This window comes from Scyliorhinus canicula, chromosome 13 (genome assembly GCF_902713615.1).
Source record: "Scyliorhinus canicula chromosome 13, sScyCan1.1, whole genome shotgun sequence".
Lineage (NCBI taxonomy): Eukaryota > Metazoa > Chordata > Chondrichthyes > Carcharhiniformes > Scyliorhinidae > Scyliorhinus > Scyliorhinus canicula.
Genome location: NC_052158.1, coordinates 116497833 through 116786190, shown reverse-complemented (window position 1 = coordinate 116786190; position 288358 = coordinate 116497833). Strand labels below are relative to the sequence as shown.

Sequence of the window (288358 nt, the reverse complement as noted above, 5' to 3'; positions counted from 1 at the left end):
GCTAATTTGCAGTTCTTTAGAAAACTTTAATTCTAAAAGTTTGGGGGAAAAGAAGTTAAGTAAGTCTGTTTTGGTTTGCTGAAAAAATAGCATCCAGTTTTCTGCAAGTAAAGTTCCTATAACATTTGATTTTGAAACGAAATAATTTGAAATTTGGAAATGTTCGCATTTTCGTTTTGACAGCCAGTTTGAGATGCAGAGCTGCAATCCTGGGATTCCATGTGTTTAGTTTGTGCTGAATTACCTGGATAGTTGTCCGTATTTAATTGAAAGTTTAAGTTACTTTTTTATCAGAGGCATTGATATGTTTACTATTTTTGAATAGTTAACTGCTTGTTTTTATATGATGCATTTAATGTGAAAAATGTGCTGCGCAGGTTATGTAAGGAAAGCCTGTACCAAGCTAGGAGCTTAAGAAAGGACACTGAAGTCTCCAGGGATTAAATTTGAGGAGGAGAAGATGGGAATATTTCTGCTGCAAAAGGTTACCTCTAATGGCCTGAACCATGGAACAACCAATCTTCTCCAATGGTGACACAGTGGTTATCACAGCACCAGAGACCCGGTTCGATGCCAACCTTGGACAACTGTTTGTGTGGTCTCTCTGTGTCTGCAGTCCAAAAATGTGCAGGTTAGGTGCATTGGCCTTACTAAATTGCCCCTCAAGGGCCCAAAAGGTTAGATAGGGTTGTGGAGATAGTGTGGGGGAGTGAGCCCAGGTAGTGTGTTGTTTCAGAGGGTCGGTGCAGACTCATGGGCTGAATGGCTGGCCTCCTGCACTATATAGATTCTCCAACAGTTTTAGTCAAAAACAAAATGGCGAACAATTTATGTCAACGATGATATTTTGCAGAATAGTTTCTGAATAAAAACAATAGCTACGTTTTGCCACCTACATTGAGCAACAAAACTCAACATTCAAGTTTTATTTAGTTAAGAGTTAACTTCAGGAACATTCGAAAACCTAGTTTAAACCATCATTAATACCCGTTTAAGTGTATTTCTATTCAACAAGCAAATGCTTGTTGACTGCAATCAATTTGAATACAGCCTGTCTATCCTTCATTGAATTACAAATTAGCCTCAGGTTTTCACGATTATTTAACTCTTCAGCCTCAACTGGATGTGGGTAGGTTATTAGATGGATGTTATTTGTTCAGATTATAGCTTTGTAAATATATCAATATTTTGTGAAAACTAATAGCAAAAATAACTGTCAGCATAACTTCATTATAATAAAGTTAGTCATTGTTAATATGGCAGAATCATGAAAAATTATAAATCCGTTTCCTTTTCTGTAGCTATCGAGAAATTTGGGAATGTTAACATTTCCTGAAACGTTTGAAAATATTAAAATGTCTGTATTTTTCTGCAGTATCCAGTCATTCTCATGGATTTTCACTGACTTATTTTTACAATGAGTACTGTAATTCCCTTGTAATAGTGAGTAAAGGAAACAGAAATCTTTTTACATTGAATGGTGTCATGTGACTGTTTCATTCAGCATTGATGTCTGTGCTTGTAAATAAATACTGGATTGTAGTCGATTAACTTCAGTGGTGTTTATGCATTTTGCAGTGTGACTCATAGATGCTCTTGCTGCATGTCAGACTGGGACTAAAAAGTTGAAGAACAAGTATGTTCTGTCAACTGTGAATAGTATTTGAAGCTATAAATAATCAATTTGGCTGTAAGTGCTATAAGGGCCTTCTTATTCGGCATAACTTTTACGTTGGGAATGCATAGTGGATTATGTCCAAATAGTATAAGTGGGGCGGTAGAGAGGGCTATAAAATAAATATTGGGGGCAAGGGAAGATGAATTAAATTGCTACCACATCATGGTGTAGGGTAGTGTTTTTCAAACTTTTTTTTCCCGGGACCCACTTTTGGCAACCGGCCAACCTTTGCGATACCCGCCAGCCGACCTTTGCGACACAGGTCAACCGACATTCGTGACACGCCGTGCTCACTTACCCTTTAATGCAAAAGGGGGGCCTTCTTTGTCCTCTCGATCTCACTTGAATCCAATAGAAAGGAGCAGAGGGCAATACGCATACCAGATGTAGACTTCAACCAGTTCCTTTGTGCCGACTTCATCTTTATGAAAACTCAAAACCCAACCTCGCACATGTAGGTCGTCGTGAGGGGCAATAGCAGCAAAATGTGTTTTTTACTCAGCACTGGATTCTGTTGTGAGATCATGTCCAGTAGGGAAGCTGCCTATATGAGTCTCTGGCTGTTGCTTACTTTTAAGAAAACCATTGATCTTAGCTGTTCACTTGCTTTGCTTACCTGCAACTGAAAATTCAAAGCAACTTTGTTCCCTGCTTTGGCACCAAAAGTTTGTTCCTGGACGGCGTTTCACGTCAATTCTACATGCCGGATGTGTGACCTGCTCTCTGCTGCAGCTTTTGGCCAGAAGATTCCACACAGCCTAATGTATCTTCCATTTAAAATGCGGCAGTGGCCATAATTCTCTATGTAAAAGCTGGTAGGGGCTGTGGGCGCTTCTCCCGCAATCGGGATGACCACGGGAACAGCAGGATCAATAGCTCTGCGACTCCCCCGACACCTGCAGCTCGCGATCCTGTCTTTGAGAAAATCTGGTGAAAGGGGTAGCATATTAGCATGGATGGAGGATTGGCTAGTTAATAGGAAGCAGAGAGTAGGCATAAATAGGTCTTTCTTGGGTTGCCAAGATTTGACAAATGGAGTTACCACAGGGATCAGTATTTACAAATGTACGGTTGCTCAATTTACAGATGACACAAAGATGGGAAGTTGTGAAGAGGACATAAGAGTACAAAGAGACATCGATACGTTAAATGAGTTAAATTTGGCAGATGGAGTATACTGTGGGGGAAATCTGAACTTGTCCACTTTGCCAGGTAGAATAGAAAACTATTATTTAAGTGGAGCGAGGTTGCAGAACTGAGGTACAGAGGATCTGCGTGCCCTGGTACATGAATCAGGAAAAGTTAGTATGCAGGTGCTGCAAGTTATTAGGAAGGCAAATGGAATGTTTTATGCAGGCAAAATGGGATATGAAAAGAAGGAATGTTTTGCTACAGTTGTATAGGGTGTTGATGGAACCACATCTAGAGTACAATGTTGTCTCCTTATTTAAGAAAAATATAAATGTGTTATATGCATTTCAGGGAAGGTTCACTTGACTGTTTCCTGGGATTGGGGAGGGGGTTTATCTTTAGAGTTTAGGCGATTAAGAGGTGTTGCTATTGAGACACCCAAGATCTTGAGGGGACTTGACAGGGTGGATGCTGAAAGATGCTTCCCCCTGCGAGAGAGACTAGAACTATGGGACATAGTTTTAAAAATAAGTGATCTCCCATTTAAGTTGGAGATGAGAAGATGTTTTTCCTCTGAGGGCTATGACTCTTTGGAAAACCCAGAGAACAGTTGAGGCAGGGTCAGAGGTAAATAGATTTTTGAGTAACAAGGGACTCGAAGATTTTTGGGGGTAGGCAGAATATGAAGTTGAGGCCATGATCAAATGAGCCATAATCTTACTAAATGGTGGAACAGCCTCAAGGGGCCAACCAGCCTACTCCTAATTCCTTTGTTTGAGATCTGAGAAACTAGGGAGAATAAACAAGCGAAGGAAATTTGTATTGGTAAGAAGGTTGTTTATTGGGACTGAAGGTCAATGAGTCCCCGGGACCTGATATTCTACATGCCAGTGTTGAAAAAGGTAGTTGTAGAGATAGTGGATGCATAGTGGGCGTAATGGTATTTTCACAGGACTAGTAATCCAGAAATTTGGGAGAATGCTCTGGATATCTGGCTTTTAATCCCACCAAGCTGACGGTCAAAATTTGATTCAATAAAAATTGGTCATTAAAGATTTAATGATTACCATGTTGGGACAAAATCCCCATCTGGTTTGCTAATGTGCTTTAGGGAAGAAAATTTGCCATCCTTGCCTGGTCTGGCCTGCATGTGACTCTTAAATGATTTAGCAAGTCACTCAGTTCAAGGGCAGGCTGGCCCAGCCAGTGACGCCCACATCCAATGAATAAAAATAAAATTGATGATCATTCAAAATTCTGTAGATTTTGGAATGGCTCCTGCAGATTGGAAGGTGGCAAAAACCACCCCATATTAAGGAAGGAGACGGAAAACGGGGAACTACAGATCTGTTAGCCCTACATAAGGAAATGCTGGAATCTGTTGTAAATTATGTAACATATGGGCACTTCGTTAATATTGGTCTGATTAGGCATAGTCAGCATGGATTTATGAATGAAAAAATCATGTTTGATTAACCTGTTGGAGTTTTTTGAGGCGGTTACTAACGGAATTTATAAGGGGGAGTCAGTGAATGTAGTGGACTTTGATTTTCAGAAGGCTTTTGATAAAATCTCATACATGAGATTACAATGGGATGAGAGAAGAGCTAGCTAAGGTAGACTAGGAGCAAAGACTTTATGGTGGAACAGTGGAGAACCTCCCAAGCGATTTTTCACTGCTCAGCAAAGGTTTATACCAACAAAAAGGAAGGACGATAGAAAGAGGGAAAACCGACCGTGGATATCGAAGGAAATAAGGGAGAGTATCAAATTGAAGGAACAAGCATACAAAGTGGCAAAGATTAGTGGGAGACTAGAGGACTGGGAAATCTTTAGGTGGCAACAGAAAGCTACTAAAAAAGCTATAAAGAAGAGTAAAATAGATTGAGTAAACTTGCTCAGATTATAAAAACAGATAGTAAAGGTTTCTACAAATAGATAAAACAAATAAGAGTGGCTAAGGTAAATATTGGTCCTTTAGAGGATGCGAAGGGAGTTTTAATAATAGGAGATGAAGAAATGGCTGAGAAACTGAACAGTTTTTTTGGGTCACAGTGGAAGACCTAAATAACATGCCAGTGACTGATAGAAATGAGGCTATGACAGGTGATGCTATGACAGGCACAAATCATCGTAAATGACTATGATTTAGTGGCCATTACTGAAACATGGTTAAAGGATGGTCACGACTGGGAGTTAAATATCCGAGGGTATCAAACTATTCGGAAGGACAGAGTGGATGGTAAGGGAGGTGGTGTTGCTCTGTTATTTAAGGATGACATCCGGGCAATAGTAAGGGATGACATCGGTGCTATGGAGGATAAGGTTGAATCCATTTGGGTGGAAATCAGGAATAGGAAGGCGAAAAAGTCACTGATAGGAGTAGTCTATCGGCCAGCAAATAGTAACGATATGGTGGGGCAGGCAATAAACAAAGAAATAACTGATGCATGTAGAAATAGTACAGCAGTTATCATGGGGGATTTTAATCTACATGTCGATTGGTTTAACCAGGTCGGTCAAGGCAACCTTGAGGAGGAGTTTATAGAATGTATCCGTGATAGTTTCCTAGAACAGTATGTAATGGAACCTACGAGGGAACAAGCGGTCCTAGATCTTGTCCTGTGTAATGAGACAGGAATTGATTCATGATCTCATAGTTAGGGATCCTCTCGGAAGGAGCGATCACAATATGGTGGAATTTAAAATACAGATGGAGGGTGAGAAAGTAAAATCAAATACTAGTGTTTTGTGTTTAAACAAAGGAGATTACAAGGGGATGAGAGAAGAACTAGCTAAGGTAGACTGGGAGCTAAGACTTTATGGTGGAACAGTGGAGAACCTTCCAAGCGATTTTTCACAGTGCTCAGCAAAGGTTTATACCAACAAAAAGGAAGGACAGAAGAAAGAGGGAAAATCGACCGTGGATATCTAAGGAAATAAGGGAGAGTATCAAATTGAAGGAAAAAGCATATAAAGTGGCAAAGATTGCTGGGAGATTAGAGGACTGGGAAATCTTTAGGGGGCAACAGAAAGCTACTAAAAAAGCTATAAAGAAGAGTAAGATAGAGTATGAGAGTAAACTTGCTCAGAATATAAAAACAGACAGTAAAAGATTTTACAAATATATAAGACAAAAAAGAGTGGCTAAGGTAAATATTGGTCCTTTAGAGGATGAGAAGATAGTTTTAATAATGGGAAATGAGGAAATGGCTGAGGAACTGAACAGGTTTTTTGGGTCGGTCTTCACAGTGGAAGACACAAATAACATGCCAGCGACTGATAGAAATGAGGCTATGACAGGTGAGGACCTTGAGAGGATTGTTATCACTAAGGAGGGAGTGATGGGCAAGCTAATGGGGCTAAAGGTAGACCAGTCTCCTGGCCCTGATGGAATGCATCCCAGAGTGCGAAAAGAGATGGCTAGGGAAATTGCAGATGCACTAGTGATAATTTACCAAAATTCACTAGACTCTGGGGTGGTCCCGGTGGATTGGAAATTAGCAAACGTAGCATGGATAGAGGATTGGTTAATTAATAGAAAGCAAAGAGTTGGGATAAATGGGTGTTTCTCTGGTTGGCAATCAGTAGCTAGTGGTGTCCCTCAGGGATCCGTGTTGGGCCCACAATTGTTCACAATTTACATAGATGATTTGGAGTTGGGGACCAAGGGCAATGTGTCCAAGTTTGCAGATGACACTAAGATGAGTGGTAAAGCGAAAAGTGCAGAGGATACTGGAAGTCTGCAGAGGGATTTGGATAGGTTAAGTGAATGGGCTAGGGTCTGGCAGATGGAATACAATGTTGACAAATGTGAGGTTATCCATTTTGGTAGGAATAACAGCAAACGGGATTATTATTTAAACGATAAAATATTAAAGCATGCCGCTGTTCAGAGAGACTTGGGTGTGCTAGTGCATGAGTCACGGAAGGTTGGTTTACAAGTGCAACAGGTGATTAAGAAGGCAAATGGAATTTTGTCCTTCATTGCTAGAGGGATGGAGTTTAAGACTAGGGAGGTTATGTTGCAATTATATAAGGTGTTGGTGAGGCCACACCTGGAGTATTGTGTACGGTTTTGGTCTCCTTACCTGAGAAAGGACGCACTGGTGCTGGAGGGTGTGCAGAGGAGATTCACTCGTTAATCCCAGAGCTGAAGGGGTTGGATTATGAGGAGAGTTTGAGTAGACTGGGATTGTACTCGTTGGAATTTAGAAGGATGAGGGGGGATCTTATAGAAACATTTAAAATTATGAAGGGAATAGATAGGATAGATGCGGGCAGGTTGTTTCCACTGGCGGGTGACAGCAGAACTAGGGGACATAGCCTCAAAATAAGGGGAAGTAGATTTAGGACTGAGTTTAGGAGGAACTTCTTCACCCAAAGTGTTGTGAATCTATGGAATTCCTTGCCCAGTGAAGCAGTTGAGGCTCCTTCATTACATGTTTTTAAGGTAAAGATATATAGTTTTTTGAAGAATAAAGGGATTAAGGGTTATGGTGTTCGGGCCGGAAAGTGGAGCTGAGTCCACAAAAGATCAGCCATGATCTAATTGAATGGTGGAGCAGGCTCGAGGGGCCAGATGGCCTACTCCTGCTCCTAGTTCTTATGTTCTTATGTGAGGACCTTGAGAGGATTGTTATCACTAAGGAGGTAGTGATGGGCAAGCTAATGGGGCTAAAGGTAGACAAGTCTCCTGGCCCTGATGGAATGCATCCCAGAGTGCTAAAAGAGATGGCTAGGGAAATTGCAAATGCACTAGTAATAATTTACCAAAATTCACTCGACTCTGGGGTGGTCCAGGCTGATTTGAAATTAGCAAACGTGACACCACTGTTTAAAAAAAGGAGGTAGGCAGAGAACGGGTAATTATAGGCCAGTGAGCTTAACTTCGGTAGTAGGGAAGATGCTGAAATCTATTATCAAGGAAGAAATAGCGAGGCATCTGGATAGAAATTGTCCCATTGGGCAGACACAGCATGGGTTCATAAAGGGCAGGTCGTGCCAAACTAATTTAGTGGAATTTTTTTGAGGACATTACCAGTGCGTTAGATAACGGGAGCCAATGGATGTGGTATATCTGGATTTCCAGAAAGCCTTTGACAAGGTGCCACACAAAAGGTTGCTGCATAAGATAAAGATGCATGTCATTCAGGGTAAAGTAGTAGCATGGATCGAGGATTGGTTAATTAATAGAAAGCAAAGAGTGGGGATTAATGGGTGTTTCTCTGGTTGGCAATCAGTAGCTAGTGGTGTCCCTCAAGGATCAGTGTTGTGCCCACAATTGTTCACAATTTACATAGATGATTTGGAGTTGGGGGACCAATGGCAATGTGTCTCAGTTTGCAGATGACACTAAGATGAGTGGTAAAGCGAAAAGTGCAGAGGATACTGGAAGTCTGCAGAGGGATTTGCAGAGGGATTTGGATGGGTTAAGTGAATGGGCTAGGGTCTGGCAGATGGAATACAATGTTGACAAATGTGAGGTTATCCATTTTGGTAGGAATAACAGCAAACGGGATTATTATTTAAATGATAAAATATTAAAACATGCTGCTGTGCAGTGAGACCTGGGTGTGCTAGTGCATGAGTCGCAAATCGTTGGTTTACAGGTGCAACAGGTGATTAAGAAGGCAAATGGAATTTTGTCCTTCGTTGCTAGAGGGATGGAGTTTAAGACTAGGGAGGTTATGCTACAATTGTATAAGATGTTAGTGAGGCCACACCTGGAGTATTGTGTTCAGTTTTGGTCTCCTTACTTGAGAAAGGACATATTGGCGCTGGAGGGTGTGCAGAGGAGATTCACTAGATTAATCGCAGATTAATGAGTAGACTGGGACTGTACTCGTTGGAATTTATAAGGATGAGGGGGGACCTTATAGAAACATATAAAATTATGAAGGGAATAGATAGGATAGATGTGGGCAGGTTGTTTCCACTGGTGGGTGAAAGCAGAACTAGGGGCATAGCCTCAAAATACGGGGAAGTAGATTTAGGACTGAGTTTAGGAGGAACTTCTTCACCCAAAGTGTTGTGAATCTATGGAATTCCTTGCCCAGTGAAGCAGTTGAGGCTCCTTCATTAAATGTTTTTAAGATAAAGATAGATAGTTTTTTGAAGAATAAAGGGATTAAGGGTTATGGTGTTCGGGCCGGAAAGTGGAGCTGAGTCCACAAAAGATCAGCCATGATCTCATTGAATGGCGGAGCAGGCTCGAGGGGCCAGATGGCCTACTCCTGCTCCTAGTTCTTACGTTCTTTTGAGATTAATTAGCAAAATTAAAGCACATGAGATAAGAGGTAATATACTGGCATGGATTGGTTAACGGGCAGAAAATATAGAGTAGGATTAAACAGATCAGCTGTGACGAGTGGGGTACCACAAAGATTGTTTCTTGGGGCTCAGCTGCTCACAATATATATCAATGATTTGGGTGTGGGGACCAAATGTTATTTCCAAGGTCATGATGGATGACCCAAAGCTCGGTGGAAATGTGGGTTGTGAGAAAGATGCAAAATGGCTTCAAGCAAATGTGTACAGACTTACTGAGTGGGCATGAAGATGGCAGATGGAACATAATGTGGAAAAATGCAAGGTTATCCACTTTAGTGGGAGGAACAGAAGTGCACTATATTTCTTAAATGGTGAGATACTAGAAAGTGTAGATGTACGAAGGGATTTGGGTGTCCTTGGCAATAGGTCACTGAAAGCTAATGTGCAGCAAGCAATTAGGAAGCCTAATGGAACGGTAGCCTTTATCGCAAGAGGATTTGAGTATAGGAATAGCATAGGAATAGCAAAGTCCTGCTTCAATTTATAGAACCTTTGTTAGACTATACCTGAAGTACCATGTGTAGTTTTGGTCCCCTTATCAGTTATCTTCAGATTTGACTTGCCAGGCCCTGAATTTCAAATGTCCCACCCACTCTGCCGGCTATGCTAAGCATTCATTTGAGAAGTAAAAAATGTGCATTTGTGTCGTGCCTTTCATGTGCTCAGGTCGTTCCAAAATAAATCATACTGAATATATTACTTTTGAAAGGAAGATTTAAAATATTTTTATTCAAGTTTATCCATTTTAAACATAACACAAAATAGTATAAAACACCAATACACAAATACAATCCCCAAAACATAACTTAATCCTCCTCCCCTCTCTCACCCCCCCCCCCCAATAGCAACTAAAGGTGCCCCCCCCAATAGCAACTAAAGGTGCCCCCCCAATAGCAACTAAAGGTGCCCCCCCCCCAAATAGCAACTAAAGGTGACCAGCTCCTTGAAATATATAATAAACGGCTGCCATCTCCAGTAAAATCCATTAATTGCTCCCTTCGCAGTGTACTTGACTTTCTTGAGGGATAGGAACTCCCATTAGATCTCCAAGCCACACGGAAGCATCCCAGCAGTACTCCCTTGAGGCAGTCAGCATGGTGAAGGTCAGGACATCGTCCCTCGTGCCCGCCTGCAGCACCGGTGAATTCGACACCCCAAATATAGCCACTAAAGGACAGGACTCCAGTTTCATTTTCAGAATTGCAGACATGGTGCTAAAGAAGGAGACTCCAAACCCTCAAGCTTGGGGCAAGACCAGAACATGTGCACATGGTTGGCCGGACCCCCTGAACAGCGCTCGGACTTCTATTCCACCCCTGCAAGGAAACTACTAATACTGTACCTAGTCAGGTGTGCCCTACAAACTACTTTTGAGTTGGATTAAACCAAGCCTTGCGCATGAGAATATGGAGTTCATCCCCCCGCAGGATCTCCCTTCACACCTCGACATCTAAAATAGGCCTTAATTCTGCCTCCCACCTGTCCTTAACCCCTTTCATTGGCACTGAATCCTCCGATATAATTTGTCCATAAATACTGGAGGTGCTCCCTATCTCTGATCCTCTGAGTGCATTTAATGCGATTATTACCTCTGGATCTGACCCCTCAGGACGGGAAAGCACCACATTTAGCAATTGCCGCATGTTAGATGCAAATTGTCGGTCTTTATTTAACAAAACCCATCTGATCTTCAACAATTTGAGGAAGTCATGGTTCCAGTCTCAGTGCTAAGACCTTGGCCCATATTTTGGTGTTGACATTAAGTAAAGAAATAGGGTGGTACGAACCATATTCCATGGGGTCCTTGTTTAAAAGAAGTGAAATTGATGCTTGCATCTCAGGCAGGGTACCGCATGTTACCGAGTCCTCGAATATCCCCACTAATAATAGAACCAGCTGTCCCGCAAAACCTCTTGTAAAATTCCACCAATGTTTCAAACGCTCCATTAACTTTGTCCGGTGTGGACACCAGCCTGTCACCCGTGTTTCTGACCTGGGTAATCTCTTGAGAGGCCACCTGCTGCCTCAACTGGGCAAGAGACGTCTGGCCTTCTCCCCACATTCCTACATAACCCCCTTCGAGCTCCGCAACTGGCACACCGCCATGTCAGTAGACATCAGGTCAAGCTGCATCTGCCGCTTCCTCCTGCTAGCTTGGAGCTCTGGGGTTGGGTCATTCGAGTACTTAAGGTACGTCCAAGATATTATCTTCTAACTTTTGCCGTTCCTCCCTTGCCTCCTTATCCATTTAAACCTTGTGCGAAATTATCTCCCCTCTAATCACTGCTTTCAAGGTCTCCCACAGAACCGAGGGCGAGACCGACCCTTTCCCATTAAGCGCCACATGCTCCTCTTAGTGGTTTGGCCATGCTAAATTGCCTTAGTGTCCAACACATTGACCCTTAAATTCATCAGATGAGAAAACGCTTGATCATTTCACTGGACTCCTAATGCTCAACATGACCAGTCTGACAGGGTCTCTCGCCCCCTCCCCCTCAAATCGGCAAGTTCCCACTGCGAGTGTGATCTTTGAGGTTGAAGACTGGAATCCCTTCTGAAAGAGGCAGGGTTTCAATGACATTGGTTGACTCGTCGTGTTCACTGACATCTGGGTGGGTTGTTAAGCAACCCATGGAATCCGTCTTAGTTGCACCTGCCATTTTACTGTGCAGTGTGGCATGTTCAACCCTAATTTGCCTTCTAATTCACATGTACCTCATTAACCTGAATGTTAAGGGAATAATGCAGCTGTTGCAAACTGTTTAACCTTGTATAGTAACATTTATTTTTGTTTCAAACCCGTTGAACCTTGTGGTTTTATTCTCTGAGCAATTCTGTTAAATCTCAAACTTTGTCTACTTTAAAGACAATGTTATTGATCCCTAACCGGACCGTACCAAAACCTTGGTTGATCTGTTCTGGGATACACATACACACTTTCGGAAAATGTATTTGTTTTCCTGATGCTCATTTGTTGAAAAATAATCCACACGCAAAATGTTTGACTGGTCAGCAAAGCTCTTTAATTTGTTGCAGCCTTAAGAAATAAGGTTGCAAAATCATGTTTTATTTGAACATACTTCGACTGCTTCTGGCTAATTGATGCAGTGCCAGTAGGAATCAGCATCTCTGCCACTGGTTTGCCCTATCAGGCATTCATAGCTGCTAACACAGGCAACAATGATTGAGCATTGCAACCTTCGTCAGTGTGTAGATTATATGTACAATGGTTCCTACTGGTCTAATGCTGCATTCGGTTACTCATTTCGAACTACATAATCATTCTGAATGTATGGATCAGTACAAGCTGTCTGCTCTCGTAACTACCAACAGGACCTCAGCACAAGCTGTCAGAAAGAATCGCTGAAAATTTCCAGCCTAGGTGTGATGCTTCTTTAACGTTAGAGGGCAAATCTGAAAAGAGGGATATTTAATTGCATATTGGTTGTACGATGCTCAGTCTATTTTTAAAAGTATATGTAGAATTGAACTGCTAAGGTTTTGTTAGTTTCATCATCATAAAAATAGTCTGAGGCATCATGACATGTTTTATATTTCTCCAGAGATCTGCCATTCATTGAATGTTGCTTCATTATTTGTTTCTAAAATGGTTAGGGATATTTCTTTAGGTTTAAAAGAAAACACAATATTCACAACTTAGAAATTTAAACAAAAATGAGCAGACCTACTGTTCTCTTTCAACAGCTGGATCAATTAGTTGTGGATGCAGCTAAAGAGAAGAGGGATATGGAACAAAAGCACTCCACTATTCAGCAAAAGGTATGTGGACAGTTGTGAAATCCAGCACAGTACAACATCCCATGACATCTGGGAATGTATATGCAATTCAAATGGTGTGCATTATTCAGACATTTGCTTCAATTTATGTATTTTAACTTTAGGCATAAATACAAATCCTTAATCAGTATTTTTGATCATATTTGTGGCCTACTGCATGAAAATCACTGTTACAAGATCAGTTCACAGTTATATTCAGTGTGGGCACTAACAATAATGGCAGCTGCTATCCTAAAAAGAAACCCTAAACTAATGAAAGCCATTAGCAGGACTGTTACTTGTGAATTACTGGATTTTCTTTCTACTTGTCTGGCGCTTAAAAAATGTAATCTGTTGAAATGGAGAGTGTCGCTAAAAATGGATTGCAATTTACTTAGTTGAAGTGTTTTTTTAATGTTAAATCCTTTTGGTTCGATGCATATTTCTCACTTTTTGAAAACAGCTGTAAAAATGTTGAGAATTTTATAATAAAAATGTGTTGGAAAGGTGAAATAGACCAAGTGCCAGAATTTAAAACTAAAATGACAGATACAAAATACTGACTATAAATAGGACAATATTCAAGATTTAGTGTGAATAGTCAATTGTGCCGTATTAGGGTTGAGGTTTCTCATCGTCATGGTATTTCAGGGGCTGAAAATTCCTCTAGATTGGTTTGAAATCAAGAATTATTTACATGATTTGATGGCCATCTTTATTTGGCTGCTTTTCACCCTGATGTTGTGCTGCCATCCACTTTAACTGAAATCAATTATTTCTGTTAGCCCTTTAGTTCTGTGCTTGCTTGTCGAACCAGACAAATTCTGAAGTCAAACTAAAAACAGAAAATGCTGAAAATAATCAGCAGGTCTCATGGCACCTGTGAAGAGAAAAACAGTTAACCTTTCAGGTTGATGGCCTTTTATCAGAACTGAAGTTAATTTGAAAAGATTTAGGGCTGACTAGTGTGGGGCGCAAGCATGTTCAGACCTGAGTTGGAAGGGAATATTTGGCTGGTAGGGACTAAACTTAGAAGCAGGTTGATTTTCTACCAATAATGTGAATTTAAGCCAAAACAAACCCTGGAGTCTAGCTTTCTTGAAATTGGTGTCTTTGTATTTTGTCTGAAAATCAGTTGATCAGAAGCCAAAATTTTCTTCTGAAACTCAACTGAACTAGCTTGATATCAGAAAACAGACATTGTGCCAATATTAGAGGTGAAGTTGAAAAGAAAACCCAAAATATTAATCTCATAATAAAAAAATATTGGTCCCAATCACACAATATAAAGGTGTCTGTCATACAGTGGTTAGAATTGTTGTTTCACAGTGCCAGGGTGTTGGGTTCGATTCTCGGCTTGGGTCACTGTCTCTGCGGATCCGGTCTGCACGTTCTCCCTTTGTCTGTGTGGGTTTCCTCCGGGTGCTCCAGTTTCCTCCCACAAGTCCCGAAAGATGTGTTTGTTAGGTAAATTGGACATTCTGAATTCTCCCTCAGTGTTCCCGAACAGGCACCGGAATGTGACGACCATGGACTTTCACTGTAATTTCATAGCAGTGTTAATGTAAGCCTACTTGTGACACTAATAAATATTATTATTATTTCAGTGTGTTTTGCAACTAACTGATTGCTAGAAAATAATTGGAACACAACAAATCTCTTCTTTCCTGTCGGTAACTAGCTTTGTGAGTTCAGCAGTTTGAGCGATATGCTTAGACAAATACCACCGTATCAGTTTATCTTTAGGATTGAGGTTCAAATCTAGCGCTAATTAAATATTTCTTTGTCAGACCCGATCTGAAAAGAAGTTTCTAGTTGACATGCCCGCAGCACAAAGTTTTCTCTCAATTTGGCACATTAATACAAAGTTAGCTGTTTCAGTGGCAGAGATTATAAAAGTGATTCATATATGAAATGGAAACACGTTAATATTGAGCATGAAATGTATTAACCTTCAGCTGAAAGGTGCTAATTTTTAACTTCCTCATATAGATAGAAAATGTTTTTTGACTTATTTTTCAACCATTACTTTTAGATTGTTTGTGATGAATGACAAGTATTGTGTTTGTGCCTCTGTAAAGCAGAAGTTGATGAGCTTGTTATCTTGTTCAAAAAGGTTGTGAAAGTTCTAAATATACATTCTGTTGCATCTTGAGTTTTAGATTTTGCAAAAATACTGAGTTTACAAAAGCACAGTATAGTAGTTGAAAACGGAACTAAATCCTGTCAGAGGTTTTGACTTGTGATGATGTAAGCATAATGTGACTTGTGGCAGAGCAAAAGCAGATCTAAAGATTGGCTGTGTTATTTCATGTTAAGATGATGATGATGTCCAGTTTCTGAAAGAGGGTCTTAAAGGGGTTATTTAGTTTCTAGAACTTCCAATCCCTGCAGTTGTCCAGGCAAAATATCCATATTATAATGGATTTACTGAATGAGAGACTAGTGAAAATCTGTTGTTCAGATGACCTGTAGAAAATGTATTAGCCCTGAGTTGCATATGCCTCAATCGCAGCTTTAAGTTATTTTTTTGTTTACTGAAGTTTTCTTATTACACCCACCCCTTTGAGTTCTGACTTGTGTGGGATACGGAAATCAGCAGTCCTGTGGTTAGCGCCTTTTTATTCATTCAGGGGATATGGATGTCACTGGCAAGGTGTGCATTTAGTGCCCATCCCTAACTGTCCTAATCTTGTCCTAGTGAAGACATTATCACTAGAATTACTTCTAGTTAATGTATTTCTGAAGTTCAAGCTTTCGTTTCAGTGATACTTCCTTCCGTGGCCGGTTTAGCTCAATTGGCTAGACAGTGAGGCCAGAAGTACAGATTCAATTCCCATACCCACCCTGAGGTTATTCATGAAGGCCTACCTTCTCAACCTTGCCCCTCGCCTGAGGTGATCCTCGGGTTAAATCACCACTCGCCAGCTCCCCTCTGAAAGGGGAAAGCAGCCTATGGTCATTCGGGACTATGACAAATTTACCGTACCTTTACCTTCCTTCTAGGCTTGAGATGGTTTTCTCTGGCAAGGTTGATTACTTTTGCTGTAGATTCCGGATCATTTCAAGTTTATAGCAAAGATATGCGAGACTCTCTCTGAGTTTAGAGTAATAAAGCAGTTCTTTACGTCAGCAGTGAGAGAGAGATTGTTCCTTCTCATTCCAAGGTCTAAACACTTCTGCCAAGTGCTCCCATAAAGCATCACACAGGACCCAATCACTGACTCTTGTCAGGCAGAACACTGTCCCTGGCCAACCCACCGGTTGCCGGTTAGCCAATTGAACCAACTTCTTCCAAAACTTGTTCCTAAGATCCACTCAGTACCGAAGAGACTGACTTCGCCTTTCCAAAACAAGACCTGGGAACACAAATGTCTTGGCAAGCACTCTTCTGCTAATCCCGATTATGGGTCCACGGATCAGCAATAATAAAATAAATTGGATCGAAGGAAATAAACAGGAAGGATACTTACACTTACTACTATGAACATTTATTCCAATTTTGTTTCTTGCCTGTTAACCAATTCTTAATCCATGCCAATATTTTACCCTTAATTCTATGTGCTTTAAATTTGCACGCTCACTTCTTATGTGAGCCTTTATCAAAAGCTTTACGAAAATGTAAATGTACCACATCTATTGGTTCTCCTCAATTACATCCTCAAAAGAACTCCAGTAGGTCTGTCAATCGTGATTTCTCTTTCATAAATCCATGTTGACTTTGTCTAATTCCATTGATATTTTGTGTCTTGTTATCACATTCTTTATAATAGACTCTAGTGTATCCCCCACTAATGTTTGGCTAGCTATGTTTTCTCCTTCGTTTTTTAAAAAATAGTGGGGCTACATTTGCAACCCTTCAATCTTTCGGGACTTTTCCAGAATCTGCAGAATTTTAGAAAACTACAATTAATGCATCCACTATTTCCATGGCCACCTCCTTTAGTACACTGGGATGTAGATTATAAGGCCTTGGGACTTATCGTTTTTCAGTCCCTTTCATTTGCCCAGCGCTGTTTTTTGTGATACTATTTGCTTCAATTTTTCCTTCTCACTGGTCCCTTGGCTCCATAGCATTTCTGAAAAGTTATTTGTCTTCCATTGTGAAGACAGAACTGAAGTAGTTGCTAGATTGCTTTTCCATTTCCTTAACCTCATTAATCATCTGTTTTGAGCTATAAGGGACCTATATTTGTCTTCATTATCACAAGAGTGCTGTTATTTTAGTTTGCTAACTCCAAGTGGTTATGGGCTCTTTGAAGTGGGACGAGGAGCTCCCTTGTTTTGATCAGGGATTATGCATTTGAATACAATGTTTTTTGTCATATGGGATAATGTAGTTAAAGAAATATTAATGTACACCAAATCCTCTCATTAAGTTGGCTGGCTTAATGTTGTTTCATTTCAAAATTGTTTCTTGGGGCTTGTTTCTCTAAATTGTGTTGCAATTTCTGTTTTTACATTTGTGTGCCATCCCAATCAGCATCGACGTTGCATGTCAGCATCCTCATCGCATGCGTTGCATGTTATAGTGCATTGGCCTCTTCATTGCATGTGTTGCACGTTAATGCATGTTGGCATCCTCGTTCTGTGTTGTGCGTTATCACTCATCGGCTCGTTGATCTGATGTCTGTTGGCACCATTGTGAAAAAAGGTGTTTGTACTTGAGATAACTTTGTTTTTAAAAAAACCCTGGAGGCAAAGTTTTGCAGAAAGAGTATCCAAATCATGAATTAAAAAGAAAATTTAAAAAATAAATAAATTTAGAGTACCCAATTCTTTTCCAATTGAGGGGCAATTTAGCGTGGCCAATCCACCTACCTTGCACATCTTTAGGTTGTGGGGGCAAAACCCACGCAAACACGGGGAGAATGTGTAAACTCCACACGGACAGTGACCCAGAGTCGGGATCGAACCTGGGACCTCGGCGCCGTGAGACTACAGTGCTACCACTGCGCCACCGTGCTGCCCCAATTATGAATTTTTTAATGCAAGCAAGCAGCTGAATCCTGAACTGCTCATCCCTCTGAATAAAAGTCAATTTCTTGACTGAGTGGATTCAATTTTGAAGCTTCGTGAGTGCCTGCTGTAAGTGAGGCACTACAACTATTGAAGCCTGAGAGAGGTACGCGTTACTAAATGCAGGTACAGCAAAAATTGCTTTCCTTGTCTCGAGCAATTGGGTGAAAAATACAAGGTGCACCTGTCTGAAGGCTGACTCTGATGATTTTGAAGCTCCCCCCCAAGTGTGGCCCTTGTTCAAGTGTGCAGCAGATGTGGTAAAACCATTTTAAAACCAGTGAGAGCACCATTTGCAGCAGACAAGGATGAGCATCGAGGCTGTAAATCACGCTAAGCCACTGCACTGAAGTCCTTTAGGGATGTCCTAAAAGCATTACTGAAGAGGTCAAACATCGCGACCAATCCATAGTGACTGACCAAAATGGGAAAAGGTTCATTTCAGAAAGCACCAAACACCGTCATCTGGAACATATAGAAGCTTAGTCAAGGCGACGAAGAGAGTGCAGAAACCTGCAAGCAAGTCACCTAACTGACCTTCAAGCAACGCCAGCCCCATGTGGTAGAGTCTGGATTAAAAGCCATCTCATAATACATAGAACTCCAGAATGAAGCAAGTCATTCCTAAACCCAAGGATTACCTAAGAGAGACTGGCGAGTGTTATCTAATTTAAATGTATTCGGTATTTATTTTATATTTAGTGATTTTTATTTTGCAAGATATTTCAGCAAGCAAAGCAGAGTGCTGCACAGGCACGATATAGCATTTCAACTTGCACGTTCGTTTTTCCGAGTGAGGAATGGAACCTAACTTCAGCTTTAACATTGATTCCTACAAGACATGGTTAAGCTATTTCACTTCAAGTGGCAATTTCCAGGAATGCAACCAGAACTTGATGTGAGAACTTGCTGTAGTAAATTAATTTTATGAATGAGGGTGTTGAAAGTGTGTAATAGACATTTGGAACTTCAATGTCGGCATCAGTCCTGAGGCATGGGTGGTGCTTGGGGAGCGGGTGCGGGGGGGGGAGAAATGTGAGGGGTGAGGGCAGGAGGACTGTTTCTATTTTTTCTGTCTGTTTGAAATTTTCGGAGCAGTGACAGTATACCGAAGCAGACCTTCCACCCAGCCTTTCTCCGTATTCGACATTGCCCGCATTCAGCATCGTCCGCGCTCAGCCTGACTCCGAGGAACCCTGCCACCCCGGAACAAAAATCCAAACTTCCGGGTACTTTCTCCTGGGTTTTAGGAGCTGGGAAATGTTTCAGTAGGAGTGAAAATCCAGGCCGTAGACATGTGCTATGAAATAATATTTCCTTTTATGAAGAGCATTGAGGTTTCTCCCTCTGTGATAAATAATATATTTTTTCATTTCACACGTCCTCTGCATTATTACCTTTCATCCTACCAGTACCTTGCCTCCATGTTCCTTCCAATGGCCATAATACATCTGTGTAAAATTATATGCAATTTATGCAGTCCTCAACTAATATTCCATTCAATCCAATATGCCCATATTCTGTCGAGCTTTGCTTGCAAAATAGTCAATTATATTTTTTCTTTTTTCCCCCCTCCTTTTTCTTAAATGCTGGTCATAGGCTGCCCTTCAGGTAGGTTTCTCTACAATATGTATGGTGACAATGATCGATTACTTTGGGATGACAAGAGAAATAATAGTAATGCTATTTGCCCTACAAAGATGATTCAGCACCTCGGGGGCAGCACGGTGGTTAGCATAAATGCTTCACAGCTCCAGGGTCCCAGGTTCGGTTCCCGGCTGGGTCACTGTCTGTGCGGAGTCTGCACGTCCTCCCCGTGTGTGCGTGGGTTTCCTCCGGGTGCTCCGGTTTCCTCCCACAGTCCAAAGATGTGCGGGTTAGGTGGATTGGCCATGCTAAATTGCCCGTAGTGTCCTAAAAAGTAAGGTTAAGGCGGGGGGGGGGGGGGGGGGGGGGGGGGGGGGGGGGGGGGGGGGGGGGCGGTTGTTGGGTTATGGGTATGGGGTGGATACGTGGGTTTGAGTAGGGTGATCATTGCTCGGCACAACATCGAGGGCCGAAGGGCCTGTTCTGTGCTGTACTGTTCTATGTTCTATGTATCTTCGCTAAACTCTTCCTATTCTCTCGCCTGATCTAATCCATATGGCTATTTGTATTCACTACTTTGTCTTCTATTCAAACCTCAGACCTGCCATCCGACAATAAATGTTATTGATTCTGAACCTTGATTTCTCAGTAACCATGTATAAAAATATTTTTCTTTGATAGCAGGTATTTGTGTACACCACAAGCCATCTGCAGAAGTTAGATAGTTTTGGAAGCATCAGTCTTGTATTAAACTGGATGAAATACTGTTCTCTAACCTCATGCAAAATCATGACATGCAGCAGGATTTTATTGCAGTTTTTCAAATCTCTTTGAAGAATGTACATATTTGTGTTCAAAGATAATCCTGCCCCTATTAAATCTTTTGATGCAAGGATGCGGAATCACCTGTTAGTTCACTTTCTTTTAATAGCGAATTACATAAATGCAGTTAATTCAAAGGCTTGGATGAACAGTACATAATAAACTTGAATGCAATTTGGGTAAATGTTGTAGATCTTTGAGAAGCTTGAATTATGGACTTGAGATTTGGGAAATCATATTTCAATGTCGAAGATATAAATTTACCCCTAATTGTTGGTTTATTCCTGAATGCCATTTTGAGGACCAACACTAGTCTCCTCCATCCTCACCTCAAGCAAAGAATGTGGATCGTGTCATTCACCTCTCTCTCTCTCTTTTCCCCCCCCCCCTAGTTTTTTTCCTAATTTGTTTGCATCTCCGTCTTGAAATTTATATTGTTCTCTACTTTCTTCTTTAGGGGCTGGTTTAGCACAGTAGGCTAAACAGCTGGCTTGTAATGCAGAACAATGCCAGCAGCAAGGGTTCAATTCCTGTACCTGCCTCCCCAAACAGGTGCAGGAATGTGGCGACTGGGTGCTTTTCATAGTAATTTCACTTGTGACAATAAGCGCTTATTATTTATTGATTTTATTTCTCTTAATTTTATCTCCTGCTTGCTCAGATCAGCTTGCCTATAAGGTCCACCTCCTGCTTCCTCAATCCTATTCCCACCTAATGGTTGGACACCCAATTTCCCTTCCTGATCCTTGTGTCTGATATTTTAACAGTTCTTTCTCCATGTACTCCATTAAATCATCACCGCTCTCCTAAAAAACAAACCATGACCTGACCATTCCTACATACTAGCTCCCTTTAGTTTCCAAATTCTTTGAACATGTGTCCCGAACCAACTTTCTTGAAATGCCATGGGCTGAATTTTAACGGCTGTTGAAGTCCCTACCTCCACCTCACAGGCTGTAAATCCCGACAATTAGTTCACAGCAATTTAACAATTGAGAGCAGGTTTACAAGACTTCTGCCCCTTTTTCGGGAGGAGGTCCTGCCTGAGTGATCTGAATCGATGGCTTAGGAACCTGTAGTCCCAGTAGCACTAGCTGGGGTTGGTGACCGCTGCTCGGACTACAGGCAGTTCCAGGGGTTGGAGTAAGGAAACTGGGTTCTTTTTAGAGTACCCAATTATTTTTTTTTCTAAATAACGGACAATTTAGCATAGCCTATCCACCTACCCTGCACATCTTTGGTTTTGGGGGTGAGACCTATGGAGACACGTGGAGGATGTGCAAACTCCACACAGACAGTGACCCGGGGCTGGGATCGAACCCGGGTCCTTGACGCTGTGAGGCAGCAGTGCCAACCACTGCGCCGCCATGCCATCCTAATATTCTATTTATAATAAAGGTTTACTTTTAGAAATACCAAAGCCCTATGTTATCATGCAACCATTCCTTGAGCAAATCATTCTTTCCGCTCAGCCTCAGAATAAACTAAAATATTGGGGTTTTGGTCCAGCATCCTAGCCACTATTGGGTTCTAGTCTGGGATCGTAATGCTGACAATTATTTGTGGTTGGACTGGATTATTTGCAACCTTTGTGACATATGTGACCCCGAGGGGAGCTTCCAATTGAACATCTGTGTTATTGCTAAGGTTGTTCATTTCCACCTCCATAACATTGTCCAATGTGACCCTTCTCTTGGCTTACTGCTGCTAAACCCACACCCATGTCCGTGTTGTGATCCCAGTTGATGTTATTACTGGTTGGGAAAGTCCCAGATTGGAACCTTGGCTCAAAAGACTATCTTTTACCTTTTTTTTTAAAGAAAGCGTTAATGAACAGAGTCACAGGACTGTCAATTCAATTTTGACAAGAGAAAAATATTTATTAAATGTGAAATGTTTGACTATAATGAAATACTCCTTCACTCCCACTTGACAACTGTGTGCAGCTTTGGAGGATAACACAGGTTAGAAAATATATCCTGTGCTACAATGTTTCCAGTAAATACATGGTCCCTATTAGTCAACAAGTTAACTGAGGTCAGACACACTCCACTCTGAAACCAAGTTGCAGATGTCACTCAATTGAACTTCTCTGGATTTCTCCTCAAATGCATCCCAGATGCTATCACAAGACTGTTTCCAAACTCCACTCTCTCAAAGACACACCTGAGAATCCTGTTCCAAACAATGCTTTCTCACAATTGTTTTCAGCAAAGATCCACTTTTAGGATTTCCAACTCTTCGCATTCCTCTGATATGAATTACCACGTGTATTCAAGCTTTCACACACTGTCTCCGGTAACTAGCCACCAATGGAACTCTACTGCTTTACAGACAGTGCTATGGTCACCAATCTTAGGGTTTCTTCAGATATTTGGCTTCTCTCCAGCCAACTTCAGTACCAGGTTTGAACTTTCACCTTTGTCTTTAACTTCAATGAACAGTACTGGTCAAATTCCAGTTCCCTTCTGTTCCTTTGATTTAAATCTTCCTGGAACTTCTCTTTTCATTCCCTGGTTTCTAGAATTAGCTGTTCTTTAGTTTCTGGGACTTGTTTTCTTGCCCACTATTCCATTGTTCTGCTTCTGCTCTGGCAGAGCTGTGAAAGCTGCCTTCTCTCTCACTGCCTTTGGTCCAGTTAAAACTCAACTCAAAAATCCTTCCGAACCTAAAGGTGACTGCTGGTGGCTTAGCAACAGCTCAGTCTTTCTTTAAAGAGTTGTTTACTTCTCACGTTGTGAACTCTCTACATAATGCAGACACAGTTTGAAATAAAACAAAAACGCCTTTGTTTAACATAAATCTAACTAGAGCTTTTCCCTTTCTTACACAGACGTACTAAATTAAACTCCGTTAAATCTATCTCTTATTTCTAATATTCAACAATATAAACATGCGTTATTTAACTCTGCCTCTGCTTCCTAATACTTTGACTACTAGACGTGACTATTCCAGTGCACTCATGGCTAGCTTTCAACATTCCACCCTCACTAACCATGAGGTCATCAAAGGTTTTGCTGTGTGTGCGAATACTTGCACTAAGTTCCATTGACCCATCACCCCTGTACTCATTCACATCTTTTGGCTCCTGGCTAAGCAGCACTGCGATTTTAAGAAAAAAACTAATGTTTGTTTTCAATTCCCTCATCCCTTCCTATCTATTTCCTGCAACCCCATATCACTCCAAGATATCTGCACTCGACTATTCCTGGCCTCGAGCATCCCTGATTTTACTTGCTTTATAACTGGCAGCTATGTCTTTAGGCCTTAAGTTCTGGAATTTCACCCTTAAACCACCTGCTTTTTTACTTCTCTCTCAAACTTTACCTTTTTGACCAAGCTTCTGCCTATCTGCCTTAAATATCACCTTGTGTGGCAAAATGAAATGAAAATCGCTTATTGTCACGAGTCGGCTTCAATGAAGTTACTGTGAAACGCCCCTAGTCGCCACATTCCAGCGCCTGTTTGGGGAGGCTGGTACGGGAATCGAACCGTGCTGCTGGCCTGCCTTGGTCTGCTTTCAAAGCCAGCGATTTAGCCCAGTGTGCTAAACAGCCCCGAAAATGCCAACTATTGCTTTATATCTCTCCTGTAAAGCACCTTGGGCATTTCCTTACTTTAAATGCACAATATAAATACAAGCAGGTGTTTACTGCTATCTATTATTAAGGTTTCCTCGCAACACCAATGTATCGCGAGAGATTGATTACACCATTTTTATTCAATTTACCTGAATGCTTTAAATATTTCATGTGACTGCTCTCTAGCATTCAGCATATTTGTAATTTAGTTAACTTGAGCATTCTAACTTGTGCATTTCTTTTTGAGACATTTTCATAGTAAATGCAGTTCTCTAATATTTTAATGAATGAAAAAGGCTTTATAATGCATTGCATTACTTACAACTTGCTGTCGGTACATGATCACGTCAGCTGACTGAAGTCAGCTGACTGCTTTTATTCTGAAGTCCGAGGTGAAGAGCGAGATCCTCTACTAAACACAAGGAGTCAAAACATCACGGGCAGGAGAAGCTTGCTCCATGATAAATAAGTAGATCATTGTGCTATGAGTCAAAGAAAAAAATATTGCCTAAGTTTTAAGGGAAGTGACTAGTGGTAGTTAATATGAAGTACTTATTCTGAGCTGTAGATGGAGGGTTTCTGTTGCCTATTGAATTATTAACTCTGGTACAAGAAAATTAGCTGTTTCACCGTACTATCGTTCTTTGACATTTATAAGGGATCGTTGCAATGAGATTCTTCAGATTTCGTTATGTATTATATATGGTAAGTTTTTTTTAAAATGCAATATGTTCTAACATGAATAAATATTTTAAGTAAGTTAAATGTTTCAAGACGACAGCATTTCGGCTACTGCATAAGGAGCTACTTTTGTGAATGGTATTAAGTTTGATTACTTATTGATCCACTGTAACTTTTTTTAAGCTTCTGAATTGTATTTCCCAAAGACAATTGCAAACTACTTTTTTGGTATCTTAAATGAAATATTTATCGAAGGTCTTGGGCACTACTGCCTAACCAACTGCTGTGCACCAAGGGTGTCACCAGGTGCTTAACTTTCTCAGTCAAATGGAGAGATGACATGGTTATACCAAAACTGCTATAATCTAGTTTACTTCAGCTTACATTAATAGAGTGTGCAATAAGTAATATTACAATAATGTGTGAAAATAAGTCGAGTTTAACAAAACAGTTTAAAAAAAAATTAAAAAAATTATTAAGCTATTACTTATATTGATATAACTGGTTTATTGGTTTTGGAAGGTTACCCTCAACAGAAATTATTTAATGTATGAGCGCATAAATCTCCAGTTCATCAGCGCCTTCTTTTCAGTCAACTTTTATCACTGAAAAGATAGTTGAGACGTTTAAAGGATCATAAGTGCATTTCAATCCTGTATTACAGCAAGCCATTTTGCATGGCCAATCTCAAATTTTTGGAAGTAAAATAGAAAATGCTGTAAACACTCAGCAGGTGAAGAGAGAAACAAAATTAATGCTTGATAACGTTTCATTAAACCAATTTTTTCCTATTTGAGACTACAAAAATGTAATTATCTGTATGCTTTGACACCGAATACAGTCTGATCTGTAAATTCACAAGGGACTGTAGTCTGCCTTCATCCCTAATGTATGGGTCTAGCAGTGTTGCAAATTATACATAACAAATGCACTCTTTTTTTTTTCCCCTTAATTTTTTATTTCTAGGAAATTAAAATAAATTAGTTCAAGGGGTATAAAATCATTACCAACCTTTCTTGCTTGACCTTGTCTGCCAACTGCAGGAAATACTATATTACATAGAACAGCACTTTAAACATTGGTCATTAGGCCAATGGTATTGCTAACATGCCTAAAAGTTCTTAATGATTGATGAAAGGCATTATGTTTCAGGATCATCAAAGAATCTTGTGAAATAGTAATGAAGTCATGTTTAGGATTAAATGGGACAATAATATGGGTTTGACTCAACGATCCTGGTGGAAATGACGAACTGGAAACAATTTAATTTTGCCTATTTTGTGCAGCCAATATGCGTAAATTGATCTTCCATGTGAGGTTCCAGGTTTATTATGCATTAGTAACTAAATACTATATTCGTGGCAGAAATAATGTCCCCTGTAACATTAAATTCCTTTTCAGCATTATCTAAAGATAATGTGTGGGGTCTGTGTGGAGTCTGCACGTCCTCCCCCTGTGTGCGTGGGTTTCCTCCGGGTGCTCCGGTTTCCTCCCACAGTCCAAAGATGTGCGGGTTAGGTGGATTGGCCATGCTAAATTGCCCGTAGTGTCCTAATAAAAGTAAGGTTAAGGGGGGGGGGTTGTTGGGTTACAGGTATAGGGTGGATACGTGGGTTTGAGTAGGGTGATCATGGCTCGGCACAACATCGAGGGCCGAAGGGCCTGTTCTGTGCTGTACTGTTCTATGTTCTATGTTCTATATTGTGTGGAAATGAACTGTCAGTCTATATTATACTTAAATCATTCATCCATCCTAGCTTCTAATCCCCAAAACATCCATTCCTCAGCCTTGTGCTTGCTGGCATCCGCAATCTCTTTCCTTTCTCAATGTGTTCACTGTCAACCTCCGTCATCCCCTCCACAGGAAACACCATCATTGATTTTTTTTTGTTGTTGTTGGAAAAATATACTTTATTTGTAAAATACCTGAAAGAACATTACAAACTTTTCAAAATTGCCATCTCACACAGTGCAATAATAATCAGGTGTTCTACCTAGATCAGGCTGCACTTCAATACGGTCAAAGAACCATTACATACATTTTAAAATGGCCATTACAAATGGTGCAAATGTATTTACGTTATCCACGTAGACCAAGTTACTCTGAGGTGCTTCCATGCAATTGTAATATATGTAATATTCACTGTATACATTTTATGTGAGTCATACACCCAGCCCAAGGGGATTCTAGACAGTTTCCCTCCCTTCTGTGGACTATGACAGAAATCTTCCCCCATTGCCTTCAATTTTAGAGTTGGACTGTATTTCTGCTTAACGACAGTCTCATTGCTTGCTCAGGACCCTACAATTGGCTTTTGTGATATTGTGACTGCAGTGACGTTCCAAAGAACATGACTAGGTTGTTGAACCTCTTCATTTTTCTCAACCTTCCTGCTGCCATTGACTTTTTCATTTTATCCTCTTTCATAAATGTTCTGTATCTATTGTTTCCTGGGCAGTTCACCTGCATGACATATCTCATCTGATTACAAATTTTGCAATGCAGATATCCAGTCTCCTGAAACAATTTCTCCCCTCTCCTTGCACTGGCATGGTTCTTTCCAGGTCTTTAACATGTGCTATTCTTTGTCAATAAGCCAAAGCATGGGTCAGTTTCCAATTGTGTTAGTGACATCTAGCGTTGTTTTGTAGCCATGGGATTTATGGAGAAGGTTGTTGATACTCTGTCCACTACCTGTTTGAATTAAGACCTGAAAAAGCAAAGTTTACTTGCAAGTTATTTGGCAAAACTGAAGTTATCTTTGTTTTCCATTAACATCTATGTCCTTGTGGGCTTGACTCTCATCAAACTCACCAGATACTCCCTTGGACTCAACCTGAAGATGAGCAACAATTGTGTAATGTTAGATGTAATCTCAGCTCTCCTTTTTTGCTGTCCTATTACCAGTGTTGCTTTCATTCATCTTTGCATCTCTGCTGAAATGTTTCAAGACACATTCTTTAATGTTCACCAAGTTCGCCACCCATCCTTCATAAACTGCAACTTGATCCGAATACACCTCCAGCATAAACTCTGCAGTGTCGTCATCCTCATCCTTGCAGTACACCAAATTGATTTCAAGATCCACACTTTGGAATCTGTCCATGTTATCATCCCACCCTAATTCATCATTCTCTTCCACCCATGAACCAAAAAATATAAGTTGTGTTTTTATTGCCTTCCTATGAAATATAAATCTCCAAAAACTAGAATTTCATGATCATGTGATTTCTAAGATTTCAAAAAATATTGTGGGACTCTAAAGTGGCCAATTTTCACAAGCATACGAATGTCTGATGGTATTTATTGCAAAGCCTCAAGGCCAATCCGACAGACCTATCAAACCCAACAAAGGGACTAGAATAACCATTAACAAGCTTGATTGTATCAACAGAACAAAAGCCATTCTTAATGGGTCTAAATTCATATCCATTGGACCTGACGCTCAGCATGACTGGCTAACCTTGCTCAAAAGCAAGCTAGATAAATGCTAAAATAAATAAAGTGCAATGAGCTACTGGGTGATGTATGTGATTGCATTTGTCCTCATGGCACACTGCATCTGCCCAGGATGCACACAAGTGATATCCCTTTACACCCTGTCTTAACTATGACCAGTTCTTAATATGAATTGGCCAAATTGTTGGACGAGTTGCTACAGCCAGTTGTGAGAAAATGGTCCACTTTCACAGTGAAAGATTCCTTCATATTTGTGAAGACCATACAGGCTGTATCAATAGCGATGTTGTGCCAATGTGCTCATTTGACATTTTTAGCCTATTTACCAATATATCACTCAAGAAAGCCTCAGACCGTTACACTTCAGCACTAGATCCTGACGATCTAGACCTGTCGCTGCTGTGTAAATCTGTATTCATTGAGCTTATGAGCTCAGCAATTCGCGCAATTGGGTTCAGCTTTAACGATACCATGTATGCCTAAATAGATGGTGTTGCCATTTGATACGCTCTAGACTTGGCTCTTGCAAATATCTTTATTGGGTTCCATGACAAACGTGTCTTCAATGGAATTACACCTATACCCATGCTATTTGCATATTTCTGATATGTGGATGATACAATTGCTATATTTGAATCTGCAGCTGCATATAAATTCACTGTTGAAATGGAGCATTGAAATGAGCTCTCTTTCTCTGTGCTAGTTGATAAATCTGCCCGAGGGGTCTCGACTACCATCTACCACACTACCAGAAAGATGTGGAGGCTTTGGAGAGGGTGCAGAGGATGTTTACCTGGATGTTGCCTGGTCGGAGGGTGTCAGCTATGCGGAGAGGTTGAATAGACTCTGACTGTTTTTATTAGAAAGACGGAGGTTGAGGGGTGACTTGACACAGGTCTACAAGATTGAGGGACCTGAATAGAGTGGATGGGCAGGCACTCTTTCCCAGGGTGGAGGGGTCAGTCACCAGGGGCATGGGCTTAAGGTCCGTGGAGCAAAGTTTAGAGGAGATGTGCGAGGCAGGGTTTTTTTTACACAGGGTGGTGAGTACCTGGATTGCGTTGCCAGGGAAGGTTGTGAAAGCAGATAAGTGAACGGCATTCAAAAGGCATCTTGAGAAACGGCACAAGGAAGTGCTGAAAGTTTTGGCCAAGATTGGTATTATGACCGGTCCAGGGTTGGAGGGCCGAAGGGCTTCTTCCTGTGCTGTATTGTTCTTTGTGCCACAAGCCTACCTTCATTGGGCAATACACGCATTAGGATTCCTGAGGTTCCATGTGGTATACGATTGGCTTTATTGACAACTTTGGAAATGGTCCCAAGCCATTTGGTCACCTTGCAAGCTTGATGTTAAATTAGAGCACATCAAAGCCACCCTGAGAGATAATGGCTACCCTGATCAGCCGCCAATTTCAGTGCTGAAAAGTGACCAGATAATTGTTATTAAATTACCCCGGATAGGCAAGTTATCTCAAAAATATGAGCAATAGGTGAAGCTAGCCACTTCACGCTGCGACTATGCAGTAGCAACATGAGTGGTGTTCGCCAGTAACAGAATGCTGCCACCGAGACAAAAATACAGTCTGCCTATGACACAAACGAGTACTGTGACAATGAATTTTGCTGCTGGTGTGATGCTAGGAATCTAGGTATGTAGTACTTCCCATTTGATTGGATCAAACAGTATCTCCCTTTGGCTGTTCACAACAGACAGGATATTGACCATATGCAACCAGCCTATGCTTGAAAAGCTCAAAACAGTGTTCAATATTAAGTGACATTCCACTATTGGCCAACATTTGCCAAATAATCCTAAATGTTAAAAGAACTTTAACTATCAGTGTGGCACACCTGGCCGTGCTAGAGGCTACAGTTATTAATATTGGATATAGATTCCCTCCCATTGGGGAGGCGGTGGCCTAGTGGTACTGTCACTAGACTAGTAAACCAAAGACCCAGAGTGATGCTCTTGAGACCCAGGTTCAAATCCCGCGACTGTGGATGGTGAAATTTGAATTCAACAGAACTCCGGAATTAGAAGTCAGATGTTGACCATGAAACCATTGTTGATTTTCGGGGGAAACCCATCTGGTTCACCAATGTCCTCTAGGGAGGGAAATCTGCCGTCCTCACCTGGTCTGGCCTACATGTGACTCCAGACCCACAGCAATGTGGTTGACACTTAACTATCCCCTCAACTATCCCCTCAAGGGCAATTGGGGATGGGCAAATAAAAAATAAATAAATCTCTGTTCTTTGCAGACAGAACATGTACATACATTATGTCTGTTTCAACTGAACAAAATAAGCAAAACTATTCTCTGGTTCATTTCCCAGGGCAATGCCTTGATCAGAGTCAACCCTGCCTGGTTTGAATTTAAACTTGGTAGTTATTTATAGGTAATAAGTTAACTGGTGCATTCTCTGTGATATCGCCCCACCAATCAGAGTCCACTTGATAACCAATCAGCACTCTTCATGAAGTATAAATTATAGTTCTCTTTACATTTGGTATTTTTGCGAATGTATTTGTATTTTTCAGCATGCTGAAGTTGTGTATTCGCAAATGACTACTTCACACAGTGTTAGATTTAAATGTAACTTCACATTCTCCCTATGTCTTCATGGGTCTCAGTCCCCACAACCCAAAGATGTGCAGGCTAGGTGGATTAGTCATGCTAGAAATTGCCCCTTAATTGGGGGGAAAAAAGATTTTAAGAAGATTTAAATGTAATTTGCATCAAATTATTGTGCCTGAAAGAACATGAAGAATTCCTATGCTATGTGGCGACACATCATTGTTCAATTCATGGATCTCTTCATAAATCAAATTAACGAACTAAGAAGATTCACACGGAGAACCAAAGAAGAATGTGGCCAGAAAAGAGAATTGAAATGAGAAGTTTTTTATTATTCCAACGTAGCTGCATGCAACACAGAAATAGAAAAGTGCATAACAAAATTTCTTTTAAGTTTCAAAAAAAGTCAAAGCTTTTGCGTGGGTTAGTAGGGAGTCTTCAAATAGCGGTTTGATATTGCACAAAGTAACAAAGGTTTTGATACTGAAACCAATTTTCTTTCAATTAAAAAATTACATAGTTTTAAAAATTAAATGCTGAACCTAATTACATTACATTATAACCTCAAACTTACAGGAATTTAAAAATGTTTCATTGTGAGTTCTCATCATCATCTCATCCTACATTTTTATATTTATTATTACAGAGGATGTGTTGTTTCACCTTTTGCGCAAGGTAGTAAGAAATGAATTAAATTTGGGAAAATATAATCTGCCAGTTAGTTTATATTCTGCATAGTACAGGCAACGGTGATCATATGGGAGAAAAAGTTTTTAAAAAAAATGAAATAAAGCTAAACAAAGCAAGAACTTTATATACAAGACTGCAGTGCGTCATTATGCTTCTCAGAAAGCAACTATGCTTTAGTAATCATCTGTTTGAAAAAAAATAGAAGTCAATGATTATAACTAAGTTAGCATTGCTTCTCATGAAGATGGTGATCCTTTAAGAACTAGGGTAAAATTACAACAGCTTATTGTGGTAATATTTCACTGAATAGTTTTACAGGTTGACCAGGTTATAAACATTTAAGTTAAAACTACCTTCTGTACACCTTTTCTTCTTGTTGAGTAATTGTAGCTTTTGTATTTGGTTTAAAATAATCTGCTTTAGGACTTCTCCAGTGATGATCCCAAGATAGAATTTAACATCGATGCTGCTAACGGCATAGTCATGGAAGGGTATTTATATAAACGAGCCAGCAATGCCTTTAAAACATGGAACCGGTAAGATTAAACTTTGGCTTCAAAATGAAAAACTTTTCTGTAGTTATTGCCGATCACGGTTGAGGGGAGGTCTTTTCTTAACATAAAACCATCGATGCAGCATGCATGATTTTTTTCATCGTTTGCCAGTAGAAGTAGGAATTTGTTGCATTAACTGATAAAAGCTTAATAATTATGTTTCAGAACCAAGTGAAAGTAACTAGTTACAAGATTTGTTCGTGTTGTGTGTAATGACAGAATACAATGCAAAATTGTCAAGCCTTAGACCTTGGCTGACTAAAATTATGCTTGACCTTTCACTTCCAATTATATCAAATTATACGATTTGAAAATTTAAACAAAGCACTTTATTAGTCGCAGGTTTATAATAGATGGTGACTCATTTAAATCTGGCAATTGCTGCATCACCAGCACTTAGAATCTAAGTGGCACACTCCAGTTGACCTAGCTTGGTTACACCTTAAATTGCTTGTGAAATCTGCTGAATAAAACAAGTAGACTTCTCCTATTTGGCTTGTTCAGAGTTTGGCCCTGTTGTAACTTTGCGTATTTAGACATTGTGTATAAGGAGCTTCCAGAGATCATCATTAAATGGTAGATCTGTGCTTTCTGGAGCCTGGTTGAGTTTTTCAATTACTGTTTATTTTCTGAGAGAGGCATCACGATATGTGCAAGGACTGGGAGAAGGACTGTGTTGGTTTCAGCACTTTGTGATGATTTCACAGCAGCATCATCAAGTTGCACATTGAAAAGATTTATATGTGCACATTCCTGTCTATGCTGGTGCACAACAATTCAGTTATTGTAAAAGCAAGTGCCAAGGTGTCTGTCCAAAGTAGGTAAGTATCTGTCCCTTATCTGGCTCCAGCTAAAATGTAGATAAAGTTGATACTAGCTTTTACCTTATTTTTGTCAATGTTGACATGAAATTGTGATACAGAAATTACCCAAGGTAATTTGGAAAGACCTTATACCTGAGTTCAGTATAACAGATGGGGCCATTCAGGTGCTGCTTTGTATACCAGTTTCTCAAGTGAAATGTAGATGCAAGCTCTTTGAAGGCTCGGCCGAAGTTGCCAGTGTGAAATGGTCACCGAGTATTTTTTCTGTTAATGCGTGTTACGCTTGGCAAGAATTCTTGCGTGGATAGCGAACACAAAATCATCTGTGTATCTGAATTTCCTCAACTGAATTGGAAGGATATCACTGGTGTAAATATTAAAAGGTGATGATGCCAAGACAGCTCAACAGCTAAACTGTTGTTTAGTCATTGAAATCTGATCATTGTGAGGTGTACGCTGAATTTGTGGCTGGTGAGCATATCTTTTTGTGGGGTAATGTTTATTTGCAGAATCATATTCAAGATATTTCCAGCAGTAAACGTCCCTCCAAACCAGATCAGATGCTTTAGTCAAGTCTACAAAAATCGCTGCTGTTTTGTGCACACTTTTCAGGCCTAAATCCACATTGCTCCTTAGGGTCGTAATCCTTCAGGAGCGGCAGGAGTCTTTGAAGTAACATCCTGGGGTTGACACTTGCAGATAAAATAAAGGAAAATCCCAAGTTATTTTACAAGTACATTAAGGGTAAAAGGATCACTAGGGAAAAAGTACAACCCATTAAGGACTGCAGTGGTAATTTGTGTGTGGAGCCGGATGAAGTAGGTAGAGTTCTAAATTAATCGTGAGAAGGACAGTGTGGATATAGAAATCGGGGAGAAGGACTGTAATAAAATTAAACAGGTTAACATAGACAGAGAGGAGGTTCTGAGTGGCCTGGCAGGCTTAAAAGTACACAAATATCCAGGGCCTGATTAAATGTTTCCCAGGCTGTTGAGTGAGGCAAGGGAGGAAATAGGGACACTGGCAATAATTTTCAGTTCCTCTCTGGCCACAGGGTGTGCTGGAGGATAGCCAATTTGGTACCATTATTCAAGAAGGGAGGAAGGGATAACCTAGGAAACTACAGGTCGTCAGTCTAACTTCCATGGTGGCGAAATTATGGAAGCATTTCTGAGACCCCAAATTAATCTGCATTTGGACAGGCAGGGATTAATCCAGAACAGTCAGCATGGTTTTGTTCAGGGGAGGTCATATCTGATAAACTTGATTGAATTTTTCAAATAGGTGACCAGGTGTACAGATGAGGGAAATTCATTTGACGTAGTCTACTTGGACTTCAGCAAGGGTTTTTGATAAGGTCCCACATGGGAGATTGATAGTGCAGGTAAGAGCCCATGGGATCCAAGGAAATTTGGCAAATTGGATCCAAAATTGGATGAGTGGCAGGAAGCAGAGGATGATGGTAGAGGGGTGTTTTTCTGACTGGAAGCTTGTGTCCAGGGTTGTCCCGAAGGAAGCAGTGTTGGGGCCCTTGCTGTTTGTGGTTGAAATACATGATTAAGACGTGAATGTAGGAGGACTGATCAGTAAGTTTGTGGATGTTAGGAAAATTGGTGGGGTGGTAAATAGAGAGGATAGCCAAGATTACAGAAAAATATAGACAAGCTGGTCAGATAGGCTAATCAGTGGCAAATCGAATTCAATCCGGATAAGTGTGAGGTGATAGACTTGGGAAGGACAAACAAGACAAGGGAATACATGATAAACGGCAGGACCCTGGGAACCACTGAGGATCAGAGGGACCTTGGTGTGTATATACACCGGCTCTTAAGATAACAGAGCAGGTGAATATGTGGTTAAGAAGGCATCTTGTGTACATATCTTTATTAGCCGAGGCATAAAGTTTAGCAGCAGGGAGGTTATGCTCGATCTGTATAAAACGTTGGTGAGGCCACAGTTAGAATATTGTGTGTAGTTCAGGAATCCACATTATAGGAGCGATATGATAGAACTTGAAAGGGTGCAGAGGAGATTTATCAGGATGTTGCCTGGGTTGGAGAGTTTTAGCTATGAAGCAAGATTGGATAGTATGGGATGTTTTTCCTGGGGCAGACAAAGCTGAGGGGGGGGGACATGATTGAGATGTATAAAATTATGAGGGGGATAGATAGACAGGAAGAAACTTTTCCCCTTGGTGGAGCGATCATTGACCAGGGGACACAGATTTCAGGTAAGGGGCAGAAGGTATCGAGGAGATGTGAGGGAAACCTTTTTCACCCAGAGGGTGGTAGGAGTCTGGAACTCGCTGCCTGAATGGGTGGTGGAGACAGAGACCCTCATAACATTTAGAAGTATTTAGATGCACACTTGCAATGCCAAGACATACAAGGCTATGGGCCAAGTGCTGAATAATGGGATTCGTACAGTTAGTTGGTTGTTTTTGACAGGCGCAGGAGCGATGGGCCTTTTCTGTAGTCCTTTAAGACGGTATGACTGCACCTCCCCGTTCTTCAGTCGTTCTCCGAAAGGTGGGTGTTGGGGAAGCCCTCCTGCTCGTCAGTTGTCCTCAGTTTGCTTCAGTTGCTGAGTTTCGCGAGACCTGGAAAACTAAGCCACCCCTGTAAACTCTGCACACCAGAGGCCGTCAGCCTCTGCATTATATTTCAATTGTCAATCCAACTCCAGGTGTTGACCGGGCTTACCCATCCTTTGTCCTGCCTCTGAAAAGGCTGAAGGGGTTGGGGGTTGAGGTTCAGAGGTTTTAGTTCATTTTAAAACATGTACTGGAGATGTGCATAAGCATTACCAATTCGGACTTTATGCCGAAATTTGCTGTTTGTAAGCCTTCCTCGGTCCCCTTGTTGTAAATAAAGGAGTCAATTAAAAGGTGATCTGATAGATGCACACAATTTTGCTAAATGTGTGAAAAAAATATCTGGAATATTACTTCATATTAAATTGCAGGGCTAACTAGTCGCCACTAATACAAGATCAAGAAAGGTGCATGTTACGAAATGTATTAAAATGTTTTTATCAACATGTTGGAGAGAGTTATGGAGCAAGATTTGACTCATCAAAGGAACGACTAGTGCTACAATGTTGGCAGATTCTAATCCATGTTTTTCAAATCCTTTAAGGTTTATGTCTGTAACCTACTCCCAGCTCGGCAACTCTTCAAGATCTCTGTGCTCCCCATTAATTGCCGTATACATGAGCTTGATTTTCATTGCTTCAGCTGCCTTGGCCTAAAGCTGTGGAATTCTCTCTGTAAATCTATCCACCTCTTTCTTCTCCTTGAAGACTCTCCTTAAAACCTACCTCTGACCAAGCCAACTCTAATGCCTCCAAGTGGATTAGTGTAAAGTTGTATTTGATAATGGTCCAGTGAAATTCCTTGGAGTATTCTAATGTGTTAATGCACTATATGGATGTAGATTGTTGTACTGTCTTTCTGGATAGATGGATTCTGATGGGCCAGATGGCTTTCCTCAACTGTAATTATCATGTTGCACAATCATTCCTGTATTTGTACACATCACAAACTCCCTTTAACTATACAGAATCATGGAAGCATTGAGGAAAATTTATTTCATCCTTATTTTCCATGCAAGATCCACTAGTATGGGGTACATTTGCAGTGGCTGATATTTAGCTTGGAAATGTATAAAAGATCCAGTCTTTACATGTCATTTATCCAGCGGGCTTCTGATTCCTGTAGAACAGTAAAGTCCCGCAATTTGTGGGGTTAATTTCCCGCAAATTCACGCAAAGAGCGAAGAGCATACTTTATAATGGGAGTGAATTAGGTTGTGGGACCCCAAAATTTGAATATTAATCAAATTATTTTTCTCACTGACTAACTTTCTGTATTGATCTTTCACCGTTATACATGGTTCTCTCCGATCCAGATTCCCCTTCCTCATAATTTATTTTCTTGTGTGTTTCTTCATGCCTCAAAACTTAAAACAAAAAGCTTGGCCTGAGCCACGAGCCAGTTCCTTGCAGGGAGAGACATGAGAAAATGGGGTTTAAAGGAATAGACCTCCCTAAGTCATTGACAACATCACATTATTGTCCAATATAGAGCAAGCCAACTGCCTATAATCCTGGCCTTTAACAGCCTTTCCTCTTCTTCCCCGCCCCCCCAACATTTAATCATCTGTCCCGTTCATCTCTCGTCTCTTTTAAAGCCCCGTGTGCGCTCTCTCTCTCTAAAGCTGTCATTGCAACAGGAAACCTGTTGCCAGGCGCAAAAAAGCGTTGAGAGCAACTGGGAGAGACAAATGCTGCTTAACTAACCTTTGTCCGCTTACAGAAACATATCTGTATAAACCTGCGCGCATGCACAGCTAGACTCCATCTCCTATTCTCCCCCCGTCAGTGTCTCACTCTCACACAAACATGTACACAGAAAGAACTGGCTTGCTGTAAGAACTCGTTTTTAGTTTGCTTAAATCGCAGATGGGTGAAGATTTGGGGGTTCCAAAGGACAATCGTGTGTTCAAGGACTTATGCATGGGTAAACAAAATCACGGAAGAAAAAGTTGCGAAACACAGGACTTTACTGCATATAATTCTGGCCATGGTTATTGATCAGTGTGCAGTACTGAAATCACATGCATGGTTCTATAATTTCACAGCCACATCTTGAAATTGTACAAACTGTACAACTGTTGTGTCAAACGGTACAATAATATTTAATTTTCTGTTTCATTGGGACCTTGTGCAAAAGGGCAGTTTATACCACTTTAGCTTTAGTATGCATTTAATCCTCCTGTGTTTTCAGATCATAGTGTTTCATTTTACTATTTTCATTTTTTCTTTTTCTTTCTATGTCTTGATCCCACCCTATTTTGTCATGTGACAGGAAAAAGACCCCCCACATCAGGTACCAACCAGTCAGCTGGACATCTTATCTCCCCATTCTTATCTCTGCATATTAGCTCTCAGCTGTCTGCAAGTGTCCAAAGAACTTCGGGTAAACCTGGTTTAATCCATGGCTTTAAAACTGGTCACTGTGCTGTACTTTTTACAGCATGGGAACTGTTATTTGCAAACCCGTGGCAGTATTTCTGCTTGTTTTGCCTTTTGCAATATTAACACAACTAATTATCCTTCCTACTAACCCATTGGACTTCAAGTTCTGACTGTGTGGTAAACTGATGGTTTCAATAATGAAGAAAATATTCAAGTTTTATGAGTCTGTTATGAAAAAATGTTCAACTAACGAGCTTAGTTTATTTTTAAAAAATCAATCACTCACATTTGTTTAATTTTAATATCAGTTGTGAAAACTATTTTTGTCAGATCTATCTTTGAAGTGTGGAACATTGTTCTAGTTTAGTCCTTCAAACTAAAAAATATCTGTGGCTTAACGTCATCACATTTCATTATAAAATGGAAGCACGTTTACTAGTGGCTAACCAACTTATAGTGCGATGGAGTGATAGAATGGTGATTTGTTGATTCACGTGGTATTGGATGAGCAACCGAGCTTTTGAGTTGAAATCCCACCGTGATAGTTTGGGAAATTGAATTCAGAACATCTAGTCATGTGGGCTTACATCAGGAAAAAATGGTCTTCTAAGTTGGTTGGTTGTCAAACTGATTTTGAAAGTATTTTTCTGCTCTTGCCTGTAAGGACGATCTGTGACTCCACATCATATTATGTGGTTGACTCTTAATTCCAGCAAAAAATTAGGGATGACCAATAGTTAGGCCGTGCCATGATCACCTGCATCCTTAAAACAAATTTTGTTTAAAAAAAAAAAACACCTTCATGGCATTCTAGTTCCGACATGTCAAGGCACCTCTGTAGAGGAAGGAAAAGTGGAGAGCTAATCCTCCTAAATAATGTCTGTCACTTGACCTTCAGCATGGGTGCAATTATTTGTGTCATGGACACACATCGTCGATCTACTGCACAGTTTGGGACAAAATATGTCGGAAAATAAATAAAACTGGGTGAGGACCAAGGTCCGGTGGGGAGGAAAAGGGTGGTGGGATGGGCAGAAAAGAAAATGGATTTCTCCTTGTAACTCAGTTGTGAATGTCTGTGTATAGCTAAGAAAGTTGGACTGAAATTCCTAGTTTGCTTTGATTGAGACTGCCAATCTCAGTTGGTGTTGTTTAGGTGCTATGCTACAATTGGCCTTGAGAAAGTTGAAAATGAGTACAGTTACTGCACCCCCTGCTCCCTATCCACCGAACCACGTTGGGAGGTTCATGGACTGCAAACAGATTGGTTTGTGTGTGATGCACTCTTTTATGATCAAATAGTACAAGTAGGACTTTGTAGGCTCAACACTTGAATTAAGTGCTGGTGGGGACGAAGTCATAACCTTCAGAAAAGAAAGAGCTTAAAGAAGGGGAAATGGATCTAAAAGAAGCATCAGAGCAGGACTGCTTTTAAAGCTGTCCAAATATTGCAGTCTGTTAATGTATAATTTGCTTTCACGTAATACACCTGTCTACAACCTATACGTTCTCTCTCAACAGGCGTTGGTTTTCAATTCAGAACAACCAGCTTGTTTACCAAAAAAAGTTTAAGGTAAACAAAAATTTTATTGAGCATAAAATGTTGAACTGACCGTTGACAATTAATTAAGAGTAATTTTTAAGTTAATCATATCAAGGCTTAGAAACAATGAAATTTATACTATTCTCTCAAATCCAAATATTATCATATTTGGAAAGACTACTCAGTACCAGGGTATGACTACAAAGTTTAACAAGTTTCAGTGACTTTGCGCTATACAGTTTTTGTTTATGATGGTGCTGGATACCATAATTAGATTTATTTATGTTTATTCTCCACTAGCTATAATTCTATGATAATTAATTTTGTTCAAACATTTAACTGTTTAAATCTAGCTGAACTTTTAAAAATGTTCTCACAGGATAACCTCACAGTAGTAGTTGATGATTTACGACTTTGTACAGTCAAACCATGTGAGGATATTGAAAGACGTTTCTGTTTTGAAGTAGTCTCTCCTACAAAGTAAGTTGCCTCATCTTTGATGGACTAAAGTTATGATTCAGACTGTATTTTATGTCAATGTACCTATGCATGTGGACTTATTTTGCAAGTTGATTTGAATTTAGGATCTGAAAAAAGCCCTCTGGTGGCAACAAATGGAAATAACATACAGCTAGCAGCAGGAGGTGAATTTTGCAGCCCTCTGCTAGCTTATTTGACAGTGGGGTGTCACATAAAATAAAGCTAGTGGCCAACACACCACCATCCACGGGCAGCACGGTAGCATTGTGGATAGCACAATCGCTTCACGGCTCCAGGGTCCCAGGTTCGATTCCGGCTTGGGTCACTGTGTCTGTGCGGAGTCTGCACATCCTCCCCGTGTGTGCGTGGGTTTCCTCCGGGTGCTCCGGTTTCCTCCCACAGTCACCAAGATGTGGAGGTTAGGTGGATTGGCACTGATAAATTGCCCGTAGTATCCAAAATTGCCCTTAGTGTTGGGTGGGGTTACTGAGTTATGGGGATAGGGTGGAGGTGTTGACCTTGGGTAGGGTGCTCTTTGCATGAGCCGGTGCAGACTCGATGGGCCGAATGGCCTCCTTCTGCACTGCAAAGTCTATGATAATCCTGCCCATTCCCCATTTCCCCCCCCTGATCTGTGAAATATAGACACCCCCCCCCAACGCACGCACACACGCGTACGTACACACACTCGCTACTCCAGTCCTCTTGCTGGGGTCGCCAATCCCTGCCCTCCAAAAATGCTTGGATTTATCTTCAACTCTGGGAGACATCACTCTCCATCCTGAGGACTGCTTGTAGTCCTGTAGTGGCCACTACTGTCGTCTGGTGTTGCTGGGAATAGAGAGTCACCAGCCAATCAGATTGGCAGATGTCCCATTCTCAATTAAGGCCGCCTCAAAGTATTATGATTGTGGGGCAGTCAGATTTAAAGGTGGTGAAGTAATCCATCCCCTGATGATTTTGCTACATGGTCAGAAATTTAGTCTTTAATCTGTAGTTACCAGAACTGTGCCAAACTGCCCCTTATCTAAGATGTGTTGACGTGGCAGGATAGTAAATAAATGGTTGTTTTTCCTTTTTATGTATTTACTAATGTTTGACTTTTTAAATGGATAAAATGTATAGTTGTACTTGTGGTTATTATAGTTATCAATTGCTTCCAAGTTCAACATGAAGAATTTTAAGTTTTTATATATGATATATATTTAATAAGGGTAGATGGTGGTATAATGGTATAATCCAGAGGTTTAGGCATCTGGGAACATGGGTTCAAATCCCAAAATGATAGCAGGTGGAATTTAAGTTCACTAAATCTGGAATAGAAAAGTTAATGTCAGTAATGATGACCATGAAACCATCACCGTTTATTGTAAAACAAAACCAAAAAAAAAACCATCAAGTTTACCGATGTCCTTTGGGGAAAGATATCTGCTGGCTTACATGTGACTCCAGACCCACAGTAATGTGGCTCACTGTTAACTGGTCCCTGAACAGGTCAGGCAAACCACTCAGTCCGTGTATAATTAGGGATGGGCAACAAATGCTGGCCCTGCACACATAGCCTGAAATTATTTTTAAAGTAACGGTACTAATAATAGCTAAGACATCTACATGTCGCTGTCTGTTTCCAATGATTCTAGAAATGTTGAATCTCTGCATGTTTTCACACAGGAGTTGTATGCTGCAGGCAGATTCTGAAAAAATCCGACAAGTCTGGATCAAAGCTGTTCAAGCTAGCATTGCTACAGCATACAAAGAGAAAGGGGAGGAGAGCTATGCAGAAGTATGTATGCAGTATACAAACCTTATGGATTATAGCTATTCAAGGAGAAAACCAGCCTCCTTGGTAACGGGGATGGGCACTAAATGCAGCCTTGCCAGCGCCATTCACATCCTAAGAGTGATTTAATTTAGCATTTGATTGGCCCTGTTGGTCTGAGATTTCCATGCTTGCGCCATGCCACGTAATCACATCAACTGCTAACTTTCCAGTACTGTGCAGTGTTTGAATATGTCTGGATTTGTTGAGCAACAAGGAGCCATTCAGCCCATTGTGCTTGTGGTAGTGCAAGCTTTTCTTGACCTTCCTCGATATCATTTGCTCACTGCACCTAGAATAATTCAGCTATGAAGAAACATTGATCCTCATAAATGACAACTATAAATGACAAGAACTAAAAGCATTAAACATCTCGTCTATTGTCCAATCTGTTTTCAATTTGTACCAGTGTTCCGATTTCAAAGAACTGAATAGAATGGAGCCACAATTTCTCCAATATTCTTGTTCTTTGTGTTTGAAAGATATATGATTTTCCTTGCAATCAAAATTCAAAAGCAGTATAGATCTGTGGTCACATTGGCATACTTTTATCGCTACACTGTTGTGTTTTTTGATGCGATTAAACTATATCAATATTGTTATGAGACCACCAAAGCCCATCAAACTTTAGAATGTTCATAAAATTTGCTGATGGAAGAAATTTTTCATTGGTCATTATGAGTTTGATTCAGTGCTTATGATTTAGTAAAAAGCTAGTTGCAGTCAATGTGAAGGAAAAGCTGAATCTCTTGCTATGCTGTCATAAAATGAGCATTAATTGTTGCACTATTAAACTCTTTAGTTTGAGATTTGAGTACTGCTGAAAAGAGAGACACGCTGTCAGTGTTTTTGTCTTCCACTCATTTATACATTGCTGTCTCCTTTAGATTTGGTGTTCTTGTGAGTCTATCCTGGTGAGTGCAACATGTCTCTTTTTTTCAGCAAGTTCTTTACTCAAGTTCTCTACAACCAAGTGAAAGTTTGAAAATTACTCACTTGTGCGTGTCAATATTATCATCTTCACAAACCTCAAGTTTGAATGAAAATTGTTGTGGATTAAACATTTGTTATGATGAAAGTTTGTTTTAAGCATCTTCCTATTTTATAGTCTTTGGATGTCTTTAACAAAAGCGCTCATGCATGTGAAACAACAACAGGACTTTCACCAGCAAAAATATAGATGGGTAGGAAGCCACAGTCTCACCTGGACCTGTTGCATCCAGATAGCAAGTGGGCTGTGGGAAGAAAGCAGGAAATGCCGAAGGAGAGATATGACTGTCATGCAAAGAAGAAGAATTTCAATCAAGATGAATATCAGGGAATTCGGCAATAAGCAGCGATGAATGTCTGAAGTTGTTCTGAACCAAAGTGATCCAGCAACGTTAATGGTGAAGCTGTCGAATGGAAGGATTGTCCGCAGACACCCAAGATCCCATTCGCCTATGCCATGACCCTGAGATAGCTACGTTTCTGCATCACACAGCTGTGGAAATTCAAAAGGAAGTGGGGCGGAGGAGGAAGAGGGGGGGATGGAATGCGCACAGCCAGTGAGAGATGGTGGGTGTGATTGGTAATGTTAGTTTTGTCCTAGCTGTGTTCGCAGAAGAACACACGTCGTCAGATGTCATTCATTTCTTCTGGCTGCCCTTATTCTTGCCCAGGGGGGACACCTATATGACCCTTGGCAATAGGTTTAAAGTTAACGGTGTGCGCAGCTGCATGGCTGACTTGGCTGGTGCTCTGTGTCCATCCACCTCCTGGCCACCTCCTTCTGGCAGAAGCCCCCCGGCCAGCGGAACGACTGTCGGCAAACTATGGCAATGTTGGACACTGTCCGCACACCGTCTCTCTCTCTCTCTCTCTCTCTCTCTCAGCAGTCACCACGGCGAGTTCACTATTTTTGAAAGCACAAGTGAGTCACGCCGACAGGAACTCGGCCCATCAGAGGCGGAGAATTGCGGGTGGTTCCACTAATGAGATGCAAATGATGTTTGAAGTACGTGCGGAGTGAAACGCAATGACGCCGTTTTAGAAGTTAGGAGAATCGTGATTTGGCATCGGAAGCTGTTTTCCGCCCGACCCCACTCCCTGATTTTGGCTTCAGCTAACGGAGAACCCCGCCCCTGATGTTTTAAAAAACATACTGCCGACTGGCCTTCCAAACGTGCGATAATCCAAAACTCTTTCGCCCATGGCCATATTTGCACCGCCCCATTCGCCCACCTCTGTTCATTGGTCTACATTGGCACCTGGTTAAGCAATGCCTTGATTTTAAAATTTACATCCTTGTTTGCAAATATCTCCGCCGTGTCACCCCAACCTAGCTCTGGAGTCTCTTCCAGTTCAAGCTTTGAGGTATTTCTACTCATCCAATTCTGACATATTGAGAATCCCCAATTTTAATTGGTTCACCATCGGTGACTGTGTCTCCAGCTGCCAGTGCTGGCCAGGTTCTGGAATTCCTTCCGTAAACCCCTCTGCTACTCCATGCCCCGTCTAAGGTGTACCTTAAAACCTGAACTTTGCCAAGGCTTTGCGCATTTTCCATATTATCTCCATTTGATTAATTTTATATTGTAACGATCCTGTGAAACACCTTGGGATATTTGAGGACACTACAAGCGCTATCCAAGTACAAGGCGTTATCATGACCTGACCAAAAGCTCTGTCATTGATGGGTTGGATGGATGACATTCTTCAGCAGGCCAGTCATGTGAGAAAGTTGAAAGGGAGCTGGCGCAAGAGCAGCTAAAGCCTGTGTTGAGCAGTGGTGGCAGTTACGGCAAAAGTGACTGAGAATCTGTTATGGTTTAACAATTTAAATGTTTCCATGATGCCACTTCTAACATATTTGTGTCAGATGAATGAGAGTTTGTAGTTTAAAATCCATGCTCTTATACATTTAGATGGAATATCTTTTGAAAGGAAGAAAAAGTAGTGAACTTGTTATTGCCTCCCCAGAAACTAGATAGAAGATCCTCCCCCTCCACCAGCAGTCTGGATTCTGGGAGTGAATTGAAGGAGCGACCAGTAAAAGGAGAGAGTGCACTGCAGCGTGTGGAGTGTATTGCTGGCAATACAAGTTGCTGTGACTGCGGCCAGTCAGACCCACGCTGGGCAAGCATCAATCTAGGAATCACATTATGCATTGAATGTTCAGGAATTCACAGGTATCGTGATACTAAAAGATTAAACTTTGTAATAGATTGGAAATGATTTGTCTGCTTTCACTTATTTGGTACAAACTGTGCCCAGTATTTGGTAGAAAGCTGCTTTTCACTGGGTGAAAAAATAGCAAAAAATTAAAGTTACTTGCAGTGTTGGCAGGATACTGGGTTCTCAATTATAGGGCAGAATAAATTCTAAATCTGAGACTTGCTGCTACTCAATTTTGGAGGTTTGCAAAGGAAAATCTCCAAATAGTAAAAAAATAAAAAGTATTAACTTGATTATTGTCGATTGAACACAAATATAATTTATTGCTGCCTTGTTAAGCTTCAGTGCCTTGAAGGTGCTGATCTACTGATGAATATCTCCAGTATTTGTGTTATATTGGTTTATTTTCTTTTTGTGTTTAGAAGTCTAGGTGTCCATTTTTCTAAGGTGCGTTCCCTTACTCTGGATTCATGGGAACCTGAGCTCTTAAAAGTGAGTTTAGCTTTTTTTTCCCCACTCGCATCACTTTTTGTATGTTCTATTACAATTTCATATGAAGGATTAGTTTGGACAGTTAACATACAAGTTTAAAATCATCACAAAATATCTTTGCCAGAAATAATGTCAGCAAAACACCTTAAAGACAAACTTTCCAAAATTTCTTCCCTTGCAACACACAAAATACTTAGTTGAGACGTCCTCACTTTACACCAATTGAGCTGATCAGGTCAGTTTATAATAGCCTAGTGATATTTTTAATACTGGAACTTGCAGGGTAGAAATGCATTTTAGAGTATTCACAATCCTTTCGATAAAGGAGCAGAATTAGGCCATTCGGCCCATCGAGTCTGCTCCGCGATTCTATCATGATAGATATGTTCCTCATCTGCTACCTGCAATGCTACAGACCAAGAGATGGATTGCGAAATCAGCCAGAACATCTCCTCTCTAGAATAAATGACTTGGGAGTAGGCAACTTAGTCTCCCGGGCCTAAACACCCTCAATATGATAATGGCTGATCCCATCCTGGCATCAACTCCACCGTCCTGCCCGTTCTCCATAACCCTTCAACCCATTACCAATTAAAAATCTGTCTAACGCTTCCTTAAATTTACTCACTGCCCCAGCATCCACCACACTCTGGGGTAGCGAATTCCACAGATTCACAACCCTTTGCGAGAAGTAATTTTTCCTCAAATTTGTTTTAAATTTGCTACCTCTTATTCTAAGATTATGACCTCTTTGTTTAGAATGCCCCACAAGAGGAAGCATCAGCTCCATGTCTACTTTATCCATACCTTTACCTCAATTATCTCTCCCCTCATCTAAACGCTAGAGAGTATCGACCTAAACTGTTCAGTCTCTCCTCATACGACAGCCCCTCATCTCTGGAATCATCTCTGGAATCAATCTAGTGAACCTCCTCTTAACTGCCTCCAATGCCACTGCTTCTTTCCTCAAATAAGGGGACCAAAACTGTGCACAACACCCCAGGTACGATCTTGCCAATGCCCTGTATAGTTGCCATAACACTTCCTTACCTTTATACGCAATTACCGTTGCTAGAAATGCCAACATTCCATTTGCTTTCCTTGTTAACTGCTGCACCTGCATGCTCGTTTTCTGTGACTCATACACGAGGACACCCAGATCCCTCTGCATCGGCGTACCCCGAAGTGTCTCCCTATTTAGATAAGTTGACTTTCCATTTTTTCAGCCAAAATGTATGACCTCACACTTATCCATGTTAAACTCCATCTGCCGCATTTTGGCCCACTCTCCTAATCTATCTATATCCATTTGTAAAGTTCTTATTTCCTCATTGCAACTTACTGCAACTGGGGCTGGTTTAGCACAGGCCTAAATTGCTGGCTTTGAAAGCAGACCAAGGCAGACCAGCAGCATGGTTCAATTCCTGTACCAGCCTCCCCGAACAGGCACTGGAATGTGGCGACTAGGGGCTTTTCACAGTAACTTAATTTGAAGCCTATTTGTGACAATAAGCGATTTTCATTTCTGTCCCACCTATTTTTGTGTTGGCACCAACACCTTTGGCATGTTGAAAGATTTAAATCCGCAAATAAGAATTTAACCGTTAGAACAACTACTTTCTATTGGCAGTTCACCAATTGTAATTCTATTTTGTACTCTTCACTGATGATCCTTAAATTTAAACCTTATATTCTCACAATTTGTTTGACAGCTTATGTGTGCACTGGGAAATAGCGTTATAAATAGAATATATGAGGCACAAGTCGACGAAATGCATTTAAAAAAGCCAAATGCAGGAGATTCAAGGTAAATAACGTAACTTATTTGAAATTCAGGTTCTATTAGACAACATTTTCGAGAGAGGTTTAAAATGTCAGCTTGGCTCAAGAGGTTTTTAAGTTGTGGTTTCCTTAACCTGCCTGTTGTGATCTATGTTGAAGATCTGTAGTGACACCATTCAAAGGTGTGCAACTTATTCCCCAACAAATAGATCCGAAAACAGATTAATTGGTCATTTATTTCACTTCAAGCAATTTGACACACAGCATAGTTAGTCATTACATTCAAGATAATTCATTTGATATGAAGCTGCGTGAGGCATCTCTTGAAGGATGTGATAAGATACTGAATATAAATGCAAGTTTTTCTTCTAATGATCTTGATTAATGTTCAAAAATACTTCGAGTAAAATATCATTTAATAGGATAATGGTAGCTTTGCTTGTAAGTTGAACAAATTGCATGATTTCTATAATTAGAATGTAAAATGTAAATTTTTGAGACATGTATAATATCAAACATAAACTAGCATCTGCAAAGGTATACATAAATGACCAGCAGGAGCCTTGGCTTTCAACACCATATAATCTCACTTTAACTTGTGCTTTTATTAAATATGTAGAATGTGTGAGCTTTGTAACTTTCAAGTGTGATTCATGTATTACTATTGCTAGGCTCGAGAAGGAATCTTGGATCAAAGCTAAGTATGTTGAGAAGAGGTTTATACAGAAACCCTATAGAATTTCTTCATCAGAACAAAGATCACCGGTATTACCATTGTCCAGTCAAACTGAAGGCACACCTGAGAAATCATCCCAATCTCTTACTGTACCAGGGAGCACTTCCAAAATTTCAGGTATTGTAACAGTAGAACTACTCATGAGTAATAAAATATTATTTGAGTTTAAAATTAATATATAAAATGTTTTGCTATCGATTTTTGTTTTGCTTGCCGAAGACAACTCCCTGTTAATGAACCAGCTGATGATCCTCAATTGGTTGTTAGTGTAATTCTTGTGAATTTCAGCGCTGGTGCAATGCCAAGTATGTCAGTTGTAAGACCCAATATCTGGCGGATCGTATCAAACAGCATGTTCCTTCGGCTGTTGATGTAGGCAGAAGTTGATTGTACTCAAGCAGACGATGCTGCAAAAACCCAGAACGTAATATCTAGCGTTAGATAGGATTCTGTAATCGGGCAGCACTTATCGAACAATCCTAAGAGTGCTAAGAATTACACCCACAATCAATAAGATCATCAGCCGGGCTCGCAATGTGGTTCACTTACTCTTGCTGGATGTTACACATATTCGTATGCAGGGTCCAGTTCTCTGCAAGCAAAAAGAACATGTTCCGGCATTGCGCCTTTGTTGAATTGAACAAATATATGGGGGAATAATAATTCCCTGGTACACTTCCCATGGAAACACCGTGGTCAAGCAGTCAATTTTCTCAGGCAGAATAAATTGTTGCTCCCTTTGAAATTTGGTAGTCTTGTATCAGTCCTGATGAATGCACGGCAAAAGCTTTGACAGCGTGCATCTTTTTGCAACAACATCGAGCAAACTCTGTGGCATAGATTTCTTCTTTCCCGATGTCAGTTTAAACCCGGCACCATCTCATGTGTACCTCCAGTTGTCCAGCAGCAGTGATGTCAGCAAGTAGAGTAAGCAGCTAATTCCCGTACCAGCCTCCCCGAACAGGTGCCGGAATGTGGCGACTCGGGGCTTTTCACAGTAACTTCATTGAAGCCTACTCGTGACAATAAGCGATTTTCATTTCATTTTCAGCTAATCACATTGAAGAATTCTTACCAAGTTCAAAATATTTTTTTTAATTCAAGGGCTGTTATTGAAGTTTTCTTGAGAAATACTTTTTAGATTTTTGGGGGCAACTTTATAAGGCACCTTTTCCATTCTCACTAACTCCTTTATTAAGTGTAGTAGTGTAATCATGAGTCTAATTATGTAGTACAATTCCCTTCTGTATTTTTGTTGACACATGGGAAATTAGGATTCGCATAGAAGTAGAATCAGAAGCATTCATCAATAACCTCAATAAGCATCACCCTTCCATTAAACTTAAAGCCACAACACACAAGGAAAGTATTAATTTCCTAGACACTAAAGCATTTGACTTGACCAACAGGCATAAGTTAGCAGCAAAATATATCTTTTCAAATAACTGTCTACGCACAAATAGCTATCATCCTAAACATGGCTTCTGCAAACTGGTGAGGTCACAGCTAATTGGTTTTCATTTCATAAGTACAAAGCTGGACGATTTTAATCAATTTGCATCTCGGATCTTAATTTCAGATTTGAATTGAACAATTGCTGCAGCACTAATACTGATCGCATATCAATTTTAATTTGTGGAGGAGAGTTCCAAACTTCTACCATCCCCTGAAAGAACTGGTTCTAATTTTTAGGTTATGTTTCCCAGTCCTTGATGCTGCTAAGTTAATTGCTTGTTTACCTAATTACATTTCCTTTATTACAACTGTGACTGCACTTTCAAGCAATTAATTGACTTTAAAGCACTTTGGGGTGCCCCAAAGTCAAGTCTTTAATTACTCAGACAAAAAGAAAATAGTACAATATCCATTGAATCACTTGAGAGATTTCTTTGAAACTTGTTTGGCTGCTTTACATAATATAATTGTTTTATATGCAGTTTTAACATTCAGCCGACAGACCTGTGACGGGCGTGTCCCACATTACCTGAATGGTTCACAGCTCCAGTCCATATTGACAGATTGAGGATGCACGCTTTCCTCGCTTTCTTGAACAGAGATGCAAGGAGGTGTCAATTTTCAGTTGTGCTGATTCCTGCTCCAGCCGGCAGCCACTTCCTCTCACCATCTTCCATCCTTGGCAGGCAGCTGCTCCCTCTCCAACCCCAACTGCCAGCCTCCACCTTCCCTGACAGGCTGACCCTGCACCCGGAACCCCCCTCACTTCTGCCGCTCTGGTGCTCAGGCTGATATGCTGCCATTCACCTTCCCACTGCATGCTGCTTCTCCAATCGCAGACTGTTTCTCTCCTGCGTTTCGTGCTGATAGGCTCGCTAGCTGCTCAATCGGCTCACAATTTAATTTTGGTGGCCCAATGACTGAATTCTATTTGGCGTTTTGAGGGCTTTGCAGGTTAAACTTGCTCACTGGCTCTGTGCATTTTTAAATGGATTCTCATAACAACCCATGAAATAAATTGCACTGGTTATCCTTTACATTTAATTAAATTTTACAGATAGCAAAATCAATGATTGGAATGTACACATGGGATTAAGATAGAAGTTGAAACATAAATTTCAAAAGAAGTTCTAAAAAATGTTTTTTTAATTGCAACCAAGAAATTTGACATTTCACAAATTAGCTTTTCAGGGCCAGATTTTTAGCAATAATTCACAAGGAGGCAGTGGTATAGTGGACTAGTAATCCAGAAGCCGAGAGTCATGTTCTGGGGAAGCGGGTTCGAATCCCGCCATGGCAGATGGTGAAATTTGAATTCAGTAAAAAGTATTTTGGAATATAAAGTCTGAAGGTGACCATGAAATCATTGTCGATTGTCATAAAGACCCATCTGGTTCACTAATGACTTTTAGGGAAGGAAATCTGTCGTCCTCAGCTGGGTTGTCCTACGCGTGACTCCAGATCCACATCAATGTGGGACACTCTTAAATGTCCTCGGGGATGGGCAATAAATGCTGGGCCCAGTGAGCGTTGTCCACATTCCGTGAACACATTTTAAAATAATTACGAACTTAGTACACTGTTAAAACCACGTTTACACTTCATTCAATAAGGTGTAACTTTTTCAAAGATTTTTGCAGCAAGGTGAATAACATAAAAAGGCAGTATCTTTGCTTTTATTTGAGTGAAATCCCTGGCGACTTTAAAAGTTCACTCTTTGGAGAAGCATAGAATCACTGAACTGAGTCCTGATTCACTGTGTATGTGCAGGCTTCGCAACTTGCTGTTACGTTTAGTGGAGCAGTGATGACAGGTGCTGACATTATTACTGCATAATCTGGGCCCATGTCTTTTATAGCTAAACATTCTTCCGTTTTGGGGTTAGCGGTGAAGTGACATTGCTGGCTGCTGACTGTGAAAACTTCCCACAAAGATCTAGTAATCTTTGTATTGTGGATTTAACCTTTCCCAGCGTGAATTTGGAATCTCTAGGCGTCCCGCAAAGGTGATATCATCAAAGCAGCTAAACAGCTAGTCATATTGAAGAATCCTCATACGGAAAACCAGGAAATGAAATGCCCTGATTATCCTGGCACTCTAACTCGAATCTGAAATAAAATAAAGAAACTTGTTTTTTTTTAAATTAAAATGCTATGGAGTTTTATCATGATTGAAACATTTGACATTGTGCAAATATAAGATTACTTGTCCAGGGTCAGAGGTTCCTCATTAGTATTCTGAACTAATATGTTGTTTAAAAAGCTAGTTACACAATTCCCAGGGAATGTTAACAGGGCGCATGGTGGCACAGTGGTTAGTACTGCTGCCTCACAGCTCCAGGGACCCCGGTTCGATTCCGACCTTGGGCGACTGTGTGGAATTTGCCCGTTCTCCCTGTGTCTGCGTGGGTTTCCTCCGGGTGCACCGGTTTCCTCCCACAGTCCAAAGATGTGCAGGTTAGATGGATTGGATATGCTAAATTGCCTCTACAAGAGTTGTAAGATGGGGGATTTAGGCTAGGGTGTCTTTCAGATGGTCGGTGCAGACACTGATGGGTCAAGTGGCCTACTTCTGCACTGTAGGAATTCTATGATATTACAATATTAAAGGAGAAGTTCTCATAAGTTCAGTGATTTCTAATAGATTTCCATCTTGGACGATTTCAACACTGCATCCTACGGAGAAGTGGGAATCACTGACAGCGACTTATGGATTTCTGTGCTGCATGCCAAATGTGTGGACTCCAGAGGTTGCTGTCATTTTAAGAGAAATAATGACGGCAATTGATGATGGTTTTGTCATTGTCACTATCACAGAGTCCTGCCCGACAAGTCTTCCAGACTCAGTCAATTCACTTTAAACTATTGCTAACTAATTATTGCTGACTAACAACCTAACGTTGGTGTTGTTCCTTGTATTTTTCTTTGAATATCTGAAAAACTATTTCCTCTGTTTTCCTCTATTTCAATGGCTGCTTTTTGCTTTGCTAACATGCATGTAACCAGCTGCTGTTAGTAACACTGAGCCACGTCGGGAGTCTCTCTTCTGTCCAGATGAACTGGACTCGCTATTCTCCTACTTTGACACCTCTTCAAAATCTAGTAGTAGTAAGTACTGCACATATGGAGCTTCTCAGTGCCTGTGCTACTAAATTCATCCACTGCTTGATTCCACTTTATGGGTGCATATGTGAGTTTTTATTTGTGATTTTGACTTCCCTCCGTGTTTTAAAAATATTATTTGTTCAAGTAGCTTTTTCCATCCTGCATTTGATTGTTTCCTGTTGTATTTGTAGTTGGCATTTTTCATTGTTAACTATATTGGAAAATTGCTAAAAGAGCAACATGAGCTGATTTATTTTGAATTTTAGTAAAATGTTGGAATGATTGGTTTTAAATCATGGTGTTTTCTCATTTGTAATTTATTTTTCATCAGTGTAAACTTTATCTTCATACGAATGAACATGTTTGTGCATTCAAATTTTACATTGATAAAATATTGTAGAATCAAAAAAGATAGTCTGTTTCTTTCGGGTTTATAGATCCACTTGCAGCTCAGAAATGCAAGATCAGATAAAGCTAAACTTATTTTAGGTAACAGTTTACTTAACACCATTCAAAATGCAGGATATGTGTCATTGTGTTCTGATTTTAAGTAACACTGAGTAAGATCTAAAGCGTCTTTTCTGTAGGCTGAATAAAACGATTCATTTGTTATAATAAACAAACATTTTTGTCACAGATATTACTTACAGCTTGATACTAAATATTCCCCCGACTTTTTATTTAGTTAGTGTTTTAGTCATAGAAATCTTGCTATATCAAATAAAACTGGAAGAGTTATAACAGGTTTGACGTAGTCCATCTTTTTTTAACTTGTCTGTTTCTTTAAGGAGTAAAAAATTCAGACAGTGGTGTGCCAAATAGCTCTGAAGGCAGCAAGGATGTGGTCATGTCTGTCATTTCCAATAACAACTTACCTGAACCAGGTTGGTAAGATTGGCCAAGGTGAATGCTAGTTGCATAAATTAAAATTTTAGATGCATATCCATTTTGTGTTCTCCTACACTTTACGTATATATTCAGCTAACTTTTATGTGGTTCAAGCTCGATTCATTCTAACCTGAACATTGGTTGTTAAATGTAAAGTTTTGTCTCTGAACTGAGTATTTTGAGTATAATCCGAAATATGTGTTCAATATTAAGCATATTTAGAACACAATGTCAGTCGCGAAAAACTTAGCATCTGTAACTGTATAACCTCTGATCAGTCAGTGAAAGATACGCTGAAGATTTTTCTCTTTTGCTTCTTTAGAAATTTTGGAAGCATCTATTAGAGGGGGAGGAGGAAGTGACTCATCCGTCTTTGATGAAGAGAAATTTATTTCCCCTGGATTACAATTATATAAAGCTGCACATGTTCGAAGTCTTCCAGATATGGCAGAAGCATTAGCCCATGGAGCTGATGTGAACTGGGTTCATGCTGAAGATAATAAAGCTACCCCTCTTATTCAGGCTGTGTTGGGGGTAGGTTGGCTCTTAGCGTCCTCCACCATTATAAGAGAACAGAAAATACTGTGGTTTAATTAGAATCAAATTAAATCTGAGAATCAAATGCAAATTGAAATAAACTTAGATTCCAACCAGAATGCCACAATCCATCCAACTTTACATCTTGAGTTTTTCTGGTGAAATAACTCACTTCTCAGTGGTTCACAACAGGCAGGGAATGTGGATATTTTCCTTATTCCAATTATCTGAAGCTCTTAACCAGTTAACACACCCATCATTGGTAACATCTTCCCTGCATCTATCCTGTCTAGACCTGTTAGAATTTTATAGTCTCTATGAAATCCCCCCTCATTCTTCTGAACTCCAGCGAGAACAATCCTAACCTAGTCAATCTCTCCTCGTATGACAGTCCCGCCATCCCTGGAATCAGTATGGTACTCTTCACTCTTCTGGTACTAATCACTCTTCTCTGCACTGTTTATCAATTAATGTTAGGGGCAGCACGGTAGCATAGTGGTTAGCATAAATGCTTCACAGCTCCAGGGTCCCAGGTTCGATTCCCGGCTGGGTCACTGTCTGTGCGGAGTCTGCACGTCCTCCCCGTGTGTGCGTGGGTTTTCTCCGGGTGCTCCGGTTTCCTCCCACAGTCCAAAGATGTGCGGGTTAGGTGGATTGGCCATGCTAAATTGCCCGTAGTGTCCTAAAAAGTAAGGTTAAGGGGGGGGGGGTTGTTGGGTTACGGGTATAGGGTGGATACGTGGGTTTGAGTAGGATGATCATTGCTCGGCACAACATCGAGGGCCGAAGGGCCTGTTCTGTGCTGTACTGTTCTATGTTCTATGTTTTAATTCACTTTTATCTGTGCCAAGTTTGGATCTTGAAATTATACCTCTTATCGCAGGGCTCTTTGGTTGCCTGTGAATTTCTGTTACAGAATGGAGCAAATGTAAACCACAGAGACCATCATGGCAGAGGACCACTACATCATGCCACCATCTTGGGGCACACTGGGTAAAAAACCTGTTTACCTTCACTGCTGTGCAATATGTTTGCTGCTTTCCCTGTGCCTCATATACAATTAGCTGGTTGATGCTATAAGGGCCGATGATATTTTGTTTCCTTGCTAAAGCATGCCTCAAACTTTTGTGTACATTAGAGCCTTCAAAAAGTATATAATTCATAGACAATTATAGGTAAATCTTACTGGGTAAATCTATAAACATATATTTATAAGGGTCTCATCAACGCTGTATATAACTGAGGCATAACTCCTCTCTTTTGTACCCAATTCTCTCTCATTAAGCAATAACATTCTATTAGCTTTCCTAATTACTTGCTGTACCTGCATTCTAACAGTTTGTGATTCATGCACTAAGACACCCAGATCCGTCTGCATCTCAGTTCTGCAATCACTCACCCTTTAGATAATATGCTTTTTTTATTTCACATTTTCCCACATTACTCTCCATTTGCCAGATCTTTGCCCACTAATTTAACCTATCTATTTCACTTTGTAGCCTCCTTATGTCCTTCACAACTTACATTCCTTCCTATTTTTGTATCATTAGCAAATTTAGCAACCATCGGTCCCTTCATCCAAGTCATTTATATAAATTGTAAAAAGTTGAGGCCCTGTGACATACCACTTGTTACATCTTAAATAGGTGGCAGATGAAGTTCAATGCAGAGAAGTGTGAAGTGGTAAATTTGGTAAGGTGAACATGGAAAGACAAGATAAAATAAAAGGTACAAAGTGGGTGCAGGAGCAGAGGAACCTGGGTGCATATGTACATAAATCATTGAAGGTGGCAGGGTGTGTTGATAGAGCGATTAATAAAGCATCCAGGGTTTTATTAGTAGGGGAACACAGTACAAGAGCAAGAGATTGTGTTGAATTTGAATAAGTAATGAGTTCGTGCAGGGGGTCGGGGCTGAAGGCACTAGCAACCCGATAGCTCTGGGGAAATACTCAGTGAGTCCGGTAGTAATAGCCTCGTTGAAAATCTGGAGGCAGTTTCGTCAACACTTCAGGTTCGGGGCAGGGTCGAGGGAAATGCCGATCCGGGAGAACCACAGATTTGAGCCAGGGAGGTGGGACAGAAGCTTTCAGAAATGGGAAGAGAAGGGGATTAAGACTCTAAAAGATTTGTTTCCTCGGGGTCGATTTGCAGGATTGAGGGAGCTGGAAGCGAAGTATGGGCTGGAGCAGGGAGAAGTGTTTAGGTATATGCAGGTTCGGGACTTTGCCAGGAAGGAGATATAGAGTTTCCCGGAGGAACCGGCCTCCACGTTGTTGGAGGAGGTGCTGGCGGCAAGTGGATTGGAGAAGGGGACAGTGTCCGTGATATACGGAGCTATGTTGGAAAAGGATAAGGCACCACTGGAGGGAATCAAAGCGAAGTGGGAGGAAGAACTGGGAGAGGTTACAGAGGAGGGGGTCTGGTGTGAGGTGCTCCGGAGAGTGAATGCCTCCACCTTGTGTGCGAGGTTGGGGCTGATGCAGCTGAAGGTGGTGTACAGGGCACACCTCATGAGGGCAAGGATGAGCCGATTCTTTGAAGGGGTAGAAGATGTGTGTGAACGTTGTTGGGGAGGGGGGGGGGGGGGGGCGCGGGGCACTATTCACGTTCAGATGTTTTGGTCCTGTCCAAAGCTTGGGGAGTACTGGAAGGTGGTGCATGTGAAGCTGGACCCGGGTCCCCTGGAGGCCATATTCGGGGTGTCGGATCAGCCAGGGTTGGAAACTGTTTATTATGCACTTTCAAGAACGGGATAACATCAAACATTAGTTGGGTGGGTGGGGTGCGGGGGGCTATGTATGTTGAAGATGGCTATGGGTAATCCCTGATTCCTTTTTTTTTCTTTGTCATTTGTTTATGTTAACATGCGGGCTGATGTCTGGGCATGGTGGGAGGATGGGATCGTTGTTACTGTTATGGGGTTTGAGATATTTGTTGGTTATTGATTGTTGTTGGGTGTAAATTCTGGAGAAAAATTGTGAAAAAGGAGAATAAAAATATTCAAAAAAAAATAAAAAAGAATTTGAATAAGTAACTAGTTCATCCTCAACTGGAGTATTGCATCAAGTTCTTGGCGCCACACTTTAGGAAGGATGTGAAGGCATTAGAGTGCAGAAAAGATTCACGAGAATGGTTCCAAGGACAATGAGCTTCAGTTCTGAAGATAGACTGGAGCATTTAGGATTGTTTTCCTTACAGATAATAATAATATAATATAAAAGAAGGCTGAGAGGAGAGTTGATAGAGATATTCAAAATCATGAGGGGTCAGCAGAGTAGGTTGGGAGAAGCTGGTTCCCACTCATGAAGGGATTGAGAACAAGTGGGCATATGTTAAAAGAAAAGGTAAAGGTAGCAAAAATGATATTGGAAGAAACTTTCTCACAGCGAGTGATTAGGTTTTGGAATGCGCTGCCTGACGGTGTGATGGAGGCAGAGTCAGTTGAAGCACTCAAAAGCTAATTAGACTGTTAACTGAAAAGGAAGAATGCTCAAGGTTCAGGGGAAAAAGCAAGGAAATGGTACGAGTTGGGTTGCTCAAAAGGGACTTTTTTTAAATAGCCCTATCAAGTGTCTCATCACATGTTAGGTTTGCTAATTCAGAAAGATTAACCAAGCGGAATTGGTCTCTAACCAGTAACGGAAGCTATAAAGTCAAATAAAATTATACAAAGGGCACAATGTATTGAATTTCACAGAGGGGTATATTATAAGTCAGATGCCAGGTGACCGACTTAAAATAAAGCTTGCCTTGCAGTGATAACTAGCTTTAATTTGATTTAAATTACTATTTTAAAATTGATTTGAATTACTATTTTTTAATTTTCTAATCTCACTTGAATAACTATTTTGGGTTGATTTAAATTACCATTTTAAGTTTATTTAAATAACTTTATGTAATTTTAATTAACTTTTTAAATTTCAATTAAATAACTATTTAATTTGTTGTCAGATAAATACTCTGATAAAGCTAATTAAATAGTATACAGAAGATTGGATATAATCTGACACAAAAACATCTTTCGAAAGTTTAATTTAAAGGAATAAATCATGGCAGGACAGCTTCAAGGCATGGTCTGCTCCTCTTGCTCCATGTGGCAGGCTGGGGACAGTTCCAGTCCCCAGGTCAGCATGTGTGATGGAAGTGCCTCCAGTTACAGCTCCTGGAAGCTCGAGTTTCAGAGCTGGAGCGGCGGCTGGAGACACTGGAGCATCTGCGAGTCAGAGAGCATCGTGGATAGCACCTATAGAGAGGTGGTCACACCACAGGCTCAGACTCCGCAGGCAGGAAGGGAATGGGTGACCACCAGATAGAGCAAGTGAGCGAGGCAGGTATTGCAGGAATCTCCTGTGGCCATCCCCTGCAGAACAGATATACCGTTTTGGGTACTGTTGAGGGGAATGGCCTCTCAGGGGAAAACAACAACAGCCAAACGCATGGCACCATGGTTGGTTCTGCTGCAGAGGGGAGGGGTGATAAGTGTGACAGTGCAATAGTTATAGGGGATTCAATTGTAAGGGGAATAAACAGGTGTTTCTGTGGCTGCAAATGAGACTCCAGGATGGTATGTTGCCTCCCTGGTGCTGGGGTCAAGGATGTCTCGGAGTGGGTACAGGACATTCTGGAGGGGGAGGGTGAACAGCCAGTACTTGTGGTACACATCGGTACAAACAACATGGGTAAAAAACGGAATGAGGTCCTAAAAGCAGAATAAAGGGAGCTAGGAATGAAGTTAAGAAATCGGACCTCAAAGGTAGTGATCTCAGGATTACTACTGGTGCCACGTGCTTGTCAGAGTAGAAATGACCGGATATATAGGATGAATACATGGCTGGAGGGAGGGTTTCAGATTCCTGGGGCATTGGGGCCGGTTCTGGGGGAGGTGGGACCTGTACAAACTGGACGGGTTACACCTGGGCAGGACTGGAACTGATGTCCTAGGGGGGCTATTTACTAGAGCGGTTGGGGAGTGTTTAAACTAATGTGGCAGGGGGATGAAGTTGAAAGGTAGTAAAACAGGGACAGAAACAAAAGGCAGTAAGGGGGAAAGTGTAAGGCAGAGAAGCCATAGTCAAAAATCAAAAAGGGCGACAGTACAAGGTACAGTGACTGAGGAGAGCTCAGTGAATAGGCCCAGTAATACTAAAAGGAATAAAACAGGAAGTAAAAACATAAATGGAAAGCGACGCGACAGGTTGTTACACGAAGATATGGGTTCAACGACGAGGAAAATTAGGAGAAAAATTAAGAGGAAAAATAACTTAGGAGAGGTTACTGATCAAGGTGTTAAGATTCAAAACAGAGGTATAAAAGCCAATGTAAGTGTACTTTACCTGAATGCTCATAGTATTGGGAATAAGGTAAATGAGTTGATGGCGCAACTTATCGTGAACGACTATGATTTAGTGGCCATTACTGAAATATGGTTAAAGGATGGTCAAGACTGGGAGTTAAATATCCAAGGGTATCAAACTATTTGGAAGGACAGAGTGGATGGTAAGGAAGGTGGTGTAGCTCTGTTATTTAAGGATGACATCCAGGCAATAGGAAGGGATGACATCGGTGCTATGGAGGATAAGGTTGAATCCATTTGGGTGGAAATCAGGAATAGTAAGGCGAAACAGTCACTGATAGGAGTAGTCTATAGGCCACCAAATAGTAACATTATGGTGGGGTAGGCAATAAACAAAGAAATAACTGATGCATGTAGAAATGGTACAGCAGTTATCATGGGGAATTTTAATCTCCATGTCGATTGGTATAACCAGGTCGGTCAAGGCAACCTTGAGTTTATAGAATATATCCGCGATAGTTTCCGAGAACAGTATGTAATGGAACCTACGAGGGAACGAGCGGTCCTAGATCTTGTCCTGTGTAATGAGACAGGATTGATTAATGATCTCATAGTTAGGGATCCTCTCGAAAGGAGCGATCACAATATGGTGAAATTTAAAATACAGATGGAGGGTGAAAAGGTAAAATCAAACCCTAGCGTTTTGTGCTTAAACAAAGGAGATTACAATGGGATGAGAGAAGAACTAGCTAAGGTAGACTGGGAGCAAAGGCTTTATGGTGAAACAGTTGAACAGTGGAGAACCTTCCAAGCGATTTTTCCCAGTGCTAATCAAAGGTTTTTACCAACAAAAAGGAAGGAAAATCGACCATGGATATCTAAGGAAATAAGGGAGAGTATTAAATTGAAGGAAAAAGCATACAAAGTGGCAAAGATTAGTGGGAGACTAGAGGACTGGGAAATCTTTAGGGGGCAACTGAAAGCTACTAAAAAAGCTATAAAGAAGAGTAAGATTATGAGAGTAAATTTGCTCAGAATATAAAAACAGACAGTAAAAGTTTCTACAAATATATAAAACAAAAAAGAGTGGCTACGGTAAATATTGGTCCTTTAGAGGATGAGAAGGGAGATTTAATAATGGGAGATGAGGAAATGGCTGAGGAACTGAACAGGTTTTTTGGGTCGATCTTCACAGTGGAAGACACAAATAACATGCCAGTAACTGATGGAAATGAGGCTATGACAGGTGAGGACCTTGAGATGATTGTTATCACTAAGGCGGTAGTGATGGGAAAGCTAATAGGGCTAAAGGTAGACAGGTCTCCTGGCCCTGATGGAATGCATCCCAGAGTGCTAAAAGAGATGGCTAGGGAAATTGCAAATGCACTAGTGATAATTTACCAAAATCCACTAGACTCTGGGGTGGTCCCGGCGGATTGGAAATTAGCAAACGTGACACCACTGTTTAAAAAAGGAGGTAGGCAGAGAGTGGGTACTTATAGGCCAGTGAGCTTAACTTCGGTAATAGGGAAGATGCTGGAATCTATCATCAAGGAAGAAATAGCGAGGCATCTGGATGGAAATTGTCCCATTGGGCAGACGCAGCATGGGTTCATAAAGGGCAGGTCGTGCCTAACTCATTTAGTGGAATTTTTTGAGGACATTACCAGTGCTGTAGATAACGGGAGCCAATAGATGTGGTATATCTGGATTTCCAGAAAGCCTTTGACAAGGTGACACACAAAAGGTTGCTGCATAAGATAAAGATGCATGGCATTAAGGGTAAAGTAGTAGCATGGATAGAGGATTGGTTAATTAATAGAAAGCAAAGAGTGGGGATTAATGGTGTTTCTCTGGTTGGCAATCAGTAGCTAGTGGTGTCTCTCAGGGATCAGTGTTGGGCCCACAATTGTTCACAATTTACGAGATGATTTGGAGTTGGGGACCAAGTGCAGTGTGTCCAAGTTTGCAGACAACACTAAGATGAGTGGTAAAGCAAAAAGTGCAGAGGATACCGGAAGTCTGCAAAGGGATTTGGATAGGTTAAGTGAATGGGCTAGTGTCTGGCAGATGGAATAAAATGTTGACAAATGTGAGGTTAGCCATTTTGGTAGGAATAACAGCAAATGGGATTATTATTTAAATTATATATTAAAACATGCTGCTGTGCAGAGAGACCTGGGTGTGTTAGAGCATGAGTCGCAAAAAGTTGGTTTACAGGTGCAACAGGTGATTAAAAAGTTTAGTCCTTCATTGCTAGAGGGATGAAGTTTAAGACTAGGGAGGTTATGCTGCAATTGTATAAGGTGTTGGTGAGGCCACACCTGGAGTATTGTGTTTGGTTTTGGTCTCCTTACCTGAGAAAGGACGTACTGGTGCTGGAGGGTGTGCAGAGGAGATTCACTAGTTAATCCCAGAGCTGAAGGGGTTGGATTACGAGGAGAGGTTGAGTAGACTGGGACTGTACTCATTGGAATTTAGAAGAAGGGGGGATCTTATAGAAACATATAAAATTATGAAGGGAATAGATAAGATAGATGTGGGCAGGTTGTTTCCACTTGTGGGTGAAAACAGAACTAGGGGCATAGCCTCAAAATAAGGGGAAGTAGATTTAGGACTGAGTTTAGGAGGAACTTCTTCACCCAAAGGGTTGTGAATCTATGGAATTCCTTGCCCAGCGAAGCAGTTGAGGCTCCTTCATTAAATGTTTTTAAGATAAAGATATAGTTTTTTTTCGAAGATTAAGGGTTATGGTGTTCGGGCCGGAACGTGGAGCTGAGTCCACAAGATCAGTCATGATGTCATTGAATGGCGGAGCAGGCTCGAGGTGCCAGATGGCCTACCCCTGCTCCTAGTTCTTCTGTTCTTATAACACACTGCCAGTGGATTAAACAAGCTCAGTGGGACTTCTGCCCCTCTGTGGGAGGAAACCATGCCCGCGGAGGCTGCAAGTAAATCTGATTAGCCGGCAACTCTAGAAGTCCCAGTAGCACCAGAACTGAGTGCTGGGCATTGCTCAGACTTTCTGGGCCCATGGATGAAGATAGCTGGATCCAGATGCCATGGCCACGTCCTGGAGTTTGGATGAGGAGGCATTGAGGAATCGAGCGAGGGAGCTGGGCGCGCGGAGGGAGGGGGGGGGGGGGGGGGGGGGAGACTTTGGAGTCCATGTGTGGAGGAACAGAATGGTTGGAATTTTGGGAAGAGGGGTGCCCCCAGTATGTACAGGGGTCCCCTCAATGAAGAACCCCACTTCTCGCTTTTTCTACAAAGTTGAAAAAAAGTCTTCTCACTCCTTCTGCATGCCCATGCCAAATGTATTATGGCATTGGCAGCACAATATTGGAGTCACTTGACTTGGTAGTAATAATTAAATTGCCATTCATTATTCATTTTTAAAAATGGCAGATGGGGTGCTGATTTAAAAAAATATATAAATTTAGAATACCCAATTCTTATTTTTTCTAATTAAGGGGCAGTTTTGTGTGGCCAATTCATCTACCCTTTTTGGGTTGAGGGTGAGACCCACGCAGACACGGAGAATTTGCAAACTCCACACTGACAGTGACCCAGGGCCGAGATCGAACCTGGGTCCTCGGCGCCATGAGGCAGTAGTGGCAACATCTGTGCCACCATGCACGCCCGGTGGGGGGGTGCAGATTTTGATGCCCACCTACTTATGAGTTTGTGGAGACTGGGTGAGGGCTGGGTGGGAAAGCAGTGGACTCGCCACCTGTCATATTTTACATGCCTCAACCCTCCTGTCAAAAACATGTCTGGGGGTAGAGGAGGGGATAGCTCTATGTTTAATGGGCCATCAATCTGCAACGTTAGTGTAGTATTCTAGGCTAAAAGCATGTGGAGATTACCTTTTCCACAGAGTTAAGTTTTGAGGTGTTGTTGGATAAGAAATTTTTGTTACTACAATAATCATCTGAAGTAAATACAAAGTAATTCTGATTTTTGAGATCTGTTATGGCAAATGGGGTGGCAGTTTATGAAGTGCGATGTATGAACCATTTTAGGTTTTCAGTCATAGCATGTTTTCACTCAAAAAAAAAAAAAGAGGCTGCAATAATTGCCTTCAAGTCAACCTTCTTTTCTAATCAGTATGGCACCGACCAATGGAAGATTTTTCAGTCAAAAATTGTGAGGGCGTCTTGTGGTTGTAGAGAATGAGGTTCTCGGTGTTCCCTTGCTCATTTAACCCTACTTCGCTTTTTAATACTTCAACCACATGCTATCAATCTGAGCAATTTGCTTTCAAATGTAATGACCTGGGCTGTGCTGGTTTGCCCATGTTAAAGTGCTTAATGATATCCCTTATGGTTGCAGGTAATTTGTAGGTTACCTGGCTTATCCCTTTCTCCATTTTCTGAACAGGAAATCACCATTCATCCCTTCCTGTACTTAAATTATTTTCAAAGTGTTTTAGAAAATTATAGCAACAAATAAATGTTTTGTGTAATGTGATCGTAGCTGAGATGGTAGCACCATGAAAACCAACCAGTGAAGGGTGAACTAAGTAAAATGTAAGGTTTTATAAATGCCTTGCAGCTGTGTGGGGTGTGTAGAAAGAAACGCTGCAGGCATTTTCTCTTATTGTTAAAAGGGTTGGGTGGTGTTGATAATTCAGAGCCATTCAATATTCTCTACCCCATGAAAAGGCACATGAAAATAAAACTGCTTAAATAAGGGGTATGGAGATCACATCTGTACGTCACCATTGTGTTTGTGTGCTGTGTTCTTGTGCTACTTTGAATTTTTAAAAAATGAATAATAAACAAAAATATATATCCAGTATGAAATATTCTTCAATTATGTTTGGAAAATTGAATGCATTTGATTTTTAACAAATCCATTATACTTTGCTTCTTTATCTTAGGCAAGTTTGTTTATTTCTGAAGCGGGGAGCTGATCAAGGTGCATTAGATGAAGAAAAGAAGGACCCACTAGCCATTGCTATAGAGGCTGCAAATGCAGATATAGTTACGTTGTGCGTATCATTCTTTTTCTGGTGTTTATTCTTTATACTTGGTTTTGATTCTGCTTATTTTGGAATTAGGAACATAAGAACGAAGGTAGACTATTGAAACTCTTGAGCCTGTGATCCATCATTTATTAAGATCATAGCTAATCTGTGTCCTAGTTCTATTTACCTGCCTTGGCTAGCAAAAATAAATCTTCCAATTTAAATTTATTAATCGTGGCACCCTCTACTGCTTTGTGGGAGAGTGTTCCACACTTCGAACAGCCTTTTAAGTGTTTCCTAATTACTCCTCTAAATGGTCGCTCTGACGTTATAGTCACGTCCTCTTGCCCTGGACTCCGCTGCCAGCGCAAAATGTTTCTCTATATCTAACCCTGTATATTCCTTTCAAAATCTTAACCAAATTGTCCCTTAACTTTCGAAGATCCAGGTCCAGTTTGTGTAACCTCTCCTTATTAGCTAAGGCAAAGGATGTACTTTTTATTCAAACCATTCCTGTTTCATATGTCGAGTAAAATAATAAATTCATCAGAATCCTATTTTATGTTTTACTAAAACATACAAGAGTTCAAGTCGGTCTGTTCTCCAGGCTGTAACATATATTGAACTGTCTGTGAAGAAAGTGCTAATTAGTTAACCAGTGAAACCCTGCCATGGAAAATGCACAGGTTGATTGACAGTTAACTACCAACAATGGTTTGAAATTTAAACCAGGCCATTTGCCTGATTGGACAAGGCATTGCCCTGAGGAGTGAGTCATTGAATGGCTGTGACTTATTTTGTTTAGCTGAAACAGGCACAGTGATTTATTTCTGTCTACAAAGAACAGGGCCCTGTGTATTAATATATGTAGCTTCTAATGTACGTAAATGTGCCACACTATGAGCCTGCCTGATTGTATTAAATTAGTTGTCAGTCTCATTTTTTTGTGCACTTATTAAGCAAATGTTGTCCAATCATGGAATCACATCTAATGTGTTTTAAGTTTTGGAAGCACGGGCTGGTTGAGTAAAGTCTATACCTTGTCCTTGGGGAACAGGAGCTGGAGCATGCTGTTTCGAACATCAGCCGTTGGAATGTATAACCTACATAACGAGCAGCATACTGACAGTGAAATTCATGTATCACATTCTTTTATCGGATAAGCAGCATGTCTTTTTGGTTTGATGGCAGCATACTGTTAGTGGCGAATACCGTTTGTGTTGCTACTTCATAGTAGCAGTGTAAATCAGCTAGCTTCACCTGTTACTCACATTTTTGAGATACCTTGCCCTTCCAAGGTAGTCTGTGATAGACTGGGAACATTAAGATCTGAAAGTGATGGCCTTTGGCCCATCTATGAATTTGCATGATAGATAGCACAAACTGATCTGATTAGGGTAGCCATTATCCTGCAATATGCCTTTGATATGCCCTATTTCAACATCAAACTTGCATGGTGAGCAAATGGCCCATGCCCTATTTACAAGGCTGTCGATGAGACCAATCTTGCAGCATGTGGCACTGTAGGAATCTCAATATGTACATTGAGCAGTGATGGTGGACTTGCGATGCACCGTGGTAGTGAACCCCCTGGCAGATTTCTCTGCTAGAACTAATACACAGGGCTCAGTTATTTGCAGACAGAAAGAACATGTGCACACATCGCATCTGTTTCAGCTAACCAAAATAAATGACAGCTATTTGCTGACTCATTCCTTAGGGCAATGTCTTGACCAATCAGTGTTAAACTACCTGGTTAAACTTAAAGCCGTGCTTGAAAGTTAACTGTCCGTCGCCTGGTGCATTCTCCATGGCAACACCTCTACCAATCCACCTGCTTGCCAACCAATCAGCATCCCATACAGTATAAATACCTGTTTTCCCCTTATACTGTATCCTTGTGAAGTGTCCTGACGAGTACAAGATGAAAATCTGTAACGTCTGTTTTTCAGCAATACACAAGTTCTGTTACCAGACGACTATGTGTGTATAATATATATACTCAAACTCCTGCAACTGATCAGCTTGGGTACAAACACCAAGATCTTAGTTGAAGCCCTTGGCCCACAGTCTAATTTAACTATTTTTTGCTTTGAGATTGCATTTTTAAAGCTGCTTGTCATACCTGGTTCTCCATAAAGAACTTTTGAAAGTCTGGATACATTCTTCGTATAGTGAGGCTACTCCCTCACCACCCCCCCCCCCCCCCCCCCCCTCCCAAAATGTTTCCTACAAATTTGGGATGCCATTTTGAAAAGGCCCAAGATGGGTCAGCAAATCTTCATCATTTCAAGCACATTCAACTATTACTGTTTTAATGTGATTCTCGTACAGTTCCATTTTATTTCTGATTACTTCTGTCATTGCCAATAAAGATTTAGTTGCCCTTCAAGTTGGGAATTACGTTTGTCTTGTTCTCTTGTGTAAACTGCGTTAGGCTTTATTAATTTCTTCAATATGACTGTCGGTGCCTTAATTATTGGCTTCCATGCTATTAGTTGCCCTAGAGTGTAATTCACCCATCCCAGAGATTTATTTGTAAGTCGGGTATCAAAAGTGCCAGACTTTCCAAGTGGAATTTCCTGCTCCCTTCTTTTTGAAACACCCTGGCTTCTCAGAGATCTGAAAGTTTAAAAGTACAGGTTTGGAGAAAGAACAAATGTACACAGAACATACAGTGCAGGAGGAGGCCATTTGGCCCATTGAGACTGCACCGACCCACTTAAGCCCTCGCTTCCACCCTATCCCCGTAACCCAATAACCCCTCCTAACCTTTTTGGTCATTAAGGGCAATTTATCATGGCCAATCCACCGAACATGCACGTCTTTGGACTGTGGGAGGAAACCGGAGCACCCGGAGGAAACCCACGCAGTCACAGGGAGAACGTGCAGACTCCGCACAGACAGTGACCCAAGCCGGAATCGAACCTGGGACCCTGGCGCTGTGAAGCCACAGTGCTATCCACTTGTACTATCGTGCTGCCCGACAAGATAAAGGTTCATAGAATAGGGGCAAATCACGTTAATGAAACACTTCAGCATTTGTATCAGAAAACGTTTCTGGGTACATCTTTGAAATAAGTTCGACCTTCACGTTCAAAGGCTCCCCTACTCGAGTTGCCCCTCTTTTTAATTTCCTATTGTTAGGTTTGTTGGATGTGTTTTTATAGATTAATTTGCTTGTCAGTTGCAGTGTCATTAACTTTCCCTGGTCAAAGTGAAGATAAAATCCAGAATGAAGCCTTCTATACAAAAGTAGGGGGAAAAAAAATCAACTGGCCAAAATGGCCGGTCATAAAATTGAAATTACCATATCAACAGTGGATTGTTGTTTATTACATATTTCTTCTAAAAATGGCTTAATCTCATTCATTGTGTGAGATATTTTATGTATATAATATATATTCTATGTACCTACATAAAACAGTTGTAAAAGGTACATTCATTGCCACCAAACAAAATATTATATATTTTCTAAATGCCATTAATATTTGGTTCCATTGCACTTTATTGTGCCTTTGCAAATTGCTGTACTTTTTTTTCACAGGTTGCGTCTAGCAAAGATGAATGATGAGATGCGAGAATCTGAAGGCCTTGGACAGTCAGGTCAATATTCCAATAACAGTCATACAGAGATGCAATATAAAAAATGCATGCAAGAATTTATTAGTTTGCAACTACAAGATTCTTGAGCCTTGTTTAATAAAGGGTTATCTAATCATCTTCTGTCAGGGGCTGGGGAGGGAATGGGAGCCTCATTACCTTGTTATTTGGCAGGTGATGCAGTATTTAAAGGATGTATCTCACCCAATTGGAGGACCATTATGGTAACGAAGGTAAATTCCAAGAGAGTATCTTACAATCAGAAAAAAGCAGATACCAAAGTTATTTGGCAAATATAAGCAATGCACCTCAATAAACATTCAGTATTTGGTTGCATTTTCTGTATAGTTTGATCTGTGTTGCAGAGCTTGAAGTTTAGTAAAAAGCTAAATGATACTTAATGTATTTAATCATGATTGTGACTTTGTTGGAGTGACTAGTCCTTAGTTTTCTCTTTCCCCACCCCAACTCATAGGCTCCGATACTTGTGTAGTGTGGTAAAATGGGCACTGACAGCCCTCTGATACCTCACCATTCTTTGTGTTAGTCCAGCTGAAAGGTAAGCAACCATGGAGTGCCTCACAGGACAGCCAATTCCAAACGTGTCCTTATCTTATGCCCATAAACTTGCACTTTCCAAGAGGAGAGATTGAATAACATACAGGGGCAGGAACCCTGGCGGACATTTTAAGCCCAGGTACTTGGAAGGCAATATTAGCACTCCCTGATTCAACATGAATTGGGGTTCAGAGCGGAGATCGATCACCTGATTTGAATGTTTTGATACTTTACATTTGATACATTTATTCACTTGGCCATCAGAGGCAACAGCTTCTGGAGGATTTTTCCCTGTTGCATGCATGTTTTTCTTTTCTGGCATTTCACTCCAAGTACGCCCCTCTTGATTGAAAAAGTTTTACTTATTTGTTATTCCCTCAATTCTTGGCTAAGATCTGAATCTTGTCTGGTTATAAATTTATGGTCTACCAATAAGCCACAGTGCACATTATGGAACACATTATGGAACTTGGCTGCCTGGTTTAGACATGATTTAATTATTGGAAACCTGGAAGAGAATCTTGCCTTTGAACTTGTTTTGAAATATTAAATCAGTGTTTACTTTGAATTATATTCCTGTAAGTAAATGCAGTGTAAATGGAAAATATTTCAGCCAGTTTATTTTTTTAGCTTTCCTTTGTCATAAACGGACAGTACAATGTGAACATTTTCAGTATTATATAATGGTGTTTTGATTGCTTTGATTTTTTTAAAATATTGAGTTAATTCAGCTGCTAATCTTAATGTTAGCAAATATTATGAATCCACCTAATTTTTGCTTATGATTTTATTTGGTCTTCCTTTTGGCAATTTGACATTGAAGTTTAAGTTAGTCATAAAAAATTAGGTACAGTGGTAACATTTACAAATTTATTTTGTGACATCAACCATGAAGTTGGAAATTATTGCTTAAATATGAAAGGTATTTTAATAGGTGTGCAATTATGTTAAGAAAGTTATTAGAAAGCGTTATTTTATTACTTGAGATTCTGCAGCTAGCTGTAACAATGTTGTAGTTGTAGACATCTTGTTGATAGTTATAAACTTTACTATGATTACTCAGTGAGCTCTGTAGTTTAATAAGACACTACAAGGTAAATAGTTATGCACTGTTAAAAGAAAGCCATATGCAACATCCTGTTTAGCTTTTAGTTGTCAATCACGAAAAACAAATTGGTGCTACCAAATACATCTGATTGTTTCTGGTTATTGCTTTTATTGTCTACTGTATTTGCCTTTTTGTACATTGTGTGCCTTTCTGAGTTCCTAATCTGGGTGGTAATGGCAGCATTGCTGTATGTATGTACTTTCTGCACTTTAAATGCAGTATTGTAAAATGAAATGCAGCTACTGATGTAGGATTTAATATTTTTCTTGAGGTAGAGACTGCAAGTTTGTTGCCACTAAATGGTAAAATAGGCTTTAAAAAATACAGCTGATAGGATTAATCTGCATTAATATTCCAAAGTTTATCCTACTTTAGACATCTGTATAAATTAATGCATATCTAAAGATCTGAGTAAATTCAGACTCTTGCAGTTGTATTGGTATTTTCAGCAACTAATAGTTCCCTTGGGTCTAATATAACTACATTACCTGCAGAGAAGATTTTCAATTATTGATGTTGATTGTAAACTCACTAAATGCATTTAAACTGCCCTCCAGTATCATGCCATCTTATTTGGTTTACAAACTGATTCTCTTCAAACAAGCTTTAAATTCAGATTAATCTTTGGAGATTAATTAACCTGTTCCTTATACTGAATGGCATAAAGTTTCAATACTTGTTCGAAAATTACTTAAACTTTCCAGATCACAGTTGCACCTTAATATAAAGTTGTTAAACATTTAAAATGGCAGCGGCTGCAAACTTATTTTTTAAAATTTTAAGTTATGGCAAAATCTACATGTGCGGGTGTACATTTTTACTTCTAGGTGCAAATGGGCACACATTAATTGTATTCAAACTTGTAGGTAATTTTGAATGAACTTAAACATTTTATTTATGAACAATTATAACTTGCAATGAATTATGATTTTACTTCTACCGTGTTATATGTGGATCTGATTGTGCATGAAATTATTGCATAACTATATTTCTGCTTAAAAGCACAACTGCCCATTTGTTTTCTGCTTAGTTTGTGCTAATAGCCATTATTCTGGTTATAAGTAGTTTTTGTTTTCACTAAACCTTATATCTAATAATTTAGATCACCGCTTTTAAGGTAAATTGATTTCTGATTCACTGCAAAAGATGCGTGTTTGATTCAGAAAAAATTAAATAAACCCAATAATGCTCCTGTTTTTCTTTATTTCATTTTCAAATGGGAGAATTAATAGAGATACATGGTATAATTGGAAACAAAATGAAACATGAAACCGTTACATTGCTCTGTGCAGAGTGAAGTGCTCTCAAGTCCTTATTTGTGAATATCATTGGGTTTACTCTAAATATCCAACCTATTTCAACAAATGATGTTTAAGATTTTAGTTATTTGAATTCTGAAAAATGAATTTAAAAGCATCAGATAACTATGTTAGATTAGTATAAAAACATGAGATTCTAATTGAATTCCATCAAAGTATGGCAGTGAAGTAAAATTCATTGGTAACTGCATTATAATAATCCAAACCATCAACTTGAATACGCACTTGGTCTGAAGAATGCTCTCAATTTTATTTTGGCTTGCCAGAAATGGCCTTTATCTATTAAAGGCATCTTTTGTCTTCACTTTTGCCAATTGATTCTCCTCTTGCTCTTCCTGACTATTTCCCAATCCAGCACACCATCTGTGATTGAGGAGACCAGCTGCTTCCAACCTCTGTGTCTCTTGGGAGATGGCTGTTGTGTGATGTGTAACAATAGTATCAGGGGAAGTCATGTTTCCTTCCCTGTGGGTTGCAATTTTCTTTATCTGATACTTATCCAAAACAATGCAAATAAGGCTAGAATACAGTAGTTTAACAAACTGGGATTGCACAAAGTACCATAAAGTGACGAGACTAAATGCTAATGCTCTGCTGATCTGTGTGCCAGGGGGTTACTTTTGCCCCACAGAAAGAAATGAAAGGGAGAGCTCTTAGGCTGCCGTTTGAGTAGCTTGATGAATGATTCGGAGCAGACGTGATGGAGGCCTGGCAGCAGGGTAGCCATAGATGAGGAAGAAGGAAATGTTTTTTGGGGTTGAGCTTAAATTGGAGGGAAAGTAATCTCCCCAGAATGCAAGCATGGACACATTTATTAAATGTGGAATTAGTGGCGAAATAAAGAAATTGAAAGTTTTGAAGCAAATGTTTAAAAGTTGAAGCTATCATTGCAATCTTTCATACAAGCTGTCTCTTGATTCTTGCACTCTTAATTTCTATTTTTGCTGCATTGAGGTTCATGCAGGTATGGTAGTTACCTTGTGTGGTGTCTACTTTTATATTTCTTCCAGTATTGTAAGCTATTTTTCTTCCAGTATTGTAAGCTATTTACTGATCATGCTAGAAATGTTTGTGCATATCTTTTTTTTCTATATTGTTATTTTATACTCTTGCTGCTTTAATTCTGCTCACAAGCATTTTTATTCAAATCTGTTGACATGCAACATATTTTTTCAATTCTCCACAATTAATTACTGTAAATTTTTGAGGTAGCAAATTATGCTCTATAAACAAGTTACAGCTAGCTAAGTTGTATTGAAAATCCTATAGCCCTTTAAGATATGTTGACACTTTTCAGCATAGTGCATTTGCTACTGTATTTCCTTTATTGCTGTTCATGTGGTATCATGTGGAGGTTGATGAATTACTGATTAATTCCTATGAAAACCCATGCTGTGGCTGTAATTCATACAAAATTGCGTAGATTTAAAAATCTTTTAGTATAAAATGCATTGCAATCTGCAACGATTTGCAATACATAAATTTGAACTTCAGTTTGGGAGCAAATAATTAAGTTTAATTGTTGTGGTGTGATGCCATCCCAGCTTGTAGATTTGATTTTGTCCTTTAACTCCCTCATAGCTATACATTGTCCTCTGTAGAATGGATCAAAGCATACTGCTATTCTTAAAGAGTTAAGCCTCCCTTAACCTCCGATTTCATTGTAGCTGTTCGACAGACCTGACAATACTTTGCAAAATATTTAACAAGAAAATATTAACAGTAACTCTTACAGCACCTTTAATGTTTAAAAACGTTCAAATACACCAAATGGCATTGATACTGAAAGAGTTGCGAGGTAACAACAGGGTTGGTTGAGAGATGACCTTTAGAAGTACGAAAACAGAAAGTTTGTTTAGAAAATAGGGTGAATGTCATTTTACGTTGGGGAAAGTAGGAGGGAAGCTACATGAGGTCAGTTCCAACAAGATGGAATACATAGGAGAAGTGATGTGGTAAAATGGAGTGTTTGACTGAATATTGTGTTAACCTAACAAATTCACAGTCACAGATAGCCCTGGCGAAAATAAATAATGCCCCCTCAGTCTTTTGGGCAGTGCAGGGGTCAAACTAAAGGACTTAGGACAGAGGCTGTTGTGTGGAAAGACTGGGGAAGCCGAGGTTGTTCTCCTTGAGCCAAAGAAGGTTGAAGAACAATTTAGAAATATCAAAATTATTGGTGGTTTTGATAAGTAAACAAAGAAACTGTTACCAATGGCTGGTGTGTCAGTAACCAGAGAATATAGATTTGAGATAATGGGCAAAAGAATTATAGGGGCAATGAGCCTTTGCTTTAAGTCGGGAGTTGCTATGATCTGGAATGTTACACCTGAATGGATGGTGCAAACAGGTTCAATCATGACTTTCAGAAGGGAATTGGATACATAGTGGAAATGGAAAATTTGCAGGGCTATGGCATAAATTGACAATTATGGAATGAAATGCAAGTTATAGGAGGGGAAAAAGCAGATTTAATAATTTGGTTAATGCTTTAAAGCGCACAAACATTCAGCAGATGTCTGGTATAAATTGGCATTATATAGTGCAAATTATGCTGGCAATAACGTATATTTTATGAAGCACAATTTAGATTGGTTTTAATTTTGTCCATTTTTCAAAGGTGTACATTGTTGGATTACAATAAATTTTTGATGCTAAAAATATTTGATCAAATTACTTCAGTAACTCTAAACTTTATCTTATTGCAGGTGATGCAACCTACCAGGATATTTTCAGAGACTTTTCCCACATGGCCTCTCATAACCCAGAAATTTTAAATCGTTTCCAGCGGAAATCAGAGACTGATTAAATGTTCTCACTTGAGAGCTGCAATCATTCTTTCAGTGCAATCATCTTGAAGCATGTTCATCAGTTCATTTCATTAACCGTACCAAAAATAAATTAAAGATTTGAGTTTTAAAGAAAAACATTTATATTTGATGGAGCTTTTACTTAGACACCCACAAGCAGCTGCAGTGATTTATTCTACGCGGGAGTATAGTGTCTATGCAAATGATCAACCTTTGTACTTTTTTTTTGTCATGCTGGAGTTGAAAGTAAAATCTTCTAAGGTGTTTCACCAGTGGGAGATACGCAAATAGAATGGGTGTTCAAGTTGAACAGTAGTTTTGAAATTTGTGTGTACCCAAATTATAGAAATAATAATTCCACTTTGTTCACCAGCCTGTTTTGAACCCATTTACAATCGCTCTAGAACTGACATAGATACTGCGATGGTTCAACTGCAGTGCAGTTGTGACCATCTCTGAAAAGGAAAATATGGTAACACAAGTGCTTTTGGGAGCAATAAATTCATATTAGGACAGTAGCCCGTTTAAATGTATTTCCTTCTGCAGAATAGTAAATAACAGTTATCTGTTGGTTCAGGAAATATTTCCATACTTTGTATGTATATCTCCAATAAATGTTACTTGTAGATTTTAATGCATATTGTTTTTAAACACTTTGCCTCCTACCCACAGTTGGCTACAATATATAGCTACTGATCTGGTGTACCATGTACATAAATCTAGAATTGTATTTACACCTAAAAGTAAAATCCAGTGCAGTAAGATAAATTGGTAATGGGAATAGGGATTACTGGATGACTAGCTGCATATTGCACCATTAAAATCAATTGATGCAGAAAACAGTATATCATCAGCAACATGCTCACTTTTAGTTTGGCATCTTCAGAATGGAAAACCAATCAGTTGTCTAAGTTGCTGAACAATCTGTACAACTTAATGTTTCCTACTCATTTTTCAGTAATCAAACCATCTTCAGTAAATGAAAATGCAGGTAAATTAATATTCTTTGTTGATTTTATTTACCAGAGTTTAAAGAACCAAGTGACAGCAGTCTTTTAAATAAATTCCTATTTAGTGATGCTGCTACAGAAGTAACACCTGGTTTATTCCGTGTTCTTGTGTTGTAATAAAAGGTCGAACTTCTTGAAATTAAAATGAAACACTCAGAATAAAGCTTCCTGGAAAACTACATTTTTAATCCTCATATAAAATGTTTTTGCCCTCAATGAAGTATAAATAGACGTTCCTATGAAATTTCAGAATGTGTTCAGTGATGATAAATGCAAACTTTTTTTTAGTGATGTAGTTTGCTGTTTTGTTTTGGTGCATTTGTAAAAAAGAATTTATATTATTGTATTATTATAACTTCAATGAAAATGTATTGAAAACATAATGAATTACATTATAGGCTTCAGAGCTACAATGTACATTGTAACATGTACACGACTTATTTCAGTTTACTGTTTGATATGACCGATTGATGGGCCAATAAGCATTAGAAATTGCATTTTGGTCAGTCAGCGTTACTGCATGGAATGATTGTGGATTTGACACATAATCAGATCCATTAAACCCAAAACTGAACAATAGTTACCCATTGTTTGAAACTGAAATAAATATATTCATACTTATCAGTTATTGAATTACATCTCATAGTATATTTATTGTACATATCAACTTTTCTGTATTGAGCATTTTTGTTCACATTGTAGAATAATTATATAAAATGTTCCCAAAAAGCTTGTACTATACATTCCATGAACAGTAAATATGCATTTAATTCTTAAAACTGTATTAAGTCTTTTATATTGCAGTGGCTGCATTACAGTTCTCAGATTTAACTTGTTTCCTGGAGAACATAGGGGTATATATTCATAGAACTATATGATTCCTACAGTGCATAAGGAGGCCATTCGGCCCATTGACACTGCATCGACCCTCTGAAAGAACACCCCACTCGCCCTCCCTAACCCCATAACCCCTCCAAACCTGCACATCTTTTGACAATAAAGGGCAATTTTAGTGGCCAATCCATATAACCTGCACATCTTTGGAGTATAGAACATAGAACAGTACAGCACAGAACAGGCCCTTCGGCCCTCAATGTTGTGCCGAACAATGATCACCCTACTCAAACCCACGTATCCACCCTATACCCATAACCCAAGAACCCCTTCCCCCCACCTTGGGTATGGATGAAACTGGAACATCCGGAGGAAACCCACACTGTCATGGGGAGAAAATGCAAACTCCACGTAGATGGTCACCCCAAGGCTGGGATCCCTGGTGCTGTGAGGCAGCAGTGCTAACTGCTGCCACCGTATCTCTCTCAATTCAATCCACTGCTGCCTGTTTTAATGCCTGAAAATCAGGTGGCCAGTTGCTCGAAAGTGGAGAGTGAGCATGTAAGGTGGTGGACATATAGATACCATACATAGAACATATAGAACAGTACAACACAGTACAGGCCCTTCAGCCCACGATGTTGTGCCGACCATTTATCCTAATCTAAGATCAACCTAACCAACACTCCTTCAATTTACCGCTGTCCATGTGCCTGTCTAAGAGTCGCTTAAATGTCCCTAATGACTCCGATTCCACCACCTCTGCTGGCAGTGCATTCCACACACCCACCACTCTCTGTGTAAAGAACCTACCTCTGACATCTCCCCTATACCTTCCTCCAATCACCTTAAAACTATGTCCCCTCATGACAGCCATTTCCACCCTGGGGAAATGTCTCTGGCTATCCACTCTATCCATGCCTCTCATCACCTTGTACACCTCTATCAAGTCACCTCTCTGCCTTCTTCGCTCCAGTGAGAAAAGCCCTAGCTCCCTCGACCTTTCTTTATAACGATGATGTGGTGATGCCGGCGTTGGACTGGGGTGAGCACAGTAAGAAGTCAGATTTCACCTGTGGAAGGAGCAGTGCTCCGAAAGCTTGTGTTTGAAACAAACCTGTTGGACTTTAACCTGGTGTTGTAAGACTTCTTACTTTCTTCATAACACATGCCCTGCAGTCCAGGCAGCATCTTGGTAAAACTCCTCTGTACCCTCTCCAAAGCATCCACATCCTTTCTAAAATGAGGCGACCAGAAATGGACACAATATTCCAAGAGTGATCTAACTAGAGTTTTATAAAGCTGCAGCAAAACCTCGCGGCTCTTAAACTCAATCCCCCTGTTTATGAAAGCTAACACACTATACGCCTTCTTAACAACTCTATCAACCTGGGTGGCAACTTTGAGGGATCTATGTACGTGGGCCCCAAAATCCCTCTGTTCCTCCACGCTTCCAAGAATCCTGCCTTTAACCCTGTATTCAGCATTCAAATTCGATCTTCCAAAATGAATCACTTCTCATTTATCAAGGTTGAACTCCATCTGCCACTTCTCAACCCAGCTCTGCATCCTGTCAATGTCCTGCTGTAATGTGCAACAACCCTCAACACTATCGACAACTCCCCCAACCTTCGTGTAATCGGCAAACTTACTAACCCACCCTTCCACTTCCTCATCCAAGTCATTTATAAAAACCAAAAAGGGTAGAGGTCCCAGAACAGATCCTTGTGGGACACCACTGGTCACCGACCTCCAGGCGGTATATTTTCCATCCAGTACCACTCGCTGTCTTTTTTCGGCCAGCCAATTCTATATCCAGACAGCCAAATTTCTCTGTATCCCATGCCGCCATACTTAGGCAGGTTAGTAAATGGGTGAAATGTGTAACACCTGCCCATGCAAATTGTTTTCTTTGCCATTTGTAACTAATTGAACAGCTTTCAGAGAGCCAGCACGTGGACAATAAGTCAAGTGCCCCTGTACTACATGATTGTAGGATTCAGAATGGGATGAGTATGCAATGTGTACACTTAGCTAGTTGTATCAGGCTTTGAGTTCCTTAAGTGGGTCTGAAAAGAACCTTGGGAGAAGACTTTTTTTTAAATGCCCAGGTAGAACTGGAATGCTCTCCCTGGACAACAAGTTCAGCCTGTTCATCGCCTTTACAGTGATCGCCTACTAATTTCCTGTTCTGCTGTCTGCTGTATCTGATGCTCACTGATAGCATTGAAATGGGACACAAAGCCAGATTTGATTCGGGCATAAGGCAGGCTGTTGCTACGTTGCACTTGTGTCCATTGTGGGAGCAAGCAAAACTTCTCTCATCAACAAGAGGGAGTGACAGTGCCTTCTCATCTTCATTTAAGCTCTAAAAAAACAGCAGTTGAAATTTTAATACTGCAATTATCACATGCTTTTTGTCGATAGCCAAGTTCATTTTTCTTTCCACTGTGTTAGAGACCCATTGAGCAACCAAACAGAAAATATCAGATTCAATATTCCAATAAATCATGTTGAATGTTACAAATAAATGCTGCCAGACATGCGATCTTGCTTCGCCCAAGAAGAAAGGCCCATATCCTCTCCATTGCTGAAAAATACCTGAAATTATTAGCTAACCAAAACTCTCATTTAAGTCCAAGTTACATCATACATCATCTGGTTCACCTTGCAGAGTTGTGCCAAATCAAATTAGCAGTGCTACCAGATCAAGTGATACTCACTGCCCCCCCCCCCCCTCCCTACCCCACCCCAAGGAGAGGAATGAATGAAGTTATGAAATTTAATTCTCAAAGCATCAATGGAAACAAATCCAAATATTTTGGAAAAAGTTAATCTGACTTTTTCATTCACTGTACGAGTGATCCTGATGTTATTCCTACAAGACATGAAGATTGATACTGCTATAAAGCACCATTCATTATCTGACCATGGGGAGGTTTTCACAGAATTGTTGCGCCGCAGAAAGAAGCCATTCTGCGCAGCTCTCCAAATGAACATTGTGACTGTGCCATTTTCCTGTCTTTTCCCCATATCCTTGCATATTTTTTGGTTTCAAGTAATCATCTAATGCCTTGATTGAACTGGCCTCTACCATACCTCCAAGTAGTGCATTCCAGTCCCGAAACACTTGCTGTGTGAAAATATTTTTCTCTCAGTACATTTGCATATTTTGCAAATTGCTTTAAATCTGTGCCCTCATGAACTCAAATCATTTTACAAGCAGGAATAGTTTCTCCCTATCTAGTTTGTCCACCCCTTTAAGAAATTGAACACCTCTATCAAATCTCTTAGCTGCCTTCTTTCCAGAGAACAGCCCCAGCCTTTCCAATCTATCCTCATACTGATGTTTCTCATGCCTGGAACCATCCGTGTATCAGTAATCCTATAGCGGTGTTTTTCAAACATTTTTGCCCAAGTCCCGTTTTACCAACCGGCCATCCTTGGCGACCCATGGCACCTGAACTTCGCAACCCACTATTTTCACTGGTCTTTAATGTGACAGGTGAGCCTGTTGCTTTGTTATTCAATGTTACATTTCTGATAATGACTTCAGCTGATGATTTAAGATCTCCCTGCATCCGTGGATAAAAATCAAGAGATTTGCCCTCGAACACTCCATGCTTAGTCTTCAAATGCCTTTTAAGTTTTGAGGGTTTAAAACTTTAATTTGTAGGTGCTTCCCTGCATATAACACACATGAACTTTGAATCCTGCTTTGCAGTGGCACAATCAATAAACCCACACCACAAGTAATCATCTTTATGCTGCTTTGTTCCTGTTTTCAGCTTTTTCATAGGTTGTTCACCAGAGGCCCTGGAGTTCACACTGCTGGCGGCTGCAAAATGGAGGAATCCCTCTTGTGCTCAGAACACGCGATGTCAGCGTGCCTGCCCTCTGTTGTCGCTCCAGCGATTTTAAAAAAAATAATGAAATCTACTCCTGGGTCAGCACATTGACATCAGGCAGAGATGATCTGCCCTGCTGGGATCCGGGCCTGAGCATTGTTGAGGGGACACACCTGCGTGGAACGGCTGGCATTGTGAAAGCTGGTCACGGCCGGCATTTTTAAAAGCCAGTCATGCCATTGGGCACTACTTCCCACGATCGCGAACGTTGCGACGCATGTTCCCGTGACCCTCCCGACAGCCCTGGAGTTGAAAATGTCTTAGTTGATCCCATGCTGACTTCAAAATGTTACTTTTTTGTATTTTGTCACATTTTACCTCCTTTAAAAAAAAATCCAGTTAACATAATTACAGGTTCTGATCACTAGATGGTGCTGCATTATTGGTCAGACTGTTTCCTGAAAAATGTTGGATCATTAACTGGAATTCCAACATCCAAAATACATGCATCACTATAATCTAAAATTTTACTTGAGAGCCTCAACCTCTACTCAAAAGTTTGGGTTTGCTGTTAAAATGTTTGCTCCATTTTGGAACACCATTAGCTAAATGTAGGTCTTGCTGCCTGAACATTTGTTGCTGTATGTACTCTCCCTGATATGCCCAAGGTATTTCCCAGTTTTCAACAAAATCCATTTGGTTGAAGGCCTCTCAACCCCAGTGCATTGAAACTCAAAAAAAAAAACTTCCTCAATGCCTCTAAATCAGATAGAGTTCTGCGAAATCACATTTGTGACGGTCCAATTTCAGGTAATTGTGCAGGTTTCTGCGACTTTTCTCTGTCAGTGGTCTATCAATGTCTCAAGCACGGAACATACTTTTTATTGAATAGCTGAGTTTATCTCCCACTCTCTGGATCAAGGTATTAATTTCAATTGTTGGTATCACTCGGAATTCAAATCAATGTTGGAAGTAGAGGCTCCCACTTCTATTTGCAGAGTATCCTTTATTGAAAGAAAAAGGTTTCATTCCGTCAGTGTATAGTTTGTATGTATTATCATGAATGCGAATGCCATTTTCTGTGAAGCTGGCACAATTCCATCATATTAAGATGGGTGGCGTGGTGGCACAGTGGTTAGCACTGCCTCAGCGCCAGGGATCCGGGTTTAATTCCGGCCTTTGACTGCGTGGAGTTTGCACTTTATCCTTCTGTCTGCATGGGTTTCCTCCTGCAGTCCAATGGTGTGCAGGTTAGGTGAGGGTTTACAGTACCCTGCTCCTCTTCAACCCGTGTTTCAGTTTGACATTTTTAACCGTAGGTTTATTCCAGTCTCTGTAGTTTCAGAAAAACACCATCCATATCCTTTCTGGAGAGAAGGGAGACACAGTATTGCCTTTGTCTGCAGCCTGTAATGTTTTTCCTGTAGATTCGCTCATTCAGGTTCTCTGCAGTCCCAAGAATACAGCCTTTCTGGAGAAACATGGAGGGAAGAGAGTAGGATCTTGTCTCTAAGTTGCCATGAATCAAACTGAAACCCTCGGGTCTCTGAGAACCATCTCACTGGGATTGGATCCAATCCTCACCTATTACCAGGCCGAGTCCAGCCTTTTGGGCCAATTTATTGACTCCCCAGCCAATCAATCAAAGCAAATTCCAGTGCATCTCTTTTCTTTGGTGCAGGCAAGTCTGGAGCCTCCTTATCTGAGGAAGGATGATCTTGCTTTGGAGGGAGAACAGCAAAGGATTGCCAGGCTGATTCCTGGGATGCGGGACTGTCATATTAGGAGAGATTAAGACGGTTAGGATTATAGTCATGGGAGTTTAGAAGAGTGAAAGGGGCTGTCATAGAAACTTTCAAAATTCAAACAGGATAAAGACACGGTAGATTCAGAAAGAATGTTCCCAATGGTTGGGGAGTCCAGAACTAGGGGGTCATAGTTTGAGGATAAGGGGTAAACCTTTTAGGAGTGAGGAGAGGAGAAATGTCTTCACCCAGAGAGAGGTGAATCTGTAGAATTCACCACTTACTCCCCCCTGCCTTAACAATTACACACAGATTTCAGGATTAACACTGATTACAAAGTATATCTTCATCTATGATTGACGGTAGCACAGTGGTTAGTACTGCAGCTTCACAGCGCCAGGACCCCAGGTTCTATTCCAGGCTTGGATCACTATCTGTGCTCAGTCTGCACATTCTCCCACTGTCTGCGTGGGTTTCCTCCGGGTGCTCCAGTTTCCTCCCACAAGTCCCAAAAGATGTGCTTGTTAGGTAAATTGGACGTTCTGAATTCTAGTGTACCCGAACAGGCGCCACAGTGTGGCGACTAGGGACTTTTTTCAATAACTTCATTGCAGTGTTAATGTAAGCTACTTGTGATACTAATAAAGATTATTATTCACAGAAAGGCCCTTTAAAGCATACAAGATGACTGTGGGCAAATACACTCTCCACTCAGAATACCAAGTGGATGGCCCCTCAAGAATCCCCCCCAGATGATTGTCACATGACAGTTTCCAAACTCCACTTCCAAAATCTTCTCTCATAATTATGCTTTCCTTTCCCGGTTTATATTCCAAAATTCAGACTAAGGATCTGCATAAATTATAATCGATCCATTGGGTTTAGGCACTGGGGCCATCCCCAGGCAACAGCTTGTGGAATTTACCACAGGTGATATGACCCCTTCAACATAAGAATCAATTTCCTCCTTTGCCTTTGGCAAGAATAGATGAGCAAACTTCCTAGCTGTAAACAGACAGACTGATTTTGTTTTGTGATGTAGAATGTGGTATGCTGTCAATTTTCCTTGTCCTGTGAACAGCTGTGGATATTCAGCTCTGGAGTGTTTCAATTCCTCTTCTCTGCAAATTGGATGAAAGTCAGTACAGGCTTCCCTGCTTAACAGTGAACAGCTTGGGTTCAGGATCACAAACGGTTTCAGTGAAGGGTTGCATTCAGTTATCCTGTGACCTTAAGTTCTATATCTTCTGGCCTGAGTATTTGTTTTGCATGATGACTGAAGATAACTTTTCCCCAACCACTATTCGGCATCAGAAAGAACTGAAGCAGCAGCGCCTCTTTCTAGCTTAAGCATGTTTTGTTTCCCGCTATAAAGATAGCAGCAAACCGTAGCTTCCACTTGGGTCTCCCCAAAAAAAGGCATCTCAACATCATTGATGCCTTTTCTATCATGGATTTTGCCATCTTTCAAAGGCTTTTCGTTTTGCTTATTCTGTACAGGCTCCTTTCTGCAACACAGAGCCTTAAAGTGACACTCCTGCAAGAATGTCATTCGGCCTCTTTGACAACCATTTTGCATCAGTGTTTTTACTCGTCACACTGATTACAGTTAGCTGGGGCAGCTAATGGACACACTTCCTGCCTCCTCTGATTTTGTATAATCAGCTCTCCACTTTTCAATTTAACATACTGCACTGAGTCGGTCATTTTCAGGGTATGGTTCTCCCTATTACCCTGAATCACTGAGTGAATTTGCTTCCTGACCTTAGCTTGTCTACTTAGTTAATTGCCTTTAAGGTTAAATAATCTCTTGACTGCAAGTGGTCAGACGATATTTCATCCAAAACTCCAACAATCCTGTCTCTGACTATATTTTTTGCAGATTGAAGGAGGCATTAAGTGCTTTAATTACTTCATCAGACATAGTTTTGCCTTTGCAGATCACTTGTTTGACCCATTGTGTAATACAGCGTTTTGACCCCTTTGCTGCTTGTCTTCACTGCAAGACAATGCACTGTGATATCTGGTACACCTATGGCCAGTTCAACCACACTTCTGCTTGGTTGGGACCTTCGGCCTGCTTGAAGTGACCACTGTTGTGTATTTTATATATTTAAGATGGTTGTTCTGTGGACCAGGTTGCTTGCTGTCATCACACCGTTTACCCCATATTTTAGATCTTTGATTCTTACGCATGTGCAGTATGCTCCTATAGATTGGACAACAATCACCCCTCCACATCCCCTCCCAATACGGTCTGAATAGTATCATGCCCCCCCCCCCCCCCGAATGAATAGTGCCCCATCTCCACATCCACCCCCTCCCCAATCTGGATAGTATCCCTTCCCCCAGCCAGTTGAGGTAGTACCTCAACCTACTCTGGATAGTATCACACCCCATCCTTCCATTCAATATAGTGCTCCAGCCTCCACATGGTCTGGATAGTCTCTCACACCACCTCATCTCCCTCTTCCCCCCCCCCCCCTGTTAATGGATGGTGCCCTATTTCCACATCCACCCCCCTCCCCAATGTGGATAGTATCCCCGCCCCCAGCCAGTCTACATACTAATCACTCCTCACCCCTCCCATTCTGAATAGTGCCCCAACCTCCACACCCATTCAAGGTAGTATACCATTCTGGACAGTACACACATCATCCCCGTCCACCTCATGGATAATAACTCCCCTCCTCCCCATCCTGGAAAACACCCTCCTCTCAGTCTGGATTGTACCCACTACCCCCCCCCCCCCCCTCCCCCAGTCTGGAGTGTACCCACTACCACCCCCCCCCCCCCCAGTCTGGAGTGTACCCACTTAAACCCCCCCCCCCCCAAGTCTGGATTGTATCCACCCCACATTCAGGATAGTATCTCCCCCCCCCCCCCCCCATCTGGATGGTACCTCACCAATTCCCAGTGCCCTACCACCTGCCCTTACACAGCACACTGTCTTGATAACACCGGACCCAAACCACAGCCTCGACAGCCACCCTCCCCCAAAAAGTCTGGACCGCATTGCTGCTGCCCAATCTGGTTGCCCAAGCCCTCTGATAACCTCCTCTATGCACACATCTAGTAATTCCCCCCCCCCCCCCCCCCAATCCAGAGAAACTTCCCCCAGGTGGATATCACTCCACAGGAATCTGCCCCAATCCTCTGAAAGAACACCCTGCTTCGGTTTGCTCCCCTGCCCTAACCCCACCTGACCTGCACATTCCCTGAACACCAAGGGACAATTTAGCTTTGGATTGTGGCGGTAACGGGAGCACCCGCTGGAAACCCATGCCGACCCGGAGAGAATGTGCAAACTTCACACAGACAGGGAGAGAATTTACAAACTCCGCGCAGACAGGGAGAGAATGTGCAAACTCCGCGCAGACAGGGAGAGAATGTGCAAACTCCGCGCAGACAGGGAGAGAATGTGCAAACTCCACGCAGACAGGGAATGTGCAAATTCCGCACAGACACACACATACAACGTACATGCTCCACACAGTAAGAAGTCTTACAACACCAGGTTAAAGTCCAACAGGTTTGTTTCAAACACTGGCATTCGGAGCACAGCTCCTTCCTCGGGTGATGCAGGAGCAGTGCTCCGAAAGCTCGTGTTTGAAACAAACCTGTTGGAATTTAACCTGGTGTAAGACTTCTTACTGTGCTCACCCCAGTCCAACGCCGGCATCTACACATCATACTCCACACAGTCACCGGGCTCGGTGAGGCAGTAGTGCTAACCACCGTCCCATCCCCTCCGCTGTGCCTCCCGACCCTCGCCGGCTCTTTAAAGCCCGGGGTTATTTCCGGAAACGTGTCTCTCCATTGGCTGCTCCACTTCTCAGTGAAAGCGCATCACAGCCAGTTCAGCATTTGATTGGCGGTGGTGATGGGTAACCCTGCCTGGGATTGGCCTGCCTCCCCCCCGGTGACCCCCCCCCCCCCCCCCATTGGAGGCCAGTCTGTGACTCCGGGCGCACACACCATGGCTTTGTGGCGGAAGATGGTCCAGGGTCCGGCCAAGCTCAGTTGCCGCTCCTACCAGATTGCACTGCTCTTGGCGGCGGCACTCGCAGTGTCCGCCTTCTACTACTTTGGCTCCAACCACGAGAATTTCTCCAGCACCACCCGCAGAATGAAGGAGAGCCAGGCAGGCAAGGGCGATGCTCAGCCCGCCGTCAATCTGAGCGGCAGGAGGGCGGCTGAGGCTGCGGGCAGCGGCCGCTCGGCGGGCAGCGAGCCCGGGCAGAGCGCGGGCAAGGACAGCGGCCGCTTTCACGCACTGATGATGTTCACCAAGGTGGACAGGAACCCCGGGCTCCGAGACAAATTCACGGTTGCCATGAAGTCGATGGTGAAACACGCGATGTTTGCGGACGGTGAGGTGCTGCATCTGCATTTTGTTGCTGACATGCCCAGCAAGGAAATAGGGGAACCGCTCCTGCAGGAGCTGCTGCAAGACGCTACTTTCAGCTACCAGGTATCTGACCACGTTTATAACCTAAACCCTGTCCACTGGCATCGACAATAAGTGTTTTCAACTGTCTTCAAGTGTATTTTGTTTTGAATGGATTTTTTGGTTAGATTGGACAGACCCTGCGAGACAGCCACCTGAGTTTGAACATTCCTCCTTACAAAATAGTTTCATGTGGTTTCTGAGGGGAATGCTAAACTTGAAAGCACCACCGATACAACGTTATCACCTTTTGTAAAGGAATTTTCCAGTTGGTGCATGTCCACATGTACCCAAAGTCATGTTATGCTTGGTTTGAATGGGCACTTGCAGGACCCTGAGGGCTTTCACCCCAGGGCTTTCAAAGGAAGTTGGGGAGAACTTTAAAACTTCAATCATCTTCCAACGTTCTCTAATTTCGGGACCATTACATTTGAGTGGAAAAATGCACATATCAGCCCACTATTTAAGGAGGGAGAGGGAAGTCAGGGAATCATAGACCTGTTAGCCTAATAATAATCTTTACTAATGTCATAAGTTTGCTTACATTAACACTGCGATGACATTACTGTGACAATCCCCTAGTCGCCACACTCCAGCGCCTGTTCAGGTACATGGAGAATTCAGAATGTCCAGTTCACCTAATAAGCACGTCTTTCGGGTCTTGTGGGAGGAAACCCACGCAGACACGGGGAGAACGTGCAGACTCCACACAGACAGTGACCCAAGCTGGGAATCAAACCGGGCTGTGAAACAACCGTGCTAACCACTGTGCTACCATGCCGCCCAGGAAATTATAATTGAGGACAGAGTGCCGGAACACCTTGAAAATTGTCATTAGAGGAAAGAAGCATGGATTTGTAAAAAGTTTGTCAGGTATTATTTACCCATTGAATTTTTCGAAGAGCTACAGTAGCGGACAGGGAATGTCTAAGGCAGTTGTTGAGCTGGGTATCCAGCAGATATTTGAGGATGTTTCTCATAAAGGACTGTTAACTAAGATTGAAGCCCATGCAATTGAAGGGAAATTTAATGAGCTGATTAAGAGCTCCAGGAGAAGAGGCCGGAATCTTCCAGCAATTCATGCCGGCGGGATCGTCCGGTCCTACCGATGGTGAACCCCCGCTGCGTGTTCCAGGTGGCTGGGAGGGTGCAAACAAAGGGAAACTCCATTGAGAACAGCAGGACCAGAAGGTACCAATGCCACCACGAAACACGCTGCGGGTGTCAATGGAAAATCCGGCCCTTAAAGAGTTGGGAGGATGTGACTGAGGGTGAGCCACAATGGTCTGCATTTGACAATAATTTATATGATGGGAGATCCTGCATGTTCAAATCCAGATCGATGACTTTTTAAACAGTGTGGATGAAAGCCTGCAATTACAAATAAGTTTTAATAGATTAATTCAGCAAAACTGTGACAAATAAATGTGATTGTAGACAAATGTGAGGCCATTCGTTTTAGGCATAAAAAGTATAGAAGATAAATGGTGAAAGACTAAAATCAGTAGAGATGTATGCACATCAGTCATTTTCAAAGTCGGGGTTGCAACCCACGGGTGGGTCGTGGGAGGGCCGCGGAGCCATCCAATGCGGTGTTCCCGATCGCGGGTATTATTGCGCAATGGCCGCAGCAGCCGGCTTTTAGAAATGACGGCCGTGACCGGCTTTCAGACTGTGTGTGCCCGCTCATCGGTGCACAAGCTCAGAGTCCAGCAAGAAAAACAGCCACCCCCTGACATCAGCGCTCTGACCTAGGAGAAGATTTAAAAAAAAAAAATTTCAATGCAGTCTTCTTGCCTGAAGCGGCAGAGAGCAGGTCATACACCCAGAACACTGACATGCTCTGGCCGCAATTGGGATTCCTCTTTTATCAGCAGCAAACAAACAACAGGATGGTAAAATTTAAAGTGGATTATTTTATAATAAGGAGAGGGCAAGAGTCACAAACAGGCCAGGATCTCACAACTAAACCTGCTACAGAGAGTGGCTCAGGAGAATCCACAGCAGGATAAAGCCGTGTTGGTGGGATCTCCGGGACCTCTGATGAACAACCCATACCGAAATGTAACATTGAATGACAAAGCAAGTGAGACCATGAGGACCAGGCAGACTCGCCTATCACATTGAAAATGGTGGGTCGCGAAGTTTGGGCGGTGTGGGTTCCGAAGGTTGGCTGGTTGGTAAAAATGGGTCCCTGGGACAAAAGTTTGAAAACACTGATATACATAGTTAATTAAAATGGCATGGTACAAAAAAAAGACCAGTGGAATGTTGGCCTTTCTATCCAGAACGCTAGAATACAAGCAGATAGAAGCAATGTTCCCTTTAAAATTGTAGCACAATAGTTTTATCAACGTGTGCTCTTTAAATTTTATTGGTGTGGCTGTATACCTGTTCAACATAGAATAAGGCCTATGCTGTACTTTCTAGAACACTTCACAGCCACTCACGCATGCAGCTTAGTGGGAGCATCACAGCTTAGTATGGCAACTGTTCGGTCCAAGATCGCAAGAAACTGCAGAGTGTGGTGAATTCAGCCCAACGCATCACACAAGCTTGCCACCCTCCCATTGATTCTATCTACACCTCCCGCTGCCTCGGAGGCAGACAGCATTACCAGAGACCCCTCCCACCCAGACATTGCGTTCTTCCAGATCCTTCCATCAGGCAGAAGGTACAGAAGTCTGAAGACCCGCACATCCAGACATAGGAACAGCTTCTTCCCCACAGCTACAAGACTCCTCAACGACTCTCCCTCGGACTGATCTGATCCCTGTAAGAACACTATTCACGATGCCCTATGCTGCTCTTGCTCATGTATTTGCTTTGTTTGGCCCCTTGTTCTGCACTGTAACCAATCACTGTTTGTCAATGTACCATTTGTCAATGTTCTCTGTCGATTATTCTTTTGTCTACTATGTATGTACTGTGTACGTTGCCTCGGTCGCAGAAAAATACTTTTCACTGTACTTCAGTCCATGTGACAAATCAATCAATCAATGAAACATGTGATGCCACCTCCCAAATTTTTTTGTATTTATTGGGAAGGGATGCAGCAGTGAAAAAGATGTGCCTCTGAATCCACTCAATAAATGGATCAATGTTTGTTCAATTTTAACTTTTTCAGGTAACTCTTAAGCTTTTCAAATCTTCATTTTAAGTGACATCCAAGTTACGTTGCGGCTGCTATGCAGTTTCCATAAGCAGACCAATCCTGCAATGGGTCAAAACCTATGCATGGATGAATGCAACGCTATGCATAGGATCAGCAATTAATTACTGTGTATGGGAAGTCCACCACTTTTCTGTCTATTCTGAGAGTTGGTATACCATTGCAGTCAATTTAAAACTGGTGATTGGATTTATTTATAAATAAGATAATTGCACAAAAGTTTAGATCGTTCATGAACTAACAGTGCATGGTAAGGAATTAACTTGTCCACAAAAGGTTAAACTATTCTGAGAATATACTTTCCCCTTCGCTTTAGTAATCTAAAATACTTAACTGGGAAATAGATTTGACAGCTATCCTTATGTACATGGAGTCCAGCATTCAATTTTGACTCCGTTCAAACTGAACTCTTAACTCGTGTCTAAAGATTCATACATACAACAGGTTGCTATGTTGACATTTGAATTAAGTTTCTCTCTGGGGGTATCTTGTATAAGAGATAATTAATCTACTTTCCCCAATCTGCAAATACAAGCATTTCAAAGAATTGCCCAATCACAAAGCTGACAAAACCTGATTGCTGACATGGCACTGAAAGGAAAGCCATCCCATTCTTATTTAGAATCTATGCGACTAATTTTGTGTATTATAGTCTCATGTTTTGCCCATAATTGATGGAGAAATGGCTCAGCCACCTAATTATGTAGGCCCAGGGAGAGAATTGAGGTGGACTGACTCCTGAGTGGACAAGATAAAAGACCCACCTTGGGCCCACTGGAGTTTTGTGTCTGCCAATTTGATTGCAGTCTGAAGAGCTGGCAAATGCATTTGAGCACGTAAAGAAAAACATTGTACTGCTGCCTCTCTGCTGTATCCCATCTGAAACACCAGAATTATCTGTGAAAAGGTTTGCATGGTCCATTGCTTTGTACATTCACTTTCCTCGCTCAGCGCTTGGCTCCACATAGGTGACCTAGTCTCCTATCTTAGTCTCCTTTTGTGCATGTGTGTGCAGACTGCAATTTGCAGCTAATGCAGGTGCCAGCAAAGTGGTAGAATTGAACAGTCTGCCTGCTGGAAGGGGAGGGGGTGTTCTCACCACATGTGGCCCTGGATTAAACAGTCTCTCCCAACTGTTCTACAAGAAGACCCTAAAGATGTGAGACCATTGAATGAGCAATGCCTTGGGCACCTCTAACTTCACATCATCCAATAGTAGTGAAGAGCTCAATGAGGCCAACCACTTAACTTTACCACACAGCAGGGAACCATTCCATGGTGGCCTGCGTGTATTAATAGGAAGGCAGCCATGCCCAAGATCAAGGCCTGAATTATTTTTATGTAACAGAGAACTCCCCGTTCCTGGAACATTTCCTAGCTAATGTTATTCCTGAGATGAAGCAAACATACATTTGAACTCTCCAACACCTCCATTTCAATACCAGGATGTCACAACAGGTACCCAGGAGAACCAGGGCAAGACTTCTGATGTGTTTGGATGTCGACCTCCAGGCATCCGTCAGTGTGGTGAGGGAGGGGCGGCACATCACCTTGGTGTGGAGGAGTGAAGACTGCACCTTAACCACAACAAAGAGAGTCCAGCTCTGGTAACCAGAGCGTGTTACCAGAGTGTATTGGTCAGGAAAGATGAATGAAACGTCCAGCAATTGGGACAGACCCGTGGACATAGATCATACAACACTCTGTGGCTGAGGAGACAGGACACATGCTGCTCGCTAAACATGGAGGAGTTTGTGCCCCACAGACTCACTCAGCCCTCCAAGAAGCTTCTGGGAGCGCACAGACTCTTAACCATGTGGAGGTGCTGTCCTGCAGGTAGGACTGCAGTTGTTCATCCACCTCTTCTTGTAGGAGAAAATTTACAGAAGACGCGAGTTCAAAGTGGTGACAAAAGAATGCATGTCACACTTGGCATGCTAAAAGTCAAGGATGTTATCAAAAGGGAAAAATGGCCTATCTGTAGCAGGATTAGCTCTGCTCCAGGAGAAGCCCCTGATGAGCAGCTAAGATCATAGCCATGCCCAGCTGGAAGCGGAATTTCTCCCAAAAGCTGGATTATATGCTAGAAACTGCTGTTTGAAAACCTCAAAGTCTACATTGAATCAGCAGTAATCAATGCGTGTGTGGTAATTATTTCTGGATTTGACTCTTAGAATTAAACCATATGTGATATTGTTTTGGGACAAGGGCCATTCAAAGGTGTGGAATAGGTTTGATTCCAGGATTGGGTGTGTTTGTTTTCAAAATAAGCAAGTTACCCTTCTGGCTTTTGGGTTACCCTTGCATCTAACATCAATGGGGACCTTAATAACAATCACAGTGATGCTCAGCTGGGCAGTGGTGGAAGGATGCTAGAAGTCACAGTTTGCTGCCTGGTGCAGAGAGCAGAAGGAACAGATGTGTTCCCACCTGTTGAGTTCCCTGCAGTTGTGCAGGATCGGGATCTGCGAGTGGAAGATTCCATGGAGCGGTTGAGCTCGACCATTTATCAAGATGTAGGTGAAAATATTCACCAGTAGACCTTTGAGTAAAGAAGCAATTTATTAATTTTCAGAGCTCTGGGAGAAAAGGCCTTTGACCCCCACAGTCTGTGCAGCACCTTTTCTCGCCTGTTCCTGGATCGATTTCTTCGTTATGAGTCGGGTGCTGATCACGAGGCACCGGGGCCGGATGGTTTCCCGGCCGAATTTTACAAAAAGTATGTGGATTTGCTGGGCCCGCTGTTGGTTAGGACCTTCAATGATGCAAGGGAGGGTGGGGCTTTGCCCCCGATGATGTCCAGGGCATTTATTTCCCTGATCCTGAAGCGGGACAAGGACCCCCTGCAGTGTGGGTGTTACAGGCCGATTTCACTGTTAAATGTGGATGCTAAGGTGCTGGCGAAGGTCTTAGCCTCGAGAATTGAGGATTGTGTACCGCAGGTCATTCACGAAGACCAGACGGGGTTTGTGAAGGGGAGGCAATTGAATGCGAATGTGGGAGGCTCCTGAACTTCATTATGATGTTGGCAAGTGAGGGGGAGGCGGAGATAGTGGCGGCGATGGACGCCGAGAAGGCCTTTGATCGGGTAGAGTGGGGGTACTTGTGGGAGGTGCTGAAGAGGTTCGGGTTTGGGGAGGAGTTCATCAGGTGGGTCAGGTTGTATGAGGCCCCGGTGGCGAGTGTGGCCATGAACAAGAGGAGGTCTGAGTACTTTGGGCTGTACCGAGGGACGAGGCAGGGGTGTCTCCTGTGTCCCCCTGCTCTTTGCACTGGTGATTGAACCCCTGGCTATGGCACTGAGGGAGTCGCGGCACTGGAGGGGCTGGTGCGGGGTGGGAAGTAGCATAGGGTCTTGCTCTATGCGGATGACCTGCTACTTTATGTCGAGGACCCGGTGGGGGGGGATCCTGGAGGTAATGAGGATCCTCGGGGAGTTCAGGGAATTTTCAGGGTATAAGCTCAACATGGGGAAGAGCAAGCTGTTCGTGGTTCACCCAGGGGACCAGGAGAGGGGGATTGGTGAGCTCCCACTAAAAAGGGCTGAGAGGAGCTTTAGATATTTGGGGGTCGAGGTGGCCAGGAGCTGGGAGGCCCTGCATAGACTTAATTTCATGAGGCTGTTGGAGCAGGTGGAGGAGGAGTTCAAGAGGTGGGAAGCGCTACTGCTGTCTTTGGCGGGTAGGGTGCAGTCAGTGAAGATGACGGTGCTCCCGAGGTTTTTGTAACTGTTCCAATGCCTCCCCATTTTTATCCTGACGGCCTTTTTGGATACTACTGGGCTGCTAATGTGGCGATGATGCGCAAGTGGGTGCTGGAGGGGGAGGGGGTAGCATGGAAGAGGCTGGGAGCAGCATCTTGTGAGGGTACGAGTCTGGAGGCGCTGGCAACTGCGCCACTGCCGCTCCCTCCAACGAGGTATACTACGAGCCCGGTGGTGGCGGCTACGCTCAAAATCTGTGGGCAGTGGAGGCGGCACAGGGAAGAGTTGGGGTCCTCGGTGTGGACCCCAATACGGGGAAACCATCGGTTTGTCCCGGGGAGGATAGATGGAGGGTTTGTGGGATGGCACAGGGCAGGGATAAGGAGGTTGGGGGACCTATTCGTGGATGGGAAGTTTGCGAGCCTGGGTGAGCTGGAGGAGAGGGACGGGCTCCCCCTGAGAAACGCCTTTAGGTACCTACAGGTAAGGGCGTTTGTTAGGCGGCAAGTGGTGGGATTTGCGCTGCTGCCGCCACGCACAGTACAGGATAGGGTGCTCTCGGGGGTGTGGGTTGGAGTGGGGAAGATTTCGGCAATATACCAGGTGATGCAGGAGGAGAAGGAGGCATCGGTGGAGGAGCTGAAAGGTAAGTGGGAGGAGGAACTAGGGGAGGTGATCGAGCAGGGGACTTGGGCAGATGCCATGGGCAGAGTCAACTCTTCCTCTTCGTATGCGAGGCTCAGTCTCATACAGTTCAGTTTTGTTTCTATATATTGGAGGTTTTGTCTGGGTGTATATATTTGCTATGTGTTTGGGCAGGTGTTAATTTATTATTTTTGTTACTGAGTTTCCTTTACATTTTTTGCATTTTGTACTTTATATTTTTGTTGTTGATAATTTGTGAAAACTTTAATAAAAATTATTTTTTTAAAAATAAACCCCCCAAAAAATATTGTTCCTTTTTTTTCCTGTAGAAATAATGAAGCAATAACATAATAACACTGCTCACCATGATTAAAGAATAAATCAGACTGCCATTTCCAGTGAAATATGTAGAAATCAAGAAGTTGCTGCCCTAATTGCCCCGCTCCTCCAGAAGCTTCGCCATAACCGTATTCCACTGCAAGACTTAGAACATAGAACAGTACAGCACAGAACAGGCCCTTCGGCCCTCGATGTTGTGCCGAGCAATGATCACCCTACTCAAACCCACGTATCCACCCTATACCCGTTACCCAACAACCCCCCCTTAACCTTACTTTTTTTTTAGGACACTACGGGCAATTTAGCATGGCCAATCCACCTAACCCGCACATCTTTGGACTGTGGGAGGAAACCGGAGCACCCGGAGGAAACCCACGCACACACGGGGAGGACGTGCAGACTCCACACAGACAGTGACCCAGCCGGGAATCGAACCTGGGACCCTGGAGCTGTGAAGCATTTATGCTAACCACCATGCTACCGTGCTGCCCCTCTTGGCATTGATAAACATGGAATTGTGTAGATCTGTCCTACTTAACATGTTCGCTATCCACCAAATACGCCTGGAAATATTAGTATAAGTAAAATTTTAAAGCAGCAACTTGCATTTGTATAAAACCTCTTGTATGGTAACAGACCCAAAGCTGCTTCGAAGCAATCTAACAAAATTTGACACTGAACCACAATAGGACTCATTAGAGCAGATGGCTAAAAGCTTGGCCAAAGAGATATGTTTCAAGGACCCTTAGAGGAGGAGAGAGAGGTAGAAAAGCCAAGAGATTTTGGGAGGCCATATCTGGGCTTGGAACCAGGGCAGCTGAAAGAATGGATGCTAATGGTGGGGCGATTAAAATTGAGGATGTGCGGTGGGGAGGGAGTGCGGTGTGAGAAGGTTGGGTGGGAATTGGAGGACTGAAGAGGTGGAATGTTGATGAGTCTGAATTACTACCAAATAACCCCTCTGCCATTGAAAGTCAACTTTTAAAAAGTGAGAAGCATCCTTTCTACAGATTTATATTATTATTGGATTTTTTTTTTCTTCCTTTGTTACGATCTCCGCTGATACTGAAGAGGTGGGTTCCCACAGTGAAACTTGGCTTGATAGATCCGAATTTGATATTTTAGAAGTCATGGAGGAAAGTCACTGAACAAATCCACAGGGTCTGCTGATGAACCTTTAACACAAAAATGTTAATATTTATTAAACAAGAAAACTGAACTCTATTGCGCCAGACAAAAAGGTTGGAAAGATCCTAATACCAACATAACAAAATGATTATTTTACCCCAGTAATATCTCTACAGACACACATAAATGCAGGCAAGTGAACAATTTATAATAACTATCTTATACATTCAGGGGAAGTACAAGATACATGTGAATTAATGGGTGATTTGAGGCCAGATACACTACACTTCAAAATAAAAGACCAACATGACAAAAGCAGATTCCATGGTTTTCTCAACAACCCAGCCAGATTTTTGTGTCATTGTGAATCATAAAGTCTCACTAAAACTTTGTTTTTCTCACGAAGGTTTCAATATCCACATTTGAAGAACCCTTTGGAGTTCTTTCCAAAAGGTTGTTCCCACTTCAACAATGGGCCACTTCACAGGGTTTCAATCTCACATTCGGAGATTCCTTTTCCCTGGATCCCCGAGTACACTCAAACTTCACTTTCCGAGCACATTTTCTTGGTCATGATAAGTAGAACACTATTGCTCCAAAGAACCGCAGTAAAGAATCACCAGCTTTCAGGGTGTCTCTTGAGCCCACTTTGCTACAAGTCTGCTCCCTGCAGCTCTTTCTTTAACGTGGAGCATCTCTCTCTCAGTCTAGCCTTAGTCAAAGATTCCAAATGATCCACTGTTACATTTTCTACATCCAGGAAGATCTTAGCAATAGTGAACCCCATTTTTGTTTTACAACTGGTGTAATATGGTGCATAGCAAATCCTGTTCCTATGCTAGGCACCTCCACATACACATTCCTTTCAGGATTCACAGAATACAAGGATTTTTGGATCCTGCATAAGCTCCCTCTTTGTTTTTTTTAATTCGTTCATGGGATGTGGGCAGGCTGGGCCAGCATTTATTGCCCACCCCTAATTGCCCTTGAGAGGGCAGTTATGAGTCAATCACGTTGCTATGGATCTGGAGTCACATGTCGGACAGATCAGGTAAGGATGGGAGATTTCCTTCCCTAAAGGACAGCACTGAACCAGATGAGTTTTTATAACAATTGGCAATGGTTTCATGGTCCTCAATAGATTTTTAATTCCAGATTTTTATTGAATTCAAGTTTTACCATCTGCAGTGGCGGGACTTTAACCTGGGCCCCCAGAGCGTTACCCTGGGCCCCCAGAGCGTTACCCTGGGCCCCCAGAGCGTTACCCTGGGTCTCCAGAGCGTTACCCTGGGCCTCCAGAGCATTCCCCTGGGCCCCCAGAGCATTACCCTGGGCCCCCAGAGCGTTACCCTGGCCCCCAGAGCGTTACCCTGGCCCCCAGAGCGTTACCCTGGCCCCCAGAGCGTTACCCTGGCCCCCAGAGCGTTACCCTGGCCCCCAGAGCGTTACCCTGGCCCCCAGAGCGTTACCCTGGCCCCCAGAGCGTTACCCTGGCCCCCAGAGCGTTACCCTGGCCCCCAGAGCGTTACCCTGGCCCCCAGAGCGTTACCCTGGCCCCCAGAGCGTTACCCTGGCCCCCAGAGCGTTACCCTGGGCCCCCAGAGCGTTACCCTGGGCCCCCAGAGCGTTACCCTGGGGCCCCCAGAGCTTGCCCTGGGCCCCCAGAGCATTACCCTGGGCCCCCAGAGCGTTACCCTGGCCCCCAGAGCGTTACCCTGGCCCCCAGAGCGTTACCCTGGGCCCCCAGAGCGTTACCCTGGCCCCCAGAGCGTTACCCTGGGCCCCCAGAGCGTTACCCTGGGCCCCCAGAGCGTTACCCTGGGCCCCCAGAGCGTTACCCTGGGCCCCCAGAGCGTTACCCTGGGCCCCCAGAGCGTTACCCTGGGCCCCCAGAGCGTTACCCTGGGCCCCCAGAGCGTTACCCTGGGCCCCCAGAGCGTTACCCTGGGCCCCCAGAGCGTTACCCTGGGCCCCCAGAGCGTTACCCTGGGGCCCCCAGAGCTTGCCCTGGGCCCCCAGAGCATTGCCCTGGGCCCCCAGAGCATTGCCCTGGGCCCCCAGAGCATCGCCCTGGGCCCCCAGAGCATCGCCCTGGGCCTCCAGAGCATCGCCCTGGGCCTCCAGAGCATCGCCCTGGGCCTCCAGAGCATCGCCCTGGGCCTCCAGAGCATCGCCCTGGGCCTCCAGAGCATCGCCCTGGGCCCCCAGAGCATCGCCCTGGGCCCCCAGAGCATCGCCCTGGGCCCCCAGAGCATCGCCCTGGGCCTCTGGCTTACCAGTCCAGTGACAATACCACTCTGCCACCGCCTCCCATGTTATGATCCCAGCTGATGGAAAGGTCAGATCCCGGAGTCAAGCCTGGCTTTGTTTTAGAACATGTGGAGGAAAATTACTGAACAAATTCATGGGAGTCAGTTGACTTGCTGAGTCTATTTTAACGCTATGACTAAAATATTTATTAAACAAGAAAAATGACCAGACCAAAAGGCTGGAAAAATCCCAATACAAACACCGGATTGATTCACTTTCTCAAGATTCCTTTAGCCAACAATATTTATTTTACTCATTCATGGGATGTGGACCTCATTTATTTACCATCTCAAATTGTCCTTGGGAAGGTGGTGGTGAACTGCCTCATTGAACTGCTACACGGGGCAACACGGTAGCATGGTGGTTAGCATAAATGCTTCACAGCTCCAGGGTCCCAGGTTCGATTCCCGGCTGGGTCACTGTCTGTGCGGAGTCTGCACGTCCTCCCCGTGTGTGCGTGGGTTTCCTCCGGGTGCTCCGGTTTCCTCCCACAGTCCAAAGATGTGCGGGTTAGGTGGATTGGCCATGCTAAATTGCCCGTAGTGTCCTAAAAAGTAAGGTTAAGGGGGGGGGGGTTGTTGGGTTACGGGTATAGGGTGGATACGTGGGTTTGAGTAGGGTGATCATGGCTCGGCACAACATCGAGGGCCGAAGGGCCTGTTCTGTGCTGTACTGTTCTATGTTCTATGTTCTACAGTTCATGTGGTGTAGGTACACCCACAGCACTGTTAGGGAGAAGTTTCATGATTTTGACCCAGTGACAGTGAAGGAACGGCGATTATAGTTCCAAGTCAGGATGATGCGTGGCTTGGAGGCAAACCTCGGGTGGTGGTGTTCCCGTGCATCTGCTGTTCTAGATGGTAGCGGTCGTGGGTTTGGATGTTGCTGTTTAAGGAGCCTTGGTAAGTTCCTGCAGTGCATCTTATAAATTTTGCACATGACCTCCACTGTATATGGTGGTGGAGGGAGTGAATATTTTTGTTTTGGATGCCAATCAAGCAGACTGCTTTGTCCTGGATGGTGTCAAGCCTCTGGAGTGTTGTTGGAGCTGCACTTATCCAGTCAAGTGGAGATATGCCATCACACTAATGCCTTGTAGATGGTGGACAGGCTTTGGAGTCAGAATATGTGTTGCTTGTCACAGGATTCCTAGCCTCTGGCCTGTTCTTGTAGCCACAGAATGTAGCTAGACCAGTTCAGTTTTGAGTCAATGGTGACCTCCCAAGGTGTTGATAGTGGGGGATTCAGCGATGGTTGTGCCATTGAATATCATGTGGCGATGGTTAGATTCTCTCATATTGGAAATAGTCATTGCCTGGCACTTGTGTGGCATGAATGCTACTTGCCACGAATCAGCACAAGCCTGGATATTGTTCAGTTCTTGCTGCATTTGGATATGGACTGCTTCAGTATCTGAGGAGTCATGAATGGTGCTGAACATTGTGCAATCATTGGAACTGTCCCCACTTCTGACCATCTGATGGCAGGAAGGTCATTGACGATAAGCTGGAGATGGTTGGATCTACAACACTACTCTGTGGAACTGCTGCTGTGATGTCCTGGAGCCGAGATGATTGACCTCCAACCACCACAAACATCTTCCTTTGTGCTAGCTATGACTTGAACCAGCAGAGAGCTTTCCCCCCAATTTCCATTGACTCCAATTTTGCTAGGGCTCCTTGAAAAGTGGCCTTGATATCAATGGCAGTCATTCTCTCGTGGATTTCTAAAAGTCAGGCCATGTTTTCTTTTTTTAAATAAATTTAGAGTATCCAATTCATCTGGTGGAGTTGTGAATGCGTGTCTAATTCACTTGTCTCTCAGTCCGGAAGAAACGATCTCGAACACGTCCGTACTTCAGAATATTCTTTATTGCGATCGGGGCCGCTCTCTAGGTATTCCAAAGAAACACCTCTGAGAGTGCCAAAGTCTTGCTCAAAGCATCCCTTTTTTATATGTTTCTTTAAGGGCTTGTCTCTTGCATTCACTTGAGCTTGCTCACATTTCAAAGCATATTTTGGTTATTACAATAGTTCCAGTACATGATTTTACAGACTTTGAGGTTATCTATTGGCACATGATAATGTAGCAGTTTTAGCTTAATTAACAAGTGTTAGCTATAGTTGCAAGCGGCTCCCACTTTTCATATCCTGTCATCCGGCCATGCGCCTTGTTTCTCAAGGCTGTTTGGCTTATAGTCATGAGTCGGCTCGCAACTTCAAATATCACTCCCTTCTCTGAGTAAATTAATTCTCCTTCAATGGCTTCAATAACACATTCCTCTACTTTGTGATTTTCCACTAATGTATCCCGGTCATTCTGGCTCTTTCTAGCTATTAACCCTTGCTTCACATCCTCAGAGTGAATCAAATTGGCTGAAGACTGGTATCTGTGATAATGGATAACTCTGGAGGAGGCGGAGACGGGTCATCCACTTGGTACTTCTGGCTGAAGATTGTAATAAATACCTCTGCCTTCCCTTTTGCACTGATGTGCTGGGCTCCTCCATCATCGAAGATGTGAATATTTGTGATGCCTCCTCCTCCAGTGAGTTGTTTAATTGTCCACAAGTATTTACGACAGGATGTGGCAAGACTGCAGGGTCTGATCTGTTGGTTGTGGAATGGTTTAGCTCAGTCTCACTTGCTGCTTCTGCATGCAATCCTGTGTTGCAGTTTCTGCCAGGTTGACGACTAATTTTTGGCCTACCTGGTGCGGCTCTTGGCATGCCCTCCTGCACAGTTTAACCAACGTTGATCCCCTGGCTTGGTGGTAATGGTTGAGTACAGTATATGCCGAGCCATGGGGTAACAGATTGGGTTGAATACGGTTCTGCTGCTGATTGCCCACAGTGCATCCTGGATGCTCAATCTTTAGTTGCTAGATCGCTTCAAAATCTATCCCATTGAGCATGGTGGTGATGCCACAGAACACAATGGAGGGTATTCATCTTTACACTTTTGCTGTATTTGTTATGTGTGTAATTGAGGTGTTTTCCTAAGGAAGGTTAAAATGCCTCAGCTGGGCAGCACGGTGGCCTAGTGGTTAGCACAACCGCCTCACGGCGCTGAGGTCCCAGGTTCAATCCCGGCTCTGGGTCACTATCCGTGTGGAGTTTGCACATTCTCCCCGTGTCTGCGTGGGTTTCGCCCCCACAACCCAAAAATGTGCAGAGTAGGTGGATTGGCCATGCTAAATTGCCCCTTAATTGGAAAAAATAATTGGGTAATCTAAATTTAAAAAAAATGCCTCATCTGATTCCAACTCCTATGTAGTTTTTAAGCTTTCGCTCTCCAAAATGTACATAGCATCAGAGGAAATATGTCCTTCACTTTATTGGTTTTTGTTTTAGCGATTTTTGTGCTCTTTGCATTTGGTCTGTGTACAAACATGTACAAATAATGGATGAGGTTCAAAGTCCGAAACAACTCTCAGAGCAACTAAAGACCATGTACTGTACAAGCAATGAAGAGAATGACAAATTATCGTTCTCTTATTCCACATATTAATGAAATTTGTATGTACATGGTTTCTGCAACCTGTTTATTATTGTGTGTGGGTAAGATATTTTTAACCTCTTTATTTGCATGTAAAAACACAATATAACTGACTGGGTATAACATGGAATAAGGCTTCCATGCAGCACTTCTTCATGACTTAGTTCCTGAATATCCACATCTCTAGTTTTGCTGTTAATAAGGTGTTGCTTTCAACAATAATTGTTGATCTGTATTCCTTCTTTAAAACTGAAATTTGAATAAAGCTATTGGTTTGTATAACAGTGAGGGTGCTGAGGAAAGATAATTTTGGCTTGCTTCATTTTTGTATATAAACTGGATTTTTTATTTATTTGCCAAAAGCATAACTATCAGTTTGGCAATGGAATCGATTTGGAAGTGGGTAACCAGCAAATTAGAATGTGTAAAGAAATAGCATTGTGACTTCAGTTCTTTAAGGTTTTTTTGATGATTATTTCAAAGTTCTGCTTGGCTGTTTCAGTTTGTGGGAGCAAGTGAGCTTAAGGGGCAAAGTCTATAACGTTCGGAGGAGGAGAACTGAGAGATTGGTCTGTCTGTTTACAGATCACTTCTGATAATTTTCAGTTTCCAAGATGAGTTTTTCAAACGTAAATAGATGCTGCAGTCCTGTTGTTGACCTGAACACTTGGTGGTGCTGTTGTACAATGGATATCATATCTAGTATATATAATATCAAAGCAGATTCACTTTGACCGCCCGCTACATAATAATGGTGTCAAATACAGATGAGTCACGGTAAAAAAAATGATGGTATGTTGTCATCAGTGATTAATCTTTGTTTGGACAAAATAAAACCTCTTGATTTTGGAAATTATTTGAGTTGTTGATCATATCTTGGTAGTTTGAAACAAGTTTAATCCCTCTCATTATTTTTCTGTCTCCTCTTGCCTTACTTCCCTCCATATTTTCAAGGCGTACAGCACCTCTTGCATTGAACGCAAGCTTAATTTGTATTTGAAAGAGGAAAAAAATATTGTTTTGAAATTATTTTGGGAAATCGTTTGCCGCTGGGGGTGTCAGTAAAGGACAGTGTCTTTAAGCTTAGCTCTTTCTCTGTTTTTCCATTTATGCATCTCGAGTTTCGGGATGTTGACCTTCGTGTTTAAATGTTGGAGACTGGATTGTCTCACAATGCATTGTGCCATTACTACCATCTTTGATATTTCATTGAAAATTGGAGGATCTTTCTGCTGACTTTATAGCTCAAAAGTTCCATTCATAAATACAAAGAACATGGAGTAAGAATTTTAATTTTCGGCAATAAACATTCTTCAGCTTCTCTACTCACTAATTGAAAGGCTCAGTTAAATTGAATTTCATTTGGTGTCGAATTCAAAGTACAATAAATCCACTTTAAATACAACAGTACATGTTAAAATTTGAACATGTCATGCAACAACATTTCAAATAGAAGTATGACAATTAATTATAAGGTTCTGATTTGGGGATAAAAATTTCCCCACTTATTAACTGCACATGTGGTAACGGTAGGCTATTCAAAATGAGAATTTACAGTTCAACGGATTAAACTTCAGGAATGTCTTGCTTTGTGTCAAAATATTTTTGTTTAAACGGAAGCAAAGATTGGTAGATAAAGCTGTAAATCACCGTTGGGAAATGTTTGAACAGTTAATGGAAAAGATGCCGACCATGTATATATTCCAGAAAAGAGAAAAAAATAGATTGTGCTGAACCAGAGGTAGGCGTAAAATTAATATTGAAGAAGTTACTCAAACAAAAAGTAGATGAATGGCCAAAACCTAATGGTTTACACCTGGCGGTCTGAGAGAAGGTGGATAGAACTCGTGTAAGACCTTGCTGTAATTTCCGTCATTATGACAGAAACCTGGAGGATGCTAAGTGTGCCATGCCACTTCAACAAAACAATGACTGGAGTGCACCAGCCCTTGAGCCTTTTTCTAGTTGTTAGCAAGCTGGGAGGAATATGAGTCAATTGGGACTAATAAGCGTGGATTTCTAAAAGTCAGGCCATGTTTTCTTTTTTTAAATAAATTTAGAGTATCCAATTCATTTTTTTTTTACCAATTAAGGGGCAATTTAGCATGGCCACTCCATCTACCCTGCACATCTTGGGTGGTGGGGGCGAAACCCACGCAAACATGGGGAGAATGTGCAAACTCCACACCGACAGTGACCCAGGGCCGGGATCGAACCTGGGACCTCGGCGCCTTAAGGCAGCCGTGCAAACCAGCCCTAAGTGAGGTTATGTTTGACTATTCACAGAATTGTTACAGTGCCGAAGGAGACCATTCAACTCTCTTACAGGAAACTGAGGGGATGAATTATTTTCTTAAAGGAATAAGTTTTTTGATATGGTTTGTATGAATTTCCCAAAACAATACTTCCTGAGGTGCCACACAAGAGATGATGACATCCCAGAATCAAATGGAATACAACCACGTGGATTGAGTGATGGTTGATAGACATAAAACAAAGCAAAAATTACATGTCATTTAAAAGTATTGTGAGTAGTATTTCGTAAAGGTCTAGAATTGATGAAACCATATTGAAATTTATTTTTTGAGATTAATATCAAATTGTGGTAAGGATTGTAAAAGTCAGTGGGGTGGGTACTTACATTACCAATGCAGTTTGTTCACAGTTGCCTTGCAGCATGACAGTCAAATCTGGGGACTAAAGTCCCAGTAAAACACATTTTCTGCCCACTTTGGAGCATTCCATGTTCCTCTCGATCTCCTGAGGTGTTGAGGCCCACTTGATTAGATCGTTCTACCCTGCCAATTCAGGAAGCTGCTGTGATATTGCATTTAGTAGTTGCTGCTCTTAATGACCACGGGTAGACTCAACACTCAACCTGGGACCTCGGTGCCGTGAGGCAGCAGTGCTAACCACTGCACCAGCATGCTGCCCTAAGTCGGGCAATGTTTGACCATTCACAGAATTGTTATACAAGACCCATGATCCCCCGATTGTTGACATGTATGGATGACATTGAGAGTCAGTTCCAGTAAGTTTAACATATTATGTTGATTTATGTAGCCTGGAAATCCATGGGCTCTACTCTGCCAGCATAAGTCGTGGAGTGTTGGTTGGAACTTTCATCTGTCCTTTCCCAAAGCTGAGAGTTCATCCCAATCTCAGAACCAAGGCAGAGACCTCAACCATAATGGATCTCTCTTGGACATGGAGTGGAGTCCTCTTAAGGGCCCAGGTGGATTCATCCATGAACATGTGGTATGTAATGGATTGGGTGTGAGCTGTGTGTAATTTCTTGGCTGTAACTGTAATACTTTTAAAATGGCAGACATTTGTTGCCCGTCTCTAAACTAAATTTCAACCGTTTGTCCCAGACCCCAGAATTTTTTTTTTTTTTACAGTTTGCACCTGATGCACTTTGGAGCCTGCTCGTCAAGCCTGAACTAATTTCTCTTGGCATAGGGACAGATATTTAAATTGAATAAAAATGATGGAAATTCTTACAGGTCAGGCCGTATCTGTTAAGAGTGACGCGAGTTAACAGTTCATGTTCCGATTCTTTTTCTCAGTTCTGGTGAAAGGTCGTCTCCACCTGAAACGTTAACCTTTTCCCTCTGCTGATGCCGCACAATCTGCTGAGAATTTCGAGCATTTGTTTGGTTACAATTTAGGATTTCCAGCATGTGCAGTATTTTGCATTTGTGCTGATATTAAATGGAAGTGGTTTTACAAAATTCAATTTCTTTCCACGGGAAACCAACTCCAAAAATATCAGGATAATTGATGAAGTGGAATCCTTTACAGCACATCCCTATAATATCCTAAGGAGCACTCGCCAGTCAAAACAGGTTCACAAATCTCTCCTGTTCCTCACCTGAAACCCACGGCAGCCAAGAAGCATTTGTGCATTGGATAGTCTGGATTCAGGGGATGGTGATTTTAACTATTTGGAATTTGTTTTATTTTTAAATAGTTTCAGGGGGTTGGGGGTTGGATGTAATTGAACCGTCACATCAAAATGATGAAGAATCACGTCAAAAAGTTTTCCTTTTATTCGCTACTTGTCAACCTGCTTGTGTGTTGCAATTTTTTCTGCTGCAGGCAGTACACTGTAGCTAACATCAATGGAAGAATGCTTAATGTCTTTATGTCACAATCCAATATTGTTAACCGATGAATGTTAACCGATGATGTTAACCGATGAATGGGCTTTATTGTCCCACTCTACAACAAATCTGTTTTGATTTGTATGGTAGTCTCTGTTTGCAGGGGAAAGAACAATTTTTTTCTTGTGAAAACTGATAAGCTAACTCATGTTTATTGTGAGTATTAAATACTCGGGGTCAATATGTATGCGTGGTCTAACCTCTGCCTCATTCACAAATTTTGCTGAGAAAGTGCCAAGCTCGAACAGACTCTTATTTTGGCTGATGCAAAGGCCTTGAACTTCGCTATGGGAGTAAGCAATTAATGGAGTAGGCTTAACTGTCATGATAAGAATTTTTTAAAATCCCCCACTTTTTAAACTCAAAAGAAAACAGGTTGTAGTTGTCACTGAGAGTTTAAAAAGTCTCTCTGACGGTCTGCTTTGATTGACACACCATCTTTTGCAGGTTAGAAAAAAAGTAGCATCTGTTCATGCAGTTTCAGTAGAGTTCTTCGCTGGCATTTCCCCAGGGCCTATCATTATGGCATTATGAATGCTTGGCTGAGTTTCAAAAGCCACAATTATCTGAGCAGTGTTTAGTGTTTGACAATTTAAACAGTCTGCTAAAGGATTAGCTGTCTTGATGTGGGGCAAAATACAAGTTTGTTTTTTATGAGATTAAACATTTGAGATTTAAAAGTTTTGAATGTGTTTTATATGAGTGACATCTTTTTTTTACCAATAGTAAGTATGTACAAAAAACAAAGAACAAAGAAAATTACAGCACAGGAACAGGCCCTTCGGCCCTCCCAGCCTGCGCCGATCCAGAGCCTTTATCTAAACCTGTCTCCTATTTTCCAAGGTCTACTTCCCTCTGTTCCTGCCCATTCATATACCTGTCTAGATGCTTCTTAAATGCTATCGTGCCCGCCTCTACCACCTCCGCTGGTAAAGCGTTCCAGGCACCCACCACCCTCTGCGTAAAAAACTTTCCACGCGCATCTCCCTTAAACTTTCCCCCTCTCACCTTGAAATCATGACCCCTTGTAACTGACACCCCCACTCTTGGGAAAAGCTTGTTGCTATCCACCCTGTCCATACCTCTCATAATTTTGTATACCTCAATCAGGTCCCCCCTCAACCTCCGTCTTTCCAACAAAAACAATCCTAATCTTCGACCTTTCTTCATAGCTAGCACCCTCCATATCAGGCAACATCCTGGTGAACCTCCTCTGCACTCTCTCCAAGGCATCCACATCCTTCTGGTAATGTGGCGACCAGAACTGCACACAGTATTCCAAATGTGGCCGAACCAAAGTCCTATACAACTGTAACATGACCTGCCAACTCTTATACTCAATACCCCGTCTGATGAAGGCAAGCATGCTGTATGCCTTCTTGACCACTCTATCAACTTGCGTTGCCACCTTCAGGGTGCAATGGACCTGAACTCCCAGATCTCTCTGCACATCGATTTTCCCCAAGACCCTTCCATTGACCATATAGTCCGCTCTTGAATTTGATCTTCCAAAATGCATCACCTCTCATTTGCCTGGATTGAACTCCATCTGCCATTTCTCTGCCCAACTCTACAATCTATCTATATTTTGTTGTATTCTCTGACAGTCCGCCTCGCTATCTGCAACTCCACCAATCTTAGTATCATCTGCAAACTTGCTAATCAGACCACCTATACCTTCCTCCAGGTCATTTATGTAGATCACAAACAACAGTGGTCCGAGCACGGATCCCTGTGGAACACAACTAGTCGCCCTTCTCCATTTTGAGACACTCCCTTCCACCACTACTCTCTGTCTCCTGTTGCCCAGCCAGTTCTTTATCCATCTAGCTAGTACACCCTGAACCCCATACGACTTCACTTTTTCCATCAACCTGCCATGGGAAACCTTATCAAAAGCCTTACTAAAGTCCATGTATACGACATCTACAGCCCTTCCCTCATCAATTAACTTTGTCACTTCCTCAAAGAATTCTATTAGGTTTGTAAGACATGACCTTCCCTGCACAAAACCATCACTGATAAGTCTATTTTCTTCCAGATGTGAATAGATCCTATCCCTCAGTATCTTCTCCAACAGTTTGCCTACCACTGACGTCAAGCTCACAGGACTATAATTCCCTGGATTATCCCTGCTACGCTTCTTAAACAAAGTGACAACATTAGCAATTCTCCAGTCCTCCGGGACCTCACCCGTGCTCAAGGATGCTGCAAAGATATCTGTTAAGGCCCCAGCTGTTTTGACCCTCGCTTCCCTCAGTAACCTGGGATAGATCCCATCCGGTCCTGGGGACTTGTCCACCTTAATGTCTTTTAGAATACCCAAAACCTCCCCCTTCCGTATGACAACTTGACCTAGAGTATTTAAACATCCATCCCTAGCCTCAACATCCGTCTTGTCTCCTTTGTGAATACCGAAGCAAAGTACTCATTAAGAATCTCACCCATTTCCTCTGAGTCCACGCATAAATTCCCTCTTTTGTCTTTGAGTGGGCTAATCCTTTCTCTAGTTACCCTGTTGCTCCTTACATACGAATAAAATGCTTTGGGATTTTCCTTAACCCTGTTAGCCAAAGATATTTCATGACCCCTTTTAGCCCTCTTTATAGCGCGTTTGAGATTCGTCCTACTTTCCCGATATTCCACCAAAGCTTCATCAGTTTTGAGTTGCCTTGATCCTATGTATGCTTCCTTTTTCATCTTAGCTAGTCTCAAAATTTCACCCGTCATCCATGGTTCCCTAATCTTGCCATTTCTATCTTTCATTTTCACTGGAACATGTCTGTCCTGCACTCTAATCAACCTTTCCTTAAAAGACTTACACATTTCAAATGTGGATTTACCCTTAAACAGCTGCTCCCAATCCACATTCCCTAGCTCCTGCCGAATTTTGTTATACTCTGCCTTTCCCCAGTTTAGCACTCTTCCTTTCGGACCCCTCTTGTCCTTGCCCATGAGTATTCTAAAACTTACGGAATTGTGATCGCTATTCCCAAAGTAATCACCGACTGAAACATCAACCACCTGGCCGGGATCTCATTCCCAATATCAGGTCCAGTATGGCCCCTTCCCGAGTTGGACTATTTACATACTGCTCTAAAAAACTCTCCTGGATGCTCCTTACAAACTCTGCTCCATCTACGCCTCCAACACTACACGAATCCCATTCAATGTTGGGGAAGTTAAAGTCTCCCATCACAACCACCCTATTGCTCCTACATTTTTCTATAATCTGTCTGCATATTTGTACCTCTACTTCATGCTCGCTTTTGGGAGGCCTGTAGTAAAGTCCCAACAATGTTACTGCACCCTTCCTATTTCTCAGCTCCACCCAGATTGCCTCAGTGCTCAAATCCTCCATAGTGCCCTCCTTAATCACAGCTGTGATATCATCTCTGACGAGTAATGCAACTCCTCCACCCCTTCTACCTCCCTCTCTATCCCTCCTGAAGCATCTATACCCTGGGATATTCAGTTGCCAGTCCTGCCCTTCCCTCAACCAAGTCTCAGTAATACCAATAGCATCATATTCCCAGGTACTGATCCAAGCCCTAAGTTCATCTGCCTTACCTGCTACACTTCTCGCATTAAAACAAATGCACCTCAGACCACCTTTGCGTTCATCATCTCTTCCCTGTCTCCTCTTCCCCTTAGTCACATTGAGTTTATTGTCTCGTACCTTACTGGCTTTAGTTGCTGCTTCTTTACTGACCTCAAACTTCCTAATCTGGTTCCCATCCCCCTGCCACATTAGTTTAAAACCTCCCAAACAGTGTTAGCAAAAACACCCCCTAGGACATTGGTTCCAGTCCTGCCCAGGTGTAGACCATCCGGTTTGTAATGGTCCCACCACCCCCAGAACCGGTTCCAATGTCCCAAAAATCTGAACCCCTCCCTCCTGCATCATCTCTCAAGCCACGTATTCATTCTGACTATTCTTGAATTTCTACTCTGTCTCGTGGCACTGGTAGCAATCCTGAGATTACTACTTTTGAGGTCCTACTTTTTAACTTATCTCCTAACTCCCTAAATTCTGATTGTAGGACCTCATCCCTTTTTTTTAAACCTATATCGTTGGTGCCTTTATGCACCACGACAACTGGCTATTCACCCTCCCCCTTCAGTATGTCCTGCAGCCGATCGGAGACATCCCTGACCCGAGCACCTGGGAGGCAACATACCATTCGGGAGTCTCGTTTTCGACCACAGAAACGCTTGTCTACTCCCCTTACAATTGAATCCCCTATGACTATAGCCCTGCCAGTCTTTTTCCCGCAGGATGAGAAATGTATTAGATTCTAGTTTATTTTATTAATTTCCACATTATTCCTGAGATCTGCCCATGGTGGATTTGGGGGAGTGGCTATGGAGGTGGCATGGAGATTGTGGGGGAATCTTTACATAGTTAGCATGGCATGTGAGGGGCCATGCTGGGTGGGTAAGAGGCATGAGTTGGCAGGGAGGCTATGAGGGTTCATGAGTGGGTTGAGGGCATGAGTTGGCACAGAGGATATGAAGGATCATTGGGTGTGGGAGAGCAAATTTGAGATGTAAGGGTGAGAATGCCTTGCAGCTTCTGAAACACCTTGGACGGAACCGAGGCGGAGCTTCTAACTAACTCACCTCAGCAGTCTCCTGTCCCCAAGTGTGGTCATTTGCACTTGCTTCTAGGGCTAGTGGGATCCAATCCATCCCGCACCCCCAGCGCAGAAAGTGTGTGTATCTGGGTATACTTTTACTGAGGTGGGCCTGTAGGTCAGGAAATTTACCAACTTGAGCTACCTATCTCAGTGGCGATAGTCTGGCCCAATTTATCTATTTCTGAACCCCAGAATTACTGTTGATACTGTCAGTGAATGTTTAATGTGCTGATGTGACATTCATTTCTTTGCTCTTTTAGCAGTAGTGTTTACCTATTGAAAATAAATGCCTGTATTTAAATGAGAGACGAGATGCTGCCGCATGAGTGCATTGTGCATTCATGTGCTAATTATGCCAGTAGAAATTTTTGAGCTCTGGATTCTCCCAAGCCTATTCAGGGCTAGACTCTGTTGCAATTATCAAAATCTATTGAGCGCAAATGTATGAAGCATTTAAACAAATGTGTTTTAAGTGTGCACCTGATATTTTACATTTCTCTTCTTTTAATCTATTCTCTAATATTGAATCAAAATCCTTCAATTGTATAAATTTCCAATGCGCATTATAATAAATATCAGATGGACATCGAAGCATTTTTACAGAATTACACCAGTAGTTTCGGGAAATAAAGTTTTAATATTGGCTCGAAATTTCATACGGATGGGGATAATGAAGGCCCAGCAAAATATAAATGATCAACTTGTTTCTACTACCTTACAATTTGATGCTAACAAGGTTTAAAACAAAATGTTTATTAAATTGTGAAGGGGTTTAGAACAGGTAAATGTTTCTGAGCTATGGAGATCATTCTCATGCTTTTAGACTGTTATCTATAGGAAGGTTCATTTTGGGAACAATCTACTGCCATCTGCATTGCAGGTATAATGAACAATTCTGTGCTGTAAATCACTAGCTGCACTTCAGTTTGCACAGCAGTTTGCACAGCACCATTGCACATATTTAATAACTTAAAAATGCATTTTTGACATCCAGTAATCTACATTTCACACCTCAATCATTAGAAATAATAGCCTTTCAAAAGGGAATGAAGCAGCACCAGTGTATTGCATCAATTTTCTAAAGGTTCTGCTCTGAATATGAAATGCTGCCTTATACTTTGCAATTGTCGTCTTTTTAACTTTTGTACTTATTAATACATAAAGCCACTAAAGTAACCTTTTCATGAATGTTAGGATTTGCAGGTACTTGGCTATTAAGCATTAGCCGTGTACTGTATCATTCCACTCGCTGGCAGTCCAAAGACCATGTGGAAAAGTATGTATTTATTTTCCTGTAATATTTAAAAGATCTGGCACACTTGATGCTAAATTCCAAAATAGGTGTCCTGCAAGCATATTTACAGTATATAATAGTGATCTATATACGTACGGGCAATACAGTCTTCTGGTTTTTACTTTCACTTTCTCCTTCCAATCATTTTCTGTTTATATTTAGTTCTGCAAGCAGTTTAACCAACACTGAATTCAAGGCGTATTCTTAAAATATAGTTTTAATAACCCTTGAATAAGTTATTAAAGCATAGATACATTTAAGGCGCAGGTGAGTAATCAGCGTGAAAGAGAAAGGAATAGGAGGCTATGCTTGTAGGGTTAAATAAGTTACATGGAAGGAAGCTCATATGGAGCATAAACACTGACATAGACTAGCTGGGCTGACTGGTTTGATCCTGCACTGTAAATTCTATGTGATGCTATTATTAAGTGTATTCTTTAGCCAAGAATGCTCTTTTAAACCTGTCAAAAAGATTATACGTTGCAATCATTAAAATAAAACTGAAGGATGCAAAAGGCTGGTTTACAGGATGATTCATAGTGAGCTGAATTTATGCTCCTCAGCTCACTGAACTGTGTTTGAAGTCAAGGGTTTCCAACCTATTATATTTTTTATTGATTATTCATGTTATTCTTCATATTTCCCAATGTACCTAACCACTTAAAATGAGGAATCAAAATGTATTATTAGCTAAAGGTTAATTTATAAAGAATTTGGAATCCTGTCTGTATTAAATAAGGGAAAGTATTTTCGGATGAATTGCCCCCAAATTAATCATTGTTGTAAAAGCTGAGGTCGGTGGTATGAATGCCAGAGTTTGTTTACAGTTGGTTAGGACGCACCATTTCGTCAAAAGGATACTTACCCACTGGAATGGGCGAGCTATCACCTTTTCTGCCATATATCGCAAGTGCAGCAAAATAATGTTTCCATATATTTCTGTCACAGTATGCCGGTGAGATAACATCCCCATGCAGCTTCTGGAGGAGCAGCATGCCATGGACTGCAACTTTCCCTAAATTCTGGATTTAACTACTCCTGTTTGTCTCTGGAGCTTGCTATCCAATTCACACACTGCTAACGTAGAAACATAGAAAATAGGAGCAGGAGAAGGCCATTCGGCCCTTCGAGACTGCTCCACCATTCAAAATGATCATGGCTGACCCTCTGTTGTGATGATTGGAAGATGTTAGGAAAATTGGATTCTAAATGTGCTGGGCAATTTAAGGGTTGTTAAAAGCCTGGCGTTAGAATGTGTTTGTTCAAAAAGAATTCTGTTTGCACAGCCTGGGTAATTTTAGTAGCTAGCATGTGAAATTGACCTAGGAATGTGGTTTTTAGTCTGGGCTGATGCCTATGGTATGCCTGGGGAAGTCTGTGGGGAGTTAAAGTGCTTTGAAGCCTGCAGAGATTATTAGATTTTTTAGCTTGGATGAGGTCATTGCTGGATGTGGAGCCAAGAAATGTAGAGACACATTTTAAGAAGCTGTGGAGTGAGGCAGTTTTGGAGAAAGCTATGGAGAGAGACAGAGTTTTGGTGACGAAAGAGAAAATGCTGGAAAATCTCAGCAAGCCTGGCAGCATCTGTAGGGAGAGAAAAGAGCTAACGTTTTGACTCTTTGTCAAAGCCCTTTGTCTCTTTGTCAGCTTTGACGAAGAGTCATCGGACTCGAAACTTTAGCTCTTTTCTCTCCCTACAGATGCTGCCAGACTTGCTGAGATTTTCCAGCATTTTCTCTTTCGTTTCAGATTCCAGCATCTGCAGTAATTTGCTTTTATCCAGAGTTTTGGAGAAAAGGCTTTTGGAAGTGGTCTGATCTGACAACCTTGTGGTTTTTTTTTTAGACCACACTTAAAGGCAGTTTCCTTTCCCAGTAGGATAGGGAAAAAGGACTACTAATATTTTAAAAGCAGAGCATTCTTGTCTGAAGACAAGGAAGAGGCTGAAACAACCAAATTAAAGCAGCTATTTGAAGGTATTCAGCCAGTCTGAAGGGGTTCTAACAAGATCCAGAATCTGTTCTGTACTGCAAGTATTACTCTGTGCTCTGCTAATTCTAAGGTGGATTAAGGGCTGTATGTTTATTGTCATTGAATGGCAAATTGTAAAGTTGTGTTAAGGGGTAATTGAGAGCTGTTCTTTCGTGGGTGTGAAGTTAAAAGATTTATATTGTATTTATAATAAAAGTTTTATAAGGTGGCACGGCGGCGCACTGGTTAGCACTGCTGTCTCACGGCGCCGAGGACCCGGGTTCGATCTCGGCTCCGGGTCACTGCCTGTGTCTGCCAGGGTCTCAACGCCACCACCCAAAGATGTGCAGAGTAGTTGGATTGGCCACGCTAAATTGGCCCTTAATTGGAAAAAAAAAGTTTTTAAATAAAAAATAATTTTAAAAAATAGTAAGAAAGATTTTGTCTGAGAAATACCAAAGCACTATTTTTTTCATGCAATCACTCCTGGAGCGAATCATACTTTCCGCACAGTCTTAAAATAAACTAAAATATTGGGGTTTTGGTCCAGTATCCTAGCCAATGTTGGAGGCTGGTCTGGGATCATAAGAAAATATTGACTCCATACTGCAGCTTTCTCCCCAGATCTCTTGACCCAGGTGAGTACTGTTGGTCTCAGCATCAGCTTTGATACAAATTCCAGCACAGTTGACTATTTTTCAACTGATACTCGATGTATAGGATTTGCTGATTTCAGAAGGCTTAATTCCAATGATAGTTCCTTGAAGCATTGCTCCACAATTTGTTATTGATGTCTTAGGAGTGGAATGATCCCTTTTCACAAAATGTTAGGCCATGTCTGTCTCACAGCTAATCAAGTAATGAGTACATGAAAAACGCCAGTGAGTATAGGGATATATTCTGTATAACACTAACATATTATAAGATAATTTGGCAGGTTATATTTCTGTTCCTTTCTGCTCAATTTTAAATATATAACTGAGCTCTGTGCCATTGTTTAATTGTTTATGTTGTTAGTGCTGCTATGTGTGAAAATATGAGGCAACAGAGTGCATTCTGCTAATTCTAATTGTACTGGTTGAAGGTTTGCTCCTTAGGGAAGGCTTTATAATCTTCATGTTAAAAATAGAATTGAATTATGTAATGTATATGTTACCTGGCTCATGCTTCTGTAGAGGTTTCTCTACTTGTATTTGGAGGAAATTTCTATAGGAATTGGCATTGCCTTAAGACTGAAACACTCATCTTGGTGGTAAGTGAAGTCATGCAAGGATATGGGTTCCGAGCAGCGCCACCTTCCTCGCATTGATCACTTGTAGCCAACAGCAGGGGGCAAGCCAACAATGTAAACACAACATTAGTAGCAAGGCAAGAGTGTTGCAGGACACTGAAAGTAAGTAAAGTTTGCAAGTTGCTGATCCTCACAATACATTCAATGGGATGCACATTGTTTTTGAATCGTTATGTTTAAAGGTGGTAGTTTACTATTACTCGGGCATTGCTCTTCCATTTCTGTGGAAAAGGGAAGCTGGGCTCTTTGTAACCTGCTGTGTGCTCTCCTTGACAGATTATATTCCATGATGTGGATGTTCTGACTCAGACGCTGTTCCCTGTTGTTGAAGCGATGCAGAAACATTTTAGTGCCGGATCTGGTGCCTACTACAGTGACTCCATTTTCTTCTTGTCAGTTGCCATGCACAGAATCATGCCCACAGGTAAACCTTGTTTGTTACTTGCATGTTCAGTGTGCTGGAAGAATTTGGAATATTGGAATATTGGAATGTTAAGTGTGTTTGCTCTATTTATGAAAAATACCCCAGTCTAGTTTGAATTTGGTCACTAAATATTCTTACAAGCTTCTCTCTGTGCAAGTCATGGAGAAATATATTGAAAATGAGTTAGTTATCATTCATACAGAATAACTGTTTTTGTAAAACTTTAATTCAAACTGTCTGTTATAACCCGCATGAGACTGTGGGGTTGGACCAATCAGTCTCTCCATGATCTTGCCGAATACGAGCTCCCCCACTAAGGGTTGGGAGCACAAGGACAATAATGATTGAGTCCAGTATGGAGTCGGCCAAGCATATGGAACTGATGAAGCAGACCCGGCTGGGATCTGACGTATGTTGTAAATATAATTGCTTTGCAATAAACCAAGTTTTCTTTTGACCATCTCGGTTCGGACTTGTTTGTGGCCTACTAAACTGGTGACGAGGATAACACTGGATTATTGCCGACGCTGCTACGCTGGCACCTCCCTTTCACTGCTGGCCGAAGGTTGGAGAATTTTCTTTTTCAAATATGCCTTTGTTCGGAAGATCGGACGTGTTCCACACAAGCTTGGAAGATTGGACACAGTACGCAGAGCGCATGCGTCACGTTTTCCCGGCGACCACTATCGCAGATCTTGATCGACAGTAATATTGCTGACTGTGGAGTTCACACTCATGGAGTGATAAAAAACCTTAAATATCCTGCAGGTCTGGACACTTTAAGACTTTTGAACAATTGGTGGCCCTAGTAGTGCAACATTTCCACCCTAAACCAGAGTACAGAGGTACCTTTTTAATACGGGAGAGAAATGAAATGAAATGAAAGGACCCGTAACTGAGTTTTGACGAAGCTACGAAAACTAGCCAAATATTGTTAATTCAGAACTTCGCTTTCTGAAATGCTGCGTGACCTTTTGGTCTGCGGTGTAAATAACACGGACACTCAAAGGGCGTTGCCAGCAGAACCGCCCCGAGACCTTCAGCAGGCGGACCAAAATTTGCGGCAAGTTCATCCCCGGCCTCGTGACAATATTAGCCTCTCCTACCTCCTTTTGAACAAGAACCAGGATTGGCTGTGGAAAAAGCAACAGGAAGAAGCATTCAAACAAGGGCTAAAAAAACAGACTTCAGGGTCACTGGACACGAGATTAACCGATTCTTGTTCTGCTATCGGACCACTCTGCGTGCCGTGACTGGGGTGGCACCTGCCGAATTGCTAATGGGCCGAAAGCTTCGAACCTGTCCAAGTCAAGCCTTTCCTGATATTGGCAGGAAAGCACGCCGTACCCCTGAGTAGCGGTCACAAGGTCATGTCATGCAAAAGCATCTCGATCACAAGGTCCAGAAAACCAGTCTTCCGAAAAATTCCTCGGGAGAGGAAAACTAGAGTTGAACCAAATCCAATGCCAGTAGAGGCTAGAGTATTACCACAAGCGGGTCAGGGTGTCATAATGAGAGAGGTCGTAGATACGGATCTGAAATGGAAACTCGAGCGATGGAAGTAACTGGCGGGGAGCAAGCAGTGCTCAGACAGTGCATCCACTATGACGTTCCGAATGGAAGTGACGTTTTCCGTCCAGGTACACACCGCCAGATCTAGCCCCACGGGTGCAGGAAGCACAGCCAGAGGCAAAAGGAATCCGGGGTCCTCCTCCACAGTCATCGGAAGAATTTCAGACTATGGGGGTATGTTATAACCCACACGATGGGGTTGGAGATATCCGTCTCCCCGTGGGTCTTGCTGAATACAAACTCCCCTGCTAAGAGGGTGGGGAGCACGAGGACAATAATAATTGAGCTCCGTATAAAGTCAGCCGGATGATGGACCAATGCGTTGGGCTGAGGTCTGATGTATATTGTAAATAAATTACATTTTATTTTGACCATCTCGGTTCAGACTCATCTGTGCCCTACTAAACTGTGCATCTAAGCAAGCCAATCCTTGATTCTTACTCATATTTGTGATTTTAAAATTCCAAGTTCACCGAGCTGCAGCTTGAAAGTGACAGTGCTTTGGAATTAAACTCCACTCTTGTGATCCCCAGGTTGTAAGTTTGTTGGCTTGAGTGAAGAGAAGACCTTTCCTAAATCTTTAATGTTGGTAGGGCTACTCAGCTTCCAATATTTGTGAACAGATAATAGATTGCAATTAAGGGCTATATTTTCATAGAATCATCGGCCCATACGGCACTAAAAGAAGCCATTTGGCCCATCGAGTCTGTGCTGTCTCTATCCAACTAGACCCACTTCTCCTGCTCTTTGGCTAAAGCCCTGCAGATTTGTCCATTTTAAGCATAACTTGAATGCACATTTAAAAGTTAATTGTTGAATTTGCTTTCCCTGCAATTTCTGGTATTGCACTCCCAAGTTGTAAAAAACATACTGCATTTAAAAAAAAAAATACGGTTCTTCATACGTATGGCTATTGACCCTCCTGCCAGTGGGAACAGCTTATCTCTTTCTACGTTATCAAAATCACTCATCATTTTGAACAACTCTATTTACTATCATTGATTGCTTTCAGGAGAACAATCTGTTTTGCTAATCTTTCCACATGACTGAAATCTGGCATCCTTGTTATAATTTTGTACCATTCCAAAGTCTTAATACGTTTTCTATAGGATGCTACCCAGAACTGGACACAGTATGCTAGCTAAAGCTAAAGATTCAACATAACTTCTTTGTTTTTAAGCTGTGTGGCCCTATTTATAAAGCCAGGACCTGCCTTTATTTTAGCAGACTGCCACAATTTGTAATGTGAATTTATTGCCATGCTTTACTCCCTTTCCAAATAGGTACCCAACAAATGTAATCAGAAAGAAACCACTGAGTATCCATATTTTAATTTTATTCACAATTTCTCTTCACTTAACAGTGGAGATTTGACGTGGTTGCTCTCGAGGGTCAGTAAATTCTCTCTCAAAAGTCTCGATCGAGGACTGAAGGCTATGTGTGCAAATTGCATTGCACAGTGTGGCAAGGTCTTCGTTTCCGGGTCTTGTCTGTGAGGGATTTGCTAATCTCAGCCAGACGGCAGTGAGAGACTCTGCTATCTTAGCCAAGGTTTACGTTGTTGGTGGTTATCCTGTATTCATTTGGTGAATGTGTTTGCCTTTGAATGCAGTGTGAGAAGAGGAGTGGATGCCCTCCTCCCAAACAGCCTGATAACCTATTGCCTTCATTGCCAATGCTCACTCATGCAAATTAACTGCTTTACCAACTGCACCACAACTGAAGAAGATTGAAGTGGAGGAAAATAAATTTACAACGGTGTTGAAGAACTGCACTGGTTAGACTTGGAATTTTGAATATTTGTAGCGACCTGGACAATGAATCCGTGGCTTTTTCATACCTGTATCATTGGGTTCACCCAGGATTGACACTGATATCTTCTCCGCTCTTAGATTCCAGGATCATTCTGATTTCCCCCTATTTGATGTATTGAAGAGGATCTCTTGCGGCAGAGTTTTGAGATAACTTGTTGTAACTGCCTGAGTACATTAAATTGAAATTGTTTCCCACCCATCTGCACAACAAATATATTATTCAGAAATACTGATAGATCACTCCTGTTTTAAAGAACCAATTAATTTTTGTTATCTGAAAAGGTATATCTTTCTCATCTGCTCTCTTCTCCGGGTTGGTTGTAGATAGTATCCCTCTACATATTTATAATTGATTTTGTCTCTGTGTGATTTATGATGCTTGGTTTAAGATATTGTTTGAACTATTTTTAGATTCAACGGCTGCTGATTCACATTTTTAGGTTTCAAAACCTAATATTTTAAAAACTGTTTTAATCTTTGCTTTGTTTAAAAAGTTCTTACGCAATGGCAACACTTGTGTTGTTTTGTTGGTGCAAATGGCACGGTCTCACTGTTTGAAGTAATGATTGACAATGCTCATAGTCCTGGAAATCCATTTTGATGGTGTTTGAAAAGTTCAGACGGCTATGTTCAGGATGTTATTTGGTAGCAGTGCAGCACTTTCTGGCTGGAAGATGTGTTGTGGCATGTCCTGTCACTGTTGAAAGCAAGAATTCATCCCAGAAAGGAAGTGATCTTTCCTTTCCTGCCAAACTGCCTCTTCATTTCCCCCCCCTCCCTCCCCCGCCTCTCCCCACTCCACTGCCCTTTCCAACTGTCGCTACCAGCACTGTAATCCTTGTCAGAAAAAAATGAACACAATTTGTGTCCCTCGATTTAAAAAAAAATTGAACAGATTCAGTAGAAGTCTCATAAGCTTGGCTTTTAATTCAATCGCAAAAGGAGACGTCTTTCCTTCCCCTCCCCCTTCCCCAACCTTTATGCAGCTAGGCCACACTTTTGCTATAGTTTGACACCTGGCTTCTCTGAGGTCACGCTGAGGAATTGATCCAATGCATTATTCTCAATATCAATTTTCTTTCATTTGCCCCACTGCTCCAGTTTAGAAGCTCGCTTAGAACAGCAGCAAAACCCAGACAGATCCTAGGGGTAATTCACCTGACCTGGGTCAGGTTACGCTGCCTGTTCCAGGTGGGAGGCATCAAACTCTTGTTGGCGAGCCCCACCTATTACATTAGCCCTGGGTCAGGAAGCCCACCTCTCCCAGTTTGAGGCCCGTGGTCACTGAGGCAGTTCTAGCTCTGCCTTAAATGGCTCATTGCCGCCATGCTTTGGCCCACCGTTGATCTGGGATATTTCCAGCCACAGGTCCCAGACTCATGATCATTGCCTTCTGAATCATTTGGTTACTTTAATCAGCCCAGCTGTAAAACAGGGTGACAGTCACCATTTTGTGCCACCACTTGGCACTTTGTGTACTTTTAGTGAATCCAGATCCTTACTTCAGCATCAATTCTCTCTGGCATAGTTGCTAGCAATCGGGTAATGGGTGCCAGAAATTCCAGGTGTGCGGAAGGGAGTGACTTGATGGGGCACCTGCCAGAGCAATCCTACAATGGGAATCTGTGTGCCCGTTGTCGACCTGCTTTGTTTCTTCCATCAGAATCCTGAGCTGCCACACTGGTTACGGGGCTTCCCTTGCTAGCTATCTTCTCAAACTGTTCACTCATTCTCTATGCCTTGTATATCTATTTTATTTGTTTTGATTTATTTTGTTATGCCTCCTTATTGTTCCTGCTAATATCACATTTGCCATTTAATCACATCCTATTGTCCACCCAAAAGCCCCTCAGGCTATTTATGTATTTTCCTGTTTTTTTTTCCTCTTCTCCTTTCTGTGTTCAGCTCTCCAAATATTTCTCATCTGAAAAACTAGAACCAGAGGGAACAACCTCAGACTAAAGGAACAATCCTTTAAAACTGAGATGAGGAGAAATTTCTTCAGCCAGTAAGGCTGTGGAGGCCAAATCACCGAGTGTCTTTAAGACCGAGATAGATGATTAATAAGGGGATCGGAGGTTATGGGGAGAAGGAGGAGAATGGGGTTGACAAAAATATCAGCCATGATATCAGCAGACTCGATGTGCCGAGTGGCCTAAACCTGCTGCTATGTCTTATGGTAATATCTGTCTGTTTTGAAGACGTGTTTTAGGCCTGAAATGGCAACAATCTGACATCTATTTTCCACAAATGCTGTATGGCCTGCTGAGTAGTGCCTTTAGCAAAGACAGCTTAATCTTTGTCTTGGTTGAACAATGGTATAATTGAAACATAATGCAAACTGCTGTGTTTACTACTGAATGAAGTATCACATGACCTTGGATCGTTGCATCTGGCATCTGGAAAGAAAGGGATGAAATAAAGACATGATAGAGATGAATAAATAACTGAAGATGCACAGTCCTGCAATATTTATGAAAACATCTGAGTAGATATTTTAAGTAAAATACTAGTAAACAAAAACAATTCTTGTATGTGAACGTAGGAATTAGGAGCAGGGGTAGACCACACGGCTCCTCGAGCCTGCTCTACCATTCATGGTTGATGTGATTATAACCTCACCCCCACATTCCTACCTGCCCCTGATAACCTCTCTCCCCTTTGTTAATCAAGAATCTATCTGCCTCTGCCATAAAAAAAATCAAAGATTCTGCTTCCATTGCCTGTGAGGAAGAGAATTCCAGAGACAGTCGATGCTCTGAGAGAGGGAAATACGTCTCACCTCTCTCTCTTAAACGAGTGACTGCATATTTTGAACAGTGACCTGTAGTTCTGGATTCTGCAACACAAGTAAACAGCTTCTCCACATCCTCCCTGTCAGTATCCCTCAGGATCTTGAGGTTTCGATCAAGTTGCCTCTTACTCGTCTGAACTCATGGATACAAATTTAACCCCTCCAACCTTTCCTCATAAGACAACCTGCCATTCCTGATATTATTAGTCTAATAAAACCTTCTCTAAACAACTTTTAATGCATTTACATATATCTTTAAATAAGGAGGCCAATACTGTACACAATACTTCAGCTATGATCTCACCAATGCCTTGAGCATAATCTCCCTAATTGTGTCATCAATTTCCCTCACAATAGATGATAACATTCTATTAGCTTTCCCAACATGTACTTTTATACTAGTCTTGTGATTCATGATTCATGTACTAGGACACCCAGATCCCTCTGCACCCCAGATCTCTGCAATATCTCACCATTTAGGCAGTAAGCTTTTTTACTTTCGCTGCCAAAATGTGCCACTTTATACTCAATTTTCATGAGTTTTGCTCACTCATTTAACCTATCTATCTATGTTCCTTTGAAGCCGACTTGCACCTTCCTCCCAATTTAGTTTCCTATCTATCTTTGTGTCATCAGCAAATTTAGCAATGATACCTTCAGTCCCTTCATCAAAGTCATTTATATAAATTGTAAAACGTTGAGGCCACAGCACTGACCCCAATGGTACGCCACTCATCACGTCCTGCCAACCAGAAAAAAGACCCGTTTATGCCAACTCTTTTTCCTGTTAGCTCACCAATCTTCAATCCATGCCAATATGTTACCCTACACTACGAGCTTTCATTTTGCCCAATAACCTTTGATGTGGCACCTTATAAAATATCTTCTGGAAATCTAAATACAATACCTTCACCGGTTCCCCTTTATCCACAGCACATATGACTCCTTCAAAGAACTCCAATAAATTGGTTAAGCATGATTTCCCTCTCTCAAAATCATGGAGCCTTGAATTTTTCAAAGTGCCCTGCTATAGCATCTTTAATAATGGCTTCTCACATTTTCCCTATGACAGATGTTAGGCTAACTGGCCTGTAGTTTTCAACTTCCTGTCTCCCTTCCTGTTTGAATAACAGTTACATTTGCTATCTTCCAATCTAATGGAAAGTTCCCTGAATCTCGGATGTTTTGGAAAATAAATCCAATAGATCAGCTATATCATTATACACTTCTTTTAAAGATCTTGGGGTAAAGTCCATCGGACCAAGGGATTTGTCGACCCACAGACCCAACAATTTGCTCAGTGCCACTTCCCTGGGGATTGTAATTTTCCTGAGTTCCTCCCTCCCTTCCATTTCCAGCTTTATAGCTATTTCTGGGATGTTACTGGTGTCCTCTATAGTGAAGAACAATGCAAAATATCTGTTTAATTCATCCGTCATAGCCCTGCTTTCCATTATCAATTCCCCAGACAGGCCTTCCATAGGACCAATGTTCACTTTGTTAACTCTTATTTAAATATCTAAAGAAACCCTTCCTATCCATCTTTATAATACTAACTACTCTACTTTTCCCCTAATTATCAATCCCTTTTGTCATTCTTTGTTCTTCCAATCTTCTGTTCTACCACTCGTCCTTGCGCAAATACATGCTTTTTCTTTCAGTTTAATGCTGTCTTTAACTTTTTTAGTTAACCACGGATGATGGCCCCTTCAGTTGGAATTTTTCTTTCTCATTGGAATATGTCTATTTTGTGTATTCTGAAATATCCTTTTAAATGTCTTCCACTGAACTCGATTGATCTGTCGCTTAAACACATTTGGCAGTTCTCTTTAGCTAGCTCCATTTTCATGCCCTCATAATTGCCCTTATTTAAGTTTAAAATGCTAGTCTTGGACACACTCTTCTCTCCCTCAAACTGAATATTAAATTCAATGATATTCTGATTGTTGCTACATAGGGATGCCTTAACTATGAGGTTATCAATTAACTCTACCTCATTGCACAATACCAGACCTAGTTTGGCTCAAGAATGTGCTGTTCTAAGAAAGGATCCTGAAAACATTGTGAACTCCTTATCAAGGCTGCCTTTGTCCATCTTATTTTTCCAATCCATATGTAGATTAACTCCCCCATGATTACCATTGTCCCTTTCTGACAAGCTCCATAATCTCTTTTATTCTGTCTAATTGCGTAGTTACAATTAGGGTGCCTGTGTACCATTCCCACAAGTGACTTCTTGCCGTTATAATTTCTTATCTCAATCCAAACTACTTCTAAATCCTCATTTCCTGAACTTCAGTCACCCCTCTCCAATGTGTTAATACCATCATTAATTAGCTAAGCCACTTCTTATTTTTTTAAATGTGCACTTTATTGGTAATTTAGCCAAAGTTTTTAAACTAACGTAATTGGAAGGACAACTTATTTCCTTCAGAAATTCTGGCAGGAACCAGCACAATCGGGCAATGTTTCGAAATGCATTTTTTTTTAAAAAGACAAAGTTGTTGCTTTAAAATAATTTCTTGATGTATTTGAGTGGTGGCTTGGGAGCAGTTCGATTAATACAGCTAAAAATTAGTCTATCAACAGAATATGATTTTTAACCAGTGTCCCTTTCACCACCTGTGACTAACCTGATTCTACATAATTCAAAACTACTTTGAAATCTAATGCAGAAACATTTCCAAATTATATTGCTGTACAGAGGTCAGTTTCTTAAATTTATGAAGAAGAAAAAAAACTTTTAGGAGTTTCCTAGAAGATCCGGAAATAAGCAGACTTAGCGGAAACTTGCAATGGTGATTAATGTGACCTGTGTATGTGGCCAGTTTCGTAGATCAGGCCAGCTTATAGTGCAGTGCTTTTTAATTGAATACACAAGAGTTTGTGGAAAGTCAGTTGCGCTGAACAGAATTCACACTTTAAATTCCTCCTATCTTTTTCACTGGTTTGACTAATTTTGGGCGAATTTCGCTGAATTCCAACCAGTTCAACTGAGCAGAAACTCCTTTTTATATTTTTAAAAATACAAACTCATTCTCTTCTGCAACACACCACAGTAATTCCATGCAGCCTCACTGCACTATTTCAAGACATGCTTTCAAAATATTTACAGTGCAACACTGAAGAGCAATTGTAGTACTAACATAGATTAGAACTATTTTAAGTTTATAAAAAAAATGTTTGGACAGTGTCTGGGTATTAAACGATATTTTGCAAATGTTGCATTTGGATTTTATTTTTAAAATTAAAGAGGTTTCTGTGAAATACATCTGTAACAGTGGGTAGAATCTTAAGGATGCTGAGTAATAGTCACTCTATCCCGAGAGTTGGTGCCTAATATGCAGCCGCTGCTGACTCTCTTACTCCCACTGCCATTTAACACTCCCTTGAGCAATGATGGGCAGTAGCCGGGAAGGAAGTCCCATCCGTGAGAGCTGTCAGCTAATCAGATTGACCGAAGGCTCTTCAACGTGGCCAGAAATGGCACTGCAGGATTCTTCCTGGGACTAAGTCCTGGTATAATTGAAAAGATAAGTTCTGGGGGGTGGTGTTTGTGTTGGGGAGGTGGGGGAAGGATGCCCCAACTTTGCGGGGGCCTTCAGAGTGAGATGCCCCTTCCTGCCCAAGATGGGGAGAAGTGTAAATGCCACTCTCCCACTCGACCCATATTCACTCCCGCCAGTCTAAAAGTTAAGGTTGTGCGGTAAAAGGCTGGGTGGGGAGTGGCCACTTTCAGGGCCTTAATAGGTGAATGGGTGGGTTTCTCATCTTGAGGCCCTGTCCACACAAGTGTGGAATTGCTTATGGCTTGGGTGGGCCGATCCCCCGGGGGATTGGAGGGGGGTGGAGGGAGGAGGTTGGTTCCTTGTCCATTCAATTTTATGCCCCTCCCCAGAACCCAACTTGGGAGAATGTAAAATTCTATCCGCCGTCTTTCTTTTGTCCTCTGAACTATTCCCCAAGGATTTGTTCAACTATGCATATATGTCCCGGTTATTTCATTGCCTGTTTGTTTTCAGCTCCTTTTTTAAAAAAAGAGTTTATGCAACCTCTTACACTGCTGTTTCAGATAAAACAAACTGTGTCCTATTGGCTTTTATTCAGTGAGGATAATATCTGAACCAAAATCATCTCAAAACAGTTTGCAAAAAGTGCGCTTTAGTTCATTGTTTGGAATATGGGTAAAGCAAACACTTCATACACAGCAAGATCCTTTAAACAAATAACCATAAGACATAGGAGCAGAATTAGGCCACTCGGCCCATCGAGTCTGCTCCGCCATACAATCATGGCTGATATTTTCTCATTCCCATTCTCCTGCCTTCTCCTCCGAACCCCTGATCCCCTTATTAATCAAGAAATTACAAGTTGAAAGACTCATTGTAATAGATTAAACCATTTCTCTGCTTTCCCTGATGTTAGGTAGATAGTTGGAGTTGAAACTGGTGGTAGAGTGTTAGTTATCATTGTGTGAATGTGGCAGTTGGCCCCATGTTTAAGTGGAGAGTGATGGCGCCACCCATGCTAGTGAAATTAACTTGTGTGGGGAAATGTGAGAAGTGGCATTAATAATCAATAAGAGTATAATGGATTACAAACTCCAGATTGGTTGGACGAGAGAACACACAATGTGCCTGTACCTGGCATCTATACTTTTGCACTCGGAGCTTTATTTTAATGATAATTGCTGTTTGTGATTATTCTATTCCCAGTATGGGAGAATAAATCCCTTCGAGAGGTTCAACAAGTAATATATTGGAGATATTGCTGATGGTGGCAATGACCGATAAGCATGCTGGATGTTTGACAGTCCTGGGTCCACAATTTTAACAGTGGGCATTTAACCATTTAATTTAACTTTGCCTTGTAAAATGGTTTCCAAGTCCTTGCCATTCTTTTTCTTTCCATAGTTAGAACATTTGTAATGTTTCAGAGAAAAATATTTTCTCAGGAAAGGCTCAATTGCTGGAAAATTCATCAAAGGTTAATAAATTGAGATAGGATTAGAGTTTGTCCCCAGATATCTTAACAAATCACATACTTTCTGCACTCAATTTCTAAATGAATGTTTGCATTGTATTTGTTTTTACGTTAAAATGTTGGGCATACTCGCACTTTAAATCATGCCAAATCTGTTTTCTGGCTGTAGTCTTGTGTTTACAAAGCATTTATTCAGGGCTGCTTTTGTATCATCTGTGTTTTGGGTTGTATCAGTGTTTGAAAAAGCTGTGTGTCAGATCTTACTGGATTTCTAGGTTGACATATATGTTATTTAGCTTTCATGTATATTTTACATAAACATGGAAAATTTAGTAGCAGAACACGGATGCAATGATGGAATTCTATATTTATCTGTATAATTTGTCAACAATGGCTTTTCATGTCATAACTTTAGTCGGAGAGTGGCAGAAATGTGGAACTTGCTGCCCCATGGAGGGGTTGAGGCAAAAAACATTGATTAATACATGAGGGAGAAAATAATGTATTGCTGGGATTCGCTGAAGATGAGCCGAGGCTTGTGTGGAGCGTAAACAGGCCTGTTGAGCAAATACAATTCCAATGTAGTGTGCTTTTTTTAAATTCTTTTTTAAAAAATGTATCTTATTCCAAACATTTTCAAAAGTACAAAAATATGAATCAAAAATGTTATCAAAACCCCCGCAGCTCACAGTTGGTGGAAATCCCCCCCCCCCCCCCCCCCCCCCCCCCCCCTCCACACACAAACAGTGCCTCAAACATTGCCGTGAACAGTCCCCACCGTGTCTCAAAGCGTACCGCTGATCCCCTCAACTCAAACTTGATCTTTTCCAGCCGGAGGAAATCGTACAGGATCCCCCAGCCGGGACGCCACCCACAGTGGCGTAGCCAATCACCAATCTAACAATATCCTTCACCGGGCAATAAGGGAAGTGAAGGTCACAACATCGGCCCTCCTCCCCTCCATCAGCTCCGGCATTTCTGATACCCCAAAAATCGCCACCATTGGGTTAGCCTGCCTTCTACTCTCACAATCTTCAATAGCGTCCCAAATACAGCCTCCCAATATCTCCAACTCCCAGCTCAGAACATATGCGTGTGATTTGCTGGTCCTTGGCCACACTTCTCACACTGATCTGCCACCCCCTGGAAGAACCCACTCATCCTATCCCTATATTCATATGCATCCTATGCATCACCTTCAACTGAATCAAACTCATCCTCGCACACGAGTAGGTTGAATATACCCTACGCATCGCCTGACTCCACACTCCCTATTCCAGCACCTCCTCCCATTTATTCTTAATCCTCACCACCTGCTCCCCCAACCACCACATATCACAAATATTGCCCTCCCCTTCCACATCCTAGAGCAGCAACGCTCCAAGAGGGTATACTCTGGCAGCTTGGGAAACCCTCTCTAATCCTTCCGCGCAAAGTCTTGCACATAATAATTTTTATTATTGTCACAAGTAGGCTTGCAGCAACACTGCAATGAAGTTACTGTGAAAATCCCCTAGCCGCCACACTCCGGCGCCTGTTCGGGTGCACGGAGGGAGAATTCAGAATGTCCAATTGACCTAACAGTACATCTTTCAGGACTTGTGGGAGGAAACCGGAACACGCGAAGGAAACCCACGCAAACACAGGGAGAATGTGCAGACTCCACACAGACAGTGACCCAAGCCAGGAATCGAACTTGGGACCCTGGCGCTGTGAAGCAACAGTGCAAACCACTGTTCTATCGTGTCACCCATTGACCTGGACTTGCTTCCCTTCGACAGCTCCACCCTCTGCTACAGTTCTTCCAGACCTGAAAACCTTTCCTCCAGGTAAAAATATCTCTCCCTCACCAGCCCCACCTCCCTCCACTTTTTCTATACATGTCATCTGTCTCCCTTGGTGTAAATCCATGGTTCCCACAACGGTGTCAGCACACAGATTCTCCCCCATCCCCCCCATCCTAAAGTGTCTCCTCAGCTGGTTCCACACCCTAATTGTGAACTGCACCACTGAGCTCACCGTGAACCTCAGGCTGGACTCCTCCTCCATCCTAACCCACTCTAACCCCTCTCCTTCCCACTACTGTCTCACATTCTCCGCATTCGCCGCCCACTAGTAATGCGCAGGTTTGGTAGCAGCTGCCCATCTTTCTGCCTCTGTAACAGGACCCTCTTCACCCAAGGTGCCTGCCTCTCCCATAAAAAACTCTGAAATTGCTGCTTCCAGTTTCCGGAAAAAGGCCTTCAGGATGAAGATAGAGAGAGTCTGAGATACAAATAGGAATTTCGGCAGAATGTTCATTTTAACCACCTGGACCATCCTCGTAAGTGTAACGTACCCCATCTCCTAAAATCCCTCCTAACCTCCTCCACCAACGTTGTCAGGTTCCACTTGTGTATCATCGTACCCCACCCTCCCGTCACTTGAACCCCCAGATACCTGAACCTGTCCCTGGATACCGTAAATGGCACAACCCCCAGATTGGCTACCCGACCCACCGCATTCACCAGAAACACCTCACTCTTTCCAACATTCAGCTTATAACCTGAGAAGGCGCCGAGCCTCTCCAGTATGTCCACGATTCTCCACATACTGTCCAATAGGTCCGACACGAACAGCAGCAGGTCGACTGCAGGTAACAGTACCCGGTGTTCCCTATTCTCCCTGCCACCCACTGACCCCCTAAGGGGCATCGCCAAGGGCTCTATAGCCAGTGCAAACAACAATGGCAACAACGGACACCCCTGCTTCGATCACCTGTGCAACCCGAAACTCTGCGAACTAATCTCATTTGTCCGTACACTTGCCACTGGGGCCAACTACAGCAGACGCACCCACACCACAAACTTGAGGCCAAACTCGAACCGTCCCAGAATCTCAAGTAGTTACCGCCACTCCACCCGGCCGAAAGCCTTATCTGCATCCATGGAGACCACCACTTCAGGTACCCGCCCCTTCGACGGGGTCATGAACACGTTTAATAGCCTCCTGATGTTACTGGAAAGCTGCCTGCCCCTTACGAAACCCGTTTGGTCCTCTGCGACCACCCTGGAATGCATCCTTCCATCCTCCTCGCCACTAACTTGGCCAGCACTTTCACATCTGTGTGTAGTCGTGAAATGGGCCTATGTGACCCACATTCCCAACAGCTCCTTCCCCTTCTTTGGGATTAATGTGATCAACGCCTGGGTCAGTGTCCCCGGCAGCTCCCCCTTCTCCAGTGCTCACTAACATCTCCAGCAAACTCCACCGGGTAGCCATCCAGCCTCGGGGCCTTCCTGACCGTATGCTATCCTTAGCCTTAACGGTTCCTCCAGCGTCTGACTCCTCTGTTCATCCAGCCTTGGGCATTCCAGGTCATCCAAAAACCTCTCACCACCTGGCTCGGCCCTGTACGACTACTCATAATACTCGCTAAATGCCTCATTAATCCCCCCCCGGCTCTGACAGAATTAATAATAATAATCACTTATTGTCACAAGTAGGCTTCAATGAATTTACTGTGAAAATCCCCTAGTCGCCACATTCCGGCGCCTAGTTGCGGAGGCCGGTACGGGAATTGAACCCGTGCTGCTGGCATTGTTCTGCATTACAAGCCAGCTGTTTAGCCCACTGTGCTAAACCAACTCCTACCTCCCCTCTACCATTCGCCATCATCCTCTTCCGGTTCTACCTCCTTTGATTTTGCCCTGAACCGGGCTCATCCAAGATGGCACCCTTCTCCGTCCATGATCAAACTCAGTCTCTAACATAGTCACGTCGCATCCCTCCCCTCCCCACCCCCACTTAGCCATCCCCTGCGTCCTCCCCCACCTCGCATCTGTTCACCAGCATTACCTTACCAGCGTGGCTGCTCCTGCCTGAAGGCTCGTCCTACCTACCTCTCCCCTGGCCCTTCCCTCCTTGGTCTGTGCAAATGGCTCCTCGTGGACCCCACCCTCCCCCACACAAGCAAAGACAGATCCAAAACCACAGATCACCCCCTCCAAAAAGAAAAAAACACAGACCGTATGATTGTGGGGGGGGGGTGGTGGGCAACTGCCTCCTTTACAAACTTATTATCCCCTAACAAACAACAACAATAACAAAATCACCCAACCCAAAAAAAGCCACCCACCCTGCGGCACCCACAATACCCACGTCTTCTGATCTCTGCTGTTCTAGCTCCTCTGTCTCCCATCAACATTCAGTTCTCCCCCAATTTATGGTCTCTGATGATGCCACTGGCATCCTCTGGGGTTTCAAAATAATACTTCCGGCCATCAAAAGTTACCCACAGTTTCTCTGGTGCAGCACCCCAAACTGACTCCGCCTTCGGTACAGCACCACTTTGGCCTTGTTGAACCCGACATGCCTATTTTCCAGCTCCGCTCCAGTATCTTGATCAATCCAGACCCGATTCCACTTCTCCCTGGCCCACCATAGAATCTTTACCTTCTCCAAACATATATTGAGCCTCACAATCACTGGCCATTGTGTCTCCCCTGCTCTCGACTTCTGACTTGGGGACCTATGTGCTCTGCCCACCTCTGGGGCCTTGTCCAGCACCCCCTCCACAACCAATCCTGCCAGCACCTTGACACATATCTCGTGGCACTTGTACCTTCCAAATCCTAAGGCCGGCCAACAATACGCAGGCTCTGCCTTCTGGACCTGTTCTCCTGCTCCTCTACTGTTACCTTTAGGGACTTGCAAAGGTCCCCCAGGAACCCACCTACGCCTCGAACCCCACTACCCGATCATAGTGGTCGGATATCACCTTCTCCATCTCCCGGATCTGTGACCCCTGTGCTTCCAGACGTTTCTCAACTCGCTCCATCGATCATCGGGGGTGCTACCACTCCCTCCATGGCCTTTGATAAATCCTCATGCATCTCCTTTTGCTGTTGGCGGAACTCTTCTCTAATAAACGCCATCAACTGCTCCATCTAGGGCTTTCCAGCTTGCAACAACCCTTGCCCCTCCGCCATCTTCACAATTGCTACTATGCCACAGGTCTCCAATTCTTTGGCCAGATCTCTCGCCTTTTTCTGCCGGGTATGGTAACCAACAGACATGCCTCTCCCGGGGGGGGGGAACTTCTCCTCCACACCTTCAGCTACACTTTCCTGTCAAAATTACCCCACTTTCGGGTAAAAAGAGCTCAGACCAACTCCTTTGAGCCGGAGCTGCCCTGTGTGCGACCACTCACTCCACCACAAGTCCCGTTTTGTTTTTAGTTCCAAGAGTGAAAAATGAAGTAAGTGAATATTTTAGTTACTCACTTGGCAGTTCTCGAGTTGCACGGCTTTGTGTCGTTTGACTTTTATATTGATGTATCGCTCATGGTTCCTTTAAAGAAAGACAAACACTTGTTTGTTGGTAAACAATATATCATTTGAAAGGCAGTAATTGTTACAATTTTGATAGCAGCTTCTTGCACCTTGATAGACAGTAATTTGCAATGTCCCTTCGTTGAACTAGAAGATACACGGTTTTAAACATTTAATGTCGGGTTGCATTTGTACATCATTGAAAAGTATTTTTTGCCTCCTCTCTCAGCTGGTTGCTTTGGGGGATACACAGCTGTTTTCCTGGATGATATTTAAATTTTTTGTTTGAGAAACAAAGAGGAGGTTAGCCAATGCAAAAGGCTCTCTCGAGAGCTTTCAAGTTAATCTGTCAATAGTAACCAAGTGCAGAACATCTCTAAAGCTTAATAATGTGTGGCTGATATCACTGTACAAAAGATAGAATGCTAGGTATGTATGATCACTGTGATCTCCTCGATTTGTTTTGTTTTCTATCGTGGCTTGGGTTTTCTGAATTGGTACAAGGCTTTAAAAACTATTTTTGCCCCTCTCGGGAGAATAAATGGCTACTTGTTGGGGGTCGGGTTGGGATGTACAGTTGCATGACGACTGTTAGGAAGAAGTTTGATAAACAAGACCTTTTCCTGAATGCCACTGTTAAATGTTGGAAGCTGTGAAAAGACAGCCACCTATAAAAATCAAATGACCAGGATAATTTATAGCTTATTACACGGCAGATAGTTACAGCAGTGGTTTGTGAATGGCACGCATGGTTTCTAGAAACAATTTGTCCTAAAGCTTAGAGCTGATGTTGCCTGAGGATTCAATTACACAGCTAATTCTTAACCAAAATTAATCTCTGCCCCGATGATTGTCCACAGAAATTAATGAAAACAAAAGAGAAGCAATGATAAATGGACTACAGAAGGTTGTCTTGATGGATAATAAAAATTGAATTACTCTAGGTTTTTAAAAAAAAATATCAATAACAGAAAATACTAAGAACAGAAAGAACAACCCCCCCCCATGTATACAAAAAAGAAGAAATAAATTAACGCTCGTCAATGGCAAAGAACAAATATACACGTCCCTTCAGCCCAAAACAAAGGGACCCCCCCCCGGGCTGCTGTTGCTGCTGGCCTTTTTCTACCGTTCTGCCAGGAAATCTAGGAATGATTGCCACCTCCAGAAGAACCCCTGCACTGATCCCTATAGGGCAAATTTCACCCTCTCCAATTTAATAAACCCCGTCATATCGTTGACCCAGGCCTCCACGCTTGGGGGCCTCACATCCTTCCACTGAAGGAGAATCCTCCGCCGGGCTACTAGGAACGCAAAAGCCAAAATGCCGGCCTCTTTCGCCTCCTGCACTCCCGGCTCCACTGCAACCCCAAATATTGCGAGCCCCCAGCCCGGTTTGACCCTGGATCCTACCACCCTCGACATCGTCCTTGCTACGCCCTTCCAAAATTCCCCAAGCGCTGGGCATGCCCAGAACATATGGGTATGGTTTGCTGGGCTCCCTGAGCTCCCAAAAAACTGGCTCATCCTTGTCCCGGTCATGTGAGCCGTATGCAGCACCTTAAACTGTATGAGGCTAAGCCTCGCACAAGAAGAGGAGTTCACCCTTCCTAGGGCGTCTGCCCACGTGTCCCCCCCCCTCAATCTCCTCACCCAGCTCCTCCTCCCATTTATCCTTCCGAGGCCTCGTCTACCTCCTGCATCACTTGGTATGTTGCCGAGATCCTTCCCTCTCCAACCCACACCCCCGAGAGCACCCTGTCCTGAACCCCACGTGGCGGCAGCAGAGGGAACTCCGCCACCTGCCGCCTGACAAACGATTGTACCTAAAGGTGTTCCCCGGGGAGAGCCCGAACATCCCTTCCAGCTCACCCAGGCTCGCAAACTTCCCGTCTACAAACAGGTCCCTCAACCTCCTAACACCTGCCCTGTGCCAACTCAGGAATCCGCCATCAATTCTCCCTGGGACAAACCGGTGGTTCCCCCCCCTATCGGGGACCCCATCGAGGCCCCCACCTCCCCCCTGTGCCGTCTCCATTGCCCCCAAATTTTGAGGATAGCCACCACCACCGGGCTCATGGTATACCTCGTTGGAGAGAGCGGCAGCGGCGCCGTTACCAGCGCCTCCAGGCTCGTGCCCACACAGGACGCCATCTCCATCCTCTTCCATGCTGCCCCTTCCCCGTCCATTACCCACTTACGCACCATCGCTGCGTTGGCAGCCCAATAATACCCACAGAGGTTGGGCAGCGCCAGCTCCCCCCTATCCCTGCCCCGCTCCAAGAACACCCTTCTCACCCTTGGGGTCCGGTGCACCCACACAAACCCCGTAATGCTCCTGTTAACCCGCCTGAAAAAGGCCTTCGGGATAAGGATGGGGAGGCACTAGAACAGGAACAGAAATCTCGGGAGCACTGTCATCTTGACTGATTGCACCCTACCCGCCAGAGCCAGCGGCAACATGTCCCATCTCTTGAACTCCTCCTCCATTTGCTCCACCAGCCTTGTGAGGTTAAGCTTATGCAAGGCCCCCCAGCTCCTGGCCACCTGGACCCCCAAGTACCTGAAGCTCCTCTCCGCCCTTTTTAGTGGGAGCCTACCAATCCCCCCTCCTGGTCCCCCAGGTGTACAACGAACAGCTCTGAATTACTCTCGTAACTGAAGATTTAAATTATTCATGGTGATGGCCGCCTTTGAGTGATGTAGCTGTGTATCATTTGGCTCTTTTTCTGATTTTATTTTTACGGTTCTGTATGTTTTTGTGAATTTCATTCTGATGTTTTTGTCAGTCGAGCACAGGATACCACAGTGTGCCATTGTAAAAATACCCCTATGAAGTAAATCTGTGGTTATTTCTCTTTTATTTTGTTTGGGATAATGAAATCACTTTGAAACTCCAGCTTGTGTTTTTTTTTCTATCATCTACACCCTTCCTTTATTCAAAGAATATCTGATGGCCTGTTGCTAAGAGTTGACATAAACCACTGTGATTGTGCATCATCTTTGTCACAGACAAAGTTATGTATGTTATTGTTATCACTGATCAAAGTATTTTAATGTTTGAGGTTAGTGTGTTTTCTTAACCTCAGTGATTTGTCTAAACATAAATGGTTTCCAACAGCAAGCTTTTGTGAATGTTAAAAATTAAGATTATTTACCAGCACTCACTTACCTTGCCGTTTTAACTGCAACGTTTTGCACATACTACCACACACATCAAAGATTAAAGACAGATGAAGATGATGAAATATGGTTACCATTTGGAATTATTTTAATTTCTTTTGTAGCAGGCCTGCAATTTCATGGCTGAATTGATGATTTAGCTGGAGTGAAGGCCTTGTAAAACGAGAGGGTTCTCAGTAACCTATGAGGCTTCTTGTAGTTGAATTGCCAGGAGCTCAGTTCTCAGGTGAACTTGAAGTTGGAACAGGTTAGGGCAGCACGGTGGCGCAGTGGGTTAGCCTTGCTGCCTCACGGCGCCGAGGTCCCAGGTTCGATCCCGGCCCTGGGTCCCTGTCCGTGTGGAGTTTGCACATTCTCCCCGTGTTTGCGTGGGTTTCGCCCCCACAACCCAAAGAGGTGCAGGCTAGGTGGATTGGCCACGCTAAATTGCCCCTTAATTGGAAAAAATGAATTGGGTACTCTAAGTTTATTTTAAAAAGAGTTGGAACAGGTTGGGTGGAGGAGGGTGATGGGGGAAGAGTCCTTCTCCCATTTTCAAGATATAGCTGTAGGGTATCCTGGCTGTGTAGTTGTTTTGCAGCTGGTTTAAATGTTGGTATCAGTTTCAGAATAGCGTCTGCTGTTGTCTTTTAAAAAGCAGGTAACAAACATGGGTGACATAACCCATGTGAGCAGTGACAAGTCCAAAGTTGCCTTCCGAGTCGTAAACATCCTGTGTTGTGGCTTTTCCCATGCTGAGAGCTGAGGCAGGAAATTTCAGGGACTTTGACGCAAGTTTTTAATTCCTCTCAGGGGAAACGCCAGAGGACTGGAGAACAGCTAATGTTGAATGGTGGTAGAGATAAACCAGGGAATTACAGACCGGTGAATATCACATCAGTGGTAGGGAAACTATTGGGGAAAATTATGAAGGAATTGAAAGCTTGGATTGAAGAAAGGTGTGCTAGAATCAAACATTTGAAACAAAGATTAGTATTATTTTTACGCCCCTCTTCTCCCTTCTGTGTTTGCCTGTCTTGTGTGTGTGTGTGTGTGTGTGTGTGTGTGTGAGAGAAGGGGGGGGAGAAGGTTAAGAATTAAACAATAGTTAACTTGTATTTGCTACATATTTTAAGTATAGTTATTACTATTAAGTGTGTTTAAATTTACAAACCTGGTGACTGTAGTTATTGGCTAGCCAAGAACCAAAGACTTCAGGTGTTTTCTAAGAATGATTTATTAATTTCAATTGTGTTGTGACTCTGGGTCAAGTGGGGCTGGAATTGACTAGCCCAGGGGGTCATACAGTTCCAAATATTTTAAAAGTATCGCTTTGAAGTTTGTCATATTTTCATGTCTGTACAGGTCATGACACCTTGCATTGTTCTCCTTCTCCAGACTCCGGTAATCATCCCTTCCATAGAATCCCTGCAGAAAGAGGCTATTTGGCCCATTGAGTCTGCACCGTTCCTCTGAAAGAGCACCCTACATAGGCCCACTACCCGCCCTATCCCCGTGACTCCACCTAACTTGCACATCTCTGGACACCAAGGGCAATTGATCATGGCCAATGAACCTAACCTGCACATCTTTGTACTGTGGGCGGAAACCAGAGCAGCCGGAGGAACCCCACGCAGGCACCGGGAGAAAGTGCAAACTTCACACAGACCGTCACCCAAGGCCAGAATTGAGCCTGGGTCCCTGGCACTGTGAGGCAGCATTGCTAACCACTGTGTCACCATGCTGTCCTTGCTCTTGGCAGGTACTAGAAATGTGTTAAGCGAAGAACTGTGGCATGAAGAAGCATTTAGTGAAACTACAACTATCACTGGAATGCTTTTGAAACGTTTCTCAGCAAAATTCCTTTTGATATTTTATAAAATTCACATTTTAAAAAACAGGTTTTTTTCCCCAAGTACTTTCCCTGTCCCCTTTCTCTCTTGATGGCGATAACTTTGGCTTGAATACCATTCTACTGGACCTGCAATTCTCTCGGACCTCAGCCAAAATGCCTTTTTTCAATTTTAAGCTGAGGGAATAAATACTTTCAGTGACAGATTGAGTCTAGGAATTCATCACCTCCTCACTAGATATTAACAAATAAATGCATGGCATAGATTTTGCAGACAGCAATGAGTGCTTTGCTCCTGATCTCGATAAAAGCTATCCACTAAGACCTAGAGATTTTCTGTGGCATGCATTCCCTTTTCCTTATCAGTTTAAAGCTGGCACCAAGTCTACTGGATCTCCAGGGGCTCTACAGTGAGATGAATAGCATAACATTCGGGGTTTTCATCAATTCATAGACTTCCCATTGATTGCAGTCTTCACGAATCAATACAGAATGGAGATGACAAGGGAAACCTCAATTCATTGAGAGATCTGATGAACAAAAACTGGATGAGGATCAGTGATTAGCCAAACCAACAAGCACCAATTAAAAAGTAAGGTAAATATAAAGATGTAGAAATACATAGAATGTAAACATCAGGGAAATTAGATAGTTACACTTCATGCTGTACTATGGATAGTTGTTTGAGCTGTACAGTGCAAAATGCAGTTAGCAGAATATTTTGTACCATACATGTGGCTCACAAAGCTGCTACTGCAATCAGATGACTGATTCTGAATGTAAGTGCATTTCTCTTGTAGCAATGATTCGAGTCAGAGTTTGACTGTAACAGATAAAAGGATAGTTCTGAGGGCATACCTTCCAGACAGGCTAGGAATGTTTAATTGTGCTGTGTTCTGCAGAACTTTGCCATGACTGAAGATGGGAACTCTTGATACACTCGGAAAGGAGCTAATGCAATCAGATGATCCTCTTCTGCGGGCACCATGTGGCTAATACATGGGAGATATGCAAGATATGTCAGAAATATGCACGATGGGTGGCACAGTAGCATAGTGGTTAGCACTTTTGCTTCACAGTGCCAGGGTCCCAGATTTGATTCCCAGCTTGGGTCACTGTCTGCGCGTTCACCCCGGATCTGCGTGGGTTTCCTCCAGGTGCTCCGGTTTCCTCCCACAAGTCCCAAAAAATGTGCTGTTAGGTGAATTGGACATTCTGAATTCTCCTTCAGTGTACCCGAATAGGCGCAAGAATGTGGCGACTTGGGCTTTTCACAGGAACTTCATTGCAGTGTTAATGTAAGCTGACTTGTGACACTAATAAATATTGTTATTTTGTGTCTGCCAACCGATTTTCTATCCATCTCAGTTCGCTACCCCCAATTCCACACTCTTTAATTTTACATGCTCATCTCTTATTGTCGAAGTCCAAATAAAGTACAACCACTGAGTCCCCCTCAACTCTACTCGTTACATCCTTGGAAGAATGCCAGTAGATTTGTTGAGCCTGATTTCCCTTTATTAAGTCCTTGCTGACAGCACGGTGGCACAATGGTTGACACTGCTGCCTCACACTGCTGAGGATCCGGGTTCCATCCCGCCCATGGGGCACTGACTGTGTGGAGTTTGCACATTCTCCCTGTGTCTGCATGGGCCTCACCCCCACAGACTCAAAAAAAAAGATATGCAGGGTAGGTGGATTGGCCATGCTAAATTGCTAGAATTGGGTACTCTTAATTTATTTTTTTAAATTTATTTTAAAAAAGTAAATCCATGCTGACTCTGTCTGATCCTGGCACTGTTTTCCAAGTGCTCTGCTATTAAATCTTTTGTAATGAACTCTAGCATTTCCCCCACTACCGGGCTGACTGGTCTATAATTCATTGTTTTCTTTCTACCTCCCTTGTTAAATAGTGGAGTTACATTAGCGATCTCCAATCTGCAGGAACTGTTTTAGAGCAAATAGAATGTTGGAAGATGCCCACCAATGCATTCACTATTTCTCAGGCCACTTCCTTAAGTACTCTGGGGTGTAGATTATCAAGGCCTGGGGAATTGTCGACCTTTAATCCCATTAATTTCCCCAACACCATTTCCTTACTAATACCGATCTCCTTCAGTTCCTCCCTCTCTCTAAATCCTGTGTTCCCCAATATTTCTGGTGCATTATTTGTGTCCTCCTTTTGTTAAGACAGAACCAAAGTATGTGTTAGTTGTTCCCCATTATAAATTCCACTCTTTCTGATTGTAAGGAACCTACATGTTTCTTCACCAATCCTTTTCTCTTCGCATACCTGTAGAAACTTTTATTGTCAGCTTTGATTTCCCCCACAAGCTTACTCTTTCCCTTCTTAATCAATCCCTTTGGCCTCCTTTGCTGAATTCTAAACTGCTCCCAATCCTCAGGCCTGCTGTTATTTCTGGTCAATATGTATGCCTCTTCCTTAGATCTAATACTATCCCTAATTTCTCAGGTGAGCCATGGTTTGGCTGCCTTTCCTATTTTATTTTTGTGCCAGACCGGAAAGAATAATTGTTTGCCATTGCCTATCCACGTCGTCCCATTAAGTAACATTTCCCAATCCATTATAGCCAACTCACACCTCGTACCATCGTAGTTTCCTTTTATTTAGATTGAGGACCAGAATGTCACTCTCCATCTTGATGAAGAATTTTATCATATTACGGTTGATCATTTCCAAGGGGCCTCACACAACTAGATTGCCAATTATTACTTTCTATTGCACAATAAATACCCAGTCTAGGATGTCCTGTTCTCTAGCTGGTTCTGCAACATATTTGTCCAGAAAACCATTCCAGGGATTCCTCGTCTATGGTATTTTTACTAATTTGATTTTCCCAATCTATAGGCAGATTAAAGTCACCCATAATTACAGATGTTCTTTTATCGCATGCTTCTCTAATTTCCTGTTTAATGCCATTCCCAACATCACCACTACAGTTTGGGTTCTATATTCAACCCCCATTAATGTTTTTTGCCCCTTGGTAATTCTCAGCTCGACCCATACAAATTCCACATTGTCAGAGCTAATATCCTTCCACTATTGCGTTGATTTCCTCTTTACCCAGCATTGTAACTCTGCTGCCTTTTCAGTTTTATCTGTCCTTACTAAATTCTGAATACCCTTGGAATGTTCTATTCCCATCCTTGGTTACTGTGCAGCCATGTCTCCATAATCCTGACTATATCATATCCGTTTACATCTATTTGCGAGATTAATTCTCCACTTAATTGTGAATGCGCCATGCTTTAAGGCACGAAGCCTTGAGGCTTATCTTTTTTTTTGTTAAATTTAGTGTACCCAATCATTTTTCCAATTAAGGGGCAATTTAGAGTGGCCAATCCACCTAGCTTGCACCTTTTTGGGTTGTGGGGGCGAAACCCACGCAAACACGGGGAGAATGTGCAAACTCCACACGGACAGTGACCCAGAGCCGGGATCGAACCTGGGACCTCGGCGCCGTGAGGCAGCAGTGCTACTCACTGCGCCACCGTGCTGCCCGAGGCTTATCTTTTTAACATTCCGTGTCCTGTTCCCATTATTTTTCACTGTGGTCCCGTTTGATTCTGGCCCTTGATTTCTCGTCTATCACTTTTCATTTTCCCCTTTCTGTCTTTTCTTGTCTCTGTTTTGTTGCACGTTTTACTATGGGCGTAAAACGCGTTTATTGGAGTGTATTAACACGCCTCCGAGTTCGACGTGTGCTTAACACTGCTAGGCTCTGTTCTATGTAATTGTTTAGCTCTGGAGTCGCCAGTTGCCGTATAGGCAACGTCACAAGTATTCCAAGGTCAAGTTCAAAGTAATAAAGACGATACACCGATTAGTCAAGTTCAAACGATCAATATTTATTATACAGTTAATAATAAATACTCATGCGCACACTAAGAGACTAAGCTACAACTAAACATAAGCAAACAGAATACTTATCTAACAGGAACAGGCAAGGTCAGAGAACGAGGCCTTCGTCCTGGTTTTGTCTGCAGCCTTCAGCAAGCGTTCTGGCACTTGGGAGTCTAGTGGGCTTGGATCGCGTAGCGAGCGTTGAACTTACGGTTTCGGCGGCTGGTGCTCAACGGCTGGAGTCAGGATACCAGGTGTCAGTCGGGGCCGGAGCACGGGTTTAACAGACCGGACAACACGAGGTCCCTATCTTTTATAGGGGTTCCGTTGTCCTTCCCTCTTCTCGGGCGGGCTCTACCTATTGGATCAATTTCTTATCGATACTGGATTAATTCCCCAATGCGAGGGGGTCTCCGTGATGGAGGGGGCGTTTCTTATGTCCTTTTGTTTGGAGGTTTCTGGTGCCTCGATGTCTGGGTCTTGATTGGAATGTGTCCATTCAGAACCAAATGTATCTATTGTGTGGGTGTTCAAGTCTGATGGCCTCATTAGCATGCAAAGCGTTTTGCCATTTGCACCTAGCTAAGGTCTTTTCACCTGAGCCCAAACTGGTTTCTGCTGCTGCAGAATGCAAACTGCTCTTTGCAGACTGCTGTTCTGGCTAAACTGTCTGTTTCCCAGCAGTCTTCCATTTTAGTTTGGCTCAGTGTCCATTTTGCGTGGCCAGCATGGCTACATTCCCTCCTTGTGATCCTCACAATCATACTATTGTGAAGGATCACCTATGTACTTTGCCTCCTTGTGTTCTGACCTCTTGCCAGTTCCTGTTCTACTCTGTTCTAAACTATGGGAAGAAGAGAAAAAAAATTTTTAACTAACATTTCTACTTGGCCCTATGTCAAAAGGGACATGCATTACTACAATTGGGAACCTCTACCTATCACTATTAACCTTAACCTTAACTTAAACATTTAATCACTCTAAAATCTTAACCATTCACACCACAACATCACACTTCCCAACTCGGCAGTCGAGTATGGAACAATATAATACATGGCTGAATTTTATTTACAGAGTGTTGTAATCAGTGAGGGGTTGAGGGGTTTGGTGGAATCCGAAGATGGGGGATTGCACTCTATAGATGGGTGAGGTGTTGGAACGAGAGGCTCTCCTCTTCCATTTCCTCAACCTGAGGGTCTGCACTAGGATGATGAGGATCGCGATCACCAACAGTGATTCGATTATGTAGGACATGGAGTACCACGTCATGAATTTAGTACACCAGGTCTGAACCTCGCTGATCAGAGCTGAGCACTGGGGGTTTGTTGTACTAACATTTACGGTGGGGGTTGTGGGGGAAACGTGTCTTGTTTCCACACATATACATATGACATTAAACAGTAATAAGTGGGCTTCCATCATCTTTTGTTGTTCTTCCTCTTTCTCTTCCTTCTTCCTCCGGTATTGACAATCCTGGCTTCGACCTCTGTCTCGTCCTTTGAAACCTTTGGGATCAAGCACAGTATCTGTCAATACGCAGTTTAAGACCTTTACTTGTTAGTGCATCTGTCTTTCAAATCCCAATTGACCCTTTAAAATGACTGGCTAAGTCACACCCTGTGACTCCCCTCATTTTTTTTTTCAAAAAGCGAATTTAAAGACCAGCATACACCTAACAATCCTTCCTTCTGCGAGCCGTCTCGCAGGCTTTGCTGATTTACCATCCGAATGTTTCCGGATGTAAATAGCATGTGGGATGGCGGCCGAAGGGCTACCTAACGTAAAATGAAAACAAATTTGGAAACAAACATCCGAATGAGTTGCGTATGGGCCGCGACGGGTACGAGTTGGATGGGATCCCCGGGTAGGGCGTGCTGTGCCATACCCGAGCTTGGCTGACCAAGGGTTGGTTCTCAGACAGGGCGGGTCCTCAGTGCCGTTTGTCCACTGCCTGAGTAACCTGGAAAGAACGGGTACGAATGTGTTTACCATGACTTGCAGCCTCTATTTCGCCGAATAGAGGGGCACCTAAAAAAAACCAAGGGAGCCAAGATGCTCCAACTGAGGACATCACTGAAGTTCTCAGAGATATCTGCAGATAAACTATTTGGCGTGTGGCCTTACAACTTTGGAAAAGATCTCCAATGAAACCGAAGTTCTCAAAGGTATCTGCGGACAAGCTAACGTGTATGTGAGGTGGTCACAATCTTTTCAGCTGAAAAGAAGATGTCCATCCTCCAGCTGAACAATGTACATTCCTGAGACAAACAAACATAAACGAAGACAAACATACGTGCAGGTTCCATCAGAAAGGACATCGTTTCCCTCAAACGATTCCTATCTTACATCATCTGGACACCTCACTTTGATTCTGCCTCTGTGAACAGGGTCACAAAGGGGTTGCCGTGTCGGGAGTCAGACACCGTGTCGTCCTGCTCTCCCGGATCCCACACCCTTGTGTGGATCAGGCATGCTATTTTGGAATTGTGTGACCGGGGGTCACTCTCGTCATTGCGGACAAGTCTGTAGGAATTGTCCCTGTGCCATTGTGTAGTGTCGAGTGTGTTGTCGGGGTAGTCGGGGTCGGGTGGTGGTTCTGGATATTTGAGGTAGGTGACTTCCATGGGGTCACTGGAGTCGGGGTCGTAGTTGGTGCAGTGTGGGCTGTATGGCTGTGTGGTGTCGCTGTCTTCAGAGTCAGTGTCAGTCCTACTGTCTCTGCTGTGGCAGCTTGTGGGTGTGTCGGGGCGTGGTCTGTAGTGGTCTGTGGGCGGAGTCGTGGGCGAGTCCGTTGATGAACTGGTCTGTGAGGGGGATGGTGGAAAGGTGTCTCTGGTGGGCGGGGTGAAGTGTTCTGCTGCATCCAGCAGGACATGGTGAGCATGGTTGGCCTGTGTTCCATATGCCTTTAACTGGTTTATATGGAACCACGCGGTCTTCCCATTAGGATACTTTATTCTGTAAACGGAGGGGCTAATTTTGTCCGAAATTGAGTAGGGGCCGGAATATTTTGGAGCCAAAAAACTGCTGGGGTTATAAACAGATAACATTACCTGTTGCCCAACCTGGAATTCTGTGGTGTGTACGGTCTTATTGAAACAGGCAGTACGTTGCTGTCGGCGTTTCCCTAGCTGGACTGCGGCTGCGATCTGTGCAGACCTCACAGTCTCAACTAGTTCTTTAACTGCCTTTTCATGTGTGAGGGCCGTCACTTCGGGGCTTGTCATGTCCAGTCCTAAAAGGAATTCTGTACCTTTCATAGGGCGTCCGGTCATGAGTGTATGTGGTGTGTATCCTGTCGATGTGGAGACAGTGTTCCTTATGAACATAAGTGCAAATGGGAGCACTGAATCCCATGTGGAATTGTTCTCTTGAACCATTTTCCTAAGGGTAGTTTTTAGGGTCCGATTCATGCGCTCCACAATCCCGCTGGACTGTGGATGATACGCAATATGGAAGTTCTGTTTGATTCCGAATATTGTCAGGACGTTCCTCATGACCCGTCCTGTAAAGTGAGATCCCTGGTCCGAATCGATACTTCGGGGTAAACCCCATCTCGTGAAGATGTGGTGGGTCAGGATCTTTGCAGCTGTCTTAGCTGTGTTTGTTCGTGAGGGAAATGCCTCTACCCACTTGGTAAAGGTATCTATCACCACCAGAACGTATTTATAGCCATTCCTACAAGGGGGCAATGGACCTATAAAGTCGATCTGGAGGTTTGTCCAAGGGCCGTTAACTGGGCGAGTATGCCGAAGTTGTGCTTTCTTAGAATACCGCTCCGGGTTATTCTGAGCACAAATCAGGCAATTCTCTATGTAGTGCGTTACATCATTCCTGAGATTAGGCCACCAGCAGAGTTGCCTGAGGTGCCTCGTTGTTGCATCAATTCCCTGATGCCCGTGTCCGTCATGGAACAAGGCAATCATCTGATTCCTGTCCTGCTGTGGGACCACATAAAGTTGGTCCTTAATGATCACACCCTCATGTGTGGTCAGTGCGTGTTTAAAGTGCTCGTAAGCAGGCACAAAGTTTCCCTTGAAAACCTCCCTGAGGTCTCCGTCCTGTTTCTGTGCTGCCACGAGATCTTTAATATCAGTCTGTGAGACTTGGACTGCGCTCACAGGGGCGCTAGCTGGTGCGCTAGCTGGGGGGGTCCATAAGTGTCCTCTCCTGGAACCTGCCTTAGCCAACGCGTCGGCCTTTACATTCCCAGGGGGTGATGACCTATGGTGGCTTCTTACTTTTATTATGCCGAAGGTCCTGTCCTTCGCTTTCTCTAGGATATGCTGGAGTAAGGGGGCTGATGGAAGGGGTTTTCCGTCTGCGGAGACAAAACCTCGTGTCCTCCACAGGGGCAGAAAATCGGTTAAACTGTTACAGACATATAAGCTGTCTGAATATATGTCTGCTGGGCTGGGGAAAGAATCGGGGTGGTCCACTATGTACGCTATGGCTGCTAGCTCTGCTGCCTGCGCGCCTAAGTGACCTGGTAACTTAAGAGCTATCTCTTCGAGTGCGCGCCCCTGCGCGTCCTCTACATAGATGCCGCATCCTGTGATACGCTCACCATTTAAAACTGTGGAGGAACCGTCTACATAAATCCTCAAGGGTCCACACGTGTCTGTGGGCTGGGGGCTTTGTTTTGGGTTCCCTATCTTCCTGGGGGGTGTCTTTGCTAAAAAGGGTCCTGTGTTATGCAGGGGAGCTACAATTTCACAGTCATGGGGCTGTCCGGGGTATTGGAGGTTGTCTGCTAAGTATGTGTGTGTGCGTGTCCGTTTTACAGTAATGTCCCGTCCTTGTAAAAGTAGGGTCCACCTAGCTGCCCTAATCTGGCTAACTGAACCGTCCTTCAGTCGACCGTCTAGTAGTAGCTGTGTGGGTGTATGTTCGGTTAGAATGGTGATGGGGTTTAGTCCGGTGATGTATGAGAAATACTGCACTGCCCAGAAGACAGCAAGGAGGTGCCTCTCACAGGCTGAAAATCCTTGTTCTACCGGGTCTAACAGTCGGGAGGCATAAGCCACTGGTCTTAGCTGCTCGTGCCGTTCCTGAAGCAACACGGCCGAGAGGGTCAGATCGGTGCTCGCTACCTCGATTGCGTACGGTGAAAGTTGGTCGGGGACTAGCAGCGCGGGTGCTGCACTAAGGGCTCGTTTCAACTCTTCCACAGCGCCTGTATGCTGCGGAAGCCATTCCCAGGGGGCTCCTTTCTTAAGGAGGTCTGAAAGTGGGGCGGCTTTTGTCGCGAATCCGTCTATGTGGTTCCGACAATAGCCAACCAGTCCTAAAAACGACCGGAGGGCTGATACATTTTGGGGAAGGGGCAATTTGACAATCGAATCAATTCTTTTGAATTCGATCTCGCGTTTGCCGTGCGTGATGACTGATCCCAAATACATCACCTTACTTTCCAATATTTGGGCCTTTTTCGGGTTAACTTTACAGCTAATTTCAGTTAAGAGTTCCAGGAGTTCGGCCAGAAGCGAAATGTGCTCTGCCTTTGTGTCTGTCTGCAGTAGTAGGTCGTCTACATACTGTACCAGACATTCGGGTCGGGAAAATTTTTCTAATCCACTTGCCAGCTGTCGGTGGAAAATGGAGGGTGAATTGTGGAATCCTTGTGGGAGGCATGTCCACGTGTACTGCTGTGTTTTAAAAGTGAATGCGAATTTGTATTGGCACGCTTTTGCCAATGGTATTGACCAGAATCCATTACTGATGTCCAATACCGTGAAGTACTTGGCGTTGAGACCCTGCTTGAGCATGGTCTCGGGACTAGTAGCTACCGTTGGGGCTACTGCGGGGGTTACTTTGTTGAGTTCCCGATAATCGATGGTCAGACGCCATGATCCATCGGGCTTCCTCACTGGCCAAATAGGGGCATTGTTGGTGGAGGCTACCGTTCTCAGTACACCTTGGTCCAACAAGCTACCTATAACTTTTTCTATTTCCACCTCTGCCTCGAGGGGAAATCTATACTGCTTTTGCGGTCGGGGGTCCTGTCCGGTAACATGAACTTGTCCAGTCATTCTGCCACAGTCATGACGGTGACTTGCAAATGCTGTCCTGTGTTTGTTTAGTAGGGCCTTAATTTGTCGGTCGGTGTGGAGTGTAGTCAGGTCGAATGAGTACTCTCCCACTGCGCTAATCCGATTAGCGTAGTCTCCTACTGTGAGGGTGGCTGGGGCTCTGTCTGATCTAGCCATTCGCCAGACACACTGGTTCACTGGGTCGAACGACAAGCTGTGTGTGTTCATAAAGTCTATCCCCAGGATGTGTTCTGCTGTCCGGGGAAGATTTACTAAAACTACGGGGTGCCTTGTGCTAATGTTCCCTAGCTGGATCGCTACGGGTGCTGTGATATGTCCCTGCTGCGAGTGTCCGGTGAACCCGCTAAGTGTGATGGTGGAGGTGGTCGGCCACGTGTCTGCGTGTGCCGTGGTTGTGGAGTTAATGGTGGTGCGGGATCCTCCTGTGTCCCACAGTAACTCTATGGGCTTCCCTTTGACTTTTGCCGTGACTACGGGCCTCCCTGATGAGTCCCATAGTGTGTCACAGACCCAAGTGGGGGAGCCCGAACACCGTCAGTTCGTCTCGTCCACATTGGTGGGTCCTGACTGTACTGCTACATTGTGGATGGGTTTTGCTTTGTTGCGGTTCAGAGTGCCTGTCTGCTGGCCTCTCTGAGATCGCTGGGGTGCATTACACTCTTTTGCCCAATGCCCTAACTGTCCACAGTTATAGCATTCCTGTCCTTTCTGTTGAGGGCTGCTCTTGCCTTCATTTACCCATGCGGGCTTCTGGTGCTCTCTGACTGCTTGGATATCTGCAGCAGCCTGAGCCTCTTCTGGGGATCTAACCTTTCCTTTTGCCTGAAGCGATTGCTCCCAAGCGCGGGACAATCTTTTCAGGACCCATTTTTCGTTATGGGCCTCTTCTGAGGGGTCGTAATTATTGCAAGCGCTCTGTCCTGCTTCTGTTGCGTGTGAGATAATTGTGCGCGTCCACTTAACCATGTTTTCGCGGGTTAAATGCGCTCTATCTAGCTGTCTGAAAACTGCGCTGAAGTGAATCCACAGCCTTCCTGCGAATGCTGTGGGGTGTTCGGATCTCTTCTGCCTGCACTTATTCAAGCCTTCTACGGGGTCACCTCTATTGTACCCGATGGCATCTAAAATGGCAGTGTGCATCTCCTCTAGGCTGCCTCCTGCCACGTTTTGTGGGTCGGGGAGGGCTGCCACTACACTCTGGTCTAAGCTCAGCACGGTGAGCTTAACCTGCTCTCTCTCATCCAGGCCGTACATGGTAGCCTGCTGTTTTACTTTGGCGAAAAACTGGTGGGGGTCTGCAGTGGGGAGGAACGGAGTGATCTTTTCACAAGCGTCCCTTAGCTGGGTTACTGTTAAAGGGGTGGTGTAAGTTATGTCTGGGGCGCCTTCTGATTCGGCTTTCCTCTGTGTGGTTACGGGATTCATGGGTGCGGTCATGGTCTGAGCTGTGGGGGGTTGGGGTGCCTGTCGTTTCTGCTGAGCTGCGGGCGCACATGTTCCCTGAACATAACGCTGCGCTGTCTCGCTTAATTCCTGCCAATCTGGGGCATTTTCCCCATCTAACTGTGCTCCAAAGGTGCTTTGGAAGCCATTCTGCACCGAAAGCAGAGATTGCAGTTCCGCAATCTGTTTCCTGCATTTCGCGTGGTCAACTGTGCTTTGTCTTTGTTCGGTTGTTGCAGCATGGAGTGCTCTCAAAGCTGCTTTGAGATCGGAACATTGCCTCTGCAATGCCTCCACCTGCTTTTCCGATTCCTGTCTTATCAGAACGGCACGTTGCACGTCCTGATAGGCTTTCTCATACTGGGTCTGGGAACTGCTCAGATGAGCTAGACAAGACTGGTGAGCCCTCTTGGCATCATCCACCTCTCTATCCTTCTCTGCCAACTTCCCTTTTAATTCCAGGTTTTCTTTCTCGATGTCCCTGACATCGACCTTACTCATTCGGTTCCTTTCCTCTAAATCTGCCCGGAGCGTCCTGATGACCTCCTCTGCGCCTCGCAACTGTGCCAAGCAGGACACAATCGCCATCGGCTTGCGTGCTTTTCCTAAACTCTTTTTGTGTATTTGAGAGAGGTTCTTCCACCAAGTATGACCTATACTCCCGGGACCTGTCTCCTCATTTGCACAAAACTCTTTCCAAAGGGGCCATCCCTTTCCCTGCAGATATTTGCGGAGTTCCAGCTCCCACGTGGGACACTGGCCTACCCTGCTACTGCTGCTGGTCGCTGCGACCACAAACTTTGCTGGATCCATCAGACGTTCCATTGCCTGCATGGCCATTTCCTCTGACTCTCTTTTTATAATTTGGAACAGGGGGTTGCTGGGGTGGTGTTTCGTAAAAAGGGTACGGCTTACGCTATTTTCCGATCACAAAACTACCGAAAGTTTGTCGCAACAAAAAGCTTTCAGTTTTACCTTACAGCCCTGTTAGTACGCATGCACTAAAACACACTTCCGAATTTCGCTTATTATTTTGAACACCTTGAATACTTGTGATCTCTTTCTTTCTCTGCAATTTGGAGTTCTAATTCAAATTTCAGGGTCCTGGACAATGTGGTGTTTCCACTTACAACAGGGTCCCGGCGGATGTCGCCACTAAATGTTGCACGTTTTACTATGGGCGTAAAACGCGTTTATTGGAGTGTATTAACACGCCTCCGATTTCGACGTGTGCTTAACACTGCTAGGCTCTGTTCTATGTAATTGTTTAGCTCTGGAGTCGCCAGTTGCCGTATAGGCAACGTCACAAGTATTCCAAGGTCAAGTTCAAAGTAATAAAGACGATACACCGATTAGTCAAGTTCAAACGATCAATATTTATTATACAGTTAATAATAAATACTCATGCGCACACTAAGAGACTAAGCTACAACTAAACATAAGCAAACAGAATACTTATCTAACAGGAACAGGCAAGGTCAGAGAACGAGGCCTTCGTCCTGGTTTTGTCTGCAGCCTTCAGCAAGCGTTCTGGCACTTGGGAGTCTAGTGGGCTTGGATCGCGTAGCGAGCGTTGAACTTACGGTTTCGGCGGCTGGTGCTCAACGGCTGGAGTCAGGATACCAGGTGTCAGTCGGGGCCGGAGCACGGGTTTAACAGACCGGACAACACGAGGTCCCTATCTTTTATAGGGGTTCCGTTGTCCTTCCCTCTTCTCGGGCGGGCTCTACCTATTGGATCAATTTCTTATCGATACTGGATTAATTCCCCAATGCGAGGGGGTCTCCGTGATGGAGGGGGCGTTTCTTATGTCCTTTTGTTTGGAGGTTTCTGGTGCCTCGATGTCTGGGTCTTGATTGGAATGTGTCCATTCAGAACCAAATGTATCTATTGTGTGGGTGTTCAAGTCTGATGGCCTCATTAGCATGCAAAGCGTTTTGCCATTTGCACCTAGCTAAGGTCTTTTCACCTGAGCCCAAACTGGTTTCTGCTGCTGCAGAATGCAAACTGCTCTTTGCAGACCGCTGTTCTGGCTAAACTGTCTGTTTCCCAGCAGTCTTCCATTTTAGTTTGGCTCAGTGTCCATTTTGCGTGGCCAGCATGGCTACAGTTTTCCCCCCTTCTTTGACTCTTTGCATAGGTTCCCATCCCCCTGCTATTTCAGTAGGCAGTAACCTGCAGTGGCACCCTGGACTAGCGTGCAGTCAATTCCAACCCCTCTTGACCCGGAGTCGCAACACGTGAAATTAGATTTTTCTAAAATAAATACCCAAAGTCCTTGGTTAATCCCAATCGACTGCAGTCACCAGGTTGGTAACTTTAACGCAAGTAGCCTTTTATTATGTACGGTATTGCAATTAAATAGCCGGAAACAATAAAGCAGTTCTTCCACTTCAGCAAGCAGGTGAGACAGCGTTCCTTTCACTACCAAGTCTAAACACTTCTGCCCAGTTCTTTTAGAAAGCATCATGCAGGAACCAATCACTGACCGTTTTCAGGCAGAAAAGGAGATTTACCAGAATGTTGCCTGGTATGGAGGGAAGGTCTTATGAGGGAAGGCTGAGGGACTTGAGGCTGTTTTCGTTAGAGAGAAGAAGGTTAAGAGGTGACTTGAGGATTAGATAGGGTGGACATCGAGAGCCTTTTTCCTCGGATGGTGATGTCTAGCACGAGGGGACATAGCTTTAAATTGAGGGGAGATAGATATAGGACAGATATCAGAGGTAGGTTCTTTACAGAGAGTAGTAAGGGCTTGGAATGCCCTGCCTGCAACAGTAGTGGACTCGCCAACACTAAGGGCATTCAAATGGTTATTGGATGGACATATGGATGACGAGGGAATAGTGTAGATGGGCTTTAGAGTGGTTTCACAGGTCGGCGCAACATCGAGGGCCGAAGGTCCTGTGCTGCGCTATAATGTTCTATGAACACTGCCCCGGCCAGCCCACCGTTTGCCAGTCACCCAATCTATCTGACTCCATCCAAACCTGGTTCCTAATATCCACTCGGTGCCGAGGAGTCTGAAATCTGGGAGTACAATCTGGGAGTTGTGACAAGCAGGCTGCTCCAACCTTGAGTCTTCTGTAACAAGGCACGTTCCGATTATAGGTCCACGGAGCAAAATAATAAAATAACATAAAATTAATCGGAACAAAGGAAATCAAGAGGAAGGGCTCTTACATACCGAACACATTCCATGACGTGTTTTCATCTGAATTGTGTGACTTTACTCCTCCCTCAAGTCAATAACCATGGAGATAACAAAATAGATTCTCCAAACTTCAGTATGTTTGGAGACATGATTCTGAAGTTGTGTAGTTAATTTTGTTGTAGGGAAAAATCCCTTGTGCCAGTGCATTCAAGAGGTCGAGTCTCAAAGCGTTTTTACTATATTGTACAAGTTCTGAGGTCCTTCAGGGAGACCCACGCAGCCAGCTCCTAGCAATGGCTTGACCACGGTGATCTCCCCGATATGCAGACGAGGTTCAATATTTATAGAGAGTACAAGCATTTGCAAGGTTTTGGCGGGCTTTTGCCGTTTTACATTTGAATAGTACAGGTAAATAGTACAGATACATGATTTCCCGGGCTTCCTGACTCTGACGTCAATGAAAAAAAATGAAAAAATGAAAATCGCTTATTGTCACGAGTAGGCTTCAATAAAGTTACTGTGAAAAGCCCCTAGTCGCCACATTCCGGCGCCTGTCCGGGGAGGCTGGTACGGGAATCGAACCGTGCTGCTGGCCTGCTTTAATAGCCAGCGATTTAGCTGAGTGAGCTAAACCAGCCCCTAATGTCTCGTTATCTGCTTGGTTTTAATAGGTGTTGACTTACAATGGGGTCCCATTATCTCTATGCTGTACCTTGATTAGGTGTTGAGTGTGATTCCTGGGTTAACCTGGGAATCTAGTGTGTCAGCCTCCTGTTTGATAGGATTTGTGTCTGTGTGTAAAACTAATCTAATCAATATGTTTAATCCTTAGGTTTCTTTTGCCTGCCTGGGTCATTTTGGTTTTACAACATTTCATTTTATAACTTCATTTTATAAGTCTTAGTTTTAATCAAAATATATATATATCTGCCCCACTGTCAGGGTCTTGACTCGCAGATATCCCGATCTTCTGGCCATGGTGCCGTTTTAAGATGCAGCTTCGTGCTGTTGCTAGGCAGATTATAGATTCTCCATTTTGTTCGAAAAAGGTTTCTCAGCTGTGCAAGAATGGGATTCAAACGAATGCCCATCCCGTTACATCCTAAATGGTGCCAATCAGTCCAATAAATGAAGAATGCTTTGATGATGTAAATATTAATACGAATCCAATATAGCCTTAAAAAATGTCCTACTTCAATTTTATACCACCTTGTGTTGAAGACATTGTTACCATGAGTTGAATATTTTTATTTTTCCTTGTAAAATTTAGTGTACCCAACTACTTACCCAATTAAGGGTAAGATTAGTGTGGCCAATCCATCTAACCTGCATATCTTTGGGTTGTGGGGGTGAGACCCACGCAAACACTGGGAGAATGTGCAAACTCCACACAGACAGTGACCCGGGGCCGGGATCGAACCAGAGTCCACAGCACCATAGGCAGCAGTGCTAACCACTGTGCCACCGTGCCGCTCACAGAACGGGATGAATATATTGTCAGCGGGTTGACTAATTGAACCTGTTAACTCTTTCCTGCCTGAGAAGAGTTCCTTTACTGCGCCAGGCACTACATCAGGCAAACTGAACGTTTCTCCATTGAAGAGACCTGAACTTAAATAAATTATGGGCAGCACGGTGGCACAGTGGTTAGCACTGCTGCCTAACAGTGCCAGGGACCTTTGGTCACTGTCTGTGTGGAGTTTATAAGTTCTCCCCGTCTGTGTGGATTTCCTCTGAGTGCTCCGGTTTCCTTCCACAGTCCAAAAATGCACAGGTTATATGGATTGGCCAGGCTAAATTACCCCTTTGTGTCAAGAGATGCGTAGGTTAGGTTAAGGGGTTATTGGGATAGGGCAGGGAAATGGGTTGGGTGGAGTGCTCTTTCAGAGGGTTGGTGCAGACTCGATTGACCGAATGGCCTCCTTGTGCACTGTATGATTCTGTGATAAAGGCCAAGGTGATCAAGGCCTCACTCTGAACTATTAAAGCTGTCACATAAAAATCAAATAATGGGTTGGTCATAATCTTGCAGTTATGCGCAATTATCTTGATAATGAAATGAACACATAACTCATGACGGCCTGCAGCTAGCGTCATGTCCCATTATTTCCAATCATTAAGCGTGTGCCGACTGTAGACAGAAAGATGTTATTTGACCCAAATCTGTCAACCCGGTGTAGAGAAGTTTCATTTTCAGACGCAGTCAGTCATTTTGATTATTGTGCAAGGTCTATCTACTGAGCATTTAAAACTATAAGTAATGGAAGCAAAATAGCTGTTACCATTTCATATACGAACGAGTGTAAAAACTCTCACCTAATCTACTGGTATTATCAATTTTTAGAAAAACATCCTTTTATGCAGCTGATATTTGAACACTTTGTACATTTTCAGGTAACCAATCACGGTTGATCTCCAGTTTAAAATGTGAGAATACCAACTAGATATATTATTTTGTGCTTCTCAAGCTGATGTATGACGATAATATTTTATGCTTTGTTAATGATGCTTCACAGCGCCAGGGACTCGGGTTCGATTCTTGACTTGGGTCACTGTCTGTGCGGAGTCTGCACGTTCTCCCCGTGTCCGCATGGGTTTCCTCCGGGTGCTCCGGTTTCCTCCCATAAGTCCCGAAAGACATGCTGTCCGGTTAATTGGACATTCTGAATTCGCCCTCTGTGTACCTGAACAGGCGCCGGAATGTTGCGACTCGGAGATTTTCACAATAACTTAATTGCAGTGTTAATATAAGCCAACTTCTGACACTAATAAAGATTATTATTATTATTAACCCTGCCCACCCAGCAGAACCTTTTTTGAGATGTGAGTGTCGGTACCTAGGCTGATATTTATTGCTTGGATCTAATTATGTCGATGGGCAGTAAAATCACAGAGTGCCATCAGAAGCTGACATTTTGAATTTGAACATACTGTACTGAGCAGGCAGCTAAACCTGCCCAAAATGGTTGGGCCCTTTTGTATATATCATCCGGACCCAACACGCATGTCACCAGGACCAACCGCAGTTTTATCTGGGTATGAGTGATAAAGCTCATGGTGCGATTAGCCGAAAAATGTCTCAGTCTGGTTTCGGATGCGTTTGGCGGAATGTTTCTTGGGGGCTGCCTCCTCAAACCCCACCCTCTCCTCTTCATGGGCTTGGACCCCCCCCCCCCCCCCCCACCACGACTCTGACCACTGCCAGTGCCAACCTGGCTGCCAGCGATCTTGGCACTGAACCCCTGGAAATGCCACCAGGGACTCCTGACAGTGCCAGGTACTGCCTTGCCCTGTCCCTGACAAGTGGAGGGGGGGGGGGGGGGAGGGGGGGGGGGGGCCCTGATTATCTGAGAGACCTCCCCCCCCCCCCAACCCCATCCCCACCCGAGGTGTCATCACGCCTGGTCCATGATTTTGCAAATCAGTACCAAACGATGCCCAATTGAGGCCTTGCACTTGGGACTGTATCACCATTCCTTCACTGTTGCTAGGTCAAAATCCTAAAACTCCCTCAATAATAGTGCAGTGGGTGTACCTCACGACATGGACTGCAGTGGTTGAAGAAGTCAGCTCACCAATTAGGGATGGACAATAAATGCTGGCCTAGCCAGTGAAGCCCACATTCCTTGAGTGATTTTTTAAATAATGAGCATGTAATGGCCAAAGTGTGTATTATTCGTTGGTGCCACACTATGGTAGCCAGAAAGAGGTGCTGGAGAAAATATCTGTCCACTTTCAGATGACACGCTACAGTACCACTCTTAAGGTTTGCAGATTATTTATTTTACAAGTAGCGCTTGTATCTTTTAACGACTGGTAGCTGTCAATGTGATTTAAATGTTAGCCATCTACTCTTGAGGCAAAGATGTGCAGGCTTGGTGGATTGGCCATGCTAAATTTCCCCTTAATGCCCAAAGATTTGGTAGGCTTATGGGGTTGCGGAGGAGTGGACTTAGGTGGGGAGCTCTTTCAGAGGGTCGGTACAGAACTCGTTGAGCCAAATGGCCTCCTTCTGTACTGTAGGGATTCTATGCTGCCTGCAATATATGGGGAGCGGCTGATTTGGGGGGAGAGGGACTGAAAGGAACTCTAGTGTATTGTTTTGTGCCAATAAGTGCTGGAGTTGAAATAAAAACAGAAAATGCTGGAAATACTCAGCAGGTCGGCCGCATCTGTCGAGAGAGGGACAGAGCTAATATTTCAGCAAAAGCCATTGGCCGGAAACAATGAACTGTCTTTCTCCCCACAGATGGCGCCTGACCTGCTGACTATTCCAGCATGTTCTGTTTCTTTAAAACTTCAGATTTCCAACATCCACAGAATTTTGTATTGGTGCTGGCTTCGACTCTGTGTGAAATGTTGACACTGTGACAACAGTTGAACCATGGAAGGTTAAAACAGAGACTTTGGAAACATTCAGCCCATTATGTCTGCGTTAGTGCTGCCCAGACAATCCAAAACCGATCGCACTACTTTGCTGTCAGTTCTCAGCTGCTGTTATCTGTAACAGGAACATTCCAGCCACCAAGAGAAAAGTATGGCTGGGTGGAATTGAAATGTTCATTTTCTGCCAGTAGGATGTCTATTTGTATTTGCCAGCTCGCCTAATTTCCTGATGTGACCAAATGAAAGGATCAGAAGTTACCTGAGCTGATTTGAGCTTTTAGCTTTTGTGCTGGTGACCAAAATGTCATTATTTTTTCTTATTGGCGCCAAGCTAATATTTAGCCTTTTATAACGCCTCCATATTTGCATGTTAATGAAGTCCCTGCAGTACTCTTACTACCCAGTCTGGTACAAAGAGCTCTCCGTGGATTTGGTCTAATTGCAATGTTTGAAATCCAGTTGGATTGCATTCCAACCATGCTAGTTACTTCGAAAAAGGGTGAACTAAAAGGTTAGCTATTTTTAAGCTTAGTGTTATTTTATGTAATATATCTTGTAAAGTAAATTCCAGAGCAGTGCAAATGAAATGTTCTAGTCATTTGTAATCGAGTATAAACGAGATAAGCTGTCCTGAGAAATGCTTGTGTCTGAAACATCAACACCCATGTTCTTGCCACGCTCTCTCTCTCTCTCTCTCTGAACTTGGAATATTTCTTTGGATAACCGGGGAACCATTTTGGATGTATAGGGTACGCCTATTTACTTAAATTTGCTTAAAAACTTTATTCACTGCCTCAGAAGTGGCACAAAACAAATTCCTACTGTCTTCCCTTAACCCAATGGAGTAAGAGGGTGGAACCTCTAAGCAAGCCCCAGGTGGCAGGAAGAACATTGTGCAGGGACGGGCACATGGCCCTCCATGTCAAAGGGAATAGAGGATGCGCGGGGCAACCTCGCAGGCCAGAGAAGCCGGTCATCAGAAGCAGCCGGAAGCAAGTGGGAGGGTAGTGGTTCAGGAGGGAGAGGCTGCTGCATTTGCACACGGAAGGAGGAGAGGCAGGAGAACCAGTTCATACCTTGTTGGTAGGGTGTACAGACCTTGGACATCCTCAATAAAAGGGAGCACCAAAGCGCCCAATGTGACTGAAGCTGAGCCATGCGGTGCTATTGGTCATAAGTCACATGATCCAGGAAAAACACCAGCCACAATACATCGATCTCCACCCCTCTCCCCTCCCCAATCCCCTGCCAGTGGCCATGAGGTTAGATGTTACTTCTAATAATAATCTTTAGTGTCACGAGTAGGCTTACATTAACTCTGCAATCGAACGGGCATCACGGTGGCGCAGTGGATTAGCCCTGCTGCCTCACGGCGCCGAGGTCCCAGGTTCAATCCTGGCTCTGGGTGACTGTCCGTGTGGAGTTTGCACATTCTCCCCGTGTTTGTATGGGTTTCACCCCCACAACCCAAAAGATATGCAGGGTAGGTGGATTGGCCATGCTAAATTGCCCCTTAATTGGAAAAAAATGAATTGGGTACTCTAAATTTATTTTTTAAAAACTCTGCAATGGAGTTACTGTGAAAAGCCCCTGGTCACCACACTCCGGCGTCTTTTCGGGTACACGGAGGGAGAATTCAGAATGTCCAATTCACCTAACAGCACGTCTTTCAAGACTTGTGGGAGGAAACTGGAACACCAGGAAGGAAACCCACGCAGACACGGGGAGAACGTGCCGACTCCGCACAGACAGTGACCCAAGCTGGGAATCGAACCTGGGACCCTGGTGTTGTGAAGCATCAAAGCGAACCGCTGTGCTACCGTGCCACCCCCCAGGATCTTTCCCGGCATCATCAGGAGACTTGTCTGGTATATCCTAGTTTGCAGCACTCTGCTGCATTAAGGCTTTAACTAATCCTGTTTGTTCGTGTTGGGGTTCATGTTATTTCTCCATAGATTTGGCATCCCAGACGCAGGGAGCTACAGCCTTTGCCCAATTAGCAGGCTTCCCTCAGGTGCGGGTTGTTATTAATTACACCCGTGTTGCCATAAATGCTCCAATTGAACAAGTCAACAGGAAGTCTTTCTACTCACCCAAATGTACAGGTGGTTTGCGGCTATAGCAAGGTCATCCTTCTCGTGTATGCAAGGTTCCCTGACAGCTGCCAAATCCTTCATACTGAGGTGTTCTGAACTTCTTCAACTATTTCACCTGCCAGCACAGGCCTGTGGCTTCTAGTGGTCAAGGACTACCTGTTAAGAACTTGAATAGTGACCCTCTTTAGTAGTCCACAAACAGGTGGAGCACAACTACACCAGCAGCCATGTCATCACCAGGTGTACTATCGAGGTGGCATTTGACATTTTAAAGTTTCGGGAGAGCTCTGCAATATGCTGCAACATGGGTGTCAGGCGCAGTGATATTTTGCATGCTATAAATGTTGTGCAGTGAAGGGGCACACAAATCAATGATGATGAGGCCATGGGCAGAGCTCCAACCTCTGAGGAGGAGGAAGCCCCTGACCACCTGGAAAATTCTGAAACTAATGAGCTGGCTGCCAATGGCAGCGTATCTGGGAGGCATGGTCATGTGACCAGGGTTGATTGTGCAGGAGGTACTCATCGCCGGACGGGTCCTTGTGCAAAATAGAACCCCGTTGGGTCGTCCCATTTCACAATTACCATCAGCCATTCCCTGGTGACATATTTCCACCTTAATAACCTTTGTGTATTGACCTCCCAATTACTCAAGGGACTATCCACCCCTATCTTCATAATTGTACCATTGTTTCCTGAGGTGCCTAGTGTGCAAGCGCACACCAAGTCATGTATAAGCAAATATATTCAGGATATGCTCAAATAAGCTGTATGCAATGTGAAAAGTGAACCATGGTGAACCCATTAGTGCTCTAAGCAAGATGGTACCCTTTACTCTCACACACTCATGAAGTTCCCCCATGTTACCTCCAAGGAGTTGGAGGCAGGCTGCTCACTTTATTGTCTAAACAATAAGGAGTGTGATTACCTGACTTGTGCAGATATCACTTGAGGACCTTATTCAGGCTGCAGCCTCTGCATGGGCAGTTATGATCTGGCACATGTGCAGCAGACAAGGGTTATGGCAGGGGGGTGGGGAGGTGGAGCAATGTGAGGGTGCTGAGGAGCTCTCTGTATCTTCCCTTTCCTCTGTGACCTGCACTGCCCAGGGTTGTTGGAGATGGCTGCTGATAAGAGTAGTAGCTCTTTCCAACATTTGCAGTGCCAACAGTGTGACCGACCTTTTCAGAGTATGCAGCTCCTCATGTTTTCTGTGAATGTCAGCACTCCTATTCTGAACAGACTGGTTCAGACTATGGAATGAGCCTTGTGCCATTTCCAGGCTGAGACGCTGCTCTTGCATCCACTCCAGGTGCTGCTGCATGTGTGTCTCCATGAGATTGTCCAATCTCTAGTGTGAGACACAAAGGGAGTGATTTAGGGAGAGCCTCCTCATTGTGAAAGCACGCTCTGGTGCATTCCATTGCCCTAACCATGCTCAGGATGCCAATGTGACACAACCCCATCCCTGCACTTCTTCTCAATGTCCCATTGTACACAGTGAATTGACAGTGTGATCTCCACCATGTACTAAGGTGATTTCAACACCACATTTATCACCTGCTAACAGTGATTCACCATCTCCAACAGGCAGCTATTCGGGCACCTGGCAATCTCCATGGCCATTTGTTCAACCGAATGAGCCATTCCCAGTCTGGGCCATCTCTTTCGTGTTCTTCGCCTTATCAAGTATCATGTTGAAATGAATTTATGTTAGCCTGATGTACGGTGCATGGAGAGACATTGCTGTTCACTGTGACCGTGCACCACAGTGTTCGTTCCTGTGTTTTATGCGGACCTGTCTGAGCTGTGTACACATACAAGCTTCAATACAGCAGCAGACACATATGCAATGTTTCATACCTTAGTTGTAGCGAAAATTCCCCTGGAGCTCTGTGTCGATGAGCCAAGGTACTCATGGGTGGGTTTCCTCCGGGTGCTCCGGTTTCCTCCCACAGTCCAAAGATGTGCGGGTTAGGTGGATTGGCCATGCTAAATTGCCCATAGTGTAAGGTTAATGGGGGGATTGTTGGGTTACGGGTTACGTGGGTTTAAGTCGGGTGATCATTGCTCGGCACAACATCGAGGGCCGAAGGGCCTGTTCTGTGCTGTACTGTTCTATGTACTCACCTTGCCAGAATGCAGCAAGTCATTGAAGCTTTACGTACACTGAACTCATGAGTGCTGACGGCCTCCTGCTGAGCTCACTAAGGCCACAATTTGAACCCAAGACTTGGTTATTGAAAGGGCATTGTGATGGCCAGCAGGGTAGGAGACTGCTCTCCTCTTCCATCAAAATGTTTAAGTTTTGGTCAAAGAAGCGTGGGGCAGCTGAACCCATCCCTTCCCCTGCATCTCCTCCATATTGCATTCGATCAATAAAAATATAAGATATAAAGGGTCATGAGTCGTTCAGATTACAATGCTCTCATTTATTTTCTGCACTTCGATGTACTCGCCATTTTCACCATATCATCATCAGTAATTACTGATAATGGTGCTACGTAAATGCTTGTACAACTGCAAATCCAAGATAGCATGCTGTGCTCTGTGATCACTGACAGACCTATTGGTTCCACTCTGTTAGTCACACTGTTGTGCCATGACGGTGAGCAGCACGGTAGCATTGTGGATAGCACAATTGCTTCACAGCTCCAGGGTCCCAGGTTGGATTCCGACTTGGGTTGCTGTCTGTGCGGAGTCTGCGCATCCTCCCCGTGTGTGCGTGGGTTTCCTCCGGGTGCTCCGGTTTCCTCCCACAGTCCAAAGATGTGCAGGTTAGGTGGATTGGCCATGATAAATTGCCCTTAGTGTCCAAAATTGCCCTTAGTGTTGGGTGGGGTTACTGGGGATAGGGTGGAGGTCTTGACCTTGGGTAGGGTGCTCTTTCCAAGAGCCGGTGGAGACTCAATGGGCCGAATGGCCTCCTTCTGCACTGTAAATTCTATGATTCTATGATAAGCTGTGAGGGACCTAGTCAAGGGTCAACAGTGTTGGTACATCCAGATGGATGGATGACATGAGGGCAAGTGGATGGGATAATGAGCGAGGTACTGTTCATCATTCATCCACCCACTGATTCTTTGCAACTAACTGCATGGCTGCATAATACCACCAGGGAGTGGTGGCAAGATGATGCGATCTGCCTGGCTGTTTCTTGTGAATTCTCTCCAAACTTTCAGTGATTCAGTGGACTACACTTTGATTAGGCAGGAACAATGACAATTCTCATGGGGAAAGCACCGAACAGTTCGATCACATTTATAACTTTGGCACTCACCTGAGGCAGTGTCGTCTCCTGAAGCAAAGGAACGACACCATCAACAATCAATCTCTCAAATGGGCCCTTCGGACTGAAGGCACACTTTTTTACACACGGCCGAGTCACCCAACTCACTCTGACCTTCCTCTGACCCTGCCACTACATCAGTTGACCACTCCTACTCCTATTTTATCCCACCTGTTTGGCCAAGAATTGGAAATTTGGGCAGTGATGTCTGCTTTTGTCTCATATTTGAAGCATCAGCGGTATTTTGCATTACTTAACCAAATACGTTGGTTGTCATTTTGAGAGCATAATTAAGTTCCGAAATCTTCAGAGCAGCATGCTGCACATTCTGCCAGGCAAGTTAGAGAATGTCGCCTTTATATATTTGATGAAAACATTGTGGATCATCAAATTTTATTTCCATTGTTTCGTATCTTTCTCAATGATATGTTCCATTGCCGTATATCCATTACCGCACACATTGGGTGAAACGTTTTTTAAAATAAATTTACAGTACACAATTCATTTTTTCCAATTAAGGGGCAATTTTGAGTGGCCAATCCATCTAGCCTGCACGTCTTTGGGTTGTGGGGGCGAACCCCACGCAAACACGTGGAGAATGTGCAAACTCTACACGGACAGTGACCCAGAGCCGGGATCGAACCTGAGACCTTGGCGCCGTGAGGCAGCAGGGCTAACCCACTGCACGATAGTCTTGCCTGTACATTGGGTGAAACTTGATGGCTCAACCAGATAGCAGTGATAGTCAACGAACTGCAGTGGGCAGCACGGTAGCACAGTGGGTAGTACATTTGCTTCACAGATCCAGGGTCCCAGGTTCGATTCCTGGCTTGGGTCACTGTCTGCATGTACTCCCCATGTCTGCTTGGGTTTCCTCCGGGTGCTCCGGTTTCCTCCCACAGTCCAAAGATGTGCGGGCTAGGTGGATTGACCATGCTACATTGTCCTTGGTGTCCAAAAAGGTTAAGTGGAGTTATTGGGTTATGGGGATAGGGTGGAGGTGTGGTCTTGAGTAGGGTTCTCCTTCCAGGGGCTGGTGCAGACTCGATGGGCCGAATGGCCTCTTTCAGCACTCTAAATCCTATGATTCTATGACTGCCTGATACTCATAACCCCTCAGTGAGTGATCTTTGAGGCCTGAGTTCTCAAGTGAATATAAACAATCCTATGGGCAGAATTTTATAGTCTCTTCTCCCCCCCCCCCCCTCCCAACTGAAAAGTATTTATTCCGCAACCAACATCCCTGATATGAATTATGGTGATTATCTCATTGTCGTTTGTTGGAACTCACTGTGTTGATATTGGCTGACTCATTTCTATCATTTGACCACATTGTTAAAGTATTTAATTGGCCTTAAAATACTTTGGGACACTTTTGGGGAAACCAACAATAGAAATATAACGGCTTTCTTTTCTTCTTCCTAATCATCACATGATATGTCTCCCTGACATTTGACTCAACCATCAAAAATCTAACAGGTCAAACTGTCATTCCTTTCTGAAAGCTGGAAGATTGAGGAGAGCGGCTTTGGCAAATGGCGCTTTGGTTGACTGTGTAGAGAGATGGGGATGAAGAGATGTGCCATGGTCATGGCCATTTCAGGAAACCTGATTAAAGAGAATAGATAAAAATTCTGGAAAAATGTTCACTGATTTGGGAAGTGACAATACATTCTGTGACTTTGGATCAGGAGGGTTGGAAATGGGGCAATGGTTTACAAGGACAGAAAAGTGGGGTTGGTTTTATTTTGCTGAGCAACGATAGCAATTTTAATGATTGTGGGGAAAGAGATGTGGAGAGGTAGTGGTGTAGTGGTTTTAGTAATCCAGAAACCCAAGGTAATGCTCTGGGATTCGAATCCCACCATGGCATGTAGCGGAATTTGAATTCAGTAAAAATCTGGAATTAAGAATCCTTTAAACCATTGTCGCTTGTTGTAAAAACCCATGTAGTTCAGTAATGTCCTTTTAGGGAAGGAAAACTGCTGTCCTTACCTGGTCTGGCTTGGTGTGAGTCCAGACCCACAGAAATATGGTCGACTCATTCCCTCCCTAACAAGCTGCACAGTTGTATCAAACCACCTTCTGCCAGCAAAGCACACAAACCTTGAATGAATAAAAAAAATGAGATCAAAAGAGTTAATGGACCAAATTAGTTAATAGATGGTATGGAAGGGAGGCAAATGTATGCTATGGGGTAGGGCAGTCCCACTTTGGAAAGTTTCGCTTAAGTAAGTGGTGAGGGACATGGAAAAGCTGAATGGATAGTTTAAATATTCGTGTGAAAGAAGCCCATGAGCTTAGTGGTAGATGGAGGGGTGAGGGGGGATGTTTTCTTTCGGGATGGTTCTGAAACATTTGAATCCTTTTGGTACAGGAGACAACAGAATGGTTTGATCCAGTGATATTGTCAAACCACTTGAACAATCACTATCCTGTGGTGCAGTGATTAGCACTGAGACTACGGCCCTGAGGACCCAGGTTCGAATCCCGGCCCTGGGTCACTGTCCGTGTTTGCACATTCTCCCCATGTCTGCGTGGGTTTCACCCCCACAGCCCAAAGATGTGCAGGGTCGGTGGATTGGCCATGCTGAATTGCCCCTTATTTGGAAAATAACTAATTGGGTACTCTAAATGTATGTTTAACAAAAAAAGAAAAGAAAAAACAATCACTATCCTGAAGTGGGTTGATCTTGTCCTGAGGGATTAAAGGTAGGGGACAGACAGGGGAAATTACCAATGTGAGAGGGGGAATGTCTTTTTGGGGACAGAGGCCTCGAAGGTAGAGGTGGCACAAATCTACAATTTCAGAATGATAGTGGAAAATAGATGCTAAGCAATTTAAGACTTGGGAATGTTGTTGTAAGTGACTTGACATTTCAAAAAACAAGGAACATACAATCATAGGAATTAGGAACAGGATACGGCCACTTGGCTCCTCACGCTTTCTCACTATTCAGTAAGATCATGTAACCTCAACTCCACATTCTCGTCTGCCCTCAATAACCTTCACCCCCTTATCTACCACTGTGTTAAAAATATTCAAAGACTTTGCTTCCACCTTCTTATGCAGCCCCTCAGAGTTGAGGATGACTTTCTTCAACACCAAAAATTAGTTCTTGGGAGACTGAGGAGTCAAATACACGACCTATAGTCTCGAGTAAGTCAGACGGTGGTTGGAGGAGTGGGTGGCTGGGGTGCCCAGCTTGCCACGCGCTCCTTTCACTGCCGACGCATGGCTCCAGCTTGCTCTTGGTGATGAAACGCGAGGTGTTCCGATCCTTCCTGGATGCTTTTTCTCCACTTCAGGCAGTCTTGGGCCAAGGATTCCCAAGTGTTCGATGTTGCACTTTTTCAAGGAGGCTTTGAGTGTTTCCTCTGCCCTCTTGGGGCTTGCCTGCCGTGTCAAAGCTCTGATTAGAGTCCTCGTTTCGGGAGCCTTGTGTCAGGCACGTGGACAATGTGGTCCACCCAGCTGATCGAGCATGGTCAATGCTCCGATGCTGGGGATATCAGCCTGAGCATGAACAGTGACATTAGTATGCCCATCCTGCCAATGGATTTGAATGATCTTACGGAGTTTTGAGGTGCCTGCTGTACGTAGTCCAAGTCGCTGAGCCATATAAGAGGAGGGATATCACTACTGCTTTGTGGACCATGAGCTTGGTGCCGGGTCTTAGGACCTTCAAGCACTCTCTCCCTCTGGCGACCGAAGGCTGTGCTGGCTCACTGAAAGCGGTGTTGAACCTCGTCATCGATGGCTGTCTTTGTTTTTTTTTAAATAATTTTTATTGAAAGAATTTTTTACATGAAGATATTTACCCCAACTAACTATAAAATATTACAAAATATTCCCTCTTAACAAATATCCCCCCCCGCCCGAACTCGCGCGCGTTGTCCCTCCCCCCCTCACCCCTCCCCCAAAAACAAACAAAGCAACAATCAACATCAGACATGAACTGCGAGCAAATTTGCCCGCGTTTCAACCGTAAATAACCCACCACAACCGTTGTTGCCACTCCCCCCCCCCCCCCCCTCCCCTCCCCCCCGGGTTGCTGCTGCTACGACCTCTGTACCCTATCTCTGAGCCAAAAAGTCGAGGAAAGGCTGCCACCGCCTGAAGAACCCTTGTACCGAACCTCTCAGAGCTAATTTAACCCTTTCCAACTGGATAAAGCTTGCCATGTCATTAATCCAAGTTTCCACGCTTGGAGGCCTCGCGTCCTTCCACTGTATTAATATCCTTCTTCGAGCAACTAGGGACGCAAAGGCCAGTACTCCGGCCTCTCTCGCCTCCTGTACCCCCGGCTCCACCCCAACCCCAAAGATCGCAAGTCCCCATCCTGGTTTGACCCTGGATCCCACCACCCTCGACACCGTCCTTGCCACCCACTTCCAGAACTCCTCCAGTGCCGGACATGCCCACAACATATGGACATGGTTCGCTGGACTTCCCGAACACCTGACACATCTGTCCTCACCCCCAAAGAACCGACTCATCCTTGTCCCCGTCATATGGGCTCTATGTAGCACCTTAAATTGAATGAGGCTAAGCCTCGCATACGAGGAGGAGGAATTAACCCTCTCCAGGGCATCAGCCCATGTCCCATCCTCTATCTGTTCTCCCAGCTCCCCCTCCCACTTGGCTTTCAGCTCCTCCACTGATGCCTCCTCCGCCTCCTGCATTACTTTGTAGATGTCTGATATCCTCCCCCCTCCGACCCAGACCCCCGAGAGCACCCTATCACTCGCCCCCCTACTGGGGAGCAAGGGAAACCCTTCCACCTGGCGTCTAGCAAATGTCTTCACCTGCAAATGTCTAAACATGTTTCCCGGGGGGAGCCCGAATTTCTCCTCCAGCTCTCTCAGGCTCGCAAACCTCCCATCTACAAACAGATCCTTCAGCTGCCTGATGCCCACCCTGTGCCAGCTCTGAAATCCCCCGTCCATGTTCCCCGGGATGAATCTATGGTTCCCTCTTAACGGTGCCTCCATCAGACCTCCCAGTTCCCCCCTGTGTCGCCTCCACTGCCCCCAGATCTGAGGGTGGCCGCCACCACCGGGCTCGTGGTGTACCTCGTGGGAGGGAGCGGCCATGGCGCCGTTACTAGGGCCCCCAGGCTTATGTTGCCACAGGACGCCCTCTCCATTCGTTTCCAAGCTGCCCCCTCCCCTTCCATCATCCACTTGCGCACCATCGATACATTTGCCGCCCAGTAATACCCCGAAAGATTGGGTAATGCCAGCCCACCACTATCCCTACTCCGCTCCAAGAAGACCCTCCTCACCCTTGGGGTGCCGTGCGTCCACACGTAGCTCATGATGCTACTCGTCACCTTTTTGAAGAAGGCCCTAGGGAGGAAGATGGGCAAGCACTGAAATAAAAACAAAAACCTCGGGAGGACCGTCATTTTAACGGACTGCACTCTGCCCGCCAGCGACAGCGGCACCATGTCCCACCTTTTAAATTCCTCCTCCATCTGTTCCACCAGCCTGGAGAAGTTCAGCTTGTGGAGAGTCCCCCAGTTCCTTGCCACCTGCACCCCTAAATATCTAAAACTCTTTCCTGCTCTCTTAAACGGGAGTCTCCCGATTCCCTCTTCCTGGTCCCCTGGGTGTATCACAAATACCTCACTCTTGCCCAAGTTTAGCTTGTGCCCCGAAAAGTCCCCAAATTCTGCTAGCAGTTCCATCACCTCCGGCATTCCCCCTTCTGGGTCTGCCACGTATAGCAGCAGGTCGTCCGCGTATAGCGATACCCGGTGCTCCTCCCCGCCCCTTGTCAGCCCTCTCCACCCCCCTGAGCCCCTCAGTGCCATCGCCAACGGTTCAATTGCCAGTGCGAAGAGCAGGGGGGACAAGGGGCACCCCTGTCTGGTCCCCCGGTGGAGCCCAAAATATTCCGATCTCCTACCATTCGTCACTACACTTGCCATCGGGGCCGAATAGAGCAGCTTCACCCATTTAATAAATCCCTCCCCAAATCCAAACCGTTCCAGCGTCTCCCACAGGTACTTCCACTCCACCCTATCAAATGCTTTCTCCGCGTCCAATGCCACCACTATCTCCGCCTCACCCTCCACTGCCGGCATCATGATGACGTTTAGCAGTCTCCGCACGTTCGTATTAAGCTGCCGCCCTTTCACAAAACCCGTCTGGTCCTCGTGTATCACCCCTGGCACACAATCCTCTATCCTGGTAGCCAGGATCTTTGCCAGCAACTTGGCGTCCACATTCAGGAGCGAGATAGGCCTATATGACCCACACTGCACAGGGTCCTTGTCCCGCTTCAAGATCAGAGAGATCAGTGCCTGCGACATTGTCGGGGGCAGAGCCCCCCCCCTCCCATGCCTCGTTGAAGGCTCGTACCAGCACAGGGCCCACCAAATCCGCATATTTTTTGTAAAATTCCACCGGGAACCCGTCTGGCCCCGGCGCCTTCCCCGTCTGCATATGCCCAATCCCCTTGACTAGCTCCTCTAACCCTATCGGCGCCCCCAGCCCCTCTACCAGCTCCTCTTGGACCTTGGGGAACCTCAATTTGTTCAAGAAGCCCTCCATCCCCCCTCCCCTCGTCGGCGGCTCTGACCGATACAGCTCCTTATAGAAGTCTCTGAAGACCCCATTTACTTCTGGCCCCTTCTGCACTACGTTCCCACCCCTCTCCCTCACTCCCCCAATTTCTCTAGCCGCATCCCGCTTGCGAAGCTGATGCGCCAACATCCTACTCGCCTTCTCCCCATACTCATAAATCGCGCCCTGCGCCCTTCTCCACTGTGTCTCTGCCTTTCTGGTGGTCAACAGGTCGAACTTAGCCTGCAAACTGCGTCGTTCCCCCAACAGCCCCTCCTCTGGTGCCTCCGCATATCTCCTATCCACGTCCAAAAGCTCCCCCACCAGCCTCTCCCTCTCCTGTCTCTCCCTCCTTTCCCTATGTGCCCGTATGGAGATCAGCTCCCCCCGGATCACCGCCTTCAGGGCCTCCCAGACCATCCCCACCTGCACCTCCCCCGTGTCATTAGTGGCCAGATATCTTTCAATGCTCTTCCGGACCCTCTTACACACCTCCTCATCCGCCAGCAACCCCACATCCAGGCGCCACAGCGGACGCTGGTCTCGCGCCTCCCCCATTTCCAAATCTACCCAGTGTGGCGCATGGTCTGAGACCGCTATGGCCGAGTACTCCACTTCCCGTACTTTCGGGATCAGTCCCCTGCTCAATACAAAAAAGTCAATTCTAGAATAGACTCTGTGGACATGGGAGAAAAAGGAATACTCCCTCGGCCTCCCAAACCTCCAGGGATCTACCCCTCCCATCTGCTCCATAAACCCCTTTAACACTTCTGCCGCTGCCGGCCTCCTACTCGTCCTTGAACTCGATCTGTCCAGCACGGGGTCCAGCACTGTGTTGAAGTCCCCCCCCATGATCAGGCCCCCTGCCTCCAGGTCCGGAATGAGGCCCAGTAGGCGCCTCATGAAGCCAGCGTCGTCCCAATTCGGGGCATACGCATTAACCATCACCACTTTCTCCCCTTTGTAGCCTACCCTTCACCATGACATATCTACCCTCTTTATCCGCCACCACCTCCGCCGCCACGAACGACACCCTCTTCCCTACCAGGATCGCCACCCCCCGATTCTTTGCGTCCAGTCCTGAGTGGAACACCTGTCCCACCCACCCCCTTCTCAGGCGGACCTGGTCCGCCACCTTCAAATGGGTCTCTTGTAGCATTGCTACATCCGCCTTCAGTCCCTTCAAATGCGAGATTACTCTCGTTCTCTTGACCGGCCCATTCAGCCCCCTCACATTCCAAGTGATCAGCCGGGTCGAAGGGCAGCCCGCCCCTCTCCCCTGCCGACTAGCCATATCCTGTCACCTGCTCGCCCCGAGTCAGCCCGCCCTTCTGACCCGCTCCCCATGGCGATGGCGCCCTCCCCCCCCCCCCCCTCCGGTCCTCAACTTCTCCTCCCTGGCCTTTTCAGCAGCAACCCGGTAGCCCCCCCCTTCCCCCCTCCCCCTCCCCCCCCCCACCCCCCTCCCCCCCCCAGGCTAGGACCCTTCCTAGCCGCGATGCACCCTCCATAGCACTTCCGTAAGTCAGCTGGTTTACGCTGACCCGGCTGCCCCTGCCACAATCCGACTCCTCCCTGCATGGGGGACATCCCCCCCCTTACCACCCCTCCTCGACCCCGCTCCAGCGCGGGAAAGGGAGCCATTGCTGACCACGCCCCTTCCTCCCACCCTCCTCCCTCCTCCGGCCACTCCCCACCCCTCCATCTTCAGTTCCACCCCCGTCCCCGATCCCACCCCGATAAAAAGAAAAACCCCACAAGAAACGCATACCCCCGGCACTCCCCCCCCACCCCGCCCCCCCAACATAACATTATAAATAACAGAAAAAGGAAAAAAACTGGTAGAGAGAAAAAAAAGGGTCCAAAAATACAGCCAAGTGAAAATCCAACCAAAAGAAAGCCACGTGTCCAGCTTAAAGTACCAGAGCGGCAGCGACCGCCAAGTATCCCCTGGTTCTAGTTCGAGTCCAGCTTTTCTTCCTGGACAAAGGCCCACGCCTCCTCCGGGGACTCGAAATAGTGGTGCTGGTCCTTATAGGTCACCCACAAACGCGCTGGCTGCAGCATCCCGAATCTAATTCTCTTGGCATGCAGCACCGCCTTCGTCCGGTTGAACCGGGCCCGCCGCTTTGCCACCTCCGCACTCCAGTCCTGGTAGATCCTCACCGTCGAGTTCTCCCATTTGCTGCTCCTCTCTCTCTTGGCCCACCTCAGCACCCTCTCCCGGTCACTGAATCGCTGGAACCGAACCAGCACCGCCCTCGGGGGTTCGTTTGCTCTTGGCTTCCTGGCCATTACTCTGTAGGCCTCCTCCAGTTCCAGGGGCGAAGGGACGGCCCCTGCCCCCATCAGTGAGCCCAGCATTTCTGCCACATACCTCGGGAGGTCCGACCCCTCCAGCCCTTCTGCCAGGCCCAGGATCCTCAGGTTTTTCCGCCTCATGCGGGTATCCATCTCCTCCAGTCGGTTTTGCCATTTGAGGTGGAGTGCCTCGTGCACCTCCACCTTTCCCACGAGGACAGTGGCCTCCTCCTCCCTCACAGCCATCTCCTGCTGCAGCTCCCGAATTGACGCCTCTTGGGTCGCCTGGGCTCCCATCAGCCTGGTGGTCGTCGCGTTCATCGACTCCAGCAGCTCCACTTTCAGCTCCGTGAAGAAGCGCAGGAGAACGGCCTGCTGCTCCTCCGCCCATTTCCTCCAGTCCTCGGGTGCGCCGCCGGCCGCCATTTTGGGTTTCTTCCCCCGCTTTTTTCGGGAAGCTGCTGCCGCTTTTTTTCCTGCCCCACTTCGGGTGACGACCATAAATTTTGCAGGGTTCTCCTCTGGGGACCTTCCCCCACCGGGAATCGTCGTTCCAGCGCCGTTAGGGGCCCTCCAATCGGCCTGAAAACACCTTCCTCGCAGGAGCAGCCAAACGTGCGACTTAGCTGGTCATAGCCGCAACCGGAAGTCATGGCTGTCTTTGTTGACAGTAGGTTTCCAACGTAAGGAAAATGATCCATGGTACTCTGACCAACATCTTGTTCCATCAGAGAGACAAGACCTCATGGCAAATGCAGTGGCTATCTACAAGATACACTGCAGCAACCTCTTCGACAGAACCTCGAAACCTCCAACCTCTACCATCTGGAAAGATGAGAATAGGTTGCACATATATGAAAAAAAAAAAAATGAAAATCGCTTATTGTCACGAGTAGGCTTCAATGAAGTTACTGTGAAAAGCCCCTAGTCGCCACATTCCGGCGCCTGTCCGGGGAGGCTGGTACGGGAATTGAACCGTGCTGCTGGCCTGCTTGGTCTGCTTTAAAAGCCAGCGATTTAGCCTTGTGAGCTAAACCAGCCCCTTCGATATGGTATGTTCTATGAGTAGAGGTTGAATAAACTTGGTTTGTTCTCGTACCATAGAACATACCATATAGAATCATCACATTTACAGTGCAGAAGGAGGCCATTCAGCTCATCGCGTCTGCACCGGCCCTTGGGAAGAGCACCCAACCTAAACCCACAACTCCACCCTATCCCCCCTAACCCCTGTAGCTCCACCTAACCTTTTTGAGCACAGAGGGTAATTTAGCATGGCCAATCCACCTAACCGACACATCTTTGGACTGTGGGAGGAAACCGGAGCACCCGGAGTAAACCCACGCAGACACTGGAAGAATATGGAGACTCCGCACAGTGACCCAAGCCGGGAATTTAGTCTGGGACCCTGGAGCTGTTAAACAACTGTGCTAACCACTATGCTACCATGCCACCCATAAATTGTTACAAGTTTTAAAATCACAAATGGGACCTATGCCCCCTCGTAACTGACCCCTCTACTCTGGGAAAAAGCCTCTGACTATCCACTCTGTCTATGCCCCTCATAATTTTGTAGACCTCTATCAGGTCGCCCCTCAACCTCTGTTCCAGTGAGAACAAACCAAGTTTATTCAACCTCTACTCATAGCTAATGCCCTCCATACCACACAACATCCTGGTAAATATCTTCTGCACCCTCTCTAAAGCTTCCACATCCTTCTGGTAGTGTGGTGACCAGAATTGAACACTACTCCATCTGTGGCCTAACTAAGGTTCTATACACCTGGAACATAACTTGACAATTTTTATACTCAATGCCCTGGCCAATTAAGGCAAGCATGCCATATGCCTTCTTGACTACCTTCTCCACCTGTATTGCCCCTTTCAGTGACCTGTGGACCTGTACACCTAGATCTCTTTGACTGTCAATACTCCTGAGGGTTCTACCATTCATTGTATATTCCCTACCTGTATTAGACCTTCCAAACCCACTGCCGCATGTTTTCTTGGTGGCTGAGACAGCCCACCAGTAGGATTTTCTGTTGACTGTACCCCTCATCGCTGGAAACTCGTGCATCGTCAGTGGATCCGGAACACCACCACCTGCAGGTTCCCCTCCAAATCTTTCAATATCCTGACTAGAACCACATCACCATTCCTTCACTGTTGCTGGGTCAAAACTGTAAAACTCCCTCCCTAACACTGAGAGTGTATCTATGCCACATGGACTGCGAGCAGCTCAAGAAGGAACTCACCACCACCTTCTCCAGAGTAATTAGAGATGGGCAACAGGTACTGTGCCCACATCCATGAATATTTATGCACGCTGGATCATATTTATCCAATTATTCCTGGGATAGACTTTCTCTCGCTCATTCATTAACCAATCTATTTAGATATGTTTGATTGAATTACACCACACAGCTCTCCAAAGACCCATGGTCGGATTGCAGCATGCTATGTCATTTTACAATCCGTTTCTTTGGTTAAAATTGAATAGACATTAAAAATACTTTCCGACTTCTGGTGGGAGCTATGAAGGAGTAAGTCGCACATTTGGTGGCTCCCGCTCTGGTCGGACTTTTGGACCTTTTGCCCCAATTTTCTACCGGACTTTAATTGTAAAATTGATGACAGAGGCAATTGTGTACTGAATTCCCACATCGGTGCATGAGGGGAGGATTGGAAGTGCTCGTAAAGGCAGAAACAGAAAGACAGAGAAGGCTTGGGCTGGAGCTGCAGCGGGAGATAGCATGGCGGAGGACCGGACCTCTGGTTTGTCGACCCAGTGGTCAATGGAGCAGCTGATACAAGTTATTCAGGAAGGCTTTGCTAAGCAGAAACAGGACTGCTTGGACCCGATAAAAGAGTCAATTGAGCAGCTGCCGCTCAGATTGGACGCCCAGGTTTGGGCGATCCAGAGGGTAGAGAAGGTACTGGTTGAGCAGGAGGATCATCAAACTGTGGTGGAGTTGGTGGTGGGGATGCTGAGAGACCAGCAGGAGAAGCACCTGGACAAGGTGGGGGACCTAGAGAATAGATCCCGCCGGCAGAACTTGAGAATCGTTGGGCTCCCGGAGGGGTCCGAAGGAGCCGACACTGGGGCATACATTGCGGGTATGTTTGAGAAGCTGCTGAGGGATGGGGCATTCCCCCAGCTCACAGGGCTCACAGAGCACTCGTGAGGAAGGCGCGAATGGGAGACCCCCCGAGGACAATGGTGGTGAGATTCCACAGGTACTTGGATAAGGAGCGTATTCTACAGTGGGCCAAGTGACATTGAGCTGTAAGTGGGACAACAGTACCCTGCGGGTTTACCAAGACCTGAGTGTGGAGGTGGCCAGGAGAAGAGCAGGCTCCAACCAGATTAGGTTGATCCTCTTTAAGAAAAAGGTGAAGTTCAGACTGTTGTATCTGGCCCGTCTCTGGGTCACGCACGAGGAACAGCAATTTTATTTTGAGTCGCCTGAGGACGTGCTGGACTTCACAAAAAGGAAAGGACTGGTGGTGGACTGAGAACTTTTGAATTTTGCTTCAACATTTATTTATTTATTTATTTCTGTTCTTTTTTTAAAAGTTTCTCGTTTTTCGTTTTGAGGAAGCTGTTTGTAATGCCTTTTGCATTGATTTGGGACCAGCAGTAGAGCTGAGTGAGTTAAGGTTTTCATTTGCACTGTTGGGGGATGGAGATGTGCTTGTTTAGATTTGGTGCTTTTCTGTCGGGCAATTGTGTGGGGATTGTTTAATGTTGGAGTATGTTTGTATGAGCGAGGGGGAGGGAATAATAGGTGGGAGACAATCCGGCGCCAGGGATGGGGGCCACCAAGCTAGCTGGGCGGGCTAGCTCATGGAAGCGCAGTAGGGGGTGTGCATATGTTTGGTTTATTAAAGGGGTTGGGTTACAGAGCGTTGTTACTAAGGGGGGGGGGAGGAGGGTGGTAAATGTTCTGCTGACGAGGGAGGGACTTGGGCCAAGGGACAGAGAGGAGGTTGGGGGCAGAGGCTGCCTGAGGGCAGACCAGTGAAGGTGCAGAGCATGGGCTGGAGGCGGGCCCAAAAAAGGGGATGGCTGATCGGCGATGGGGGGGGGGGGGCAATGAGCCCCCCATCTAGGCTGATCACCTGGAATGTTTGAGGGTTAAATGGGCCGGTCAAGAGGGCACGTGTGTTTGCGCATCTTCGGAACTGAAGGCGGACATGGTAATGTTGCAGGAGACGCACCTTAGAATAACTGACCGGATTAGATTGAGGAAAGGCTGGGTCAGTCAGGTCTTTCACTTGGGACTAGACTCAAAGACTAGAGGAGTCGCGATCCTGATCAATAAGCGGGTGGTGTTTGAGGTGGGTAGAATAGTCTCAGATGTGGGAGGTCAGTACGTTATGGTCAGTGGGAAACTGGAGGGGTGCAGGTATTAGTAAATGTTTCTGTGCCAAATTGGGATGATCTGGAGTTTATAAAGAGGATGCTGGGGAAGATACCGGACCTGGACTCTCACGGGTTGGTCATGGGAGAGGACTGCAACACAGTTATTGACCCTGGCTCGGACCGGTCAAGCTCGAAAACAGGCAGGGTGCCAGCAATGGCAAAGGAACTAAAAGGGTTCCTGGAGCAGACGGTGGTTGGGGGGAGGGGGGATCCATGGAGATTTGGGCAGCTGAGGGTGAAGGAGTTCTCCTTCTACTCACATGTGCATAAAGTGTACACTCGGATTGATTTCTTTATTTTGAGCAGGGCCTTACCAGCAGGGGTGGTGGACACGGGGTACTCGGCGATCACAATCTCAGACCATGCACCGCACTGCGTTGATCTGCAAGTTAGTAAAGACAGTAACCAGCGCCCGCAATGGAGGTTAGATCTGGGACTTTTGGCTGACGAAGGGGTGTGTGAGTGGCTGAGGAAATGTATTCCTGCAGGTCACGGACGCGGGGGAAATTTCAGCAGCGGTGGTCTGTGAAGCACTGAAGGCGGTGGTCAGAGGGGAGCTGATATTGATATGGGAGAAGGTGGACAAGGCAAAGACGGACCGACTGGTGAAGGAGATACTACAGATCGATAGGAGGTTTGCGAAGACCCCAGAGGCAGGGCTTTTAAAGGAACGGCGGAGGCTAGAGGCAGAGTTTGGCTTGTTAACCACAGGGAGGGCGGTGGAGCAGCTGAGAAAGGCAATGGGGCGACCTGTGAGCATGGAGAGAAAGCCAGCAGAATGCTTGCACAGCAGCTTAGAAAGAGGGAGGCAGCCAGGGAGATAGTGAAAGTAAATGACGGAGATGGGAACCTGGTTGGAGATTCAGTCGGGGTAAATAAGGCGTTTAGGGATTTCTACAGTAGGCTGTGCAGGTCGGAACCCCCTACGGGGCCGGAGGGAATGAGGCACTTCTTGTGGGGGCTGAATTTCCCAAAGGTGGACGGGGAGCTGGCAGAAGAGCTGGGGGCCCCGATCGGGTTGGAAGAGATAGTGGAGGGTCTGAAGGCCATGCAGTCGGGTAAAGCCCGGGGGCCGGATGGGTATCCAGTGAAGTTTGATAAAACGCTCTCTGGGATATTGGGCCTGGTGTTGATGAGGATGTTCAATGAGGCAAGGGAAAGAGGGGTGCTGCCCCCGATGATGTCACAGGCCACGATTTCGCTGATTCTGAAGCGGAACAGGAACCCGGAGCTGTGTGGTTCTGACAGGCCGATATCCCTGTTGAATGTGGATGCCAAATTGCTGGCCACAATTTTGTCTTCCAGGATTGAGGATTGTGGTCTGGACGTTATTGGGGAGGACCAGACGGGGTTTGTTAAGGGTAGGCAGTTGGTGGCCAATGTAAGAAGGTTGTTAAACGTGATCATGATGCCCCCAGAAGGTAGGGAGGTGGAGGTAGTGATAGCAATAAATGCAGAAAAGGCTTTTGATTGGGTAGAATGGGACTATCTGTGGGAGGTACTGGGATGGTTCGGATTTGGGCGGGGCTTTATTGACTGGGTCAGGTTGCTGTATCAGGCTCCTGTGGCAAGCGTACAGATGAATAGGACAACATGGGACTATTTTAGACTGCACCGGGGGACGAGACAGGGATGCTACCTCTCCCCACTGTTGTTAGCTTTAGCTATAGAACCATTGGCAATTGCTCTGAGAGCCTTAAGGGGCTGGTCCGGGGTGGGGGTTGTGGAGCACAGAGTCTCGCTCTATGCAGACGACCTGCTTCTGTATGTATCGGACCCAGAAGAGGGAATGGAAGAAATCATGAGGATTCTTGGGGAATTTGGCCGGTTTTCGGGGTATAAGCTAAATATGGGGAAAAGTGAGATGTTTGCGGTCCAGGCGAGGGGACAGGAGAGGCGATTGGGGGAGCTGCCATTTAGATAAGTGGGGGGAAGCTTTAGGTACCTAGGCATTCAAGTGGCGCGGGAATGGGACCGGCTGCATAAATTAAATCTGGCCCGATTAGTAGACCAAATGAAGGCCGATTATCGGAGATGGGACTCACTTCCGTTGTCACTGGCTGGGAGGGTGCAGACGGTGAAGATGACTGTCCTCCCGAGATTCCTGTTTGTATTTCAGTATCTCCCCATCTTTATTCCGCGGTCCTTTTTTAAACAGGTCAACAAAGTGATCACTGGCTTTGTTTGAGCGGGCAAGACCCCGCGGGTCGGGGTGAGGGCGGGCTGGCGCTGCCAAATTTTAGTAACTATTACTGGGCGGCGAATATAGCCATGATCAGGAAGTGGGTGGTGGGAGAGGGGTCAGCATGGGACCGTATAGAGGCGGCTTCATGCAAAGGCACCAGTTGGGGGCGTTAGTAACTGCGCCTCTGCCGTTCCCGCCGGCACGTTACTCCACCAGCCCTGTGGTGGTGGTGGCCCTGAGTCTGGGGGCAATGGAGGAGACATGTGGGAGCAGAGGGAGCATCGGTCTGGTCCCCAATCTGTAATAATCACCGGTTTGCCCCGGGAAGTATGGATGGGGGGTTCCGGATATGGCGGAGAGCAGGGATTGAGAGGATGGGGGATATGTTTATAGAGGGAAGCTTTCCGAGTATGAGGGCGCTGGAGGAGAAGTTTGGGTTGGTGAGGGGAAACAAATTCAGATATCTGCAGGTGTCAACCTTCCCGCTCCTACCGCTAAGGGGGATTCAGGACAGGTTTCCAGAGGGTGGGTAGGACAAGGGAGCGTTTCTGACATTTACAAGGAACTTATGAGGTCAGGAGATGCAGACTGAGGAGCTGAAGTGCAAGTGGGAGGAGGAGCTGGGAGGAGAGATAGAGGATGGTCTATGGACGGTTGCGTTGAGTAGATTCAATGAAATGAAATGAAATAAAAATCGCTTATTGTCACAAGTAGGCTTCAAATGAAGTTACTGTGAAAAGACCCTAGTCGCCACATTCCGGCACCTGTTCGGGGAGGCTGGCATTGGAATGGAACTGTGCTGCTGGCCTGCCTTGGTCTGCTTTCAAAGCCAGTGATTTAGCCCTGTGCTAAACAGCCTCATGCTTCCGCAACATGTGCCAGGCTCAGCCTGATACAATTCAAGGTCGTTCATCGGGCTCACATGACAGTGGCCCGGATGAGCAGATTCTTTGAGGTGGAAGACAGGTGTGCAAAATGTGCGGGAGGACCAGCGAACCATGTCCACGGTGTTAAAAACATGGGTGGCACCGAGTCCAGAGGTGGAAGCCATGTCGGAAGACCCGGGAATCCAGGAGGAGAAAGAGGCAGACGTACCAGCCTTTGCTTCCCTGGTAGACCGGAGACGGATACTATTAGCTTGGAGTGACTCAGAAGTCTGAGACCTGGCTATCGGACATGGCTAGCTTTCTCTGTTTCGAGAAATTCAAGTTTGCCTTGAGAGGGTCACTGTTGGTGTTCACTGTTAGGAGCTGGCAGCCGTTTGTCGATTTAATTGCGGAAAATTAATCGTCAGCAGAAGGGAGGGGGGTTAGTTTAGCTTAGAGTAGGGGGGGTAATAAAGGTGGGACCTGTAAGGAAGGGAGACGGCTTTTGCACTATATTTATAGTTTCATATACATTGTTTATTTTGTTGTTGTTACAATACCAAAAATACCTCAATAAAATGTTTATTTAAAAAAAAAGATATATTTTCCTTTGTGTTTGCAATCCAAGCTGGAGTGATTTATTCAAGTTCAGTTATTTGAATTAACTCCCAACAACATCATGTTTTGGAAGGAATGTCATCAGCTGGTTTGTGTGATGAAATCCGTGGCATTCTATTGCACATCATTTAAGGTCATTCCTTACTAAATAATCAAAATTACCCAGTAACTTGAATTAAGTCATGTAAATGACAGAGGAAAATTTGTTTTGATTGCTAATGATTTAAAGTATCCGATAATTTGAACTAAATGACTTTGAAACACAAGTAGGCTAAAAGTACTTTCTGAATTATTCAACTTGGCCTCTTGCCTGAGCTGCTCTTTCCAGAGCCAGTGCATCCTTGTTGCTCACTGTTTTCCATTTTGTATGTAAAATGACCCTGACTTTAGTACGTTAGGTGATTGTTTCCTTCAGTTGTTTTGCTTGAATTTCAATTGAAGTTGCATGAAAATATTTAGGGATAAACAACTTGTGAGATAAAAACAGAAAGTGCTGCATAAACTCAGTAGGTCTGATGGAGGGAGAAACTGAGTTACCCGTTCGAGTCCATGTGACCCTTCTACGGAACTATAAGGCTTTTACTTGAGAGATAATCTGGGTCATTTACTGCAGTCAATTTTTTTCATCAATGCTTTACACCTGAATGAATGGAGCTTTTTAAAAAAAAATTACATTGGAGAATCATGTGATGTGAGCACTGAAGCGGCTGCGTTTTCGCAAGCTCCAGCTCTGCTCATCTTTCAATCTTTATTGTTATCCTAGTACCCATCTTTGATTGTCTTTTCTTGGTCTTGACAGTGCAATGCAGCAAGCTTTCGTGAGTCAAAATGAAAGGCTTTAATCCTCATTGATTCATGAAGGAGTCACGGTGGGGCCCTGTCTTTGATGGCGCAGCTGCTTTTGTGGGGTTTCCCACCCTGACGGTGGATGATGATTGCCAGCGATTAAGCTAATCCATCTAAATGGCTTGATTCCACAATGCGAGACCTCAAAACCCAGTTGAAGGAGCTGCAAGGTGTCTTCACGGAGGCAGTGGTTGGGCAGGAGGAGATTCGTGCGGCAGAGAGAGCATTGTCCTTGATGGAAACCTGCCTCCGCACAGTTGAGGTCAGAGTCCTGTTGCATGGTCTGACATTCTTCCTGAGGGGTATGGCCAAGAATGAGGGGTGTGGCCAAGAATGAGTGGGAACTTGTGAGGAGCCCTGCTGAGCCTGGTGTCTCCGGTAAGATGACTGAGAGGTTCCCGACCTCCCGACCTTGAGAACTGGCTGCCATTTTACCGGAATCTTGATCTGGAGGGAGGAGATGGAAGACATTTACTCCTGTCCTCGAGGCCTTTGGGGTGGCCTTCCAGCCTTTGGTTCTGTGTGGTCCTGTTCCAGTGTCGGCTGAGAGGGGTTGGGGCCTGCCTGAGCTGGCCGGGCTGCGGGAGCTTCCGTAGTTGACATGGGCCCGGTCAAGTTGGCAGGCTGGAAGTAATGAAGCTCGTGTTTCGATTGTTGAAATCCGTAGAAGATCCTGAAAGATGATTTCCTTGATGTCTTTATGTGCCAGTGGAGTGATTGCTTATCCTTTTTTAAAAATTTAAAGTACCCAATTATTCTTTTTTCCAATTAAGGGACAATTCAGCATGGCCAATCCACCGACCCTGCACATCTTTGGGTTGTGGGAGCGAAACCCATGCAATCCCGGGGAGAATGTGCAAACTCCACACGGACAGTGACTCGGGGCCCGGATCGAACCTGGGACCTTAGCGTCTTGAGGCAGCAGTGTTAACCACTGCGCCACCGTGCTGCCCAGTGATCGCTTACCCTAATGACAACCTCGCTTCTCAGTTTTGATCTTGGACTTTACTCCATGATAATCATGATGTTGTCTGTTAATGTGATTATTTCATATGCTTGCAGGGAATTGAATTGCTTGGGATGATGTGTTTCACCATCAATTATCCTAAATTAATGCGGTTATATCATGTTAAGCTGGATTCTGCATTGGTCTGTTGTGCACAGTTTCTTTATCCTTGGGGGTGGGAGGAGGGAGGATGAGCTGAGTGGGATGAGGGGTGGTGGATGTAGACTCAATGGGAGAATTAGCCTCCTTCTGCACTTGTTCTGTGTTTGATACAAGTTGAATCTCCCTTGCTGTCACGTTTGTCTGTGCTGTGCCTTCTTTATAGCAGGTGGATTGGAATCTCAATACTATTCCTCCTTAGTGTTAAATATATTTTTTATTTTCCTATTTGTCAGGATGGGCAATAAAGAATTTGGCCTAGCCAGCAACACCCACATCCCATAAAAAAAAACTAAGGGCAGCAGGGTGGCACAGTGGTTAGCACTGCTGCCGGGGTCCCAGGTTCGATCCCGGCTCTGGGTCACTGTCCGTGTGGATTTGCACATTCTCCCCGTGTTTGCCTGGGTTTTGCCCCCACAAACCGAAGATGTGCAGGGTAGGTGGATTGGCCACGCTAATTGCCCCTTAATTGGAAAAGACAAATCTGGTACTCTAAATTTGCAATAAAAAAAAACTTTTAAAAATTGCATGTATTGGTGATTTTAAAAACTGCTAGTAGATAGGTAGGGTTCTAAGTGAATACTTTGTGTCGGAGTTCACAAATGGGCGGGATTATGTGGATATAGGTGAGGTAAAGTTGCCAAAGTCCAAAATGGCCATAGGCTGCTTTCCCCTTTGAGGGGCAGAGCTTTTTTTTTTTTTTTTTATAAATTTAGATTACCCAATTATTTTTTCTATTAAGGGGCAATTTAGCGTGGCCAATCCACCTACTCTGCACATTTTTGGGTTGTGGGGGCGAAACCCACGCAGACACGGGGAGAATGTGCAAACTCCACACGGACAGTGACCCAGAGCCGGGATCGAACCTGGGACCTCAGCGCCGTGAGGCGGTTGTGCTAACCACTAGGCCACTTGAGGGGCAGAGCTGACAGGTGGTAATTTAACCTGAGGATCACCACACCTCAACTGGTATTGAACCCACGCTGCTGGCCTTGCTGTGCATCACAAACCAGCTGCCTAGCCAAGTTAGCTAAACCGACCCCCAGAAATCAGGGAGAAGGACTGTGATAAATTTGAAGAAAATGACATAGACAGAGAGGAGGTTTTGAGTGGTCTGGCAGGCTTAAAGGTAGAAAAATCTCCAGGGCCAGATGAAATGTATCCCAGGCTGCTGAATGAAGCAAGGGAGAAAATAGCAGGGGCACTGGCAAGAATTTTCAATTCCTCTCTGGCCACAGGAGAGGTGCCGGAGGACTGGAGGATAGTGAATGTGGTACCATTATTTAAAAAGGGAGGAAGGGATAAGTCAGGAAACTTGCAGGCCAGTCAGTCCAGCTTCAGTGGTGGGGAGACTATTGGAAGTAATTCTGAGAGACATGTGATGGTTGAGGGGCGTTTTTCTGACTAGAAGCCTGTATCTAGTGAGGTCCCGTAAGGATCAGTATTAGGGCCCTTGCTGTTTGTGGCTTATATGAACAATTAATGTTGGAGGGTTGAATAGTAAGTTCATGGATGATACAAAAATTGGTGGTGTGGTGAAAAATGAGGATAGCCTTCGATTACAGGCCTGGTCAGATAGGCTAACCAGTGGCAATAGGAATTCAATCCGGATAAGCGTGAGGTGATGCACTTGGACAGGACAAAGGCAGGGAAAACATGATAAATATCAGGACCTTGGGAAGCAAGGTGTGAATGTACACTGGTCCCTTCAGGTATGAGGGCAGATGGATAAAATGGTTAATAAGGCGCATGACATACCTGCATTTATTAGCCAAGACACCGGTGTTTGAGAGCAGGAAGGTTATGCTGGAACTGTATAAAATGTTGGTTAGGCCACAGCTAGAATATTGTATGCAGTTCGGGTATCGACATTGTAGAAGGGATGTGATAGCATTGGAACGGGTGCAGAGGAGATTTGCCATGATGTTGCCTGAGCTGGAGAGGTTTAGTTATGAAGAGAGATTGTACAGACTGGAGATGTTTTCCTTGGAGCAGAGGAGACTGAGGGGGGGGGGGGGGGGGGGGGGGGGGGGGGAGACATGATTGAGATGGCTAAAAGTATGAGGGGCACAGATAGAGGAGACAGGAAGGAACATTTCCCCTTGGTGGAGGAATCACTGACCAGAGGGCATAGATTTACGGTAAAGGGCAGGAGATTAGAGCGACTTAAGGAAACCCTTTTTCACCCAGAGGGTGGTGGGCGTCTGGAACTCTCTGCCTGAAAAAGTGGTAGAGGCAGAGTCCCTAATATAATTTAAGAAGTATTTAGATATGCATTTGCAATGCCAAGGCATACAAGGTTATGGACCAAGTGCTGGGAAATGGGACTAGAATAGTTAGGTGGTGGTTTTTGACCAGTGCCGACCTGATGGGCCTCAGGGTCTGTTCTGCACTGTACACCTCTAGGACTTTGAATGTGAAATTCTGTAGCATGTAACAGATACTTTTTATTATTTTAAAAAATATTTTTATTCTCCTTTTTCTCATTTTCTGCCAAATTTACACCCACCAACAATAAACGGTAATCGGTAACGAATGCAATGTCAATGCACATATCAGTAACAACATCCCATCCCCCCACCAAACCCCAAACAGCAGCCCAACTGTAAACATAAAAACAAACACAAAGGAATCAGGAATCACCCATAGTCACCATTAACACACACAGTCAATCCCCCTCCCCCCAACCCCCCACCCTCATGTTTGATGTTATCCAATTCTCGAAAGTGCATAATGAATAATGTCCATGAATTGTAGAACCCCTCCATCCTTCCCCTCGGTTCAAATTTGACCTTCTCAAGTGTCACGAATTCCAGCAGGTCCCCCCGCCATGCCAGGGCACAGGGTGGAGAGATTGATCTCCATCCCAACAGGAACCACCTTCAGGGGATCAACAAGGCGAAGGCTACAACATCTGCCTCTGCACCCGTTTCCAACCCCGGCTGGTCCGACACCCCGAATATGGCCTCCCGAGGGCCTGGGTCCAGTTTCACGTGCACCACTTTGGAGATTACCCTAAACACCTCCTTCTAGTAATCCTCCAACTTTGGACAGGACCAAAACGTATGAAAGTAGTTTGCCCCCCCCCCCCCCCCCCCCCCCCCCACCCGCCCAATGCTCTCACACATCTACCCCCCAGATACATGTTCTTCTATCTCCTTATTTTATAGCAAGTTATGACTTAATTGGATTTGACGTGATAACTGCAGCATTTAGGATCCTGCCTGAAAGTTCTCTTCATTAAAGCCAGGTTGAGGCTTTCCCATTGGCCAGATCAAACAATCCCAATGCAAAGGCTGGCTTTGAAGGCATGAAGGCCACTGAATATTTGAAGTTTGCCGATTTGTTTCGATTTTAATTTGAGTACATTTTGTTGTTGATATAAATTACCGAATCAGTTAGAATCAATTGCCACCAAAATGGCAGCTATGTTGAGTTTGAAATAACACACTAATTATACAGCCAAATCAAACAACCATGACGCGTAATTAGTATCAGTCTAGGTCAGACAAGGTGGCTGACCTACGCATAGAATTATAGCTGTAAGAAGCTAAAATCGTCAGTTAAAGTTGACCACCCAGGGCCTCCAATGGCTTGTGAGACCCCCCCCCCCCAAGAGCCATCCTGCCTGGTTCACGCTTGTATGGACCATTGCTAATCGGCGCCGAGCTGGGGTCTCCCAGGGGTTGCCGATAGATGTCGGGAGATGGTTAGAGCAGGCGTCAGCACGGTTAAGTGAATTTAAGCAGCACGGTAGCATTGTGGATAGCACAATCGCTTCACAGCTCCAGGGTCCCAGGTTCGATTCCAGCTTGGGTCACTGTCTGTGCGGAGTCTGCAAATCCTCCCCGTGTGTGCGTGGGTTTCCTCCGGGTGCTCCGGTTTCCTCCCACAGTCCAAAGATGTGCAGGTTAGGTGGAATGGCCGTGATAAATTGCCCTTAGTGTCCAAAATTGCCCTTAGTGTTGGGTGGGGTTGCTGGGTAATGGGGATAGGGTGGAGGTGTTAACCTTGGGTAGGGTGCTCTTTCCGGGAGTCGGTGCCGACACGATGGGCCGAATGGCCTCCTGCACTGTAAATTCTATGTAAACTCTCTTACCTGTGCGAGACTGGGTCCCACCTGGAACCCAGATCACGACGTCTTGTGAGATCTGGTTATATGCCGTAAAGCATCATGGCCGTCAGGAAGTCTGGGGGGGGGGGGACCTCTCCTGGCATTTGCCGGTTGCGTCCCGCTTTGATTCCATCGGGATACGGCCGGTGGATCGTGCTCATCTAGTGCAGCCCACCCACAGTAATATGAAGCACGCTTCCTGCTGGAATGTTTCCAGCAGGACAGGGACAGGATGGATGGGCAAGTGAGGACACTCTGTGGGAAAAAAAAATAGCTGCAAATACCTAAAACTAATTAAAGTGAATGCAGATGGCAATGATTAACAGATGACTTCATTTTTTAAAAAATGACCTTGAATTTATACCCAAATAGAGCCCAGAATTTCTATTTGTTATTTGTGATTCCAGATGAGTGCTTAATGAAATGATTGAATTGTTTCCAATAAACATCACAGTGAGAGTCCCCCGAGGGGAAACACAATGCAGGCAGGCACTTCACACACTAATTCAGCATTCACTTTCCACACTCAATATTTTCTACAAGGTGTCTTGGGCATTACATCCTTAATTGATTTGTAATGTATTCTAGTAATCTATCCCCTATAGATTTCGTGTTTTGAATTCATAGCATTCTGCCTAACAAAAATTGCTAACTTTTCATTTTTGTGTAGCTTGACATTTACAAGACGCTTTAATGGTTCCAATAATTTGTTTTATTCGTTCATGAGATGTGGGCGTCGCAGGCTGTGCCAGCATTTATTACCCATCCCTAATTGCCCTTGAGAGGGCAGTTAATAGTCAACCACATTGCTGTGAGTCTTGGGTCACATGTGGGCCAGACCAGGTAAGGACAGCAGACCTCCTTTCCTAAAGGACATTAGTGAACCAGATGGGTTTTTCCAGCAATCGACAATGGTTTCATGGTCATCATTTGACTATTTAATTCCAAATTTCTATTGAATTCAAATGTCATCATCTGCAGTGGCAGGATTTGAACCTGGGTCCCCAAAGCATTTCTCTGGGTCTCTGGTTTACTAGCCCAGTGACAGTACCCCACACCACTGCATTACAAACCAGAATATTTTCCAAAAAACGGAAATGAAAGGAAATGTTGGCCGGGTGTGAATATGTATGTCTCATGCTTAACATGCATCAGGATTTACAAGTACGTTCCCATTTAACATGGCATTATGTAAAATGAATCGAATACTGATGTCCCAGTGCTGTGACATGTGGAAGCAAATTCAAATCAACTCTAAAGATAACGATATGGTTAAAATCATTATGATACCCAGAGGTTATTCCCATCTTTGAAATTTCCACTTCAATCAATCAACGGTCGTAAAAATAGGTTAGATTTCTTTTCAATTTTTCCAATTGAGAGGGAATCCACTTACCCTGCACATCTTTGGGTAGTGGGAGGGCGGCATGGTGGCGCGGTGGTTGGCACTGCTGCCTCACGGCACTGAGGACCCGGGTTCGAATCCCGGCCCTGGGTCTATAACCATGTGGTGTTTGCACATTCTCCCCGTGTCTGCGTGGGTTTCACCCCCACAACCCAAAGATGTCCAGGGTAGGTGGATTGGCCACACTAAATTGCCCCTTAATTGGGAAAAAAATAATTAGGTACTCTAAATTATTATTTTAAAAAAATCTTTGGGTTGTGGGAGTGAGACCCATGCAGACACGGCGAGAATTTGCAAACTCCACACGGACTGTGACCGGCGGCTGGGATTGAACCTGGGTCCTCAGTGGAGTCACGCAACACTAACCACTGTGCCACTCTAAAGTAGGTTAGATTTTAATGGGGAAGCATCCCTTTCAGCCACTTATGTTTGCTATTAATCTTTTATTGAAGTCTTTAAGATATGAGTCTATTTCAGTGTCTATACAACTTATCATTTTATATCCTGCTAATATTTAGTGCAGGCCACGCGCATTATTGAAATTTGCTCTGTTAACATTGGGAATTTGGATATTAAAATTCTGAAATTTACTTGTAACTATTATCTGAGACTGTAATAATTTTAATGTAAATCACTCAGCCTTTTTGGACAATACCAGTGTTTAATCTCCACATAAGCCTCTTCCCCCCTCTAATGCCACCTTCTGACCTGGCCCTTGCATCCATCTGGATCCTTCTGCCTCTTGCATGCATCAAGCCTCCCTTTTAAATGCATTAATGGTATCTGCTTCAACTACTCTGTAACATGAGTTTCGCATTCTCGATTCTTTGTGTAAAGAAATTTGTTCTGAATTCCTCTTTGATCTATTAGTGGTTATCTTCACAAATTGAAAGCGTGTCTTGCTTTTTTCAGCAATAGGTCAGATGACCAAAAGTTTGGTCAAAGAAATAAGTTTTAAGGAGCGCCCGAAAGGAGAAAATTGAGGTAGGGAGGTAGAAGAGTTCAGGGAAGGTATCATGCAGCATAGAGCCTAAGTAATTTAAGGCACGGCTGCTAGTGGTGGAGTAATTAAAACCTGGGATGCACGAAGGGCCAGAATTAGATGAGCGCAGATATCTCAGAGGATTGTGGGACTGGGGGAAATTACAGAGCTAAGGAGATGTGAGGCCATGGGGAGATTTGAAAACAACGATGAACAAGAACACGTGATGGCAGCAGAAGACCATATGACCCAGCGAGCCTGTTCCATCATTAAATAGTATCGTCGTTGACCTTGGATTTCGACCTCGATTTCTTGCCCACCTCCCATATCGCTTGATTCGCTGAGAGACCAAGAATCTGTCAATCCCATCCTTTAATATGTTCAACAATAGAGAATTCGAAGCATAACCCTTTGAATGAAGAAATTTCTCCTCATCTCAATTTTTAAAAAATCTTTTTGTAATTTAAAGAACCCAATTTGTTTATTTCCAACTAAAGAGCAATTTAGTGTGGCCAATCACTAGTGTGTGTCTGCACAACTTTGGGTTGTAAGGATGAGACCCACGCAGGCACAGGGAGAATGCAAACTCCAAACGAACACTCAGGTCCTCAGTGTCGTGAGGTAGCAGTGCTAATCACTGCGCTGCCATGCAGCCCCCCTTATTTCAATTTTAAATGATCGTTGCATATCCTGACACCGTTTTAGCTTCCCAGCCACAGGAAAACAATCTTTCAATTTCTACCTGGTCGAGCCCCATCAGAATCTTTGTTTCAATGCAATCAACTCTTATTCTTCAAAACTCCAGAGAATATAAACCCTATTTACTCAATCTTGCATCATCGGACAACCCCCTCATGCCAGGGACCATTTTAGTGAACCTTTTCTGAACTGCTGCTAATGCAAGTACATGCTTCCTTAAGTATGGAGACCGAAATAGCACACAGTCCTCCAGATCGGACTTCACCAAAGCTCTGTACAATTATAATAATAATCTTTATTATTACAAATAGGCTTACATTAACACTGCAATGAAGTTATTGTGAAAAGCCCTTAGTCGCCACATTCCGGCGCCTGTTCGAGTACACTGAGGGAGAATTCAGTATGTCCAAAATCACCTAGAAACACATCTTCCGGGACTTGTGGGAGGAAACCGGAGCACCCGGAGGAAACCCACGCAGAAACGGGGAGAATGTGCAGACTCCACAGACAGTGACCCAAGCCAGGAATCGAACCTGAGACCCTGGAGCTGTGAAGCAACAGTGCTACCAACTGTACTTGTTTATTTGTATGCACCAAAACCCTTGCAATAAAGGCTGTCATGCCATTTGCCTTTCTAATTGCTTGTTGCACCTGTGAGCTAGCTCTTGTGTTCCTTGTATTTTTTTGTAATTTTTCCAATTAAGGGGCAATTTAGTGTGGCCAATCCACTTACCCTGCACATTTTTCGGTTGTGGGAGTGAGACCCGCGCAGACATGGGAAAATGTGCAAACTCCACATGGACAGTGACGGGGGCAGGGATCGAACCTGTGAGGCAGCAGTGCTAATGCTTGTGCCATTGTGCCACCCTCTTGTAATCCTTGTATGAGCATACCCAAGTCTCTCTGATCATCAGCATTTACATGTTTTGTTCCTTTTAAAAAATATTCTGCTCTTCATATGAACAAAGTGAATAACTTCAGACTTTCCCACATTATAATCCATCTGTCAATCTGCTGCTCACTCACTTGTCTATCTCTTTGCAGCCTATCTGTGTCCTCCTTACAGCTTACCTTTCCATATAGCTTTGTGTTATCCGTAAGCTTGGATACATTTCTCTCTGTCTCTTCATCTCCGGCATTAATATAGAGTGTAAATATCTGAAGCCCCAGAACTGAACCTTATAGCACACCACTAGTCATAGCCTGCCAACTTGAAAGTGCCCCATTTATGCTTACACTGTGCTTCTTGTCATTAACCATTCCTCTGTCCATGCTCATATATTACCCCCTATTCGGGCAGCATGTGGCGCAGCGGATAGCACTGGGACTGCGGCGCTGCGGACCCGGGTTTGAATCCCGGCCCTGGGTCACTGTCCGTGTGGAGTTTGCACGTTCTCCCCATGTCTACGAGGGTTTCACCCCCACAACCCAACGATGTGCAGGTTAGGTGGATTGGCCATGCTAAATTGCCCCTTAATTGGAATAAAAATAATTGGGTAATCTAAATTTATAAAAATATATATATATATTACCCCCTATTCTATGAGCCCTTATCTTGCCTATTAACCTTTTGTGTGGCACCTTATTGAATGTCTTTTGAAAATCCAGGTACGCTACAACTATTGGATCCCCTTTAGCTACTAGTTATATTCTCAAAAATTTTGGTTTGCCAAACACAATTTTGCATTCATAGGATGATGTCGACTTTGCATTTAGTAAATTCTTAGTATAATTAAATATTGTTAAGACTTCCTTGATAATAGATTCCAGCAATTTCCTGACAACTGATGTCAGGCTAACTGTCCTAAGTTTCCTGTTTTCTCTCTCCCTCCTCTCTTGAATAGCAGTGCTACATTAAAATAAAATCAAAATACTGCTAATGCTGGAAATCTGAAGTAAAAACAGAAAATGCTAGACAAACTCAGCCGGTCTGGCAGCATCGGTGGAGAAAGAAACAAAGAGCGTTTGGAGTCCATATGATGCTTCATCAGAGCTAGAGAGATGTGTAGCACTGCTGCCTCACAGCGCCAAGAACCCGGGTTCAATTCCGGTCTCGGGTGACTGTGTGGAGTTTGCAATTTCTCCCCGTGTCTGCATGGGTTTCCTCCCAAGTGCTCCAGTTTGCTCCCACAGTCCAAGGATGTGCACGTTGGGTGGATTGGCCATGTTAAATTGTCCCATAGTGTCCAAAAAGGTTAGGTGGGGTTACGAGATAGGGGCGGGTTGTGGGCCTAGGGAGGGTACACTTTCCAACGGTCGGTGCATACACGATGGGCCGAATGGCCTCCTCCTGCACTGTTAGATGGTCTATGATTCTATGAGATGTAGAAATGTGATGAGTTTTACATTTGCTAACATCCATTATGCTATGACCTTTCTAGAATCGAGGCAATTTTGGAAAATAATGACCAGCACATCGACTGCTTCTGCAGCTATCCCTTTATTATAACCCCCACGAGGACAATGGGGAAACCATTGTCAGTCTCCCAGTGGCCACCCAGCTGGAGCTCATTCGACCCCTGTATAAAGCTAGCTCAAGCAGGGCCCAGAGCTGTTGGTTGTCCCAACAGGGACTGGATTTGGAGAGAGTTACTGCCATGGGCAAAGTATTGTATATGGTTCAAAACCCGATGGCTTCTTCAGTTACTCAACTCTTTTAGAATCCTTAAATATAGGCCATCTGGTCGTGGCAGTTCGTCAGATTTTAGCCCCTTGAGTTTCTCCAGTAATTTTCTCTGATATTCATTACCTTAATTTCCTCACTTTTTAGCACCCATATTACCCTCTATTTCAGGTATGCAACTTGTGCTTTCTGTCAAAGCTTGTGCAATCTGTTTTTATTCATGGCTAGTTTACTCTTTTATGTATTTTATCAATTTTTGGTGACCCGTTGCTGGTTTCTAATATATTTCCAATGCTCAGATTTGCTACTTTTCGTTGCTACATGATCAGCCTCTTTAATCTAATACTATTCTTAACTTCCTGAATGAACCTCAGATGGATGATTATTGCTGAGATTTTTAAGTGGAACGTATTTTGTTTTTAACATTTTTATTTGTTTCCTGATTATTTTTTTAAAATCAGTTTATTTACTGCCTGACCACTATACCTTTTCACCAATGTATCCAATGAACCGTAGTTGACTCTTCCCTCAAACCTGCACAATTAGCATTGTTTAATTAAAGATTCTTGTTTGAGATTGGAGCATGTCGCTTCCTGATTTAGCATTAAATTCGTTATTATGATCACAAGTTCCCAGCAGATCTTTTACGATGAGATTACCAATTAACCCTGCCTCTTACTCAGCACTAGATCTAAAGTGGCTTTATTCTTAATTGGTTCCAGGACATATTGCTCCAGGAAACTCTCAACCATTCCACAAACTCATCTTTTACATTGCTGGCAATTATTACATTATCTTTGTTACCCGTGCCAATAGTTTCTTGTTTAATGCACTGCCCAACGGTATATCTACAGTTGGGGGCCTATAGGCTGCTCCCACTACTGCTTTCTGACTCTTTTGCTATTCCCAAACACCACCCATCGTGACTCTAGATCATGATCTCCTGAACCAAGACCCTTCTTCGCTATTGTCCTTACGTTGCCATTTACTATCAGGCTACCCCTCCTGTTTTGCCATTCTGTCTGACTTTTTGAAGCAGTGTGTATCCTGGAATATTTACTTTCCAAATGGTCACCGTGCAATCATGTCTTTGCAAAGCGATCAGATCTAAATCTGTGCCACTAATTAATCTCTCATATTGTAGATACTTTGTGCATTTAGATAAATAACCTTTAATTTCATTTTGTTTTTATTATTATTCCCTGCATGGATCTTACTGATACACAATTGCTGTTAAAGTCTGTAACTGTCTCTTCCTGTCATTTTCTGCTTGTTTTTACTCACTTTGCTAGACTATTTTGATGCCATGACTTTTCTCTTTTCATTTCTAAATTTCCCTTCACTCGAAACCCCTCACCCACTTCTCAAGGTTAGCTTAAAGGCCTATCCACAGTGATTTGCCAGGACACTGGTTCCCAGTCTAGTACAAGTGAAGCCCATCCCAGTGGAACAGCATTCTCTTTCCTGAGGACTGGTGCCAGTTCCTTATGAATCAAAATCCCCTTCCTCAAGGTTTTGTTGAAATGTTTAACTTATTCTTTCTCAGTGCTGCAGTAACACTGAGAAGACCTGCCGTTGAATTTGAAATTAAAGGGCTGGCAATGTGGCCCAGTGGTTAGCCGGGCCCGGGTCACTGTCCATGTGGAGTTTGCACATTCACCCCCACAGCCCAAAGATGTGCAGGGTAGGTGGATTGGCCACCCTAAATTGCCCCTTAATTGGGGGAAAAAATAATTAGGTACTCTCAATTTATTTTTAAAAAACAAATTGAAATTTTTTTAAAATTTCAACTGATGAGCTGAAACGGAGGACAGCACAAAGGTCTTCCAATGTTGAATATAGAAGTTTGCCGTACTCTGACCCCACATGAATGATATTTTAGTTTGAAATGTGAACAGGTTTCTGGTCTGGGAAATATAGCAATGAAAAATCCCACTCCCCACCCCACCGCTGCCAACTCCAATCCTCAGGTGAAGGAAGGGAAGGGGGAAGCAAACAAGATAGAAAAGAACCCTCACCCCACCACTATCCACACACCACCTTGAGGCAATCACTTGACCTTGATGAATCTATTGGCCGACTTCCCACAGCCTCAGCCAGTCCATGTTCCATTAAATTTGGTACCTGAAAATCAGGGTGTGGTGGAGGGATGCCAGGGCGATGAGTTGTGGGTTTGGTTTCACACTGGTATTATGCCCCAGGAATGGGTTGCTCCTGACTCTGTCCCAGGGAGGGAGAACCTGAGCTGCCTCATGCAACCTGCTGTGTACTTTGGATACCGTTATTGCTGTTGGAGGCAGGCAGCCTGAGTTCATTTTTACATTCTGGCGTAGGCTAAAGAGTTTGCCAGGAAATGTAAAATCAACAAAATTGGATGGAATCCGAGATGCAAATAGTGGGCTACAGTGCCAAGGGAAATGCTGCCCCACAATCTGTTTATTTCCTGTTTAAGTTGCAAAGCTTTCACATCGGGGGCATTGGCTCTTCTGAAGCTGTTAGTAAGTTTTCTAGATTGGAATGCAAGGTTATGAAATCAGTATCATGTGATCATTTTGTGCACAATTGAGGGAGCAGTTATCTTCCAAGGATTTGGGTTAATATGCTATTAAAATGTTCATAAATACACACGGGTATCCTCTTAATGAATTCCTCATAAGTATTCTTTTTAAGTACTGAAATTGGCCGTAATCTTGACAGCTGTAATCGTTACAGTCTGTAGATCTTCTGTTTCACTGCTGGGTCAAAGAGAATTATTGTGGGGAAATTACGAAGAATTATCATAGAAATGACCCTGTGCTTGCTGACCTACACGGGCTTCTGTTAAGCATTTCTCAGTTTTTAAATTCCCATCCTGTCACGGGTAGAAAAGTAAAGGAACTGGAATTTTCAGTATTTTTAAGACAAAGGGGGCAGAAACGTACGGCGGTCCTGTATCCATTCCCTATTATTATTGTCACAAGGGCTTCCAGAGACAACTGACTGGCATTTGGCCTCACCCTGGACCCGAGGGCCTAAGGGAGCCAGATAATAAGGTCACAAAAGTAAATCTGGTATTTGTTTCTCTCCTTCGTAAAATAGAAATCTTCTGGTCTTGAGGTCAGCAGTCAAACTGTACTCGTCTTTTGTCCAGCCATTTCTTTTTATACATTCATGGGATGTGAATGTTGCTGGTAAGGCAAACGTTTATTGCCAAAGCCTAATTGTGCTTGAGAAGGTATTGGTGAGCTACCTTCTTGAACTGCTGCAGTCTATGTGGTGTAGCTACACCCAGAGTGCTATTGTGGAGGATTTTCCACGTTTTTAACTCTGAGACAGTGAAGGAATGGCAATCGTTGCAAGTCAGGATGTGACTTGGAGGGGAACTTGCGGGTGGCAGATTTAGAAGGTGCTGTCAAAAGAGCCTTGAGTTGCTGCAAGTGCATCTTGTAGGTGGGACACTGCTGCCACTGTGCTGGTAGTAGAGGGGGTGAATGTTTTAAGTTGATGAAATGCACACTGACCCAAGCAGACTGCTTTGTCCGATATGGCAGTGAACTTGCTGAGAGTTGTTGGAGCTGCACTCATTCAGATAAGATGAAATCCTCGCTCTTCTGACTTGTGCCTTGTAGACGTGGACAGGCTTTAGGGAGTCCAGAGGTGAGATAGACACTGCAGAATTTCCAGCCTCTGACCTGCTCTTGCAGCCGCAGTATGGATGTGGTTGATTCAGGTCAGTGTCTGGTCAATGGTAAACTGCAGGATGTTGATGATGGGGGGGGAGGGGGGGAATCAGTGATGTTAATATCGTTGAATGTTAAATGGAAATGGTTCAATTCATTAATGTTGGAAATGGTTATTATCTGGCACTTGTATGGTGCAACTGATACATTCCACTTATCAGCCCAATCAGAATGTTGTCTACATCTTGCTGCTTGAGGGCAGGAATTGCTTCAGTATCTGAGGTGTTCCTCGTACAGGACTGTCAGGAGTGAAACAATGCCAGGTTTGTTAATGCCTGGTTTGTTCCTTTGTAATTTAAAGTGTCGGGCATTGTCAGCAATAATATTGTCAGCAATAGCAGCCTTTGTTATAGAACGTGTGGGAGGGAGGTGGTGGGCAGGAAATATCGTACCATTATCGTTTTTGAAATTTGTTTAGAATATCGTCTTGTTTGGGGGGGGGGGGGGGGGGGGGATTCTGCAACTTGCTGGTGCAATTCACAAAGAAATATGGCCTTAAGCTGTGAAACCAAAAAGGTGATGTTTCAGCCATTCCTGGCCATTCAACCATTTTTCAGTGATTAAGTCAATGGCCTCGATTTCGTGTTGAGAATAATGGGGAGTCTACCAGCGCTTATGGATGAAGTTGTGTAGCAACTTCTGGCACCTAGACATGTGCACTAAAATGAGGAAATCAGGAAGTTGTTGTTTAATTTGCCCTGCGCTTACACAAGGTGCTCTATACTCCTATCTCGTTGAGATACTTGGCATTTAAATACATTTTACACCATTATGGATTGATATTACTTACTTACATACAGGTGTGTGGAAGAGGGTGCAATGGTTATGTCCACAACCGTTTTGAAGACTGTGATGGGCTCTCGGAGAATCGTGTGCACCCGTGCAATAGAGGCTGAGCACCAATCCCAGGACTATCACTGCCAAAGTTTCCACTCAATCGTCACCATTGCTGCCTTATAGCTCACAGCCCCAAATGGTCATCCTGCGACCCCAACCATTGCTTTGGGAACCCCTACATCCTATTGTGTTCAAGCGATCAGTGGTTTTACTATTCCTGATGTGCGTTTTAGTTCAACGTGGGAATTGGGCACATCTAACTCGTGAGTGAACGTATAAGATTTATGCCTAACTTAGTGTAACAGGAAGTGAGTTACCACAATCAGATTTTATCTTTGATTACCGAGGATCCAGGTTCGACCCAGTTCCCGGGTCACTGTCCGTGTGGAGTTTGTACATTCTTCCCGTGTCGGCATGGTGTTCCGTGCCCGTCCACCCCGACTCCACAGCCCACCTCATGTAAACAGTGTTTGCTGTGCGTGGGTTCCGGACTGCATTGACGGCGAATTGTGATTTGGCGTAAAATCAGCGCCCGCCACGATTTTGGCGTCGGAACCTATTCTCTGCCCAATTGTGTTTTGCGATTTCGCCGTCAGCCGCCCTTTGTCCTTGATTATATAGATATGTATATTTAATTAAGTCAGTGTCGCTAAAAACCGATGAGAAGAAAATAAATGTCACATTGTAAAATGTGGCACTGTAAAGCTCACTAATTCTTGCTAAATCTCCTGTTTATCTTCCATCCCTGTTTAATTTTGTGGCTGATTGTGTAATTGACCAAATTGAACTTTTTTTTTCCAGAGACCTCCTGGTGCCTTTGAATGAAATAGGATATAATACATCCTGTCTATTCCCAGTGACCCATGTGTGACCTGATTTTCCTCCTTTTGTTTTGCAGAAATGACTCGTATTGTACAGTTGGACCTGGATTTGAAATACATGTCTAACATCAGGAGCCTGTTTGGGGAGTTTGAGAAGTTCCAGCCAGGAGCAGTGATAGGGATCGCCAGAGAAATGCAGCCTGTTTACAGGTATTGGAATCAGTGCAACATCCTTAAAAGCCAGGCCAGAAACTAAACTGAAGGTTTCGGACCCAAGAACCTTTTTGTTATGTATGTTCTGTGGCATGGTCTGACTACCGTTTGCAATTTTATCACTGCTGACAACAAGCTGGGTTCTAAATCTGACTTAAATGCATTATGATCTGAGAGATGTGATTTAGCCACAAGGCATCATGAATAGGGCTGTCATTTTCGATATTCTTTTTCCAAACTAGGTTTCACAACAATTTTATTATACTGACATTTGCTAGTTATCATTTTAATAGCTCAATATATTTTTTATACATAACTGCACAAAGAATGGGTCAATTAGAAAGCAATATGATAACATGAAAATTAGATTTAATAATTATTGTTATTTGGTCATCAGTAGTTCGTTATTTTATTTATTTATTTTTTATTTATAAATTTAGAGTACCCAATTAATTTTTTCCAATTAAGGGGCAATTTTAGCGTGGCCGATCCACCTACCCTGCACATCTGTGGGTTGTGGAGCTGAAACCCACGCAAACACGGGGAGAATGTGCAAACTCCACACAGTGACCCAGAGCCGGGATCGAACCTGGGACCTCGGCGCCGTGAGGCTGCAGGGCTAACCCACTGTGCCACGTAGTCCGTTATTTTTAACATATTAGTTATTTTTAACATATTGGAAACACCTCAAATTGTTCACTTTTATTCCGTAATGATATCTGTAGAATAAAATCAGACTAATAATTTAAGATAAAATTAAAATATCAGCTCCACTTAAAGTACTGGCTGTGCATCTCAGTTCTGTACACCCATTATTTCAGCGCCATGAGTGCTATTTTGCTTTTAAAATGGAGTCCCCATCACACGCCCATACTCTGGTGCTGGCGGCCCCAGGTATCATTTTACTGAGAGCATTGATGCACACGCAGGAGCTTCCGCTGGAAGTATGCAGAGAAGGCAAATTGGAACCTCAATCAACATGTGATGCTGATTTGTCACTAACTGAACACAATGCACAAAATGTGCCCTCAGGTAATCGTTCCCAGCTGATCAGGAAGCAGCAGGAAGAACTCCACCAATGCTAAATTGAAGGGATTATCAACCAGTTATAGGTTTTTGTCAATTTATATCCATTGACCTTTGCTGAGAAGAGTTTGTTAGTTTCAAGAGTTCTTTAAAGTTTCTAAAATACAGGCAATGATATGGCATCTGCTAAAGCACTTCGTCTGACATCAAGGATTCTGTACAAACTGCTTGGCCACAGGCATGGCTGTCCATCCCCCTTGGATTGAAACATGATGGGGAGAATGGGCAATGGCAAATCTGAGCAGCGTAGGTTGCTGTAAGAGGGAGGAGAAGGGGAGAATGAGCAATGGTGATGTAGGCAAAGCTGCTGAAAGGAGGGGCGGAGGGGGAAGAAGGGCTCTCGGCAAGAGCCATAATCGCTTCAGGGAATAATTCTACATCAACTCTGTGAGCAATGCTAGACATCTCTGCTTTATTCAGAACATCCTCATGGAAATCTGCAACCTACTACAGGCACAACTATACCCTTCGAGCAGTTCGAAATCTGCATTGTCAATGGCTGTAAAGATGACTGTGGCCATGAACCTTTTTAAATTCTGCCTCTCCCCAATCAGGAGTTGATAATATTTGCTACATTTCAACTGTGTGCCATCCACCTTTGCAGAAGGGAGGCCACTGAGGCTCCTCATTCAAGAGAGAAATATATGTTAAATTAAATTGCCAGAGAGAATCAGGCGGAGTAAGCAACAACAGAATTTCCAATGGTTCTATTGATTGCATGCAGGACATTTTGTGAGCGCCACATGTCAGTGCTAAGATGACAACTGATGACACTAAATGAGCCACTGGTGTGTGACACAAGAACATATGAACTAGGACCAGAAGAAGGCCCTCGGGCCTGCTCCACTAAACAATAAGACCGAAGTTGATCTGATTGTAACCTCAACTCCACATTTCCACTTTACCCCCCTCCCTACCTGGTAATCTTCCACCCGACCCCCTCTTGCTTATCAAGAACCTCTCTAGTTCTGCCTTAAAAATATTCAACGGTTCTGCTTCCACTGCCTTTTGAGGAAGAGAGTTCCAAGGACTCATAACCCTTTTATTTTTAAATAGTGACCTGTACCTAGTTCTAGATACTCCAACTCGGGGAATCATGCTTTCCCCATCCAACCTGACAGGATTCCTCAGCATCTGATAACTTTCAAACATGTCGCCTCTTGTTCTAAATTCCAGAGGGTACAAGCCTAGCCTGTCCAACATCCCCCCCCCCCCACCATAAGCAAACCCACCCATTCCAGATTTTATCTGGTAAACGTTCTCTGAACTTTTTCCAGCGCTTTAATAAGGGGACCAATAATGTACACAGTACTCCAGATATGGCTGGGATTCTCCTCTACCCGGCGGGGCGGGGGGTCCCGGCGTAGCGGAGTGGCGCCAACCACTTCGGCGTCGGGCCTCCCCAAGGGTGCAGAATTCTCCGCACCTTTAGGGGCTAGGCCAACGCTGGAGTGGTTTCTGCCTCGCCGACTGGCGACAACAGCCTTTGACACCCTGCGCCGGCCGAAAGACCTTCGCCGGTCCGCGCATGCGCCGGTGCGTCAGCGGCCGCTGACGTCACCATCGGCGCATGCGCGGTAGGGGGGGTCTCTTCCGCCTCCGCCATGGTGGAGGCCGTGGCGGCAGCAGAAGAAAAAGAGTGCCCCCAAGGCACTGGCCCGCCCGCCCATGGGTGGGCCCCGATCGCGGGCCAGGCCTCCGTGGGGGGGACCCCCGGGGTCCGATCGCCCACGCCCCCCCCAGGACCGCGGGGGCCCGCTCGCGCCGCCAATCCCGCCGGCACCAGAGGTGCTCCAATTCCCGCCGGCGAGAGACGCCTGTCAGCGGCGGGACTTCGGCCCATCGCGGGCCGGAGAATCGCCGCAGGGGGCACGCCGATTGGCGGGGCGTGATTCCCGTTCCCGCCGATTCCCGCGTGGCAGAGAATTCCGGCCACGGCAGGGGCGGGATTTACGCCGGCCCTGAGCGATTCCACGACCCTGCAGGGGGTCGGAGAATTCCACCCATGGTCTCATCAATGCCCTGTGTAACTGAAGCATAACCTCCCTGCTTTTTAATCAATCCCCTCACAATAAACAATAACATTCTCTTAGCTTTCCTAATTACTGTTGTGCCTGTATACAATACCAACATACTTCTGCAATTCATGCACTAGGATACCCTCTCCAACTCTGAGCTCTGCGATCTGCCTGTTTCAGTTTCCTTTATTCTATTACGAGATGTGGGCATCATTGGCAAAGCCAGCATTAATTCCCCATCCGTAATTGCCCCTGAACTGAGTGGCTGGCTAGGCCACTTTAGAAGGCAGTTAAGAGTTGCCTACTTTGTTGTTGGTGTATGCCAGACTGGGTAAAGATGGCAGTTTTCCTTCTCGAGAGGACATTCACGATGCAGATATTTTTTTTTGTTACAACAATAAATGATAGCTGTCGTGGTCTCCATTATTGAGACTGGCTTTATATTTCAAATATGTATTAATTGTATTTAAATTCCACTAGTTGCTGTGGTGGCAGTTGAACTCGCGTCCCCAGAGCATTAACCTGGGTCTCTGGGTTATTCGTCCGTTGGCATTATCACTACACCACTCCCTAGATCATGGGGGTCATATCCTGGTAGCAGTTATGAACCCTTTGTTCAGCAGCAGTCCACTGTGCCAGTTATATTTGTAGCATCGCAACAAACTGGAGGGTGTGGCTACTGGGCAACCAGAGGTATTGACTGATCACATGGCCCATGACTGCTATATGCAACCCATGCAGACATGGGCCATACGTATACATTGGAAGCCATGCTGCCTCATAAAATATGATTCAACAGACAAATGGAGTGCTTAAACAATGTTTTTACTGCCTGAAATAAAAACAGAAAACGCTATAAATACTCAGCTGATATGCAGAGAGAAACCAAGTTAATATTTCCGGTTGATTGCTCTTCATCAGAACGGGGGGGGTAGATGAAAATGTGATAGATTTTGAGCCAGGGAATGAGCAGGAGAACAAAAAGGCAACCTGTGATAGGGTGGAGGAGAAATCAAATTGTACAAAAACCTAAAGGAGAGGTAATGGGTCGAGTTACAAATCAAAAAAACAATAGCCATTCCCATGCAGAGTCTTGTGCTGCAATGAGAGATCCCCTTATTTTCTAAACTCTAGAAGAGTCCAGATCCAATTTACTCAGCCTCTCAATGAAGGACACTCTCTCATCTCAGGAACTAATCAAGTGAACCTCTTCTGTACTGTCCAATCAAATATCTCCCTTCTTAAATCTAGAGCTGGGGAGTCAAGAACTCAGAATGCAGGCTTGAGCATTTAAGGCTGCGATGAGGAGTAATGTCTTCACTCTGTGTTGTGAATCTTTGGCATTCTCTACCTCAGAGGGCTGTGAATACTCAAAGTCATTAAATATATTGAAGACAGATATTGAGGGGAATTGGAGGATATGGGAGTAGTGTGTGAAGGTTGAATTGATGGGCGGACTTTCCATCATTTTGGTTAAGTGTGGTCTTTGGTGAGAAAAGCGGAGAATAGCCTGCTGACAGCGTCAGCGAGGCTTTACACCATATTTCCGGGGGGGGGGGGGGGGGGGGGGGGGGGGGATCTCCATGAGTTTCATGCCACTTCAGTCCCAATTTCACTTGAGCACGTCAGCCAAGGAGCACACCATTTAAAGACCACCCAGGCACTTGCTCCAAGTCTAGTGAAGAGGATGGCTGCCTCGAGGTTTTCAGAGGGAACACTCAACATAATGCCGGATGGGGTGGAGCAGAGGTGGGACATCCTGTACCCTCAAACGGGCAGCAAACCCGCAGCAGTGTAACCAACATGGTATGGGAGTCGGTGGCAGCAATGGTAAGCACAAGCTCACCATACAGGAGGGGGAGAATCCAGAGCAGGAAGAAGATAAATGATGTCCTCCGTGCAGCCAGGGTAATTCACTCTTCTCATTTCTCAACCACTTGCACATCTTTCATGCAGCCACTGGTCCCATCACCTTATGTCTGAGGTAATGATGCCTGCACTCCCAGGCAACCAGGCCAACACTGTGGGTGGCCTCCATAATGGAGACCATTCGCTCCGAGGCAGGGCTTGTTCACTGCACGGTGCAGACCATGAACTCTATGGCACGGGGTGTTAACTCCATCTCTCAGGCACCTGTGGACATTCACGAGTGCCAGAGGACAGCGGGACTTCTGGATCTCACACCTACTGTCTCTCTATCCCAAAGAGAAGCCCCAAGCTCCTATAGGGAGGAGGGGAAGCTGGTTCATAGCCCAGTTCCTTCACCCAGGAGACTCTGGGATTGTCCGTACCAGCTGACTTCCCCCTCCTTCCTGTAACCGAAGCAACTGCAGCCCTGCACACAGAGGAGGGTGATACCCCACACCCGTACAGCCCAAAAACAGACCAGGGCACTCAAAAGGATACCCACCAAGGTCATCTCAGACAACAGGGTGTTACAGACAGCAGGCCACCTCCAGCTGAGCTGTAGATTCGGGGAAACATCAAGGCGTAGTGGCAGGGTTAGAAAGGGTAGGAAATTGTGGGTGTTTTTCGCCACTAGATAGCGAGCACTTGTGTTAAGTATGTGAGCACCTCTGTAATGTATTAAACCTAAGTTCTTGCACACTCTTGCTGCCTCCCTGCTCTAGTTCTATTGCTCCATAACCTGCCCATATACACAGCGGTGCGCACCTAACAAGTAAAGGCTGATGCTGACAAATGGCACCGTCTCCATCTCCCATCTGTGAGGATGTCAGCATATCTGTTGGCCTTCCCTCACATTGACAGGACACAGAAATGCCAGTGTCACCTTGGCCAGGAGGAGTGCCCCCCCCCCCCCCGCACTCCTCCATAGCCAACCCCATTATTCAACCCAGTCTGACTTCAGCACACAAAATCCAGCGATTCCACCCTTGTGAGAGCTGTTCCTCTGGCACCACCAGTGACACAGATCCTCAGGGGCACCCTAAATAAGGAAAAGCCTGCATCAGCAGAGATGGCTCTGTCCATGTATTATCATCACCTGATACTACCCTGGTCAGTGGGAGTCCACAAACCTCCTTTAGCCAGGCAGGAAGCAGACATTCACAGTGGATCTTTGAGGACCAATGCTCTGTCCTCACTGCAAGTTATCATCCCCCTGTATCGTGTGGACCATGGGTTACCACACCCTTCCCATGACAGGAGCAATATCGGGGCTATTGTTACGCTGTCACCACATAGTGAGGAAGGGCCAAATCCTATGATGGCAGCTCAGTATCCACCCTAGTCCTGATAATCAGTGAAAGAGAACCTAACAGGGTGTTCTGATCTCTCCTCCCTATTTCGGCCTCGCCATAGCCTCACAGCCTTCCTTTAACTCCTTCAGGAGTTCCCCTCAGCGCCTTCCTTGACATCATCAGAGGAGATGTGCCGCTTGTCCATCTCCTCCTCTTTGCTCCATTACAGGGTCAGGTTGTGGAGGGTGCAGCACACCACAACAGTGTGCAAGACACTCTTGGGACTATACTGGAGTGCTCTATCTGAGCAGTCCAGGCACTGGAACCACATCTTCAGGATGCCGATTGTGTGCTCTACCAAGCACGAGTTGCAGCTTTGGCCTCATTGTGAAGGGTCTCTGCTGCACTCCGTGGCCTCCACACAGGCCTCACTAGCCACGTTCCCGAGGAGTCAACACTGTAACCAATGAGCTCCCTCCAATACCTCCGCTAATGAGTGATCAAAAATGTCACTGTTGTGGACTCTCACTGGGAACCTAGCACACACCTGCAGGATGCACTTGTCATAGTTACAGACAACACAGGACATTTGGACAGTGGAAGCCCTTACGGTTCCCCTTGGCACCATGGGGAACAGAGAGCCATGTACATGCACTCAATGGCTCCCTGTGCTGAGGGAAGCCAGCTTTGTAGGTGATCCTCATAGCCCTGGCATCCAGGCTAGCCTAATCCCGGTCAAAATTAATGTAGTCATGGGCTCTCGCAAAGAGCAAATCCGTGACTTCCCTAAAGTACTTAGTGCAACATCTGGGAGTCATGAAAGGAGCCACTAACAAAGGGCAGCTGTGGCCTTCAGGGCTAGAGGCAGCAGATGGCCTCCGAGGCCAGGTGGTGCCAACTCCTGCAGAGCCTGGCAAAGCTGAGTGACCCTGTCTCTGGACACCCGGAGACGTCTCCTGCACTAGTTCTCTTTCATCTCCAAGTATGTGAGATGCTGTCGGTAGACTCTGGCCCGATGATGTCAGCTCCGAGCGGCCACTCTCTGTGGTGGTGGCTTATGAGCTGCCTGGCTGATAGGCAACAAAAAGGGCACTGGCAGAATGACAATGGTGTGAGGATGAATGCCTGCATTCTGAGAGACAGCAGCAGATTTGTGCTCCATAGAGCCACTGCTGCAACCCAGGGTGATCTTAGCATTGTGTTGGATGACAGATTTCTGGATTGTGACATCCTGTAAGTCCCTTTTGAGCACTGGTGTCCAGAGCTGTGATGGCAGCAGTTTGAGGTTGTGTGGCACCATTCTGGCCTTGCATTACTTCGGTCTGAGCTTCCAGTGGAGGACCCAGACTTTTGATAACTTCTACTTGTGCTGCCATGGAAGCTGAGGCATCAGCCATCAAATGGTGCAGCACAGTAGCATAATGGTGGGGCAGCACGGTAGCATAGTGGTTAGCACAATTGCTTCACAGCTCCAGGGTCCCAGGTTCAATTCCCGGCTTGGGACACTGTCAGTGCGGAGTCTGCACGTTCTCTCCGTGTGTGCGTGGGTTTCCTCCGGGTGCTCTGGTTTCCTGCCACAATCCAAAGATGTGCAGATTAGGTGGACTGGCCATGCTAAATTGCTCTTAGTGTCCAAAATTGCCCTTCGTGTTGGGTGTGGTTACTGGGTTATGGGGATGAGGTGGAGGTGTGGGCAGTGTGCTCTTTCAAAGAGCTGGTGCAGACTCGATGGGCTGAATGGCCTCCTGCGCTGTAAATTCTATGAAATCTATGAAATTGTTGGTTCCACAGGTTAATTAAGGCACTTGACCGCCGCTTACATGTATGAGAGGATACGCTCCACATTCTGTGGAAAGCCATGTGCAAAGTCTAGTGTTGGACTCCTCCATGCTTCTCACATTAACTGCAGACTTTCTGGTGAGCCCAAGCATTTCACTGTGCATACTTATTCACCTGCATTTGTAGGCTGCTCCACTGAGCCATCATCTGAGTCCTCTGCAACAGAACCTGTGTACAACCCCACCATCCAGCAGGCTAGCATATGTACTGCCCATCTCCCCTCCCTGACTGCAGGTCGCTGGTCCTCAGGATATCACCATCTTAATGATATAATGGGAACAAAGGAGCAGTAGAAGGCCATTCAGCCTGTGGAGCCGGCTCAACCATTTAATATGATCATGGTTGATCATCCGGTTCAATGCCTTTTTTCCACACTATCCCTATATCCCTTTATGTCACCCTTTAACTGAAATAGTGCCTTTGATTGTGAGAGTGAGTGACTAGAATTCTTAATCATCACTGTCTTTCTGCCGTACGGCTTAGGCTATTTTCATTTTTCAGATTCCCATCAATCGGGTGGAAAAGTAGGAGGACATAGAGCTTGAATGCATTGTTATTTCTCTGAGGAAGTGAGCAAACAAATATGATGGACAGTAGGACCCTGACGGTAATGTGTTCACAGACAGAGAACAAAGGGATGAGCACAGCATGGCTAGGAAGGGGGAGGGGAGCTTTGCCTCGTGGAGAGAATAGTGAAAAGGATGCTGGGTAACAAGAGGCCAGGATTGGGAAAATGCGAAGTGAGCCAATTAGGATATATGACCAGGTCAGGAGGTGTATAAAATGACCAATGGGACGTTTGTATGCGAATCTTGATGTAATTTGAAGTATATCTCCAGTGTTCCTTTGTCCTGAGGTTCTCTTTATCCTGGGCTCTCAGAAGACAGTGTGTGTGTCCTGTGGTCCTATGGATTGAGTCAGCCTTGCAAGTTAGTTATTATTAAATGATATGATACCTGCAAATCCATCTCAGATTTTATTGAGTCCAGACCGGCTGCAAAGAATCAGGAATTAACATTTGGTGCTGAAACCCGGGATTTCTCTTACACTAGTCAGACTAGCAGCAGACTAATGTGGATTTACTGGAATTGTTTTCAGATAATGTGGATGTTTTCTAACTTTGGTACTTTATTTTGAAAAAAATTAACATGCCTTTCAAGTAGTTGTAGTTTTATTTTTGAGACTAATATCTCTATCATTTCCTTGTAACCAGTCTGATGGGGTGTCCAGTTACAAAATTACACATTTTCATTTCATATACTTAAAAATTATATTTGTATATTATTTATATATATATATATATCATCAAGAAAATTTCAATCCCAGATTCTACTTTTTTTTAAAATCACGGTAACATTGTGGATAGCACAAATGCTTCACAGTTCCAGGGTCCCAGGTTCGATTCCGGCTTGGGTCACTGTCTGTTCGGAGTCTGCACATCCTCCCCATGTGTGCGTGGGTTTCCTCCAGGTGCTCCGGTTTCCCCCCACAGTCCAAAGATGTGCGGGTTAGGCCATGATAAATTGCCCTTTGTGTCCAAAATTGCCCTTAGTGTTGGGTGGGGTTAGTGGGTTATGGGGATAGGGTGGAGGTGTGGGCCTGGGTAGGGTGCTCTTTCCAAGAGCCGGTGCAGACTCGATGGGCTGAATGGCCTCCTTCTGCACTGTAAATTCTATGTAAATAATCCAGCACAAATGTCTAAGTGAAGTGGAATTGAAAACCAAACTCTATACCCCAATATTAAAATACATTCTTTCAATTTTAAATTAAAGAATGGTACCTGTGTGTTCATCAACTGTTGCTTGAAAGACTCCCACATGTCCAATGTTGATTTAGTCTCCAACAGCCTCGCCCAATCCAAATTCTTAATTCCTGCCTAATGTTATCGTAATTTGCCTTTCCCTAGTTTAGCATCGTAACCTTACCCTCACCTTTATCCAAAAGTACCCTAAAACTTACGGAATTGTGGTCACTATTCGCAAAATGTTCCCCTACTGAAACCTCAACCATCTGTCCAGGCTCATTCCCTGATACCACGTCCAGTTCTGCCCCTTCCATAGTTGAACAGCCTACACATTTATTGCATCAAGAAGCCTTCCTGGATACACCTTACAAACCCTGCCCCATGCAAGCACTAAGTGAGTCCCAGTCAATCTAGGGAAAGTTAAAATCCACGACCTATCCAAAATCACTCTACCTGTTTGCTCCTCTATCTCTCGCTTACAGTTGGTGGGGCCTGTAATAAACCCCCAACATTGTGATTGCCCCATTCCTGTCCTGAGCTCTACCCAGATTGCCACATTGTATGAGCTCTCCGAGGTGTCCTCCCGCAATACGGCTATAATATTTTCCTTAACTGTAATGCTACTCCCCCACCCCCTTTACATCCTGCAACTGCCTATCTTCTCCCTCAGCACCCCCCATATCTGCTCCATGCTGATGACCATACCCCAGAGTCCTTAGCTGCAATCTCCTTTTGCTAGCTTTTCCTCACACCCGCCAGCCAGCCTTTCCATTTGCCTGAGGCCTGTACGGGAACACGAGTTACAATATGTTAATGATCTTCATCTCTCTGAGTTTTTGGCTTTTTCAACTCTCTCCATTCACCAGTTCTTCCCATTGATATTGGGGCGATAAAATTGTTAGCATAGGATGATGCTATCTAATTAATTCCACTCCACTGCACTTTCCCCATTGTCCCAAAGAATTTTCCTCTTCAAATATGATTCTGATTCCCTTCTAGATGTTATAATTGAATCTGTTTCCACTGGCCTCTCAGGCAGTGCACTCTAGATCATGGCAGCTCCCTGTAAAAATAATTCTCATCATCCGCCTTCATCTTGATGATAATGATAGTGGTAGCAGAGGGAGGGATAGAGGAAGATAGAACAAACTGAAGTGAATCTTTGTTTGGGCTAAAAGCCAAGAATTTTTTTCGATGAGCGTGGGGGTGTTGTTCTTGTGTTAAAATTTAGTAATGCCATTAGTTAATGTAATGATTCCTATAACCAGGCTTTCACAAATTAAACCGAGCGGCAGAAATTGCTAAAAACGTAGTATCAGCTGTTCTGTAATAAAGGTGACTTTGTAATACTGGGCTTATGATGATATATAAAGTTCAAAATCTGCAGTGTACTATATAAAAGAGCTTTAAAAAGGTGTCCTGAATAAATTGTACATGGTTGACATGGCGCATTACTGAGTCAGGAAAAAGAAAACTGGATGAAATACAGAGAATAGAAAGTAATGTGGGAAAAGTAGGGTGGTTAGTGGAGTGAAACATTAGCTGCTGAGCTAAAGAAAAACTGCTTCATCACCATGATTAACTTAATATCTGCCTCTACTTTCTCGCTGCATCACCTTAGTTACCTGCATTGCTTTAAATGTAACCTTCTATCGTGCTAAACCAGCTAATGTTCTTACTTGCTTCAATCGTTGGAAAAGACTCGTCCGTGAAACACCTTTAAAAGTTGGCAAGTGTTCTGAATATGAATTATTTCAAGGAGTATGGTATGAAAGATACTGGTAAATTCCATTACAGTCAAGAAAAATGAATTAATTCCATGGACTGTTTTTAATTTAATGTATTACTTTCTACTTTAAAGACTACCCAGGTAATAATAGTCTTTATTGTCACAGGTAAACTTACATTAACACTGCAGTGAAGTTATTGTGAAAAGCCACTCGTCACCACGTTCCAGCGCATGTTCGGGTACGCGGATAATTCAGAATGTCCAAATGACCTAGGAGTTGGAGGAAACCGGAGCACCCGGAGGAAACTCACGCATACACGGGGAGAACGTGCAGACTCTGCACAGACAGTGACCCAAACCGGGATCCGAACCTGGGACCCTGGCGTTGTGCAGCCATAGTGCTAACCACTATCCTACCATGTTGCCCATGCGTGCAGAAACACAAGAGACAGACAAAGCATTTGCCTATGTCTGTTTTCCGTAGCTTGTTTTTCTGGAACAGATTTCTAACCTGAAGCCAAAAGGCTATTTGCTTCAACGGTGCCACTATGCATCAAGCATACTTGACCAGGAGTGTGTCTCGCTCTTAATGCCTGCCACTGATGTGTGTTAGAAGGATTTGCAGCTTGATAATGAACCTACTTGGCCACGGTGCGAACATACCTTCTGTGGTCATCAAATCCTGGAGAGGGACTCAATCCCTGAATTTCTGGCTCAGGGCCAGGGATAAGGACCCTTCTCACTGCCTCACAAAGTCTCTACACTACTGCAGTTGATAGATTCATATTTTAAAGCTTCCTTTTGCTCTGCACATAGCTTCTGCCAATTTCAGCCTTCAGTTTTACATTACTCCCAGCTTCCTATTGTCTCCAGGTCACTGAAATCTTTAGTTTAGCTGCATTAAATTGTTTCGTATTCAATACCTTAGAAATTCATCTGCTTTACTGCGTAACGTGGTCCAATGATTGCTTGTAATGGCTCATTTAACATCTGCATACTATTATTAAACTTCATAAATGTTAACTTTTTGATAGATTGTGAAATGTTATATCTTAAAGGTCCAATTACAAATTGACTTGACAGCCTTCCTGAAATTATTAGCAAACCTCCTCTCTTCCCCCTACTCAACTGTCATCACTGGAAGGTTGAATAGAAAACCCTTTTTATTACTTCAAAGGGAATGGCTTAGCAAATGCGAAGATTGGTATCAGATTTTCTGATCAAGCATTCAAATAAGTTTTTACGTATTATTTCTACAATGTTCCACCTTATGCCAGTCTCATGAGGAAATGTAAACTGATATAAGGCTCCGTTAAAGGCCCAAAAGGTTCACCTAACCCGCCTGCCACCAAAAGCCTGCGTGCAGGATGCGAGAATTCATGGGCTGGGTTCTCCAGTTTTGGGGCTATGTCCGGAGGATCCATGGCGTTTTACATGGGAAAAATCAGTGAGGCTCCAGCACCAATCCTCTGACTGGTGAGGGACTAGCAGCCGTGCCATATAAAACGCAGGGCCTCCCCGAAATAAACAACTGAAGAATTGCCAGGTCCATGGGCACGCATGCGCACAGCACCGACCTGCAGTGTTGCGCCGTACAACATGGTGCCGGCCGTGCGCGGACTCAACCTGCCAGATAGTGTTCCCCTGGCCAGTCCTCCCAGCCCTCGCCAAAACCCCCGCCCCCCCCCGGCCAGCAGCACGGCTCTCGCCCGAGTGTTGCCGGCACTGGACACAGTCCGCAGCCGCCACGTCGGGTTCCCGCCCGCTGAGACCATGAGTCAACCGTGCGGTCGGGAACTCGGCCCATTGGAGGCGGAGCATTATTAGAGGGCCTTCAGGTAAATCCTGAGGCCGTCCCAATGGCGTGCAGCGTGCTCCTCAATGGCACTGTTTTGAAGGGGGCAGAGCATCCGAAAACAGGCGCCGCCCTCGATTCCATCGTTAAAAAGGGATTCTCTGCCTGATCGCCAATTACGAAATCGGCATTGGGGAATGGAGAATCCCACCCCATATCTTTTTTCTAATTTATTCTTTCACAGGATGCAGGACAGAATTCATTGCCAACCCTTTATTGTGCTTGAATGGTCATGTTGGTGAGGCACCTTTTTGAACCATTGCAGTCTATGTGATGGAGGTAAACTCACAGGAAGGTGAATTCCAGTGCATTGACCCAACAACAATGAAGAAACGACAATATCATTCCAAATCTGGACGGTCTGTTACTTGGGGAACTTGCAGGTGGTGATGTTCCCATGCACCTTCTGCCTTTGTCCTTCCAGGTGGTAGAAGTCGCGGGTTTGGAAGCAGTTGAAGGAGCCTTGGTGAATTGCTTCAGTGGATCCTGTATGTGGTACACACTGCTACCACAGTTTGTTGGGGGTGGCAGGATGAGTGAATGTTTAAGGTGGTGGATGGGGCATCAATCAAGCAGGCTGCATTGTCCTGGATGGTGTACTAATGTATCTCACCATGGCTGCCTTGAACTGGTGGAACTGTACTCATCCAGGTGAGTGGAGAGTCACACATGTTGCTGTGCGTCTGGAGTCACATCTAGGCCAGACCAGGTAGTCTGCCAGTACAACGTTAATGAACCAGATGGATTTTTATGACCATTTCAAGGTCACCATTACTGAGAATAGCTTTTTTTGAAAATTCCAGATTTTATTAATTGAACTAAATTCCATGAGCTGCTGTGTTGGGATTTATACTCGTGACCTGAGAACATCAACTCTGGATTACTAATCCAGTGATAACACTATGCCAGTCCATCCCTCTAGATTTATCCTGGATTATCTCCCTGGCTGAATAGAGTTGCTGCTTCAGTCCAAATCAACTTGGGAAACATTATTCGGGGCTGTATCTCCCAAATGGTACTAATGCATCTTACCTTGGCTGCCTCGAGGTCTGCCTCCCAAGTCAGGTGAATTGTGGACTTCCACACTAATGTATGAATTAGAATTAGAACAGTACAGCACAGAACAGGCCCTTCGGCCCTCAATGTTGTGCCGAGCAATGATCACCCCACTCAAGCCCACATATCCACCCAATACCAGTAACCCAACAACCCCCATTAACATTATTTTTTTTAGGACACTAAGGGCAATTTAGCCTGGCCAATCCACCTAACCCGCACATCTTTGGACTGTGGGAGGAAACCGGAGCACCCGGAGGAAACCCACGCACACACGGGGAGGACGTGCAGACTCCGCACAGACAGTGACCCAGCCGGGAATCGAACCTGGGACCCTGGTGCTGTGAAGCATTGATGCTAACCACCATGCTACCGTGCTCCCCTGAGCTAATCACTGAGCTAATCAAAGACAAAAGCACAGTGGTTAGCACAGTTGCTTGGCAGCTCCAGGGTCCCAGGTTCGATTCCCAGCTTGGGTCACTGTCTATGCGCAATCTGCACGTTCTCCTCTTGTCAATGTGGATTTCCTCCGGGTGCTCCAGTTTCCTCCTGCAGTCCAAAGATGTGCAGGTTAGGTGGATTGGCCATACTACATTACCCCTAGTGTCCAAAAAGGTTAGGTGGGGTTACTGGGTTACGGGAATAGGTTGGAAGTGTGGACTTAAATGGGATGCTCTTTCCAAGGGCCGGTGCAGACACGATGGGCCAAACGGCCGCCTCCTGCACTGTAAATTCTATGATTCTACCAAATGGACAGTCCCTGTATTTCATCCCTCACCCTAACACACTGAGATGGAATGATCCAAAACGCGAGTTCCAACCTGAAAAATGATTAAATTAAAGAAGCTTCTTTTTTAAAGACTTATTCAACCAGATAATTTATAAATAACTTCTCTCCTCTCACCCCCCATCCCCCCATTCAGCTTTCACCTCTTCACTGACTCTATGGTTTAGTCTTGTTGGCCACACCACAGTCTCTGAGCCATTCTTGATCCACAAAGAACAATGATTAATATTGGCAGGTTGTTCAACTGTGAAGAGCTTTCACATACAGTTTACAACATTAAGTAGGCAGTGGCTGGAGATCATGAATCTGAGCCCACGCCATACCTTCCTTACATTGAGATATTGAGGTCCTGCCCCCTTTTCACCACACCCACCCCTGCTCCATTGTCTGTCATTGTATAATCCATGGAGGCAAAGTTTGCAGTCTTTTTGGTATAATTGCACAGTGGTAGCAGCACTCTTAGACAGAGTCATTTGGGGAGCTGCTTTCTTGCGATCATTTTTCCTAAAGCATTCAACAGAGGGAGCAGTTACATTGTAGAATGCATGTAACATTTCCGTTGTAATTACAGTTTTAAACCTTGCTCTTGATCCAGTTTTACATCCTGAACTTTCAACTTGTAGACTCTCTGTAGAAATGCAAATTCTTTTTTGAAAATGTGTTGATATATATTTATAATTGGGAACATTAATCCAAAATTACATTTCTCGGGCACTAGACATGTTCCTTGCTACCAGTCCTCCACAGAAACCAGTATCTTGTACATCTCCGAGCCTTTCTTAATTGAATGCTGCCTCGAGGGTTGCTTGTCTGAAAAGTTTGCCAATGTCTATTTCGGGTCGTTGTGACTCTACTGAAACAGCCTTCTGTTTTTATGGATTATTTGGCCTCGCTCTGTTAATGGTCCACTCTCCAATCTAAGCCTTCAATCTGTCTGTATGCTGTGTACTGCAGCTGTTTCCTTGTGTGTTGTAACCTTAGTTTTTGTTTGACCTTATTTTCCTCTTTGTGAAAAATATCACTGCAGCATTTGAAACAGTTGTACTTAACTGTTGCGATATAAATCTAACCGGTGATATATTGTGCGGAAAAAGTACATTCTTGCAGCATATTCAATAAAAACAGGATTATATTTTGACCGTTCTGAAGGTGGCAGCTTCTTTTTTAGAGTTTGATTCCATAGTCCTGGCAACTTTCCAGTGTGTGCCACTAGTGAGTCGAGCCAGAGTGTCAGGAGGCATCTCAGCCACAGAGCAAAACAGAGCTAACGGAAAGAGAAACGTAGTGCCATATGGAGAGGGTGGGGGATTTGAACAAGCCGAGAGATATGGAATCATCAGAGGCAGAGGTTCAAAAAGGGGATGATCAATCCAGACTCATAGTACCTTGTGGCATCTGGGCACAAAGGATAGATTAGTTACAAAAGTATAAGATGCAAACAGTTGGCACATGAGAAACCTAGAGGGGAAAAAACAAAAACCATTCAATCCATCAATCTCCATCCTTTCACAATGTGCAAATATTGTGTATTTTATTGAAATTGCTATGGTCGAGGAACAGCTCCGAGCCCCTTTCACCAAAGTGAAGCATAGAAAAATTCCAGAACATTCATCCAATGATATTTCCCACATTATACATCCCAGATTTTTCACATTTCTTGCAATAATAGCTTCTTGCTCCCAGCAATGGAAGAACTCCAGATTTCGACAATACTTTCCTTGAATTTCACTCGTTATAACCTTCAACTTCCTTTCCTGCCCAATGGGTATCCAGTTCTTTTTAGCTGCCGTGGCTGAGAATCCACTCATACTCATTGTGACGAAAAATAAACTTCCTAATTTTGTGTATTGTTAGAAGCACAGGACAATGCGAGGTAGCATTTATTGCTCAAAGTAAGTTCCCCTCTCGTATTAAAAATGGCTTCTTCAAACTTGTTTGATAGTTTTTAAATTTGATCTGGGATCCACAAGTGAATTTGCTTGCGAATTAACTTGGTGACATCCAGTCACCGTTCTTTCACGTTACCTCCCTTGTACAGGTTGGCGGGTGCTGCTTTAAACTAAAAGCCCCGTGGACCTGTCTAACTCTGAAAAATCAGATCATATTCTGGGAAATTTTCATTCCCAAGCTTGTAGCACACATTGCTGAGGTCAGCTGATGAGAAGTCACTGTTTGTTGTAGAGCCAGTTGGGAATCTTTGCAGGTGTGAAAATAATCGGGTCAATGGAATTGGGTGAACTAGTTAAATTGGATTTAATCTGGGTAAATGTGAAATGTTGTTTTTCACTCCATGGCTCTGAGCGTTTGAGCACTTCATGAATGGTGTTAAAATAGTTAGCGGTTACTTTGAAAGAAACATGGAATTCTCTCTCAGTAGATGTCCAACCAATGCCGAGCAGCAATCACACGGCAGCAGCCACGATTGTTGTGCACATTGAGGCCAGTTTCTTTCTGGAATGCAAAAGCAAAATATGGCGGATGTTGGAAAGCTAGAACAGAAATAGAAAATGCTGGAAGTACTCCGCGTGTCAGGCAACATCTGTGGAGAGAGAAAGAGTTAACATTACAGTTTGATACCTGTCAGAACTGGTAAAAGTTAGCGATGTGACAGTTTCTAAGCAAGCAAAGGAAGGAAAGAACAAAAAAAGAAAAGGTCTGTGATAGGGTGAAAGGCGGGAGAGATTAAATGACAAAGGGGAAGATGGTGCAAGGCAAACTCCAACCCCCCCCCCCCCCCCCCCCCCCCCCCCCCCCCCCCCAACCTTCCAGTGAAATCGTGGGAGGTGTAACACCTGCACTTTTCCCGTTTTTAGGTTTGAATTCTTTGATTCTGCACAAAATGCACTGCTATGTGAGCTACCATGAAAACATTACGCAACTCAATGGAATGCTTTAAAAAAGCAACAGGGTGTCAGCCCAGGGTCATTAATAATTCTTTATAGATTAAGAATTTCTAACTTGATTCGCTTAATCCCTTTGTACAAAATAGGAATCCTTTCAAATCAACTGCCCCAGTGTAAATGAGGCTTTCATTATCACAGCAGGCCACTTTTACCGTAAGAGTACTCACAACATCTGTGGTCGAGTAACCAACCTAACAAGAGTTGTCTGTACTTGGCATCTGGCCAAGTCTTGTTCTGTAAGAAAAAAAACCATTATAAGCTTCAGAATTTGAACCTCATGGGGATATTTCTGTATTCTTTACATAGGTGTGCTTCATATTTACAGCTGTAACTATGTTTTATTACTATTGTGTCCAATCGTTAGCAAGCATAAACTAAGAATTCTGTGCTATAAAAATCAGACTGATATTCATGCGAACAGCTTACCAACATTTCGGTCCACATGGAAAGATGTTTGTCAAAAATAACCTTTTCAGTTAAAAAAAACTTGTTCGGTGAATTGTGCTTTCCACTTCTAGAACAGGCGCCATTATCCCCTTTCTCAAAAAAAAGTCCTTGACTCCATTATCCTTGCAAGCTATATCCAATCCCCCTGCCTTCTCCAAAGTCTCTGAACAAGGTATCACCTAAATCTGTGCCCATCTTTCCTGCAACTCTATGCTTAAATCTCCAATCAGATTTACTCTCCTGCCACGGCACTGAAATGATTCAAATGAAAATTACAAATGGCATTTCTATGACCATGGCTCACTATCCCTCTCTTCTTTGGTGTCTTTGCATCATTGCACATAACTAATGTTCCAACATTCTTCTCCATTGTTCAACTGGGTGGAGCACCCCTCCCTTGGTTAAAAATCAGAGGTGATAAACACAATTTTATCTGGTTCCAGCCGTACGGTCAAATGTGCTTTTCAAGGTAACTTGAGTGTTCTTTGAATTTCTCCCTTTATGAGCTGAATTTAACTTCATGCCCCCCTCCCATCTAATTATAATTGACCTGAAATTCCTTCTCTCAAAATCGTCAAAGATGCAAATCATGACTGTGCTACTAAATCAAAATCCTTTCCAAATTCTCTACTGGGATTCAGTAATTGGCCTGAGGGCTGGAATAATGGCTGGGATTCTCCCCTATCCGGCAGGGCGGGGGGTCCTGGCGTGTTGGAGTGGACGTCTCCACACCTTTAGGGGCTAAGCCCTGACATTGATGGGCTAGGCCTGCGCTGGAGTGGTTCCCGCTCCGTCGGCTGGCGTGAACGGGGGCCAGGCCACCGTAGGGGCATCCTCTGGGGTCAGATCGCCCCGCGCCCCCCAAAGGACCCCGTTGCCCACCCGCGCCGCCAATCCCGCCAGTCAGGTAGGTGTTTTGATTCCCGCCGGCGGGAGAGGCTTGACAGTGGCGGGACTTCGGCTCATCGCGGTCCGGAGAATCGCCGCGGGGGGCCCACCGACCGGCGCGGCGTGATTCCCGCCTCCGCCGAATCACTGATAGCGGAGAATTCGGGACACGGCGGGGGCGGGATTAACGCCGGCCCCGGGCGATTCTCCGACCCGGCTGGGGGGTCGGCGAATCCCGCCCAATATAATGGCTAGAAAATTAAGGGAAGCGCTTCACAAACAAACGTTTTATTATTCACGTAGAAATTGATGGATTTTGTCAAATGGTTCTAAAACCCCCACTGGTAGCAATGACCCAAGAAAGGAAACTTACCAAAAACCTCAAAACAGCACCTACTGTTTTGAGCCACTGTGACATTTTTTTCTTCTATTTCCTAAATCACCCATTGTCTGTAGTACCTTTGAGTGAAACTTTTGTTGCATCAAGTTCATTCATTATCCAAAACAAAACTCATCAGAGCTGAATCCTGGCATTTTGGAACTTTTCAAAAAAAGTTATTTCATCTGCAGAAAACGGGGTGGATGTCTTTAGGAAACAATGAAGTAGCTGCAGAAAATACTTGAATGTTGTGAATAGTAGTATATTTATAATACTGATATTACAATGGGAAAATAGCCAGTAGCAGTGTTTAAAATAAAAGAGTTGCATGTGTATAGCGCTTTTGCATGACCACTGCAGTCTCAAAGTGTTTTATAGCCCGTGAAGTGTATGTAATATAGCTTTGTTCAATTATTATCATTGCTCTAAATTACTTTCACAGCGGGCCCATTTTCCCCAGACCTGCTGCTGATGGTGTGGATGTGCAACTTACTCCCAGAAAGCTGCCATGCTCACTCTCGAGCTGGTCATGAAGGATATTGAGGCACGATTCTCTTCACAATTTCCCATCTGCCTGCCTGAAATTGTTGTTGCCTGCATTCAGAGGGCTCAGATTGGTAAATGAGTGGGGATGGAATTGATGCTGTGCTTGTTTTTTACTCTGTGGCTCAGTGTGTTGGTTCTATAATGTTGTTTGTGCCAGAGAATTTGATTGTGCCAACTTCAAACTTGCAAATGAGCACGTTTGAAGGTATAATTTGTCCAAGCGTCACGGGACAGTCTCTGGCAGTATTATTCAGGCGCTGAAGGATCCTGAAGGTAGCTGCTCCATTTTTTTCTACTTATCTATAATTATAACATCTAGCCCTCAAAGTCAAATGGTTGGAGCAGATTTCTTTAGATCGCCGCGCACATTTATGGGAGACATTTTTGTCAAAAGAGCAAATGTCTTCAGATAACTGACAGCTTGCTGTGCCCAAGTTCTCATCTCAAACCAATGTTTGCATCAAAGAAAACACATTGGGGCATATCGTCATTTCTGGCAGCCAATCCTAGGCTGATAGATATCCGAAAAGGGAAAGCCACTGAACCTGATGATTTCAACTTTGAGACATTTTAAAAGTCTAAGACAGATGTTGTTGCCAATTTTTAAAACTTATTCAAACAAATATTTTATATTTATAGCTGGCTAATTAATGGGCAAGAGGTGTCATGCGGACTGAATTTAAAAGTTGTGATTTACATATTTACACAACATTTTTCTCGGCTTTTTCCCCTCCTCTCTGTTAGCTGCTGATTCCAGTCATCATTGGGCACAGCATCTAAATAGCTATTGTTCATGTGTGAAACTTGTCAGCAGGCTATTCATCTATCCTGCAGCTCAGCCTGATGCCGTTCTCTACAAATGCATATAGAAATGGGAGAGGTGGCCACAGGCATTGAGGCTCATCATACAGTTTCAGTTACTGCCCAGTTCCAATCAGCTAGTTCAGAACCGATCAGGAGTCAAGCCTGGGATCATTCCCAGACTCAATGTTAACTCCCTTGTCTCTCCACCGATGCTGTCAGACCTGCTGAGATTGTCCAGGATTTTCTTTTTTTGTCTGGGATACCTTAGCCTGTGCACCATGCTTCAGTTTGATTTGTTGCCTCTTCTGTATTTCTGCTCCTCCAACTTCTACCTCGTCTTCAGTGGCAGGGTCCTCAGTATGGAAATGTCTTCCTGAATACTTCTGCCTTGTACTTCGCTCCCTACCTTAGCACGTCTGCAATTGCTCAGCATCCATTCCTTTTCTACAAAGCCCATCAAAATTTTGTTGCTACAGATACTGTTATAAACATGACTTGTTGTTGGCATTGCATCACCAATTGTTTGCTGGATTATGTGGGGATAGGAAACACTTTTTAAGAAACAATGTGCAATTTGAATTATCTTTGTCACGTTATTGTTCAGTAGTGCCCAATTCAATAATGTAAAACCAAAGCAAAATACTGCAGATGCTGGGAATGTAAAATATTTCTGAAGAAGGCAAATGTTAACTTTTCAGCCTTTCAAAAGAATTGGGAGACCTTTGAAATTGAAAAGGTTTTAAAGGAAGTCAAAGGAAGAGGGTGGGAAAAGGAACAAAAGGGAAGATACGTGGTAGGTGCAAGGCAGGAGAGATTAAATGACGAAAGGTTTGCTGGTGCTTGGTGCACTGCTTGGTACGGTTGTCCTATCTCCTTTACTCTGGTTGAAGAGGGATGGAAGTCCCATTTCATAAACTCAACCATTTTTAATGCCTCCTTGGAAGCTGTTTCTTGACTTTGTACATTCCATTTTAAATGATTTGGGATGTGGATTCCTAAGTAACAGCATTCTTTACTAACTCCAAGTGGGGAATCGTGCATTGTGCGGTTGGCTACTGATGGACATCGAGTTGTGGTAATTTGCATAATATTACATATGTCAAAGTTGAATTTTATCCCGTGTATTGGCCATTTGGCAAGATTATTTAGATCTTCCTGGAGGCTAACTTCACCTGTTGCTTCAGTGATGGTTCTGTAGATGAGACAGTCATCTGCAAAGAGTCCAATCGGGTTAGATATTCCATTCAGGATGTCACGTATAGAATGAATAAAATTTGTCCCCAGGACAGTACCTTGAGGCACATCGCTTCAGCCTGGTTTCCAGTTTGAGGCTTCCCTATATCTTGTGGCTCTTTGTTACCGTTTAGTAATAAATGTTCTTGTGCATTGCCTAGTACTTCCTCGGACTCTGTAATAACCTAGTCTTTCCAGTAACTTTGCATGTGGTACATAGTCAAACACCTTGTAAATATCCCAAATAGCAAGATCTGGGATGATGCGATTACCAGATTGTAGATGGAGAGATTGAGTTGTGATTCTGTTTAATTGCTTTACGAAAGGCAAACTGTTCATCAATAAGGATATTTTGCCCTTCATGATGTCTCATTAGCTGACTACCAAAGATGTGTTCTAATATTTTACAGCAAACACCAGTAAGTGGAATAGGTCAGTAGTTTGCTGGATCAATAGGGGTCCTTTTTTGTAAATTGGAGAGACATTGGCTCGTAGCCAGTCGACAGATAGTTCTCCTGTGTTTATGGATTGTTGCGAGACATATTGTAACTTTGGTGCAAACACACGTGCTACAGTTTGAAGTGCTTGGTTTTGGATATCATGAAGACCACAAGTTTGGATCAATGTTTCTCAACACCTTTATTTTCTGAATGTAACATCGAGCATGTTTTTGTGAAACTGCCTTTGTGCTGCAGATTCGTACTGATTCCTTGCTTAAAGACGCTTTGAAACTGTGAGCTTGGAGAGATCAATGTTTTGCTTCTCAACTTATGCCCTACATGTAGAATTTGTATTCCAGTATCATTTTAAAAAAATTATTTAAGTTTTCTACAAGTTTCCTGAGGTTTTCTGTCCTGGCCAGATCCATTTTGTATTTGTGTTTGGCTTGCCAGATCTCCCTATTGGCCCCATTTTTTTTACTATTCACGTTTAATCCAGGCTTCCTCTTTGAAGGATCACCGTTCTACCAAGAATGTTCAGCACATGTATTGGATTTCTCCTTCTTGCAGACTCTGGTTTTGAGAGAGCTTTTAAACCATGTGTACTACTTTTTCCAGAGTATATTTTGAAAGGAGCATGTTGACTTGTATGATGATTTACACATTTGGTGAACATTTTCCAGTTCTTGTCCACTGTGTATGTCTCGGGAGAGTTGTTGAAAAACCGTTTTGTCATCTGTGCAGCTTGGCTCTTAAAGGCTTCAGTATTGATATCCACTTGCCAACCAATCAGCACTTTCTTCTCATACAGTAGAAGATCGTTGTTTAATCCCGGCATTCGTATTTATGCGATCATCTTAATGAGTGTAAGATGAAATGCTTCGACAAAATGGTTTTTTTTTTCAGTAATATTCACCAAATACTCTTGATTGATCACTTATCGCAGAATGTGGCCTGACAAACCTTATAAAAGCAAAGAGAATATCCAATATATTCTCAGTTCTGTTGGTGTACCTCCTAGTAGGAAGGTGTACCATCTGCGTTAACAAGTGATCATTTAGGATACTCATTAAATTTTCCTGAAGTGGTTTTGTTGCACATTGAGGCTATCTTGTTTCTAAGGAAGATGAGGAAGGTTAAAATCCCCACTTAATATGATTGAGGGTGATGGTGTTGTATTATAAAGTGCTGTCAGGTTAGCATCTAGGTCATTTGGGGCTGCTGGGTTTTGATAGTAGGCTACAACAAAAATCATCTTCCTCTTGGTCGGCCAATTCCCGCCACACTAACTCCCCATCTGTTGAGGATTATGAGTTCCTGACTATGTTAAAACTCTTCCACCTTTAGGTTTATCCTTTTTTTCCTTTTCTTTTATAAATTTAGAGTGCCCAATTCTTTTTTCTAATTAAGGGGCAATTTGGCGTGGCCAATCCACCTACCCTGCACATCTGTTTGAGTTGTGGGGGTGAAACCCACGTAGACATGGGGGATGTGCAAACTCCACATGGACAGTGACCCAGAGCCGGAATCGAACCCAGGTCCTCGGCACGGTGAAGCAGCAGTGCTAACCACTGCACGCTGCGCTGCCCACCTTTAGATTTATCTTTACAATATATTGTGAAACCTTCAAGAGATATTCTCCAGTGTGAATATTTTCATCAGGTTTGGATTCAGTTCCTATAGAAACATCAAGTTTTTCTCAGCTGCTGAGTAACTTCTATTGAGCCACGGTCCCTCGAATACTGTTACAACTTATATTGCCAATCTTGATCGATTTTAACTTAGAATGATATGAAGAGTAACTGGTCTCTCCTTTGTTTTAATTATTGTCTTGGTTGGTGTTGGAAGATTGTTGGCCTGGTTACAACCATGTATCTTTTGACCCTGTCCATTTGAGTCTGAGTGGTCAAGTAACTTGTCTTTTTTTGCTGCCTGTTACTTCATTTTGGGTGAACTTGCCTTCACCCACCACCTTCTGTTAATTTTAACTTCACTGTTGTAACTTTCCTTGTGTGCACCTTGGCTGGTGGTAAATTTGGCTCTTTTTAAAATTCATTTACAGGATGTGGGCATTGCTGGCTCAGCCAATATCTATTGCCATAACTGCCCCGGAGAAGGGGTGGTGAGCTGCCTTCTTGAACTGCTGTATTCCCTGGTGGAGTAAACCGACTTTGCTGTTAGGGAGGGTATTCCAGGTTTTCAACCCAAGTGACAGTGAAGGAATGGCAATATATTTCCAAGTCATTATGATGGTGAGTGACTTGGAGAGTAATTTCCAGATGGTGGCATTCCCATACGTCTACTGTCTTTGTCCTTCTAGATGGTAGAAGTTCTGAAAGGTGCTGCCCAAGGAAGATTAGTGAATTATCTTGTAGATGGTACACACTGCAGCCACAGTTCATCAGCGGTGGGCAGTAATTGTAGAAGGGGGGCCGAGCAAGCAGGTTCCTTTGTCCTGGATTGTGACGACCTACTTGAGTGTTGTTCAAGCTGCACTCATCCAGGCAAGTGGGGAATATCCCATCCTACCCCTGACTTGTGCTTTGTAGATAGTGGGCAAGCTTTGGGGAGTCAAAAAGTGAGTTACTTGCTACAGAAATCCTAGCCTTTGACCTGCTCTTGTAGCCATAGTAGTTATGTAGCTAATCTGGTTCAGTTTCTGGTCAATGGTAACCCCCAGGATGTTAATAGTGGGGGATTCAGTAGTGGTAATGCCATTGAATGTAAAGGGAAATTGCTTAGTTCCTCTCTTCTTGGAGATGGTCATTGCCTGGCACATATCAACCTGAGCCTGGATATTATCCACATCTTGCTGCAATGGACCTGGTCTGCTTCAGTATCTGAGGTGTTGTTAATTGTGCTGAACATTGTGCAATCATCAAAGAACATCCCCACTTTTGACATTATGATGAGAGGAAGTTAATGATGAAGCTCGCATTGAATAAGGGGCCTGAATGGGGAACGCGTGGCCGAAGCCGCCCATAACCCTGTTTTGTACAGTGGGGAGCACCGCTCGCCAGAACTCCCCAATGTAGCAAGAGAGCAGGCCTCTGAAACAATCTTTGCCCCACTCCACAAATTTGCCCAATTGTGCAGGTGCAAAAAATGGCATCTTGGCTGTGCCAACCTGACCCTCCTAGCAGTGCTCATGCCAGCTGGCAGTGGCACCTTGGCAGTGTTTGACTACACCCAGATGACCCTGCCAGGATGTCAGACCAGCACTGCCAGGATACCCAGGTGGCACCAGGACTCCACCCTGCCCGAACGGCATGCAGCTGGGGGCCTCCAATACCCCAAGAGACCCCCATATGCTGCCCCATCTGGTCCCCGTTTGTGGGGACCAGCGCTGAACAGCGGTCTCTGAGGTTAAGGGGTTGAATCCCAAATCCTTAGGTACCTCGGGAATCTGCAAATTGAAGTGAGGCTTACTGCTTTGATCTAATATGCAGATTTGCTAATAAGTGATCCTGCCCATTGTGGGCGGGATTCACATTGCAACATCTCAGGAGATTGCGTTGAATCTTGTGAGCCGGGTGGATCTCGGGAGTGGGGGCCTCCAGCCTTTCAATGGTGACACTGCGCCGTGGTGAGCTGCTTTTCCGGTGCAGCGTGGCTGTTGGATTGTGCCCCAAGTCTCCAATAGTATTGCCAGAATATTGTCAGTGCCCATAACCTTTGCAGTACCCAGTGTTTTCAACGGTTTCTTAATATCACACATACCTTAATAAGACAGGGCTTCGTCTCCACATAGACAGTGTGGTCACTCCTAATGAGACTGTCATGGACAGATGCATCCAAGGCACACAGGTTGGTGAGGATGATGTCAAGTGTGTTTTCTTTGCCCTCTTGTTGGTTCCCTCACCACCTGCCACAGTCCCAGTCTAGCAGCTATGTCATTTCGGACTCAGCCAGCTCAGTCAGTTGTGATGCTACAGAGCCACTCTTGCCGATGGACATTGAAGTCCCCCACCCAGGCTACATTTTGCACCCTTGCCACCCTCAGTGCTTTCTCCCAACTGTTGTTCAATATGGAGGAGTAGTGATTCATCGGCTACAGGAAGGTGATAGGCAATCAAATCTGTTCTTGATATCTGAGTTGAATCTGACGGTCATTCAAACAGTATCTGTAGGTACTATGTGGTGACAATTTTTCTTCCAAGCTGCAGTACAACTGTTATGAGACTACCTCGAATATCTGGAGCATATTTTACAGTCTGTTTTACGACATAGGGAGCAATTTTAGGGCCACGCTGAGCCCATAAAAGCAGTTTTCCGCGGCACAGCATGGCTGATAGAAGCTGGGACACACTGCTCCCAGGATCTATCACAATGCCTCCCGAGACCTAACACGATCTTATGACATGTTGCAATGTGAATCCCACCCATTGTGGGTGAGGTCACTTTTTAGCAAACCTGCATATTAAAGCAAGACAGCGAATTTTCCTTTAATGTGCAGATTCCCGAGGTACCCGAGCTATGAGATCTATCTCCTTCGCCTTGGAGACCTCGGGCGAGTGGCGATCAGCACTGGTCTTCACAAACAGGGACCAGAAGGAACGGCACTCGTGGAGGTTTCCCAGGAGATCGGAGGCCCCCAGGTGCATGATATTTGGGCAGGATGGTACCCTTGCAATGCTGGAAATAAAGGAAATAAAGTTTGGTGAAGTGGTCTGAAATTACTGAACTCGGTTGAGCCAAGAAAGCAATAACGTGCCTAATTGACAGATAATGTGCTGTTCCGCAAGCTTACATTAAGCTTCATTCGAACTCTCCAGAAGACACAGCGGTCAGAATGGGAGCAAGGTGGGGAATGAGGATAACCGGCCAGCAGTAGCCCACAGTCCTGAACTGAGGTGTTCTGCATTGTGGACACCCAGTCGGCACTTGGCCTTCCCTGTGCAGAACTGATCATGTTGTAAACAGTCAATACCGTACACTAAGTTGGAAAAGTACTTGCCAGAAAAAAAAGATCTGTTTCACTTGTGAGGAGCAGTGAGAAGGAAGGTGATAAATAAGCAGCTGTTGCATCTGCAGTGTGCTCACACATAAAGGTGCACAGTAAGTGGAGGAGCTAATGGGGATCATGGAGGAATGGGGAAGTGTTTCGTGGTGGGAACAGACAAGCAGCAAAGGGGAAAGATGGTGGTGTCACATTGGAGGTGGCGCAGATGGCAGAGTATGAACCGTTAAATATGGAGACTGTTGGGGTTGAAGGTGAGAACAAGGGGAACCCTATTCCGATTCTGGGAGGGAGGGCAAGTTGTGAGAGCAGAAGTGTGGGAAATGGATATGGGCCCTGCCAACCATCCTCTGTTTAGAGGACGGATCCTCGGTGGTGGGGGGGGGGAATCCTCTGTTGGGGAGTGGATCTCTGTTTGGGGGGGGGGTTTGGATCCTCTGTTGGGGGGGGTTCCTCGTTTGGGGGGGCGGATCTCTGTTGGGGGAGTGGGGTGGATCCTCTGTTGGGGGAGTGGATCTCTGTTGGGGGGGGTTCCTCTGTTGGGGGGGCAGATCCCCTGTTGGGGGGGTTCCTCTGTTGGGGGGGCGGATCCTCTGTTTGGGGTGGCGGTTCCTCTGTTGGGGGGGCGGGGTGGATCTTCTGTTGGGGGGGCGGGGTGGATCTTCTATTGGGGGGGCGGAGCGGATACTCTGTTGGGGGGGATCCTCTGTTGGGGTGGCGGATCCTCTTGGGCGGGGGGGGGGGGACGGATCCTCCATTGGGCGGGGCGGAGCGGATCTCTGTTGGGGGAGCGGATCCTCTGTTGGGGGAGCGGATCCTCTGTTGGGGGAGCGGATCCTCTGTTGGGGGGGTGGATCCTCCATTGGGCGGGGCGGATCCTCTGTTGGGGGGGTGGATCCTCTGGGGGGGGGGACGGATCCTCCATTGGGCGGGGCGGATCCTCTGTTGGGGGGGTGGGATCCTCTGTTAGGGGGTGTGGGATCCTCTGTTAGGGGGTGTGGGATCCTCTGTTAGGGGGTGTGGGATCCTCTGTTAGGGGGGTTGCGATCCTCTGTTAGGGGGGGTGGGATCCTCTGTTAGGGGGGGTGGGATCCTCTGTTAGGGGGGGTGGGATCCTCTGTTCGGCGGGGTGGGATCCTCTGTTAGGCGGGGTGGGATTCTCTGTTGGGAGATCAGTTGAGGAAGAAGGAAGATTCATCAGAAGCAGTGACTTTGAAAGTTGCATTATCTGAACAGGTGCGATGGAGAATCTGGGAGAGCAGATTGGAGTCCTTTTAGGAAGCAGGGTGTGAGTTAATTTAGTTAATGTAGCTGGGGGAGTCAGTGGGCCTTCATAGCGAATGTAGTAAAGTGTTAGCTTGTTTGTTGCACCAACTTTCAAATGGTTACCACTAAATGAGTTCTCAGCAATAAATTATCAGACTATAGGGTAGTTAAGTGATCGGATTAGTTAGCACAGTTCACACAAACCCCTCACCTGTGTATTTGCTGGTTTTTTTTGTCAGTCATTTAAGAATTTATTTTAATTGGCACAACAATTTTCCCTACCTTACGGGCAATGTTTATCATGCATGTAATAAGAAAATGACGTCAAAATGGTAACTGTAACCCCCACTGGATTCTGTCATTAATGATAAGATAAAGCTTCCTGTCTGCTGCTTGCCTTCAGTCTGTTTTCAGCAAATAAGAACAATGGAAACTTTTCACAAGCATTTCAGTGAGCCCAGTGAGGACTTCAGCAAACGTGTTCAAACACTGCTGTGAATGGTTCCAGTTATAAATACACTCTTGCTGCAGAAGAGGGAGTCACAGATGTGTAAACAAATGCCTATGGCAGTTAGTGGAAGTCCTTGTGGATTATTTACTGAAATTTTTTTCTTTTATTTTTACCCTTTTTGAATGCATGGAAGTGCCAGACAGCCAGATGTTTCCTAGGTTTCTCAGCCTGTTTATCAGCAATGTTACATTTTATGACTCACCTGCTCTTTGTACCATGGGAAGGATTAATGTTGGAGAACATTCAGGCGTGATATATGAACTAGCTGTAACTCATCCCATTCTAACTCCTTCCTATTTGAATGCGTCTCCTGGTTAGGTTGCCTTCCAGCATTTCTATGTTACCTCAGGGATAATAGTGAATACTTATATAATTATGTTTTACAAGCTTTTCAAGCTTTTAAAGAAAAATACACAATCAAAATTCTATTTTAGCCCTCATTTGAAGTGTCGGAATTGGGGATATCCCATAGATGTGCTGGGGCATCAATCTTGGAGGTTCCCATGTAAGGGGGCAATTGTCCAGAAGCGTTAACATCCCCTGGACAATTGCGCTGCAATTGGGGACCATCCGACCAAAAGATTTAAGGCCCTATCCACCAGCCGCGTTGCGCTCTTGCATGCGCGCAGTGCAGCCTCTTGCTGGCTCCCCTGCCATCTTCACGCCTCGTGGGATTCACCCAAGTTCTGTGGGGCATCGGAGTCAGAATCCCACCCACAAAGGGCGGGATCGAGTGGACTGGCGCACACTGACTCCAGTCTTAAGCTGACTTCAGCGAACCTACCCAGCATCCACCAGCCTCCCTCGATTCTCCGGCCTCCCCAGTGAGGGTGCTGCCCATGCCGATCAGTCCTGGTTCACACAAACCAGGTGGACCGGCACCCTGGGGAGTCTCCCGGGCCACTAGAGACCCCAGGGTGGTCAAGATCAGTGCAGGGTGGTTAACTGTCCCTCCCTCTGGAACGTAAGCACCTTGGCACTGTCCAGTTGGCACCTTGGCACTGCCAAGCTGGAAGCAGCACTGTTCGGGTGGCAGTGCAAGGTGCCAGGGTAGCACTGCCAAGGCCGAGGGGGGGTCTGTCCATGAAAGAATGGTGGAGGGAGGGGGTTGAAGAGTGGGCGTATGCAAGGCAGGTGAGTAGGGCCTCTGGGAGGTTGGGTGGGTGACAGGTGGAGGTCCTGGAAGGGATTGGGTGCTATAAAGGGGCTTGGAGGGACCCGAAAAGGGAGTCCCCTCCCCCCCCCCAGGGAGCCCATAGTGGGGTGCCCTCACTTGGGGGGTGTGGGGTAGTGTGTGGGGGGTGACATTGCCCATGGGTGGGGGGGGGGGTACCCACAAGCACACTTAGCGATAGGGGCACCCTTTCAAAATGGCGGCCTGATCTCTCAGTTCAGCTCCTCAGTGCCAAAACAAAAATTCCAAGTGTGGGCTAAACTGGTGAGAAACTCCACAGGGCCCCAAAATTTAACCTGGGCTGGGATTCTCCCCTACCCGGCGGGGCGGGGGGGTCCCGGCGTAGTGGAGTGGCGCCAACCACTCCGGCGTCGGGCCTCTCCAAAGGTGTGGAATTCTCCGCACCCTTGGGCACTAGGCCCGCGCCGGAGTGGTTGGCGCCACGCCGACTGCCGCCAAAACCGGCGCCAACGGCCTTTGATGCATGCCGCCCGGCATCGGGACTGGCCGAAAGGCCTTTGCCGGTTCGCGCATGCGCCGGTACGTCAGCTACTGCTGACGTCACCACCGGCGTATGCGTGGTAGGGGGGTTCTCTGCCGACTCACCCATGGTGGAGGCCGTGGGGGCGGCGGAAGAAAAAGAGTGCCCCCACAGCACTGGCCCGCCCTACGATCGGTGGGCCCCAATCGTGGGCCTGGCCACTGTGGGGGCACCCCCCGGGGTCCGAACGCCCCGCTCCCCCCCCCCCCCCCCCCCCCCCCCCCCCCCAGGACCCCGGGGGCCCGCTCGCGCCGGCAATCCTGCCGCCACAAGAGGTGGTTGAAACCACAGCGGCGGGATTGGTCTCTCAGCGTCGGGACTTTGGCCCATCGTGGGCCGGAGAATCGCCGCAGGGGGCTCGCCGATCGGCGCAGCGCGGTTCCCGCCCCCCCCCCCCCCCCCCCCCCAATTCCCGGGTGGCGGAGAATTCCGGCCACGGCGGGGGTGGGATTTTCGCTGGCCCCGGGCGATTCTCCGACCCTGCGGGGGGTCGGAGAATTTCGCCCCAAGTGTCATTGAATAGCAGTGGGGAGCTCGCCAGCAGATCCAGCAGGAATCTCCCTGAAAAACCCACCACAAATGAACAGAAATTATTTGGGAGAATCGCGCTCTTAATGGCTAACTTCAGATGGTTGTGCCAGTGTTATACTAATAGTTACTCTGAAAGAGAGTTAAATAAACAAAATCCCTTCTAACTTCAACGCAACTGTTTTAAACATCCAGACTGAACCCCGTACATAACACCGCCCCCCCCCCCCCCCCACCCCCGCCAATGTCCACCTCTCTGATGTCTGCCCCCCACCCGTGTCCAAACCCTCACTCCTCACATCCCATCCACTTGTAGGAGACACATGCTTTCTCCCTGGCCTGCTATTTTCAATGGGACCATTAAACTCATCTGCTTTATGGCAACAAGAGCCGTAAAAAAAGGGGGCATGTCCTCTTTTGCTTCGCCTCTTTTTACAATTTAACGCTGGAGCCGGGGATCCGCTGAGCTGCCTGAATCCCACCCGGCCTGAGACAGGATGCTTAAAAGAATTTTAGCGGAGGTAAGTCAGTGCACAGTGATGGTCCAAGTGCTGGTGCCACTCTGAGAAAGTAATGGCCCAACAAGTTCACATTCTTTGTGTGAGGGAACAGAAAACAATTCTAGTGTTGTTTCATCTGTTTGCTATAATTCATGTCAAATATGTTGTAGGCAACAAAGTGTTAAACACGAGTACATTTTTGGATAAAAAGCAGATGGAAAATCTTTCAATGTTGCAATAAATTTGTGTAACTACAGGACAGCTGTGCTGCACCGACTGCAAATGCTTTAGAGCCAAGAAATTAATCACTGTTCCAACTTCATTTTCTACATCATTAAAATCATAATCATTGTATTATCAATTGAAGGGTCAGTGTGTGACCTTTTGCAGAAGGCCAAGGCCACTCTCTGGAAACTGCAAAAGGTTTAAAAAATAAACTACACAGCAAAATAATTTGAATCATCACTCAGAAGACCCTTGACTAGAAATATAAAAAGATGCTGTCCAACACTGGAGCCTTTGTTTCTTGGTATGCTGAGGTCGCTGGCCTGTAAATTGCATTATTTTATTAAGCATTTTAAAATTCCTCCAATGTCAGACCAGTGACAGTCTGCAGCAGATTGTATGTTGGTTCACTATGGTGCGTGACCAACCTCCAGCATTACCGCAAGGTTGCTGCGATTGAGCAGGTCACGGAAAATGTCATTGCATGAGCTCCTAATGATGCAGTAAGCTTGATGTGATTTTTAAAATGATAGATGTTTACACTCTTAGTTCTTCATAAGGATGCAATTTTGCTATACATAGATCGCCAAAGGCTTTTCTCACGATTTAAGTCTGGAACCTTGTGATGTTTAGTTACTAATCTGTTTAGAGCCAATGTTCAAGTACCCACTGCGGAAATCTAGGCAACTGATTGAAATCTAATTGACCAGAACAATTGGCAAAGATGCTGCTACAGTTTAAGTTCAGGTTCAATAGCTTTATATTGAAAATATTAGTTTGCTTCAGTGACAATAATAATGACTGATAGTTACTTCTGGTATATGATGTCTGCTCTACGATTGCTAAGCAGCAAACAGTTAGTGTGAGTGTATCAGCCAGTCAGAGGTTGTATTGCTGTTGGGTTGGGAAGGGCACATATTTCCAGTAGGGAATAAAGAAATTAGAAAGATTTCCTGTGTGCAATAACTGTTGTTAATTAGTTCCGGAAAAATATATAGTGTTTTCCTCACCCACCACATGACAGTAACAAATCTTTGCCTGTTAAAATGGAGGAGCAACTATTCTCTTTAAATCCATCTGTCTGTACAAAAGAGAAATCGGCCATTTGACCTGGCTGGTCCGTGCTAGTCTTTCTCCCGCCCACACTTGTATAGGTGTGATACTATTCTGGGACAGGCTCCCTGCCCCGCCTGCTCTCCACCCCCACAGTGTGGAGGTCAGGTCAAGCCTATCTCTACTTGGTCAGTTTGCCCCCAGCTATTTCACAGCTGTCAGGCCTTCCTGGCATTGAGATGAGACTCCCACGCCGATCTGAAAGGAAACCCTGCCTTTGATATGCATTAACCAATTTAATGGCTGGTAGCTCTCTTGTCCCAGCAGCACCCCCAGGAGTGGTGGCTACTTAGGGGAATTATTGTGAATCCCTGAAGAAGCAGAGCATGGAGCTGAACTTTAGGGTAAGTCCGGGGGCAGCACGGTAGCAGCTAGCACTGTGGCTTCGCAGCGCCAGGTTCCCAAGTTCGATTCCCCGCTGGGTCACTGTCTATGCGGAGTCTGCACATTCTCCCCGTGTCTGCGTGGGTTTCCTCCGGGTGCTCCGGTTTCCTCCCACAGTCTAAAGACGTGCAGGTTAGGAGGATTGGCCATGATACATTGCCCTTAGTGACCAAAAAGGTCAGGAGGGGTTTATTGGTTACGGGGATAGGTTGGAAGTCAGGGCTTAAATGGGTCGGTGAAGACTCGATGGGCTGAATGTCTGCACTGTATGTCACACTGGGGCCTGCCTGTCTGACCTGAACGAGAGGGACTGGGATCCAGGATCGACAGTGGAGGGTGAGGAGGGACATTTGGAGAGGCTGAGGAGAAATATCTTATGGGGCCTCCAATGGGCATCGCCTGAAAAGGAGCCCCCCCCTCCCCTTCCCCAAGCGTCTTGCTCCGCCTCAAGGGTTGGCAGCTTTTACTTGGTGGCCTGTACGCTTGACTGCAGACTCACCCAGCGTGAGAAAAATACCTCTGACACTGGGGGAAGGCCCTTGAGTGGCTATTAATTGTCCATTTAAGTTAGCTCATAGGTGAGTAGGCTGCCTGGCGTCCTCCTGCCATGGGTATACCAGTGGGATGGGTAGGGGTAGGCAATAGGTACTGCACTGTTGTCCTGGTGCCCAATTTTACACTTCCACCCAACCCGTCCATGTGAAGTATAAATTTCTGGCTGATATCCTTCTATTCCTTTCTTCCTGGGGCTGCCAACCCTCATTGAATGGCCAAGGCTCTACTGGATTCAGCAGAAACCTCGCAGTGGCCAAAGAATCCAATCCTGGAGATTTTTATTTCCCAATTTTTTTTTTCCAAATTAAGGACCAATTTAGCAAAGCCAATCCACCTATCCTGCACATCTTTTTGGGTTGTGGGAGTGAGATCCACGCAGACACGGGGAGAATGTGCAAACTCCACACGGACAGTGACCCGGAGTCAGGATCAAACCCGGATTCAAATCACTTCATTAAAAACACAGAGCAGGAGAGGGAGAGCAAATATTTTCTCCTGAATTTTAGCAACTTCTTGGACGGGATTCTCCCAGTGCCGGGCCGGAGAATCCCCGCAAATGGACCACGCCGACACGCAATTCTCCGCAGTGCGTGGTTGTGCGGCGCCGGTTGCAGGCCACTGGACGCAGCCGGCCCGCTGCTTCTCCAGCCTGGATGGGCCGAGTGGCCGTAGGTAAAGAGCCGAGTCCCGCCGGCGCCGTCCTAACCTGCTCTGGGCTAGCGGGACCTCGGCGTGTAAGAGTCGGGCGGAAGGAAGGGGGGTCTGACACCGGGGGGGGGGGGCCTCTGATCTGGCCTGGCCCGCGATTGGGATCCACCGATTGGCGGGCCGGCCTCTGTGGCAGGGGGGCCTCTTTTGCGACGCGCTCCCTGTAGGCCTGTGCCATGTTGCGCGGGGCCGGCGCGTTGAAGGAGGCCACTGTGCATGCACACGTTGGCGTCGGCACAACTGCGCATGCGCAGATCCCGCAGCGCCCAGTTTGTGCCGGGATCTGCAACTGGAGTAGCGCGAACCTCTCCAGCACCGTGCTGACCCCCTGTAGGGGCCAGAATTAGACGTGGGCGCAGCCCGTTCACGCCGTCGTAAAACGCAACGTCATTTACAATGGCATGGACACTCTGCCGTGGGATTGGAGAATCCCGCCCGTAATATCGCTATTTGAAACCATAGCGCGGATCTTGCATCATACCCTTTAAGAGTGAGTAAATATTTTTTCCCCATTAAACTTTAATTATTATTCAACCATGCTGCAAATTTATTCTATTTGCCTAATTAAAGTTGGCTTGTTTTCCTGTTTCCCGTGCTCCCTTAGAACCCACCTGTGTCATGCTGCCGGCTTTCCTTGGTGCCACTTCCACCAGTGTCTCCCGGAATACATCCAGCCAGAAATGGCAACCCTATTGCTCCCTCATGGGTTATCTAGCTTCCCCTTAAGTACATTTATTCGCCTCAGCTGCTGGTTATGGTAGCGGCCCCACATTTTAACCACACTCTTAATTCGCTACTGGTTTATTGGTGACTATTATGGCCCCTTGTTTTTGTTCCCTAACAAGTGGAAATCCTTTTCCTGCATAGACCCTGTCAAATTTTTCTTAATCATAAAGACCTCTATCAGGTCACCGCATGGCATTCTCACTTCTAGAGACAAAAGACCCAACCTGTTCAATCATTCCTTATAGGCATAATCCCTTCATTATGGTATCATCCCGGTAACTCGCTTTTGCACCCTCTCTCGAACCTCAGATTCAAGAGGCCTCGAGCAGGCGTTAAGGGGGGAAGGGGGGGGGGGGCGAGGAGTAATGGGTGTGCTTCTTATGGGCTGAGGGGCACCACAAAGGAGTGCCGCTCCTCACTCTCCCCTTGCCCAAGTCTGGGCTACACAATTAAAACGACTGGGTTTACCGCTTGGCTCAGGCTGTTCCGTTTCAAAAGCATTAGAACATTTGTTATTAATAGCAAAGGCCAGAGCTTCAGTTTTTCCTATTTTTCGTATTTAAATTTTTCTCCTTTAGCAAATGTCCTCTAAGCCCACTTAGATTGTTTAAGCAGAACCAGTGAGGCATTTTAAACTCAGGACTTGGTTACAATCCCGTCCAGTTTAAATAATACCACTCTCCTTGTGCTGCTACTGGTTTATATGAACAATCCTGTTTTTGTGAGCTTTTGGTACAAAAGAATGAAAGGCAGTTGCTGCAACCTTTTTATGGCATATGGAATAGGGAATAAGAGCCTGACCCGAGGTAGGGCACCCTTTCAGAGGGTCGGTGCAGATTCAATGGGCTGAATGGCCTGAATTGTAGTGATTCTATGATATGCTTTGAAGTTCGGCATTGCTGAAGCTAAACTCTCAAAATTTCAGAGAATGAAGGCAGACAGTCTTTAACATCAATTCAGAAACCTATGGGTATAAACCAGGAAATTCTGTAACCTGCATTTGGTCAATAGGTGGATTGCATGCTGGGAACATGCTCTGATGTGCTTGGAAAATCACAACAGTTCTGTCCAGAAATATCTCATCAAGGCCCATTGGGAAGTGCACTGGGACATTTTCTATGTTAAAGCTACTGTAGCAATCTCTTCCCCCAATCATATATTTGTAATTGAAATTGTCATTCCTTCCCTCCATTTATAATTTCTATCTTTACGGGCTGTAATAATTCAGGAAAAGGCCTGGTATCCACTGTTCAGGGCAACTGTGGAGGGACTTATCAGCGTTGCTCACATCCTGAGATTCTTTTCCTGGACCTTGCGATTTCCACTGTTCAGAGCACCTGCAGTTTGACACCATCACTGATGATTTTTTGCAGTCAAAAACAAGTGACCTGATTAGAATAATAAACAAAAATGTCAAACTCCATTCATCTAAGCAAATGTTTATGCTTTTCAACTGGAATTGCACAATTGCCAAGAAATGGTATCAGCGTCCAATTAAAGATTTAATGATGCATTGCCGGATCATTATCTGAGAATAAAATCACGCTAACCTGCAAAGCTGTACTAGAATGTGCGTTGATATGAGTGATTTTAGATTAACAGTGTAGATTCCTCTGATTGATTGATCAGGAAGGGCGCTTCGGAGTGTGTGTTATATTGTGGATTTTTGTGCCGTATTGCAGATTCTGCATCAGTCAGTTCTGTTTGGTTTCTTTCAACTAAAGTATTGAATTTTAAGTAATGATGTTCTCACAGTATTCCTAAGAACAGAATGTGCGCTTACACTTGTTGGATTACTGTGCTGAATTTAGGTGTGCGCAGCTGTTAAGCTTAAATTGTACAAGCACTCTTTAGCAGCCCATCAATCAGTTGTAACTGTGTTGGGTGAATGCTTTTAGTACAAAGTATAACAAACAGCAGAGCAGTAAAAAGCAACCTTTAAAACCTAAAATTTCTTAAATAGGTAATTCTCCACCTCGTACTTGTCACTTGGAAACATTTATCAATGATTGAATTTCTGGCTTAAAAGCTGCATTTATTTTTAATTACTGGATACCTCTGGGTTTGCTCTTTCTGTCCCTGCTACTTCCCATTGCCATGTATACTTCAGCCTGGGAGACAATCTAGTGGAGATATTTCCATTGCTGGTCAACTGGAAACTTGTTCAGCACACTGGACTAAATCGCTGGCTTTTAAAGCAGACCAAGGCAGGCCAGCGGCACGGTTCAATTCCCGGACCAGCCTCCCTGAACAGGCGCCGTAATGTGGTGACTAGGGGCTTTTCACAGTAACTTCATTGAAGCCTACTCGTGACAATAAGCAATTTTCATTTCATTTCAACTGGAGAAAATGGCTCGGTGAAATGTCCTGTGTAATGAGACAGGATTTATTCATGATCTCATAGTTAGGGATCCTCTCGGAAGGAGCAATCACCTATGGTGGAATTTAAAATACAGATGGAAAGGGCAGCACGGTGGCCCAGTGGTTAGCACAACCGCCTCACGGCACTGCGGTCCCAGGTTCGATCCCGGCTCTGGGTCACTGTCCGTGTGGAGTTTGCACATTCTCCCCGTGTCTGCCTGGGTTTCACCCCCACAACCCAAAAATGTGCAGAGTAGGTGGATTGGCCACGCTAAATTGCCTCTTAATTGGAAAAAATAATTGGGTAATCTAAATTTATAAAAAATAAAAAATAAATTAAAAAAATACAGATGGAGGGTGAGAAAGTAAAATCAAATACTGGTGTTTTGTATTTAAACAAAGGAGATTACAATGGGATGAGAGAAGAACTAGCTAAGGTAGACTGGGAGCAAAGACTTTATGGTGGAACAGTGGAGAACCTTCCAAGCGACTTTTCACAGTGCTCAGCAAAGGTTTATATCAACAAAAAGGAAGGACGGTAGAAAGAGGGAAAATCGACTGGATATCTAAGGAAATAAGGGAGAGAATCAAATTGAAGGAAAAAGCATATAAAGTGGCAAAGATTGGTGGGAGACAAGAGGACTGGGAAATCTTTAGGAGACAACAGAAAGCTACTAAAAAAAGTTACAAAAAAATGTAAGATAGAGTATGAGAGTAAACTTGCTCAGAATATAAAAACAGCCAGTAAAAGTTTTTACAAATATATAAAACAAAAAAGAGTGGCTAAGGTAAGTATTGGTCCTTTAGAGGATGAGAAGGGAGTTTTAATAATGGGAAATGAGGAAATGTCTGAGGAACTGAACAGGTTTTTTGGGTCGGTCTTCACAGTGGAAGACACAAATAACATGCCAGCGACTGATAGAAATGAGGCTATGACAGGTGAGGACCTTGAGAGGATTGTTATCACTAAGGAGGTAGTGATGGGCAAGCTAATGGGGCTAAAGGTAGACATGTCTCCTGGCCCTGATGGAATGCATCACAGGGTGCTAAAAGAGATGGCTAGGGAAATTGCAGATGCACTAGTGATGATTTACCAAAATTCACTAGACTCTAGGGTGGTCCCGGTGGATTGGAAATTAGCAAACGTGACACCACTGTTTAAAAAAAAAAGGAGGTAGGCAGAGAGCAGGAAATTATAGGCCAGTGAGCTTAACTTCGGTAGTAGGGAAGATGCTGGAATCTATCATCAAGGAAGAAATAGCGAGGCATCTGGATAGAAATTGTCCCATTGGGCAGACGCAGCATGGGTTCATAAAGGGCAGGTCGTGCCTAACTAATTTAGTGGAATTTTTTGAGGACATTACCAGTGCTGTAGATAACGGGGAGCCAATGGATGTGGTATATCTGGGTTTCCAGAAAGTCTTTGACAAGGTGCCACACAAAAGGTTGCTGCAAAAGATAAAAATGCATGGCATTAAGGGTAAAGTAGTAGCATGGATAGAGGATTGGTTAATTAATAGAAAGCAAAGAGTGGGGATTAATGGGTGTTTCTCTGGTTGGCAATCAGTAGCTAGTGGTGTCCCTCAGGGATCCGTGTTGGGCCCACAATTGTTCACAATTTACATAGATGATTTGGAGTTGGGGACCAAGGGCAATGTGTCCACGTTTTCAGATGACACTAAGCTGAGTGGTAAAGCGAAAGGTGCAGAGGATACTGGAAGTCTGCAGAGGGATTTGGATAGGTTAAGTGAATGGGCTAGGTTCTGGCAGATGGAATACAATGTTGACAAATGTGAGGTTATCCATTTTGGTAGAAATAACAGCAAACGGGATTATTATTTAAACAATAAAATATTAAAGCATGCCGCTGTGCAGAGAGACCTGGGTGTGCTAGTGCATGAGTCACAGAAAGTTGGTTTACAGGTGCAACAGGTGATTAAGAAGGCAAATGGAATTTTGTCCTTCACTGCTAGAGGGATGGAGTTTAAGACTAGGGAGGTTATATTGAAATTGTATAAGGTGTTAGTGAGGCCACACCTGGAGTATTGTGTTCAGTTTTCATCTCCTTACTTGAGAAAGGACATACTGGCACTGGAGAGTGTGCAGAGGAGATTCACTAGGTTAATCCCAGATCTGAAGGGGTTGGATTATGAGGAGAGGTTGAGTAGACTGGGACTGTACTCGTTGGAATTTAGAAGGATGAGGGGGGATCTTATAGAAACATTTAAAATTATGAAGGGAATAGATAGGATAGATGCAGGCAGGTTGTTTCCACTGGCGGGTGAAAGCAGAACTAAGGGACATAGCCTCAAAATAAGGGGAAGTAGGTTTAGGAGGAACTTCTTCACCCAGAGGGTTGTGAATCTATGGAATTCCTTGCCCAGTGAAGCAGTTGAGGCTCCTTCATTAAATGTTTTTAAGGTAAAGATAGTTTTTTGAAGAATAAAGGGATTAAGGGTTATGGTGTTCGGGCCGGAAAGTGGAGCTGAGTCCACAAAAGATCAGCCATGATCTCATTGAATGGCGGAACAGGCTCGAGGGGCCAGATGGCCTACTCCTGCTCCTAGTTCTTATGTTCTTAAATGTTCGGGCTCACCTGTCAATCCCCTACCACTTTCAAAAGTTTTTTATTATTTGGCAACCCAGGTGATAAAGTTTGCCCGTTAAGATTAATCCAAGAGGAACAACAAAACAAACTCAGGGGACCATAGAATATTCAGTGCAGAAGGAGGCCATTCGGCCCATCGAATCTGCACCGACCCACTTGAGCCCTCATTTCCAACCTATCCCCATAACCCAGTAATCCCTCCTAACCTTTTTGGGTACTAAGGGCAATTTAGCATGGCCAATCAGACAGTGACCCGGTAGGGAATCGAACCTGGGACCCTGGCGCTGTGAAGCCACAGTGCTCGCCTCATGTGCTATCGTGCAGCCCATGAAGAGACAGATGATGGGACATTACTATTGAGCTCCCAGCTAGTCTAGCAGTATTGTTTCATGAATGAAAAGACTGTCCGTGCAGGGGCTGGGGGGACAACTCTTTTAAACAAAAATGCTTCCACCTCCTGCGTCAATAATCTGTAGGTTTTCTAAAATCACTCAAGTTTTGTTCATGTGTATAACCATCAGTCTGATGGATAGACTGATCCATGAGTCACATACATGGATTGTTTTGTGAACGTTGCAGTGAGGCATGTTTGTCCCTGAAATTTCCCATCTTGTCGATATAAAGCACTCTTCAGTAAAACATTGATTCATACGTAATCACTGGTAAGAACGTAGTGCGGACTTTATGGTTCAGGCATGACCATGATTAAATACCACATTCAGTGTGATGACGTTCTTGCTCTCTGTAAACCCCCCCCACCCATTTTATGTCTCAATTTCTGAATGCCAGATCTGAGCTTAATATCTGCAACAGGACATTTTCCATTGATTGGAGACTAATTTCTTGCGTAAGACCTTCAGTTAGATCCCAAAGCAAAATCTGGCCTTCTGCAGTAATCCTGGTTTTACTAGATTTGTCATGGATGACTGGATGTTCCACAGAACCACAGATGTTTCCACCACCGAAAGAGGGAACTTAGCTTGTTTGTCTGTGCTGGCATTTTGCTCGAGCCATCCAAAGCAGAATCCCACGGCTTTTCTCCATCTTATTCCTCTGCTTAAAACATTTACTTATTCTAAGGATGGCACGGTGGCACAGTGGTTAGCACTGCTGCCTCACGGCACCGAGGAACCAGGTTCGATCCGGGTCACTGTCCGTGTGGAGTTTGCACATTCTCCCCGTCTCTGCCTGGGTCTCACCCCCACAGCCCAAAGATGTGCAGGCTAGGTGAATTGGTCACGCTAAATTGCCCTTATATTTGCTTATTCTTTCCATAAAAGATGAAATGGTCTTTGCTTGTGGAGCATTCCACAACTCTCCCTCTATAGAAAAATGTTTCCTAACCTCACACCTCAAGTGACCATTCATTGACTCCGCAACCAGATAAAATAACCTTTTCGTATTCATCCTGTTAAAACTCTTAATTTTGAGAATCTCTAATAAATCTCTGCTTGGCTTCTGCTACCGTAAAAATATTCCCATTTTCTCAAGACTCTCTTCCCAACTATGGTTTCTCCTCCTTGTGAATTTACAATGTATACTTTATTTGACTTTAATGTCCTTTCTATAATAAGATGTCAGAAGCACATAGTGTACTTGAATTGTCACTTACCCAGTGTGTTATAGAAACTTATTATTAACTCTTTGTCCTTGTATCCTCTGCCTCTATTTATAATGTCCTTATTCTAAGTAACTTATTGAATAAGTAATTGTTTTTGTTTATGATTTTATCTACTTGTTCTTGTACTCTCATGTAAGGGCGTATGTTTGCTCCCACTCCCTCCACACCATTCCACATTTTACCCTGGTCTTGTTATTCATGCTTTTGTTAAATGTCAGTTTCCACCACTCAATATGAAAGCACAGCACTGTGGATGCTGGAAATCTGAAATCAAAGCAGAAAAGTGCTGGAAAGATTTAGCAGGCTTGGCAGCATCTATGGAGTGAGAAACATAGAGTTAATGTTTCGCGTCCATGTGACTTTTCAGAGCTCACTCAAACCTCCAGTGTCCTTTCAACCAATTGCCACGCAACATTCTTTGACATTTCCTCTCGTAACCAAATTATATTACGGGATAAATTGGCGTAAAGACATGGACCATTTCAAGTGACCTCCACGCATTGATTCGCAAACACACCATTTGATAAGACCTTTATGATCAAGTTGGCTGTAGGAAGCACAGATAAGGGCCTGCGCTCATAATACACTGGGGAGGAAAACAGAACCCCAGTATTTTCTGCAAAATCATGCCCTGTATATTTGGTCTCTTCGTGTCATAAAATTTATATTTTTTGAACAATGCATATAAATACCTTTATAATAGAACATACAACATACAGTACAAAAGGAGGCAATTCTGTCCATCGAGTCTGGACCGACCCCACTTAAGCCCTCGCTTCCACCCTATCCCCGTAACCCAATAACCCCTCCTAACCTTTTTGGTCACTAAGGGCAATTTACCATGGCCAATCCACCTAACCTGCACGTCTTTGGACTGTGGGAGGAAAGTGGAACACTCTGAGGAAACCCAGGCAGACACGTGGAGAGCGTGCACACTCCGCACAGACAGTGACCCAGCAGGGAATCGAACCTGGCGCTATGAAGCCACAGTGCTAACCACTTGTGCTACCATGCTGCTCATAATCTTTATTTTCACAAGTAGGCTTACATTAACACTGCAATGAAGTTACTGTGTTTTGTCTAATAGATGTATTTTCTTTTCCTTGGAATCCCTGATGACTATTTCCACTGTAATAGTGATCTTCCTAAAGGCCGGTCCTCTACTCATTTCTCCATACCTTCTCCAAATGACCCTTTTACTCTATAGTTCAACTGTAAAGATTGATAAAAAGGTACAAACAATATTCAGCAGATAGTGATGTGAAAACATGCCACTCTTAACCGACGCTGAGAGATTTAAAAATGACCGGTGGAAAACATGGCAAAGCACCCTTTCTACTTCAAAATACCCAATTGCTGCATTGAACTGTTCTTGACTCCGTGCTGTCAACACACGCTACTCACAATAATAATAATCTTCATTGTCACAAGTAGGCTTATATTAACATTGCAATGAAGTTATTGTGAAAAGCCCCCAGTCGCCACATTCTGACGCCTGTACGGGTACACAGCAGGAGAATTCAAAATGTCCAAATTACCTAATAGCACGGCCGGGATTCTCCGACCCTGTGCCGGGTTGGAGAATCCCCGGGGGGAGGCGCGAAATCCACCCCGCCGCCCTGACGCTGGCTGCCCTATTCTCCGGCGCTGTTTTTTGGGCGGCGGCAGAATTGTCGCCACGCAGGTTGGGGGCCATTGACAGCAGCACCCCCGGCGATTCTCTGGGCCCTGATGGGCCAAGTGGCTGTAAAGTTTTGCCCAGCCCTGCCGGCGTGGGTTACTCACATCACACGCGGTGGGACCTGGCCGGTAAGTGTGCAGGGCCGGTCCTTTGGGGGGGGGGGGGGGGGGGGGGGGGGGGGATCCAACCCCGGGGTGGGCCCCTCACGTTGGCCTGGCCCGCGATTGGGCCTACCGACCTGCTAGCGGGCTGGTTCCGTGGGGGGGCCACCTTTCATCCGCGGGGGCCCCTATAGGTCTCCGCCATATTGCCCGAGGGCTGGCGCGGAAATTCGCCGGCCATTCCGCGCATGCGTGAATTCATGCCGGCCCTTTGGCGCCGGCTGGAGCTGCGGAACTACTCCTCGAGTAAACCTAGCCCTCGACGAGAAATTGCAGAATTCCTCACTTTCGGAGGCTGTTGACACCGGGGTGGTTGGTGCCGATTTTCCTGCCGGCGTGGGGACATTGCCCCATTTTCAGAGAATCCCGCCCCACGTCCTTCGGAGGAAACCGGAGCCCCCAGAGGAAACCCACGCAGACACGGGGAGAACGTGTGGACTCTATACAGACAGTGACCCAAACCGGGAATCGAACCAGGGACCCTGGAGCTGTGAAGCCACAGTGCTTCACAGAGAATGTATGCATTCTCTAATAGTTGGGCTTTTTTATTATTACAATTCTCATGAGACTTTCAAATGTAGAAAACTGTTCCAGTTTTTCTGTGTGACTCGTGAGCAATTTAAAAATAATAATAATTTTGAAAACCCCAACTCTTGAGTCTTGGAAACGTCATGTTGACTGTACAAAAATTAGCTGGCTGCCTTTCGTTACCTGCATAATCAACTAAATCAAACGGTTCATCCGTTTTTTTAAACATTGCATTTACATGGTTCCATGAAATGAAGCAACCAATTTTGTTGCACAGATTTATCTATTCTTGACACTTGATGCTAACTGTCTACAACAAGGCTTTCATGTGCTGAACTTTTCTTTTGGGCAATTTCTTTTTAAATTGACACACAAGCTAGATGTCAAAACATCTTCCCCATGTACAACATATTTTATGTGATTGTGTCCTTTTTAAAATGACCAGGTTGAAGATTTACCCATACTTCATAATCTAGGCTTTGGAGACTAATGTTTGAAAAAGAAGTTGCAGTACCTGAGAATTAATGAGTTTTTGGGGTGATTCTTATTGTACCCTTTAACAACTGGGATACAGCAGAGATTTTGTGAAAATTAAAGCGCAATATAGCCATTGTCAAAGTCGAGGCGATCTCTCCGGTTAAACTGCTTGAAAAAAATATTTATATGATAACAGCCACTTAAGTTTGTAAAACAGAGCAACACAGCTCCTGAGATAGCGAATGTGCGAGGAGAGGGAAAAACTGATTATTAAGCAGAAACAAGTAAGAGTTAAGGGGCATTAGATCTTACAGAAGCAAAAAGAAATAAGTGAATTGATTTGTACAGTAGACGAGAGATGTCTTTCTATTCAGCACCTTATCATGTTCTCAAGTGATTCCAAAGCACTTCATCTTCAGTGAATGTCTTTTGAAAGTATAATTGCTGCTTTTATGTGGGTAGAAGACAAGGGTGCACTTTTGAAGTGATTCAGTGTTTCAAGACAATTATCCAGTTTTCATTACTGACTTTTAAAGATGTCATCAAAAATTAATCACTACAAAATGCACAGGAGTGACTACAACAGGCATTTAAACATTGTTTTTTGTTTGCTTAAGCAAATTACACTGCTAGTTTTCATGGACAAACATACACTGAGGAGTGTTCTCCTGGGGCATGATTTATTGCGGGACCCTGTTCTAATCGGTCTCCACCTCTTTCTTCTCACGATGAGAAATCTAAAGGGTGATAAACGCTACTCTACTGTGCCCGCCTGAACGTTACACTATTCGTGCCCGCCTGTACGTTACTCTCTCGTGCCCACCCTCGCGCTACTCTTTTGTGGCCGCCTGCAAGCTATTCTCTCATGCCCGCTGGCATGCTACTCTCTTGTCCCCACCCACAAGCTACTCTCTCATGCCCGCACGCTACTCTGTTGTGCCCACCCACACTCTACTCTCTCATGCCCTCCCGCACTACTCTCTCCTGCCCGCCCACACTCTACTCTCTCCTGCCCGCCCGCACGGCCCATGGAAGGACCAACAGGCATGTCAAGCCTATTCCATATTCATGATGGCTGGAACATCATGACCAGACAGATCCTACCTCCGATGACACTGACATATATCCGCCTCCACCCCCATCCAATAAATGTCTTGGATGATGGAAATGAATTACCAAGTAAAATCCCCAAACCAATAAGCTCCTTCTGTCCCCCTCAGGGTCCAGTGGGGGTAGTGCTGAGTTCAGTAGTCCTATCAATAACCCCTAACTCATACTGCACTGCCAGCTGACATTGGGATCTTGCTAGGTTGGACTTCAATTATTGATTGCAAGTTGATTGCACATTCTCCCCATGTCTGCATGGGTCTCACCCCCACAAACCAAAGATGTGCAGTGTAGGCGAATTGGCCACACTAAATTGCCACTCAATTGGAAAGAAAAAGAATTGGGTACTTTAAATTTATTTTAAATAAAAGAAAATTGCATATTAAACATGAAATCCTAAGGAGTTGGTAGGGAACATGGCTGACAATACACAGCAATGACAGCCGCTGTGCCGATTCACTGAGCTACACTTGCTGTACCTAGCGTCATTCTAGTATTTGTTCTTCATAAGTTGACATCAATAAAGGCCCATATCGACAGAGTTTGAAAATTTGAACTGCTCGTCTATTATGATTTATCATCTATCTACCTTTTCTTTAACCAATCATTTAATTATAAAATGGGAACACAACCTGACACTCATTAATTCACTTTCCTAAATGCACGCACTCTCACTCTCTTACACACGCACTTATTCTCTCGTACCCGCCCATACTCTACTCTCTCGTGCCCACCCGCACTCTACTCACGTGCCCACCCGCACTCTACTCTCGTGCCCACCCGCACTCTACTCTCGTGCCCACCTGCACTCTACTCTCGTCCCCACCTGCACTCTACTCTCGTGCCCACCTGCACTCTACTCTCGTGCCCACCCGCACTCTACTCTCGTGCCCACCCGCACTCTTCTCTCGTGCACACCTGCACTCTTCTCTCGTGCCCACCTGCACTCTACTCTCGTGCCCACCTGCACTCTACTCTCGTGCCCACCTGCACTCTTCTCTCGTGCCCACCTGCACTCTACTCTTGTGCCCACCTGCACTCTACTCTCGTGCCCACCCGCACTCTACTCTCGTGCCCACCTGCACTCTACTCTCGTGCCCACCCGCACTCTACTCTCGTGCCCACCTGCACTCTACTCTCGTGCCCACCCGCACTCTACTCTCGTGCCCACCCGCACTCTACTCTCGTGCCCACCCGCACTCTTCTCTCGTGCCCACCCGCACTCTTCTCTCGTGCCCACCCGCACTCTACTCTCGTGCCCACCTGCACTCTACTCTCGTGCCCACCTGCACTCTACTCTCGTGCCCACCCGCACTCTACTCTCGTGCCCACCCGCACTCTACTCTCGTGCCCACCCGCACTCTTCTCTCGTGCCCACCCGCACTCTTCTCTCGTGCCCACCCGCACTCTACTCTCGTGCCCACCTGCACTCTACTCTCGTGCCCACCTGCACTCTACTCTCGTGCCCACCTGCACTCTACTCTCGTGCCCACCTGCACTCTACTCTCGTGCCCACCTGCACTCTACTCTCGTGCCCACCTGCACTCTACTCTCGTGCCCACCTGCACTCTACTCTCGTGCCCACCTGCACTCTACTCTCGTGCCCACCTGCACTCTACTCTCGTGCCCACCTGCACTCTACTCTCGTGCCCACCTGCACTCTACTCTCGTGCCCACCTGCACTCTACTCTCGTGCCCACCTGCACTCTACTCTCGTGCCCACCTGCACTCTACTCTCGTGCCCACCTGCACTCTACTCTCGTGCCCACCTGCACTCTACTCTCGTGCCCACCTGCACTCTACTCTCGTGCCCACCTGCACTCTACTCTCGTGCCCACCTGCACTCTACTCTCGTGCCCACCTGCACTCTACTCTCGTGCCCACCTGCACTCTACTCTTGTGCCCACCTGCACTCTACTCTCGTGCCCACCTGCACTCTACTCTCGTGCCCACCTGCACTCTACTCTCATGCCCACCTGCACTCTACTCTCGTGCCCACCTGCACTCTACTCTTGTGCCCACCTGCACTCTACTCTCGTGCCCACCTGCACTCTACTCTCGTGCCCACCTGCACTCTACTCTCGTGCCCACCTGCACTCTACTCTCGTGCCCACCTGCACTCTACTCTTGTGCCCACCTGCACTCTACTCTCGTGCCCACCTGCACTCTACTCTCGTGCCCACCTGCACTCTACTCTCGTGCCCACCTGCACTCTACTCTCGTGCCCACCTGCACTCTACTCTCGTGCCCACCTGCACTCTACTCTCGTGTGCCCACCTGCACTCTACTCTCGTGCCCACCTGCACTCTACTCTCGTGTGCTCACTCGCACTCTACTCTCGTGCCCGCCCGCATGCTACCCTCTCATACCTGCCTGGATGCTACTCTCGTGCATCCCACACGCTATTCTCTCGTGTCCACCGCACGCCACACTCTCGTGCAAGCCCGCACGCTAGTCTTGTGCCCACCATCACGCTACTGTCTCGTGCCCGCCTGTACGCTACTCTCTCGTGCCCACCTGCACTCTACCTCCTCGTGCCCGCCTGCACTCTACCCCCTCGTGCCCGCCCGCACACTACTTTCTCGTGCCCATTCGCACTCTACTCTCGCGTGCCCACATGCATTCTCACTCTCTGGTGCCCGCCTGCGCTCTACTCTCTGGTGCCCGCCCGCGCTCTACTCTCTGGTGCCCGCCCGCGCTCTACTCTCTGGTGCCCGCCTGCGCTCTACTCTCTGGTGCCCTCCCGCGCTCTACTCTCTGGTGCCCGCCCGCGCTCTACTCTCTGGTGCCCGCCCGCGCTCTACGCTCTGGTGCCCGCCCGCGCTCTACTCTCTGGTGCCCGCCCGCGCTCTACTCTCTGGTGCCCGCCCGCGTGCCACACTCTGGTGCCCGCCCGCGCTCTACTTTCGGGTGCCCGCCCGCGCTCTACTTTCGGGTGCCCGCCCACGCTCTACTCTCTGGTGCCCGCCCACGCTCTACTCTCTGGTGCCCGCCCGCGCTCTACTCTCTGGTGCCCGCCCGCGCTCTACTCTCTGGTGCCCGCCCGCGCTCTACTCTCTGGTGCCCGCCCGCGCGCCACTCTCTGGTGCCCACCCGCACGCCACTCACTCGTGCAAGCCCGCACGCTAGTCTTGTGCCCACCATCACGCTACTGTCTCGTGCCCGCCTGTACGCTACTCTCTCGTGCCCGCCTGCACTCTACCCCCTCGTGCCCGCCTGCACTCTACCCCCTCCTTCCCGCCCGCACACTACTGTCTCGTGCCCACACGCATTCTCACTCTCTCGTGCCCGCCCGCGCTCCTCTCTCGTGCCAGCCCGCGCTCTTCTCTCGTGCCCGCCCGCGCTCTTCTCTCGTGCCCGCCCGCGCTCTACTCTTGTGCCCGCCCGCGCTCTACTCTTGTGCCCGCCCGCGCTCTACTCTTGTGCCCGCCCGCGCTCTACTCTTGTGCCCGCCCGCGCTCTACTCTTGTGCCCGCCCGCGCTCTACTCTCGTGCCCGCCCGCGCTCTACTCTCGTGCCCGCCCGCGCTCCACTCTCGTGCCCGCCCGCGCTCTACTCTCGTGCCCGCCCGCGCTCTACTCTCGTGCCCGCCCGCGCTCTACTCTCGTGCCCGCCCGCGCTCTACTCTCGTGCCCGCCCGCGCTCTACTCTCGTGCCCGCCCGCGCTCTACTCTCGTGCCCGCCCGCGCTCTACTCTCGTGCCCGCCCGCGCTCTACTCTCGTGCCCGCCCGCGCTCTACTCTCGTGCCCGCCCGCCCTCTACTCTCGTGCCCGCCCGCCCTCTACTCTCGTGCCCGCCCGCCCTCTACTCTCGTGCCCGCCCGCCCTCTACTCTCGTGCCCGCCCGCCCTCTACTCTCGTGCCCGCCCGCCCTCTACTCTCGGGTGCCCGCCCGCCCTCTACTCTCGGGTGCCCGCCCGCCCTCTACTCTCGGGTGCCCGCCCGCCCTCTACTCTCGGGTGCCCGCCCGCCCTCTACTCTCGGGTGCCCGCCCGCCCTCTACTCTCGGGTGCCCGCCCGCCCTCTACTCTCGGGTGCCCGCCCGCCCTCTACTCTCGGGTGCCCGCCCGCCCTCTACTCTCGGGTGCCCGCCCGCCCTCTACTCTCGGGTGCCCGCCCGCCCTCTACTCTCGGGTGCCCGCCCGCCCTCTACTCTCGGGTGCCCGCCCGCCCTCTACTCTCGGGTGCCCGCCCGCCCTCTACTCTCGGGTGCCCGCCCGCCCTCTACTCTCGGGTGCCCGCCCTCTACTCTCGGGTGCCCGCCCTCTACTCTCGGGTGCCCGCCCTCTACTCTCGGGTGCCCGCCCTCTACTCTCGGGTGCCCGCCCTCTACTCTCGGGTGCCCGCCCTCTACTCTCGGGTGCCCGCCCTCTACTCTCGGGTGCCCGCCCTCTACTCTCGGGTGCCCGCCCTCTACTCTCGGGTGCCCGCACTCTACTCTCGGGTGCCCGCCCTCTACTCTCGGGTGCCCGCCCGCCCTCTACTCTCGGGTGCCCGCCCGCCCTCTACTCTCGGGTGCCCCCCGCCCTCTACTCTCGGGTGCCCCCCCGCCCTCTACTCTCGGGTGCCCCCCCGCCCTACTCTCGGGTGCCCCCCCGCCCTCTACTCTCGGGTGCCCCCCCGCCCTCTACTCTCGGGTGCCCCCCCGCCCTCTACTCTCGGGTGCCCGCCCGCCCTCTACTCTCGGGTGCCCGCCCGCCCTCTACTCTCGGGTGCCCGCCCGCCCTCTACTCTCGGGTGCCCGCCCGCCCTCTACTCTCGGGTGCCCGCCCGCCCTCTACTCTCGGCTGCCCGCCCGCCCTCTACTCTCGGCTGCCCGCCCGCCCTCTACTCTCGGCTGCCCGCCCGCCCTCTACTCTCGGCTGCCCGCCCGCCCTCTACTCTCGGGTGCCCGCCCGCCCTCTACTCTCGGGTGCCCGCCCGCCCTCTACTCTCGGGTGCCCGCCCGCCCTCTACTCTCGGGTGCCCGCCCGCCCTCTACTCTCGGGTGCCCGCCCGCCCTCTACTCTCGGGTGCCCGCCCGCCCTCTCCTCTCGGGTGCCCGCCCGCCCTCTACTCTCGGGTGCCCGCCCGCCCTCTACTCTCGGGTGCCCGCCCGCCCTCTACTCTCGGGTGCCCCCCCGCCCTCTACTCTCGGGTGCCCGCCCGCCCTCTACTCTCGGGTGCCCGCCCGCCCTCTACTCTCGGGTGCCCGCCCGCCCTCTACTCTCGGCTGCCCGCCCGCCCTCTACTCTCGGGTGCCCGCCCGCCCTCTACTCTCGGGTGCCCGCCCGCCCTCTACTCTCGGGTGCCCGCCCGCCCTCTACTCTCGGGTGCCCGCCCGCCCTCTACTCTCGGGTGCCCGCCCGCCCTCTACTCTCGGGTGCCCGCCCGCCCTCTACTCTCGGGTGCCCGCCCGCCCTCTACTCTCGGGTGCCCGCCCGCCCTCTACTCTCGGGTGCCCGCCCGCCCTCTACTCTCGGGTGCCCGCCCGCCCTCCACTCTCGGGTGCCCGCCCGCCCTCCACTCTCGGGTGCCCGCCCGCCCTCCACTCTCTCGTGCATCCCACATGCTATTCTCTCGTGTCCACCATCACGCTACTCTCTCGTTTCGTCCGCACGCTACTCTTTTGGGCCAGCCCGCATACTCTTTTTCTGCCCACCATCATGCTCCTCTCTCGTGCCTGCCTGCACACTACTCCCTCGTACCCGTCCGCAAGCAATTCCCTCATGCCCGCCCACCCGCTACTCTCTCGTGCTCCCCACTCTCTCGTGCTCGCCCGCAAGCTACTCTCTTGTACCCGCCTGCACGCAACTCTGTCGTGTCTGCACTCTACTCTCTCGTACCCGCCCGCTCTCTACTGTCTCGTGCAAGCCAGCCCTCTACTCTCTCGTGCCCGCCCGCACTCTACTCTCTCGTGCCCGCCCGCACTCTACTCTCTCGTGCCCGCCCGCACTCTACTCTCTCGTGCCCGCCCACACTCTACTCTCTCGTGCCCGCCCGCACTCTACTCTCTCGTGCCCGCCCGCACTCTACTCTCTCGTGCACGCCCGCATTCTACTCTCTCGTGCACGCCCGCACTCGAACAGGCGCCGGAATGTGGCGACTAGGGGCTTTTCACAGTAACTTCATTTGAAGCCTACTCGTGACAATAAGCGATTTTCATTTTCATTTCATTTTCACTCTACTGTCTCGTGCACGCCCGCACTCTACTCTCTCGTGCCCGCCCGCACTCTACTCTCTCGTGCCCGCCCACACTTTACTGTCTCGTGCCCGCCTGCCCTCTACTGTCTCGTGCCCAACCACACTCTACTCTCGCGTGCCCGCCCGTCCTCTACTCTCTTGTGCCCGCCCACACTCTACCCTCTTGTGCCCACACGCACTGTGCTCTCTCGTGCCCGCCCGCACTCTACTCTCTCGTGCCCGTCCGCACGCTACACTTTCGTGCCAGCCCGCACGCTACTCTTGTGTCCACCATGACGCTACTCTCTCGTGCCTACCCGCTACTCGCTCATGCCCCCCACTCATGCCCGCCCTCACTCTACTCTCTCGTGCCCGCCCGCACTCTACCCTCTCTTGCCCACCCGCACTCTACTCTCTCGTTCCCACCCACACTCTACTCTCTCGTGCCCACCAGCACTCTACTCTCTCGTGCCCACCCACACTCTACTCTCTCGTGCCCACCAGCACTCTACTCTCTCGTGCCCGCCCGTACTCTACTCTCTCGTGCCCATTCACACGCCACACTTTCATGCCAGTCCGCACGCTACTCTTGTGCACACCATCACGCTACTCTCTCGTGCCTACCCGCTCCTCTCTTGTGCCCCCCACACTCTCGTGCCCACCCGCAAGTTACTGTCTTGTGCCCGCCAGCACGCAACGCTGTCGTGCCTGCACTCAACTCTCATGCCCACCCGCACTCAACTCTCTTGTGCCCGCCCGCCCTCTTCTGTCTCATGCCAGCCAACCCTCTTTCTCGTGCCCGCCTGCCCTCTACTCTCTCGTGCCCGCCAGCCCTCTACTGTCTTGTGCCCACCCGCACTCTACTCTCTTGTGCCTGCCCACACACTACTCTCTCACATCTAACATCAGACCTTATGTCGAGGCTCGTCAGTACTCTGCCCCTATTGTGAACAGTTGAAGGGATTGCTGTTTTAGGGGCTGGTTTAGCACAGTGGGCTAAACAGCTGGCTTGCAATGCAGAACAATGCCAGCAGCGCGGTTCAATTCCCGTACCTGCCTCCCCGAACAGGCGCCGGAAAGTGGCGACTAGGGGCTTTTCACCGTAACTTCATTGATTATTATTATATTATTATTATTATTGATGCGATCTGCCAGTCATTAGAACAGGGTTTTTCAAAGTGCAGGTCGCAACCTGTGTTTGGGTCACATGTGGATGTCAGGGGGGTCACGGAGCAATCGGTAACGCCATTCCCGCGGTGGTCCTGATTCCGGGAGAAGTGCCCAACGACCGCTACCGGCTTTTACGTTGAGAATGGCCGCCATTTAAATTAAAATAAAAGAGGCTGTGTGGTGTCCTCTGGCCAGTGGCGGCAGTAGGGAGCAGGTCAAGCACCCAACACGTACAACTGACATCAAGCGCTCTTCCTGTACCTGCTTTTGGTGCCAAAACATGGAGCAGAGTTGCTTCCAACTTCCCAGCTGCCGGCAAGAGGATTGTGAAGATGGATCATTTTCTGAAACGTAGGAGATGGCCAGAGACTTAAATAAGCAGTGTACCTACGGGACAGAATCTCACAACAGAATCTGCTGGAGAGAGCTGCACAGGAGAGCCCATGCAGGAAAGAGCAGTTAGTTTTGTATAGAGGGCCTCTGGTTAACAGCCTACAAAGAAGAAACTTAACTTGGAAACAAAGCAGTATAAAGATGAGTTCTTTAGGTATGGTTATGTCAATTGCACCAAAGCAAATAAGGATGCAAAGCCCATGTTTGTTATATGCCGGGAAGTACTGGCAAATGAGAGGAGAAATTTTGATTTTGAAAGAGTTGTGGCAGGTGAAGAATTCATTTTAAGGTTGAGGTCAGAGTTCGTTATTAATTTAGAGCTGACTCCAAATGAAAGACTGCACTGATAGTACAATGTAATCACGCCAGAAGCCCAAGAGGCCATCAGCATTCTGGAGTAGCCTGTGCTGAGTAGAACACTCCTTTTGTTGCTATTGCCCTTCACGATGACCTACATGTGTGAGGTTGGATTTTCCGTTTTCATAAAGCTGAAGATGGCACAAAGGCGACTGACGTCCGCGCCTGTGTGCGCTTTGCCCTCCCCTCCTGTGAACCTGATTGAAGTGAGATTGTGAGGACAAAGCAGGCTTCTTTCACATTAAAAATAAGCGAACGTGGGGTGTGTCGCGAAGGTCCATCGACGTGGGTCCCGAAGGTTGGCCAGTTGGCAAAAGTGGGCCCCGGAAAAATAGTTTGAAAAGCACTACATTAGGACGTATGCTCTATACCTGGCATTGCACCAGCACTGACATTTCTATACCACATTATGCATTTGTGTGATAGGCAGACTGTTTTTTGGCTTGATGGCAGAATTCTGTTCGTGGAGAACACAACACGGGGTGCCCCTCATGAGCACAAAATGAAAAGCTTTGACAACATGTCATTTTTATTTCAGTAATTGTCCATTTGAAACGGAGTGTGAAAACATTGGCCTCTGAGAACAGGTTTTGTAATGATTTCCATTTTACATGAAACTGAAGTCTGAGTAATGCATCTCTTGTTGTCTGGCTCTGTTTTGTGCCACATTTGCTTGTATTTTAGATGCTAATACTTCCTCAATGTCCATTAATGCCTCTAATTTCTCCCAGTGCTCTGGGATAAATACCATTTATCATTGGGGAAGCCCTTTAAGAATTTCACATAATTGAGACCACCGTTGTCAATTAAACTTTTGTTATTAGGCAAAACATCTTGCTTATGTCTTCTGTCATGAATAATTGGAGGAAGTAATTATTCAGAATATTTATTATTTTGTATTTGTCTCAATTTTGCGCCTTTGCATCGTTTATCATTTTCATCTCATCTTTACCTACTATTTCGATGTGGAAATAATTAATTTTACATCCCCCATGTTTCCCTTTTCTTTGATGGCAAATTTTCATTTTGTCTACTGGATGTTTTGATATTCACCCCACTGCGGAACACCTATATGGTAAGTAGGGGGCAAGTTCTTCATTTCTTTCTCTTCCTTCGCTGATGATTCCATGTTTAGTTACATTTTTCTGATTGTACCTCAGCGAAGCACCTTGAATTTCTTTTCATCTTAAAGGTACTGCATATTAATAGCTACTCTGACTCTGAATGAACGCCCCTCTAGGCTGCTGCACAGGTGCACCAACACAGAAGTTACAGGGGGCAAATAGGCCACGCAGAAATCGTGGGGGCAGTCTTAAAAGGACCACATAATGCAACAAACAGGCCAAAAACACAAAAAGAAAATTAGAGGTAACTTTACTCTGAACTGTTTGGGATTTTTCAGTTTATATTTGGTTTGTTGACCATAAAAATAACTTTTGTATCCTTGTGAATACTTTCCGACCCTTTTCTCGCCTCATTGAGCAGGGTGGCCTCCTCATGCTGATTTGGTGGATCTTTGGTACATCTATGATAGGAACTTGATTTTTTTTTTCCCCTCTCTCATTTTGAAATGTCAAAGCAGAACATTTCAGTCTTCTTCCTCCAAAAGGGTGAACATTTACCTGTCAGGTGTCTTTGACATAAGGGACAACACTTTTCTCTTTTCGCAATTCTTTTTCTGAACAATCCGTGCTTTTGAAAGTATGTCTGTTTCTATCTTCTGACTTTAGCCATGTTTTCCACAAATTCACAATATGTTACCATTGCCTACAACCCCCAGTTCCAACAGGCTCCCAGTTCTGGCATCTCCTTCCTAAATGTTTTTGGATGTCTTAAGGACAATTGACTGTCCATTTATTCATCATGTAGGCTTGTTTGCAGGGCTGAATGACCATAGCTGTGAAAATAATCAGCTCAGCGGAAATACAATGTTACTTTGTTTGGGTTTCCAAGAGTAAAAGGCATCATCCATGGCATCCATGCATTGCACCAATCCATTCATGTTGCCCTGCTCTGTACTAATTATTCCAATGCGTTGACTCTGCAAAGGTGTGCATAGCCCATATCACATTGGAATGACTAATATAGACCATCCAACTAGCCAATTACAGCATAGATTTCTCCAGTTTCACATAATTGCGTCTTGTATATAAGCCATTTGATCAGCGGGCAATGCTATTGTAGTTGCCAGTAATAAGTTTTCATTGTTCCCTTTTCCAAATTCTCATGTCTGAATCTTTGGCTGTTTCCTGGTACATTGCTATTTCTATACACACACACATACCAGTAATGTGAGAACACCTGTCATCACATACAGGAAGTGCCACTGTGTCTGTAGGGACCATTTTGTTCATAGCCTTTGGGAATTAACATTCATCTGTTTATGTGATTGCAGTGACAGCCAGGTTTTATTGCTTCTCATTAGCACCCGGGTCTTACACACACTTCAGCTAGGAATGTTAATGTTCTGTAATGAAGAAACAGCATCATCCATTTGAGTCAAATGTAGAACATGTTATGGTCTGTGTTGCATTCATTAGGAGTGCAGATTGGGAATCGGACGCAGTGAACTACATGCTAATGTGCATTCCTGCTGAATGGCCTACTGCTGCTAACAGACTTCACAGTTGATCAAAGCTCCTGAGAATGTTACCACCCAGTGAATTTGCACAGAATATCACTCAACCTACATGGGTAGGATGTGTGATAGCAGAGAGAACCTGCATCCATACTAGGCAAACAAAAGGTAAGTATGATTTTTTCAGTAGTTTAAATTGGAGTCTGTTAAAAATTGGAGTCTGTCAAAGCATGCTGATGTCAGAAACTCAACTAACCAAAGCAGAAAAACATGGATTATATCTGGAAATTTCCAAAACCCCAAGAGATATTTTCTACCAGCGGTCTCCAGAACACCCCTCCCTGCCTCTATAAGAGACTATTATTTATGGTACTAGCATGTTGGCCAGCATTTCGGGTGGCAGGGTGGTGCAGTGGTGAGGACCCGGTTTCGATCCTGGCCCTGGGTCACTCTCCTTGAGCTTTCACATTCTCCCGTGTTTGCCTGGGTCTCACCCCCACAACCCAAAGATGTGCAGGGTCGGTGGATTGCCCCTTAATTGGGGGGAAAAAAGAATTGGGCACTTTAAATTTATTTTATAAAAACGTTTGCCAGTATTTTGACATCGACTCCAGACATTGAACTTGCAAATTCGGTGACAGTGTGACTGAATGTAAAAAATCAAATAGAATTAAAAGAACAGTGAATCCAAGTATCAGAAAAAAATGTTAAATTAAACGGATGATGAATTTATTCTTTTTGCTACGTTTGTGCTCAATGAATGTGCACAAAATAATTACAGCTGCTAAGTGACTGTCCAATGTGTTCCAACCACACCATTACCACCGGATCCTGATGCTAAATTCAAGATGCACATTCATATATACTAACAACCATATTTGACAGAATGATTTTGTCGCTTGCTGTACATCAAGTAACCTGATTTGAAGATTAAAAATGTAAAAGAATGCTCAAGTTGCTTACTGCCCAACAAGGATCTTGCATCATGTGCATCCATTCTCATAAAAAAAATGAAAAGTCAACATTTTTAAAAATGTTCTCATTGTAGAAAGTGTGCAGAAAGCAATACAGCAAATGGTCCTATAAATAAACATGTCAAGTATTGTGCTACATAATTATTTTTCGTTATTTCAAGCAATTCAGTTTCTTTGCAACTTATTACTTGTTTCCTACTGTCCTGCGACTGCAATTAGATATCATAATGTGACATTTATTTGAGATTTCAATGAAAAAGGTGCTGATCAGGTCACGAGCAGAAATTATTTCTGTATTCACTTATTTATCGTCAGCATGTGTCCTTTGGATTAAAATGAACAGTTAAATTACTTCATTTTAAATTGATCAGCTTGTTCTGCGTAGCCCCTACCCCTTTTAGAATCATAGAATTTACAGTGCAGAAGGAGGCCATTCGGCCCATCGAGTCTGCACTGGCCTTGGAAAGAGCACCCCACTTAAGCCCACTCCATCCCAGTAACCCCACCTAACCCTTTTGGTCACTAAGAGCAATTTATCATGGGCAATCCACCTAGCCTGCACATCTTTGGACTGTGGGAGGAAACCGGAGCACCCGGAGGAAACTCGCGCAGACATGGGGAGAACGTGCAGACTCCACACAGACAGTGACCCAAGCCGGGAATCGAACCTGGGACCCTGGAGCTGAAGAAACTGTGCTAACCACTGTGCTACTGGGCTGCCCACTGTGCTACTGTGCTACCTGGAACTTTTCCCTGCAGCTCCTCTGACTTTTCAACCTCACTTGGGCTCTCCGTCATTATAGGAGATCCACAACTGCTCCAATCCCGATGACTGGAAGCTGTGGGAAATATAACCACATGCATTGACAGTTGAACAACATTAACTAATGGAGCATCTGCACAGAGCATACAACCTCAGCTTTACACTGAGTTTCAAGTCCCTTCATCCAGCAAATGCACATTTACATTTCATGTCAGTAGCATACTGCCCTCGGGGATTTACCTGGTTTCCTCAATATACTACAAGGGGGAGGGCATTAGCCAGTGGCATTTCCCCCATTGAACCTTTTTGGTGGCTGCCCTAATGTGCCAGTCTGCAACACTCAGCCATGGACAGTTCCTTGCCTCTTTTACCGAGTTGATAGGATGGTGTGTCAATTGAAGGGGACTTGATGGTGATGTTGTTTGCCCCAAATTGCTGATCTTGTTGGTGGGGGTCATTGGTGGGATGTCGCTCATGAAGTAAGTCTGTTGAGTTGCTGCAGTGCATCCTGCAGATCATAGGCAGGAAATGAATTGTGCTATTCCACATTTTTATGGGACCTATGCATGGCTTTACCATGGCACTTGTCAAAAGCAGTTAGAAGGATGGTTATTTTCACTCTACCCCTTCTTTAAAATCAATGGCGATCATAGCGTTCCGGAATTTTTTTCCTTTGCTGCCAGTTACACTGAAAAGTTATTGTAATGGACACCTAGCAGTGGTGTGATTATGAACATCAAGTGATTTATCTGATTGCATTTAAATGATGTGCTCCTGCCTTCCCTTGTTATGACACGTTGAAAGGCAGGTTCGTAAACCTTTGCATTGTCATGTCAATAAAAATATATCTTAACTTTTTAAAAAACTGATTCAGTGTGTTTCAGCGGACGTCTCTGCTGGATGGTGCGTTTAGCAGGGTGTTCAGACCCCATTATTCAACGGCACTTTGCCGCTTTTTTAAAACTTGGCGAGGAACTCCCCATCGAGGTCACTCTTTAAGTCATTTCCTGCACTGGTGAGCTCAGCTCAGAGGACAACTCACGATCGGGGCACCATTTTTAAAGGCAGCCCCAATCTTTCGACCCCACTTCACCCAACTTGCATCTTCCAGAGGCCTCTCGCGGCAATCAACACCAAGTCAGGCACGGCGAGGCCGCTGAATCACACTCTACATTTCAGCATAGATTGTTACTGAGAATGAAAAAATTATTTTGAAATAACAGCAAAATCATTTGCACTAATTAACTTGGCGGAAGGAGTCTGCTATTGTTTGTTGCAAAGAAAATCAGTCTCTTAGATGACAATGGCCCCAGCTCTTTAACCTCAATTTTTGGATTGAAATATTCAGTATTGGTTTGACATGTCAGTTTAATAGACCCGTGTGCCTAATAAAGTGTGCTTCACTCTTGCTGAATATTAGCGAATAGGCTGGAATTAATTTGAACCTTCGCCCTTCAATCCAAGGATTTTTTTTTTCACAATCATTAATTGTGACAATGAAGGTGACCTGGAAATTTCCAGTCACTATTTCTAGCAGCTAACCCTTGTTCCTTAATAAAGATGGCATTGTTTGCAACTACTGTGCCCATAGAAACACTGGAGAAAAACGCCACGTCACATCTGATTTGGCGGTTTGCTTGCTACAACTAATTAAAAATGCAGAAAATATGGAGTGGCTTAGAAATGTTGAAATCAGTGGACAGAGGGGGCAATTTACGGTGTACATTTGCAGTCTCAACACTGCAGGAAAAAACTGGGCCCATGTTTATTAGAGAGGTTGTTCTTCATAGTATTTCATATTAACCAGTCGCATTAACATAAGATACATGGATGCTACGTCTGACTTGTTCTGTTTCTTTTTGAAAAAGGCACACTTTCTGGCAGTACCGCAGAGAAAATCCCCAAACTAAAGTTGGTGATCCTCCGCCAGACGGCCTCCCCGGCTTCAATAGTGGAGTCATGCTGCTAAATTTAGAAGCTATGCGTCAGTCAGAACTCTACAACCAGCTTCTGAACATGGAGAATGTACGGAACCTTGCAGAAAAGTATCATTTTAAGGGCCACCTAGGTGACCAGGATTTCTTCACATTGATAGGAATGGAGCATATCGGCCTCTTTCACATTCTTGATTGTACAAGCAACAGACAGCTCTGTACCTGGTGGCGGGATCACGGATATGACGAGGTCTTTGATTTGTACTTTAAATGTGATGGACAAGTCAAAATTTACCATGGCAACTGTAACACTCCAATCCCAGATGACTAAGTAAAATAAATATTTGGAAGTGTTTGCCAATGCCTTACAATGCACAATATTTTCTATTGTTGGAAAAAAATATTTGTACTACTTGAAATACTTTTCATTGTATCCTTTTTGAAAACCTTTATTTTATCACCTCCCATTTGCTCTACCTCCTCTTTCTGATCAGATTTCAGACCCCTCATTTTGCGAGTGATGGTCACTGAAATAATTAATTCATAAAAGTAAAATAGTAAAACCCACTAAGTCCCAAAAGGCTGAAATGATCAAAAAGTGACATTTTAAACTTGTTGGTGTTTCCACTTGTACATATTTTCTCTTTATACAAATCGTTGTTTTCTTTATTTGATTGCCTGCTGTTTATATTTTCCCAATCGCTTTTCTCTGACGGTCCAGTTTGTTCAAAGGAGAATTACTGGTGCGGATCCACTTTTTCCCACTGTCCATACACCACTGTCCTGCCTGTACCAATATATTTGAAACAACTGTGTATTGATGACTGATTTGTATCAAATTGTATTTGTTCTTTAAAACATTGCATTTTCTGCATGGAGCAATTTTCTTTTGCTTGGTTGCCTCTTATGAAACTTGGACCATGTTAAAATTGTAAATACAGCACCTGAAACCCTCTATGCTTCACATTGTAGAAAAGTGGATTCTATCCAAAGTGTTCTCTGAATTCATCAGAACTGCAGTATTAAGGGGAAAGAGACTAAAACCAGGAAGGGCCGAGACACCATAAAGGGCAGTGCTTCCTTGATATGTTATATATTAATTCACGCAAATAACATCTGTGTAATGTATGTATGTTAATATTTTTACTTTTTAAAATTTCATTTGCGATATTTTAATGGACTTGTCTTTTGAATAACTTTGAAAGTTTGCATTCTAGATGAATATATTTGTCTCGTTGCTCCTCATTAAACTTCAACTTTATTTGGGATGTGTTATCCATCCATGGTACATGGCATCTATTTCTTATTATTTTGTGCCTTACAAGTTTACTCAGCAATTTATGAATTAACGAGCTTGATTATTATTATCCACCACTATCTGCAGTATTCGTGTAACTTTATTGTTATTGCTGTTAGCTGAATACTTAAGAGCTTTATTTCACCAACAGTTCGGTCTTTCAAAAAAGATTAGAAAAAAGATCATGGAAAATTACCTTTGTGTGTGTGTGTATGTGTAGCTTCTGTGATTGGGTGAATTGAACAAAAGCAGATGCTTCTTAATGATACACAACTCAGTGTTGGTACAGATTTATTGTGCAACTTGTAGGCTGGATTGTCTAATTGGAGCACATTGAGTACATTACTGAGTGTTGTTCAGTTTCTTTCTACCTAAAACTGGTGAAAACCAATGTTGATTCACAGTGTTGTAACATTTTTTCGCATTCCTGCATTTACATTTATCCGAGCGCCCAGTGACATTTATTTTAATTTTTACATTTTTTTAAAATTGAGTGCCAATTATTTTTTTCCAATGAAGGGGCAATTTAGCATGGCCAATCCATCTAACCTGCACATCTTTGGGTTGTTGGGGTGAAACCCACACAGACACGGGGAGAATGCAAACTCCACACAGACCGTGACCAGGGGCCGGGATCGAACCCGGGTAGTTTGGCACCAGTGCCAATCACTGCGCTCCCACACCCAGCGACATTGACGGATTAGCCCAGTTTATAGACTGTAAGTGGTTAATTTCAATTTTCAGCATGGAGTAAAATGGGTGGGGTGGTACAGTGGTTAGTACTGCTGCCTCACAGCACCAGGGTCCCAGGTTCGATTCCAACCTTGGGTGACTGTGTGGGGTTTGTCTATTCTCCACGTGTCTGTGTGGTTTCCTCCCACAATCCAACGATGTGCAGATTAGGTGGGTTGCCCCTTCGGGTAGGGTTGTAGGAATAGGGCGGGGGATTGGGCCGAGGTAGGGTGTTCTTTCGGAGGGTCTGTGCAGACTCGATGGGCCGAATGGCTTCCTTCTGCACTGTAGGGATTCTATGATTCTATAATATTTGATTGGTTACTCTTCACACATTATGCCCAATTGGTCCATTCTATTGTGGTCTGCAGCACAATTAGACAGCCCTATAGATCAGTCTGCTTGGCAGACTTTAAAGTGGTGCCACAAAGTGCTTATGTTGAGCTCCATCTGTGTTAGCTCTTTCTCACCCATGCTCTGTGCTACATCAGACTGCCCCTTCTGTGCGCAGGTCTCTTCTCCCAAAGGTCACTGCTGAGTTGCTGATTGATAACAGGGGCAGTTCTTCAATAGGAATGAAAATATGGGGCGGGATTCTCTGACCCCCCCCCCCCCCCCCCCCCCCCCCGGCCAGGTCGGAGAATCGCTAGGGGGCGGCGTGAATCCCGCCAAATTCTCTGGCGCCAGGCATTTGGCGGGAGCGGGAATCGCGCCGCGCCAGCCGGGGGCCGTTGGCAGCGGCCCCACCCCTGGTGATTCTCCGGCCCGCGATGGGCCGAGTCCCGCCGGCGTAAATTACAACAGGTCCTTACCGGCGGGACCAACGATCTGGCCCCGGGGGTGCCCCCATGGTGGCCTGGCCCACGATCGGGGCCCACCGATCCGTGGGCGGGCCTGTGCCGTGGGGGCACTCTTCCTCCGCATCGGCCGCTGTAACAGTCCGCGATGGCTGGCGCGAGGATTAACCACCCCCGCGCAGAATTGGCTGGAGATTTTCACAGACTCACTAGAAAGGGGCATCTTGCCACCAACACTGGCACAAGTCTCAATATTGCTGATAGCTAAAAGGACAAAGACCTGACTGCGACGGGTCCTACAGGCCCATCTCACTACTCGTGCAAAGATCCTGGTGAAGGCCCTGGCGAGGCGGCTGGCGAGCTGCAGGACCAGACGGGCTTTGTCAAGGACAGGGATTTGACATTAAACATCAGACGCCTGCTAAAATGATAATGACCCCATCTGGGGAGAGAACACCAAAAGCGATCATCTCCCTGGACGCAGAAAAGGCCATCGACGGTGTTGAATGGAAGAACCTCATAGAGCTACTGGAACGGTTTGGGTCAGTGTTCACCTCCTGGATGAAACTACTGTACAGCGCTCCCATGGCGAGCATATAGACACCAGCTCCAGATACTTCCGGTTGGAGAGAGGCACGAGACAGAGGTGCCTGCTATCCCCGCTGTTTTCTTTGGCAATCTCGATTTGGGTGTCTCCTGCTATTCACCCAGAGTGCCCGAATCTACGCTGGGCACAACCCGGTCGCTGAATGGCGCCCACCATTTCAAAAAAGTGAGTCTGTATAATCTATTGATTTTGTAATCTATATATTCATATTGGTAAGGGGGTAATAATCATAAATTGAGTATTATACCATTTTACAATTCCTACAGAGGTCAGTGAGAACTTGGATGTCAGCTGTAGACTCTTCAGAGTGAGTCAGATAATTTATTGATAGTCTATTACATATAATTGTTAGCGTTGTCAGCTCTCCTTTAAGTGATAATCCTGTGATCAGAGAAGGATGGCTTGTGGAATTTGGAGTACCGTAGTTTAAATAAGTTAAGACTGCAATCCATTCACTTGTTAATTTTTTTAGAATATTAGGATTTCTGTGAATACTAACTCTAAGCAACAAAACTATTCCAATATCATGAGTATAATTCAAATACAACAAACTCCATTCCAATCAGCAAACGCAATTAAAGTACATTAAACACCATTCTAATATAACAGTTACCATTACAGTACACTAAACACCATTAGAAAGCAGTAAACACGATTAGAATGCAGTAAACACCATTCCATTCATTCCCATATTGGGGATTCCTGGTTCAAGCATCAAAATGTTTCCAGATTATTTAATTTAAGGACACTTCGCTGCTGTTTTCCAGACCCGGTTGGTCGCCGCTGTGTACAGGCCCAGCGTTCCTACAACCCCCACGTGCGACCCAGGGACGCCGCCATTTTCCCCTTCGCAAGACACGTGTGGCCCGTGGGCGCTGCCATCCTTGATGCCGTCCGCTATGTGTGCCCTGTGGACGCCGCCATCTTCGCCGCCATTTTGGATGGCGCCTCGGGACCCCTGCCCGTCTGACCGTTCATCGCCTGCCGCTACCTCTGCCATCGCTGACCAGCCCGAGACCTCCCAGCATCTGCCGCAGCTCGCCTCTTAACACCCTGGATCAGTCCCAGCCCTGCGACCGCGACGACGACGACGGTGAAGATCGATGGGCATGAGACGACCTGCCTCTTTGACTCCGGGAGCACCGAGAGCTTCATCAACCCCACTACGGTAAGGCGCTGCTCCGTCCCGGTACACCCTGTCACCCAGAAAATCTCCCTGGCCTCCAGATCACATTCCGTGGTAATCCGGGGGTACTGCATCGCAACCCTCGCCTTCCAAGGCATAGAGTTCAGCAACTTTCGGCTCTACGTCCTCCCCCACCTCTGCGCTGCCCTGTTACACGGCCTGAATTTTCAGTGCCATCTCCAAAACCTAACTTTACAATTCGGCGGACCCCTACTCCCACCGTCGCGCCCCCCCCCCCCCCCCCCCCCCCCCCCCCCCCCACCGTCTGCGGCCTCACGACCCTTAAGGTCGGTCCACCTTCCCTGTTGCGAACCTGACCCCGGATTGCAAACCCATCGCCACTAGGAGCAGATGGTACATTGCCCAGGACAGGACCTTCATCAGGTCAGAGGTCCAACGGATTCTGCAAGAAGGGGTCATTGAGGCCACCAACAGCCCCTGGAGAGCCCAAGTGGTGGTAGTGAAGACTGGGGAGAAGCACAGGATGGTCATTGACTACAGTCAGACCATCAACCGGTTCACGCAGCTCAACACGTACCCCCTCCCATGCATATCTGACATGGTCAATCAAATTGTGCATTATTCGGTCTTTTCCACAGTGGACTTGAAGTCCGCCTACCACCAGCTCCCCATCCTCCCGGAGGACCGCCAGTACACTGCGTTCGAAGCAGATGGCCGTCTCTATCACTTCCTTAGGGTTCCCTTCGGCGTCACTAATGCGGTCTCGGTCTTCTAGCGAGAGATGGACCGAATGGTTGACCGGTACGGACTGCGGGCCACCTTCCCGTACCTAGATAACGTCACCATCTGATGCCACCATCAGCAGGACCACGACGCAAACCTCAAAATTCCTCCAGACCACCAAACTCCTTAATCTCACATACAATAAGGAGAAATGCGTGTTCTGCACCAACCGCTTAGCATCCTTAGCTACGTAGTGGAAAATTGAGTCCTAGGGCCCGACCCCGACTGCAAGCAACCCTCCTGGAACTCCCTCTCCCCCACTGCCCCAAGGCCTTGAAACGATGCCTGGGGCTTTTCTCCTATTACGCCCAGTGGGTCCCTAATTATGCGGACAAGGCCCGCCCACTCATTCAGTCCACAGTTTTCCCTCTGGCGGCTGAGGCCCGCCAGGCCTTCAACCGCATCAAGGCCGACATCGCCAAGGCCATCATGCACGCGGTCGACGAGTCCCTCTCCTTTCAGGTGGAGAGTGATACATCGGATGTAGCCCTGGCCGCCACCCTCACCCAGGCGTGCAGGCCCATGGCCTTCTTTTCCCGCACCTCTCCATCCCTCCGAAATTCGGCACTCCTCTGTCAAAAAGGAGGCCCAAGCCATTGTGGAAGCTGTGCGACATTGGAGGCATTACCTGGCCAGCAGGAGATTCACTCTCCTCACTGACCAATGGTCGGTTGCCTTTATGTTTAATAATACACAGTGGGGCAAGATCAAAAATGACAAGGTTTTGAGGTGGAGGATCGAGCTTTCCACCTATATTTGAGATCTTGTATCGTCCGGGGAAGCTCAACGAGCCCCCTGATGCCCTATCCCACGGTACATGTGCCACTATGACCTCTGCCACCTGGGGGTTACCCAGTTCTTCCATTTTATCAAGGCCCGCAACCTGCCCTACTCCATTGAGGAGTCACCAGCGACTGCCAAGTCTGCGCAGAGTGCAAGCTGCACTTCTACCGGCCAGATCGAGCACTCGTGGTGAAGGCCTCCCGCCCCTTTGAGCGCCTCAGCATGGATTTCAAAGGGCCCCTCCCCTCCACCGACCGCAATACGTACTTTCTGAACGTGATTGATGAATACTCTTGGTTCCCTTTCGCCATCCCATGCCCCGATATGACTTCTGCCACAGTAATCAAAGCCCTGCACAGCATCTTCACTCTGTTCGGTTTCCCCACCTACATCCACAGCGATCGGGGATCCTCATTCATGAGCGATGAGCTGCGTCAGTTCCTGCTCAGCAAGGGCATCGCCTCGAGCAGGACGACCAGCTGCAACCCCCGGGGAAACGGGCAGGTGGAGAGGGAGAACGGGACAGTCTGGAAGGCCGTCCTGCTGGCCCTGCGGTCTAAAAATCTCCCGGTCTCCCGCTGGCAGGAGGTCCTCCCCGACGCGCTCCACTCCATCCGATCGCTCCTCTGCACCGCGTCTAACGAGACCCCTCACGAACGTGTGTTTGCCTTCCCCAGGAAGTCCACCTCCGGGGTCTCCGCCCAGCAGCCGGCATATAAAAGTGTGTGCTCTCTGATGCTGCAGCCATTCTGGTTCCAGCTACAGGAGGCACAACATCTTGCTCAATAAAGCCTCGATTGTTCCACCAATCTTGTCTTGTGGTAATTGACGGTGCATCAGCCTCATTCCTCGGTGTAGTTTAAAATACCCCAACATCAGCCGGTTCATACGCACACTCGCTACTGGTGCCTGATAGAGCAACCGCACCTAGTCAATAAAGCCCTCACCAAACCCAAACCTTCCCAGCGCCTCCCACAGGTAATTCCACTCCACCCGATCAAAAGCCTTCTCCGCATCCATAGCTACCACCATCCCGGCCTCCTCTCCTTCTGAGGGCATCATAATAACATTTAGAAGCCTTCGAACATTGGCCTTGAGTTTCCTCTCCTTAACAAATCCCGTCTGGTCTTCCCCAATCACCCCCCAGGACACAGTCCTCTATCCTTGTGGCCTGTATCTTAGCCAGCAGTTTGGCATCCACATTCAGTAGAGAAATCGGCCTGTATGACCTATATCGCTCCAGATCCTTTTCCCGTTTCAGGATCAATGAAATCGAGGCCTGCGATATTGTTGGGGGGAGGACTCCCTTCTCTCTTGCTTCGTAAAATGTCCTCACCAGCAGTGGGCTGTATATCTCTGAAAACCTCTTATAGAATTCCACCGGGTAGCTGTCAGGCCCTGTGGCCTTGCCCGACTGTATGCCCTCCAGCCCCTTGATTATTTCCTCAATCTGAATTTGGGGCTTCTAGCCCCTCCACCAGTTCCTCCTCCACCCTTGGGAATGTCAACTCATCCAGAAACTGCCTCGTCCCCTCCACCTCAGCCGGGGGTTCTGACTCTCATAATTTACTGTGAAAGTCCTTAAACACCTCGTTCACCCCCGCTGGGTGCAGGACGGTATTACCGTCTCTACTCTTTACTTTTGAAATAATCAAACATAAATGCACTATAGAAGAGAGAAACAAAGAGAAAAAAAACACACATTAACTTTAACATGAAAACAAACTAAATCTAACAGTTGACGGTGACTAACTCCTTAAAAAAGGATATGAATTGTTGCCATCTCCGGTAGAACCCCCTCCACCAACCCTTAATGGTTTTCTTGACCTTCTCCAAATGTAGTAAAGATTTGAGGTCACCAAACCAAACTGAGGCACCAGGAGGAGACCTCCACCCAGGCAGAGCTCGCCTCCCAGTTATAAAATAGGCGAAGACGAGGACATCTGCCTTCACTCCTGACTGAAGCATCGGTGGATCTGACACCCTAAATATTCCCATCAGCGGACATGGCTCCAAATCTAACCAGAGTACCTCCAACATGGTGTTGAAAAAAGAGGCTCAAAAACTTATCAACTTGGGACAGGACCAGAATATATGTGTGTGATTAGCTGCCCCCCCCCCCACCCCCCCACCCCCCCCCCACCCCCCGAGAGCAGCACTCACACTTATCCTCCACCGCAGAGAAAGAGCTGCTCATCCTAGCTCTGGTCAGGTGAGTCCTGTGCAAGACCTTAAATTGAATCAAGCTCAGCCGAGCACATGAAGACATGGAGTTGACCCTCTGGAAGGCCTCACTCCACACCTCACCATTAAGAATGGGGCCGAATTCTTTCTCCCTCCTATTTCATCCTCACCTCACATAACGGAGCAGAATCCGTTGAAAGGATATGGTCATATATGTCTGAAATAGACCTCAGGCCCAGCCTTAGCATAGTCAATATTGTCTTCAACAGGGAAAAGGAATGCGCCGAAAGAAAGGGGAAAGCCTTGCGTGAAAAATCGCATATTTGAAAACACCTGAAAAGACTAGAACCAGGCAGTTGGATTTTCTAAGCCAATGCTTTAAAACTACCAAACCTCCCGTCCATGAACAGGGCCCCAAATCTTTCCAAACCCTTCTCCTCCCAAGACTTAAATGTAAAGTCCAAACCAAGCTGTTCGGAAAAGATGGTTATTGCAGATGGGGGCTAGTGACGACAGGGAGCAGAGCTTAAAATGTTATCAAATAGGCCCTCCAAGCCCTCAGGGTCGAGAGCATGTCTGGATTCAAGGAAATTATCACTGGGGAAAAGGGCAGTTGCAGTAACTATTGCCCAAAGACTAGAAGCACTACAGGAGCTCGCTTCCATCTGTCCCCATATGGAGCCAGGACAGCTAAACCACGGCAATACATTCCAAATATTGACTGCACAATAGTCAAACAACAAATTGGTTAGAGCCAGGCCCCCTGAGTGTCTGTCCCTTGGGAATAAAAACCCACAGTTTCTGGGAGTCTTACCCGCCCAAGTAAAGGAGGAGAACAATTTGTTGACTTCAGCAAAAAAGGACTTGGGAAGAGAAATGGGGAGACACAGAAAGGGAGATAAAAATGTTGAGAGCATGTTCATTTTAATAGTTTGAACCCTACCTGCCAAGGATAGAGAGAGGCTATCCCACCTCTGCAAGTCCGTTTTGTTTCTGTCCACCAGAGTCGTGCAATCTAATTAATTATTTAAATTTCCAATTAAAAGGGCAATTTTAGCGTGGCCAATCCACCTGCCCTGCACATCTTTGGGTTGTGGGGTGAGACCCAGGCAGACACGGGGAGAATGGTATAATTTCATTTATGAAGCGAGGCCCAGTTGTGGGACACCAGAACCACCAGATGAAGAAAGCTGGTCTTGGCAAGGCAAAAAGGTAACGTCCCCAGTTTCCTCTCTGAGGAGTTGACTGAGATGCATTTACTCTCGTCCAAATTCAACTTGTACCTTAAAAGGGAAACAAAAATATCAAGCGGCTTCATTATCTTGTCCATGGAGGGTACTGGGTTCATGATATAGAGATATAGATAATCCGCAAAAAAGGGGCACCCGATGCGCCACCCCTCCCTGATTTATCCGCCTCCACTTAAAAGTGAAACTCAGCACTTTAGCAAGTGGCTCTATTACTAAAGCAAACAAGAGCAGAGACAGTGGACTACCCCTGCCACATGCCCCTATTCAACAAAAATAACCAGAGTTCAGACATTCGTATAAATTCTTGCAGTGGGGGACTTATACAGTTGCCAAATCCAAGAAATAAGTTTGTGGCCAAAGTCGAACCTCCCAAGAATCTGAAATATTTACTCCCACTCCACTCTATCAAATGCCTTTTCGGCACCTGGGGAAACAATCATCTCCGGTTCACACACTGAGGAGGGGAAAAAGACAACATTAAGCAAGCGACTTAATTTGGCCGATAATTTTGAACAGTTCGTGAAGCCCGTCTGATTCTCCACGTTGCCTCTGGGAGGCAGTACTCCAACCAAAGCATCGACTCCTTGGCAAGTAACTTAACATCTGCATCAAACGGGCGACAAGGTGGCTCAGTGGTTAGCACTGCTGCCTCGTGGCACCAAGGACCCGGGTTCGATCCTGGCCTCGGGTCACTGTCTGTGTGCAGTTTCCACATTCTCCCTGTGTCTGCGTGGGTCTCACCCCCACCACAGGGTAGGTGGATTGGCCACACCGAATTGCCCTTTAATTGGCAAAAAAAGAATTGGGCACTTTAATTTTATCTAAAAAAACATCCGCGTTCAGCAGTGAGATATGTCAGCATGACCCGCACTCTGTTTGTCTTTGTCCTTCTTAAGAATCAAAGTGATAAAGGCCTGTGTAAGGGCGGAGACCAACAGACTCCAGGATAAGGGATCATTGAATATGACCAGAATTAAAGGCACCAGCTGCGCTGAGAATATCTGATAGAATTCTATCCGAAAGCCATCCGGACCAGCGGCTTTGCCAGTTTGCATCAACCCAATGCATTTTTAAACTTCCTCAGGGTTTAATAGGGATTTCAACTCAGTGCTCCTCTTCACCTCCGCAGTTGGGATGGATAGGCTGTCCAAAATGTCCAACATGACAGATCCATCCGCCGGAGGTTTGAATCTATAATGATCACGGTAGAATGATTCGAAAGCTGCATTGACATGAGAAGGGGCAAACCCCATATGTATGACGGAGGGGGTTGCAGGTGGGAGGGGGGATGGCAGGGGCAGGGGAGGGGGTAGCTGTGAGGGTGGGAAGTGGTGTCTGTGCCCCTGGCCAGTGCCCCCTCCCCCGCCCTCACCCCCACAGTTGATGAATTTGGAGACGATCAAAGTGTCCCGTGCTCGTTGACTTTGGCGCACATGCCATGCCTGCCTGGACCCTATGCCCTGTCCATCCTCACCCTCCCCCGCATACTCCTCGTCGGACAAGGCCTGGCATTCATCATCGTCCTCCAGCATATCGCCCCTCTGCTGCGCGATGCTATGTAGGACGCAGCAAGCCACCACGATCCGGGCGACCCTCTCAGCATCATACTGTGGGTCCCTCCACAGTGGTTCAGACACCTGACCCGTATCTTCAGCATGTCGAAGCAACATTCTATCATGCTCCTTGTCGTTGCGTGAGCATTGTAGCAGGTCTTGGCGTCGGTCGGTGGCCTCCAGATAGGCATCATCAACCACAACCACATTAGATAACACCTGTCGCCCAGTAGCCAACTTCCAGCAGGGGGGGTATCTCAAACATGTCAGGAATCATCGTGTGTGCCAGGATGAAAGCGTTGTGCACACTGCCTGGATCAGGCGTAGACTTGCATGATACACAGCTGATGGTCACATATCAGCTGCATGTAATTGAGTGGAACCCATTTTGGTTTGTGCAGAGCAGCCTGTCATCTGCAGGTGCTTGTAGGGGGACATGCATTCTATCGATCATCCCCTGGACCCAGGACGTGTTGGTGATGGTGGTGAACCCCGCATCCTGGTGGGCTCGGTCCACATGGAAATGGATGTTGTGTGCCGACTGGGGATATAGACCTCTGTGATGGTGTGGATGCACCTGTGCACCAAGATCTGTGAGACCCTGGACAGGTCCCCACTCGGCGCCTGGAAAGGCCCCGTGGCTTAAAGGTTCAGGGCAACAGTCACCTTGACAGTCACCGGTGGTGCCAGGTGGGCCATGATCTGGCAGATATGTCGCACTCTCACCCTGCTCAGCTGGATTCTTCGACAGCATGCCCGGTTTGGCAGGGACTCGAATGGCAGGTGCCTCCGGTACACACAAGGCCTCATGCGGCACCTCCTTTGCACCTTTTTGGTCCATTGGCCGGATGGCTCTCCATCCTGGGCGGCTTACCTCCTGTTCCTCTACTGCACGCTCCCCTGCTGCAGCCTCCGCTGCTGCAGCTTCCTCCTCCTCTTCGAGCATCTCCAGCTTGTACAGCCGCAGTGCATCCTCCAGGGCTGCGGCGACTAGCAGGAAGTCCACCATTGCTGGTGATATTCCAATATCCATTGTCTGCAGGGGATTGTAGGCCAACATGTCAGCATGGTGCATATCCCCGTGCCCAACAAGGTCAAAAGGGGGACATGGTGGCCCCGGTTAGCACTGCGGGCTCTGCCCCCACATGTCACCCCCCTCATCCCCACACCCCTGGCACCGTCGGTGCCCGGCATTATAGGGATTCTGGCCCTGGCGCCCATCCCTACTGCCAGGGGTACCGTTGGCTGGTGCTGCCCTTGCCAGCGGTATGCCTTGTGGCCCGCCCCGCCCCAACACGGATAGAAAACTGGTTGGCAGAAAGGAAACAAAGAGTAGGGATTAATAGGTCCTTTTCAAATTGGCAGGCAGTAACTAGTGGGGTATCACAGGGATCGGTGCTGGGACCCCAGCTATTCACAATATATTAATGATTTGGATGAGGAAACAAAATATAACATCTCAAAGTTTGCAGATGATACCAAGTTAGGCGAGAGGGTGAATTAAAAAAAAAAAAATTTAGAGTACGCAATTCATTTTTTCCAATAAAGGGGCAATTTAGCGTGGCAAATCCATCTACCCTGCATATCTTTGGGCTGTGGGGGCGAAACCCACGCAAACACGGGGAGAATGTGCAAACTCCACACGGATAGTGACCCAGAGCCAGGATCGAACCTGGGACCTCGGCGCCGTGAGGAAACAGGGCTAACCCACTGCGCCACCGTGCTGCCGGGAGGGTGAAATATGACGAGGATGCAGGGATCCTACAGCATGATCTGGACAGGTGGGCAAGTGGGCAAAGTAATGGCAGATGCAGAATAATTTGGATAAGTGTGAGGTTAGTCACTTTGAAGCAAAAACAGGAAGGCAGATTACTACCTAAATGGTTGTAAATTGGGAGAGGGGAGTGTGCAGTGGGACCTGGGTGTCCTTGTGCACCAGTCACTGAAGGTAAGCATGCAGGTGCAGCAGGTGGTAAAGAAGGCTATTGGTATGTTGGCCTTCATTGTGAGTGGTTTCGAGTATAGAAGCAGGGATGCATTGCTACAATTGTACAGGGCCTTGGTGAGGCCACACCTGGAGTATTGGGTGCAGTTTTGGTCTCCTTCTTTGAAAAAGGATGTTCTTGCTCTCGAGGGAGTGCAGCGAAGGTTTACCAGACTGATTCCAGGGATGGCGGGACTGTCATATGAGGAGAGATTGACTAGGTTAATAATAATAATCGCATATTGTCACAAGTAGGCTTCAATGAAGTTACTGTGAAAAGCCCCTAGCCGGCACAGGGAGACCGGTAGGGGACTTGAACCCATGCTGCTGGCTGTGTTCTGCATTACAAGCCAGCTCTTTAGCCTACTGTGCTAAACCAGCCCCTAGGTTGGGATTGTTCTCGCTGGAGTTCAGAAGATTGAGGGGGGATCTCACAGAGACATAAAATTTTAACGGGACTAGACAGGGTAGATGCAGGAAAGATGTTACCAATGATGGGTGTCTCCAGATCAGGGGTCACAGCCTGAGGAATCAGGACAAACCGGTTTGAACAGAGATAAGGAGCCATTTCTTCACACAGAGTGGTGAGCCTGTGGAATTCATTACCACAGGAAGTCATTGATGCTAAAACTTTGAATATATTCAAGTGGCGGCTGGATATAGCACTTTGCAAGAATAGAATCAAAGGCTATGGGGAGAAAGCAGGATTAGGCTATTGAGATAGATGATCAGCCATGATCGTGATGAATGGCAGAGCAGACTCGAAGGGCCGAAAGGCCTCCTCCTGCTCCTATCTTCTATGTATCTGTGTAACATTGCAGCTACTGTGGGCATTGCCCTTGAGTGGGCCGTGTGATGCCCGTTGGTGGGTGGCGGCTGGGAGACGGTGGTGTGACGGAGGGTGGGGTGAGGTGGAGGGTGGGGGCACCCATACAGCCGGTGTCATACTGCAGAACCAGGGGCCAGAATCGGTGGTCAGTGGGGTGCACAGCAAGATGGCTGCTTTGCAGGTCTCGGTAATGGCGGTCCATGACTGGAGACTGCTCCAGTCCCGTGGGGGTCACTCCAGCCATTTGGCTTGTGGCAGGACCGGCAGCCCTGGGTCGTGCCTCTCCATGTCCGACCTCCTTTCTCTCCCTCATCCGCCACGTCGCTTGTTTCCCGATTTTTAAAAGCATAAGTGAACCTCGCCGTCATAAATAGAAGAAATATTACACTTTAGATGCAGTGGGAGTGCACGGCTCTCACAGTCAATGTTGTGAACAATCGGCACTCACCTCACTTCACTTGCTCTTGATTTATGTGCGTCTTTTGTCATACCAGTATAGGGGCTGGTTTAGCACAGGGCTTTTAAAGCAGACCAAGGCAGGCCAGCAGCAAGGTTCAATTCCCATACCAGCCTCCCGAACAGGCGCCGGAATGTGGTGCTAGGGGCTTTTACAGTAACTTCATTTGAAGCTACTTGTGACAGTAAGCAATTTTCATATCACCAGTAGGGGCAAAACCACACAGATGTAAATCAGTGGAATGTGGTATTCCTACATGTGGGCAATGGTCAACAAAACGGTCTTGTGGGCTGCAATCAGAATGCGGATGGGCAACATGTGGCCACCCCCCCCCCTCCCCCCGGGCAGTAGGTTGCCCACCACTGACATAAACACTGTGGCTGCAAGTGCAGGTCTGAGGCTGGGAATTATGCTGCGAGCAACTCACCTCCTGACTCCCCAAAGCCTGTCCATCATCTACAAGGCACAAATCAGGAGTGTGATGGAATATTTTCCACTTACCTGGTTGAGTGTAATTTTAACAACATTTAAGAACCTCAACACAATCCAGGATAAAATAGCCTGCATGATTGGCAGCCCATCCACCACCTTTAACTCTCTTTACCACGGTGCTCAGTAGCAGCAGTGTATACCATCTTAAAAATGCACTGCAGCAACTCACCCAAGCTCCTTCTACAGCAATATCTTTCCATTTTTGTGGCCCCAGAACCTACTTTTGCCAACCGGTCTTCCTTCAGGACCCACATTCGTGACCTACACCGGCCAACCTTCGCGACACACACCACATTCACTTAACTTTAATGTGAAAGCAGAGCCTGCTGGGTCCTCACAATCTCATTCAAGTCAGATTCACAGGAGAGGGCAATGCGCATATCAGGTGCGGAGTTCAGCCAGTTCTTTTGTGTCGTCTTCATCTTTGTGAGAACGGAAAACCTAACCTCACACATGTAGGTCGTTGTGAAGGACAATAGCAACAAGATGCTTGTTTTACTCAGCATTGGATATGCCTGGGAGATGCTACACCAGAATGCTGACAGCTTCATGGGCTTTTGGTGTGTTTATAATGTGCCTTAACAGGTCAGGTATAGCAAAGTAATCTTTTCATTTAGAGTCAGCAATAAGTTAATAACTGACTCTGGGACTCAACCTCAAAAGGTATTTTTCACTCACCAATTCTCTTTCAAAATCTGAAACTTCTCCTCTGATATGCCAGAACTTCCCTGCGTATAACACACGGGGCAGGATTCTCCGGTCACTGACGGCGAAATCACATTCGGTGATCGGCCGGAGAATGCCCGTTTCCGACAAATCGGGGGCGGCACCACTTTTGCGATGCTCCGCCCCTTGCAAAGAGGTGTACTCTGTGAGTCGTCGGTCGAGTGCGCTGTCATCCGTCGGGAACTCAGCATGGCGGCTGCGGACTCGGTTCAGTGCCGCCACAGTCGGGGGAGGGCCGATCCGCGGGCAGGGTGACCTTGTCAAGGGTTGGGGCACTGTTGTGGGCTGGTCCGGGTTCCCGAGCCGGACAAAGGGGTGGCACTATTTTGCAGGCCGGGTTCGCGAGCAGCCGGCACAATGTTGCATGGCGTGATTGTTGCAGGCTGCCATCGTGGCCACTGACCCAGCAATTCTCTGGGCCGGATCGGCAGCTGGAACCAGGTGCTCTATGCTGCTTGGCTGTTAGCCCCCTGTCAAACGGATGATCGGTGGCCGTTTTGCGTGGAATATTTGGTTGTGAAACGCCACCGTTCCCATGCAGGACACTGCCTCAAAAACGGAGAATCCAGCCCATGGGCTTTGCATCCTTATTTGCATTGGTACAATTGATAAAACCGCACCTTAATAAGTAATCTTTATACGGCTTTGTTCCTGAGTTAAGTTTCATCTTTGTCGGCTGTTAATCAGAGACCCTGGAGCTCTGTACAGAGCTAATACTAGCATTGCTCTGCCCTACCCTGGACTCTCCTGTGCAGCTCTCTCCAACAGTTTCAGGTGTGAGATCCTGGCCAGTAGGTACACTGCCTATTTGTGATTCTGCCCATCTTTTTCCTGTAAGGAAGTGATTCAACTTCTCAGAAGTCGTCATTTCTTGAAATAAATTTGGAGTACCCAAATCTTTTTTTCCAATTTAGGAGCAATTTAACGTGGTCAATCCACATACCCTGCACATCTTTGGATTGTGGGGGTGAGACCCGTGCAGACACGGGGAGAATGTGCAAACTCGAACCCGGGCCCTCGCTGCCATGAAGCAGCAGTGCCCACCGTGTTCTCAGAAGTCCTCTTGCCTAGCTAGAAAATGGAAGCTTGCTCCATGATTTACATAGAACATAGAACACAGAACAGGCCCTTCGGCCCTCAATGTTGTGCCGAGCAATGATCACCCTACTTAAACCCACGTAACCCGTATACCCGTAACCCAACAATCCCCCCATTAACCTTACACTACGGGCAATTTAGCATGGCCAATCCACCTAACCCGCACATCTTTGGACTGTGGGAGGAAACCGGAGCACCCGGAGGAAACCCACGCACACACAGGGAGGACGTGCAGACTCCACACAGACAGTGACCCAGCCGGGAATCGAACCTGGGACCCTGGAGCTGTGAAGCATTGATGCTAACCACCATGCTACCGTGAGGTTGGAGCACATACATGCAGGACGCTTGATGTCAAGTGTACGTGCAGGACCTGCTCACTGCTGCTGCTTCTGGCTGGAAAACTGCACACAGCCTTCTTCCCTTCTCAATTAAAATGTAGCAATGGCAACCATTCTCAATAAAAATGCAGATAGCTATTGAGTGCCCCTTTCGTATTCAGGACTACCGTGGAAATGCTGTGACGGATTGTTTCGCAATCTTCCTGACACCCACCCCCTCCTGCACTTTTTAAAGCCCTGGTCTACAGCAGCCTCTAAGCCTGCAACCGTTATCACCTATAAGGACAGAAGTAGCGGATGCATGGGAACAGCACCATCTTCGAGCTCCTCTTCAAGCCACGCACCATCCTGATTTGAAACTACCTCACTATTTTTGATCGTCGCTGAGTTAAAATCCTGAAAATCCCTTCCTAACATCACAGTGGATGTTACGACAACACATGAACTGCAGCAGTTCTAGAAGGCAGCACACCACATCACTCTCAAGGACTATTAGGGCTGGACATTAAATGTTAGCCAACAAAGTCCGCACCCCTTGAATGAATAATAAGAATAATAAGAAAAAATAGTTCCGACGTACTTCAGAATATTTCCTATATTAGTTGCTGTCAATTATATAAGGAAGATAAATGTTCAGTTGGATTAATTATTATTTTTTAATGTTTTATTAAGGATTTTTTATGTTTTACACAAAGCAAAGATGAAAAAAAGAAAAAAGAAATATATATCAGTTGTCTTTTATTAGAGTCATCTGGCGTGCCCTCTTCCCTCTTCAGCTCCTCTATCTTGTTCCTGTTTTGTTAGCGTGACGCTGTTTATTTTGTTATTTGCTCATTCGGCTACATGCTTCTTTGTTTTTCCTGCCCAGTGGTGTGTGTTCTTCCCAGTCGCCCACACAGGTCACCGCAGTTCCCCTTTCCTAAGATGTCTGCGTCCGGTAGATTCTCCAGCAACGATTGCTGCGATGGTCCTGGGTATGTCCTTATTTCCCTATGTAAGAGGTTTTTTTACCTGCATATATGTTAGCTCGTTTCTCCCTGTCAGCAGGAAATTCTCTGTTAGTTCTTCTCGTGATGTCAGTCTGTTGTCTGTGTAGAAATACCTAACTGTGGCATCCCCACGTTCTGTCTCCATCTTTAGAAGGTGGCTGGCACGAACCTGTGGTTGTTGCAGATAGGGCCTTATAGGGCATTTCGGTGAATCCAAAGTGTTGTTGTAGTTGGTTCCATGACCGAAGTGTTGCAATCACCACTGAGCTTGTTGCGTGTTTGTTTCGGTGGAGTGCAGTCATGGCCACGGCCTGGAGGGAGTTCCCCATGAAGCAGCCCTCCTCCATTCGCACCAACTTGGCACCTAGCTCTTTTATCCACACCTTTACCCTCTCCGCAGTTGCGGCCCAGTGATAATATTACAGGTTTGGAAGTGCTAGTCCCTCCACGGTTCCCGTTCTCTGCAGGACCTTTTTGGGGATCTTTGGGTGCCCCCCTTCCTTTTCGGGGATCCCTGGTCCCTTCCCCCATCCACACAAACGCCATGATCAGTTTTTCTAATGAGTTGAACAAGGCCTTGGGAATGTAGATCGGTATGGATCTGAACAGGAAGAGGAACCTGGGCAGTACATTCATCTTGATTACCTGCACTCCCCCTGCCAGGAGTGCAGGTGATTAAGGAGTGCGTCCCATCTCTGCTGGTCCTTTATTACTTCCTCCACCAGACTGGTTCCATTTGTGGATCCATGTCCAGCCATGGGTGATTTGGGTCCACAGGTTGCGGAATTTGTGTTGGGCCTGTTTAAATGAAAGTCCCTCCAGCTCTGCCTCTACACCTTGCGGGTTCACCGGGAAGATCTCACTTTTGCTCAGGTTAAGTTTGTAGCCCGAGAAGACTCCAAACTCTTTCAAGAGCGCCATGATTCCTTCTACGCTGCTTCACGGGTCGGATCTTCATAGAGCGAGACTATGTGCACTCTGTCTCCTCTCTGGATCCCCTTCCAATTCTTTGCTGGCCCGAGTGCGATCGCTAGTGGTTAAATCGATAGGGCGAACAGCAACAGAGACAACGGCCATCCCTGCCTTGTGCCTCTGTGCAGTTGGAAATACTTAGAGATGGTGTATTTGTGGTATGCTCGCCATAGGGGCGTTATACAGGCTGTGAACCCTGCTCCAAGCCTCAACTGCTCCGGTACCTCTATGAGGTACTTCCATTTGACTCTGTCGACGGCCTTTTCTGTGTCCAGGGAGATGATCACCTCAGGTGTTCTCTCCCCTCTGGGAACATGATCACGTTCAGCAGGCGCCTGAAGTTCGATGTTAGTTGACTACCCTTGACAAAGCCTGTTTGGTCTTCTGCTACCACCTCTGGTACACAGTCCTCCAGTCTATTGGCTGGGATCTTGACCAGTATTTTCGCGTCCACGTTTAGCAGCGAAATGGGTCTGTAGGACCCGCATTCAGTTGGGTCTTTGTCTTTTTTAGGTATTAGCGAGATTGAGGCTGGTGCTTGAGTGGGTGGCAGTGTGTCCCTCGCCAGTGAATCTGGGAACATCTCCCTCAGGTGTGGGGCCAGTGCTGTTGTGAATATTTTGTCGAAGTCTGCCGGGATCCATCTGACCCAGCACCTTCCCCGCCTGCATGGAGTTGATACTCTCCATGATTTCTCCCAGTTAGAATCATAGTTTACAGTGCAGAAGGAGGCCTTTCGGCCCATCAAGTCTATACCGGCCCTTGAAAGAGCACCCGACTCCACCCCCTCCCCCTAACCCCACCCAACCTTTAGACACTAAGGGGTAATTTAGCGTGGCCAATCCACTTAACCTGCACATCTTTGGATTGTGGGAGGAAACCAGAGCACCCGGAGGAAAGCCACGCAGACACGGGGTGAAAGTGCAAGCTCCACACAGACATTCACTCGAGGTTGGAATTGGACCCAGGACCCTGGAGCTGTGAGGTAGCAGTGCGAACCACTGTGCCATTATGCCGCCCCATTCTATTAGTGCTTCCAGTCCCCATTTTCTGTCCTCCCCACGACTGGCATGTCCAGTCCCTCGAGGGACTATTTCATCCCCTGGGGGCTCAGTAGTGTACAGCCCCCGGTCGAAGGTCTCAAATGCCTCATTGACCATTTCGGGCTCTGCTACTAGTTTGCCCTTGTTGTCTCTAATCTGAACTATATCCCTTGTGGCTGCCTGCTTTCTCAGCTGGTGAGCCAACAGGCGGCGGGCATTGTCTCCTTGTTCATACAGAGTCCCCCGTGCCTGGCGGAGTTGGTGCACTGCTTTCCTCGTGGTGAGCAGGTCAAAATCCATTTGTAGCTTTTTACTCTCCGCCAGGAGCTCTACGGTTGAGACCTTGGAGTATCGCTGGTGTACTTCCAGTATGGAGCTGTTGCCTAGCTACCCTCTCTTCCCTGTCTCTTTGGGCTTTGTAAGCAATAATATCAGTCCTGATCACAGCTGTCAGCGCCTCCCAGAACGTGGAAGGTGATACCTCCCCAGTACAGTTATTAGTAATATACTCATCTATGGCCTGTGATCTTTTCAGGCAGAAAGCCTTATTGGCCAGGAGGGGCATGTCCAACCTCCATGGGGGGGGGGGGGGGGGTTGTTGGGCAGGTCCATCTCCAACCTCACATCCATGGTTTAGCTCACCAGGGGCTGGTTTAGCTCACCAGGCTAAATCGCTGGCTTTTAAAGCAGACCAAGCAGGCCAGCAGCACGGTTCGATTCCCGTACCAGCCTCCCCGGACAGGTGCCGGAATGTGGCGACTAGGGGCTTTTCACAGTAACTTCATTGAAGCCTACTCGTGACAATAAGCGATTTTCATTTCATATAGTGTGGAGCATGGTCAGAGGTTATGATCGCGGAATAGTCTGCTGTAATGAGCCCTGAAAGCACCAATTGTCCTTCTACAAAGAAGTCGATCAGTGTATATACATTGTGTATCTGGGAGAAGAAAGAGAACTCCTTCTCACCTTGGTTTGTGAACCTTCCTGGGTCCACAGTCCACATCTGCTCCATGAATATGCCTTTAACCATGTTGGAGGCCCTCCCTGTTTTGGGATCCGACCTGTTCCTTTTTGGGTCCTGTACACAGTTAAAGTCCTTCCTCCATGATAAGTCAGTGTGTGTTGACATTGGGGATTTCCGCCATGGTCCTCTTTATAAACTCCATGTCATCCTAGTTGTGTGCGAATACACGTTGAACAGCCCGGTGCCCCGTTCAGGACACCACTGACTGATGTGTCAGGCAGGTTGGTTCAACGTTGACTGCAACTGGATGAAGGGAAGCTAGAAACAAACGTCTGACACCGGAGATGATCCAACACTGTTTTATTTAACTATGGACTGCTGTACATGTTCAGCTGTGGGTTGACACTCTACTAATCCAACTGATAACCTCTTACTGGCTTGACCAGACTTACTAGCTACCGCATAGTAATAGTGCTCACTAACTTGTGCACTCTGGCTGTCTCAGTATCTGGGTCCTGAGTGAGGGAGAGTCTTCATGCCCTGTGGGTTTTATAGTGGTGGTGTCCTGTCTGGTGATTGGTTGTTCTGTGTTGTGTGTTCATTAGTTATCCTGTGTGTCAATCATTGCTTGTTTGCATCTCATTATATACATGAGTGGATATTATGATAGCTCCCTTTTTTAAAAAATAAGTTTGGGAACGTGAGGGTATATACATGCCTGACTATGTACGTGGTGAGTTAATGAACATATGTACATGGGAAGGTGTCTATCGTGCAGATACAGAGCAAACTGAACAGAATTTACAAGAGTAAAGTCTATAGATTCAGTCTTTGAGGCGGGCGACGAATTCTTGTCGATAGCCACAGAGGTGGAGCAGGAGACGCCGCCACTGGCTCAGGCGGGATTGCCGGCATTGCGGCGGTGTCGTGGACAGGTGGGATCGCTGGCATTGCGGCGGTGTCGTGGACAGGTGGGATCGCTGGCATTGCGGCGGTGTCGTGGACAAGCGGGATCGCTGGCATTGCGGCGGTGTCGTGGACAGGTGGGATCGCTGGCATTGCGGCGGTGTCGTGGACAGGTGGGATCGCTGGCATTGCGGCGGTGTCGTGGACAGGTGGGATCGCTGGCATTGCGGCGGTGTCGTGGACAGGCGGGATCGCTGGCAGATCGGTGGCCTCGTGGCAGGCAACATCCGGAGAAGGCATGATAACCGGCGGAGCAATGCGGTAAGGCGGTGGGCGGGGAACTCTCTGCAGCTCCCTCCTGTTGCGCCGGAGAATGGAGCCGTCAGCCATTTGAACAATGAAAGACCTCGGGGCGGCCTGCCTGACAACAACAGCTGGGGCCGACCAACCTCCCTCATGCAACTGGACGCGAACAACATCTGCTGGAGCCAGCGCAGGCAGATCCGCGGCATGAGCATCCATATGTGATCTTCTGCTGGTTCCTGGACCGCTGCACTTTTTGCAGCACCGTGAGGTGGTCAGGGTCTGGAATATGGATGGAAGGAACAGTCGTTCTCAGGTTGCGGTTCATGAGCATCTGCGCCGGAGACAAACCGGTCGACAGAGGGGCTGCCCTGTAGGCCAGCAGCGCCAAGTTGAAATCGGAGGCTGAGTCTGCAGCCTTGCACAACAACCGCTTGAAGATATGGACCCCTTTCTCGGCCTTCCAGTTTGACTGCGGGTAATGGGGACTGGAGGTGATGTGTCTGAAGTTGTAGGATCGTGCAAAATCGGACCACTCCTGGCTGTAGAAACATGGACCGTTGTCACTCATTACCGTGATTGGTATCCCGTGCCTGGCAAACGTCTCTTTGCAGGGTTTGATGACAGACCTAGACGTGAGGTTCGACAGTTTCACCCCGGGTAGCTGGAGAAGTAGTCGACCAGGAGCACGTAATCACGCCCATTGGCGTGAACGAGGTCAACCCCCACTTTAGACCATGGAGATGTCACAACCTCGTGCTGTTGCAGCGTTTCCTTGGGCTAAGCCGGTTGAAACTTCTGGCAGGTTGGGCAGTTGAGGACCGTGTCGGCAATGCCCTGGTTAATGCCCGGCCAATAAACTGCCTCCCGAGCTCAGCGTCGACCATTTTCGACCCCAAGGTGACGCTCATGGATTTGTCCCAGCATCATAGCTCGCATGATTTGAGGAATGACGATCCTATCCAGTTTAAGAAGGATTCCCTCAATGACCGTTAACTCGTCCTTAACGTTAAAGAACTGGGGACATTGCCCCTTTTGCCAGCCATGGGCGAGGTGTTGCATCACGCGCTGCAGTAGAGGATCCTTGGCAGTTTCTTTACGTATTTGGACCACTCGGTCATCAGTGGCTGGTAGGTTGCTGGCACACAGCGGCACCTGTGCCTCTATGTGGCAGATGAAGTCGCCCTGTTCACACGGTGTGGTGATGGATCGGGATGGGGCATCCACGATTAGCTCCTTACCCGGTGTGTAGACGAGTTCAAAGTCATATCAGTGGAGACGAATAAGAATTCGCTGCAGCCGAGGTGTCATGTCATTTAAATCCTTCTGGACTATGTGGATTAAAGGCCTATGGTCTGTTTCCACCGTGAACTTCGGCAGGCCGAATACGTAGTCATGAAACCTGACTATTTCTGTCAGGAGACCCAAGCACTCCTTTACGATTGGGATTACCGTTGCTCGGTCGGCGTCATGGCCCTGGAGGCATATGCTACTGGAGCCCAGGACGAGGAATCGTCTTGCTGGAGGAGCACAGCCCCAATCCCATCCTGGCTAGCGTCAGTAGATATGCCGTGGCGTGGGCTGCCAAATTGGGAATGAGTTTCCCGAGAACATTTACCATCCCGAGGAAGCGGAGGACCGCCTTCTTGTCCTCCGGGGTCTTCATGGCATTGATCGCCAGCACCTTGCCGGTGTCAGGTTGCACAACTGCTGTGAAATGTGGTCACCCAGAAACTTGATAGCGGATTGACCAAATCAGCATTTGGCCTTGTTGCGCTGGAGGCCATTTTCATGAATCCGCTGGAAGACCTGTATGAGGTGGGCAATGTGATCCTCGGGGATTGTGGACCCGATGATCACGTTGCCTACATAGACTCGCACCCCCTCGATGCCCTCCATCATTTGCTCCATGATGCGATGAAATACTTCGGAAGCTGATATCATAGATCATAGAATTTACAGTGCAGAAGGAGGCCATTCGGCCCATCGAGTCTGCATCGGCTCCTGGAAAGAGTACCCTACCCAAGATTAACACCTCCACCCTATCCCCATAACCCAGTAACCCCACCCATCACTAAGGGCAATTTTGGACACAAAGGGCAATTTATCATGTCCAATCCACCTAACTTGCACATCTTTGGACTGTGGGAGGAAACCGGAGCACCCGGAGGAAACCAACGCACACACGGGGAGGATGTGCAGACTCCGCACAGACAGTGACCCAAGCCGGAATCGAACCTGGGACCCTGGAGCTGTGAAGCCATTGTGCTATCCACAATGCTACCGTGCTGCCGAAAGGCATGCGATTGTAGCAATAGCGGCCGAACGGAGTGTTAAACGTGCACAGCTTCCGACTGGACGCGTCCAGCTGTATTTGCCAGAAGCCATGGGAGGCGTCCAGTTTGGTGAAGAATTTGGCATGAGCCATTTCACTGGTTAACTCTTCACGCTTCGGGATCGGGTAGTACTCTCGCATGATATTGCGGTTCAGGGCGGGATTCTCCGACCCCCCGCCGGGTCGGAGAATCGCCAGGGGCCAGCGTCGATCCCGCCCCCGCCGTGTCCCGAATTCTCCGGCACCGGAGATTTGGCAGGGGCGGGAATCGCTCCGCGCCAGTCAGCATGCCCCCCCTGCCGATTCTCCGGCCCGTGATGGGCCAAAGTCCCGCCGCTGTCATGCTTCTTCCGCCAGCGTGGATCAAACCACCTACCTTACCGGCGGGAGCAGGCGGCGCAGGCGGGCTCCGGGGTCCTGGGGTGGGCGCGGGGCGATCTGGCCCCCGGGGGGTGCTCCCACAGTGGCCTGGCCCACGATCGGGGCCCACCGATCGGCGGGCGAGCCTGTGCCATGGGGGCACTCTATCCATTCCGCCTTCACCATAGTCTTCACCATGGCGGAGGCGGAAGTGCCCTGCGCATGCGCGGGGATGATGTCAGCAGCCGCTGACACTCCGGCACATGCACGGATTTCCGCCGGCCAGCGAAATCACTTTGGCCCAGCTGGCGTGGCGCCAAAGGCCTTCCACGGCAGCCGGCGGAGCGCCAACCACTTCAGCGCGGGCCTAGCCCCTCAATGTAAGGGTTTGGTCCCTGAAGGTGCGGAGACGCCGGAGTGGTTCACGCCACTCCATCACGCCGTGACCCCCCGCCCCGCTGGGTAGGGGAGAATCCCGGCCCAGGTCTTTGGGAACAATGCAAATGCGGAGTTCACTAGAGGGTTTTTTAACGCAGACCATGGAGCTGACCCAGTCTGTTGGTTCTGTGACCTTTGAGATGATGCCCTGCTCTTGGAGGTCTTGCAGCTGCTTGTTCAGACTATCCTTGAGAGGAGCCGGCACCCGGCATGGTGCATGGATCACTGGGGTGCCGTTCGGCTTGAGCAAAATTTTGTAGCAATATGGGAGTGTGCCCTTTCCATCAAACACGTTGTGGTATTGTGCGAGAATGTCGTCCATCTCGGCCTGGAGATTCACATCGAGCGAGGCAGTCGCCGGTGTCGAGGACATGGTGTGGACTCGCTGGACCCGATTCAGGAGCTTGCAGGCGGGAGCACCGAGCAGGGACGCCCTGTCAGGCCGGACGATCTTGAACCTAACGTTGCCTTGATTGCCTTGTGAGATACCCCTAGCCGATACAATCCACTGGCAGCTATGGCATTGCCATTGTAGTCAAGGAGTTGGCAGGCTGGTGGAAGAATGCTTGGTTGGTCACGGATGCTGTCGAGATCTGACTGTGATATGAGGTTCGCAAACGCGCCGGTGTCCAGTTTAAATCGGATGCGAGCCTGGTTGACTGTGAGGATAGCACACCACTCGTCGTCGGGATCTACACTGAGCATTTAAAGGCGGTTTGCAGGCATGGTGGAGACCAGCTCACGTGTGGTTATGATGCCCACCCGATATGGAGACTTGAGGCAGTCAGCATCGGGGTCCGTTGGGCTGTCGGGATCAGAATCCTGCATGTCTTGTACCGAGCGGACACTTCTGTGCCGTATCTGGGATCGCTGGGTGATAATCGGTGGAGCGGACCTGCAGAGGGTCGTGTAATGGCCAGGCTTCCCACACTGCAGGAATCACCGTCCTTTGGCTGGACATTGCCGCTTTAAATGGGCGGAGTCGCAGTTCAGACACGTCAGAACACTGCCGTCAGTGCGTTCCGTGCGCGAACGCACATGTGCAGTGCGGTCGGCCGACGTACGCACCTGCGCATTAGGGTTTTCGGCCTCGTCCACCCGGTCGTGGTGCGCATGCGTAGGAACCCGGGAAAAGCGCGCGAAACGGCCACTCACCTCGATACTCAGGCCTTGCATTTTTGCAATGGCCTGCACTCTTTCTGCCTCATGGGAGGCCAGTTTTGCAGTTTCTGCCGCCCTGATGTGGGAGGAACGATTCTTGGCATACTCATGGACCACGCACGTCTCGATAGCGATGGAGAGGGTTAGCTGTTTGATTTTGAGGTGCTGCTGCCACAGGGAAGCGGAGTGGACCCCGAAAACAATCTGATCCCAGATCATGGAGTCAACCGTCGAGCCATAATTACATGACTGCGCCAGGATGCGGAGATGGGTCAGGAAGAACTGAAAAGGTGCATCCTTACCCTGAAGCCTCTGTTGGAAGATGTACCGTTCAAAGCTCTCATTCACTTTAATGTCGCAGTAGCTGTCAAATTTTAGCAGGACTGTTTTGAACTTTGTCTTGTTTTCGCCGTCGGCAAACGTAAGTGAGTTGTAGATATGGATGGTGTGGTCCCGCTCAGTCGAGAGAAATGGCAGGATTTTCCTGGCATCCGATGCTGCCTCGAGGTCGGAGGCCTCGATATACAGGAGGAACTTTTGCTTGAAGGTTTTCCAATTGGCGGCGAGGCTGGATGTTTTCCATTTCGCTGGATGGCCGCTTGCTGGTCTTTGCCGATTCACTCGAGGTAGGTTTGGCAGGATTAATAGCACTCTGGTACCATGATGTGTTAGGCAGGTTGGTTCGATGTTGACTGCAACTGGATGCAGGGAAGCTAGAAACAAACGTCTGACACAGGAGATGATCCAATACGGTTTTATTTAACTATGGACTGCTGTACATGTTCAGCTGTGAGTTGACACTCTACTAATCCAACTGATAACCTCTTACTGGCTTGACCAGACTTACTAGGTACCGCATGGTTAATAGTGCTCACTAACTTGTGCACTCTGGCTGTCTCAGTATCTGGGTCCTGAGAGAGGGAGAGTCTTAATGCCCTGTGGGCTTTATAGTGGTGGTGTCCTGTCTGGTGATTGGTTGTTCTGTGTTGTCTGTTCATTGGTCATCCTGTGTGTCAATCACTGCCTGTCTGCATCTCATTATATACATGAGTGGATATTATGACACTGACCATGATGTACGTCCCCCTGGATCTGTAACCATCCTCATCACGGTAAACACCTCCTCTTATTTAACAGTATGTCTACCCCACTGGCACCCATCCCGTAACAGGAATGGTAGGTCTGTCCCACTCAGCCCTTCCTTTTCCACAGTCCTCCTGGAGGAAGACTATCTCAGCTTTCATATTTTTCAGGTGGGCAAAGATGCTGCGGGCAGGATTCTCTGACCCGCCAGACCAGTTTCCTGGCAGGACGGCCTCCCGCCGGCAGCGGGATTCTCCATCCTGGCAGCCGGACAATGCAGTTTCCCAATGTGGCCACCCCCACGCCATCGGTAAATCCGTGGGCGTAAGCGTGCTGCCGGCGAAACGGAGGATCCCGCCGATGGAGAATCCCACCCTGGATCTTATCACCGGTCCATTAAGTCCCCTTACATTCCAGTATTGGGATGGGGGTTTCGATTTGTTAAGGGACTGTCCAAAATGGCCACACTTACTGTTCTCCCTAGGAGGCTGGGCCCCTGTGCCCCGGGGTTTCCCTTTGTCCAGGGACCCTCCAAAGTGGTTGCTTCGGTGCCTTTGTGCTCCAAGCCACCCGTGTGGTCTGTTGTACCCAGCCGAATGCCCTTGCTATCTTTGTTCCGAAGTTCCCCTATAGTACATTCTCCACCCCACCCCTATCCTCCTCCAACCCCCTCCCTGGAGTTGTTCCCCCACCCCCCATGTTCCTTTCCCTCTGTTTCTTCCCCCAGTTCTCCCCTTGTTGCTGAAGAAGTGCTCCCTGCCTTGAAACGTGACCCAGGGTTTGGCTGGGTTTAGCATCCCAAATTTTACACCACTCTTGTACAGGGCTGCTTTTGCCCTGTTGAACTCTGCCTGGCCAGGTCAGCCCCAATGTCCTGATAGATCCCGATCTGGTGACCTTTGCAGTTCCAGTTTTTTGTTTGCCTTGCCCAACGCAGGATTCTTTCCCGGACTTGGTACTGGTGCATTTTAGCGATTGTCACCCTGGGTTGTTCTCTAGCTTTGGGTTTTGGGCGAAGTGACAGGTGGGTTCTGTCTTTTCCTGGTGGGTTGGGGAAGCTAAATCTTCCTCCCAGATTGCTCAGCAATTGGGGCCACAAAGCCTGCGGGGTTCCGCCTTCTGATCCTCAATCTTTCCTCACACACTCCCCTGCGCCGCGACCAACCCAGATATTTCCGTTTCCAGGGTGGCGATCCGATCACGCTGGTCAGTTGAATCCTTTTCTAGCTCCTTTGTGGTACTTTCCTGGGCTTCCAGTCACCTCTCTGCTTCGTCTAGAACGCCTATGTGGTCGCCAGACCTTTGCAAACGCGAAGCATTGAACTCTGAGCGCAGCCTGGCTATCATTCTTCGAATCCTCTCTGTGGTAGTCACCACTGTTGTATTGTATTGTATGTACCGCATATGAGGTGTGTTACGGTAAGGCCCCTGTACTACAGGTACGGGGGTAGATCCCTGTCTGCTGGCTCCGCCCAGTAGACGGAGTATAAATGTGTGTGCTCACCGAGCTGCAGCCATTTCGGCAGCAGCTGCGGGAGGCTACACATCTCTGCTTAATAAAGCCTCGATTACACTCTACTCTCGTCTTGTCGTAATTGATAGTGCATTGATTTATTACGCAGAGAATTCAAAACGGTGGATCTCCGCATCAAACCTGATCGCCTGCAGCTGCACCCTCAAGCAGACAACGTCAAGTCGTCCTTCGCACATTGGCTAGCTTGCTTTGAAGCACACATCGGATCTGCGACTGAACCACCCTCAGACGCACAGAAGCTCCAGATCCTTTACACACGGCTGAGCTCCGATATCTTCCCCCTCATCTGGGACGCGCAAACCTACGCTGAAGCCATGGCGCTACTGAAGGAGAACTACGCTCAGCAAACCAACAAACTCTACGCCAGGCACCTCCTCTCCACGCAGCATCAACTGTCGGGTGAGTCTGTCTAAGATTTCTGGCATGACTTGCTCGCCCTGGCGAGGGACTGTGATTGCCAGGCCTTTTCGGCCATTCAACATTCTGAATTTTTAATTCAAGATGCGTTCGTCACTGGCATCGGGTCAGCTTACATCTGCCAGCGCCTCTTAGAAGGGGCTACCCTCGACCTTGTGGCGGCCAGGAAGCTAGCAATTTCACTCATGGTCGCCTCCCGCAATGTTCAGGCATATGCCCCCGACCGCACGGCCCACCCCACCTGTCCATCGTGGACCCCGCTGGCGAACACCCCATCATAGACCCCACCAGCGGCCGCCCCAGCCAACCCCAGGCCTGCGCCGCGCGGCAGCCAACCAACCCCGGGGGTCCCACTTCTGCGGACAGACAAAACACCCCCGGCAGCGTTGCCCGGCGCGGAGTGCGCTCTGCAAGGCCTGCGGGAAGAAAGGACATTTTGCTGCTGTGCGCCAGGCCCGCTCCATCGCCGCTATTGTCCCTGCACCCCCCACATGTGTTCCGTGGACCCCGCCATCTTCCTCGCCTCAGACCAGGTGCGGCCCGTGGGTGCCGCCATCTTGCTCGCTATCTTGTTCGCCTCACAACACGTGCGGCCCGTGGGCGCCACCATCTTGCCCCCCTCATGACTCGTGCAGCCCATGGGCGCCGCCATCTTTAACGCCGCCGCCATGGGCGCTGCCATCTTCCCCACCTCAGGACCCCTGCTCGTCGGGCACCTCACCTGGCTGAACATCGCCTGCAACCGCTGCTGATCAGCCACGTCTTGCCTCCATCACAATCGACCAGTCCCGACCACACAACCTCGCGACCGCGTCAATGACAGTACAGGTCGCTGGCCACAAGACATCCTGCCTTCTGGACTCCAGGAGCACTGAGAGCTTCATCCACCCCAACACGGTAAGGCGCTGCTCCCTCGCGGTACACCCCATTAACCAAAAGATCACCCTGGCCTCCGGATCCCACTCCGTGGCGATCCGAGGGTACTGTACCGCCACCCTTACCATCCAGGGCATAGAGTTCAGCAACCTCCGGCTCTACGTCCTCCCCAACCTCTGCACTGCCTTGCTACTCGGCCTGAACTTCCAGTGCAACCTCCAAAGTTTAACCCTGAAATTTGGAGGGCCCCTACCACCTCTTACTGTCTGCGGCCTCACGACCCTTAAAGTCGACCAACCTTCCCTATTTGCAAACCTCACACCGGATTGCAAACCCGTTGCCACCAGGAGCAGATGGTACAGCACCCAGGACAGGGCCTTCATCAGGTCTGAGGTCCAGTGGCTGCTGCGGGAAGGCATCATCGAGGCCAGCAACAGCCCCTGGAGAGCCCAAATGGTAGTTGTGAAAACTGGGATGGTCGTTGACTACAGTCAGACCATCAATCGGTACACGCAGCTCGACGCATATATCCACTCCCACGCATATCTGATATGGTCAATCAGATTGCACAGTACCGGGTCTTCTCAACTGTGGACCCGAAATCTGCCTACCACCAGCTCCCCATCCGCAAGGTGGACCACCCCTACACCGCGTTTGAAATGGACGGCCGCCTTTACCATTTCCTCAGGGTTCCCTTCGGCGTCACTAACAGGGTCTCGGTCTTCCAACGGGAGATGGACCAAATGGTTGACTGGTACAGACTGCGGGCCACCTTCCCGTACCTGGACAACGTCACCATCTGCGGCCACGACCAGCAGGACTACGGCGCTAACCTTTCCAAATTCCTCCACACCGCCAAACTCCTCAACCTAACCTACAACAAGGAGAAGTGCATGTTCAGCACAAAACGATTAGCCATCCTCGGCTATATGGTTCAGAATGGAGTCCTAGGGCCCGATCCCGATTGCATGTGCTCCCTCATGGAACTCCCCCTCCCCCACTGCCCCCAAGGCCCTCAAATGATTCCTGGGGTTCTTCTCATACTACTCCCAGTGGGTCCCTAACTATGCGGACTAGGCCCGCCCACTCTCCAATCCACCGCTTTCCCACTGACAGCCGAGGCTCACCAGGCCTTCGACCATATCAAGGCCAACATTGCCAAGGCCGCAATGCACGTGGTCGACGAGACCCTCCCCTTTCAAGTCAAGAGCGATGCATCAGACGTCGCTCTGGCCGCCACCCTCAACCAGGCAGGCAGACCTGTAGCATTCTTCTCCCGCACCCTCCATGCCTCCGAAATCTGGCACTCCGTCGAGTAAGAGGCCCAGGCCATAATAGAAGCTGTGCGGCATTGGAGGCATTACCTGGCCGGCAGGAGATTCACTCTCCTCACTGACCAACGGTCGGTTGCCTTCATGTTCAATAACACACACCGGGGTAAGATCAAAAATGATAAAATCTTGAGGTGGAGGATTGAACTCTCCACCTACAATTACAAGATTTTGTATCGCCCCGGTAAGCTCAACGAGCCCCTCGATGCCTTATCCCAAGGTACATGTGCCAGCGCACAAGTGGACTGACACCGGACCCTGCACGACAACCTCTGTCACCCGGGGGTCACCTGTTTGTATCATCTCATAAAGGCCTGCAATCTGCCCTACTGCGTCAGGACTGTCACCAGAGACTGCCAGGTCTGCGTGGAGTGTAAACCGCACTTCTGCCGGCCAGACCGCGCGCACCTGGTGAAGGCCTCCCGCCCCTTTGAACGCCTCAGCGTGGATTTCAAAGGGCCCCTCCCCTCCACCGATCGAAACACATACTTTCTTAACATGGTCGACGAGTATTCCAGATTCCCCTTTGCCGTCCCATGCCCCGATATGACGTGTCCCACCGTCATCAAAGCCCTCAACACCATCCTTGCTCTGTTCGGTTTCCCCGCCTACGTCCACAGCGACCGGGGATCCTCATTTATGAGCGAGGAGCTGTGCCGGAACCTGCTCAGCAGGGGCATTGCCTTGAGCAGGATGACCAGCTACAACCCCCGTGGAAACGGGCAGGTGTAGCGGGAGAATGAGAGGGTCTGGAGGGCCGTCCAGCTGGCCCTACGGTCCAGAAATCTCCCGGCCTCCCGCTGGCAGGAGGTCCTCCCCGACGCACTGCACTCCATTCGGTCGCTCCTTTGCACTGCGACTAACAAAACTCCCCGTGAACATCTCTTTGCCTTCCCCAGGAAGTCCACCTTCGGGGTTTCGCCCCTAACATAGCTGGCAGCTCCAGGACCCATTATCCTCTGCAAGCACATGAGGCTCCACAAGGTGCACTCGTTGGTTGAGAGGGTACAGCTACTCCATGCGAACCCGCAGTATGCCTACGTAGCGTACCCCAACAGCTGCCAAGACACAATCTCCCTCAGGGACCTGGCACCAGCTGGGTCCCCACACACCCCGCCCCTCTGCCCCAGCGCCACCCTCCCTTCCCCCAGCCCACTCCACCACAGCCACCACTCCAGGACGATCCGCCCTTCCCTTGGTCCCACCCGTGGATGAAGATGAGGTCGCCACGTTCCCAGAGTCACCGATGACTGAACCGACGTCTGAATCACTACAGAGACTGTGTCGCTTGCAACGACAGATCAAGGCGCCTGATCACTGCATTTATGACCTGTTCCTAAAATTTTAAATGCCTACATGTAAATAGCATTCCACCACACCCGCCGGACTCTTTTTTTAATAGGGGGTGAATGTGGTAGTCACCAGTGTTGTATTGTATTGCATGTACCGCATATGAGGTGTATTACGGTAAGGCCCCTGTACTACAGGTACGGGGGTAGATCCCTGCCTGCTGGTTCTGCCCAGTAGGTGGAGTATAGATGTGTGGGCTCTGTGAACAGCAGCCATTTCACCAGCTGCTGTAGG

The 288358-nt window shown here is 45.6% G+C and overlaps 2 protein-coding genes across 9 annotated transcripts in view; both read left to right on the top strand.

Annotated features, from left to right (window-relative positions):
• Positions 1-75139, top strand: part of LOC119976607 (arf-GAP with coiled-coil, ANK repeat and PH domain-containing protein 2-like) — a 174338-nt gene extending 99199 nt beyond the window's left edge. Inside the window, exons 9-26 of one of the 7 annotated variants that reach the window (XR_005462948.1) lie at positions 12848-12922; positions 19538-19549; positions 31762-31874; positions 37584-37604; positions 39215-39266; positions 39616-39716; positions 41388-41499; positions 44497-44705; positions 45114-45183; positions 46896-46990; positions 47637-47818; positions 52162-52263; positions 53049-53144; positions 53471-53682; positions 54569-54678; positions 63866-63976; positions 67500-71504; positions 73249-75139. Coding sequence is in view for 5 of the 7 variants with exons in the window: in XM_038817218.1 (XP_038673146.1) it covers positions 12848-12922; positions 19538-19549; positions 31762-31874; positions 37584-37604; positions 39215-39266; positions 39616-39716; positions 41388-41499; positions 44497-44705; positions 45114-45183; positions 46896-46990; positions 47637-47818; positions 52162-52263; positions 53049-53144; positions 53471-53682; positions 54569-54678; positions 63866-63976; positions 67500-67558; positions 73249-73349 (1833 nt within the window). In the remaining 2 variants the exon portion in view is untranslated. The remainder of the gene's footprint in view (positions 1-12847; positions 12923-19537; positions 19550-31761; positions 31875-37583; positions 37605-39214; positions 39267-39615; positions 39717-41387; positions 41500-44496; positions 44706-45113; positions 45184-46895; positions 46991-47636; positions 47819-52161; positions 52264-53048; positions 53145-53470; positions 53683-54568; positions 54679-63865; positions 63977-67499; positions 71505-73248) is intronic. The other 6 variants (XM_038817218.1, XR_005462949.1, XM_038817219.1 and 3 more) reach the window with 6 other exon arrangements.
• A 9627-nt stretch (positions 75140-84766) lies between these two features.
• On the top strand, positions 84767-256290 carry xxylt1 (xyloside xylosyltransferase 1). Of its 2 annotated transcripts, none has more exons than XM_038816169.1 (4): positions 84767-85261; positions 113670-113817; positions 193847-193979; positions 254937-256290. In XM_038816169.1, exons 1-4 carry the CDS (start codon positions 84767-84769, stop codon positions 255331-255333), a joined length of 1173 nt encoding a protein of 390 aa, XP_038672097.1. In that variant the 3' UTR covers positions 255334-256290. The 2 variants fall into 2 exon arrangements, with proteins under 2 accessions (XP_038672097.1, XP_038672098.1); XM_038816170.1 differs by lacking the exon at positions 84767-85261 and adding an exon at positions 103160-103289 and having other exon boundaries at positions 254937-255333.
• The last annotated feature ends 32068 nt before the right edge of the window (positions 256291-288358 follow it).

Bases quoted from the DNA above. Each gene is read 5' to 3' on its own strand.
- xxylt1 (XM_038816169.1), top strand. From the start codon at position 84,767: ATGGCTTTGTGGCGGAAGATGGTCCAGGGTCCGGCCAAGCTCAGTTGC. The intron at 85,262-113,669 runs GTATCTGACCAC...TCTCCTTGACAG, and splicing joins ACGCTACTTTCAGCTACCAG to ATTATATTCCATGATGTGGA. The intron at 113,818-193,846 runs GTAAACCTTGTT...TTTGTTTTGCAG, and splicing joins GCACAGAATCATGCCCACAG to AAATGACTCGTATTGTACAG.